The sequence below is a fragment of the Leucopleurus acutus genome (assembly GCF_964270905.1).
Source record: "Leucopleurus acutus genome assembly, chromosome: 8".
Taxonomy (NCBI): Eukaryota; Metazoa; Chordata; class Mammalia; order Artiodactyla; family Delphinidae; genus Leucopleurus; species Leucopleurus acutus.
In genome coordinates, this window is record NC_139151.1 from 79,069,299 (window position 1) to 79,357,656 (window position 288,358).

The 288,358-nt window shown below is 39.6% G+C and overlaps 3 protein-coding genes across 3 annotated transcripts; all 3 read right to left on the reverse strand.

Annotated features, from left to right (window-relative positions):
* Nucleotides 1-37,500: 37,500 nt before the first annotated feature.
* CCDC34 (coiled-coil domain containing 34) lies at nucleotides 37,501-88,126 on the reverse strand (the record flags this gene model as incomplete). Its single annotated transcript, XM_082843994.1, has 6 exons — nucleotides 37,501-40,230; nucleotides 41,650-41,791; nucleotides 42,351-42,509; nucleotides 62,659-62,766; nucleotides 82,785-82,920; nucleotides 87,672-88,126. 6 exons carry the CDS (start codon nucleotides 88,124-88,126, stop codon nucleotides 40,016-40,018), a joined length of 1,215 nt encoding a protein of 404 aa, XP_082700120.1. The 3' UTR covers nucleotides 37,501-40,015.
* A 3,350-nt stretch (nucleotides 88,127-91,476) lies between these two features.
* Nucleotides 91,477-188,209, reverse strand: LGR4 (leucine rich repeat containing G protein-coupled receptor 4; the record flags this gene model as incomplete). Its single annotated transcript, XM_082843993.1, has 18 exons — nucleotides 91,477-94,555; nucleotides 97,558-97,641; nucleotides 97,897-98,012; nucleotides 98,832-98,957; nucleotides 99,212-99,283; nucleotides 100,968-101,039; nucleotides 101,748-101,813; nucleotides 102,822-102,893; nucleotides 104,874-104,942; nucleotides 105,277-105,348; nucleotides 105,531-105,602; nucleotides 106,511-106,579; nucleotides 108,474-108,545; nucleotides 109,390-109,605; nucleotides 117,800-117,871; nucleotides 119,122-119,193; nucleotides 137,287-137,358; nucleotides 188,025-188,209. 18 exons carry the CDS (start codon nucleotides 188,207-188,209, stop codon nucleotides 93,279-93,281), a joined length of 2,856 nt encoding a protein of 951 aa, XP_082700119.1. The 3' UTR covers nucleotides 91,477-93,278.
* A 13,988-nt stretch (nucleotides 188,210-202,197) lies between these two features.
* Nucleotides 202,198-212,542, reverse strand: LIN7C (lin-7 homolog C, crumbs cell polarity complex component). The gene is made up of 5 exons (XM_082845567.1): nucleotides 212,477-212,542; nucleotides 208,839-208,957; nucleotides 208,508-208,579; nucleotides 206,593-206,802; nucleotides 202,198-205,997 (listed from the first exon to the last, which is right to left on the reverse strand). The coding sequence occupies exons 1-5, from the start codon at nucleotides 212,511-212,513 to the stop codon at nucleotides 205,842-205,844; spliced, it is 594 nt and encodes a 197-aa protein (XP_082701693.1). The 5' UTR covers nucleotides 212,514-212,542; the 3' UTR covers nucleotides 202,198-205,841.
* Nucleotides 212,543-288,358: the final 75,816 nt, after the last annotated feature.

The window sequence follows — 288,358 nt, forward strand, 5'->3', positions numbered from 1 at the left end:
ATAAAAACAACCCTCATCCATGATCAATATTTATCAGAGAATGAACAAAATTGAGGAAGAAAAGGCCAGGAAGTCTAGTGTAGAGGCACATTTTTAAGAAAAATGAAGAGAGGTTTTTATTCAAGTATCATGCCGGAACAGAGGGCAAAAATGGAGGGGAGACAGATATGCCCACCCCCAGGGCATAGACCAGAAAAGATAAATACAAAAGTCATTGGGGGCAGTGTGAGAAAGCAAATGCGTGAAGCAGGCCAGGGTGGGAGGCAACAGGCAGTGTTAAGACCTGTGACTGAAACAACACTAATGTCCATAGAAAATATCAAAAATATAATATTCATTCAAAAAAACCCTGTACACAAAGGTTCATGGCAGCACTATTAATAATAGCCAAAAGGTTAGAAATAGGCAAATGTCCACAACAACCTATGAATGGATAAACAAAATGTGGTATGCCCATACAATGGAATATTATTCAGCCAGAAAAAGGAAAGAAGCACTGATGCATGCTACAACATTGAGGAACCTTGAAAACTTATGCAACATGAAAGAAGCCAGACATAAAAGGCCATATATCATATGATTCCATTTATAGGAAATATCCAGAATAGGTAAATCCAAGGAGACAGAAGGCAGATTGGCAGATGCTGGGGGCTGAGGGAAGGGGAGAATGGAGAGTGACTGCTTAACTGGAACAGTTTTACTTTGGGGTGATGATGTTTTCTGGAGACAGAGGTGGTGGTTGCACACCATTATGAATTTGGCACATTGTGAATGTATTAAACGCCACTGACTTGTTCACTTTGAAATGGTTAATTCTGTCATGTGCATTTCATCTCAATTTTTAAAGGTTTGTATACAACCATGACAACCAGCTAGGTACTGTGGCCTACCTCACAATAGGCATCTACCTTCCAGTCCTTGCCAAGAGCTGCCGTGCCTCCACAAGGTCTGCTTGGTGCTGTCACACCTTACTGTTTGAAAGAGAATGGAAACTCAGATTTTTATATAAAAACTCACTATTTTAAATATTGGCAGCTAATTCAAAAAATGTAAACTGTGCCGGCCAATGAAAACATACCCCAGGGCTAAATGCAGTCCGTGGACCATCAATTTGTAAGTTCTGGCATTGCCCACCCCAGTTTAAATCAGGATACTTTTAGTAGTGTATAAACTCACTGTATTGTTTCATGATTTAAACTATTAGAGATGGATTAATTTAAAAAACAATTTGGTTTCCTGAATACACATATAAATATACATGGACTTTTTTGAAAGAAGACACTATGACATAAAGGCTGTTTCTTTCCCCATGACACCATGAAATGACAGTTCCCTTTCATGTATTTAATCTGAAATTATGCATTTTTTTCCTCTGTGGATGATATTCTGTTGGAATTATTCCAAACACAAGTTCTTCTCTGCTCAGCAAAAGCATTATGTTGAATGAAATGCAACCATCCATGTGCACTCTTAAACTAACTTCCTTAGCCTTGATCGTTATTCAATTTGATCTTTGTTCTGTTTAAGACCTACAAATAAAGTGGAATAAAGCCCTTATATTAAATAAATTCCAGATACTTATAACTATGTTTAAATCCTCTCCTACCAAATGACAAGTTATCATGTTAAAATAGAAGAATAGCAAATCATGCAATATTTATAAGAATAAACCAAAAAACTCAAAAGCGCTGAATTTATAAGTATGAATTTGGGGGCAGCATATATTTTAACTTTTTATGTTAAAACAATTTCAGGTTGACAAAAGAGTTGAAAACGTAGCATTGAGCATTTCCGTATACCCTTCACCCATCTTTTCCTTAGATATAATCATGGTATATTTATCCAACCATTTTAAACATTTATATAGCCATGGTACATTTACCAAAACTAAAATATTAACATTGGTACAATACCATGAACTCAACTATAGATCTTATTCAGATTTCTGTTCCAGGATCCAATCCATGATACTGCATTGCATTTAGTTTTTTCCTTAGTCTCCTCAGTCTGTGATGGTTTCTCTGTCTTTCCTTGTCTTTTATAACTTTGACTGTTTTGAGAAGTGGTCAGGTTTTTGTACCATGTCCCTCCATGAAGGTTTGTCTGATGTTTTATCATGAATATACTGCAGTTATGGGTTGGGGAGAGAATCCCACAGAGGTGAAGTGCCCTCCCAGTTGCATCATACCAGGGAGTCCATGTTGTCAAACCGTGTTATTACTGGTGATATTAACCTTGATCACTTGGTTAAGGTGTTGTCAGATGTCTTTATATTCTCTTCCTCAAAAGTAAGACACTAAGTCCAGCCCGCACTGAATGGGAGAGGAATTAAGCTCCACTTCCTGGAGGGAAGAGTATCAAAACATTTGTAACTATGTGAAACCACTACAGTAATGAATAACGGTTTGGGAGGAGATAGTGTGAAACTATGCAAATATCCTGTTCCTCCTTAAAGTTTCATCTGCTGACATTAGAACTCAGCAGTAGATCTTGCCTGCAGCAATTACTACTGTGGTGTTCTAAGGGGGATTTTCTGTTTCCCTCATTCCTTCTACATTTATTAACTGGCATTCTTTTTTCTTTTACTAGCACTTTTTTTTTTAACTGAAGTGTATTTGACACATAAATATTATATGTTATAGGTGTGCAATATAGTGATCACAATTTTTAAAGGTTATACTCCATTTATAGTTATTATAAAAGATTTGCTATATTCCCTGTGTTGTCCCCATGTTTTATCCTTGTAGCTTATTTTATACCTAACAGTTTGTACCTCTTAATCCTCTACCCTTATATTGCTCTCCCAGTTTCCCTCTCCCCACTAGGAACCACTAGTTTGTTCTCTATATCTGTGAGTCTGCTTCTTTTTTGTTATATTCACTAATTTGTTGTATTTTTTAGGTTCCACATATAAGTGATATCATACAGTATTTGTCTTTGTCTGACTTATTTCGCTTAGCATAATGCTCTCCAAATCTATCCATGGACACTTAGGTTGCTTCCATATCTTGGCAATTATAAATAATGCTGCTGTGAACATTGGGGAGCATATATATTTTCAAATTAGTGTTTTTGTTTTTTTCTGATATATACACAGGAGTGGAATTTCTGGGTCATATGGTAGTCCTATTTTTAGTTTTTTGAGAAACCTCCATACTGTTTTCCACAGCAGCTGCACTAATTTACATTCCCACAAACAGTGTATGAGGGTTGGTTCCCTTTTCTCCATATCCTCACCAACGTTTGTTAGTTGTATTCTTTTCAGGATGGCTATTCAGACAGGTGTGAGGTGATATCTCATTGTGGTTTTGATTTGCATTTCCCTGATGATGAGTGATGTTGAGCATTTTTTCATCCACATAAATGTTTATTGAGTTCTTCTGCCCATTTTTAAATCAGGTTGTTTGTTTTTTGATGTTGAGTTGTATGAGCTGTTTACATATGTTGGATATTAACCCCTTATTGGTCATATCTTTGCAAATATTTTCTCCCATTTAGTAGGTTGTCTTTTCATTTTGTCAATGGTTTTCTTTGCCGTGCAAAAGCTTTGAAATTTAGTTAGGTCCCATTTGTTTATTTTTGCTTTTGTTTCATTTGCTTTAGGAGATGGACCCAAAAAAATATTGCTACAGCTTATGTCAAAGTGTGTTCTTCCTATGTTTTCCTCTAAGAGTTTTATGGTTTCCAGTCTTACACTTAGGTCTTTAATCCATTTGAGTTTATTTTTGTAAATAGTGTTAAAGAACGTTCTAATTTCATTCTTTTACATGTAGTTGTCCAGTTTTCCCAGCACCACTTGTTGAAGAGACTGTGTTTTCTCCATTGTATATTCTTGCCTCCTTTGTCATAGATTAATTTACCATAAGTGTGTGGATTTATTTCTGAGCTCTCTATTCTGTTCCATTGATCTATGTGTCTGTTTTTGTGCCAGTATCATACCGTTTTGGTTACTGTAGCTTTGTAGTATAGTCTGAAGTCAGGGAACTTATTCCTCCAGCTCTGTTCTTCTTTCTCAAGACTGGTTTGACTATTTGGGGCCTTTGTGTTTCCATACAAATTTTAAAATTGTTTGTTCTAGTTCTGTGGAAAATGCCATTGTTATTTTGATAGGGATTGCATTGAATCTGTAGATTGCCATGGGTAGTATGGTTATTTTAACAATATTAATTCTTCTAATCCAAGAACATGGTATAGCTTTCCATATGTCTGTGTCATCTTCAATTTCTTCCATCAGCATCTTATAGTTTTCTGGGCACAGGACTTTTACCCCCTTAGGTAGGCTTGTTCCTAGGTATTTTATTCTTTTTGATGTGATGGTAAATGGGATTATTTCCTTTCTATTTCTGATAGTTTGTTGTTAGTGTATAGAAATGCGACAGATTTCTGTATATTAATTTTTTTTCCTGCAAACTTTACTGAATTCATTGATGAGCTCTAGTAGTTTTTCTGGTGGCCTCTTTAAGATTTACTAGGTATAGTATCACGCCACCTACAAAGAGTGACAATTTTGCTTCTTCCTTTCCAGTTTGGATTCCTCATTTCTTTCTCTTGTCTGATTGCTGTGACTAGGACTTCCAAAACTATGTTGAATTAAAGTGGCAAGAGTGGGCATCTTTGTCTTGTTCCTGATCTTAGAGGGAATGCTTTCAGCTTTTCACCATTGAGAATGATGTTTGCTGTGAGTTTGTTGTATATGGCCTTTATTATGTTGAGGTGTGTTCCCTCCATGCCCACTTTCTGGAGTTTTTGTCATAAATGGATGTTGAATTTTGTCAAAAGCTTTTTCTGCATCTATTGAGATGATCATATGGTTTTTATTCTTCAGTTTGTTAATGTGGTGTGTCACATTGATTGATTTGCAGACATTGAAAAATCCTTGGATCCCTGGGATAAATCCCACTTGATCATGGTGTATGATTCTCCTAATGTATTGTTGGATTTGATTTGCTAATATTTTGTTAAGGATTTCAGCATTTGTGTTAATCAGATATATTGGCCTGTAATTTTCTCTCTCTTTTTTTTTTTTTTTGATATCTTTGACGGTTTTACTATCAGTGTGATACAGGCCTCATAGAATATTCTCAGAAGTGTTTCTTTCTCTGAAGTTTTTGGAATAGTTTGAGAAGGATATGTTTTAACTCTTCTCTAAATGTTTTGTAGAATTCACCTGTGAAGCCATCTGGTCCTGGACTTTTGTTTGTTGGGAGTCTTTAAAGTACTGATTCAATTTCATTACTGGTAATTTGTCTGTTCATATTTCCTATTTCTTCCCGTACAGTCTTAGAATATTGTACCTTTCTAAGAATTTGTCCATTTCTTCTGGGTTATCCAGTTTATTGGCTTATAGTTGTTCATAGTAGTCTCTTGTAATCCTTTGTATTTCTGAGGTGGTTGTAACTTCTCCTTTTTCATTTCTGATTTTATTGATTTGGGCCCTCTCCCATTTTTTCATGATGATTATGGCTAAAGGTTTATCAATTTTCTTTATCTTTTCAAAGAACTGGCTTTTAGTTTCATTGGTGTCTTCTGGTTTTTTTTTTTTAACCTCTTTCATTTATTTCTGCTCTGATCTTTATGGTTTCTTTCCTTTACTAACTTTGGGTTTTGTTTGTTCTTCTTTCTCTAGTTCCTTCAGGTGTAAGTTTAGGTTGTTTATTTGAGATTTTCTTGTTTCCTGAGCTAAGCTTTTATTGCTATAATCTTCCCTCTTAGAACTGCTTTTGCTGCATCCCATAGGTTTTGGATCATTGTGTTTTTGTTTTCATTTGTCCTTAGGTATTTTTTTTTTTACTTCCTCTTTGATTTCTTCAGTGATCCATTTGTTGTTTAGTAACATATTGTTTAGCCTCCATGTGTTGGTGTCTTCTTGAAGTTATTTTCTTGTAGTTTATATCTCGTCTCATAGCAATTGTGGTTGGAAATGATGCTTGATATGGTTTCAGTTTTCTTAAATTTACAGAGGCTTGTTTTATGGCCTAGCATGTGACCTCTCCTGGAGAATGTTCCATGTGTACTGGAAAAGAATGTGTATTCTGCTGCTCTTGGATAGAATGCTCTATTATATATCAATTAAGTCTGTCTGACCTAACGTGTCATTTAAGGCCAGTGTTTCCTTATTGATTTTCTGTCTGGATGATCAGTCCATTGGTGTAAGTGGGGTGTTAAATTCCCCTACTATTACTGTGTTACTTTCAATTTCTCCTTTATGTCTGTTAATACTTATTTGTAACTGAAATTCTTTTATAAGGAAGATTTGTCCCTCCCCACCCTGCACATTTATTTATTTACTTAGTAATTTAATCTGTTATGTATATGAATCCATGGATATTTATTTCATTCTTTAGATCATAATCCAATGTAATTTTTATTTATTTTGTCATTCACATTGTTCCAGTCTTGGCTATCAGCAGCTCTTTTAGGTTGGCCCCTGTGTCCTTTTGATATGCTCTCATCTCCTCCTCACTCCCTTACTTTCTGATAGTATATGGTGTTCCAGGCTTATCTTGTATTTTTCCTGCCCCAACCCTTGAATCAAACAGCCATTTCTCCAAGGAATTCTGGCTCCTTTTATTGTTAAATGGCATTTAGAAACCAAGATCTTGGGTGTGTTCATCACTACTAGGTGCCAGGGCTTCTCAGTCCTCTCAAGGAACAGCGCTGGAAATTACATGTATCATACTAACCATTGTAAACACACCTATCTACATTTATATCTGTACCTACCTGTTTGTATAGTAAACCCTAATTCCCACCTTCATTCCACTTATTTGTCACTTCTTTCTCTGATGGTGAAAAATGTGGCACCTGGCTCCCATTATCTACAATATATTTACTTATTGGTCCAACCCTGGCAAATATGTAAAGTGTCAGAATTGCTAAACTGTACCCCTTGAGAGAAAAAAATTTTACTAGTGTTTTTGTACAGTTCTTTTTGTCTTTATCCTTACAGGATCTAGGCAAAACACTGTTTTCCATAATTATTTAGGTAAACTCCTTTCTTTCCCCTCCCCTTCAGAGAGACTCTGCCCTGTATTTGTAATATAGTTAGATTCATTTGTCACAGTCTGCATTACATCCTGGATTCCCCTGGCATCCTGAGTTTTTTGTTTTGGGGGTTTTTTTGTTTGTTTTTTGGTTTTTTGCATGCAGTAAAAGTTATTCTTGTGGTGTATGAGTTTTGAGTTCAAAACTATGAGTTTTGAAAAATTCACAGAATTATATAACCCAACACCATAGTACCATACAGACCAGGCCCATCATCCTAAAAATCCTGTTGTGCTGTGGGGACAGCATTTTGAATTCTTTATTCAGACTCATACATGTTTAAAAATCAAATATGCAATTGACTAAAATAGTCATTTCTAGACTAATATTATTTCACACTATTTTTTTTACTTTTTTTTTCAAAGTTCATGTTATACTTTAAGAAATCTCCATTATTTATCAAACTCTAAAATTCTCTCTTGAAGAGATATCAAGTCTGAATTACTAATGACATGTATGGATCAACCAAAGCACATTCTGTAGCCCAAGTCCATTTCCCAATATGCCTGGTCCATTCTCCATACAGTCATAGCAAAAACATTTCCACAGTAAGCCAAAGAAAATCAGAAAAATAAGTACAAAAATAACTTTATAAATTACAAATACGGTATTTCTTTTTTAATTCTCCAATGCTTTGAATTTGAAGTTTCCATATTGCTGCTCTTCTTTTGGGCTGAGATTGGCAAAAGTTGACTATAACTTTGCTCCCTTTTCCCATAAAAATTTAACAACCATTTTTCTATTTCTGAAAGTCAGAATATTTTCATTGCTTTCCTAAATTCTTTAATTTGAAAAAGGAATAAATGAGGGTGAGTCATGTAACAGAAGTAGAAGTCAGAAGCCAGACAGGTGGAAATGAGGTTAAGTCATGGTTCCTGGTTAAAATTCTGAAGGAGGCCTCTTCAGAAGCCAAGGCACAGAGAAACAGAGTGGCTAGCAGGCCTAAATTAGTGACTTGGTTAGTCAACAGACAGGGATCCAGAAAACATTCAATTTTTTAGACTGGGAAAATTGAAAGCACCAAGGAATACCTCCACTCAGCCTATTGCTCCTTTTTTTTTTTTTTTTTAATTTTTTTGCCTTATCACACAGCAGGCGGGATCTTAGTTCCCCAACCAGGGATCAAACCCGTGCCCCCTGCAGTGGAAGCTGGGAGTCTTAATCACTGGACCGTCAGGGAAGTCCCAGCCTATTGCTCCTTAGAAGGGTAAAATAAAGTAGAAGATTTCTACTAGAAATCTTAAACCAGCTAAGATTTGAGCAGGGGGAAGAGCTCTTAATCCTCAAGTATATCACCTGTCCTTGTCACCCAAGCCAGCTTTGGTACCTGACAGTGGAACTATGCATGCTAATCTGGGGGTTCATGTAGAGGCTTGAATGGGGATGGGTGTGGGAGGTGGTAGAGTGAACTAGGAGAAATTGTATGTAAAATTGTATGTGCCTGTGTGCCTATGCACATTTTTCTGAGGACAGAATCAATAGATTTCAACAGATTATCAAAAGTTTCTGAGTTGTATAAAAAGATCAAGAACTACATGGATTTAGGTTCTGGCTGGAGGGGTCAGCGTCTCCATAAATGTGTCCAATCTGATTCCTCCTGGGTTGCTGCTTCCCAGGAGCAGGTGTCCCACCTGGGAGGAACATCACAGGACCACTGCTGTTTGAGCCTCCCTGGAGTACTGGCCCCACGGTCACTCCCTGCTTCTTAAAACACTTCTGGCTCTGATTTTTATAACACTCCTTCTACAAACGTTCTGTCTCCTGAATTGGCACATCTTAATCACCTCATGTTTCCTGAAGGCTTATGTTGTCTAGTGATGTGTTGTCTGTCCTTTGTTTTCTTTCTACACTCTTTCCCTTGGAGGCTTTAGCTATCCTTTTCTGTCAAATTCTCCAGCACGTGCTATAATTTTGCATTTCCAAAACATGCTGGGATGTTTCCATTTAGATACATCACACCTTTCTCAAATTCACTAAATGTAAAAATACAAAAAAATCTTTTGTGATTGAATAAAATTACCTTTAAAAGTCTCTCCCAATATTGATATTTTATGATCCTAGCTTCTGGTAATCATAATGCCCTACTCCAAATGACTTGGGTTCAAAATCTGAGTGAATGACATCAAAGTATTATAAGAATTTGAAATCTAGAAAACGTAGGGAACAGTGAATCGAGACCCCTTAAAACACCTAATGACAGCACAGCACTGCGAGATTGATGAGACAAGTACACAGGGTCCTTGATGATGAAAGAAGGGTCCCAACCCGGCCAGAATAGGGGGTCAGAGGAGGCTTTGCTGATGTAGAGTTGAGACTTAATGGCTGCTTTCAAAACTTCAAGTTAGTTTAAGGGACAGCATTGCAGGAGAAACTAAAAGGTGAGGCATTCTAGAAAAAGGGGACAGAAATACGCAAAGGCATAAAAGATGGGAATAATATGGTTTACACTGGGAACTTTCAAAAGTTGGGAGTATAAGGAGTAAAAGTAAGAAGGTGAAAGATGAGATTAGGGATATGGGGCCAGATGAAAAGGCAGTTCCCTGTTCTGTATTAAGGGTTAAGCCCCTTGGTTGGAGAGCACACATCAGAATGGGGGAAGTGGGCAGAGAGAAAAAGCAGTGGTGGGGAGAAAGTATTTTTCAAATTGCCCAGGCTGAGTCCTTTTCCAATATCCTGACACTCTTCTCGCAGGAGGAACACGTCCAAATAGGTTGACGATCACCACGTATAATGCTCACTGAAGGACATGTGTCATGCTGGTGAACACTGTGGAGGTGGTGGGGGGAAGGGGTGAGAAGCAATGCTGGAGGTGTGGGGACCATGGGAGGGCTGGAAGCAGAGTGGTGACATGGTCGGATTTGCATTTCTGGGAGGTCAACGGTCACTGTGGACAGGATGAACAGGAGGGGATAAGATTAGAAGCACCATGACTAGGTAGGGAGCTGGTGGGTGCAGTCATCCAAGTGAGAAGTGACTGGGGCCATGGGAATAGGGATGGAGAGAAGTCAGATTTGAAAAATATTTAAGACAGTGGTTTCCAAACTTCTCTGCACATTGGAATCACTGGGGGGGGCTTCAAAAAGAGCTTGTGATTCCATTGATCTGGGATGTGGCCTGGCCTTTGGAATTTTTAAAAGATCCCCAGATGATTCTAATGTGCAGACACGTGGAGAGAATCACTGATTTAGGGAATAAAATCAGCAGCAATCAGTGACTGATTAGATGGAGTTGAGAATGTGGGAGAGGCATGTGAAGGATGGCTAAGCCCAGGTTTCTAGCCCTGGACACTTGGCAGAGCTGATAGAACAGGACAGAGGCCTGATCCCTACCCTAGCCTTTTAGAATATTGTCAAGTGCGTCTCAATGCAGCAATCTCTGTTCCTTTTCAAATATGCTGTGACACTGATACTTGAGGAAAACCACCGCCGAGGCCACTCTTCCCACATGCTGGCCGCTACTGACTGAGGACGGCGGGGGCTCTACAGCAGATCAGTTACTGCAGATGTGGACTCCTCTGGTGGGCAGCTTGGAGCGAGGGACTCACTAGCCTCACTGAAATTTTCTTAGAACTGCACTGCAACCTAAGTTTCTTCCTCCCCAACTTCCTTCCTTCCCTCTCTCCTCCACAGGGGTCAGACCTACATCATGGTCTGATGGGCCTCTTGGCCTCCTCTGGCTCCCTCCCTGTTTTCCCTCATAGGCTATTACTCAAATAATCTCTTGCATGACTAATTATGTCTTGGTGTCTGTTTCTCAGAGAATCCAAACTAACATAAGGTTTTAACTTTCTTAAATTTTAATCTTTCTCTTTGATTCTTATGAATTATGAGAAACAACTCTCCATCATTTCGGCCAAAGACAACTTAAATGAGTTTCCAAGGTGCACACTGACAAAGCTTCAAATTTAATTAGGCAAACCAGCCTAGCCAGAGAAAAGCCAAAATATGCCAGGATTTTCCCTCATCAAATTCACATGGACATTTCTGCAAAGTCTTAACAAAGAAACCAATTACATTAAAGGCTCTACATCTTGAAAAGACTGACATCGCATAAAGCATTAAGGTATCAAAAGTGCCTGTGTAACTTTCAAAGACCAAATGTTTCATAAAACAATTACAAAAAAATGACACCACAATGCAGAAAACATCACAGTGGCAACCATGAGGAATTCCCCTTAATTATACAACTTGTTGGGAAATTTGTAGCCTCATACAATCTACTGCCAGGAAGTATAATGTTACTTGCATCAATAAATAAATATACAAAATAATACATGAAGCATCTTCCATGGGTCAAACATTGTATGAGGTACTTTACATGGTATACTAATTTTGCAACCATCTTATGGAGAAAAGATTATTAAGTCCATTTTTTAGAAGAATAAACTGAGGCTTAGAGAGGTGGTGACGTGTCTAGTTCCCACAGCCTAGGTAGCAGAGTACATATTCAAACTCAGGTGAATTTCTACTGCTCCCCTGAGGCAGGCTGCCTTCTGGCAAAACTGGGCATAGCCCATCAGAAGGCTTCCTGAAGTCAGATGTTTTTATGTCACACTCTAAGAGGAAGGGGACATTGCCCTCACTATCCTTACTAGGGAATAAGCAGTGACCTAAGTCCACATCCTAAAAATACAAAAATGAACCACACAGAATAATAGAAGCTTAGAGCAGAAAGGAGCCTTCAAGATATCTAGTCTAACATTGCACAGCTAAAGAATTTGGTGAGAATTTCTTCTAGTTTATTGAGAGACAGACACCTTTTAGATTTACCTATGTGGGTACTTTGCATCTCGGCCTACACCCAGAGAGGAAAGCCCTTGGCCGAGGGAGCAGGAGTTAAAAAGAGGTAGGCGCTGGGTGGTTGTTTTGGTAAATTTATTCAAACTAAGAAAACATTCCGCTCCCACGCTACCCTGTGCAGTGGCCACCAAAGAGAAACAAAGATCACTCCCATTTCCCTCTGGCCCTCAGATGGTTCCCAGGACCCTGAAGTTGGTGGCAAGGGACCAGCTCCTCCTTTTTGCCAGGTTCCTATGCTAGTTCTATCAGCTTAGAGAATAGGAGTGAGAAAGGCAAGGGAAGTGGCTCTGTGGTTCTGGGAAAGAAAAGGACTGTGTTCCTTCCCAAATTTATTGTCCTGTAAGGTACAGCCTTCTCCCTACTGACAGATAATTGAATATTTTCCCTTCTCCAGTGTTCCTAACCCCTTCCATTTTTAAGAGGAAATTCAAGATACCACTTCCCTTTCTGAAAAATTTTCTCTCTCAGGCAGGCTGCCATTATCAACAGTAGTATGTAAATATTCACTATAAAGCTACTTTGTACGTTTTATTTTTTTCTCAAGCCAACATATGAATTTAATTTACAATATTAATGGACACAGTAAATACATGAATATTATTTGCTGTGTTTTCTTTTTTGGATAAAGAAAAAAATTTTAGTTTAAATCATAAAGTATAATTTGTGAGCATAAACTACTCAAAGTTTTGTTATCCACCTGGGCCATGGGTAGCATAAGAAGAAAGTCTGAAAGTCCAGCCTTTGAATTGCTAATGAGATTGCCAGCAATTTATTCTTTAAATAAATAGCCCCATCTGTATTCAGATGCTGAGGCCACAGATGGTCTATTTTTATCATCAAACTTCAAGGTGTACTTTCCCATGGAAGTCTGAAGATTTTCTTTAGAAATGACTATGATTTTAGAAATTTCCCTTGTAATTTTGTAGCAGTGTGTCCATGTATACTAGCAGTCTGAAAGTCACATTGATGTTCAAGAGCTGTCATATTACCTATCCTTGGTCTTGGAAAGAAAGGTTGCACATGGAATCAGCACTGTTCTAAGCCCTTTCTTTACTCTTCAGCCACCAAAATGATTACATGCTAAGCTTTGTTTATTCGGGTCATTTATTTGAGGCTGCAGGTCAAAACTGAGTCTCAGCTTAATCACTTCCTCCTGGAAGCTTTTTCTGACCCCAACAAAGGTTAGCTTCCTCCTAAGGTGGCCTCATAACTTGTGCTTCGGTGTAAGGACTGGTTTAATGGTCATCTCTGCTAGAATGTAAGCTCTAACAGGTTCAAGATTAGGTCAGTGTTGTTGACCACTGCACCCCCAGAATATAGCATAGTGCTAGAAATGCAATAAGTATCAGTGGAATAAGCAAATAGAAGGCTTCCCTCATTCTATACGAAACTTTATACAACATTTGATATTACAGAACCATCAACTCCCCCTTCAAACTTCCCTGTCTCACAGCGAGAGCCCCTCTTGCACCCTCTTCCCACCTTCCACATTGCTTTTCCAGTAGCTTCTCTCCCTCTTTATATCCTTATCCATACATTTTTAAATTGAAGTATAGTTGATGCATAATGTTATTTAAATTACAGGTGTACAGTACAGTGATTCATAATTTTTAAAGGTTATATTCCATTTACAGTTATTATAAAATATATTCCCCATGCTGTACAATTTATCCTTGTAGCTTATTTTATACCTAATAGTTTGTACCTCTTGCTCCCCTCTCCCTAAGTTGTCCTTGCCCCCTTCCCTCTTCCTACTGGTAACCACTAATTTGTTCTCTATATCTGAGTCTGCTTCTTTTTTGTTATAGTCACTAGTTTGTTGTATATTTTAGATTCCACATATAAGTGATATCATACAGTATGTGTCTTTCTTTGTCTGACTTATTTCACTTAGCATAATGCCCCCTAATTCCATCCATGTTGCTACAAATGGCAAAATTTCATTCATTTTTTATGGTTAAGTACTATTCCATTGTACATATATACCACGACTTTACCCATTCATTGCTTGATGGACACTTAGGTTGCTTCCATATCTTGGCAATTGGAAATAATGCTGTTATGAACATTGAGGTGCATGTATCTCTTCGAATTAGTGGAGTTTTTAAAAAAAAATATACCCAGGAGTAGAATTTCTGGCTCATATAGTAGTTCTATTTTTAGTTTTTTGAGAAACCTCCATACTGTCTTCCACAGTGGCTGCACCAATTTACATTCCCACAGTGTACTAGGGTTTCCTTTTCTCCACATCCTTGCCAATGTTTGTTATTTGTGTTCTTTTTGATAATAGCCATTCTGATTGATGAGAAGTGATATTTTATTGTGGTTTTGATCTGCATTTCCCTGATAATGAATGATGTTGAGCATCTTTTCTTGTGCATGTTAGCTGTCTACATTTCCTCTTGGGAAAAATGTCTATTCAATTCTTCTGTCCATTTTTTTTTTACATTGAATGCATATTTCATTTTTTAATTTAATTTTTATTTTATATTGGAGTATAGTTGATTTACAATACTGTGTTAGTTTCAGGTGTACAGCAAAGAGATTCAGTTATACATATACATATATTCATTCTTTTTCAGATTCTTTTCCCATATAGGTTATTACAGAATACTGAATAGAGTTCCCTGTGCTATACAGTAGGTCCTTGTCGATTATCTATATCATATACAGTAGTGTGTATATATTAATCCCAAGCTCCTGACTTATCCTTCCCCCTCCCCCAGATTTCACCTTTGGTAACCATAAGTTTGTTTTCATTATCTGTAAGTCTGTTTCTGTTTTGTAAATAAGTTCATTTGTATTATTTTTAAAAATTTTATTCCACATAGGAATGATATCATATGATATATGTCTTTCTCTGTCTGACTTCACTTAGTATGACAATCTCTAGGTCCATCCATGTTGCTGCACATGGCATTATTTTGTTCTTTTTTATGGCTCAGTAATATTCCATTATATATAGGAACCACATCTTATTCCTCTGTTGATGGACATTTACGTTGCTTCCATGTCTTTAGTATTGTAAATAGTGCTGCAATGAACATTGTGGTGCATATATCTTTTCGAATTATGCTTTTCTCCAGGTATATGCCTAGGAGTAGGATTGCTGGGTCATGTGGTATTTCTATTTTTAGTTTTCTAAGTAACCTCCATAATGTTCTCCATAGTGGTGTTACCAATTTACATTCCCACCAACAGTGTAGGAGGGTTCCCTTTTTTCTTCACACCCTCTCCAGCATTTGTTGTTTGTAGGCTTTTTCATGAAGACCATTTGCATTTCTCTGATAATTTGTGACATTGAACATCTTTTCATGTGCTTTTTGGACAACTGTATGTCTTCTTTGAAGAAATGTATATTTAGTTCTTCTGCCCATTTTTTGTCATTTAATTTTTGAATTTTATTTATTTTTTTATACAGGTTCTTATTAGTTATCAATTTTATACACATCAGTGTATACATGTCAATCCCAATTCATCACAGCACCACCACCGCCCCCACTTTCCCCCTTTGGTTGGTGTCCATACGTTTGTTCTCTACATCTGTGTCTCAATTTCTGCCCTGCAAACCGGTTCATCTGTACCAGTTTTCTAGGTTCCACATACGTGCATTAATATATGATATTTGTTTTTCTCTTCCTGACTTACTTCACTCTGAATGACAGTCTCTAGATCCATCCATGTCGCAACAAATGACCCAATTTCATTCCTTTTTATGGCTGAGTAATATTCCATTGTATATATGTACCACATCTTCTTTATCCATTCATCTGTCGATGGGCATTTAGGTTGCTTCCATTACCTGGCTATTGTAAACAGTGCTGCAATGAACAATGGGGTGCATGTGTCTTTTTGAATTATGTTGTTTTCTGGGTATATGCCCAGTAGTTGGATTGCTAGATCATATGGTAATTCTATTTTTAGTTTTTTAAGGAACCTCCATACCATTCTCCATAGTGGCTGTATCAATTTACATTCCCACCAACAGTGCAAGAGGGTTCCCTTTTCTCCATACCCTCTCCAGTATTTGTTGTCTGTAGATTTTCTGATGATGACCATTCTAACTGGTGTGAGGTGATACCTCATTGTAGTTTGGATTTGCATTTCTCTAATAATTAGTGATGTTGAGCAGCTTTTCATGTGCTTCCTGGCCATCTGTATGTGTTCTTTGGAGAAATGTCTATTTATGTTTTGCGCCCATTTTTTGATTTCATTGTTTGTTTTTTTAATATTGAGCTGCATGAGTTTATATATTTTGGAGATTAATCCTTTGTCCATTGATTCATTTGCAAATATTTTCTCCCATTCTGATGGTTCTCTTTTCTTCTTGTTTATGGTTTCCTTTGCTGTACAAAACTTTTTAATTTTCATTAGGTCCCATTTGTTTATTTTTGTTTTTATTTCCATTACTTTAGGAGGTGGATCAAAGATCTTGCTGTGATTTATGTCAAAGAGTGTTCTTCCTATGTTTTCCTCTAAGAGTTTCATAGTGTCTGCTCTTATGATTAGGTCTCTAATCCATTTTGAGTTTATTTTTGTGTATGCTGCTGGGGAGTGTTCTAATTTCATTCTTTTACATGTAGCTGTCCAGTTTTCCCAGCACCACTTATTGAAGAGACTGTCTTTTCTCCATTGTATATCCTTGCCTCCTTTGTCATAGATTAGTTGACCATAGGTGTGTGGGTTTACCTCTGGGCTTTCTATTTTGTTCCATTGATCTGTGTTTCTGAGTTTGTGCCAGTACCATATTGTCTTGATTACTGTAGCTTTGTAGTATAGTCTGAAGTCAGGGAGTCTGATTCCTCCAGCTCCATTTTTTTCCCTCAAGACTGCTTTGACTATTCAGGGTATTTTGTGTCTCCATACAAATTTTAGGATTTTTTGTTCGAGTTCCATAAAAAATGCCATTGGTAATTTGATAGGGATTGCATTGAATCTGTAGATTGCTTTGGGTAGTATAGTCATTTTCACAGTATTGATTCTTCCAATGCAAGAACATGGTATATCTCTCCATCTGTTGGTATCATCTTTATTTCTTTCATCAGTGTCTTATAGTTTTCTGCATACAGGTCTTCGATCTCCCTAGGTAGGCTTATTCCTATGTGTTTTATTCTTTTTGTTGCAATGGTAAGTGGGAGTGTTTCCTTAATTTCTCTTTCAGATTTTTCATCATTAGTGTATAGGAATGCAAGAGATTTCTATGCATTAATTTTGTATCCTACAACTTTACCAAATTCATTGATTAGCTCTAGTATTTTTCTGGTAGCATCTTTAGCACTCTCTACGTATAGTATCATGGCATCTGCAAACAGAGACAGTTTTACTTCTTCTTTTCCACTTTGTATTCCTTTTATTTCTTTTTCCTCTCTGATTGCTGTGGCTAGGACTTCCAAAACTATGTTGAATAATAGTGGAGAGAGTGGGCATCCTTGTCTTGCTCCTGATCTTAGAGGAAATGCTTTCAGTTTTTCACCATTGAGAATGATGTTTGCTGTGGGTTTGTCATATATGGCCTTTATTATGTTGAGGTAGGTTCCCTGTATGCCCACTATCTGGAGAGTTTTTATCATAAATGGTGTTGAATTTTGTCAAAAGCTTTTTCTGCATCTATTGAGATGATCATATGGTTTTTATTCTTCAATTTGTTAATATGGTGTATCACATTGATTGATTTGCATATATTGAAGAATCCTTGCATCCCTGAGTTAAATCCCACTTGATCATGGTGTATGATCCTTTTAATGTGTTGTTGGATTCTGTTTGCTAGTATGTTGTTGAGGATTTTTGCATCTATATTCGTCAGTGATTCTGGTTTATAACTCTTTTTTTGTAGTATCTTTGTCTGGTTTTGGTATCAGGGTGATGGTGGCCTCATAGAAAAAGTTTGGGAGTGTTCCATCCTCTGCAATTTTTTGGAAGAGTTTGAGACGGATGGGTGTTAGCTCTTTCTTAATGTTTCATAGAATTCACCTGTGAAGCCATCTGGTCCTGGACTTTTGTTTGTTGGAGGATTTTTAATCACAGTTTCAATTTCATTACTTGTGGTTGGTCTGTTCATATTTTCTATTTCTTCCTGGTTCAGTCTTGGAAGGTTATACCTTTCTAAGAATTTGTCCATTTCTTCCAGGTTGTCCATTTTATTGGCATAGAGTTGCTTGTAGAAGTCTCTTAGGATGCTTTGTATTTCTGCAGTGTCTCTTGTAACTTCTCCTTTTTCATTTCTAATTTTATTGATTTGAGTCCTCTCCCTCTTTTTCTTGACAAGTCTGGCTAATGGTTTATCAATTTTGTTTATCTTCTCAAGGAACCAGCTTTTAGTTATAGTGATCTTTGTTATTGTTTTCTTTGTTTCTATTTCATTTATTTCTGTTCTGATCTTTATGATTTCCATCCTTCTGCTCACCTTGGGTTTCGTTTCTTCTTTCTCTTGTTCCTTTAGGTGTAAGGTTAGATTGTTTGAGATTTTTCCTGTTTCTTGAGGTAGGCTTGTAGAGCTATAAACTTCCTTCTTAGAACTGCTTTTGCTGCATCCCATAGGATCATTGTGTTTTCATTGTCATTTGTCTCTAGGTATTTTTTTAATTTCCTCTTTGATTTCTTCAGTGATCTCTTGGTTATTTAGTAATGTATTGTTTAGCCTCCATTTGTTTGTGTTTTTTACGTTTTTTCCCCAGTAATTCATTTCTACTCTCATAGTGTTGTGGTTAGAAAAGATGCTTGATATGATTTCAATTTTCTTAAATTTACTGAGGCTTGATTTGTGACCCAAGATGTGATCTATCCTGGAGAATGTTCCATGCACACTTGAGAAGAAAGTGTAATCTGCTGTTTTTGGATGGAATGTCCTATAAATATCAACTAAATCTATCTGGTCTGTTGTGTCATTTAAAGCTTCTGTTTCCTTATTTATTTTCATTTTTGATGATCTGTCCATTGGTGTAAGTGAGGTGTTAAAGTCCCCCACTATTATTGTGTTACTGTCGATTTCCTCTTTTATAGCTTGTAGCACTTGCCTTATGTATTGAGCTGCTCCTATGTTGGGTGCATATATATTTATAACTGTTATATCTTCTTCTTGGATTGATCCCTTGATCATTACGTGGTGTCCTTCCTTGTCTCTTGTAACATACTTTATTTTAAAATCTATTTTATCTGATATGAGTATTGCTACTCCAGCTTTCTTTTCATTTCCATTTGCATGGAATATCTTTTTCCACCCCCTCACTTTCAGTCTGTATGCGTCCCTAGGTCTGAAGTGGGTCTCTTTTAGACAGCATATATATGGGTCTTGTTTTTGTATCCATTCAGCAAGCCCGTGTCTTTTGGTTGGAGTGTTTAATCCATTCACGTTTAAGGTAATTATCAATAGGTATGTTCCATGACCATTTTCTTAATTGTTTTGGGTTTGTTTTTGTAGGTTCTTTTCTTCTCTTGTGTTTCCCACTTAGAGAAGTTCCTTTAGCATTTGTTGTAGAGCTGGTTTTGTGGTGCTGAATTCTCTTAGCTTTTGCTTGTCTGTGAAGCTCTTGATTTCTCTATTGAATCTGAATGAGATCCTTGCCAGGTACAGTAATCTTGGTTGTAGGTTCTTCCCTTTCATCACTTTAAGTATATCATGCCACTCCCTTCTGGCTTGGAGAGTTTCTGTTGAGAAATCAGCTGTTAGCCTCATGGGAGTTCCCTTGTATGTTATTTGTCATTTTTCCCTTGTTGCTTTCAATAATTTTTCTTTGTCTATAAATCTTGTCAATTTGATTACTGTGTGTCTTGATGTGTTTCTCCTTGGGTTTATCCTGCTTGGGACTCTCTGTGCTTTCTGCACTTGGATGGCTATTTACTTTCCCATGTTAGGGAAGTATTCAACTATAATCTCTTGAAATATTTTCTCATGTCCTTTTTCTACCTCTTCTCCTTCTGGGACCCCTATAGTGTGAATGTTGTTGCATTTAATGTCACAGAGGTCTCTTAGGCTGTCTTCATTTCTTTCCATTGTTTTTTCTTTATTCTGTTCCACAGCAGTGAGCTCCACCATTCCATCTCCCAGGTCACTTATCCATTCTTCTGCCTCAGTTATTCTGCTATTGATTTCTTCTAGTGTATTTTTCATTTCAGTTATTGTATTGTTCATCACTGTTTGTTTGTTCTTTAATTCTTTTAGGTCTTTGTTAAACATTTCTTGCATCTTCTCAATCTTTGCCTCCATTATTTTTCCGAGGTCCTGGATCATCTTCACTATAATTATTCTGAATTCTTTTTCTGGAAGGTTGCCTGTCTCCACTTCATTGAGTTGTTTTTCTAGGGTTTTTATCTTGTTCCTTTATCTGGTACATAGCCCTCTGCCTTTTCATCTTGTCTATCTTTCTGTGAATGTGGTTTTTGTTCCACAAGCTGCAGGATTGTAGTTTTTCTTGCTTCTGCTATCTGCCCTCTGGTGGATGAGGATATCTAAATGGCTTGTGCAAGTTTCCTGAGGGGGGAGGGACTGGTGGTGGGTAGAGCTGATTGTTGCTCTTATGGGCAGGGCTCAGTTAAACATCAATCCGCTTAACTGCTGATGGGTTGGGCTGGGTTCCCTCCCTGTTGGTTGTTTGGCCTGAGGCAACCCAACACTGGAGCTTACCTGGGCTCTTTGGTGGGGCTAATGGCAGACTCTGGGAGGGCTCACGCCAAGGAGTGCTTCCCAGAACTTCTGCTGCCAGTGTCCTTGTCCCCATGGTGAGACACAGCCACCCCCCACCTCTGCAGGAGACCCTCCAACACTAGCAGGTAGGTCTGGTTCAGTCTCCCCTGGGGTCACTGCTCCTTCCCCTGGGTCCTGATGCACACACTATTTTGTGTGTGTCCTCCAAGTGTGGAGTATCTCTTTCCCCCTGTCCTGTCAAAGTCCTGCAATCAAATCCCACTAGCCTTCAAAGTCTGATTCTCTAGGAATTCCTCCTCCCGTTGCCTGACCCCCAGGTTGTGAAGCCTGATGTGGTGCTCAGAACCTTCACTCCAGAGGGTGGACTTCTGTGGTATAAGTGTTTTCCAGTCTGTGAGTCACCCACCTAGCAGTTATGGGATTTGATTTTACTGTGATTGTACCCCTCCTACTATCTCATTGTGGTTTCTCCTTTGTCTTTGGATGTGGGGTATCTTTTTTGGTGAGTTCCAGTGTCTTCCTGTCAATGATGTCCAGCAGCTAGTTGTGATTCTGGTGTTCTCACAAGGGGGAGTGAGAGCACGTCCTTCTACTCTGCCATTTTGGTTCAGGGCCCCCATCCTGCCCATTTTTTGATTGGGGTTTTGTTTTTTGGGTTTTTTTTCAAACAGATCTGCATGACCTGTTAGTATATTTTGGAGATTTATCCCTTGTTGGTCGTTTCATTTGCAAATATGTTCTCCCATTCGGTGGGTTGTCTTTTAGTTTTTTTACGGTTTCCTTTGCTGTGCAAAAGCTTTTATGTTTAATTGGGTCCCATTTGTTTATTTTTGTTTTTATTTCATTACTTAGAAGGCATATTCTAAAAGGTACCACTGCCGATTTATGTCAAAGGGGGGTCTGCCTATGTTTTCCTCTGAGAGTTATAGTATCTGGTATTACATTTAGGTCTTTAATCCATTTTGAGTTTATTTTTGTGTATGGTGTTAGGGAGTGCTCTAATTTCATTCTTTTACATGTAGTTCTCCAATTTTCCCAGCATCATTTATTGAAGAGATGGCCTTTACTCCATTGTATATCCTTGCCTCCTTTGTCATAGATTAGTTGACCATAGGTGCGTGGGTTTATCTCTGGGCTTTCTATCTTGTTCCATTGATCTATATGTCTGTTTTTGTGCCAGTACCATATTGTCTTGATTACTGTAGCTTTGCAGTATAGTCTGAAGTCAAGGAGCCTGATTCCTCCAGCTCCGTTTTTTTCCCTCAAGACTGCTTTGGCTATTCAGGGTCTTTTGTGTCTCCATACAAATTTTAAGATTTTTTGTTCAAGGTCCGTAAAAAATGCCATTGGTAATTTGATAGGGATTGCATTGAATCTGTAGATTGCATTTGGTAGTATAGCCATCTTCTCATGATTGATTCTTCCAATCCAAGAACATGGTATATCTCTCCATCTGTTTGTGTTATCTTTGATTTCTTTCATCAGTGTCTTATAGTTTTCAGAGTACAGGTCTTTTACCTCCTTAGGTAGGTTTATTCCTAGATATTTTATTCTTTTTGTTGCAGTGGTGAATGGGATTGTTTCCTTAATTTCTCTTTCTGATCTTCATTGTTAGTGTATTGGAATGCAAGAGATTTCTGTGCATTAATTTTGTATCCTGCAATTTTACCAACTTCATTGATGAGCTCTAGTAGTTTTCTGGTGGCATGTTTAGGATTCTCTATGTATAGTATCATGTCATCTGCAAACAGTGACAGTTTTACTTCTTCTATTCCAATTTGTATTCCTTTTATTTCTTCTCTGATTGCCATGCAAGGAATTCGAAAACTATGTTAAATAATAGCGGCAAGAGTGGACATCCTTGTCTTGCTCCTGATCTTAGAGGAAATGTTTTCAGTTTTTCACCATTGAGAATGATGTTTGCTGTGGGTTTGTCATATATGGCCTTTTTTATGTTGAGGCAGATTCCCTGTATCCCCATTTTCTGGAGAGTTTTTATAATAAATTGGTGTTAAATTTTGTCAAAAGCCTTTTCCGCATCTATTGAGATGATCTTATGGTTTTTATTCTTCTATTTGTTAATATGGTGTATCACATTGATTGTTTTGCGTATATTGAAGATTCCCTGCATCCCTGGGATAAATCCCACTTGATCATGATGTATAATTCTTTTAATGTGTTGTTGGATTCTGTTTGCTAGTTTGTTGTTGAAGATTTTTGCATCTATATTCACCAGTGATATTGCTGTGTAACTTTTTTTTTTTTTTTGTAGTATCTTTGTCTGGTTTTGGTATCAGGGTGATGGTGGCCTCGTAGAATGAGTTTGGGAGTGTTCTTTCCTCTGAAATTTTTTGGAAGAGTTTGAAAACGATGGGTGTTAGCTCTTCTCTAAATGTTTGATAGAATTCGCCTGTGAAGCCATCTGGTCCTGGGCTTTTGCTTGTTGGAAGATTTTTCATCACAGTTTCAATTTCATTACTTGTGATTGGTCTGTGCCTATTTTCTATTCTTACTAGTCAGTCTTGGAACGTTATACCTTTCTAAGAATTTATCCATTTCTTCCAGGTTGTCCATTTTATTAGCATAGAGTTGCTTGTAGTAGTCTCTTATGATGTTTTGTATTTCTGAGGTGTCCATTGTAACTTCTCCTTTTTCATTTCTAATTTTATTGATTTGAGTCCTCTCCCTCTTTTTCTTGATGAGTCCGGCTAAGGTTTTCTCAATTTTGTTTATCTTCTCAAAGAACCAGCTTTTAGTTTTATTGATCTTTGCTATTGTTTCCTTTTTTTCTATGTCATTTATTTCTGCTCTGATCTTTATGATTTCTTTCCTTCTACTAACTTTGGTCTTTGTTCTTCTTTCTCTAGTTCCTTTCAGTGTAAGGTTAAATTGTCTATTTGAGTTTTTTCTTGTTTCCTGACGTAGGATTGTATTGCTATAAACCTCCCTCTTAGAACTGCTTTTGCTGCCTCCCATAGGTTTTGGATCATTGTGTTTTCATTGTCATTTTTCTCTAGGTATGTTTTGATTTCCTCAGTGATCTCTTGGTTATTTAGTAACGTATTGTTTAGCCTCCATGTCTTTGTGTTTCTTACGTTTTTATCCCTGTAACTGATTTCTAATCTCATAGCATTGTGGTCGGAAAAGATGCTTGATATGATTTCAATTTTCTTAAATTTACTGAAGCTTTATTTGTGACCCAAGATGTGATCTATCCTGGAGAATGTTTCATGTGCACTTGCAAGGAAAGTGTAATTTGCTGTTTTCAGATGGAATGTCCTATAAATATCAATTAAATCTATCTGGTCTGTTGTGTCATTTAAAGCTTGTGTTTCCTTATTAATTTTCTGTCTGGATGATCTGTCCATTGGTCTAAGTGAGATGTTAAAGTCCCCCACTATTATTGTGTTACTGTCGATTTCCTCTTTTATAGCTGGTAGCAGTTGCCTTATGTATTGAGGTGCTCCTATGTTGGGTGCATATATATTTATAATTGTTATATCTTCTTCTTGAATTGATCCCTTGATCATTATATTCCTTGTCTCTTATAACATTCTTAATTTTACAATCTATTTTATCTGATATGAGTATTGCTACTCCTGCTTTCTTTTGGTTTCCATTTGCATGAAATATCATTTTCCATCCCTTCACTTTCAAATTGTATGTGCCCCTAGGTCTGAAGTGGGTCTCTTTTAAACAGCATATATATGGGTCTTGGTTTTTTTTTTTTTTTTTCCTCACTGTTGTGGCCTCTCCCGTTATGGAGCACTGGCTCCAGACATGCAGGCCCAGTGGCCATGGCTCAAGGGCCCAGATGCTCTGTGGCAAGCCGGATCTTCCCGGATGGGGGCACGAACCCGTGTCCCCTGCATCGGCAGGCGGACTCTCCACCACTGCACCATCAGGGAAGCCCCCTGGGTCTTGTTTTTGTATCCATTCAGCCAGTGTTTGTCTTTTGGTTGCAGCATTTAATGCATTCACTTTTAAGGTATTTATTGATATGTATGTTCCTATTACTATTTTCTTAATTGTTTTGGGGTTTTTTTGGTGTGTCCTTTTCTTCTCTTATGTTTCCTTTAGCATTTGTTGTAGAGCTGGTTTGGTGGTGCTGAATTCTCTTAGCTTTTGCTTGTCTGTGAACTTTTGATTTCTCCATCGAATCTGAATGTGATCCTTGGTGGGCAGAGTAATCTTGGTTGTAGGTTCTTCATCACTTTAAATATATCGTGGCACTCCTTTCTGCTGAGAAATCAGCTGTTAACCTTATTGGAGTTCCCTTGTATGTTATTTGTCATTTTTCCCTTGTTGCTTTCAATAATTTTTCTTTGCCTATAAAGCTTGTCAATTTGATTACTGTGTCTTGACGTGTTTCTCCTTGGGTTTATCCTGCTTGGGACTCTGTGCTTTCTGCACTTGGGTGGCCATTTCATTTCCCACGTTAGGGAAGTATTCAACTATAATCTCTTGAAATATTTTCTTGTGTCCTTTTTTCTACCTCTTCTTCTGGGACCCCTATAATGTGAATGTTGTTGCGTTTAATGTCACAGAGGTCTCTTAGGCTGTCTTCATTTATTTTCATTCTTTTTTCTTTATTGTGCTCTGCAGCATTGAATTCCACCATTCTGTCTTCCACGTCACTTATCCATTCTTCTGCCTCAGTTATTTTGCTATTCATTCCTTCTAGTGTATTTTTCATTTCAGTTTTTGTATTTATCATCTCTGTTTGTTTGTTCTTTAATTCTTCTATGTGTTTGTTCTGTATTTCTTCTAGGTCTTTGTTAACATTTCTTGCATCTTCTTGAGTTTGCTTCTATCCTTTTTCCGAGGTCCTGGATCATCTTCACTATCATTATTCTGAATTATTTTTCAGGAATGCTGCCTATCTCCACTTCATTTAGTTGTTTTTCTGGGGTTTTATCTTGTTCCTTCATTTGGTACATAGTCCTCTGCCTTTTCACTTTGTCTATCTTTCTGTGAATGTGGTTTTCGTTCTACAGGATGCAGGATTGTAGTTCTTCTTGCTTCTGCTGTCTGCCCTCTGGTGGATGAGGCTATGTAAGCGGCCTGTGCAAGCATCCTGATGGGAGGGCTGTAGTGTCCTTGTCTCTTGTAACAGTCTTTATTTGAAAGTCTATTTTGTCTGATATGTGTATTACTACTCCATCTTTTTTTTTTTTTTTTTTTTTGCAGTATGCGGGCCTCTCACTGTTGTGGCCTCTCCTGCTGTGGAGCACAGGCTCTGGAAACGCAGGCTCAGCAGCCATGGCTCACAGGCCTAGCCGCTCCACGGCATGTGGGATCTTCCAAGACTGGGGCACAAACCCACGTCCCCTGTATCGGCAGGCGGACTCTCAACCACTGAGCCACCAGGGAAGCCCTCCATCTTAATTTCTATTCTCATGGAATACATTTTTCCATCCCCTCACTTTCAGTCTGTTGTGGCTCTAGATCTGAAGTGGGTGTCTTGTAGACAGCATATATACGGGTCTTGTTTTTGTACACATTCAGCCAGTCTATGTCGTTTGGTTGGAGCATTTAATCCATTTACATTTAAGGTAATTATTGATATGTCTATTCTTATTGCCACTTTGTTAATTGTTTTGGCTTTTTTTCTGTTGGTCTTTTCATTCCCTTCTTTTGTTCTATTCTCTTGTGATTTGATGACTATCTTTAGTGTTGTGTTTGGATTGTTTTTTCTTTTTTGTGTGTGTATCTATTGTAGATTTTTGTTTGCAGTTACCATGAGGTATGTGTATTCCATTGAATATATATACCACATCTTTATCTATTCATCGCTTGATATACACTTAGGTTTCCTCCATATCTTGCCACTTGTAAATAACACTGCTATGAACATTGGTGTGCATGTATCTTTTCCAATTAATTTTTTTAATATACATATATACACAGGAGTGTAATTGCTAGTCTCATTGTAGTTCTATTTTAGTTTTTTGAGAAACCTCCATACTGTTTTCCACAGTGGCTGTACCAGTTTACATTCCACAATGTACAAGGGTTCTTTTTTCTCCAATGTTTGTTATTTGCGATTGTTTTTGTTAATAACCATTCTGACAGATGTGAGGTTATATTTCATTTTGGTTTTGATCTACATTTCTCTGATGATGAATGAGGTTGAGCATCTTTTCATGTGCTTTCTGGCCATCTATATGTCTTCTTTGGAGAAATGTCTATTTAGTGCTTCTGCCCATTTTTTAATCGGGTTGCTTGTTTTTTTGATGTGAAGTTTTTGAGCTGTTTCTATATGTTGGATATTAACCCCTTATTGTTCATATCGTTTGCAAATATTTTGTCCCATTCAGTACATTTTCTTTTCGTCTTGTTGATGGTTTCCTTAGCTGTGTGAAAGCTTTTAGTTTTAATTAGATCTCATTTGTCTATTTTTGTTTTTATTTCCTTCCTTTTAAGTGATAGCATAAAAAAATTGCTGTGGTTTATGTCAAAGAGTGTTCTATTTTTTAATGGGATTGTTTCATTTCTCTGATAGTTCATTGTTAGTATAGAGAAATGGAACAGATTTCTGTATATTAATTTTGTATCCTGCAACTTCACTGAATTCATTGATAAGCTCTAGTAATTTTCTGGTGGCCTCTTTAGGATTTTCTGTATATCATGCCATCTACAAACAGTGACAGTTTTACTTCTTCTTTTCCAATTTGTATTCCTTTTATTTCTTTTTCTTCTCTGATTGCTGTGGCTATGACTTCCAAAACTATGTTAAATAAAAGTGGTGAGAGTGGGCATCTTTGTCTTATTCCTCATCTCAGAGGAAATGCTTTCAGCTTTTCTCTATTGAGTATGATGTTAGCAGTGGGTTTGTCATATATGGCCTTTATTATGTTGAGGTATTTTCCCTCTATGCCCACTTTCTGGGGACTTTTTAGTGTAAATGGATGTTGAATTTTATCAAAAGCTTTTTTCTGTACTGAGATGTTCATATGGTTTTTCTTTTTCAATTTGTTAATGTGGTGTATCACTTTGATTGATTTGTGGACACTGAAAAACCCTTGGATCTTTGGAATAAATCCCACGTGATCATGGTGTATGATCCTTTTAATATATTGTTGGATTTGGTTTGGTAATATTTTGTTGAGGATTTTAGCATTTATGCTAATCAGTTATATTGGGCTCTAATTTCTCTCTCTGTCTTTTTTTTTTTGATGTCTTTGTCTGGTTTTGGTATCAGGTTGATGCTGACCTCAGAGAATGAGTCCAGAAGTGTTCCTTCCTCTGAATTTAATTGCAGAAATTTGAGAAGGATAGGTATTAACTCATATCTAAATGTTTGGCAGAATTCACCTGTGAAGCCATCTGGTCCTGGGCTTTTGTTGGAAGTTTTTAAAGTACTGATTAATTTCATTACTGGAAATTGTTCTGTTCATATTTTCTATTTCTTCCTAGTACAGTCTTTTGATATTGTACCTCTCTAAGAATTTGTCCATTTCTTCTAGGTTGTCCATTTTATTGGTGTATAGTTTTTCATTGCAGTCTCTTATGATCCTTTGTATTTCTGTGATGTTGGTTGTAACTTCTCCTTTTTCATTTCTAATTTTATTGATTTGGTTCCTCTCCAATTTTTCCTTGGCAAATCTGGCTAAGGGTTTATCAGTTTTGTTTATCTTTCCAAAGAACCAGCTTTTAGTTACATTGCTCTTTTCTGTTTTTTTGTTTTTGTGTCTATTTCATTAATTTCTGCTCTGATCTTTATGATATCTTGCCATCTACTAACTTTGGCTTTTGTTTGTTCTTTCTCTAATTTCTTTAAGTGTAAGATTAGGTTGTTTGAGATTTTTCTTATTTCCTGAAGTAAGCTTGTATTGCTATAAAGTTCCCTCTTAGAACTTCTTTTGCTGCATCCCATGGGTTTTGTATCATCATCTTTTTGTTTTCATTTCCTCTAGGAATGTTTTAATTTCCTCTTTGATTTCTTCAGTGATCCATCTGTTGATTAGTAGCATATGGTTTAGCCTCCACGTGTTTGTGATTTTTGCACTTTTTTTCTTGTGGTTGATATCTAGTCTCATGGCATTCTGGTAGGAAAAGATGCTTGATATGATTTCAGTTTTCTTAAATTTACCAAGGCTGGTTTTGTGGCCTAGCATGTGATCTATCCTGGAGAATGTTCCATGTGCACTTGAAATGAATGTGAATTTGCTGCTTTGGGATGGAATGCTACCAATTAAGTGCATCTGGTCTAATGTATTATTTATGGTCCATGTTTATTGATTTCCTGTCTGAATGATCGGTCCCTTGGTGTAAGTAAGGTTTTAAAGTCCCCTACTATTATTGTGTTACTGTCAATTTCTCCTTTTATTTCTGTTAATATCTGCCTTATACATTATGCTGCTCCTATGTTGGGTGCATATCTATGTACAAATACACAATTGTTATATATATATCTTATTTCTTGGATTGTGTCCTTAACCATGATGTAGTATCATTCTTTGTCTCTTGTAAAAGCCATATTTTAAAGTCTATTTTTTCAGATATAAGTATTGCTACTCTGGATTTTTTTTTAAATTTCAATTTGAATGGAATAGCATTTTCCATCCCCTCACTTTCAGTATCTGTGTGGCAGTAGATCTGATGTGAGTCTCTTGTAGGCAGCATATATACAGGTCTTGTTTTTTTAATCCATTCAGCCACTCTGTCTTTTGATTGGAGCATTTAGTCCATTTACATTTAAGGTAGTATTTGATACGTCTGTTCTTACTGCCACTTTGTTAACTGTTTTGTTTTTGCTTTTGTAGGTCTTTTTTTCTTTTCTCTTCTTTTGTGATTTGATGACTATCTTTAGTGTTTTGTTTGGGTTCCTTTTTCTTTCTTGTGTGTATATCTATTGTGGATTTTTGATTTGCAGTTACCCTGAGGTTTTTGTATAACAGTATATATATATATATACATACACACATATATACATATATAATATATATTAATATATATTAATTATATATTGTTTAATATAAATTATATATTTAATATATATTAATTATACATGATTGTTTTATGTTGCTGATCTCTTAATTTCAAATACATTTTAAAAATCCTGCATTTGTACTTTCCTCCCCTCACTATTACTGTTTTTGATATTATATTTCACATCTAACTGTTTTGTTATCCCTTAACTGCTTATTGTGTATACAGATGATTTTAGTAGTTTTGGCTTTTAACCACCTACTACTTTTGTGTGTGGATGATTTACTACCTTTACTGTATGTTTGTCTTTACTGGTGAGATTTTTCATTTCATAACTTTCTTGTTTCTAGTTGTGGCCTTTTCTTTTGCACCTAGAGAAATTCCTTTAACATGTGTTGTGAAGCTGGTTTGTTGGTGCTTAACTCTTTTAGCTTTTGCTTGTCTGAAAAGCTTTTGATTTCTCCATCAAATCTGAGTGAGAGCCTCACTGGATATAATATTATTGTTTGTAGGTTTTTCCCTTCCATCACTTTAAATATACTGTGTCACTCCCTTCTGGTCTGCAGTTTCTGCTGAAAACTCAGCTGATAGCCTTATGGGAGTTCCCTTGTATGTTATTTGTTGCTTTTCCCTTGCTGCTTTTAATATTCTCTCTTTATCTGTAATGTTTGTCATTTTGATTACAATGTGTCTTGATGTGTTCCTCTTTGGGTTCATCCTGTATGGGACTCTCTGTACTTCCTGGCCTTAGGTGGCTTTTTCCTTTCCCAGGTTAGGGAAGTTTTCAGCTCTTATGTCTTCAAATATTTTCTCAGACCGTTTCTCTCTGTTCTCCTTTTGGGACCCCTATAATGTGAATATTAGTGCACTTGATGTTGTCCCAGATGTCTCTTGAACTGTCCTCATTTCTTCTCATTCTTTTTTCTGTTCAGTGGCAATGATTTCCACTACTTTGTCTTCCAGCTCACTGATCCGTTCTTCTGCCTCATTTAGTCTACTATTGATTCCTACTAGTGTATTTTTCATTTCAGTTATTGTATTGTTCATCTCTCTTTGCTTGTTCTTTGTATTTTCAAACTCTTTGTTAAAAACTTCTAACTTCTCACTCTTCATCCATTCTCCTCCCAAGTTCTTTCATCATCTTTATGATCATTACTCTGAACTTTTTCTCCGGTAGAGTGCCTGTCTCCACTTCACTTAGTTCTTCTTGGGTTTTATCTTGTTCCTCTTTTTTTTTGCCTAGGCTGCACGGTTTTTGGGATCTTAGTTCCCCGACCAGGGATTGAACCCACACCCTTGGTAGTAAAAGCACAGAGTCCAAACCACCAGGGAATTCCCACTGTTCCTTCTTCTTGAACATGCTCCTCTGCTGCTTAATTTTGTCTTAAGTTGGTATCTGTACTCTTATGGATGTGGTAGATTAATTATGTGTCTCAACCTTGGAGATGTGGCCTTCTGTAGGAGACGTCCTATGCATCCCAGCAAGCACACTCCCATTTTGTCACCCAAGCTATATGCTCTAAGTGTTTCCCCTAAGAGGGCTGCATGTTTCCTTCTATTGTGTCAGGCTATGTGGGCAGTCTGGTAGGCTTGGTTGGTCCCTAGCCTGGTTAGTTTCCAGGCCCTGCCTTGTGCAGATGCTGCTGGCTGCTGGTTAGTGGGGCCTGGCCACAAGGCAGCTACATGCAGAACCCCAGTGGGCCCCAGGTCTAGTGCTGGCTTTCTGTTGGGCAGAGTCAGGGTCTAGAAGACTCCAAGGGTGTTGCCCCTTAACTGGTGGGTGAAGCCAGGTCCTGGAGTTAGTACCAGACTTTTAGCAGGCATAGCCAGGTCCTGGAGTGTGGCTGCAGGGCCCAGGGTTCCCAGAGCTGGTCACATAACTGGTGGAGGGGGGACTGGTTCCTGACACAGTTGGATATGAGGCCTAGAGTGTCCTGAAACTTGTTTCGACCTGCTGATCAGCAAGACAAGGGCCCAGCTCTTTCCAGGATAGGGTCTGGCTTGCTGTGGGTGGGCTGGGTTTGCAGGCTAAGGATTGTGGTTTTCTTAAGTCTTGTGTCTGCCCCATGGTGGGTGAGGCTGGTCTAGAGGCTTGTGCAGGCTTCCTGGAGGCCATTGGCAGTGCCTGCCCACTGGTGGGTGGAGCTGGGTCTTGGCCCTCTGGTGGGCAGAGGTGTGTCTAGGACTGTGTCTAGAAGTGACTGTTGGCTTGGGAGGTCTTTAGGCAGCCTGTCTGCTGATGGGTGAGGCTGTGTCCCTGCCCAGTTAGTTGTTTGGCCTGACGTGTCCCAGTACTGGTGCTTGCAGGCTGTTGGGTGGGGACAGATCTTGGTGCTAATGAGCTAGAGGGAGGATCCCACAATAGCAGTCACCAGCAGATGTACCCATGTGGTAGAAAGCTCCCAAATATGGCTGGCACCAGTGTTTATGTCCCAAGGGCGAGTTGCGGGGGCCCCCTGCCCCCATCTCTCCAAGAGACTCTCCAAGACCAGTAGGTAGGTCTGGTCCAGGCTCCTATCAAATTACTGCTTTTGCCCTGGGTCCCAGTGTACATGAGATTTTGTGTGCACCCTTTAAGAGTGAAGTCTCTATTTCCCAGTCCTGTGGGACTCCCAAAATAAGCCCAGCTGGGCTTCAAAGCCAAATGCTCTAGGGGCTCATCTTCCTGGTACAGGACCCCCAGGCTGGGGAGCCTGACGTGGTGCTCAGAACTCTCACTCCTGTGGGAAAACCTCTGCAATATAATTATTCTCCAGTTTGTGGGTCACCCACCCAAAGGTATAGGACTTGATATCACAAGTCCATCATTCCTGCCCATCTTGTTGTGGTTCCTTCTTTATGTCTTCAGTTGTAGAAAATCTTTTCTGTTAGATTCTGGTCTGTTTCACAGATAGCTGTTCTGCAGACAGTTGTGATTTTGGTGTGCTCATGAGGGGAGGTGTGCTCAAGGTCTTTCTACTCCAGTATCTTGGCCCCTCTCTCCCTATCCCTATGTTCTTTATGTCCTTTCTCTATATTCCAGCCTAGTCCATCTTCTCCCTGTCAGCACACAGTAGGCATTTGATAAATACGTGTTGAATGAATGAATGAATATCATGCTTCAAACTTCTCCTGGGAAATGTGATCCATCCCCATAGCTTCAATAACTAAGTCAAACTGATGAGGTCTAAATATCTATCCCTAAACTGTATTTCTCACCTGGGCAATAAACTTGCATCTCCACAAGTACCCCATGTCAATATGTTTACAACTAAAGATTTCCAATTAAATACAACAGAATAATCATATACAATTATCTCTTTTCCTTCCCCAATCTCTGCTAAAAGGATGGCAAAGGAATTTCTTTAAGAAAGAAAGGGGAAAAAAAGGTACAAATCCACAAGGGTAAAGAGGACAGAAGAGAACAGTTAACTAAAGATTTCAACAAATTTCTGGAAGGTGGAAAATGGACAGAGGTGAAAATAACTGAGTTAGGAGAGTAGCGGGGGTTAGGACAGTAGGGATGTGGTGTTTTATCTCATCACTAAGAATATTAATAAGTTACAATTTTTTTCTGCTTTTTAAATCGGCTCTGTTTCCTCCAGGTGCCTTTTTTCCCCTTCCGTTTCTCTTTTCCTTTTAAAGGTTTCTAAATGGTAAAACAGATACTGGGTGAGGGCAGGGTGTGAAGGGGGGAAAGAAAGCTGATTCAGCCTACAGAACCCTGGAAGGGCTCAGCATATGGAGACCCCAGGTACCACGGAGAACAGAGCTTATGCACTATCTGAACTGAAACATAGGTAAAGTGACAGTGTTTCATAATGAAATGTGATATACAGAGCCACCTTCTCAGATGCTGCTCAGGAAAACTGCAGCTGGTTTATATTCACCAGGAAGATTAGAAGAATGTTCTCTGAGAAATTAAATAGCCTAAGGGGAAGGCTTCCAGGTATTTGGAGTTTCCCTCAACAACAAAATCCACCATCAACAAGCCCTGCTTATGCCAACGTAGCTTCCATTCAGCTTTTTAATGCCCCATTCTTAAGTATGAACACAGAAATTCACATTGTGAACATAAATGTCAGACGGGGATTAACAAACATTTGAGAACTGAAAAAGAGAAAATGAAGGGGGAGAAAAGGCACCCGGAAGAAACAGAGCCAGTTAAGTACGAAGAAAAAAAAATGGCAATTGATGTACTTAGAGATGAGAAAAGATATTACAACAAAAAAATAAGTACAGGATGTTATGAAAAAGGGAATAAACAGAAAAAACAAAGAGTGCTTGGGATTTAAAATAAGATAGCCATAAAAAATTATTCAAAAATTAGAAGATAACATCAAAGAAATCTCACAGAAAGTAGTCCCTCTTACCAGGGAAAAGAAAAAAGAAAGGTAAGATTAGAGGGGAAAAAACACTTTAAAAAAATAATTAGAGAATTGATTCAGGAAGACAATAATTGCCTAAACAAATCGCAGAGAAAGACAACAGAGAATTCTGTGGGGAGGAAATTATCAAAGAAGTAATACAAGTAAATATCCCCCTGGAAGCAGGACTGTGACGTAGCAAGAAGTGAGGCAAAGCTTTTATTACTTTTTTATTTTTACACTGTGTGCATTTACTACCATGACAAACAATTTACAAGAAAACAAACCAAAAAACCCCTCAGTTTCTTACCCCCAAATCTGTCCTTCTTTTCTGTATTCCCTTTCTCTGCTAATGTTATCATCAGCAGTCAGCTCTAAAACAAGTTCTACTCTGGACAGATTTTTCACACATCTCTTCTCTATCTCTACTGTCCTCACCTGATCCTGTCACCTCTCCCTGGAATAGTTCCACAATATCATTACTGCTAGCTCTGATTTTGGCCTCTACCTCCCTGCACTGCCCCCATCCTGCTATTGAAATGCTTTCTTTTGGCTACACGGCATGTGGGATCTTAGTTCCCTGACCAGGGATTGAACCCACACCCCTTACATTGGAAGTGTGGAGACTTAACCACTGGACCACCAGGGAAGTCCCCCCCTTTTTTTTTTTTGAAATACTTTTAAAAGTTTTTCTTGCCTGCAGTGGACTGCTGACAATGCTCTTCTTTTGCAGTCCCCTGCTTCTGGGACACATAAACCTTGAGGCTTAGAGTTGGTAGGTAGGTACTGTCCCTACCTACCTTATTCACCATGGCCACTCCTAAACCTCCCTACCTTCTTCAAAACTCCAAGTTCTTCTGAAGAATATTTCATCTGACCATACTAGCCAATATTGCTCTTTTTGACTGTTACCTGGCTAATAAGTTACATTGGTTCACTGAAATTCTAGCACCCGGCTCACCAACTTTCTTTCTACCACTACTTCTATCATAATCCTTGACAATTTCAACATCCATATTAAAAAAGAAAAATCCTTCCAATACTCTGGCCTCTTACTTTTTAAATTTCCTCAACTTCATTGATATACTCCATTTGGGTCACCACTGCTGTGGTCATACTCTGGATCTTGCTGTCACCACCTTCTAACTACAAGCTCCTTCCTCTCCAGTTTCCCTCAAGCATCCCTGACCCAACATTCTCCAATAGCACTGGAAACGCTCATCAACTGAAAATTCTTCCTCACCACCCATCACTCAGCCCTTGTTAAATACCATGTTTCAGTGCTATGATCACCCCCTTGAAATCATTTTGCTCCTTTCTCTCTCCATCCTACTTGCCTTGCTTGTCCAACCCTAATTAAGCCTTACTCTGCTCCTAAACCCAAGTAGCTAAACTTTCCTCCAGAAATGGAGAAAAACATGACAGAATCCTGCTAATTGGTCCCTTTTTGGACCAAAATTATCAAACGGCAAATAACATTGCCCATCGGTCAGTCCCACTGATTTCCCTTGTAAATTTGTCCTCCGCTCTCCAAAATGCTCACTTCTCTGTAACCTTTTCCCCTTCCTACTTGCAACAACACATGCCATCCCTTGGCTGACAGCCTTGCCTCCCTTTCAGGCCTCATTGAAAATCCAGAAGCTATCAGACAAGAACTGCCCGTATCCTCCTCCTACCATCAATGCTATTAACTCAAGCTACACCTGAGCCTATGTATTATGCATTCTCTCCTGAAAAAATGGAAGAAATTTCCTTGCTCCCACATAAGCCATCATGTATTTTTATTTTTTTTGCTATTTAAGAACTGCACTGCTAAAACCGTCCCTGATCTCTCCTAAATCTTCAAGTACCCTCCTTCACCTAGATCATCAACATCAGCAGGGACACCTGTTTATTATCACCTATTGTAAGCAAAACAAACAGAAAATGTTCTTGACCTATGCCCTCTTCCAGCTCCCACCTCACTTATCTTCTCGTCACTCTAAAACTTCTCCCAAGAGTTGTCTTCAGATATGGTCTCCACTTTGTTACCTCCCATTCTCTCAACTTACTTTGCACTTTCATACTAGTTTTTCATATCATATATATATTACACAGGAGGGACACAGAACATGGTTGTTAAGCTTGGACTTGGAACTTAGTTCTTATCCCTGTTCTGTGACTCACTTTTTTGTATAAAAGCAGCATAGCTTCTCAGTGCCTCAGTTTCAACTATAAGATGGGGATAATAAAAGTATCTCATAGGGTTGTTGTGAGGCTTAATGAGTTAGCACATATAAAAGCACAGAATACTGCCAGGCATATAGAAAGTATTCAATACGTGTTTGCTATTGAGGTCAACAGTGGCCTTCCTTCATCTTACCATATGCAACAAGGAAGGCTCTTTCCTGCTTTTCCTCGTCTGTCAGGTAGCACTGGACAGACTGCACAATTCCCTGCTTCTAACACTTCTACTCATGGCTTCTGTGACATCATACTCTACTGGGTCTCCTTCTACTTCATGGCTGCTCCTTCTCAGCATCCTTGCTAGCTGCTCAATTTCTAAATAGCTGAATACTCAGCCTTCTTTTTACTATCTAAACTCTTCCTAGGTAACCTGATTCCAGTCCCATGCTTTTAAATACCACCTACATACTGATGTTGCTTAAATTTGTATCTCCAATCCTGGCTCTCCCCTGAGCATCAGACAAGTATCTAACTGCCACTTCTACCAGGATATTAAGTTGCACCCCGAATCTAACAGACCTAGGACAGAATTCTGAAGGACTCCCCTCTTTCCATTCTCAGCCTATACATCTGCTCCTATCACTTTCTAATTCTGTGACAGTTATCTTCATTCACCCAGTGTATCAGGCCTAAAAACTAGAAGTCATATCTGATTTTTCCTCCTTCCCTCAACCAGACACCCAAATGTTAGCAGTCCTGTTTGCCTCACCTCCAAAATACATCCCAAATCCACCTCTACTTCTTATCATGTTGCTGCTGCCACGTTAATACAGACTATCACAATTTCTTTCCTGGATACTGCAAATCCTCCCAATGAGTCTCCCTGCTTTGATTCTTGGTCCCCAGCAAGCCAGTTTCCTCACACAGCCAGAGTAATCTCAAAGTATAAAACAGATCACATCAATTCCCTGCTTAAAAACTTTCAAGGGCTTCCCAATACAATTATGATAAAATCTGAACTACTGAACTCAGGATTATATATGATCTGGCCCTGCCTGACTCTCCAACCTTCACTCCTACTATTTTCCCCACTGCTTTCTCCACTCCAGCCACACCAACCTTTCTTCAAACACATCAGATTCATTTCTGCATTGGGGCCTGTGCACTGGCTGTTTCCTCTGACTGGATATCTCTTTCTGCAGATTTTAGCAAGGCAAGGCTAGCTCAGCAGCATGTTACCACTTCAGAGATGCCCATCCGCCTAAAAGAGTGGACCCACTCCTCCACCCAGTCACTATTTATCCCAATAGTGCCCTGTTTTATTTTCTTTATAGCACCTAGAGCCACAAAAATTATTTGTTTATATGTTTAGTATCTGTTTCCTATCACTGTCATGTAAGATCCCATGTGGGCAGCAGGGACCCTCTCTTACTCACAGATGAATCTCCAGCATCTAGAATACTCACTCGCACATAGTAGGTATTCAGTAAACATTGATTCAACTTGAAGAAAATGAAAACAACAGTATTCACTTTTTGCCCTTAGCACAGGGGTAAATGAAGATCCACTCCAAGTACTGACAAGTTAACTTTGATATATCACCAGTCAAGATTGGTATGTTAAACAGTCAGTTATTATGTAAATCAATTATCACTAAAGAAAGAATATTGGTACATCTTATCAGCATTATCATCATACAAAAAAGAAACAAACTTGCATTTTTTGGTACTTCCATGTATTATTTTACATCCCCACAATAAGTTTCTAAATTAGATAAGATATTGAACATTGAAAAAAATGAGGCGCCTTCCAGATAAGTAGATGTAAAACTAGGTCTATAATACCTGTGTTCTTTCTTTCAGATCATGAATTTGTTGACATTATAGGTTGCCTAGATATTTTAGAGCAGTTCCAATCAAGTAGCAGTAGAGTCAAAGAGATATTTTAAAAACCTCAATAGAAATTTCATACAGTTAATATAGTTTACAATGCCTAGAATACCAAGTATCCTGACTTTAAGAAAAATTGATTCAGGTTAAAAACACTAATCTCCTAGTAACAGGAGTATTGACTGGTTTGAAGAAGTCTTTGATGAACAAAAATGGAATTTTAGTAATAAATGTTTGATGGTCAAAATCTTTTAAAAAATGCACCATTGGGGTAGTAAAACAGGGTATCACAAGCCCACAGGATCAAGTCCAAATTCTGTAGTATACAGAACCTTTTTACTCCGACCCCTGCTTCTCTCCCAGCTACTTCTCACCACATGTTCATGATGGTTAAGGTCAGCCTCATAACCATCTAGAAAATTCCTGCTTATCTTTCACCAACTCAAATGTCACCTCCTCGTTGTAACCTTTCTTAATCCCTTCTCAGGCTGAGCTATCTCTTATCTATGCTCTCAGATGAACTCTGAGCATGATTTTAAGTATAATGTATTACAGCATTTATTCTATGTTTTCCTGGCTAGGCTGTAAATGTTTACTGAATTAAAGAAATATATCATTCAAATTCCTAAATCAATATGCAAAACATTTCTCACAGAGCAAATGTTCAACTAACATTGGTCAAACTAATTAATTACTGATTGAATGAAAAGTTTTATTAGGATTATGGTTACAGCTAAAAGTTGCCTAAATGACTAAATCTGTGTAAAACTGAAGATTTTTTAGATATAACAACTATATCTAAAACGCCCAGGAACACAAGCCTATATATGCTGTTTTTTACACACAAGTTTATTGCTACCCTGGCAAATTCTACATTCTCTCTACATAAGAGAATTTGCTCGTGTAGAATGATCACCTGTTAAGTTTCATTGCATCTAACAGGTTCCAAGAAGGATGGTCAGGCCACAAAATCTCACCAATATTTTGACCCAACAAACTCTGACTCCTCCCAAACTGTTCTCTGCTTAGAAGTGAAAAAATAAAATAAAACCAAATGAAGATGCCTGAATTGAGTGCTCAGTCCTTATGGGGCTCACAGACCCCCATGAGCAGGAAAAAAAAAAAAAAGAATTTTTCTAGATTTCTGACAATATGAATATTCTTCAAAGATCCCATTGCTGTTTCCTGCAGTTGACCAACACCATTGCAGGTTAATCACTAGAAACTTGACAACTGACTAACCTAGCAGAAACATGAAATACAGTCTAAATAGGAATCACTTTTAAATGAATTTACTGAACTTTATATTGCCCCAACAGATTTTCATTTCTTGATAGCCCACTAAGAAAAGATACAGACTTCTAAAACTTAATAAAAAGCGTTGAGTGCTACTTTAGTAATCCGTTGATATACTATCCTTAACGTGTATTTATTAAGATTTTTGATTTCACTTCAGTAAAAGATCACTCAACATTTAACATTAAAAAATAATGCATTGATATTTCTAATTTTAAAATTAACAACATAACTAATTATAACTATTTGTACAAAGTATAGCAAAGTATAGCAAAATATTAGTGTCTCAAGATTACTACATACCAATCTAAGATTGAGTCCAAAACAGTGTTTTTAAATTTTCCTTTCAAAACCCAAACTTCATTTCTCTGTTACCAAACATGACTTCAGTTAGCGATTTACAAATATTTACACAGGGAAAAATATACCAAAAGCCATCAACAAAGACTGTTTTTGATTACTCTGGGATTCTAACCCATTTAGATTCTTCTAAGAATTATCTTGAGCATGCAGTTTAGAAATGCTTCTTTGAACAACTTAATCTTACATTGTTCATAAACATAAACACACAACATATAGTATGAAAGAACACATGAAAAATTGTTGCTTTTACTGGTATTAGAGGGTAGTTTTAATACAAGCTAAATACAAACACAATTGTTAGATTCAGTCACGTATCCTGCAAAACAATATGCCAAGATCAACCTTGAAGCATTTATAAAAATGAAAATGTATAAAATATCTTCCTCAATTAACTCTAAGGACTCTGTATACAAATGCAAGAATTTGAACTTATCAATAATACATCAAATGTTGAGCAACTAATTGAGCAGTAAAAAAACAATTTCTGATTTTAAAATTAAATAGCTCCAGGTAAAAGCATGTAATTTCCCACATCTACTATCTTTGTATTCTGCACAGAGTTCCAAGGCAAAGACTGCTTCTGGATTTATGCATTACCAGAGAGGATGACCTGTTTGGCTGGCTTATCACAGGCCTTTTAGTCTTCTTTCCTGATAGATCCTTTGCTCCTTTGGGAGGAGGCACAGGAGCTGGTTTCCATGGAATTGGGTTATAAAAGGCTGGCTCTGGATAAGAATTTCCACTGTAAAAACCTAAAATTATGAAAAAATCAGATCAAAACAAGAAGAAAACTTTTTGAGATCAAAGAAACTACATATTTTAAAATTCACAGAAAAATGTTAAAAGGGCAAAAATATTATTGATAAACCAATTTGACTCATTTAAAACTTGAACTCTCAAATATTTTCAAACACAGTAAGTACTGAAGTAAAAATTAAAATATAAATCTAAGCATTCAAAGAACATTAATGTTCACATCTATATATATAGAAACTCATAAAAGTTCTCCTAAGAAATTAATTTTAGAACCCTTAAAAAGAACAAAATCTTCATTTTAACTCAGTCTGGGAAACCGCTGATTGTGTACATGTTTCCCCGAGTTGGACACTAAAGTTTGCAGAAAAAATGTATGTTGCATATGTAGCTAAAGTGAATCAAGATTCTTGTTTAGAACCACTTAAATTCTAAATCACTGTCAATCAGATTTCATAATATCACTGTAATTTTGATAATTAAGAGCAGTAGAGCATTTGCAAAGATTTATTAGAATAAAACTTATTTAAATGCAAAAAATAAAATAATCCATTATTTCACCAATTAACTTCTAGTCAATATGTATATTCCACCTAAGTTTTAACTTTACTATCCAATCATTTGGTTAAAACCACTGCTTATTACTCTTATTTCAAATAAGAGAACAAAAAAACAGAGCAGACCCTGCTCGGTAGCTGTAATGGATGACCTCTGTGACATGCAGGAGAGGCCTAAATCCTGACAGCAGGAATGTGTCATTCAGACATTGGCAACCCACTTTGGCTGCATAGATATGTCAACACACACTTCACCACGATGGTCAAAACAAAGTCTGGAATATGTCCTATTGTGTGAACAAAACAGAATGGGAGTATTTTTAATAATAAATCACTTAAACAAGTGAAGGCAGCTGTCAGCAAGGCATGAGCTTCCAACATGAAGTACAAAGAAAAACATGCATTGCCATTTATAATCAGACCAAGCCTAAAGGCCAACCAGGTCTGTGTCTGGTTCATGTGCTGTCTAGTATTCCACCCTGCAAAAAGAATGTGCCAAAGACACTGGAAGCTCTGCCTCAGAGAGGGTTAGAAAAGGGGAAGAAAATGACCCCTTCAATATATCCTGATTAAGGCTTTAAAATCCAAGGAATGTAAGAAAATTTTACTTGTTTCTTAACCTTAGAAATCATTACTTTGCAGTTTTACCACTATTGCCTTTAAAATGTATCTGGTTTTAGAGAATGACAACAAATTTGTAGTATCTCCACAGGAATACAGTATGTTATAATCTTCCAGAAAATAGTAATTTGAAAGAAAAAAGATTTTTACACATTTCTATTTCTGTCAAAAGGAAACATAATATATAATATTCACTCCTGCAAGCCGTATTTATGTAACCCACATAACATAAAAACCAACCTGTGAGTTTTCCATTGGCATAACCATAGCTCTTTGCAGCTGGACGAGGTTTATTTTTTGCATTTTCCAACCATTCCTTAAACTTTTTTTCTGCTATTTCCTTTTTTTCCTGTAATTCAGCCTGCCGTTGTTTTTCTTTTTCCTTAAAATGACAAGACCAAAGAATCTCCAGGGATATTCTGTAACTAAAAATTCTATTCAAATTCTACTGACTCTTTTCCCCAGTAGCTCCCCATCCCAATGGCTTTCTGATCAGAAATACTGAATCATAATTCTATAGAGAGCAAAATTTAACATGATCAGGGATGTGATATGAAGGTGGCTGCCTCTAAACAATGACATTAAACCTAAGAAGAAAAAAGCAATTTGCTGTTTTAAAATAGAATAGTAATTTATAATAATGTAATAAAACTTTCCATAAAAGTGCATTGAATAATATTTAAAAGCATAAACAACAATAAAAAGTTTGAACCTGACTGCAGAAATATCAATAGGCTTATTAATACTTCTCAACCTAAGAAAACCACAAATGCATATTCATTTCTGAAGCTTAATTATAGTATAACAAGTAGGGGTAGCTACATGTATTTATATTATGATAAGATAGTGCCAATTTTCTATTAGAAACTCTTTATACAATATAGCTGGCACATGTAAACACGAAAGTCATGTATTCTAACTGAGCACTTTAGTGAAAATACCTTTTCTTTCTTCTTCTTCTCACATTCTTCAGCATTTTTTTTCTTTAACCATTCTTCATATTTTTCTTTTGCTTTTTCTTGTAAATGTTCTTTCTCCAGCTCCTTTGCTGCTTTTTCCTCCTTCTCTTTATTAATTTTTTGTTCCTTTTCTTTTCTTTTCTTAAATAAAAATGAAGGAATTTTAATTGGAGTATCTGTAATCATCCTCATACAAGGGAGAAGTGTTATATGCAGCAATTCTCTAAACTTCAGTTATTTCTTAAAATAGGTGGTAAAATAGTGGTTGACACAGTGTGGCTTATGAAAATATATAACATACCTGCACTTACCTGATCAATTTTAGTCTACCAGCTTGAGTATACGTTTCATGATGGCCATAACAAAGGTCTTGCTTGACAAAGTACACTCAGAGACTGGAACAGTGTTAAGTAAATAGTAGGTGTTCTATAAAGATTTGCTGAGTAAATTAGTGGACAGAAATTATGACCTATTAGACTCTCCTGAATCTTAGTGTTTTTTGATGGATGTTTACCCCCACTCTAAAACAGGAGCCACATGTGTACACATTCCCCAGACAATTTGCCAATACAAATACTTGGATAAATTTTCACCATCAAAGAGTTACAGAGCACAAATTTTGGGCCATTAAGTACTGCTATAAGGGCACATACAGACAAATCTCTGGCTATGTAATTCTTATACGCCTTACACAGACCAAGGATTGGCAAACTATGGCCTGCAGGCCAAATATGGTCCATCAACCACCTGTATTTGTAAACAAAGTTTTACTGAAATGTGGCCACACATTTATTTACATATTTCTTGTCTATGCTGCTTTTGCACCACAACAGCAAAGTTAAATAGTTGCAACAGAGATTGCATGGTCCACAAAGCCTAAAATTTTATCTAGCCCCTTGAAGAAAAAACTTGACACAGACTATAAGTCAATGTTTCTTCCTTTTCTCACTCAAAAGATAATCTACCAACACAGCTAAATTCTAAATAACCAATGACATGGCTAGCTCTCTTTATCAAAGGTTTAGAAAATAATCTGCAAACATGAAGTATATGCAATACAAATGCCATATACATCACCCTTCATTGAGCAAAGAAATATGAGCCAAGAAATTCTTCCCTTAAAAGCATCCTGTAGAATACTTTAATACAAGCAATTCAAATAAGACCCAAGTAACGAACATCAGTTACATACAACATATGTCCAGTGCTGTGCAGGAAAGGCGGGTCTTAAAGCACGGGAATTCCCTGATGGTCCAATGGTTAGGACTTTGTGCTTTAACTGCTGAGGGCACAGGTTCAATCCCTCCTCAGGGAACTAATAAGATCCCACAAGCCTCGAGGAGAGGCCAAAGAATAAAAAAATTAAAGCCCTGTCATTCCCCAAGTTACTATATTTCCTTATTGTTGGTCTGCCAATAGCTGCAAAAGGAAATCCTTTCTTGCTGAGAACTCAATATCCATTGAAATAATGCTGGAATTTAACTATTGGGTTAAATTCCACAAAGAAGTTAAGTAATCTGCCCAAGGTCGCACAGATGGTAAATGACAGATCACTACATATCTCTTATATACATATGAGAGAACGCTGAAAACAATTTTTTGCCAATAAATTCAATTTAAATAAGATGTCAAAATTCCTTAAAGATACATCACTTTCCAAAACCGATTCAAGAAGAAACAGAGTAACTGAATGAACCTCTACTTGTAAAACAATTCAGAATTTAAAACTTTCCCACAAAGAAAACTCTAGCCTCCAGTTGCTTCACTGGTAGAGTCTATCACACGTCTAAGGAAGCAACAGTACCAATTACTACACAAATTGTTTTAAAAAACAGAAAAAGGGAACACTTCCAAGCTCCTTTTAGGAGCCCACTATTTCTCTAAAGTCCAAACCAAATATGAAAATTACAAGATAATACTAGGAATAAGTCAAGATAACTGCTCTCATCAGAAACATGAAATACTTAGGGATACATTTTAAAAAGACGTATAATACCCCTGTACACTGAAAACAAAAAAAAAAGAAGAAAAAAACAGATAAATATGGCTTAAATAAATAGAAAAAAAATCATGTTTATACATTTATAATTTGATATTATTAAGATAGCAATTTTCTCCTGAATGATCTATATATTTAATGTAATCTCAATAGTATCAGGCACTATTCAAGCAAGCATGATTAGGGAAATTGATAAGCTAATTCTAAACGGAAAGGGTGCAGAGCAGCTAAAACAATTCTGAAATAGAAGAAAAACGATGGAAGACTTACACTATTTGATTAGAAGAATTTTAAATTCAAGAATTACTATATAAAGCTATAGTAAGCAGATAGTGTAGTACTGGCATAGGAAATGGGTCAACTGAACAGAATACAGTCCAGAAATAGACCCAGACGTATTTGGTCAATAGATTTGAAATAAAAATGTCAGGGTAACTGAGTAGGGAAAATATTATCTTTCAACACAGTGTTGGAACAACTGTATATCCATATTCCAAAAAAATGAACCTTGACCCTTGTCACATGCCAACATTAAAATTAACTCAAAATGCAAATAGGTAAAAGCTGAAGTTATAAAACTTCTAGAAGAAAACAACGGAGAATATTTTATAACCGTGGCATAGGCAAACGTTTCTTTAATAGAACACAAAACCCACAGACTATAAAAGAAAAAACAGAAATATGGAACTTAACCAAAATTTAAAATTTCTGCTCTTTAAACATATAAAAAAATTAAAAGGAGGAAATATTTATAATACATGTTACAGGACTTAAAGGAATATAAGAAGAATTCTTACAACTTACTATTAAGACACACAAAATGGGAAAAACTTAAACACTAAACTAAACAAACAAAAAACAAGAGATGTAGAAATGGTCAATAGTGCTATGGATTGAATTCTGTCCCACCAAAATTCATATATTGAAGCCCTAATCCTCAATGTAACTTTTTTTTCTTTTTTTTAAATTGGAGTATAGGTGGTTTACAATGTTGTGTTTAGTTTCAGGTGTACAGCAAAGTGATACACAGACACATTCATTACTTTTCAGATTCTTTTCTCATATAGGTTATCACAGAATATTGAATATAGAGTTCCCTGTGCTATACAGTAGGTCCTTGTTGTATACAGTAGTGTGCGTATGTTAATCACGAGGCTACTGATTTATCACCCCCCCCCCATGTTTCACCTTTGGTAACCATAACTTTGTTTTCAATATGTGTAAGTCTCTTTCTGCTTTGTAAATAAGTTCATTTGTATCATTTTTTAAAAATTTGATACCACATATGAATGACATCATATGATATTTCTCTTCCTCTGACTTACTTCCCTAAGTATGATAATCTCTTGGTCCATCCATGTTGCTGCAAATGGCATTTTGTTCTTTTTTATGGCTGAGTAATATTCCATTGTAAGTATGTACCAACTCTTCTTTATTCCTCTGTCAATGGACACTAGATTGCTTCCATGTCTTGTCTACTGTAAATAGTGCTGCAATGAACACTGGGGTACACCTATCTTTTTGAATTATGGTTTCCTCCAAATATATGCCCAGGAGTGGGATTGCTGAATCATATGGTAGTTCTAGTTTTAGTTTTTTAAGGAACCTCTATAATGTTCTCCATACTGGTTGTACCAATTTACATTCCCACCAACAGTGTAGAAGAGTTCCCTTTTATCCACACCCTATCCAGCATTTTATGCTTTGTAGACTTTTTGATGATGGCCATTCTGACCGGTGTTAGGTGATACCTCATTGTAGTTTTGATTTGCCTTTCTATGGTAATTGGTTATGTTGAGCATCTGTCCATGTGCTTTTTGGCCATCTGTATGTCTTCTTGGCAGAAATGTTTACTTAGATCTGCCTACGTTTTCAAAAAATTTTATTTCATTTACTTTTTTATACAGTAGGTTCTTATTAGTCATCAATTTTATACACATCAGCATATACATTGCAATCCCAATCGTCCAGTTCATCACACCACCATACCCACACCCCCGTGGCTTTCCACCCTTGGTGTCCATAAGTTTATTCTCTACATCTGTGTCTCAACTTCTGCCCTGCAAACCAGTTCATCTATACCATTTTTCTAGGTTCCACATACATGCATTAATATACGATATTTGTTTCTGTCTTTCTGACTTACTTCACTCTGTATGACAGTCTCTAGATCCATCCATGTCTCAACAAATGACCCAATTTCATTCCTTTTTATGGCTCAGTAATATTCCATTGCATTTATGTACCACTTCTTTATCCATTCGTCTGTCGATGGGCATTTAGGTTGCTTCCATGACCTGGTTATTGTAAATAGTGCTGCAATGAACATTGGGGTGCATGTGTCTTTTTGAATTATGGTTTTCTCTGGGTATATGCCCAGTAGTGGGATTGCTGGATCATATGGTAATTCTATTTTTAGTTTTGTAAGGACCCTCCATAATGTTCTCTATAGTGGCTGTATCAATTTACATTCCCACCAACAGTGCAAGAGGGTTTCCTTTTCTCCACACCCTCTCCAGCATTTGTTGTTTGTAGACATTTTGATGATGCCCATTCTAACCACTGTGAGGTGATACCTCATTGTAGTTTTGATTTGAATTTCTCTAATAATTAGTGATGTTGAGCAGCTTTTCATCTGCTTCTTGATCATCTGTATGCCTTCTTTGGAGAAATGTCTATTTAGGTCTTCTGCCCATTTTTGGACTGGGTTGTTTGTTTCTTTAATATTGAGCTGCATGAGCTGTTTATATATTTTGGAGATTGATCCTTTGTCCGTTGATTCGTTTGCAAATATTTTCTCCCATTCTGAGGGTTGTCTTTTCTTCTTGTTTATGGTTTCCTTTGCTGTGCAAAAGCTTTGAAGTTTCATTAGGTCCCATTTGTTTATTTTTGTGTTTATTTCCATTACTCTAGGAGGTGGATCAAAAAAGATCTTGCTGTGATTTATGTCAAAGAGTGTTCTTCCTACATTTTCCTCTAAGTGTTATAGTGTCCAGTCTTATATTTAGGTCACTAATCCATTTTGAGTTTATTTTTGTGTTTGGTGTTAGGGAGTGTTCTAATTTCACTCTTTTACATGTAGCTGTCCAGTTTTCACAGCACCACTTATTGAAGAGACTGTCTTTTCTCCATTGTATATCCTTGCCTCCTTTGTCATAGATTAGTTGACCACAGGTGCATGGGTTTATCTCTGGGCTTTCTATCTTGTTCCATTGATCTATGTTTCTGTTTTTGTGCCAGTACCATATTGTCTTCATTACTGTACCTTTGTAGTATAGTCTGAAGTCAGGGAGCCTGATTCCTCCAGTTCCGTTTTCTTCCCCTCAAACTGCTTTGGCTATTCGGGGTCTTTTGAGTCTCCATACAAATTTTAAGATTTTTTGTTCTAGTTCCTTAAAAAATGCCATCGCTAATTTGATAGGGATTGCATTGCATCTGTAGATTGCTTTGGGTAGTATAGTCATTTTCACAATATTGATTCTTTCAATCCAAGAACATGGTATATCTCTCCATCTGTTGGTATCATCTTTAATTTCTTTCATCAGTGTCTTATACTTTTCTGCATACAGGTCTTTGGTCTCCCTAGGTAGGTTTATTCCTAGGTATTTTATTCTTTTTGTTGCAATGGTAAATGGAAGTGTTTCCTTAATTTCTCTTTCATATTTTTCTGAAAATCATTAGTGTATAGGAATGCAAGAGATTTCTGTGCATTAATTTTGTATCCTGCAACTTTACCAAATTGATTAGCTCTAGTAGTTTTCTGGTGGCATCTTTAGGATTCTCTATGTATAGTATCATGTCATCTGCAAACAGTGACAGTTTTACTTCTACACTTCCAATTTGTATTCTTTATATTTCATTTTCTTCTCTGATTGCCGTGGCTAGGACTTCCAAAACTATGTTGAATAACAGTGGTGAGAGTGGACATCCTTGTCTTGTTCCTGATCTTAGAGGAAATTCTTTCAATTTTTCACCATTGAGAATGATGTTTGCTGTGGGTTTGTCGTATATGGCCTTTATTATTTTGAGGTAGGTTCCCTCTATGCCCACTTTCTGGAGAGTTTTTATCATAAATAGGTGTTGAATTTTGTCAAAAGCTTTTTCTGCATCTATTGAGATGATCATATGGTTTTTATTCTTCAATTTGTTAATATGCTGTATCACATTGATTGATTTGTGTACATTGAAGAATCCCTGCATCCCTGGGATAAATCCCACTTGATCATGATGTATGATCCTTTTAATGTGTTGCTGGATTCTGTTTGCTAGTTTGTTGTTCAAGATTTTTGCATCTATATTCATCAGTGATATTGGTCTGTAACTTTCTTTTTTGTAGTATCTTTGTCTGGTTTTGGCATCAGGGTGATGATGGCCTCATAGAATGAGTTTGGGAGTGTTCTTTCCTCTGAAATTTTTTGGAAGAGTTTGAGAAGGATGGGGGTTAGCTCTTCTCTAAATGTTTCAAAGAATTCACCTGGGAAGCCATCTGGTCCGGGACTTTTGTTTGTTGGAAGATTTTTAATCACCATTTCAATTTCATTACTTGTGATTGGTCTGTTCATATTTTCTATTACTTCCTGGTTCAGTCTTGGAAGGTTATACCTTTCTAAGATTTTGTCCATTTCTTCCAGGTTGTCCATTTTATTGGCATAGAGTTGCTTGTAGAAGTCTCTTAGGATGCTTTGTTTCTCTGCAGTGTCTGTTGTAACTTCTCCTTTTTCATTTCTAATCTTATTGATTTGAGTCCTCTCCCTCTTTTTCTTGACAAGTCTGGCTAATGGTTTATCAATTTTGTTTATCTTCTCAAAGAACTAGCTTTTAGTTTTATTGATCTTTGCTATTGTTTTCTCTGTTTCTATTTCATTTATTTCTGCTCTGATTTTTATGATATCTTTCATTCTGCTCACTTTGCATTTTGTTTGTTCTTCTTTCTCTAGTTCCTTTAGGTGTAAGGTTATATTGTTTGAGAATTTTCTTGTTTCTTGAGGTAGGCTTGTAGAGCTATAAACTTCCCTCTTAGAACTGCCTTTGCTGCATCCCATAGGTTTTGGATCATCGTGTTTTCATTGCCATTTGTCTCTAGGTATTTTTTTATTTCCGGTTTCATTTCTTCAGTGATCCCTTGGTTATTTAGTAACGTATTGTTTAGCCTCCATGTGTTTGTGTTTTTTATGTGTTTTCCCCCTGTGATTCATTTCTAATCTCATAGTATTGTGGTCAGAAAAGATGCTTGATATGGTTTCAATTTTCTTAAATTTACTGAGGCTTGATTTGTGACCCAAGACGTGATCTATCCTGGAGAATGTTCCATGCACACTTGAGAAGAAAGTGTAATCTGCTGTTTTTGGATGGAATGTCCTATAAATATCAACTAAATCTATCTGGTCTATTGTGTCATTTAAAGCTTCTGTTTCTTTATTTATTTTCATTTTGGATGATCTGTCCATTGGTGTAAGTGAGTTGTTAAAGTCCCCCACTATTATTGTGTTACTGTCGATTTCCTTTTTTATAGCAGTTAGCAGTTGCCTTATGTATTAAGGTGCTCCTATGTTGTGTGCATATATATTTATAACTGTTATATCTTCTTCTTGGGTTGATCCCTTGATCATTATGTAGTGTCCTTCGTTGTCTCTTGTAAGATTCTTTATTTTAAAGTATATTTTATCTGATATGAGTACTGCTACTCCAGCTTTCTTTTGATTTCCATTTGCATGGAATATGTTTTTCCAACCCCTCACTTTCAGTCTATATGTGTCCCTAGGTCTGAAGTGGGTCTCTTTTAGACAGCATATATATGGGTCTTGGTTTTGTATCCATTTGGCAAGCCTGTGTCTTTTGCTTGGAGCACTTAATCCATTCACGATTAAGGTAATTATTGATAGGTATGTTCCATGACCATTTTCTTATATTGTTTTGGGTTTGTTTTTGTAGGTCCCTTTCTTCTCTTGTGTTTCCCACTTAGAGAAGTTCCTTTAGCATTTGTTGTAGAGCTGGTTTGGTGGTGCTGAATTCTCTTAGCTTTTGCTTGTCTGTAAAGCTTTTGATTTCTCCATTGAATCTGAATGAGATCCTTGCCAGGTAGAGTAATCTTAGTTGTAGGTTCTTCCCTTTCATCACTTTAAGTATATCATGCCACTCCCTTCTGGCTTGTAGAGTTTCTCCTGAGAAATCAGCTGTTAACCTCATGGGAGTTCCCTTGTATGTTATTTGTCATTTTTCCCTTGTTGCTTTCAATAATTTTTCTTTGTCTTTAATTTTGGCCAATTTGATTAGTATGTGTCTCGGTGTGTTTCTCCTTGGGTTTATCCTGTATGGGACTCACTGTGCTTCCTGAACTTGGGTGGCTATTTCCTTTCCCATGTTAGGGAAGTTTTCGAATATAATCTCCTCAAATATTTCCTCTGGTCCTTTCTCACTTCTTCTGGGACCCCTATTTTGCGAATGTTGCTGCGTTTAATGTTGTCCCAGAGGTCTCTTAGGCTGTCTTCATTTCTTTTCATTCTTTTTTTTTTTTATTCTGTTCCACAGCAGTGAATTCCACCATTTTGTCTTCTAGGTCACTTATCCGTTCTTCTGCCTCAGTTATTCTGCTATTGATTCCTTCTAGTGTAGTTTTCATTTCCGTTATTGTACTGTTCATCTCTGTTTGTTTGTTCTGTAATTCTTTTAGGTCTTTGTTAAACATTTCTTGCATCTTCTCGATCTTTGCCTCCATTCTTTTTCCGAGGTCCTGGATCATCTTCACTATTATTATTCTGAATTCTTTTTCTGGAAGGTTGCCTATCTCCACTTCATTTAGTTGTTTTTCTGAGGTTTTATCTTGTTCCTTCATCTGGTACATAGCCCTCTGCCTTTTCATCTTGTCTATGTTTCTGTGAATGTGGTTTTTGTTCCACAGGCTGCAGGATTGTAGTTCTTCTTGCTTCTCAACTTAATCTCTTTAAGGCTAAATGCGCATATGCCAACATTAGCAGCCTGAATCTTACAATACCTGCTAGTGTTGAAGGGTCTCTTGCAGAGGCAAGGTGTGGCTGTGGCTCACTGTGGGGACAAGGACACTGGAAGCAGAAGTTCTGGCAAGTACTCCTTGGTGTGAGCCCTCCCAGAGTCTGCCTTCTACCTACTTTTTGATTGGGTTGTTTATTTGATATAGAGCTGCATGAGTTGTTTGTATATTTTGGAGATTAATCCCGTTTCAGTTGCTTCGTTTGCAAATATTTTCTCCCATTCTGTGGGTTGTCTTTTTATTTTGTTTACGGTTTCCTTTGCTGTGTAGAAGCTTTTAAGTTTCATTAGGTCCTATTTGCTTATATTTGTTTTTATTTTCCTTAGTCTAGGAGGTGTATCAAAAAATATCTTGCTGCGATTTACATCAAGGAGTATTGTGCCTATGTTTTCCTCTAAGAGTTTTATAGTGTGTAGCCTTACATTTAGGTCTTTGATCCATTTTGAGTTTATTTTTATGTATAGTGTTTATGAAATGTCTAATTTCATTCTTTTACATGTAGCTATCCAGTTTTCTCAGCACCACTTTTTGAAGAGACTGTCTTTTCTCCTTTGTATATTCTTGCCTGCTTTGTCATAGATTAATTGACCATAGGTGGGTGGGTTTATTTCTGGGCTTTCTCTCCTGTTCCATTGATCTGTATTTCTGATTTTGTGCAAGTACCATACTGTTTTGATTACTGTAGCTTTACAGTATAGTCTGAAGTCAGGTAACCTGATTCCTCCAGCTCCATTTTTCTTTCTCAGAATTGCTTTCGCTATTCAGAGTCTTTTGTGCTTCCATATAAATTTTAAAAATCTTTGTTCTGCTTCTGTGAAAAATGTCATTGGTAATTTGACAGGGACTCCACCGAGTCTGTAGTTGCCTCGCGTAGCATAGTCATTTTGACAATATTGATTCTTCCAATCCAAAACAACACCTTTCCACGTCATCTTTGTGTCACCTTTGATTTCCTTCACCACGTCTTATAGTTTTCAGAATACGGGTCTTTTGTCTCCTCAGGTAGGTTTACTCCTATGTATTTTATCCTTTTTGATGCGATGGTAAATGGGATTGTTTCCTTGATTTCTCTTTCTGATCTTTAGTTGTTAGTGTATAGGAATGCAAGATTTTGGTGTATTAATTTTGCATCCTGTACATTTACTGAATTCACTGATGAGCTCTAGTAGTTTTCTGGTAGCATCTTTTCTATGTATAATATCATGTTGCTGCAAACAGTGACAGTTTTACTTCTTTTTCAATTTGCATTCCCCTTATTTCTTTTCTTCTCTGATTGCTGTGGCTAGGACTTCCAAAACTATGCTGAATAAAAGTGGTGACAGTGGACATCCTTGTCTTGTTCCTATCTCAGAATGCTTTCAGCTTTTTACTGTTGAGAATGTTAGCTGTGGACTTGTCATATAAGGCCTTTACTATGTAGAGGTAAGTTCCCTTTATGCCTACTTCTGGAGAATTTTTATTATAAATGGGTGTTGAATTTTGTCAAAGCTTTTTCTGCATCTATTGAGATGATCATATGGTTTTTAGTCTTCAGTTTGTTAACATGGTGTATAACAGTGATTGATTTGTGGATATTGTAGAATCCTTGCATCCCTGGGATAAATCCCACTTGACCATGGTGTATGGGATTCAGGTTGCTAGTATTTCGTTGAGGATTTTTCCGTCTATGTTCATCAGTGATACTGGCCGGTAATTTTCTCTTTTTGTGGTATCTTTGTCTGGTTTTGGTATCAGGGTCATGGTGGCCACATAGAAAGTTTGGGAGTGTTCCTTCCTCTACAATTTTTGGAATAGTTTCAGAAGGATAGGTGTTAACTCTTTTCTACATGTTTGATAGAATTCACCTGTGAAGCTATCTGGTCCTGCATTTTTGTTAGTTGGAAGCTTTTTAATCAGTTTCAATTTCAGTACTTGTGATAGGTCTATTCATATCTTCTATTTCTTCCTGGTTCAGTCTTGGAAGCTTGTACCTTTCTAAGAATTAGTCTATTTTTCCAGGTTGTCCATTTTATTGGCATATAGTTTTTTGTAGTAGTCTCTTATGATCCTTTGTATTTCTGTGGTGTCAGTTGTAACTTTTCATTTTCATTTCTAATTTTATTGATTTGAGTCCTCATTTTTCTTGATGAATCTGGCTAACGGTTTATCAATTTTGTTTATCTTCTCAAAGAATCAGCTTTTAGTTTCATTGATCTTTACTACTGTTTTCTTCATCTCTATTTCATTTATTTCTGCTCTGATCTTTATGATTTCTTTCCTTCTACTAACTTTGGGTTTTGTTTGTTCTTCTTTCTCTAGTTCCTTTACATGTAAGGTTAGGTTGTTTTTTTGAGATTTTCTTGTTTCCTGAGTTAAGACTGTATTGCTATGAACTTCCCTCATAGAACTGCTTTTGCTGCACCCCATAGGTTTTGGATCATCGTGTTTTCATTGTCATTTGTCTCTAGTATTTTTTATTTATTTATTTTTTGTCTCTAGGTATTTTTTAATTTCCTCTTTGATTTCTTCAGTGATCCATGGTTGTTTTGTAACATGTTATTTAGCCTCCATGTGTTTGTGTTTTTTACGGTTTTTATTTCCTGTAATTGATTTCTAATCTCATAGTGTTGTGGTTAGAAAATATTCTTGATATGATTTCAATTTTCTTAAATTTACTGAGGGTTGATTTGTGGCCCAAGATGTGATCTATCCTGGAGAATGTTCCATATGCACTTGAGAACAATCAAAGGAATGTTGTAATAAATACCAATTAAGTCCATAGGGTCTAGTATGTCATTCAAGACCTGTGTTTCCTTGTTGATTTTCTGTCTGGATGATCTGTCCAGTGATGGGACTGGGGTGTTAAAGTCCCCCACTATTATTGTGTTAGTGTCAATTTCTTTTTCTATGGCTGTTAGCATTTGCCTTGTATATTGAGGTGCTCCTATGTTGGGTACACATATATTTGTAATTGTTATATCTTCTTCGTGGATTGATCCCATGATCGTTATGTAGTGTCCTTCTTTGTCTCTTGTAACAGTCTTTATTTTAAAGTCTATTTTGTGTGATGTGAGTTTTGATACTCCAGCTTTCTTTTGATTTCCATTTGCATGGGATACCTTTTTCCGTCCCCTCACATTCCCTCTGTATGTGTCCCTAGGGCTAAAGCGGGTCTCTTGTAGACAGCATATATATGGGTCTTGTTTTTGTATACATTCAGCCTGTCTGTGTCTTTTGGTTGGAGCATTTAATCCATTTACATTTAAGGTAATTATCGATATGTCTGTTCTTACTGCCAATTTGTTAACTAGATTTGTTTTTGTAGGCCTTTTTTCTTCCCTTCCTCTTCTCTTGTGATTTTTTTTCCCCCTTTGCGGTACACGGGCCTCTCACTACCGTGGCCTCTCCCACCGCAGAGCACAGGCTCTGGACGTGCAGGCTCAGCGGCCGTGACCCACGGGCCCAGCCGCTCCCCGGCATGTGGGATCCTCCCGGACTGGGGCACGAACCCGTGTACCCTGCATCGGCAGGCAGACTCCCAACCACTGTGCCACCAGGGAAGCCCTTCTCTTGTGATTTGATGTCTATCTTTTAGCGTTGTGATTGGGTTGCTTCTTCTTTTTCGTGTGTGTATCTATTGTAGAATTTTGGTTTGTGGTTCCCAAAAGGTTTTGACCTAGCAGTCTATATATGTACAAGACTGTTTTAACTTGCTGGTCTCTTAATTTCCAATGCATTATCAATATCCTGCATTTGTACTCTCTTCTCACGACTGCTGGTTTTACTATCATATTTGTGTGTGGAGATTTCCTACCTCTGCTTTATGTTTATCTTAACTGGTGAGCTTTCCCATTCATAATTTTCTTGATTCTAGTTGTGGTCTTTTCTGCCTAGAGAAATTCCTTTAGCACTTGTTTCAAAGTTGGTTTGGTGGTGCTGAATTCTCTTACGTTTTGTTTGTCCATAAAGCTTTTGATTTCTCCGTCAAATCTGAATGCCAGTCTGCTGGGTAGAGTATTCTTGGTAGTAGGTTTGTCCCTTTTGTCACTTTAAATATATCATCCACTCCCTTCTGGCCTACAGATTTTCTGCTGAAAAATCAGCAGATACCTTACGGGGATTCCCTTGTATGTTATTTTTTCTCTTCCCTGTTGTTTTTAATTGTTTCTATTTAATTTTCATCAGTTTGATTAGTATGTGTCTCATCTTGTTCCTCCTTAGGTTTATCTTGTATGGGACTCTCTGTGCTTCCCAGACTTGAGTGTTTCCTTTCTAATGTTAAGGACGTTTTCAGCTATAATCTCTTCAAATATTTTCTCAGGCTTTTTCTCTCTTCTCCTTCTGGGACCCCTACAGTGCTAATATTGGTGCATTTAATGTTGTCACAGAGGTCTCCAAGACTGTCCTCATTTCTTTTCATTCTTTTTTCTTCATTCTGTTCTGCAGCAGTGATTTCCAACATTCTGTCTTCCAGCTCACTTATTCATTCTTCTGCCTCAATTCTTGTGCTATTGCTTCCTTCTAGTGTATTTTTCATTCCAGTTATTGTATTGTTCATCTGTTTGTTTATTCTTTAGATCTTCTCTTTGTTAAACATCATTTGTATCTTCTCAATCTGTGCCTCCATTCTTTTCAGAAATTTTGGATCATCTTTACTATCATTACTCTAAATTCTTTTGCAGGTAGTTTGCCTATCTCCACTTGATTCAGTTGTTCTTGTGGGTTTTTATCTTGTTCCTTTGTCTGGAACATATTTCTCTGCCATCTCATTTTGTCTAGCTTTCTGTGTTTGTGGTCTTTTTTCCACTGGCTGCAGGATCATAGCTCTTGCTTCTGGTGTCTGCCCTCTGGTAGGTGAGTTTGGTCCTGAGGCTTGTGCAGGCTTCCTGTTGGGACTGGTCCCTACCCACTGGTGTGTGGAGCTGGGTCTTGTCCCTCTGGCGGGCAGACCATGTCAAAGGGTGTGTTTAGAGGTGGCTGTAAGCTCAGTACGGCTTTAGGCAGCCTGTCTGCTGATGGGTGGGGCTGTGTTCCTATCTTGCTGGTTGTTTGGCCTAAGGCATTCACGCACTGGAGCCTCTAGGCTGCTGGGTAGGGCCAGGTCTTGATGCCAAAATGGCAACCTCTGGGAGAGCTCAAGCCAATCAATATTCTCTGGGGCCTCTGCCACCAGTGTCCTTGCCCCCCCCCCATAGTGATCCAGAGCCAATCTCAACCTCCCCAGGAGACCCTCCAAGACTCATAGGTAGGTCCAGCCCAAGCTCCTATGGAATTACTTCTTTGTGCTGGGTCCCAGTGTACATGAAACCTTGTGTGTGCCCTCCAAGAGTGGAGTCTCTGTTTCCCCCAGTCCTGTGGAGCTCCTGCACTCAAGCCCCACTGGTCTTCAAAGCCAAGTGCTCTGGGATTCCTCTTCCTGATGCCAGACCCTCAGCCTGGGGAGGCTGAAGTGGGGCTCAGGACTTTCACTCTTGTGGGAGAACCTCTGTGATATAATTATTTTCCAGTCTGTGGGTTGCCCACCTGACGGGTATGGGATTTGATTATGTTGTGAAAGCGCCCTCCTACCATCTCATTGTGGCTTCTTCTTTGTCTTTGAATGTAAACTATCTTTTTTGGTAGGTTCCAGTCTTCTTTGTTGATAGTTGTTCAGCAGTTTGTTGTGATTATAGTATTTTCATGAGAGGAGGTGAGCTCAAGGCCTTCTACTCCACCATCTTTTCCAGAATCAAGGGGCTGCTTTTAGTTTGGATGCTTGCTGTCTCTTTCCTCAGCATGGGCTGGCTGTTATCCCCTTGATATGGGGTGTGCAGGTGCAGCAGCCCTTGTGCACTCCCCGGACAGTGTGGGCAGCACTTGGCAACTTCTTGTGGATCTCGTAGTGGTGGCCCGTGCCTGCCTATGGAGCCCATGATTGCAGTGGTGACTTGAGCCCACACCCAGAGCTTCTGTAGGCAGTGTCCCGTTGCCTGGGAGTACTTACAGGGAAAGAAGCTCTTATGGTGGTCCTGTCCCTCTCCTCATGTGCCCCTAATAGTGGCACCTTACTTTTCTGGCAGGCACCAGCTTCTCCTGAGTACACCCTCAGTTGCCACAAGCTAGCCTCTGCAGACTGTCTCTGAACAACCAACCCTGGTCCCTTCCCTGGGTCTGACCTCTGAGGCCTGAGCTTCAGCACCCAGTCCCCACCCGCATCAACAGAGGAGCATCTCAGGCTGGAGAACGCAAGGTGGTGGTGCCGACCTTCTGTGCAGGTTACTCTCCATTTTGCCTTCTGCAAACCGGTTGCTGTGCTCTCCTCCTAGGCTCTGAAGCTCCGCCTCCATCCAGGCTGATCCCCCACCAGTGAAGGGACTCCCAGGGTGCGGGAACCTTTTCTCCTTCACAGCTCCCTCCCTGTGGTGCAGGCCCGTCCCCATTCCTTTCTATTTCCTTTTGTCCTACCCAGTTACTTGGAGGTTTTCTTGTCCTTTCAGAAGTTTGAGGTCTTCTGCTGGCGTTCATTAGATATTCTATGTGAATCGTTCCACTTGCAGATGTGTTTTGAATGTTTTTGTGGGAGTAGGTGAGCTCCCTGTCCTATTCCTCCACCATCTTGATTCCCCAGCCTGTAACTGTGTTTTGAGACAGGACTTTTAAAGAGGTAATCAAGTTCATAAAGGTGGGGCCCTAATCCAAAAGGACTGGTGTCCTTACAAGAGGAAGAGGAGACATCAGGGATGGGCATGTACACAGAAAAGGCCATGTGAGGGTATGGAGAGAAGTCAGTCATCTGCAATCCAAAGAGAGAGGCTGCAAGAGAAACCAAACCTTCCAGATACCTTCATTTGGACTGTCAGCCTACAGAACTGTAAGAAAATAAATTTCTGTTGTTTAAGCCACTCAATCTGTGGTATTCAATATTTTGTCACGACAGCCCTAGCAGACAAAGAGAATAAGCTTATGAAAAGATGGTAAATACCATTATATCTCAGGAAAATGGAAATTAAAACGATGATAAACTACTACACACTTAATAGAATGACAACGTTAAAAAGACTGAGAATCTGGCAAGGATGTGGTGCACTTGGAACTCTCAGACAATAGTGGTAGGAATGTAGAAGTGGCACAAGCACTTTATAAGAAATTGCTGAACTATTTTTTAAAGTTAAACACACACTTACCATACAACCCAGCAATTCAGTTCCTAGGCATTTACCCAAGAGCAATGAAAACAAGTATCCACAAAAAGACTTGTACGTAAGTGGTCACAGAATTTTATTCATAATATCCCAAAACTGGAAACAACCCAATTATCCATCAACTAGTGAATGGTTAGACAACTTGTGGTATTCCACAGAATAGAATATCACTCAGCAATAAAAAAGAACAATCTTAATACCTGAAATATCGGCAATTTTTAAAAACAGAAGAAGCCTGACACAAAGGAATATATATTGAATGATTCTACCTATAGGAAATACTAGAAAAGGCAAATCTAATCTACAGGAACAGAAAGCAGACTTATCCTTCCTTGCAGCTGGGGTTAGTTGGTGGGAAGCAGGGGCTGAATGCAAGGGAGCACAAGGGAACTATCTGGAGTGAAGGAAATGTTCTCTACCTTGACTGTAATGCCGGTTTCACAGGTACATAAGCTTGTCAAACCTCATCAAACTTAAAATGGGTGTGTTTTATTGTATGTAAATTATTGCTCAATGAAGTTGATTTTAAAACATCAGACAGACAGGCCCTCTGCAGCATTTAAACTACAGAAGAGAGGATAGAATGCCTTTAGTTAGCAAAACGAGACCAGAGCAGACATTCAGAGAGAAGTACTGAGAGAGAGCAGCCAGCCACTAAGTGGCTTCAGATTTTCTGGCACTGCAGTGCTGTACCACACAGAGAATAACAATAAATCTTTTTTTTTTTAAGATGGTGCCCTGAGAGAACCTTTGTTTCTTCAAACTAAAGGAAACTAACAAACCAACTGACTACTCAAAGTTTCTGAATTTCTATTTTGGTTTCTTCAACAGTATCTGGCACATAATAAACGTGTTGAATGCATGAATGATGCACTGATGACAGTGTTATCAATCATACACTTTGCTGATTGGAATTAATTTTTTACATTAAAAAAGCAGTTCCATGGTTTAAAAAAACTGTTTAAAAATAAAGTTATTTTTAATTCTCAAACAATGAAGGCAAATGTCCTTTTGCAAGATATGTGGTAATACGCTGTAAAAAAACAAATCTAAAAAATGAATTAGCATGGCAACACAAATGTCAGAGTACCAGATGAGATAAGCCATTTATTTGAAAAGGATTTAACGATTTATAGCACAATATAAGAAATTAGCTTTGCTAATGGATACATAAATTCTTTTTGTCTGATTTTTTGATAGAACACAGTGAAAATGACTTAGAGAAAATAATGCCACAGATATATCTAAAATGTGAATGAAGCTGGAAGCAGCAGAGGACCACACACCATGAAATGTAAACAGAGGAGAAAAAAGCTAGATGCCAGACAGGAAGAGAAGAACCAGAAGAGCAGTCTTTACAAATAGAGGTAAGTATAACCAAGACTGAAATAAGAAATCTGATAGTTCTTAAGGCACAAAACAAAACAAAAAAAAAACAAGAGTGATCAATTATTCCTTAGTATGCACAGGAATTCTGCAGAATAAGTAAATTTTTCAAGGTTCAATTTTAAACTCTTCTCAACCTTATGGAATCTTGCTTTCGATAATTAGTGATTTATGTCAGGGCAAGCCACTTCCCTTCAAAAGAAAGAAATAATTTTTCTCAAATAATTGGATTAGATCTACTGCCACTAATTAAAACAGAGAATATATCATCTCTACATTCTTAGACAAACAACAACTATGTTTGATTAGCATGGTAAAATGAGCTTAATGGAGTCAGAAGATAAGAGAAGCTTTTAGAGGAGAGAGAGCATACTATTCAGTACATGCAAAACTTTTATTTTCTAGCTATATATTTCAAAAAAGTATCACTCAAAGCTTGGTTGTAGTTACACAGGCTTATTTTGATTTTGGCATTTATTCACAAAGAATTCTTTCTTGTATTATGGGATGTAGCAAACTTAAAAAAAAATAATTTACTTCTGAAGTAAAGAACAAATATATTTATGGTTATAACATACACACGCCTAGCCAATTTCCTTCTTATAATACTTGGATGAAGAAAGCTATGTCATCTTCAATTTACTGGAATTATTTACTAGGTACTATTATTAATACCACTAGGCATTGCATTCAATAATAGTTAGGACCCAAAAGTTAGAAATAATTTAAAATTTTTGTCTTACAACTTAAACATTTGACTGAATTCATAAAATTGGATATTAATAATAAAAGCAGTACCATTCTAAATGTGTAAAAAAAATCACAACAGAAAACAAAGTGACAAGATATTTTTTACATTTCTAATTTGAGATCTAATACAAGACTGTATTAAAACTGAAAGGAAAATGATACGTTTATTCATTCACTCATTTATTCCAAAAACAAATGCTTACTATATTACAAAGCATTATGTTAGTTAGATCTTGTAATGGATAGAAAATAACTTAAAAAAAACAAAAAAACCAAAAAGCTCCTATCCTTAAGGGTCTTAAAATTACAAGGGGGGCTTCCCTGGTGGTGCAGTGGTTGAGAATCCACCTGCCAATGCAGGGGACATGGGTTTGAGCCCTGGTCCGGGAAGATCCCATACGCCACGGAGCGACTAAGCCCGTGGGCCACAACCACTGAGCCTGCGCTCTAGATTCCGTGAGCCGCAACTACTGAAGCCCGCACGCCTAGAGCCTGTGCTCCACAACAAGAGAAGCCACTGCAATGAGAAGCCTGTGCACCACAACAAAGAGTAGCCCCTGTGAGCCACAACTAAAGAAAAGCCTGCACGCAGCAACGAAGACCCAACGCAGCCAAAAATAAATTTATTAAAAAAAGAAAAAACTTACTTACAAGGGAAGTAAAGACATGTGCATAATACAACTAGCAACAAAGTATATCATATACTGCATTGTATTTTGTATAAAGTGATATAAATTAAACAAGGACTCAGAAGAAAAGAATTTCCAGCATGTGATCAGCGAATGATTCATGTAGGAAATACTTTGAGTTGGATAATGAAAGGTAGGGTGAAAAATGTGATGAGATCCCATACTGAAGAGATACCATATTAGAAAAAAGGAAATGAGACACAGAAGTGTTCTCAAAACTTCTCATGAACATATATTCCTAGGGGCAGGGGAGCACAGTCCAAAGCCCAAGATTTCTTTGAAATCTACTGTGTATTTTAAAAATAATATAAAATTTATGTTCTACTCTATTAAATATCTATGCTTGCTTTAACATAAAACTAACATTTTTCCTTTCAAAATTTTCCAGCAAGACTAATACTCCAAGAAGATGGGCCATGCTTATCCTGAGTGTGCTCCCCAAAGATGCCAGTCAGAAGCTGATAGTATGGAATGAAGGCCAGCACAGTTGGAAGGAGATGTGGCTCGGAGAGCAGAGAGTAGAAGGTATTTAACCAGCCAGGCTAGAACAGTTCAAATGTTATTCAGAGGACAGTGGGGAATCATGAAAGATATATTTTGAACTGAGGGATGACACTTGACTTTTTGGCAAGATTAGTCTGGCAAGGACACAGAGGATGAAGTCATATTTTGGGGCATTTTTAAGCATCAGGTACTGATCTAGCTGCAGGATAACTGAACAAGAGGCAGAAATCCCTGCCCTTATGGGGCTTACATTTCAGTATGGGGAAATAAACAATAAATAAGTTGAAAAATGTGATGAGACCTGACAGGAAGAGATCACAAACAGGAGAGTAGTGACTGTAAAGGAAAGGCGAGGATGATTAGAAACAAAAGAATTCTGATTATGCCTAGGTGATTGAGATGATAGTAGTACTAATATCAGAAATCAAGGAGTCAGAATGATGGTTCTATGAGAGGAGAATGGATAAAAATGGGTTGTTTTATATTTGCAGGTCCAGAGGTCCCTACCAACCTAACAGATGAAAATCCAAGGCTCTGGGAGGTCAGGTCTGGAGATACAAACTTCATGACTACCTGCAGTCAGATACGAGTGGAAGCCACATGAGGGAGAAGGGAGAGAAGCAGAGAGCAAAGGGCAAAAGATCTGATAAATGTCCCTGAGGGGAGAAAAAAAAAATCGGGTTAGAGAAGAAAGAATCTAAGAGAAAATGAGAAAACATAGGTAATGACAAGGAGTAACAGGAAGAAGACTTTGCAAAGGAGACATCAGTATGTGTGCACACTTTTTTCTCCTTACCTGTTCATTCTTTTTCTGAACCCATTCCTTGTGCTTTTCTTCAGCAATTATCTTTCTCTTTTGACGTTCTTCCACTTCTTTCTTTTTCTCTAGCTGTTCATTTAATTCCTGTGGATTTTATTCAAGCAAAAGGCAACATTTAATAGAAGTACTCAACCTCACATATTTTTTTTAATGTCTGAGGTTAACCAAATTAAACAAGAATATAGTTTCCTTTATAGAAAATATACCATTAGTGACAATAACTAACTTAAGCAACTAGTCTATGATGAAAGGAAGGCATTGGTAAAAAGTGTAAGTCATTTTCTAGAAATGCAAATAATTGCTTGGCAGCAAAACACTAGTTTCTTAGACTAAACTTCAGCTAAATTACCCTCATTGAAATCAACTTTCCCACACATAAATTTTGGCATCACTGTACACTACTGGCAGAAGCTCAAGAAAATTGCAACTTTTTTACAGTTATAAAAAGCTTCTAGATTCTTGATGAAGATAAAGGGTAGGAATTAAATAATCCCTAAATTAAACTTTTAATTCAGAGTTAGAGCAAAGAAGAAATGTAGGGAAAAAAAGGATCCAGATTTTTCTTTGCTGATTTTATAGCTGCTGGAGTGTAAAACAAAACCACATTCATATCCTAGATTATTTAACTGCCTTGCTGTCACTCGAATCTACACGTTTGGGCATTTCCTCAGGAGAAAGAATGTGGAAAGTATGGCCAAATAAAACTACAAGCTGAATGCCACCACTCTGTCACTCATCAGTTACATTACTGCATTAGTTGAGAATGCTGTTCAAACTAGACTCCTAGGACTCTACTACCATAATTACTGGTTATTCTTCTCTCTCCTTAGATACCAGAAATTGGATACTTTTATATGTCTTCCACTGGACCTCATCCCCATGCCTCCCTTTCCCAAGGACCTACCTACCTCAGCATGGGTGGCAGTGAGAAAGACAATTTTTCAACTCTCAGACAATTCCAGTGTGTTAAATGAAATGAAGATAAAACTTGACACCAAGAACATATCTTGTATACTTGAGAACAACTGGTCTAAGGATACCTGTCTTCCATGATCTCTCATCCTAGAATTCTGCTGCATCGGAAATAGCTTCCCTCACTCATTCAGAGTCTTCCAACTTTTAAACACTATACTCCCCCCATCCCCCCAAAGTAAAATATCCATTTTGGTTTTAAAAGGACTCTTCATTACCTCTGCAGCTGCTATCCCTTGATTACTCACTTAATACTTTTTTTTTTTTTTAATGGAGCACTTACTATAAAGATAGCAAGAACTGAGATGCAGGGATGAAATTCCAGAAGTCTGATGTAATCTAATTCCGTATACACAAAATAATGAAGTGCTGCATTGTGAGATACTGTGTAGAATAAGAGCTCAGAAAAGGGAAGGGAAGATGAGAGGAGAAAGAGTATGGTTCAGGGTAGTAAAAAACGAGCACCATGAGAGGAACAGTGAGGAGATGGCTTGACTAGAACAGGGAGGGGAGGTGACTAGAAAGTCAGACTGTGGTACTAACTAGATGGAAAAAAGTCTTTTGAGACAGGCAGAGTAAATTAAACACTATGAAGCAGGAATACATGGCAAAAGATTTAAAACTCTTAATGATGAAAACTGCATTTGAAGGGATCAGAACTATCATGAGGGAGACTGACTAGGAGGTTGCCACTGTACGAGTTGGAAGGGGACAAAAGTCTGGACTAGTGTCACGAAACAAGGGGGAATATGTGCATGTGCATGACAGACTAGATATAGACTTGACAACCACATTTTCCAAAATAGTCCTAAATTTGATCGTCAAGAAAGTTATTTAAATATACAACTAAAGATAGAACTGGTTACATTTATGTACCCTTTAAAATTCTTCATATAATTAAACTCAAAAGTCAGAAAAAAAATCAGACATTGTATTCCTATTTTATGGTTCACAAATTTTAGTTAATGCTGACATAAGAGTTAAAGATGAAGGAAGGGTCAAAAGTACCTAGAAAATGCTACCACTGACCCAAACAGTGCTTTAATCTCAGGATGTCTGTTCAAGTGATTTGCAACCTCAGAATATACATCACATTCTGAGAAACAACCCTCCCTTCCAAGGCTGGCTCCCCTCAGAATTTCCCACCTTAAATGCCTCCATCTTTTTGCCACTAAGGCCAGCCTCTTCCAGACACAGCTGGAGTCTTCTCTCACAAGGCCCCTATGTCATCTTCTGGTACACCACTGAATTTCAACAGAATTATATATCTTCCCACAGCGTAAACACTTGATTATAGAAAACCAATATCCAAAGAGGATCCTAAACATGCATTTTTAATTTCAATAGCTTTTGCTGACTTTCAAAGAAAGTTTTACCACTAAAGGTAACAATTAGAAAAACTCAATATCTGAGTTCCACCAACTCTATATCCTGCCCTATTCCTTCATTAAGGGCTGATGAATGAATCAAAGGCCAAAGCATGATGGTGGAAAAAAAAAAAAAGCACCTGAATTATTCGCAAATTAGATAATTTTTATAATTTAGAATAGACGATACTAAAATGTTAAAGCAAATGTTAAAAATTAAAATTAGCCAAAGGCCATAGCGAATTTAAGGTAGTCTGCTAAAGAATTTTTTTAAATAATAAAAATTTAAGTAAAATTTACATGCCCTACAAAACCAATATGGTAGCTTTTCACAATACTAATGTTCAATATTTACCACATTTTATCACCTCAACATAGTTACAAATTAAAAAAAAATTGTAAGCCTAATTTTGATGAGTTAAAATAATTTTTAACTCAATCTTACAGGGATATCTGAAACAAATCTAAATGTTGCTGAAATCAAATTTATGATGGGGGATGATCTTTTTAATGACCCAATTACCTTTAAATTTTCCTTCAAGATTTCAAGGAAGAATATAAGAAAGCCAGGGTAAATTTAAAATTAAATACTAAGTCTGACCCCTTTATTTCTAAAATGCATCTTGGTATTGTAGAAAAAAACACTTATTAAATTGGAAGTCAAAAAAACTAGGATCCAGTCCCAGCTTTGCCACTAACTGAAAAAACCTTGGCAAAGCTACTCTCTGGCGCTCATGTTTTAATAGGGATCTGAGATGAATTGTTCCTTGTGGCTAAAAATCTGTGCTTTTAATGATATGATTTATAAATAAGTTAGAGAATACAGTAAATAAGGACAGAAAATAAGGAAAACATGACTTAGAAAATAAAACAAACGGAAAGGCATGAAAAAAATGTGAATACCGCAAGAGCTCAAAATAAGTTTATACCAAAGTAAGTAGTTTACCCATATGTTATGATATCCCTGGCATAACTGATATGGTTAAGACTCATGCTAAAATATTTTAACTGCTTCAGAGTTGAGTAATGACATAGATATAAGAAATGTCCAACTACTAAATATGTGAAAAGGTTTAAATCATTCAATTATATGCTGCTACCTGCTTAATCATTGAGGTAGGAACTTTATATTCATTATTTTAATCTGTTCTCAAAATAAATCTTTAGTAGTTACTATCATCTCCTTTAACACGTAACAACAACTAACTTTTACTAAGTGCTTCCTATATATTAGGCCACATCCTGCTGTTCACTTAGTCCCCAAAACACTATGAGGTGAATGTTGTTCTCCGCTTTCACTGATAATCCAGGCAGAGAGGTTAAAGATCCAAGGTCTCAGTTTTGAATCCAGGATGTACGACTCAAGAATTTATGCTTTTAACCTCTCTACTATTGCCTCTAACATGTGGCTTATAGATGAAGAGATTGAGGCTCAGAGAAGTTAAGTAACTTTTCCAAGATCACAGATTTAGAACAGCAAGACTAGAATTTGAGCCTAGTTCCATGTTACTCCAAAGCCCAGGGTTCCTTATAATTTAGTGTAATTTAATTAACTTTATGGTAATGATGACTCTAAAAATGACTTGAAGTGACCCTCCTTTTCTTAGTGTAACAAGTGACTTCTAGTGAGGCTAGAGATGAAGCTAAATACCATAAAGTGAGCTCCACAATACCACTGATTCACTAGATCAGTGTTTTCCAAACTGTGAGTCTAAAACCAATGTCTGGGTTATGACTAGCCTTTAAAAAAAGAAAGAAAAGAAAAAATAGAATAGAATAGAATATTACCAGGTTCTGCACAAAATTAAGATATTTCAGATACATATGTAAGCAGGCATTACATATATGTATGCATTTGTGTGTGACATGAAGCAAAGTAGATTTCTCACTGTGAACAAATATTTTGAAGTTACTAAATAATGGAATTAGTAATGTTAAAACTTGAGGTTGAAGTAAGAGAAGTAAGAGTCTGGGGTCTCAACAACACACTAATTCTGAAAATGTGAAGACTATGACCAAAGAGAGTGGCCAAGACGATGGAGGAGAGAGACCCTGAGCTCACCTCCTCTCACAAGCACAATAAAAAAAATCACAACTATCTACAGAATAACAATCAATGAAAAAGACTGGAACCTACCAGAAAAGATCTTCTACCACTAAAGACATAAAGAAGGAACCACAATGACAGGTAGGAGGGACAGACTCACATTACCCCCAAGGGTGGGCAACCCACAAAGTAGAGAATAAATACACTGCAAAGGCTCTCCCACAGGAAAGAGAGTTCTGAGCCCCAGGTAAGGCTCCCCAGCCCTGGGGTCCAGCACTGGGAATACGAGTCCCCAGAGCATTTGGCTTTGAAGGTCAGCGGGTCTTAACTGCAGGAGCCCCACAGAATTAGGGGAAAAGAGATTTCAAACTTAAAGGGTGCATACAAAATATTATGCATACTGGGACCCAGGGCAAAAGCAGTAATTTGATAGGAGCCTGGGTCAGACCTACCTACTGGTCTTGGAGAGTCTCCTAGGGATGCATGAGGTGGCTGCGACTCACCCTGGGGACATGGACACTGGTGACAGACACATTTGAGGGCATTCAGCTGTGTGAGCTGATGGAGGCTGCCATCTTGGCTCACTATCACCGAGACCTGGACCCACCCAAAACCCTGTAGGGTGCCAGTGCTGGGATGCCTCCAGCCAAAGTAACTGAACAGAGACACAGACTCACCTACCAACAGACAGGCTGCCTAAAGACTTCCTGAACAAACAGCCACCTCCAGACAAGGCCCTAAACACAGCTTTCCCCATCAGAGGGCCAAGACCCAGCTCTACCCACGAGTGGGCAGGCACAGGCCCTTCCCACCAGGAAGCCTGCACAAGCCTCTGGACCACCTTATCCACCAGGGGGCAGACCAGAAGCAAGAAAAATACAATACCACAGGTCGCACACTGAGTCCAGCAACAGCAGGCCAGACAGACCCTACCCTGGGACCGCCTGGGCCCTGGCCCTGCCCACTAGCAGGCTAATGTAACCTTTGGGACACCCTGGACCCCATACCCAACTGTGTCGGGAACCAGCCCCCCAACACCAGATTTAAAACAAGCTCTGGTATCCCTGGGCCCTGAAGCCAGGCTCCAGGACCCAGCTCTGTCTGCCAGTAGTCCTGCACTAACCCCAGGATCTGGCTTCACCTGCCAGTAGGGGGGCAACACTCCAGAGTCTTCAGGATCCTGATTCCAGCCACCAGTGAGCCAGCTCTACCCCCAGGACCCCCTAAGGTTCTGCAAAAGCTGCCTCACGACCAGGCCCCACTGAACAACAGCCAGCAGTATCCACACAACGCAGTGCCTGGCAACCAAATAGACTGGTGGCCAACCAAGCCTACTAGACCATCCACACAGTCAGCCTGCCAGAACAGAAGGACCCGTGCAGGCATACAGCTTGGGTGACGAGACAGGAGTGCACTGCTGGAACACATAGGACGTCTCCTATAGAAGACTACTTCTGCAAGGTCGAGAAAGGTAACTACCCTGCCACATACATAAAAATACAAATACCAACACAGACAGTAAATGAATATGTTCCAGATGAAGGAACAAGATAAAACCCCAAAAGAACTAAGTGAAGTGGAGATAGGCAATCTACCCAAGAAAGAGTTAAGAGTAATGATCATAAAGATGAGGAAAGAACTTGAGAGGAGAATGGATGCCAGAGCGAGAACTTAGAAGTTTTTAACAAGGAGTTAGAAAATATAAAGAACAGCCAAACAGAGATGAATACAATAACTGAAATGAAAAATACCCTAGAAGGAATCAACAGTAGACTAAATGAGGCAGAAGAACAGATCAGTGAGCTGGAAGACAGAGTAGTAGAAATCACTGCCACTGAAGAGAAAACAGAATGAAAAGAAATGAGGACAGTATAAGAGACATCTGGGACAACATCAAGCATATAAATACTTGCATCGTAGGGGTGACAGAAGGATAAGAGAGAGAGAAAGGGCCAGAGAAAATATTTAAAGACATAATAGCTGAAAACTTCCCTAACCTGGGAAAGGAAAATGTTACCCAAGGCCAGGAGGAACAGTGTCCCATACAGGATGAACCTAAAAAGGAACATACCAAGACACACTGTAACCAAAATGACAAAAATTAAAGATAAAGAGAGAATATTGAAAGCAGCAAGGGAAAAGCAACAAATAACACACAAGGGAACTCCCTTAAGGCTATCCACTGAGTTTTCAGCAGAAATTCTGCAGGCCAGAAGGGAGTGGCATGATATGTTTAAAGTTATGAAAGGGAAAAACCTACAACCAAGAATGCTCTACCCAGCAAGGCTCTCATTCAGATTAAATGGAGAAATCAGAAACTTTTCAGACAAGCAAAAGCTAAAAGAATTCAGCACCACCAAACCAGTGTTACAACAAATGTAAAAGAAACTTCTCTGGGCGAAAAAAAAAGGCCACAACTAGAAAGAAGAAAATTACAAAATGAAAAAGCTCCCTGGTAAAGGCAAACATACAGTAAAGATAGGAAAATATCCACACACAAACATGATATTAAAACCAGCAATCGTGAGAAGAAATTACAAATGCAAGATATTGGAAATGCATTTGAAATTAAGAGACCAGCAACTTAAACCTTGTGTATACATACAGAATGCTATATCAAAGCCTCATGGGAAGCACTAACAAAAAATCTACAATAGATACACACGCAAAATAGAAAAAGTAACCAAACACACCTGAAAAGATAGTCATCAAATCAGGAGAAGAGAACAAAAGAGAAAGGGAAGAAAAAAACCTACAAAAACAAATCCTAAACAATTAACAAGATGGCAAGAAGAACATACATATCGACAATTACATTAAATGTAGATGAACTAAATGCTCCAACCAAAAGATACAGACTGGCTGAACGCATACAAAAACAACACCCATATATGTGCTGTCTACAAGAGACCCACTTCAGATCTAGGGACACATACTAAAAGTGAGGGGATCGAAAAAGGTATTCCATGCAAACGGAAATCAAAAGAAAGCTGTAGTAGCAAAACTCATATCAGACAAAATAGACTTTAAGATAAAGACTGTTACAAGAGACAAGGACACTACATAATGATCAAGGGATCAATCCACGAAGAAGATATAACAATGGTAAATATATATGCACCCAACACAGGAGCACCACAATATATAAGGCAACTGGTAACAGGCATAAAAGGAGAAATCAACAGTAACACAATAGTGGGGGACTTTAAAATCCGACTTACATCACTGAACAGATCATCCAGACAGAAAATCAGTAAGGAAACACAGGCCTTAAATGACACTTTAGACCAGAGAGACTTAATTGATATTTATAGAACATTCCATCGAGAGCAGCAGTCTACATATTCTTCTCAAGTGCACATGGAACATTCTCCAGGACAGATCACATGCTGGGCCACAAAGCAAACCTTGGTAAATTTAAGAAAGCTGAAAACATACCAATCATCTTTTCTGACCACAATGCTATGAGATGAGAAATCAACTGCAAGAAAAAAAGTGTAAAAAACACAAACATGTCGAGGCTAAGCAATATGTTACTAAACATAGATCACTGAAAAAATTAAAGAGGAAATAAAAAAAAAACTTAGAGACAAATGAAAACGAAAACATAATGATCCAAACGCTTTGAGATGTAACAAACGCAGTTCTAAGAGGAAAGTTTAGGTCAATACAAATTTACATCAGGAAACAAGAAAATCTCAAATAAACAACCTAACCTTACACCTAAAGCAACTAGAGAAAGAACAAACAAAACCCAAAGTTAGTAGAAGGAAAGAAATCATAAAGACCAGAGTAGAGATAAATGAAATAGACACAAAGAAAATAGAAAAGATCAATGAAAGTAAAAACTGGTTCTTTGAAAAGATAAACAAAATTGATAAACCATTAGCCAGACTCATCAAGAAAAATAGGGAGAGGGCTGAAATTAATAAAATTAGAAATGAAAATGAGAAGTTACAACTGACACTACAGAAATACAAAGGACCATAAGAGACTACTATAAGCAACTATATGTCAATAAATGGACAACCTAGAAGAAATGGACAAACTCTTAGAAAGGTACAATTTTCCAGGACTGAACCAGAAGAAATAGAAAATACGAACACACCAATCACAAGTACTGAAACTGAAACTGTGATTTAAAAATTCCCGAATCTTGAGAGATCGGGAAAATGGCAGAAGAGTACAACGCAGAGATCACCTTCCTCCCCACAGATACACCAGAAATACATCTACACATGGAACAACTCCTACAGAACACCTACTGAATGCTGGCAGAAGACCTCAGACCTCCCAAAAGGCAAGAAACTCCGCACATACCTGGGTAGGGCAAAAGAAAAAAGAATAAACACAGACAAAAGAATAGGGATGGGACCTGTACCAGTGGGAGGGAGCTGTGAAGGAGGAAAAGTTTCCACACACTAGGAAGCCCCTTCACGGGCGTAGACTGCGGGTGGCGGAGGGGGAGGCTTCGGAGCCGTGGAGGAGAGCACAGCAGCAGGGGTGCGGGGGGCAAAGCGGAGAGATTCCCACACAGAGGATCATTGACGAACGGCTTTCACCAGCCCGAGAGCCTTGTCTGCTCACCCGCCGGGGCAGGCGGGGCTGGGAGCTGAGGCTCGGGCTTCGGAGGTCGGATCCCAGGCAGAGGACTGGGGTTGGCGGCGTGAACACAGCCTGCAAGGGGTCAGTGCACCATGGCTAGCCGGGACGGAGTCTGGGGAAAAGTCTGGACTTGCCGAAGAGGCAAGAGACTTTTTCTTCCCTCTGTTTCCCGGTGCACGAGAAGAGGGGATTAACAGCGCTGCTTAAAGGAGCTCCAGAGATGGGCGCGAGCCACGGCTAACAGCGTGGACAACAGAGAAAGGCATGAGACGCTAAGGCTGCTGCTGCCGCCACCAGGAAGCCTGTGTGTGAGCACAGGTCACTATCCACACCTCCCCTCCAGGGAGCCTGTGCAGCCCACCACTGCCAGGGTCCCGGGATCCAGGGACAACTTCCCCGGGAAAATGCATGGCGTGCCTCAGGCTGGTGCAACGTCCTGCCGGCCTGTGCCGCCACAGGCTCACACTGCATCCGCATCCCTCCCTACCCCCGGCCTGAGTGAGCCAGAGTCCCCGAAGCAGCTGCTCCTTTAACCCCGTCCTGTCTGAGTGAAGAACAAATGCCCTCCCGCGACCTACACACAGAGATGGGGCCAAATCCAAAGCTGACCCCAGGAGCTATGAGAACAAAGAAGAGAAAGGGAAATCTCTCCCAGCAGCCTCAGAAGCACCGGATTAAAGCTCCACAATCAACTTGATATACCCTGCATCTTGGAATACATGAATAGACAACGAATCATCCCAAATTGAGGAGGTGAACTTTGAGAGCAAGCTTTACTATTTTTTCCCCTTTTCCTCTTTTTGTGTGTATGTGTATGATTCTATGTGAGAGTTTGTCTATATAGCTTTGCTGTCACCATTTGTCCTAGGGTTCTATCCATCCATTTTTCTTTCTCTTAAAAAAATTTTTTTTCTTAATAATTATATTTATTTTAATAACTTTATTTTATCTTACTTTATTTTATTTTATCCTCTCTCCTCTTTCTTTCTTTCTTTTTTTTCTTTCTTCCCTCCTTCCCTCCCTCCCTTCTTCCTTCCTCCCTTCCTCCCTTCCTTCCTTTCTTTCTACTTTTTCTCCCTTTTATTCTGAGCCGAGTGGATGAAAGGCTCTTGGTGCTGCAGCCAGGAGTCAGTGCTGTGCCTCTGAGGTGGGAGAGCCAACTTCAGGACACTGGTCCACAAGACACCTCCCAGCTCCACATAATATCAAACAGCGAAAATCTCCCAGAGATCTCCATCTCAACACCAGCATCCAGCTTCACTCAACGACCAGCAAGCTACAGTGCTGTACATCCTATGCCAAACTAGCAAGACAGGAACACAACCCCACGCATTAGAAGAGAGGCTGTCTAAAATCATAATAAGTCCACAGACACCCCGAAACACACCACCAGACGTGTACCTGCCCACCAGAAAGACAAGATCCAGCCTCATCCACCAGAACACAGGCACTAGTCCCCTCCACCAGGAAGCCTACATAACCCACTGGACCAACTTTAGCCACTGGGGACAGACATCAAAAACAATGGGAAGTATGAAACTGCAACCTGCAAAAAGGAGACCCCAAACACAGTAAGATAAGCAAAATGAGAAGACAGAAAAATACACAGCAGATGAAGGAGCAAGATCAAAATGCACCAGACCTAACAAATGAAGAGGAAATAGGCAGTATACCTGAAAGAGAATTCAGAATAATGATAGTAAAGATGATCCAAAATCTCAGAAATAGATAGACAAAATGCAAGAAACAGTTAACAAGGACCTAGAAGAACTAAAGATGAAACAAGCAATGATGAACAACACAATAAATGAAATTAAAAATACTCTAGATGGGATCAATAGTGGAATAACTGAGGTAGAAGAACGGATAAATGACTTGGAAGAAAAAATAGTGGAAATAACTACTACAGAGCAGAATAAAGAAAAAAGAATGAAAAGAACTGAGGACAGTCTCAGAGACCGCTGGGACAACACTAAACGCACCAACATTCGAATTATTGGGGTTCCAGAAGAAGAAGAGAAAAAGAAAGGGACTGAGAAAATATTTGAAGAGATTATAGTTGAGAACTTCCCTAATATGGGAAAGGAAATAGTTAATCAGGTCCAGGAAGCACAGAGAGTCCCATACAGGATAAATCCAAGGAGAAACACACCAAGACACATACTAATCAAACTGTCAAAAATTAAATACAAAGAAAACATATTAAAAGCAGCAAGGGAAAAACAACAAATAACACACAAGGGAATCCCCATAAGGTTAATAGCTGATCTTTCAGCAGAAACTCTGCAAGCCAGAAGGGACTGGCAGGACATATTTAAAGTGACGAAGGAGAAAAATCTACAACGAAGATTACTCTACCCAGCGGGGATCTCATTCAGATTTGATGGAGAAATTAAAACCTTTACAGACAAGCAAAAGCTGAGAGAGTTCAGCACCACCAAACCAGCTTTACAACAAATGCTAAAGGATCTTCTCTAGGCAAGAAACACAAGAGAAGGAAAAGACCTACAATAACAAACCCAAAACAATTAAGAAAATGGGAATAGGAACACACATATTGATAATTACCTTAAATGTAAATGGATTAAATGCTCCCAACAAAAGACACAGACTGGCTGAATGGATACAAAATCAAGACCCATATACATGCTGTCTACAAGAGACCCACTTCAGACCTAGAGACACATACAGACTGAAAGTGAGGGGATGGAAAAAGATATTCCATGCAAATGGAAACCAAAAGAAAGCTGGAGTAGCAATTCTCATATCAGACAAAATAGACTTTAAAATAAAGACTATTAGAAGAGACAAAGAAGGACACTACATAATGATCAAGGGATCGATGCAAGAAGAAGATATAACAATTGTAAATATTTATGCACCCAACACAGGAGCACCTCAATACATAAGGCAAATACTAACAGCCATAAAAGGGGAAATCGACAGTAACACATTCATTCACTTTCACCCCGGACAGATCATCCAAAATGAAAATAAATAAGGAAACACAAGCTTTAAATGATACATTAAACAAGATGGACTTAATTGATATTTATAGGACATTCCATCCAAAAACAACAGAATACACATTTTTCTCAAGTGCTCATGGAACATTCTCCAGGATAGATCATCTCTTGGGTCACAAATTAAGCCTTGGTAAACTTAAGAAAACTGAAATTGTATCAAGTATCTTCTCCGACCACAATGCTATGAGACTAGATATCAATTACAGGAAAAGATCTGTAAAAAATACAAACACAAGGAGGCTAAACAATACACTACTTAATAACGAAGTGATCACGGAAGAAATCAAAGAGGACATTAAAAAAATACCGAGAAACAAATGACAATGGAGACACAATGACCCAAAACCTATGGGATGCAGCAAAGCAGTTCTAAGAGGGAAGTTTATAGGAATACAATCCTACCTTAAGAAACAGGAAACATCTCGAATAAACAACCTAACCTTGCACCTAAAGCAATTAGAGAAAGAAAAACAAAAAAACCCCAAAGTTAGCGGAAGAAATCATAAAAATCAGATCAGAAATAAATGAAAAAGAAATGAAGGAAACGATAGCAAAGATCAATAAAATTAAAAGCTGGTTCTTTCAGAAGATAAACAAAATTGATAAACCATTAGCCAGACTCATCAAGAAAAAAAGGGAGAAGACTCAAATCAATAGAATTAGAAATGAAAAAGGAGAAGTAACAACTGACACTGCAGAAATACAAAAGATCACGAGAGATTACTACAAGCAACTCTATGCCAATAAAATGGACAACCTGGAAGAAATGGACGAATTCTTAGAAATGCACAACCTGCCAAGACTGAATCAGGAAGAAATAGAACAGATGAACAGACCAATCACAAGCACTGAAATTGAAACTGTGATTAAAAATCTTCCAACAAACAAAAGCCCAGGACCAGATGGCTTCACAGGCGAATTCTATCAAACATTTAGATAAGAGCTAATACCTATCCTTCTCAAACTCTTCCAAAATATAGCAGAGGGAGGAACACTCCCAAACTCATTCTACGAGGCCACCATCACCCTGATACCAAAACCAGACAAGGATGTCACAAAGGAAGAAAACTATAGGCCCATACCACTGATGAACATAGATGCAAAAATCCTCAACAAAATACTAGCAAACAGAATCCAACAGCACATAAAAAGGATCATACACCATGATCAAGTGGGGTTTATTCCAGGAATGCAAGGATTCTTCAATATACACAAATCAATCAACGTGATACACCATATTAACAAACTGAAGGAGAAAAACCATGTGATCATCTCAATAGATGCAGAAAAGCTTTCGACAATATTCAACACCCATTTATGATAAAAACCCTGCAGAAAGCAGGCATAGAGGGAACTTTCCTCAGCATAATAAAGGCCATATATGACAAACCCACAGCCAACATCGTCCTCAATGGTGAAAAACTGAAAGCATTTCCACTAAGATCGGGAACAAGACAAGGTTGCCCACTCTCACCACTCTTATTCAACATAGTTTTGGAAGTTTTAGCCACAGCAATCAGAGAAGAAAAGGAATCCAAATCTGAAAAGAAGAAGTAAAGCTGTCACTGTTTGCAGATGACATGATACTATACATACAGAATCCTAAACATGCCACCAGAAAACTACTAGAGCTAATCAATGAATTTGGTAAAGTAGCAGGATACAAAATTAATGCACAGAAATCTCTGGCATTCCTATACAATAATGATGAAAAACCTGAAAGTGAAATCAAGAAAACACTCCCATTTACCATTGCAACAAAAAGAATAAAATATCTAGGAATAAACCTACCTAAGGAGACAAAAGACCTGTATGCAGAAAATTATAAGACACTGATGAAAGAAATTAAAGATGATACAAATAGATGGAGAGATATACCATGTTCTTGGATTGGAAGAATCAACATTGTGAAAATGACTCTATTACCCAAAGCAATCTACAGATTCAATGCAATCTCTATCAAATTACCACTGGCATTTTTCACAGAACTAGAACAAAAAATTTCACAATTTGTATGGAAATACAAAAGACCCTGAATAGCCAAAGCAATCTTGAGAATGAAAAACGGAGCTGGAGGAATCAGGCTCCTGGACTTCAGACTATACTACAAAGCCACAGTAATCAAGACAGTATGGTACTGGCACAAAAACAGAAATATAGATTAATGTAACAGGATAGAAAGCCGAGAGATAAACCCACGCACATATGGTCACCTTATCTTTGATAAAGGAGGCAGGAATGTACAGTGGAGAAAGGACAGCCTCTTCAATAAGTGGTGCTGGGAAAACTGGACAGGTACATGTAAAAGTATGAGATTAGATCACTCCCTAATACCATACACAAAAACAAGCTCAAAATGGATTAAAGACTTAAATGTAAGGCCAGACACTATCCAACTCTTAGAGGAAAACATAGGCAGAACACTCTATGACATAAATCACAGCAAGATCTTTTTTGACCCACCTCCCAGAGAAATGGAAATAAAAACAAAAATAAACAAATGGGACCTAATGAAACTTCAAAGCTTTTGCACAGCAAAGGAAACCATAAACAAGTCCAACAGACAACCCTCAGAATGGGAGAAAATATTTGCAAATGAAGCAACTGACAAAGGATTAATCTTCAAAATTTATAAGCAGCTCATGCAGCTCAATAACAAAAAAAAAACAACCCAATCCAAAAATGGGCAGAAGACCTAAATAGACATTTCTCCAAAGAAGATATACAGACTGCCAACAAACACATGAAAGAATGCTCAACATCATTAATCATTAGAGAATGCAAATCAAAACTACAATGAGATATCATCTCACACTGGTCAGAATGACCATCATCAAAAAATCTAGAAAGAATAAATGCTGGAGAGGGTGGGGAGAAAAGGGAACACTCTTGCACTGCTGGTGGGAATGTGAATTGGTACAGCCACTATGGAGAACAGTATGGAAGTTCCTTAAAAAACTAAAAATAGAACTACCGTATGACCCAGCAATCCCACTACTGGGCATATACCCTGAGAAAACCATAATTCAAAAAGAGTCATATACCAAAATGTTCATTGCAGCTCTATTTACAATAGCTAGGAGATGGAAAGAACCTAAGTGTCCATCATCGGATGAATGGATAAAGAAGATGTGGCACATATATACAATGGAATATTACTCAGCCATAAAAAGAAAAGAAATTGAGCTATTTGTAATGAGGTGGATGGACCCAGAGTCTGTCATATAGAGTGAAGTAAGTCAGAAAGAGAAAGACAAATACCGTATGCTAACATATATATACGGAATTTAAGAAAAAAAATGTCATGAAGAACCTAGGGGTAAGACAGGAATAAAGACACAGACCTACTAGAGAATGGACTTGAGGATATGGGGAGGGGGAACGGTAAGCTGTGACAAAGCGAAGAGAGTAGCATGGACATATATACACTACCAAATGTAAAATAGATAGCTAGTGGGAAGCAGCCGCATAGCACAGGGAGATCAGCTCGGTGCTTTGTGACCACCTAGAGGGGTGGGATAGGGAGGGTGGGAGGGAGGGATACGCAAGAAGGAAGAGATATGGGAACATATGTATATGTATAACTGATTCACTTTGTTATAAAGCAGAAACTAGCACACCATTGTAAAGCAATTATACTCTAAAAAAGATGTAAAAAAAAAAAACTCTACATAAAGTGGGCTTAGAGGGAACCTACCTCAAGAAACTAAAGGCCATATATGATAAACCCACAGGTAACATCATACTCAATGGTGAAAAGCTGAAAGCATTTCTTCTAGGATTTAGGAACAAGACAAGGATGTCCACGTTGCCACTTTTATTCAGCATAGTTCTGGAAGTCCCAGCCACAGCAATCAGAGAAGAAAAATAAATAAGTGGAATCCAAATTGGAAAAGAAGAAGTAATCCTGTTACTGTTTGCAGATGACATAATACTACACATAGAAAATCCTAATGATGCTACCAGAAAACTACTAGAGCTCATCAATGAATTCAGTAAATTACAGGATACAAAATTAATACACAGAAATCTGCTGCATGTCTATACACTAACAATGAAAGAGCAGAAAGAGAAATTAAGGAAACAATTCCATTTACCATCACATCAAAAAGAATAAAATACCTAGGAATAAACCTACCTAAGGAGCCAAAAGACCTGTACTCAGAAAACTATAAGACCCTGATGAAAGAAACCAAACATGACACACACATGTGGAAAGATATACCATGTTCCTGGGTTGGAAGAATCAATATTGTCTAAATGACTACACTATCGAAGGCAATCTACAGATTCAATGTAATCCCTACCAAATTACCAATGGTATTTTTCATAGAACTAGAACAAAAGAATCTTAAAATTTGTAAGGAAATATAAAAGACCCCAAAAAGCCAAAAGACCCCAATAGCAGTCCTGAGAAAGAAAAACAGTGCAAGAGGAAATCTGGCTCCCTGACTTCAGGCTATACTAGAAAGCTACAGTAATCAAAACAGTATAGTATTGGTGCAAAAAACCAGAAATATAGTTCAATGGAACAGGATAGAAAGCCCAGAAATAAACCCACGCACCTATGGTCAATTAAGCTTTGACAAAACAAGCAAGAATATACAATGGAGAAAAGACAGTCTCTTCAATAAGTGGTGCTGGGAAAACTGGATAGCTACATGTAAATGAATAATATTAGACCATTCTCTAACACCATACACAAAAATAAACTCAAAAAGGATTAAAGCCCGAAATGTAAAGCCAGATACTATAAAACTCTTAGAGGAAAACATAGGCAGAACACTCTTTGACATAAACTGCAGCAATACTTTTTTAGATCTGTCTTTTATAGTAATGGAAATAAAAGCAAAAACAAATAAATGGGATCTAATTAAACTTAAAAGCTTATATACACAGCAAAGGAAACCATAAACAAAATGAAAAGACAACCTACGGAATGGGAGAAAATATTTGCAAATGATACAACTAACAAGGGATTAATTTCCAAAATATACAAAAAGCTCATACAGCTTATTATCAAAAAAAAGAAACAACAGAATCAAAAAGTAGGCAGAAAACGTAAATAGACATTTCTCCAAAGACATACAGATGACCCACAGGCACACGAAAAGATGCTCAACATAGCTAGTTACAGAGAAATGCAAATCAAAACTACAATAAAGTATCATCTCACGCTGGTCAGAATGGCCATCATCAAAAAATCTACAAATAATAAATGCTGGAGAGGGTGAGGAGGAAAGGGAACCCTCCTACACTGTTGGTAGGAATGTAAATTGGTGTACCCATTAGGGAGAACAGTATGGAGGTTCCTTAAAAAATTAAAAATTGAGTTACCGTATGATCCAACAATTCCACTCCTGGGTATATATTCAGAACAGATGAAAACTCTAATTTGAAAAGATACATGCATCCCAATGTTCACAGCACCACTATTTCAAATAGCCAAGACATGGAAGCAACCATGAACAACCATGCTCAACATGCTCAACAGATGAATGGATAAAAAAGATGTGGGATATATATATATGTACATACATACACACACACACACACGTGTATACACACATACACACACACAATGGAATATTACTCAGCCATAAAAATGAATGAAATAATGCCATTTGTAGCAACATGGATGGACCTAGAAATTATCACACTAAGTGAAGTCAGACTGAGAAAGACAAATATCATATGATATCACTTATATGTGGAATCTAAAAAAATGATACAAATGAATGTATTTACAAAGCAGAAATAGACTCACAGACATAGAAAACAAACTTATAGTTACCAAAGGGGAAAGATGGGGGAGGGAAAAATTAGGAGTTGGGGATTAACAGATACACACTACTGTATATAAAATACATAAGCAACAAGGATTTACTCTATAGCACAGGTAACTATATTCAATATCTTGTAATAACCTATAATGGAAAAGAATCTGAAAATGTGTATATGTATGTGTGCATATGTATATATAAAACTGAATCAGCTTGCTATACATCTGAAACTAATACAACATTGTAAATCAACCACAATTCAATAAAAGGGAAAGAAAAAGACTGTGACTAGCAATGATATCAATAACAATACCAATAAAAACACCAGCCATCTTTATAATTTGTCTCATTTAATCCTCTAAAACAGGGGTCCCCCAACCCCCAGGCTGTGGACTAGTACTGGTCTGCAGCCTGTTAGGAACTGGGCCGCACAGCAGGAGGTGAGTGGTGGGCAAGTGAGCAAAGCTTCATCTGCCGCTCCCCATCGCTCGCATTACCGCCTGAACCATCCCCCCCCCCCCCCAAATCCGTGGAAAAACTGTCTTCCATGAAACTGGTCCCTGGTGCCAAAAAGGCTGGGGACCGCTGCTCTAAAAAACCCTGTGACCAGATAGCATTATTTTATCCTTACTGTAGAGATGAGGAAATGGAAGTGTAAAAGTTTAAATAAGCCTGCCTGACATCAAACCATAAGGTCCTTCTCAAGTCCTGTGCCCTTCTAAGCAGAAACAAATACTACTGTGTACTTTTCCAGGAATAAATTTGTACTTAGAATACAAAGTATACTGCAATAGGGAAATTGCAGAATGTACTGGCTTCTACAATCATTTGAATCATGCCAAGACTGCCTACCTGGCTAGAAGGCCATCACAGAAAGAACAACTAGTTTCAAAACTGAAATGGAAAATTTACTCCAAGAAGATCATGGAGGGCGAAGTTTCAATTCCAAGGATTTTACAGTAACAGGGAGAGTAATAAATTAGAATAAACTTAAATATGCAACAATAGTGAACTGGTTAACTATATTCTATTATATATTCAATACATTCTAAATATATTTTAATAATCTTAGCCATTTTTAAATGATGCTATAAAAATATTTAATGATACAGAAATATTAATAATGCAATAAGCAGAAAAAAGCAGGTTACAAAAGAGTGATCCTATTTATTAAAAACAAGACATATCCCTCCCCACTCAAATCTACCTGGTTTCTGTGTCTGGATAGAGAGAATTCAGTTGGTCTAGATACTGGAGGATGCCAAACTATCCAAATCTATTTGGCTGCTAGGTTCTAAACAGCAAATGATAAGAGTTCAAAGAATGACAGATTCATGTGAAAATGTATCTCAAACTATTTTTTGAGTTTGGACAGAGTTCAGAGAGAATTACGAATACAAAAATGTCCACAAGTGAGGCAGGGAGGCAAAGAGAAACTGAAAAAACCTGAAAGCCCAGAAGATTCCCATCTCCCAGCACAAACTCACTCTGGGGCACATGCTCTGAGTGATATGGGGATAGATTTCCAGCCTCTACTTCAATTTTTATTTCTCTTAAAAATTTTACCAAGTATATGCAGCTGACTTTAGTTAAATGTACATATGGTGACACTATATGAATATACATTTGCACATGTTTTTTTAAAATTTACATAGAAGAAAATGTGGAAGGCTATATGCCATAATATTAACAATAGTTATGGGGAATTCCCTGGTGGCACAGTGGTTGGGAGTCTGCCTGCCAATGCAGGGGACACAGGTTCGAGCCCTGGTCCGGAAAGATCCCACATGCCGTGGAGCAACTAAGCCCGTGTGCCGCAACTACTGAGCCTGCGCTCTAGAGCCTGCGTGCCACAACTACTGAAGCCCGCGCGCCTAGAACCCATGCTCCATCTGCAACAAGAGAAGCCACTGCAATGAGAAGCCCGCGCACCACAACAAAGAGTAGCCCCCGCTTACCACGACTAGAAAAAGCCCAAGTGCAGCAACCAAGACTCATTGCAGCCAAAAATAAATAAATAAATAATTTTTTAAAAAAACCACAAAAACAAACAATAGTTATCTCCAGGGGACAAGATTAGAGATTTTCATTTTCCTAATTATGCTTAGCTGTATCTTCCAGATGTTCTTATAATGAACATGTATTATTTCTCCAGTAAGTTATTAATATCAATATAGCAAACTGATACAAGAAAATGCAAAAAGTCTGTTGTGAGGGATAATAACAATAACATTTTAATTTTGACAGCAGCTCTACTTTGTGAGCTCATGGACTAAATAGAAAGAATACTGTCTAGTTTTACCTCTAGAGCCTTCCGTTGCAGACGGTCACGTTCTACTTTTTCTTTGCCAACAAACCACACTTCCCACGGTGTCAGGCTGCTTTCTGGTAACTGCACCTGTTTCTGTTCTTCTTGGTTATCTTCGGATCCAACCACACTATTGCAAAAGAGAGGATACTACAGCACTTGTACTCAAAACTCTTTGGCTTAGCAGTCAAAGTCACTTAGCTGTACAATGGAAGCAGAATTCCACAACATATTTATAATACTGTGATTTTTATATATAAATATGCTGAATTAATCATATATAAATATACACTTGAAAAACCATGATCAGAAAGTCCAATGTTTGAATTAGTTTACCCTTCAGACTGCCTTTGAATTCTCTCATGTTCTAAAATCACACCCAGTCCATTTGCCTCAATTACAACAATTTTTTTTATTCTTAAAAATCTTATATCTGGACTACTAATTACAACACATGTTTCTAGCAAGATCCTGGAGCAGACTTTTCCCTTTTCCGCCTTTAAATACTTCACGAAGGGAAGAATACATACCTACACAGCAAGGATGGTAAAGCTAATGTGGTAACAATTAAGGTTTTGGTGTGAAGGGCAGACAGAGTTCTTTACACTCTCAACTTTTCTGTAAGTTTGAAATTGTTTTGAAATAAAAAGGTATCAAAACTATATGGTCCTTGTATTCTTTCATGTTTTGGTGGACTCCCTTTTGCCAGTTCTCAGATAGGGTGTCCACAGCTCCCCAGAGTTGGGTTACCTCCTACCATAGTCTCCACCACGAACCTCTGTCAGTCTGTCTCTTCTGGGTATGTGGAAAAGTAAGCACTCACTCAAGCTCAAAAGAAGAGGGGAGGAGAAGTACTGTGAGAACATACATACATAAAGAACACAGGGCCTTGCCCAGATACACAAGCCCCATAAAGCAGGAACAGCTGAACCATGAGCACGCATGGAAAGAAAGCTTGTTCAGGACCCGAGGCAGCTCAAAACACTACATTATTATAGACTCAGCCCCTCTTTGTCTCTAACATTCCTGCTTCAGGCAACCAACTGCCTCATCCACTGCTATGCTCAGCTTTTTCTGCCTTGTAGCTTCCATTTACTTGTTTTTTTCTGCTGTTTCTTCATTCATCCATGTCATTATGGAATTTGTATTCTAGTGGGAAAGGGACACTGTTGATGTGTCATTTATTTCCTATATCTTTCCTTGTCAGTCTTGCAGAGCACCACCTTACCCTCCCGGAGCTTCCACTGTCACTAGGTGCTGATGAGGCCTGGATCGGGCATTCCAGGCTAAACCTTGCCCTTCAGCTCCAAACTTTCATTTTCAACCATCCAATAGACAGCTCCACTTAAATACCAAACTCAACCAGTCTAAAACAAGTCGAATCATCTACCACCCACTCACTACCCTCCCCAACAAGAAGAATCTTACTCCTCCTCTTATAATCCTACCTCGGGGAAGAGTACCAACACCCACCCAGTTAACCAAGCCAGAAGCCAGATCTTTGACTCCTGCTTCCCGTCCACATTTGGTACCTCTAGGTCCCACACCCATATAATCACCCCATCCTGTCTATTTTACTTCTTTCAGTTTTCTCAAGCCATTCTTCTCTTCTACAACCTCACAACTGCTGTCTGGTCATAACCGGCCTTTCTCCCTCCATTTCAAACTATTCTCCACCGTTGCCAGATTCATCCTTCAAATGCATCCTTCCAACATGTCACTCCCCATCTCAAAATTCTTCAGTGCTCCTCTGCCCATAGGATGAAATCCACACTCCATAGTCTGACACCCATGAATCGGCCCTGCTTATCTTCCAGCCTCTTCTTCCACCAATAGCTGATCTGGACTCTACGTTTCAGTCTTATTGAACTTAGGCACATTGATGAATATGCCACGCCCTTGTGCTCTGCAGCTTTGCTTAAAATTCTGAAATTCTTTTCCTCCACCTCCACACACGGCCAAAGTAAGAGTTTAGATTTGGGAGTAAAACATTTGGGTGAATCTCTACCTGCTGCTTCCTAGCTATGTACATTTTTTAACCTCTTTAAGCCTCCGTTTCTCATCTGTTAAGTGGAGAACATAGTAGTGGCTACCTCACAGGTACTGTGGCATGAACGATCCACACTACAGCACTTACCTCAGTTCCGGGCACTCAGTAAGCATTTGGAACGTGTCAGTTAGTACTACTAGGAGGAGTATAGCTAATTCCTACTCTCCCTTTAAGATTTAGCTCAGGTTTTAACCTTTATTGCCTCATTCTGCAAAAAATCTGGACTAAGTGCCTTAGGCTTTCTGTCACTTGTCCATCTCTGCCAGAAACCATGAATTCCTAAGAGACAGAAAACATGTCTTAACTCATTTTTTATTTCAAGAGTCTAGCTTAGAGCCTAGAATATAGTAGGCTTCTAAGAAATGTTTGTTGAAAGAAGAAATCAGTGAGATCAGTGTTTTCTTTTTAAAATGACACTTTAAATATTACATTTCTTGCCTCATCAGTTTTAACAAATATATTCAAAATGTGTGGCATATATACTACAGCTCTACTCATAATCAAGAGAGGCTTGATAAGCAGCTGTTTATGACCAAGACGTTTATTAAGGCACGGGTTTCCTAATGGGTTTCCAGGATAAAGCTGAACAAACAGCAGGCCCAATGCATATTGTAAAAGACTCCAGGAAAATATTTCTCATTATCTTGTCTGAAGTCACCTGTGAGCTTTATTTACCGCAGTGCTATCCAACACACCTGAAGGTCAGTGCGTCCTCTAAGCACAGCTCTATACACCGAAAATACCTGCAGCTCAACCCCATCATGTGCAGCTGATGCCTGAGTCTATCCCAAGAAAGCCTCACCCTATTAGTTTTGCCACAGTCGGATCCCTGTGGCAGGTGAAGGATGGAAAAAAAAAAAGGCATAAAATTCCACACTCTGGTCCACAAGAGGATGCTCACCGCTACAGCTCAGGCACCTGCCCTCTTCATCCCATCACCCCCAAACTGTCAGGGCACCAACTAAAGGTGAGAGGTAGGGAGGAGGAATAAGGAAATGTTCTAAACACTTCTCTTTCCTGAAAAGAAGTGCTGGGTTTTCTGAAGCATTTGAAAACAATCACCACAATTATCTGTTCTCTAGGAAGTGGGAAATAGGCATTCCTTCAGCATATGTTTATTGAACACCTAATAAGCATCTGACACTTGCCACACACAGGCCTGACAATTCCTGCATTCTCTCCAGACCACATCTTACCTATTGCCTTGATTCAGAGGGGATGAACTGTGATAGGAAGGCAGCTATGGCCCTGGGGTGTTACCAGCTCATTCACGCTTTGGCTAAGGTTTGACATAAATACTACTGGCTCCTCCTGTAATGAGCTCTATTTGGTCAGGGCTTTGGCTCTTGGAAGCTAATGCAAGGTCTCAGTAGCTGAGCTGTAGTTTTCATGGCCATCATTCCTTGGGTTGCTAAACTGTCTACATTGCTTAGTCCTGCTGATTAGGCTTAGAAGGTACTTTATTTTAAAATTATTTTTAAAATCATTTATTTTAAAAATCACTGAGACCAACTCGATCCTGAAGAATCTGTACAAAGGCCCACATGAAAACGGACTCCTGAAACTTTCTTGTTGTTACAACCAGTCTGGACAAGTGGCTTGCTTGGTCACTCTTACTGATCTCCATTCCTACCAAAGTACTAATGTTTACTTCTCATTCTTAAGAGACTCACTGTTGTAACTGTGTATGTGAGTCACTTCATACGGTTCCATATTCCATTTACTCACTCTGTGTATGCATGTCTTATAGCAAAGGGGTTTAACTGGTTGCTTACACATAAAGCATGGGTTCTTTGGTCTGTATGTCTTAGATCTCCTGTATTGTGCCTTGTGCAGCTTGACAATCAGAAACTTGTAAATGCTTCCTTTAGATGACATAATGAGTCTACCTCTGAATGGACCTGCATCACTAAGTCTGTCCCAGAAAAAGATATTCCTGCAGGGATAGGCCCTTTGCTCCTATTTCTTTATGCCCAACAACAGGCACGTAGCATAGGGAAGAGAAAACATGAGCAATATACCTTGGGACTAGGCCCAGCTTTGCTAATAACTAGGTGTATGCCTTTGAATTAGACTTTTTATTTGTATCCTGAGCCAGTTTTGTTATCTGTAAAATGAGTGGCTAGATGTAGGCTTTAATTCCATGAGAGTAAAGACAATGCCTATCTTGTTTATGGGCCCCATATGGCACAAACTGTTTGCCGAATGAACTGCAGATAAATAAATTAAGATGGCTTTAATAATCCCTTTGATTCTAACATTCTCTGATTCAATGACTTCTTTTCTACTGTTAAGTGCTCAGAGCAGACCCAACATTGTCTCTGGATGCTGAAGTTGACATTGCTAGCCTCCAAGCTTCAGCTCTTAATCTATGACATAAAAAGTATACTGCTTACTACAACATACTTCACTGACAATCAGACTGTTTTCAAAATAGCTCCAGGTATCACTAAGGTGCAGTCAACTACATTTTGGTGTTAAGGGTTTGGACAAGAGTTCTAGTGTCCCCAGTCTGTTTTCTGAGTTTTCATAAAACTCCTGAAATTGCAGCAAAATTTTATGTTTAAGACTAGGTGCGTTTCTCTGGGGAGCGAGACTGTAGGAATCATCACATTCTCAGGAAAAAGGATTAAGAACGATGATAAATCTTTGGTCATGTGTAAGAACCGGCCCAGACTCTATGCGCCAAAAGCAGCAGCACCTGTGGATGCAGGTGCCCGTGCAGCCTTTGAGAGGGAAGACAAGAGGGTGTTTGGCCGCCAGAAGAAAGTACTTAGAAAGGTCTAAGAAATCTTGAGAGGGGCTGTATCGGCCGGCGGCCTCGGGTTTACCTGGAGCACCCCTGTAACTCCATTCCTCTCAGGCTCTCCACCTTGTCCTCTGAGTCATGAGCATCTTCGTTCACATCTACCTCCTCCTCCCCGTCACCGTCGTCGTCGTCAAACGGGAAGCTCTTGTGGCCGAGGGGAGACAACAGCGACATGGTGGAATAGCCGCAGCTCAGCGGCGGCGACAGCGAGCACACCTCCACCGCCTCTAGCCCCTGACCCCGGGCGCCCGCCATGAGGACGGAGAAGGAGCCCGAGGAGGGCCGAGGCCTGGACCTGCAGTCGGCCAAGAACCGGGAGTCGGGAAGGGGCAAAACAACCCCCCACCGCCCCACAGCCCTCATGGAGCCCGCCAAGTTCAAACCGGCAGGGCTGCGGCGGCGGGGACGTGCTCTCCCAGCAGGCCCCGCGCGCGGCGGCGCAGCCAATCCGGGCGGGCGCTGACTTTGCGTTGCCATGGCGACGCGTGGAGGCCGCCTGGGCTTTGTCCAGCCCTGTAGAAGGTGGCTTCCGGCGCCCTGCAGGCTCTTGGCAGCCCTCCCTCCTCCCTGGCCTGGACCTGCGCTGCTTCTTCTGACTTAAACCCGCGCTCCGCTCACGGATAAGGTCCCGCTCCCGGCTGACAGCTTGGAGGGCCCGTCCCTTGTTTGCTGTGGTTCATTCGGTACAGGAAATGTGCTATCACTGAGTAAGGCAGATATTTTGAGGGGGAAAAGCAGGAGCGAAAACTAACCCCGTATCATTACAAGGTCAGGGTTACAAGGATCAGCCGTGATTTCTCTCAGCACACGGCCACACACGGCCGTATTTTAGGGGGTGGGGGGCGAACATTATCCAAGTTTAGAGGTGTATCTGAAAATGCACTTTTGGTACAATCTTTCATTGTTTTTGGTAGCCCTTCGTCTGCCTAGCATCTTACAGGAACTCGTTTGTTTAGTGCATATGAACATCGGGGCCTTTCTGAAGGCTCTAGTGTACTACGGTCTGTGCTAAGCACTGGAGATATATAAAATACAAGCCTTGCCGTTACAAGCCGTTACAAGCTCCTCATTCTTTTGTGGTGAAGAGTCATACCGTTAAAATATTCTGTTATATGCATTTTGTGAGGAATGAAAACATTTTGTGGGACTTCAGAAGGAGTACTCTCCTCAGGGATTGGGGATGGGGATGAAGGTGGTAAGGAAGAGGTGATAGATACTAAAGCTGGTTCCTTTATTCATGCTGACAGAACTGTGTACACTTCTAAGTAAATGGGCTTTATCCAGCTCATAATGCATATTGCTGTAGAAATATCACACAATGAAAACTGACAATGGCTAAAACAGCACACAGGATTTGTCACTGACCAAAGAGTGATATGAAATCTTCAATGAAATTTAGATCTGCAAAATTTGACACCAAAGAATTACAGTAGAAATAATAGTAACTAAGGGCAATCCAGAAGACAGAAGCTATGGTTAATAAAATATGACATGGTTAAAACTATTTAAATGGAATGTAAGTTTTGTTAAAATTTTCAGTAAAAACAATGAAAATGGAAGAAAACTAGAGCAATTTAAATGAGTGATAGAATTGATGGAGGAATAAAATGGCTTGAGTTTTCATTCTGTATCCCAATTACTCAATATTGGTGTATCTGGTTAAAACCTTTTAGGAGAGCATCTCTCGAATCAATAACAACAGCATCACCCTGGGCCACTTTAGGGCTTCATAAGGGGGTAAACTTGAGAAGCTATTCCCAACAAACATCACCCCACATTACTGAAGCATAGTAGGAAAAAAACCCACCAAGTTTTAGTATGTAAAGACCTGTATTTGAATCCGTGGTTTTCCTCTTATTTGCTAGTTTTCCCTAAACAAGCTGTTTTGCCTTTCCAAGTTCTGACTTACTCCTCTGTAAAATAGGGAAATAATCTATCTCCCAGTCATATTTTATTAATTCTCAAAGCTTCTAGCACAGGACCAGACAAGAGAAAATGGTAAATGGTAACTTGTATCATTTAAACTCCAAAACTGTTCCACTGTAACCTCTTGCTATGGGATCTAAAATGTTTTAAACAAATTATGCCCTTGACGCCTCAGAATCATCATCATGACCAACTACTGCATTATGCTGTAACAATCCTGGAGCTAAGAGGCTAAGAGCTGCTGGTGCTGGTGCTTGAACATAATCAAGTCCTGTGGTCTCCTTTCTTACAGCGCCTTTTCATTACTGGGACAGAAACAATAATCAAGTTTGGTTGCATTATATAAAATGTATAAATAAGCTCGAAAGAGGGCCTCTCCCCTTAAGTTTCAGGGTATTAACTTAGTAACTTCTCTTCTTACTACTCATTTATTTTCACTTTCACGCTATATTTGAGATAATTCCTATTTTTTGCTGGCTTTGTAAACTTGTGTAAGTGAAGAGTGACCCTTGCTTGAAAATCTCTGTTTCAAAAATAACATCATTATCAGTGAGTCCTATTGCAATATATGACACAATTTAAAAAAATGTATCCCTGGACATATTGAAATATTTTCAGATGAAACAATTAGTTTTAGGTTTGCTTCAAAATAATCCAAGGAGCAGAGGGATTAGAGAAGGTGAGTGAATGGGATGAAGGGGAAACAAGATTTACCATGTGCTGTTGACAGCTGCCAAAGCTGGATGTTGGGTATGGGCAGTAAGGGCCTAGGGCATGGGAGGAGGGGTAATTATAGTATTCTACTTTTGGTTATGAGAATTCCAAACATATACTGAAGTTTAAAACAAACAAAAACAAAAAACATCTCAAATTAAGGGGAACTGGGTGCTGGTTTGGGTTCTAATTTGCCTGATGTGTCAGGTATTCACTTAAATTTCATTAGGCCCTCTATTTTCCCATCTGTAAAATGAAGTCTTGATGACTGTGAATACTGGATTATTTCTAAGCACAATAGACCCTTCTTATCCACAGGGGATATGTCCCAAGACCCCCAGTGGACGCCTGAAACTGTAGATAGTACCAAACCCTATGTATACTGTTTTTTTCCCCATACAGTTTAATTTATAAATTAGGCATAGTATGAGAATATCTGAATTGCCAGCATCACTATTCTCATGCTTTGGGGCCATTATTAAGTAAAATAAGGGTTCCTTGAACACAAGCACTGAGATAGTCAGAGACAGCTACTAAGTGACTAACAGGCAGGATATACTGCACAAAGGGATGATTCGTTTCAGAGTAGAACAGCGCAAGATTTCATCACACTACTCAGAAGGGTGTGCAATTTAAAACTTATGAATTTTTTATATCTAGAATTTTCCATTTAATATTTTTGGACTGCGGTTGACTACAGGCAACTAAAACTATGGAAAGTGAAACCTCAGATAAGGGAAGAAAGGGAGGACTACTGCATTTGAGCAATTGGCTATAACTGGAATCATGCAGTTTTTAAAATAAGTTGCTTTTAAATAAGATCCAATTGATGGTATCCTCTTAAATTTCACAGTGTGTTTTCCGTGAGTATGGTTCAGACTTAAGATAGAATAAAACCTCACTTCTAAATTTCAGCAAAGTGTTCTCTCAACATTTCTTCTAATACTCTTAAAAATATTTTACTTCAATTTGCTTAGTTTAACACTCAGCAAATTCATGAATATATCTAGTATAAATTAAGGCAAAATAGATTGCTTTCCAGAAACTTTAATAATTAAACACACTGCATACAATATTGTATTTCCTACCATATGTATAGCACAGTTTACCACACATTTTAGATATCTGCTATTCTATTTTTTAAATGAATGCAATGAAAGTATTCAGTAACATGACTTTTGAAAAGAAAAAACTTTTGGCTAGATGTTTTTACCAAGTTATGATTTAATATTTATCAGATGTGTAAATATACAAACATGATAGCAATTTTTAAAACTTGTGAATAGTTGGCCTTACAAAATTACAACACACTGTAAATAAATCCCTCCCACATTTTATACAAACTACATGATTTTGATATACAAAGATTCTGTTTTTATTACACTGACAATATACAACCAAGACTATTTACAATGCAAAAAGTATATAAACCACAATTTAACATTCTGCTACTGGCAGCCACTATAGTTTAGGAGGTAGCTTTAATTAAACAAAATGAACAGAAGCCACATTTCCCAACTTGTGTTCTAAAAATAATTTACATAAGATAAAAATTCATTATATGCACAGTATATACAGTTTAATTTTTAAACTGCAATCTAGCTTAATGTCTTTTAGTATCTCCTGAACAACTAATATGGCAGTGGGTTTGCTACTGATTTAGCATATTGTTCAAAACACATATTGAACCTTTATAACTTTAAGACTTCCACATAGTGAACATGTCAGAAGTCCATAGGTGAGAATCAAGTAAAATTTTTGATTTTTAAAGATATACGCCTAAGCTTTATGCCTTTTATTTTCTCCTTAGTGACATATTTGGCTTGTCAGGCCTAAGCTTTATGCCTTTTTTTTTCCTTAGTGACATATTTGGCTTGTCTCACAAGAACACCGTTCCTGAGCTGTTGCACAGGCTCTTGTAAATCAAAGTAAGGGGGAAAATGTATGGCAGCTTCCATATAATAGTATAGGTTCAGGAGAATCCAGCTCACTAATAAATGTAAGTGCTTTGTGTCATAATTACTCCCAATTTCTTCCAACTAAATGAAATCACTTGCCACAATTTACTTTCTGTATAATTTAAACTATAGGTAGATCACAGACCAACAAAACTGGAAAATACTGATAGCTCCAAGGATATTAGGACGTGTTTTATCAATGAGAACATTACACGGAGCCATCGAATCCCTCAGATACTATTGAAGTCCCATGTAAGTAGTTTAGCCAAATCTACTAATTCACACAGCAATGAGCCCTTTACTTTTTCCTAATAGTGTGATCACAAAACACTGAAGAAAAAATTACTGTGATTGAAACAAAGCAGTGTATAATGACTGAAAACAAATGTGTTCGGTTATTCTTTTAAAATCTAACAGTTGTTAATATTGTTTTAAAAACATCTTCAGGTTTTAGATTTAAATCTCTTAAACAATCTCTATTATGTCAGAGATAGATTAGACAATGCCAGACGATGATGCCTACGTGCACTCTCAGAGTCCTATCTGGGAAACAATCCCTTTTTTTGGCCCTGCAGTAAGTTGTCCTGAGATTAATGATGAAACATTAGGTAAAATTAGCAAGACTTTTTCTTCAATTATACAAAATCACCATTTAAAATATTCTTAAAAAAATATTAACAGCTGTTCTTTATCTTGTGCTTAATTCAGAAATAGGTATAAATTTGCTTCTTATGGATCAGAAAAACCTAACGCTATATTGCTATGATATACATAGAATCTTTTTCAAGTTATACATTTGTTTCAAATAGACTACACATTGCTTGGACACTGCATTTTTTCATCCATTGATAGTTTAGGCACTTGTTCTTTGCAAAGGTCTGGTTTAAGAAATAAACTGCCGCCTTTCTCCTTCTTCTAAGTGACACCAGGCAGTGATCACAGAAGTGCTTCCCAGATGAGAGATCAGACTAGTTCATTCTATAAACACTGTGATTTGGGTTGATGGGGGAAACAGTCACAAACACACTGATTCAGTCTTTAACTCTTGGGAGATTGTAAGCATAGCGCACCAAAGGGAATCCTCGACTCTGATAGAAGCAGGCTCGTCCACAGGCCTGCACCTGGTCAGAACTGTCCGAGACAAAGGAATCTTCTTCATCTGCGTAATCAGAATGGGCAGACTGCGTGCCACAGTCGGACCAATAGCCGTCCGGTCTTTGGCAAGAACCCACTGCCAAGGCAGGACAGCTGTGTGATTTTATTAAGTGTTTGCAGGACACTGGCTTGGTCAACAGAAAGGATTCACAGCAGTCACACACAGTCAGGTTACCCTGCAAGTGTGAGTACATGCCGCAGTCATAGTAGAAATCCTGTTCCACACAACCAGCTTGGCTGCTGACGGAAACCGACACGGATCCGTTTTTCTTGGTAATATGTCGCTTCAGTAACTTCCAGTCTTCTTTAAACTTTGGGTTGAAGAAGACATACAGGACTGGATTCAGGCAAGCAGGCAATGGGAAAAATATCAGAGTAACAGACTTCATTATTTCGGGGCTGACAGAGATGGCAGTGATCAATGGCGCAAACGAGAAAAAGGCTACGGGGCAGAAAAAGATGCAGTTGGTGAAGATGAGCCAGGCAACATGCTTAATCATGCTAGAATGTGAGTTCTCTGAAAGGTCTTCTTTTTCCAAGTTGCAGTAGAGTTTAGTGTAGATGATGGCCATTAATAAAAATGCTAGTGAGTTTAACAGCACTAAGGTTACGGTAAATCCCAATGATGGGGTCTCTCCTGTGGGAAATGGCAAGCACAGAGGTGATGCAGAATATTCCCCTCCATGGAAAAGGGGAAAACAGCCTGCTACTGCCGCACCCAGAAGAGCAAACAGGGCAGCAATCCGGAACTGTCTGAGATGATTGCTTTTCCCATTTTTCATTATATCTTTTGCAGATAAGCTTCTTTCGACGGCCGCTAACATTAATAAAAATATGGCACTCTCTGAGGAAAAGACGGCAAGAAACCCAGCTATTTTGCAGCCACTGCCAATCTCCCACCAAATGCCAAATTCGGCAAATCGGCCCCAGGACACAGCATCCAGGAAAGTTAAGATGCCGGTATAGGCTCCCATGAATAAGTTAGATACAGAAATCAAGCCTATGAACAGTTTGGAGGAAGGCAGTGATGTACAAGATGCAAATGTTGTTAAAATGACAAGCAGGTTGAAAAGGAATGCAACCAAGAAAATGAACCACACAGTAAGACGGATCATCCAGCTTCCCAGTAAATGTTCACAGGGCTTAAAAGCACCTAAAATGAAAGAGAGAAAAGACAACTTATAAAAGACCATATTCCATATGATATGGCTTGAGAGAGAAACTAGAATAATTAATCTACTACAAATTGAACTGATCCCAATTGAAAAGATTACCGTTTCTTTGATATTTTAGTCATTGGACTGGGCTATTTAAAAATTTATTTTAATATGTTATTTTAATATATATTTATTTCATTTCTTTTATTAACTATTGGGCAAACCATACAATGATATTTAAAAGAAAATTTTCACTTTTTCTTTTTTTTTTTTTTTTGTGGTATGCGGGCCTCTCACTGTTGTGGCGTCTCCCACTGCAGAGCACAGGCTCCGGACGCACAGGCTCAGCGGCCATGGCTCACGGGCCCAGCCGCTCCACAGCATGTGGGATCTTCCCGGACTGGGGCACGAACCCATGTCCCCTGCATCGGCAGGCGGACTCTCAACCATTGCGCCACCAGGGAAGCCCTTCACTTTTTCTTATACCTAAGTTAATATACATAGCACAGTGTCTAGTACCTGAAAGGTACTTCATAAACTGAGGGCTTGCAATCAGATATACTAGAGTTTGAGTTTGGGGTTCATAACTTGCTGCTCGTACTTGAGAGGGCAACTTAAACCTCTAAGAATTTCATTTTCTCACTTGTGGATAATAACACCTATTTCACAGTGTTGTGTAACTTAAGTAAAATTACATACACAAGGTACTTAAGCGGGCTACTGGGTACATAGTTGTACTTCAGTAAATGTCAGGTCCTTTCCTTCTTCCTTCCTAGTTCCTAATATACTTTATACTAATTGTATATTATATGTATGTGCAATACATATATTTTTTACACATTTCTTATAGCTTTCAAAAGCAATCTGATGAAGCAGGTTAAGATAGGTATAATTATCCCCATTTTTCATCCAGAGAAACTGAGATTTCAAAGTGTTTGGTTGACCTGACAGAGGTCATTCAGACAGTATGAGAGCCAAATCAATGTTACACTAGTTAACACCAATGTTAACTAGTAATGTAAAACTATGTCCAATAAAACCCTACATAACAAACTAGGATTGCAAAAACTAATTTAGTAGCTGAGCTGTATGTTCTAGCAACTGACTGGCATGCTAGTTATGTCCCAAATGACAACTGTTTTATTTAAAAGTTAGAGAAAACAGGGAGATCAGCTCGGTGCTTTGTGTCCACCTAGAGGGGTGGGATAGGGAAGGTGGGAGGGAGATGCAAGAGGGAGGAGATATGGGGATATATGTTTATGTATAGCTGATTCACTTTGTTATACAGCAGAAACTAACACAACATTGTAAAGCAATTATACTCCAATACAGATGTTAAAAAAAAATAATAATATTTAAAAAATAAAAGTTAGTGAAGAAAAACAGAATTTTGTCTACAGAGCATAAGAAAACTATGTACTGCAACTGCCCAAAAGACACGTTCTAATTTATGTTTCTAGATTGTCCTGAAGTTTGATACATCCCATAAAGCAACTTAATCACTGAGATATTCACAGACCTAACAAACCAGCTCTGCACCATTTATATGGATCTCACTCAAGAAACTTAAAAAAAAATTTTTTTTTTCTAATTAATTTTTTTATTCCCCCGTCAGGGAAGTGTTAAGAGGAACCTTTCACCTTTATCTCTGTATCTGAACTCTTCCTTCTGCAAGGAACAAAGAGTAGCTAATCCGACCTGGGAGAACAGGACACCCTTTGGAAAGTGTCTGATTAGTGGGTGGAATTACTTTCCCTCAAAAGCCTGGGAAGCTGGCTCCACCCAGTCTGTCTTCGGAAACCTGCTGCTTCCTCGAGTTTTAAAAGAAGGTTCCTGCTCTCCACTTCCTGCTTCTGTGTCAGCACATGGCTGTCTCTGTGTTACTACAAGTGAGTGGAGTGGAGGAAGCAGACCTGCACTTCACTCCTATTGCCACCTGGGGAGATAAGCTCAGACCAACTTTCCTTCTGGTTGACCCCCAAGGTTTAAAATCAGTGTGGAAGAAATGGAATCTCTGCATATTCAAGTTTACACTCCCCTTTAATAAAGACGTTCCCTTCCTTATGTACATTCTCCAACACAAGAACCCCAGCAGGGCAAGTGACCCCTTAATTTCTACTAGTCAATACAGAAACTAAATAACTGCATAGACATAAATGATTCTTGTTAATCCCATTCACTCAGCTGATCACTTTAAGATTATTCTCTACACCAGGCACTCTGCTAAGTATTAAAAGAACACATACACAGCCTCTGAGGAAGCTCACAATTCAGTAGTAATCATTAAAGAATCCATAATATTTACGATTCTGAGTTATAAAATTAATGTCCAGATCATCCTGTGTGATCATATTAAAGAGGAATCTACTTCATAGCACACAATTTAGCCATTATTTAAATTTTTCTTTAACAGTAAAATTCTAAATCCATCTTCTCTGATAGATTAGGCAGAATATAGTCATGACCAATACGTGGTGTCAATTTAATAACTTTCCCAAGTCTACTGAAGTTCAATGAAATAAAACAGAAAGAAACGTAATGGCAACCCGCTTGTTGCAACTAGACAAAGCCCGCGCACGGCAACGAAGACCCAACGCAGGCAAAATAAACAAACAAATAAATAAATTTTCTAAAAGTAATGGCAAGGTTCATTAAAAAAAAAAAAAAAAAAAGGATAACACTAAAAATCCTTACAGACCAGTAAGAACTGGACCTAGGGTTAAAGTTGCATGAAGAAAGAGCCTCTCCATCCTCAACGTGCATAACTCTCGTCTGGGGAGCTTGTTAACACAAAGATTCTGAGTCACTGGGTCTGGGCCTGAGATTCTGCAAGGGATGGCTAAGCTCCTTGTATACAGACCACACGTTGAGTCAGGCCTTATGAAACCATCTAGTCGCACTCCTGTTACAGAAATCACCTCTATCCCTGGAAGTTTTAGGTATATTTGCCTAGTGTTTGTTTAAAGCGAGAAACTGCAGTCAAATGTGTTAGGCTTACCTGTCGAGGGTGTACAGTGGATAATGATTTGACTGTGCTCCTCCTTTTCAGCACTGCTGGTGACAACTGCTAGGTCAGTGGGACCTGAATATATAACACAAACTGTTTAATTCAAGGTTCAGGCAGTTCAAAAGACCCATCTTTTCCTGCAGTCTTCTCTCTTATACATGATGTAAGTTCAGCTTGCACCAGGCTTAATAACATATTAAAGATGTCAGGAACACAGTACACAAAAGCCATTTTTCTCCACAGATTTCACATTGATCCTTTGCAAACTGATTACAATAACAGAGACTTTGATTAATGCTGTGTTCTATTTTCAAAAGTTCATGCACTTGCCTTTATCCTTTGCCACACTGTGATCTTGGAGGCTGTTATCTTCTGTGCTTGAATGTGCATAAGAGTCACAACCCCAAAATGCACAACACTGATAAGCATATGGTACAGATAAAGACCTGAAAAAAATGGCAAAATCTATACTGAAATACCAACCTCACAGACATGCTTTTGTTCTGTAAAAAGTAAATACTTTAAGCTGGTCATTATCCGCTCTGGACTTAGTTTCCTCATCTGTTAAAAAGCTCTGGTATCAGATGACACCATGAGTTTCTCCATTTATATAAGGTATGCTTTTAAAAACAATTTGAATCAAGACATCTTTAAAATTTAATAGCAATACTGCAATTTAAAGTAAAATCTTATCAGACTCCTTTTATAAATGAATTAACCACACCCAATTTATCATATGAAACTGGTAGTTTCATTTAAAATTAATGTCCCAGGTCATCTGTGACTTTACACCATTAAATGAATTCACTTTGTTCATATAAGTATAATGAAAATATTTATTCTCTTCTCCCATAATAATATTCCCAAACCCTCTCTCTACTATATCTAGTAAGGTCCCCTCTCTAACTCTAACGTCTCTGTAAAGTATTATCACATTGTGTCAACCTTCTGTAGGTTCACATGTGCTTTCTGCCATCTTGTTGCAAATGACAAATCCCACTATATACAAAACCATTCTGATGAAGGGCTAGATTATCTCTTTGACAGCAACATGGTCTGCAATTCATGTCCTCAACAACTATGGACTAATGCTCATGTTCTATTTTTTTCCAAGTTTGTGAGGACTGAGGTTGAAAATACTCTTAAATGACAGCCTCCCAGAAAATCTGGGAACCACAGCAAAAAAAAAAACAAACCCCAGGACACTCTATAATCTGGAGGTTTACCAAAACTTCCACAAAAAAGAAAAATAAGCAAAAACACACCTGAGATTAACAAAGTCTTTTGCTGCTAAGGCTTCTTTCAGCTTGAAGTTGCCCACAAGTTTCAGCTGATTTAGTCCATTTAGGCCTTCCGTTGGAAATGAAGTTAATTCATTGAAACTTATATCTCTAAAATGTGAATAAGACTCCAAATTAACTCCTAAGACACAAATCTGTACATGCATTAACATCACAAGTCTCAGAGCTCTAAGAGGAAGTTTAGGTGTGCGAAAACCATTTCAGAAGCTGCCACTACATCGTAGCAGGTTAGCATTTATACAAGGGAACACTAAAAAGAGAAAATGATTTGGGTAGGACAATGCTAAAACACAAGTTTCTGCAGACTATTCACTACTTTCATGATATTGCTGCATGAAACTTACAGGTTAGTTATTGACCCAAGCTTGGCAAAAGCTCTGTCGTGAATTTCATGGATCAGGTTTCTACTCAGATCTCTGCAATTATAAAAATAAAAGTGTTACTCTTTTGAAATAAATTCCAAATGCAGACTACACTTTAGAATCTGCTGTAGTCACAATATCCCTGATAAGATAACAAAGATCTTTAATCTTGTTCAACAACATTTTTAATGTTTATGTTAAAGTCCTTCCCTTCACAGCCAAATATTTCTTGGAATGTGTTCCAGGGAGCAGTAATTCTAACTGGCATCTGTTTCAAACAGTTGTGAATTTTCTCCACCTTATCATTCTGATACTAGTTCAGAAATATAAATGATATGATATAACTTCTGGTACTATTAACTAGGTGAGGAAAAGCACAGCTCCTGACAAAGCTGAAAATAAAAACAGGCTTCAGGTTATTTGCCTTCTCAAAGGTTAGTGATAAGGCCGTGAGGGAAGACAAATAATCAATATGCAAACAAGAGCATTCCAGAAGGGCTTCAGATATCATTCTTTCCCCAAGCAGGAAATAAAAACCATATCAACACCAGGGCCATATACTATATTCAGGAACACACCCTGAGGAATTCTGATATTACAGAATTAATAAAACAGAGACATAATCTGCAACCACACTTACACGGAGCCTTAATGGAAATTTAAAGATAGGTTAAATTCATTCCATGACACATCTCCTGGATAACAGGAAAATTCGACAGACTTGGTTCCAAATCATGAAAAGGCCAGCTAGCTTTTCATTGTTGTCACTTATCAGCACTCTAGAAGTGATGGCAGCTGGGAGCCAGTCCCCTTCCCCACTACTGCCCAGACCCACAGGAAGCCTGTGAGCAACAAGGAAAGGTCCAGCAACCCAACTACCAATAAAGTATTTCTCTAGTAGACACATGTTTAATTTCTTAATGGGGATCTACTGGAAAACATGATTTTAATATATGTAATTTCACTTCACTGTCAATGTTTCAAATTCTTTTCTGTATAAAAAGAAATTGTTCCCTATTTAGTGTATTGCGTCTTCTGCAGTGCATGAAGGCCGTGACATGGTTTGTCTTAGTCATCTCTGTATTCCCAAGTGCTCAATAGAGTACCAGGCACAAATATGCACTCAAATACAAATCACTTTTTAAATGAGTGCTTCTACTGCATATTAGCTGTGTTTGCCATGATAGGTACCCCAGTGCAGGGGTCAGCAAACTTTTTCTGTAGAGGGCCAGATAGTAAATATCCTTCACCTCTGGGGGTCACACGGTCTCTACTGCAACTATTTGACTATGCCATAGTATGGTGAAAGCAGCTTTAGGCAATTCTTAAACAAAAAGTCAGGGCTGTGTTCTAATAAAACTTAATTTACAGAAACAGGAGGCACGCTGGATCTGACCCACAGGCTATAGTTTGCCCACTCAGCCCCTAACAAACTGACAAACTTCATTATTATAACTTGAAAACACACAAGGTACGTTTCTCAAGCTATACACGTTACACTTTTTCACTCACAAATGGGCAATCTCATAAATTAGCAATCTCATAAATTAGCTAAGGTGAAAAAAATGCTGAAAGGAAATTATTTATGAAGTACCATGTGGTAAAGTTTGAAAAACAATATTTATGCATAATAAATCCTAAATTTAAGTATATCTACTAACATGGGAATTATAATGATACATTAATTTACAGTTTAATGAAAATTTTATTTGTCTCTAATAATCACAGAGGAACTTACAGAATCCTTAGGGATGTTAGGCCTTGAAAAGTATCTTCCTTTATTTGGTGGATCTGATTCCGTTGCAAAGAACTAAAAAAAGAATAAGAATTAAAGATAAAAGAAAGAGGAAAAAAGCAAGAAAATATTTTCTATTTTGAAAAATAACATTTCTTAATTAAACTTTTTCTAAGTTTAAACATTCATTCATGAGTAACATTAATTGATCTTGTTGAAAGTAAAAGGAACTGTTGTTTCCTCGTCTAGAAGATGAAAGGGTTAGACTAATTGGTATTTCACCCAAAATTACACTGAGAGTTAAGGTACACTATCTAAATTCCTCACCAACTCCACACAGGAGTGCCAGCAGGAAGACAACATAGTGTGAAAGGACCCAAGACGCAACCATACCAAGTACCACAGAAGGAAGGTCAGAGGAAGGAGGAGATAAAACATGGGAGTATAAGTTCCTCCCTTTCCTGACCTCTCAGTCAACTCCCACCAGAGCTGTCCTGTATAGCTACACTGTAGATATCCACATCTGGACCAGTTTTTTGTTTGGTTGGTTTTTCATATACACCACCCTCCTCCCATACCATCTCATAGAATGCCTGATAGACAGGTGCCCGATAAATGCTGGTCACATGAACACACCTGGTACCATTGGACATTTATTCATAGGAACACCTGATTATGTGAATTTCTAAGATCTTAATATGAAAGCCATTTATTTACAATAGGAAAGGCTCAATGAATTAACAATAGACCATAGAAAAAAGAGTAAGTCAAAGACCAACTTACATTTCTTCCAGAGCATGGCAACCATTAAAGCTGGGAAGGTCTTTTATATTGTTGTAAGATAAGTCCCTTAAAATAATGGAAATTAACAAATTAATTTTATCTTATCAGAATACTACATTATGAGAGCTGTACTCAGAAGCACTGAAAGCATTGCTAAGATCTGTAATAAAGAGATATGGCTGAACAACAAAAGCAACTTTTTTATTTTTACCCAAGACACATAAGCTTTCTAGAGCACCTACCTCAGTGACAGAACAGGCTTAAGACTGGCAAACTTCAAGTACATAATGTTGAGTATAGACAATATAAAATATATTTTAAAACATTAAGAATATACAATAAATATGAAAAATACAGTGCAGAAAATATATAAAAATTATGTCCAAATGGTAGAGTTACGAGTTTTTTAATTCATATTTTTATAATATTGTTTATACCATAAATAATTTCTATGTTGTTATTGAATTTAAAAGCTGTAAGAGGAGTGTTATATGTACTCACATTTTAAAAAATATTTATAGTAAATAAAAAATTGGGACTAGTTAACTCTGTTAATCCCATGCAGCGTTTCCTCAGTGTTATCATTGTGTTTGATACTCCATGACACCATTTGATTACTTGCTTGATCAGTCAGTCATTTATTTTGTTACTATCTCTTGCCACTGAATACTTGTTAACAACTTAGTAACTTAATTGTTTGTTCTTGTGACAACTTTACATCCTTTATTTACTTTTAATTTCCAGGGCAGCTTAGAGATTTTGGAAAGCTCCATGCTTAATTGGTTCCTGATCCAAGAAAGACTGGGGCTCTTACTTGGGTTATGGATGAAAGAGCAGCATACAGACAGCTAACTCCCCTGGGGCAACCAGAATAAGGATGAGGAGTCAGGATAAAAAAAGAAATCAAGGAAGCGGGATACTAAAATTCCTGCTCATTTCCATGAAGGGAACCAATAAGAAATAATTATACCTTAACGTCGCCTAATGAAAAGAGTTCATTAAAAATAAAACTCAACATGTGTGAAGTACATAAAACAAAGAAAGGCAGGAGAAGGGAAGAAGAATCCAACTTACAAAGTCCTAAGCATCTTCTGTTCTTGGCACAAATTACTGGATATGCTGCTTATCTTTGTACCAGTCAAGGTCCTATGGAAAAACATGGTCTAAGAAATGATTCAAGTTGAGATGGTAAACGAAATTCTATTCTCATATAGAAACATACATGTTCACATACTTGCATATGGACTAGAGTCTATGTGTCCCACTGCCTAACTACTCCCTAAAGTAAGGCACGTGGGAAGAAGAATGAACCCTCAATACCCATATTATTTTCATAGTAATGCAGAAGAGCTTGTGGCACGAGAAGTTAATATTGTCCAGATGATAAGCTTGAGTTCTCATGTGGACCAACAGAAAAAAATGAATCCGTAGTCACAGCCTGACCACAGTCACCTGCAAGTTCTGTCACCCCCTCATACCCAAAACATTTGAAACCAGGATAGCATCCTGCCCCCCAAACCATGTTTCTATCTTTTCTTTCAATCAACCTGACTCAACGTTCTGAAATTTTCTTTTAATCCCTGTATGATCAGGCCACTCAAGATGGCTGTTCTCTTGCTCCCTGTATAGCCCCTGCCTGACCAGGGCCTGCTTCACCTACACCCTACTCACACGACTGACCTTCCTGCGTACTTGCCCCAGACCCCAGCTAGTGATGTTCTTATCAAAGGGTGGTGAGAGGCATGCCCCTCTGCTGGTTTCCCTGGTAACTAATTAGCCAACCTGATGTCAATTCCTATAACTAGCAATCTCCCCTTCCCCCCACCCCGGGAGCGAAGACTGCCGCCATGTCCTGCCTTCCGTGTGCCAGCGGGGTGTTGCTCCAGGACCTTGCCTCAGACATGTAAGCTCCCCCATCCATTAAACCACTGCTGTCTCTGTTGCTGACTCTGGGTTCTTTCTTCGGTCATGAAGCTGGACAAGTGCAGGTCTTATAGACCTGAGGGGTGCAGCCCAGCAATCCCCTCCCTTTCTACCTCCCCATCTGCAGTCAGTCACCAGTTCCTGTTCTTTCGTCTTCTGTAGGTCTCAGCATCTGACCCTCTCCATTTTTTCTGCTACTATGCAGATCAAGGGTGAAATGATGCAGAGAGGGGTAGAGGAATCTCAGGCCACATGGAGGAACTCCAGTGATGGATCGAAGACACAGAACTCTCATGGTTAAATGTGTTCATTTAGCCAAGTGGAGTATTCCCATGGCCCCCTCACCGTTCTACCTCTAGTCTCTCTTCTTACCCTCCTCACGCCTCCTCCTCCAACATTTTCAACACCTCCAAACTGCCGTAAGAGTAGACTTTAAACTCCTTAGCTCAATGCTTCCCAACTTTTCTTACATCTTGGCACACACGAATGTTGTAACTTCTGCGGCACACTGTGGTAAGGCTCCTTGTGGCAGAGATCCTAACCACAGTCAGGCCCCACGTGGCTTCTGGAGGGCTGAGGTCATCAAGATCTTAGATGCACCTGCAGCCCATTCACAGGCCGCCCACTGAGAAGCTTTACCATAACCAAATGTTCAGTACTCAAGGTCTGTCACTTTAAAATTACAAGCCCAACAATTTTCCAGATTTCTCCATATCATTCCCCATTTGATTATAAACATGCAATTTTAGCTATATTTGATCATCTGTACGCCATACCTGAGTATATTTTCAGTATTCCCGGTTTTACTAAATCCTGCCTTTCTAAATAAAAGACCAGGTCTGGGAGACCTGACAGTATCCAATTTTGAAACATTTCACTTCTTCCATAAAGCCTTTTCTGATCGTCTACATCGATTGCTCCACTTCTGAACTCCTAAAGCACTGCTTCTAATTTGGTACTTACTTACTGCCTTATAGTTTCAGTGACCTTTTCAGAACTTACCTCTCACATACTAGGCTATATACTCTACCTGAGCTGACTGACTCCAAACCCAATATATCCATCTCTATGCATGATATTCACAAACCAAGATTGTAGAAATCAACATTAACTCATCATCATCACCAAAAAGCACTGGCAACCTACTAGCAGGCCAGCGTGGTGTTATCTTTACACAGCCCTTCTTCAAAAGGCCACACTTACAGACTCTCCAGATGGACAGTTCCAGTCAGATTGGGAAACCGCTGTACCATGCTTGCACCACGAATGACTCTTTAAGAAATTGGGAGATAAAAAGTAATTTAAAATAAAAATTTTCATAGATAATATTTTCATTTTATTTTTTAAACAGCTTACAATTACAGTACCACTATACCTAAAAAGATTAGTTTCATCTCTTGATTGGACCTGAAAGTGTGATAATTTTGACCAAGTGTTCACATAAATAAGAATCATCATAAATTTTCAAAATTGTCTTTTGGATTTCCACCCAAGAAAAAGAAAATAAAAGATTCTGCTGTCTGGAGCTACAATGATAAATTCTAGTTTTCCATTAAAGCAATTGTGTAAATATTCAGGTTTGTTTTTAAATTTCTATAATACTTACAAGGAATGCAGATCAGATAAATTGTGAAATGCTGAGTTCCCCACAAAAGATAGAGGATTATCATACAAATGTCTGTAAAAATAGCCAAAAAAGCAAAGTTTTCATATGTTCACAAGCACTCCAACACTAAATCTATGTTCACAAAGCTCATATATCTAACAGCCTGAATTTCCATTCTTTATCCAGATGTTTGGCATTGTACAGACATTGCTTTACATGATTACATATTAAAAGAAAATTTCAAAACTACTTACATAGTTCTTAAGAGTGGATTACCATCAAATGCTCCATCAGGAATAACAGAAATAGAATTACTGTGAAATAACCTACAAAGATAGAAGAAAAATATTTTGAAACGTTTATCCCCTTGTGAAATAAGTTAAAACCTGAATATCTACTACTTTTCAGTAGGATGTAAAATATAACTGATAACAACTACATGAAAATTTCAAAAATGTGGGGAAACTGAATTTTTAATTCCATCTCATCTTTTTCAGGACCATACCTAATTCTTTTTAAACCCACTGCTTAACCTACTACCACTGCCAGGTTCCTTATATACATTTAGCTTGCTTCATCCTCAAAGAACTTTAGACTGCATGCATCACAGGTATTCTAACCCCAAAATCTCTCTCATTGTCACCTGCATTTAGTTTTTAAGCAATGCATCTCAGAATATTAGCTATCAACTCATGACACACGATCTCTGTTATGCCATGTGCATTCTTATCTCTGACCTTGACAAATCCAATATCTAAAATGCTCCCTCATCTCTTTCATTTATCTAAATATTTCCATTCTTTCAAGTCCAGTCAAATTCCTTCTCTTTGGTGATGTTTTTTTCTAATGACCCCAAGCCTCAATGAGGTCTTTTTCTGGAATGATTTATTTATCCTATTCACTCAGCACTTACTTCCACCTAGAAACTGCTCTCTGTCTTATATGGTCAGCCTCCCCAGTGGGACTAAGACCACAGCTCCTATAAAGCAGAGACCATACCTTATGGCTTGCTTCACCGGAATCCAGCCCTATACAGTAATCTATGCTCAGAATTGTCTGTGCTAGCCAATATAATCCAATCTGTATGATTGTGTGTGTGTGTGTGTGTGTGTGTGTGTGTGTGTGTACTATGATACATATAATGGAACAAAGACGTTCTAAAATCTCATTGCTGGAACATTAAATGGTGAGTTCTAGGGATATTAAGGCACAGATAGAGCAAAGCAATACTCACAGCTCTTTTAGGCTGGGAAGGGCTTTAATTGCCTGAGGAAATTCCCCCAAATTATTATAGTTCAAGTCCCTAGAAAAAATTGGAAAAATACATAAGAACATTGAAGGATGGTCACAATTTATAAGGTATTTTGGTACAAATTTTTGTTTTTATTTTTAAATCACATCCTCTGGATGGTAATCTTTCTTTGACAACCAATCGCCAGTCCATTTAATTAAATTTACACCTTTTCTTAGATTACTGAATAGAAAAAAGAATCTTAATGCTTCTATGATGTTTTAAGTCAACAACTTTAAAAGTGCAAACAACTCTCAGAATCACATATTACTGGTGCATTAAATAAACCAATCACCTGAATGGCAGTTCTCCATAAAATAGAATGTATTGACTATCATCTGTAAATGACAATAGCCTGAGACTGAGGTTTCTATTTTAGGTTTAGAGTGGCTTCCTGAACTTCTGGTATGAGGGCGGCTGACCTCGGCCCTAACATCAGCAGGATGACCTAAGTATGAATAAGGAGAAGGACCATGACGGTTTCATACAACCACAGTCCTCAAGTGGGTTACAAATTGTTGAAAAAGTTCCATTAATTAGGAGAGAGAAAAGCCGTAGTGATCTGTACTTCTAAAAGTCTTAATTCTGAGTGTATTTTATTTTATTTATTTACTTTTTGGCCATGCCACAAGGCACGTGGGATCTTAGTTCCCCAACCAGGTATTGAACACTCATCCCTTGCACTGGAAGCGCGGAGTCGCGGAGTCTTAACCACTGGACAGTCAGGGAAGTCCCTCTGAGTGTATTTAAACTTTAATTTCTTTTAACCTAAAGAGAATGTTAGCATATGATCAGCGATTGATTTCAGAATGAGAGTAAATAAAATCAAAAGGCCAGAACCTTAGAGACCAATGTTGTTTTCCTTTTCTACATAGAAAAAAATGGTAAATAAAAATTTAAGTGGGAAGAAGAGGTTTAATTTTAATATAATTAGAATAATATATTGGAATAATACAAGGTTTAGGATCAGAAGACCCGCCCAGTCTTTTGTTCCACTGGTATTTACATACTTAGAATAGAACTGGGTTCGGCAGTATCTGCTTCAAGAGCTTCAACTTTCAAATATCCACTGATACTTACTATCTTTTAGTGGTTTAAACAGGAAAGTGAATTAATAGAGTACTAAAAGATTTTAAGTCTTCTCATTGACTGACAGTTAACCCAAAAATTCAATTAAACAAAATATTACAAACCCTAAGCATTCCAATCAGATGTTACTCACCCATCTAACTGGGACATTCTCTGAATCATTTACTATACCATGATGGCTAATATTATATGTCTCTGAATAAAGGCAACTAGTACAAACCAAAACAACAAAAATAAAGATCCTACTCTTGATTACACACAGCTGCACTATGTCTTTTGCTCATATCATGGTACAATGGACAGTTTTGAAACAGCCAGAATTCTCTAACACTTTAACAATAGAAACAACAACAAAAGTATCCTAAGCAAAATGGAAACCTTCATCACATTTAGCATATAAAAGCAGACATGGTATTAAAACCCACTGTTAACAATTAGCAAGGCAACTGAGATGAGGGAGAAAATAAAGAAACAAAACAACTTTTCCAGTATTAATTTTATAAGGTTCAAAGTTCCAAAACTGCCTATCATACTAACAAAACCAAAGTTTCTGAAAAGGTGTACGGCTTGGCAGACTGAGCTGGTTTTACCACGTCCTTTTGTAAGAAATATCAACCTGGTGCGCCATTTTTAACCAGAAACCTAGATTCGTTTTCATGACTGTGTTATCTGAAGGCAAGACTTTAGTCATGTATTAAAGCAAATTAATAATGAGCTGAACTTAAGACCATTACTTTTTTTCCTTTTTCTGCAATGAAATGCAAAATTGCACTGTCAACTTCCCAAGTGTGACCATCCAAAATACGAATAAACTTACAAGGTCTCCAGGTTATCGAGTCCCTCGAAACAGTGTTGACCCAGGCTTTTAATTTTATTGTTATGAAGATGCCTATGGAAAAAAGCACCAAAATGACTTTTGCCTCACCCAGAAGCAACTATTATAATGTTTTACATGTCTAAATTGGTAGAGCTTAAAGGAATGGTGCAGCTAAACACTGCAACACTTGACTAATGGAAAACAAATAGCATTGGGTAGATATCTCTTGATAAACACTGCACAGACTCGGATTCACTGAACATAGGAGGCCAGTGGAAAAGGAACATATCTCTAGTGGAAGAGGGGTGCACACATGGAAGATTCTTAATTATTTACCCATATCCAAACAAAAGTTTTGATGAGCTTTTAATTATATGAAGCAAAACTTTGATGAGTTCTCCTATGGGGAGGCAGGGGAAATGTCAGCTTACATCAGTGAGAATCAGTAACAGATTTTATAAGAAATGCCACTTTATTATGTCCAAGTTTTTGAAACAACAGAAAATCACATACTCTTTGAATAGACAGTAAAAACATGAAATATCACTGAAACTCATTTTCTATGGGCATCTCCAAAAGGATTTCCGCCTCTTTTAACACTGAATGCATTGCTGGGATACAAGTAAAAGCTGTACCAGTGTTTGCTGAATGACCCACTTTCTTCTCCTGACTACAAATGGCCATTTATTTTTGAGACATTCAACTGTTATCATCGAACGTTAATTTTTATAAAATTATCTTGTTTTGTATTTTTAAAAGTCAGCACATGTAATTTTGTAAAGACGGCAGATCCCCCAAACACCAGCTCTCCAAGAAAATACTCCGTGAGGTACTTTCATAACAATTTGTCACAAGAACTCTGCTTTTGCCCCCAAATTAACACAAATATATAGTATTAAAAGGGGTGGATACTTACAGAACCACCAGGCTGGACAGGTTAGTAAATGCAAAATCCGGGATGCTGGAGATTTTGTTGAGAGCCAAGGTCAGCGCCTGCAGGGTCGGCAGATTGCTGAGGGGATGCACTGGCACCTCTGTCAAACTGTTGTCATCCAGCCACAGATGCCGTAACTGAGTGAGCCCCTCAAAACTGTCCTCAGGCACTGCGGTGATATGGTTGGCATCTAGACGCCTGACAGAGAAAAAGAACCACCTTTAATAATGGATTCTAGTGGAATGAGTCAAGGCAAGTCACACAACTCTCAGGGTTCAAAAAAAAAAAAAAATGGAGTTCTAAAAATGACCAAAGCCACAGCATCCCTTATTTCTTTAATTTCACTAGAAGTTTTCCTAAAATCTAACAATGTTTCCAAGACCAGCATATGGAACTCAGGTGTCTCCCTTCCTTCATAACAAAGGGATGCATACAAACCTGAATCCTTGGCTAAGCACAACTGTATGGCAGAATGATATATTAAAGAAAGAAAGAAACCCTCAGAGCTCAAGCGCGAATTTTATGTTGCAGAATGTACTTATCAAAAATATAGAAAAACAACAAGAAAAAACTAAGCTGACCAAATAATCTATTTTACTTACAGTTTTATAACTAATATTTGATATTAAATTTAATTGCTATTCTGACTTGGTACCAAAGGGGAAAGAGTAAGAACATACTTACAATTTTTTCTACAGCAACAAACCATTTCAATAGATTCTCAACAATCCTTATTACCACCAGGCAATTTAAAATATAAGTGTCGGGCTTCCCCGGTGGCGCAGTGGTTGAGAGTCCGCCTGCCGATGCAGGGGACACGGGTTCGTGCCCCGGTCCGGGAAGATCCCACATGCCACGGAGGGGCTGGGCCCGGGAGCCGTGGCCACTGAGCCTGCGCGTCCGGAGCCTGTGCTCCACAACAGGAGAGACCACAGCAGTGAGAGGCCCGCGTACCACAAAAAAAAAAAAAAAATATGTGTGTGTGTGTGTGTGTGTGTGTGTGTGTGTGTGTGTGTGTGTGTGTGTGTGTCACGTACTGGCAAAGCAACCCTCTCCTCTTCTCTTAGGCCTAAGTACATCTGAAAAATTAGTTTGTCAAAATTAACAGATATTAATAAAAGGGCAAACTGTCCCGAGGAAAAAATTAAACAGCTGCTCCGATCAACATTATTGTGGCTTTAGAGTTTCTTCGATTTTCCCCAAAATTTTGGAATTAAGGACACCTTACTAATAGGATTACCCATACTTAAAAATTAAATCCCCATCTGAAAATCTGAGAAACCAGGTCCTAAATGTTAGTTTTGACACAACCAGGCGCAATTGTTGGAATAACTGCTTTTCGCCAAAATGACAAGTTAGCATTAATATGGTGAGGAACCGTATGCACCAGGCAAATCACAACTTTCTTCGCAAATCCTTGTTGATATAACTTCACTATTTAAATCCATATCTCACAGGCTTGGATCTCTTGGTGAAAATTAGGGAACACTAGAAAACAGGTGCAAGGTCAAAACGGCAGCCTTTTTTTTTTTTTTTTTTTTAGCGGTACTTAGGCCTCTCACTGTTGTGGCCTCTCCCATTGCGGAGCACAGGCTCCGGACGCGCAGGCTCAGCGGCCATGACTCACGGGCCCAGCCACTCCGCGGCATGTGGGAGCTTCCCGGGCCGGGATGCGAACCCGTTTCCCCTGCATCGGCAGGCGGACTCTCAACCACTGTGCCACCAGGGAAGCCCAGCAGCCCATTTTTTAAAGAAATCAACTTTGGCAGCCTTCAAGTTCAGGAAATTCTGACTTCAGAGTGCTTTTCGTGCCTCCTGTTTCCCTGTGCTGCTCCAGCTTCGGATCCTGCCATAAGTGTCTCTTTTCCCTCCATGCAAGTGCTGAGCCCCCGCTCCCAACTAACTGCCCCAGCCCCAAATGCAGTCTCCTTTCCAGAGGCAGATTGGCCGAGGTCAAAGACCCTTGGTTCCGGTAAGGATCTGATGGAAGCCTTCTGTTTGATAGTCAGGATAACTTGAAGAGCACTAAAAAGTGGAGAGCTTCAGAAACTGAGCAGCTGCCTTAAGAATCCACTTAGAAACAAACAGTTTTAGGTTTGTTTATTCCTTGTACTTTCTAGAACCTACCTATCCCTGAGAAGAGACAGGCATCCTTTATATAACAGACTGGCAAAGGACTGGCTACAGAGCTGCTTAGCAGATTTTCTTTAATGAGTTGATGGCAGTGTGTTCAAGCACACACACACATACACACGCACACGCTTCACAGCCTCAAGGAACTTCTACTTAGGAAGAGAGAGACATTTTGTTGAGGCGGAGGGAGTTAAGGACATTTATTTCACATTCACACATCTGGACATTTTCTATAAATAATGTGGAGCTGAAATATAATCATACAATTAACCATATAATGTAACTAAATCATGCAATTAAATTCTACACGTAGCTAATCTATCTGCAATTCATTCAACTCGTGTAAACTGAGAATCTTGTTAGGTACAAAAGGTAAAAATGGTGAACACGACAGTAATGAGGAGACTGACCCACAATATAACTAACAGACTGAAAAATGACTGCAGAGTGCTTAAAAAGTGCTATGAAGTAAATAAACAGGGTACTGAGATCAGGATTAGCAGGGGCTGAGGGGGAGGGTAGCTTCTTACAATGTATTGGTCAGGAAAAGCATCTCTAAGAAGGTGCCATTAAACTGAGATCCAGAGCAGGTGGCAAAGGAAGCTGGGCAAGGAGTGTTTGAGGCAACGGAAACAGTGAGGGCAGAGACTCAGTAGCAGAAACCAACTGGGTGTGGTCCCAGCAACTCCCAGAAGGTCTGAGTGACTAGAACACAGGAGGAAGAGAGTGGAGGGTCCAGGGAGACACAGATGTGGATGCAAATGGGGACCAGATGACACAGAGCCCCATTAGATCAGGTGAGGATTTAGATTGTATTTTAAGCACAAATTGAAATCCCTCCCCAGTTTCTCTGTGTCACAACAGTTTAAAAGTTTAAATTGCTCATGTTATAAGAGTGAGGATAATGTTCATTCACACTGTAGAAAATAATGAGCAGTGCTCCCCACACATACACACACACAACACTCCACTGACATTAAGTCCTCTCTATATGTGTTTCATTAAGATGTACATCCAGTATAAGGTAAATAAGTACTAGGGATGTAATGCACAACATGATAGATATGATTAACACTGCTGAATGTTATATATAAATGCTGTTAAGAGAATAAATCCTGAGCTCTCATCAAAAGGAAAAGAAAAAATTTTTTTTCTATTTCTTTAAGTATCTGTATGAGATGATGTATTTTCACTAAATTTATTGTGGTAATTATTTCATGATGTACATAAGTCAAAAAATTATGCTGTACACCTTAAACTTATACAGCACTATATGTCAATCATTTCAATAAAACAGGAAGAAAAAAAGATGTGGCAAAAAACTATAATAAGAAAAGTTGTCTAGACTTTATTTATTTATTTATTTATCTATCTATCTATCTTGGTTGTGTTGGGTCTTCGTTGCTGCACACAGGCTTTCTCTAGTTGCAGCGAGCAGGGTCTACTCTGCGTTGTGGTGCACAGGCTTCTCATTGCAGTGGTTTCTCTTGCTGCAGAGCCCGGGCTCTAGGTGCACGGCCTTCAGTAGTTGTGGCACGTGGGCTCAGTAGTTGTGGCTCCCGGGCTCTAGAGCGCAGGCTCAGTAGTTGTGGCGCACGGGCTCAGCTGCCCTGCGGCATGTGGGATCCTCCCGGACCAGGGATCGAACCCGTGTCCCCTGTGTTGGCAGGCGGACTTTTAACCACTGTGCCACCAGGGAAGTCCCCTCTAGACCTTTTTTAACATAAATCCAGTATTATATACACCATTTAGGCTCTTGCAGAATTCTGTGCTACCCCCCACCAATGAAAAGGGGTGGTCTTAACTTAGCAAGATAACCAGGTGAGTTCTGAGCTAAGACAGTAACGAAACTACCTTCTATGCAAAATAATAATACAACAAAAAGTGCACAGACACAATTTCCTCTTTTAAAAATTTCCCCAAATTGTAAAGTCAGCCATACGTAAGAGATCAAAAGGAAGAAATCTGGGAAAATGGAACCCTTAAATAAAAAGTTAATGAGAAAAAGGATTTGTGGTGACTCAAATGGTTAATCCTTACACCTCAATCCACATGTGGGTGTTGGTGGCACACCCATAAATGTAATGAGTTTGCACTTACACTGAGATCAATGTTTCACAGAGAAATGGTCTTAGAAAGCATGGCTTTGTACCAATGACCTACACTATTAAAATTCATCCTAACTAACAGACCAAAAAACAAAATACTGTAACTGATTCTTTCAATAGGGGCAGTAAATGGCATTAGATATCTCACAAAGTGAAGAGATTATGTGGCTTAAGTTATTTTACCATTTCAACTTCGTTTGGCAAGAGATAACTATTACTTTATTTAAGTGCACTTGAGTTGTTAAACAGTTAACAATGTATTAACTAAATTCCCTTACTATTTTCGTCTTTAAAATGTGCTTCTTTTCCCTATTCTCAAAAGCCTGTTTTATATCTTACTGAGACTCACATACTTTTTTCTCTTGACGTAAGTGAAATTACAGTAACAATTTTAAATGCAGCTATTTACTGATGAATGTCTATGTTATCATAAACACTTGTTCTGTGTAATCAAAAGCTCGCCCTTTTTCTCTCTACTCCTCACTTACCAATAATGTAGACATTATAGTATTATATTCTGTTACCAGTTTCAAGTTCAAAATACTTACATTCTGTTACGGTAGAAAACCTAGGAAATTTAGTCTTTGAAATCCTTTAATAGTCAATATAAGTGTGAACAACTATAAAGAAAAAAATTATAGTGGAGCAAATTCTGACATGTCATTTTAATATCCTGCTCAGATAACGCTTTAGCCATTTTCATGGCTTCGTGGAAGGTTGTTAGGTTAGCTTTTTATTAATATCTACAATTCACTTTCAGATTTTATAGCCATCGTCACCCATTTGCATCAAACCACTTCTGATCAATTTCAAGCCCTAATGAACTTTGCTCCTTCTGAGTACTATTTCAAAACCACAAGGAAATCTTTCATGTAATTCAGGTCTGAAGATCAGATTTGCAAACTGACTCAAGTGTTGATAACACTGTTTTACACCAGGACAGAATTTCAATTGTATCCAACTTGACCACTGCACCCACTATGCTAACAAACCCATGAACATTTCCTTCTTAAATAAAACAGACCTGGCACATAGCTCCTTATATTTCTGATACATATAAAAAAATCCCAATGCCTTTATTAAAAGAGTAGTTTGACTCCTCTCCTTACCCCTACCTCCCTCCCATCCCAATCTGGGAGATAATTTAAACAATGCACTGTACTCAGTGAGCGATGAGCACAGTATGCTTGTTTAATACATTATTTTAGAGGAAGATACCTATGATTTTTGTGAAAATACTTTATTATTTTTTAACTTTTTATTTTATATGGGAGTACAGTTGATTAACACTGTTGTGTTAGTTTCAGGTATACAGCAAAGTGATCCAGTTATACATATACATGTATCTATTCTTTTTCAAATTTTTTTCCCATCTAAATGATTAAAAATACCATGTGTATTTTAGAGTACTTATGGACCACAAGTTAGAAAAAAATCTATTTGTATGTTGTCTTGGTAATTTTTCTAATGTTCAAAGATTTTAGCCTTCTCTTTTTCAGCCTTCCAACAAGACAAAATGATTGAATATTTTGATCATTAAGTCTTGGGAAAATAAGAACAATTCTGTATGAAGGTTTTGAAGGAAAACAAATTCTGAAGAAGCAAAAGAAAAAGAGAACTATTTAAAGTATCTAATTAATGACTTCAGATCCAAGGGAGGTAAGATGGCTCCTTCTGTGTACATCCGTCCAAGGTCAGAAATGGTGCAGAGGCAGCAAAATCACCTTTCTTTAAAGGAACTCATTCCAATCTATTCCCTGAAATAGTCTCTGTGGAATCCCATTCAATTAGTGATGGCAGATAATGAATCCTTATGTTCCATAACTCGGCAGTTGGTGAAATGAGCTACTTAACAAGTATCTACCTTAAATTAAACTTATATTGAAACCAGAACTTAAATGGCCAATACCCCAGATACTCCTTTTTATGATAGTAGATACATTTTAAAGTTTAACCTTTACAGCATATGCTATGCTTTATTAGTACATATTTTCATTTTCATATTACTGCCCATTAACTACCAGATTATCTAATCTAAAATCAAAGGTAATCCATAATTTACAATTTCCAGTGATGTGCTTTTGGTGCAGTTATAAATGGTTTTATATCAGCGAGTGGAAGGGACAAGCCGGTCAGTCACTTTCACCCTATGTCTTCTCTAGCTCATGTGCATCTCTACAAATGCTTACCTTTACAGTTATTTCCAAGGGCAATAAAAAAAAATTTACGGGACAGATTAGTACACAAATATGTGATGTGGTTATACCCTAATTTTATAATTAAAATTATAAACACCTAAGTGTGAAAACTATTACAGTTTTTCATTCAGTGATTCTCAGAACTTCTGTATCCATGAGGATGATCTGGGGAAATTTTTTAAACTACAGCTTCTTGGACCCTACCTTTAAAGAGAGAGTATCATGACTCCTAGGATGTGGCCTAAGAATCTGCATTCTAACAATATCCCCCTAGTGATTTTGTTGAGGGCGGGCCAAGTGCCACACTTTGAGAAACTAGGCCCTAGTCCCACTGTATTTAGTGTTAGGACATGAACTGAGGCAATGCACATTTGTGTTCATCCCTGTAGTAGAATAAGAAACTAATGAAATTGCTTGTTTTAAAGAATACTTTTTCATTACTTTCAGACGATTCCTTCACCTAGTTAGGCAAATTGGGTAATCTAATAATCAAAAGAAAGAACAGATAAAATAGTCATCATTATTAATATTAATAGATTCTACAAATGTTTATTGAGCACTTACTACATGTCAGATACTGTTAAAAGTGCTTTTCATGAATTAAAGTACATGGTAGGTAATAAGCAAACTACTGCACAGAGAATTTTAAATAACGTGCCCCAAACCAGCTAACAGCTAACAAGTGGCAGAGTGGGGATGCAAAACCAGACAGGCCTGTTTCAGAATTCTAATTAATCTGAATTTATCTGAACTTCTTTTGAGAGCAATGTAAACATTCTGACAGATAAATATGCAAAGGGCTTCTCTTAATCTTGGCGAAAGATTACAATAACCACATGCTTCAGTTCAGTGCTTCTCAACCTTTTCTAAAACCGAGCCCCTGAAGACAGAGAAGCTGGATCTTCTAACCCAGGGATGGGGAGCCCTGACAACACTAGTCCACAACACGCAGTCTAGTCATGAACAAATATCTGTTTATTTAACATAAAAATGGTTGTTTCTTTAGAATCTTCTGTGGGTTTGCATGGTTCCTGTGATACTACTGCTGCTTACCTGATCCCCCCACTCTAGGGGGAAGCGGGGTGTGCATAGCTAAACCATGGAGGCAATGACCCCCATTCTCCAGGTTCATATACATATTAATACATACATACGTTTATATGGGAAAGAATTCAAACAAGAATAAAGTGAGGTGCTATGCGAAAAAGCTTTTGAAAATAGTGGCTAAACATGGTAAAAACCAAGAGCTGACGTCTTTTTTGTAATTTAAGTATACTTGATTTACAATGTTCTGTTAGTTTCTGGTGTACAACAGAGTGATTCGGTTTTACATATATATATATATGTGTGTATGTGTGTGTGTGTGTGTGTGTATATATATATATATATATATATATATATATATATAATATTCTTTTCCATTATAGTTATTATAGGATACTGAACATAGTTCCCTGTGCTATACAGTAGCACCTTGCTGTTCAAGAGCTAAAATTTTGAACATTCCACATCAAACCAAACTTTCCTCAAAAAAAAAACCTGAGAAAATGACAGCACAGGCGATTAAGTCACCATCCCTGATGACTGCTCAACATCCACAGATGAGGGTCCATAACTAATTTGCTCTGATGATCATTACCACCTGAAACAGAAACCTCTCTGTGGCTGTTTCTTCAGCGTCATGGCACAAGACTCTGGAACTCCTGTACACACATAACTCTGATTCCAAAAAGGGTGTAATCGCCTGCTACATGCAAGCTTGTAGCTTTCTCCCAGCCTTGGAGACAGAATATTCCAATGGACATTTCAGTAACAGCAACTAGCCATCCCCATTTTTATCCCAGATGAGAGGATACATGTCTTCTTTCCCTAGGATTCCAGTTCTTTACCTATGTAGTAGCCAGAGTGTTCTCCTAATGATTCAAGAATGCAGCAAACCAAAAAGTTACTTACAAAGACTGCAGAGCACTCAGTCCTCGAATGGCTTCACTGGGTACTGTTTTCAACTGGTTGTTCTGGAGAGTTCTGGAAGGAAATTTTGGGTTAGTGAATAAGAAGCAATTATGACCATTTTTTCTTAGAAGAATTTAGAACAATTTCTTTCCAAAAACATCTTTCCAATAACAAAAAAAAGGATCAGGAGTCGAGGTGGAAAGCACCCAAGATAAGAGAGTTGCCAGAGAGCAAGAGGCATTTGTCGTAAAGCCAGAAATGAAACCTAGGCCACTGTCCCAAGCCATCTCCTAACACAGACCTGCTGGGTCATCCAGGATTGTTTCATTCTCAGGAATTAAGGCACCCTAATTAATATTCATCACCCAAGGTACCATTAGTGTTAACTGGGAGGCATAACAAGTTAACTGGGAGGTATAGCAAGCAAACCCACTAGAATCCCTAATGCCTTTTCAAATTGAAATAAGGCACAGCCCAGAAACATGCACATTAGAGAAAGACAATTTTATCAAGAGGACAGCAGACCCTGAGCTCTTTCAGTGGCCATGTCCCCAGTGAATGCAGGGCCAGGGCAGAAATAAAGCTTTAATTATCTAATAGTCTCCGACCTGGAGAATGGAGGTACAGATCAGTAATGAACATGAAGTCTTTACTAGTTTTTGCCTAATGTCCTTCCTGGTCATATTAATAAAATGACTGCCTGACAAGAATCATCACCACAGAATGGAATGGAAAAGGGCCCGTCTAACTCACTGAACCAGAGAGGTCTAGTGACTTACAGATGGTCACCCAGCGAGGCAGTGGCAAGGTGGGGCCGGCAGTCAGTTCACCAGCTCCCCAATCTGCCAGTTCCTGACCACTGCCAGGAATTTATTTCTTGATCTCTCGCAGGCTATGTGAATGACAGGCATCTCAATTCCCTTTAGCTCTAAAATGATTTTACACCTGGAGCTCTTGTAAGCCTTTTTCCCTTTAGGGTCAGTTCATGCAAAGTTCTTATAGCTATAAAAGAAGTAGAAACAAAACCTTACCAGTGAAGCTTAAATATGATTTTGATTCAATGCATTAGCCACACAAAAAGCCTAACATTCAACTGTAATGCACCAGAGGTCAGAGTGCCTGTTATTTCGACGTTAACTTTTGTTATCTAGACCCAAGGTTGCCTAAATCAGCCTCTAGCCTCCCACACTACCCATTGGCCACTCCTTAAATCTTTTAATCCTGAACTAAAAGAAACTGTGCTTAACCTAGCTCCGAGCATGTTGACTACGCAGAAAGAAAATACACAGCCAGCTGTGAAACTCTAAAATTGCATTACTTACAGAACTTTGAGTTCTTTCAACCCCGACAAGGCCTTTGGGTGGATAAAAGAAAGGTCGTTGCCAGCCAGTCGTCTAGGAGAAAAAAAAAAGTAGCAAGAGAAAAATAGTAATTCAGACTCTTAAAATTCATAACTCACAATGACCCAGTCTGCTATTGAAGCTCTACATTAAACATCTCTCTAGTCTCTCCGACATTAAACATGGACTTAAACCTCTGTTAAAGCAATCCCAAAGTTCTTCCAATGAGATAAATGCCTCTAGAATTTTTTTTTTAACTTCAATACAATAATTTAAACAGGCACATTTTTATTCTGGTGAGGTCAAGCAAGCCAAAACATATTGGACCAAATTAAGTTTGCTATTCATGGTCACTCTCTGCCACTTGCGGTGTTTTCCAAGTGCCTCATAAATTCAGAGCACTGGGCAGCAGGCAGGAGTTTTATACAGATCAGAGCACACCAGTCTGTCAAGGAGGAATGAATGCCTTCGGGAGACAAGGAGAGCCTGTTATCTCTCCATAACCAAGGGCAGCATATTCCGTGCAAAAGAGAGGCAAAAAGTGAAAGTCACTGTAAGCATAACTTCCCAAACAAAGGCATGTTTTTTTTTTAAAGATAAATGTTTTCCTAGAGAAATTTCAAAGTGACAAATTTAAGTGCGAGTAAGAGTGGAGTAAGAAAAGGATAAGAAGTCCTTGGGCCCTTTTGTAAGAAAGGAGCACGCAATTCATCCTGAGCCCCACTTTTTCTCCCGTTTTCCCAAACACTCAGACATGGGAGGAAAAGTTGGACAGAGAACTTTAGGGAGAAGAAGCAGGAAGCAGGACAGCAACTCATATGAGTGACTTGTAAACAGGTGAACTGGAGGCAGGTTTTCAAGTACAGTTGACCCTTGAATAACAGCGGGTTTGAGCGGCACGGGTTCACATCCACGCAGATCTTTTCCAATAGTAAATACTACTGTGCCACACAGTCCAAGGTTGGCGGAATCCGTGGGTGTGGAAGAACCTTGGATAAGGGGTGGGAGTGGGGGTGATGATAAATTATCAGTGGATTAACCCCCATGTTATTCAAGGGTCAACTGTATTGACTTAAAAATGATAGTTGCGTGCCCCGATGATTAAACATAGAACTGTTCCAGCTTCCTGGTTCCATCAGGGGAACTCTCCCAAGCAATGAGATTCTGTATGCATGATTTCTTTTTAAATGCTTTCTCCCCATCATGTCTTAGGATCATAGTCATCAAGTCATATTAATTCCTCCTCGAAAGAGTCTAATTTCCATTGTCCTTTCTCTTCTTCCTGTAAGCACCCTGCCCTCCTGAGCCTTATTCAGCAATTCATTCATTCACTAAAAAGTTTCATTCACTGATTAACTAACATGAGCACCTATTCAGCTCCAGGCAGAGGAACATCCTCTCCCTAGGCTTCAAGTCCCCTCACTTCAATTTGTTCTTCTTAGACACCCTGATTTTAGGGACATAAGGAGGGCTCCTTTACTCTTCCTAAAACTTGAAGTCACAGAGATCTGAAACTCTATTTTTTAGATGCATTATTTTCTCTTGAAGTTTTTGTCCCAGTTAAAATGCAAATAGCCCTGGAAAGGATAATACTTGATCCTTACTAACTAAGCATTAACACAGAAATGTGTACTGAAGATGTGTGTGTGTGTTGCAGGGAATGGGAAAGTGAAAGAGGACTCAGAAACCAAGAGTGAGTGTGTAGAATTATTTCTTCAATTGCAAGGACAACCGGGCTGGATTCTCAGGCAACACTACAGGTTTAACACGGGGTTCATGCCCCTAAACTAAATTCTCCCTAGAAAGCCCTCTCACCGTGCACGACTTTGTTTCTCACAAGGCACCCTAGCACCTGAGCTCTAAACTGCGTGCCCTTCAAGGGCATCCCTCAACCCAGGCTCACAACAGCTTACTCTACACCATCAGCCTCACGGCCTTTCACCTCATGGGGTCCACCATATGTAAAATGAGGGACCGCAGAAGATGGTGTTAAGACTTTTCAACACTTCTATTTAAAACTATTCCTCCTCAGCAAATCCTCTGGGCTCTAGACTAGCCAGCTTGACCACTATGTCTTTAAATGCTTCACCTCACAACCTCATCTTCACCCCTTAAATCCCCGACTCCAGTGTGACTTCCCTAGAAAATGTCAGTTCTTACCAACGTGTGGATTACTTACTTACTTACGTGTGGATTCTTGGAAGGCATAACTAAACAGGCTACCTTCTACTGGCTGTTTCTAGCACATTAGTTTTATAGGCCAAGTACAAAAGCTTCCAAGAACAGAGTGTGCATCTCACAATTCTGTCACCACCTACCAGTGTGTCAACCCATTAGTCAGAAACTGCATTCTCAGCATTTCCTCCTTGAAAACAGATAGCATCCTATAGTCTACCTTAGTGCAGGCTTAGTACAAGCCCTCTCAAGGGGCTTTCTACACCCCAGACTCACTAATCACATTCAACTGATAATGCTCATAGCTGTAATGCAGTGTTTAAAAGGTCACATTTTAGGGCTTCCCTGGTGGCGCGGTGGTTGCGAGTCCGCCTGCCGATGCAGGGGACACGGGTTCGTGCCCCGGTCCGGGAGGATCCCGCATGCCGCAGAGCGGCTGGGCCCGTGAGCCATGGCCGCTGAGCCTGTGCGTCCGGAGCCTGTGCTCCGCAACGGGAGAGGCCACAACAGTGAGAGGCCCGTGTACCGCAAAAAAACAAAACAAAAAAGGTCACATTTTATAAGATCAAATTGGACCATAAGGACTAGAAGGAACAATAGCCTCCTTCCCCCCAGGGCAGCAAGTAGTCACGTGACTCTGTTATCTGAAAGACCAGCCTTAAGAAGCTCAAGTCCACCAAAAAATGAACACTGTAAACAGACCAAGGGTGTCACAGGATTCTTGTGCTTTCCTCTCTTACTTTTGAATGTTCCCCTATCTATGGGCTTTCCTGAGGAGTTCAGTCTATTGTACTAGGGCTCATGAAAAGAGGATTTTACAAGGTGACAAAGGAAGTGGCACAGCACAGAACACCTGATTACCTTTACTTGTCAACAGAAAACAGTGTTGAGCCACATGAGCCAAAACAGTTACTCCCCTTTCCCAACGATCTGCCTCTTGACAAGCCTGGGAAAACTAAAGGAGCCTGACTTCCAAAAGCATCCTTTCTACACTACTTACAGTTCAGAGAAATGACCAAATGGGCTGTGCGCGTGACTTATCCTGCACTCCAGGCCTGCTCTCTGGAGAAGCCTACAGGGCTAGGATTCGGGCGGGGGCGGTGATAGTGCTGAGCGAGGCGGGGCTCACACCACTCTGATTACTTCGTTCCTTAGGAGGGTAAACAGATCAGGTGGAGCCTTCAGGAATGCATCTACCCATGTTTACCTAGCTCCTGGGTTAATGAATAATAAACACGGCAGCCCCGTAAAGCCTCTGCAGCTTCAGCAACTGCACCCTCCCGAGCCTCTTTACATTTTGCTGATTTTATGACCCAGTACTTCTTATGGTAGACCCTGGGGATGCTTCATGTCCAAAAACTCAGATCCAGGAGAGAGCAAAGTGAATAAAGAACAGGGTTAGGGACAAAGTCCCAAAATCTCTGGGAGAAAAAACCTACCATGTCATGTGCCCAGAGCAGTTGCAGGCGCTGAGCTAGGTGGTTTACATTCTTTCCTTTTAATCATCTCCTGACAGAGTCCCTGAGAGGTTAGGTGACTTGGCAGAAGTCACACAGCAGGTAGGCGGGGGAGCCAGCATTCCAGTTCTCGCCTGACTGGCTCCAGTGATTATCCGCGTCCTTCGGCAACTCGATGCCTCTGGTGTGTCACCAAGAGGCTGGGAAATAATTCCCAGAAGGTGAAACAAAGGGGACCTGGGCAAGTTAATAGCCTGGTTTGAGGAGCAACAGCTCTCACCCAGCAGACCAGTGCTCACAGCAGGGACCACGGCATTAGGAGCTCCGAACTGCAATTATGGAGGAATTTCCCCACAGCCAAAGATGACCAGCGGGAAACGGGGGAAGATGGGATCCCTGGGTGGCTAAGGGTGGCGGGTGGCATGCCCTAAACTCACTCTGACTCTATTTAGGGTACAGAACAGTCTCCGCTGTGCTTTTTTAGCAACTCCCAAAGAAAAAGAGATGGCTGATCCCGAGGAAGAACTTGTCCCCCATGGCCCTCTACCAGCAAAGGGCAGCTCCTCCCCCGTCTAGGCCTGCCATTTGTCTGCGCTACACCCAAGTTTTCTCAGCGTCTCACTTCATGAAGACCTACTGGCTGGCTCCAGAAAACTCTTTTAATGTGGTAAATAATGATATTTATATCTTTTACTATTCTTCCAATGACTGTGAAGCCCTAAAGAAAAAACTCATTAGGGTGAGAACAGAAGAGTGAAAAGTGGTACCATGTTCTGCCTGCTAAAGGTAGGCGGTCCCCCGCATCACTGCCTATCCTTCTGCGTCCCGTAGCTCTTCAGTCTCCAAAGCCCACAGGCAACCTCATGCAAAGTCTCCATCCATCCACTCTTTTACTCCTCCTCCTGCCACCTGAGTCTAGACCCTCATTTTCTTCTTCTTGGATTCTTGCCATGAACCTCCACAAGACTCCTGCCTCGAACCACTTCATTATAATACTGTGAGATCTAAATCTTAAAAAGCACAACTCTGAGCATTTTCCCAAAGGCTTTTTTTCCCACTGAATTAGCTAGACCTTCAGGATGATCCTCTCTTCCCTTTTCACCTTATTCCCAAATGTTCCTTGTGTCCTACGTTTTAGGACACCCTGCTTCCCCACCTCGGACTCTTTGCTCACTCATGGCTCTGCCTTCGTCTGAAATACCTCCACTCCAGTCTCTGCCAGCTGAAACCTTATTCATCATTATTGCAAGCTGGATGCTACCAACAGTGTGGAACTATTAGGATATACCCTTTCTTGGATTCCACAGGTTATCTTAGACGCAGCTCTCTTGTCGGGTGCATCTTATTTTGCCTCTGGTTACTATGAACTTGTTGCAACTCCTTCAACTGTATTATAGGTGCCTTATGGGCAGTGACTAGGTCATATTCATTTTGGATCCTCTTGTGTGGGACCTTAGATGAAACAGACACTCAGTATTTGCTGTAATGCCTCAACTAAACCCCAGTATAAGACTCTGGATTCAAAACAGGTAACACTGCTATTTAAGGTGTGGGGAAAGCTGACTTCGCTTTTCTGCATGTTTTCTCCTCTTGTTTCATTGCTACTCCCCCACTCCCCTCTGCTCTCCTAACGGGACAGAACTACTTGGGCTTGATTTGAAAGTGCAATGGCAACAATTTTCTCTCTTAACCTGTTCTGGTAGTATATTTTCTTAAGGAAGTGGGATGGACCTTGAACATGAGAACACCAGTCTCCCGGGTCAACAGTGTTATCTCAACACACGCTTGGTCGTGCACACAATCACACAGAATTAAAACAAGTCTAGCAGGACTTCAAATGGGGACACAGTCTATCTCAAGGCAACTCCTATTTATTCTGCTTGTTAAAACAGTCCCAGAAGCAGAGATGGAGAGGGTAGAGACAGAGAAAGGGTGGAGGAAAGGGAAACTGATCCATTAGCCTCACGCTCCCTTCGGATTTGGAACCATTCCAGGAAACAGGATACAAGTGGCTCAGCGTATAATGTCTTTATGAGTCTGTTTTGTGTGCATTTTTATTCATAAGGACCATGGATTCACATTAGGGGCTCCTTTTAGGGGAAGCTAGAGTTTTCAATTATATCCTCGATTCTTAGTGCATATGCTACATGATATTTTCTATCTGCCATGCCTCCCAGAAGAAGGAAAGCAGGAACAGCGCTGGTTAAATGGACACTGGTCCATGGTCACCTGTGCCAGAGAGTTCATACCTTCGTGAGATGCGCTGAATAGACTGGGATTTCTTCATCTGGGAAGCAATTTAAAGCAACAAGGGAGGCGAGTGTGAAACAGAGAGTATGCCAATTGGTGTTATGTCTCTGAGAAGTGCCTGGATTTAGGTTTCTTCTGGTCTGTGACAGAAATGTCCCCGTAGCCATTTGGCTGGAATTCCAGCCAAGAATCAGTGGGGTAAGGACTATACTGTCCACACTGACTAGACACACGGGCTGGCTGAGGGGAGGGCGGAGGAGGGGTCAGAAGCTTCCAGCAGCTGTCGTGAGGAGTGAGCAGAGGGAGGCAAAGCAACTGCAGCAGGAAGGCCCAGGCCCCAGCATGCGCTGCACACCAACAACGGAGAGATGTGCTTGTGGCAATCTCTTTGTCCCCTGGTGGAGTGGACCTGGACCCTAGGTGACAGAGCCACAGCCTCCCAGCCGCTCACATGCCCACCGCCTCTTTGCAGAGGTGGTTACCAGATGGCCTGGCCTTGTGGCAAGTCCTGCCAGAAGAACGGCTGTGAGCACCACCCTTCCCTTCTGGGCCCCGTATATCTACCCCTTGGCCACGGCTTCTCACCTCCCTCACCATTTCTTTCCACACCTATGTGTCCCCACCCCCATTCAACGCCACGCATACGACCTCTCACAGATGGGACCCACACATATCCGGGCCGCCCCTCCTGCGATGCCGTTAAATTCTCTCGAGGGGGTGCACCAGCACGGTGCCATGCTCTGTGCCAAGTTCCACAGATGCAACCACGAGCCCTGACTCTTCCTTCAGAGATGGCGCGTCCAGTTCAAACCTGATCTGGGCCAGGAAGGCCACGCACGGGAAAACATCCAACAGGAGGTGAGTGACGCTCTCCTATTAAATATAATCTGACATCAGCAGGACCCAAAATGTTTGCAACAGTTTTAAAAGTAAAATTTTAAAAAACTTATAATGTGTACCTCTAATAGGTCCTTAATTATCTATTTATATCTTCTTTTTTTTTTAGATGCTGGGGGTAGGAGTTTATTAATTTATTAATTTAATTTTGGCTGTGTTGGGTCTTCGTTTCTGTGCGAGGGCTTTCTCTAGTTGTGGCAAGCGGGGGCCACTCTTCATCGCCATGCGCGGGCCTCTCACTATCGCGGCCTCGCGGCCTCTCTTGTTGCGGAGCACAGGCACCAGACGCACAGGCTCAGTAACTGTGGCTCATGGGCCTAGTTGCTCCGCGGCATGTGGGACCTTCCCAGACCAGGGCTCGAACCCATGTCTCCTGCATTGGCAGGCGGATTCTCAACCACTGCGCCACCAGGGAAGCCCCTACTTATCTATATCTTAAGGCCCTACTAGGGGCTCAGAACTCTGTTGGATCCTGTGAAAAATTAAGAATTCAAGAAGTGTACTGTTCCCATTTAGGGATATTTGGTATCAGTACATCTTAACAAAAACTAACATTTGGGTAACAGTTTTCATTGTCATTGCCCCACCATGTTGCAGTGGGCCTGCTCCTGTTATTTTTTTTTTTAAACAGATGAGGAAAGTGAGCCTCTGTTTCCTCTGTGCCTTGTCTAAGATCCTACAGCATAGCTAAAGAATGTAAATTTTAGAAATAAAATAAGGTAATCAAAACAAAATAATGGAAACTCTAGAGACAAAACCATGTTGTTTTGTGACTGACTTTCAAAGGACCAAAGGATGTGGCTGTTTTCTTGGTAATACGGAGGGCCAACAACTGACTAGCATCCTTGACAGGTCTCCTTGGATATTCTTCCCACCAAGGTTAAATAAACTTCATCTGCCACAGTGGAGCAGAGAGTCCTGAATCAACTAACAATGTTTTACCCTATTTCTTCACATACCAGGGAAGAGTTTTATACTTTCATATAACTTTCATGGAAGAATATGTAAAAATTAAATGTATTTTTTGAACATGCATGTATTAAGAACCCTTATTATTCCCAAGGTTTTTTAATGTAGTCTTCCTTGACAGAGAAGGGGAAAATTATTTCATATATATATCATATTACATAGTTCTGTCTAAATGCACAAAAATGAAAGCAGTAATGCTTAACAAAAAATAAGCTTGTCTGGGCTTCCCTGGTGGCGCAGTGGTTGAGAGTCCGCCTGCCGGTGCAGGGGACGCGGGTTCGTGCCCCGGTCCGGGGGGATCCCACGTGCCGCGGAGCAGCTGGGCCCATGGGCCATGGCCGCTGAGCCTGCACGTCCGGAGCCTGTGCTCCGCAACGGGAGAGGCCACAACGGTGAGAGGCCCATGTACCACAAAAAATAAATAAATAAATAAATAAAAATAAGCTTGTCCTTGCTAAAACTCAGTCTACAGGCCATCTAGAACTAGTCCACATACTAAAAGAGCTTTATTCAATTCAAAGAAACTTAAGTTCCACCGGCACCTGACTGCCCTTTCGTGTCTCTCACTTCCTCTTATAGTAAGTAACCCACAGAAGACTTTAATTTATAGGCAAATCCATAAAAACCCTGGCAATAGTTACATTTCCTGAGCAAAGTTTATCCTGACAACCTAGTCACTTATCTTCTGGCACTAAACACATGTAATATCTAGCCATATGAGGAAATATGTTACAGCTGAAAAAAAAAATTACAGCTAACATCAACCAACAAATATTGACCTTCTACTACAAGTCAAACACCATAGGTATGGCAAAGTTAAGTACTGAGTTTTCCCGACATTTCTCCTTTCTTTTCTTTTAAATAAGGATAATTCATTAAACATAAGACGTCAATGGAATTTAGTTTTTATATAGGCTGATAATAAACTCAAAATAAGAAGAGATCTTTTGTCTTAACCCTTCCCTCAATTTCAAATTCAAAAATGTGGTCACTGTCACCAAAGGTCATGCAGGAGGTGTGTGACAATAAGTGCTGCGCTTAGAGGAAAGTCCATGGAGTTGAATAGACAGGTGCGCACTGATACGCTTAGAGCACAAAATAACAAGACACTCAATCCAGCAATAAATGGTGAGGGGCAGAGAAAGTGCAAGAGGAATTTGGATAAGGACAAGGGAAGGCTTCTTATGGCAGAAAGGGCTCAAAACAGACTGAATAAAAATGGGTAAGATGTGAATTGGATAGAGAGGAACTATGGTACATACTGTTGGTTGCCTACCACATACCCACTCAAGCCTTCCTGGCACAGCCTGGGTTTATTCAAATATGACTTATCTCCATGAGATAAGTCTTAACCAATCATGCTGAGAAAAGAAATTACATACATATACTAAGAGAAAAGTCGGGAAGTATAAACAACAAAATATTAACCGTGGGTATTGCTCAGTGTGAGGTAATAGGTGATTATTTTTCCTCCCTTCTCCTTATCTTTCTATGCATCTAGACTTTAAAAATTGAGTATCTATTGATTTTAGGATCATTTCCTTACAAAGGCAAGTGCATCAATGAAACAAATATTTCTAGCAGCTCTAACATAATCTTTGATGTACACATAAAGTCCAGCAGGGGAAAATGATGAACAAATTCTGAGTTAAAATTCTACAAAAGCATAAAAAAATTGTGTTAAATAAGCATGACTTGACTAAGAGTGGACAATACATGAAAGAAATGACTTAGCCTATTTCCTTACTGGAAAATTCAATCATGCCAGTAGAATATTAAAGACATTTTCACTTACTTGTAGTCAGTACTACCTTTAGTCAAAGAACAAATAATTAGCTTTGATTAAAATAGGTAAATGAGCCAGCAAACTGTGGCTTCATTAGCCTTGCTACACTTTCTGAATCCCAGGTGAAACACTTTAACAATGAACTGTTGATTCTCCTGTTTGATTTCCCCTAGTTGCTTATGAAACACTAACTTATCAAACCCCAGTTCTGAGTATATCACATGTTTCACTGCCTCTACTTCTAAGCTGCTAAGCACTATAGGACAAAGTTACAGAGCCTGTTGGTTCCACTGTAAATTTGTATTATCTAGGCTTTAACCTTCCTATTCTTCAGTGATCCTTTGCTCATTTCAGGTTGACCCAAGTAAACAAACATTTCTTACAGCTGTCTACTCACTAGGTTCCAGTGAGCCGTGATAACTATAGTTTCTTTCTCTCAGGCGTGTCTTCCTTCCCCCTTCTGCTTCGTTTGGGGGACTTCTTCTCTACTCCAGGCGGTCCTAGTGAGGATGAGCCCAGGACCCAGGATGGACCATACCAACCCAAATAGAAGAGAGTGACTGGTTCAAGGACAGGCACATGAAGCCAACCTGGCCAATGAAAGTTCTCCTAGAACTTTTCTGCTGAAGCAGCGAGGAAGACTTTAGATATTCATCTTGGATCTCAAGATGCAAAGATGTACATGGGGGCTGCTGAAGGTTATTTCTCCCACTATAGAACAAAGAACAAAGCCAAAACACAAAAGTAGATACAACTGAAGCTGAAGCATGAGAAAACTCTCACAACTGTGAAACCTCGAGATCCAGGACCATCTGAAGCCAACTCTACCTCTAGACTTCCTAGATCTACATGAAACAATAAATCCTCTATTATACCTCAGCTGGGTTTTTGTCTCTTACACCCTGTGGACTCCTGTCAGATACAGGACATATTCCAAACTTTACCTTCTCTCCCCAAACCAGAAACTACCTACTAGCAGTCCCCAAATGCCTGCTTCATGATGAACTTCTTTATCCCAAAGTTACTCTCACAACCCTCAGTAGAAATGACTCTTAAGGAAAAAACACAACTTAGGGCTTCCCTGGTGGCGCAGTGGTTGAGAGTCCACCTGCCGATGCAGGCGACGCGGGTTCGTGCCCCGGTCCGGGAAGATCCCACATGCCGCGGAGTGGCTGGGCCCGTGAGCCATGGCCGCTGAGCCTGCGCGTCTGGAGCCTGTGCTCCACAACGGGAGAGGCCACAACAGTGAGGCCCGCGTACCGCAAAAAAAAAAAAAAAAAACACAACTTAAATTCAAGGCCTTTTCTCATAATCTGGCTGTGGGCACCTTTCTCTAGCATGTCAATGTTGATCCTTCATTTCTTGTGAAAAACCTCCCCTCCTGCAGCTCCCCGGGCACAGCTCTGCCCTAGTTCTCCTGCTTCTCTGGCACTTGGTCTTCTTCCCACACCCTGATTCAAGTGTTTCCCAACAAGTTGTCTTTGGCCTCCTTCCTTTTCCTTCTACCCTCTCTCCCTTGGCAAGCTCTTTCAACCTAATGTTTCCAGTAATCCCCTCAAAATAAAAGACTCTAAAATCTATACCCATGAAACTCCATTCTATAATCCACACCCCTAAATCTCTAGTCTCAACTCCACACCTATATTTCCAGACACCCCTACCCACCTCTCACCTAAATTCAAGATGTATGTTCAAAAACTGCATATGCTGTCTTCTCTTCTGAAAGTTTCTCTTTCTGCATGGTCTTTCATTTTGTCAAAGCACCACCAGACTCCTGGTAATCTAAAAATGAAGTGTTATCGACGACACCCCGTCATCCCAGCTGAGATGTCCTCTTGCTTCTATTCCCATAACATCTTTGGCTGAGTTCCCTCCTCCCTCTCGCTGCCTCTCATCTACCCTAGTTCAGAGTCTCACAAGTCTCAACTGGACTATTGCCATTATCATCTTCATCAGTCTCCTACACTCTCTTAATCCCAAGCAACCTAACCTCTGCTATGAGATTATACTCATGGAAGGTCACATCTGATCAAGTCATTTCCTGGCTCAGAAAACTTCCATAGCCACTCAAAACTTGACACTCCTCCATGAGTCTGCCAAGAAAGGTCCTCCGCCTGGCCCTGAACTCCTTTCAAGGTTTCTTTCCCATAATTTCCTTTCAGGAATTCAGCCCTAAACTCAAACTAAATACCACAGCATTCCTCTCCCTATCCCAGTCTGTCGCCATATCTTTGCTCATCCTCCTTTTTCCACATCTCCTCATGAATAACTCCTACTATCCCTCGAGGCTCTCCAGAAATGCCAGCTCTTTGATGAAGCCTTCCCTAATCTTTTTGCTTGAAGTTATTTCCCTTCTCCTTTGAACTCCCGTAACTCTACAACACCATTCACTCATCTCTCTCGAAGGCAAGAATCTCGGTTTAATTCAACACTGCACAGAACGCTTTACTTAACACAAGTTTGGTGAATCAATGGATTGTCTAATAAGTCTTTCCTCATCCTTTCCACGTCTACCAGGCCCATTGCTAACATGCTGTGTGACCTTGGGAAAGTTACTCAACCTCTCTGAGGAAAAACTCAGCTTCCTCATCAGCAAAATGGGAATAAGTATAGCTTACAGAGTTTTAAGAGTTGAAACAAAACAATGCTTGTTCTAGGAGGGCCTATCTGGTACACAGTAGGGCCAATTAGTACAAGGTCCCTCCATTTCTCTTTTCATCCTTATAATCTAATCTGAGAGCTCTCCACATGACACACAGGGAATGGTATGAATCAGAGTATTGATACTCCTCTGTGAGATGATTATGTACTTCCCAACAGCAAGTGTAGGGATCATCGCTACCAAGGCATCCTATCAGAGCACTAAAAAGTGGGACAAGAGAATGCTTCAAAGAATGTAATACTTTTAACAATCAAATACCACTGGAGCGACTGAGGAACTCTTCTGCCTTTTGGGGGGAAATTATTGCAGTTGATAAAACTTATCTGAGAAGCCTTCATCAAGGGAGTAAATGTTAAGCAAGTCAAACGTTAGTTTGGAAGCAAAGGAAATTCCTTGTCAGTACTGGAAGAGAACAATCGTCAGCTATTTTCTAGAACTCTAAACAACCCAGTAAGACTATTTGAGACTACTTATGCATCTCAGAGATATGAAAGGCGACAGGATATAGTGGACATGGCTCTGAACTAGGTAGGTCTAATTCTAGCTCAGATACATACTCACTGCTGAGCCTTGATATTCTCATCTATAAGATGGTGTGGCTAGACCAGAAAACCTCATTCTAGGAAGACCTCCTTGTTAACAAGTGTTTTGTTCAATGAACTTATTACTATGGGAAATGTTGGGCAGCCAACCACCTTTGATGGTTAGCTGTGGACATAGAATTGCAGACGATAGTAAATAGATGTCCTCTTAAGCTTCCTTCCAATCCTGTGCCTCTTGAGGCCGTATCATAGCTTAGAGATTAAGAGGAGGGGCTTCCCTGGTGGCACAGTGGTTGGGAGTCCGCCTGCCGATGCAGGGGACACGGGTTCATGCCCCGGTCCGGGAAGATCCCACATGCCGCGGAGCGGCTGGGCCTGTAAGCCATGGCTGCTGAGCCTGCGCGTCCGGAGCCTGTGCTCCGCAACAGGAGAGGCCACAACAGTGAGAGGCCCGCGTACCACAAAAAAAAAAAAAAGAATATTAGTGGAACAGCTATCAAATCTGAACAAGAATTACAGACCAGATAATACATATCAATGCTAGTTTTCTGAGTTTGACAACAGTACTGCAATCATTTAAGCAAAAGTCCTTGTGTTTTTGGAACAAACAATGCACTATTTAGAGACAAAGGAAAATTATGATTACAACTTACTTTCAAAAGGCTCAGAAAAAAATGTACACACATTGAATATTGTGTGCATGTATGTGTGTGTATACAGTTTTATATGTAAGTATTGGCTAAATTAAAGTATTTAAAATTTTTAGTTTTGACCCACTCTGTATCTCCCTGTTCAAATTACTTACTAGTCCTCTTTTGTACAGTAATGCCTCTACTTAGAATTAATTGTCCTACGCACCAAAAAAACGAGTACTCAGAGACCTAATTTTCACTTTAGCATTGCAAAGAGTTCCAAAGTCAAAGTACATTTTGAAATGGATAGAACTAGCCCAGTCTTATAGTATGTATTAAACAATAACTGTGCAAGTGCCAAAGCTGGCAACGGTTTCCACTGCTGTTGCAACATCTAAGCTCAAAGTAACATCCATGGATTTCTCAGTGGGAGGCTACAGAAAAGTAGTTGGATATTCCTTCTGCTGTTTCTAATTAAATCAATTTCACAACTCCACATTTCAGCCATTCCCTAAATGGCTACCAATGCCCTGACAGGTCCCAAGGAGAGCCAAAAATAGTTGCGGCAGCATCACATAAGATAACCAATCCTGTGGATGCTAAATTAATATTTCCCCAAAATTCTGCCTTTCCTTTCACGTCGCTAACAGAAACCTATATCGGCCCGCTCCAACTCCCATCTCCAGGCAAAACAACCTCTCCCCCAAATACTTCAAGAAAGACTGCAATGTTTAAGGGGATTAGTGAAATTTACATTACTCATGTCAATGTAGCACTTCATGGTCACAAAATACTTTTATGTAAATAATCCCCTCTTCCCTTTACAATACTACAGTGAAGAGTCCCATTTTAAAGAGTAGGAAACTGAGGAAACAAGAGACTGTCCCAAGATTTTAGACATTTTATGTATTGAATTTAGGGCCAGACCCTATGTTTTAAGATACCCAGAGAAAGAAGGGGGAAAAAATATCAGTGAATGGCATCTAGTCATTCAGGACAAAGAATCCTAGTCGCCGCCCTATCGCTCACCCTCATACCCAATTCAACTCCTTCAGGATAAAGTCTGGAATCCTTAGCTTAAAAAGTCCTCTGATGGGGGCTTCCCTGGTGGCGCAGTGGTTGAGAGTCCGCCTGCCGATGCAGGGAACATGGGTTTGTGCCCCGGTCCGGGAAGATCCCACATGCCGCGGAGCGGCTGGGCCCGTGAGCCATGGCCACTGAGCCTGCGCATCCGGAGCCTGCGCTCCGCAACGGGAGAGGCCACAACAGTGAGAGGCCCGCGTACCGCACACACACAAAAAAAAGGCCCCTGATGATCTGGCCACAACTCCTAACATTTCTCTACCTTTCAGTATTTCACATTTCTCTGTATTTCAACTGGAATAACTAACAACTTCCTAACACTTCCTAAGTGTCCTAACACTTCTGAAATGTCTACCTCCATGCCTTTGCACATGCTATAAGGGTCTTCCTGGAGCGCCCTTACTACATCCTCACCTGGCTAATTCCCATATGTCCTTCAAGACTCAGCTGAAGCTATTCTGGAAAGCTTTTCCCAAATCCTCCAGTCTCAAGTAAACAGGTTATTTCAGGCTTCTGCTGACCCAGCATTCACTTGTTGGACCGTCTTTACCACGTTGCACCAAGTGTTGCTTCCACCTCTTCCTCTGGACCCATGTTATCCAACTGAACTTTCTGCAATGATGGAAAATTTCTATATCCACACGGTCCATCACAATAGCCACTAGGCACAGGTGGTTACTGAGCACATGAAAGATGGCTAATTCCACTAAAGAACAGGGTGTTTTGTTTGTTTGTTTGTTTTTGCGGTACGCGGGCCTCTCACCGCTGTGGCCTCTCCCGTTGCGGAGCAACAGGCTCCGGACGCGCAGGCTCAGCGGCCATGGCTCACGGGTCTAGCCGCTCCGCGGCATGTGGGATCTTCCCGGACCGGGGCACGAACCTGTGTCCCCTGCATCGGCAGGCGGAATCCCAACCACTGCGCCACCAGGGAAGCCCAAGAACTGGGTTTTTCATTTAATTTTAATTTTTGTAAATCTAGATTTAAATAACCACCTGTGGCTACAGCACAGCTCCAGACAAACTGTCAGCTCCAAGGACAAACACCATACTTACTTGTCTCGGTATCCCTGACACCGACCACAGGACCTGGCACAGAGCAGGATTCAGTGTTTGTCGAAAGAATAAGTGAATGTGTAAGTGTCTATAAACACTTATTAAGTTGGGAAGTGATTCCACCCAATATTCCCAGCATTCTGGGTTATCATATAAAATTCGGCCAAACCAGTCACCTCTTGTAAAGCGCACCTTATTAACTATCATGGGGAAAAAAAAATCCTCAGTAAATCACTCATTTCTGCTCAGGGCACTTTAGCTTCACAATCACACTTAAATGACTTCCAGATGACTTCTGGACAAAGGGTGACGCTGTTTATGAAATATTACAATACTCATGCAGCATCATTTTGGAATGTCGAACCCAACTGCAGTGTTTTATAAAGAAAAAACATGGGCTTTTTACCCTGATTCTATTAACATAGAAAAGAAATTTCTATGTTATTTCTATTAACATAGAAAAGAAATTTTTATGTTAGAAATTTCTTGAATGCCTTAAGTAGTCCCAGCATATTAAAGACTATTCTGAAGAATTCTGTAAAATTAACCATCAACTCTCCTGACTGAATTCATGTTTGAAATCCCATACAGTATTTGGAGAAGCTGTACAGACTTGATTTGATGGGCTTCCTCACTGCCATGAGCAGAATGCAGAGAGAACATGACCTCCTACAAAGGACTAGCAGTCAAATCCAATTTGGTTCCAATTAAAACTCTCGGTTGACAGAATTCATGAGCTTGACATATGCTCGGTCATTTGAGATTTTAAGAAATCCAAGATGCGAACTTCACAAAGCAGAGATTAACCAGGGCGGACTCCGCATCCAGGCACCCACTACCAAATCCCTCCGAGTGCACTGGCTGGCAACAAACTGGTCGGCACACACCGCCCACCCAGAGCAAGGAGGGCTTCTCCGTTTCCCACCCGGTGCGTCTCACATCCCTGGTGGTGATACAACGGCTGAACAACTGCTCATTAATGGCCTTTCGCTGTATAATTACTTCTGTAAAGGGAGACTAATCCTGAAGTCTAAAACTGTATGTGAAATAAAAAGAAATAGGTGAAGCATCCTAGAGCTCGATTGGGTGGATGGGAAGTGAGGGATTCAAATACATAGTTCACTGCTTTTTCATTGAATTTAAATGTTTAATTAAAACTGAAGAGCTATTTCTTACAAAAGAATTAATGTTCACTCAAGAAAAAAAAAGGCAAAAATAAAGTAAAACATACATTTAAACCTTGTACCAAGGGCAACAGTTGGTATATAGGCTGCAGCTTTGTTTCCCCTTTAGGCACTTTTAAAATAGTGAAATAAATACCAGCCATCATTTACATAACACTCACTCTGCTTCATGCACTGTCCTAAGTATTTAACATCTATTTAATTCATTCTGTCTTATCTGCACCTTAAAGACAAAGAAACTGAACAGAGGGAGGTTAAGTAACTTGACCCAGTTCACAAGCTTGGAAGTGGCACATAATCTCTGTCCAATTTTTTCTGTGGGAACATTATGTTCAGCTAAGCAGTGTGGGAAGAAAAACTTCTCCTTAACTTCACTAAATCCTTAACTGCTGTTTCAATACTCTGTCAGAAGCAGCGAGCACAACCTGCTTGGCTTATATTTGATTCCTGTTCCCCATGTGCGGGGAGGGGCCGAGTTAAGATAGGAGACAGTCACTGACTTGGATCTAATACTCAACAGCTGGCTGCAGGGCACAATCCGTAATATGAATTTAGATTCCTTCAGGGCCATAGCTCTTTGATGTTCTTACGATCAAACTGTCACCTTCTTGCCTCTACATATTACATAACCCACTGGCTTAGCCGTTTTTAAAAGCCTCCATTTAACGTGAGTCAACTCTGCTTTTATTTTTTTAACCTGGATTCTTAAAATCTACCGTTCCCAATTCCTATAAAATCTAAAAATGCTTATTTGGATGATGAACTTCAAATAAGTGTGGAGAGCAAAACAAAATGGAGGTTATAACAGGTGGAAAGAAATTTTCCCCCATGTAAACTGTTAAATTGGAAATTTTAAACTGTTAAATTTCCAATTTCAGAAACTGTTAAATTGGCAGTGAGATGTCACCGCCAAGCTCGGAAACAGCCTTAATGTTAAAGATGTTCTCAGAGACCCGTAAGATGCGCTATGTCCTCAGCCCAACCCCCAAGACCACCTGCCAATGTCCAAGGAGACAGTTTTCTGCTCGTTCACGTAGAGGTTGTCTGCTGCATCATGACCCTGAAATACTTTGGATTATTCTTTATGGCTCTGTTATCCACACAGCAACTCCTGTGGCAACCATGGTAATTACACTGCAGCCTTGTTATCTTGGGATAACACTGTAATTAACCTGTGTCACTGCAGCATTCATGGTCATAATAATTGCGGCAAAAAAAGTCCTATGGAAGTAGCACTTTTCGTTCTGGCTTTCAAAAATAACTTCAGCAATCATACTTCTTAAAAACTCAAATTTGTTTTGCCCCAAGACATATGATTTCCTCTGTACAAAGGCCACTGAACCAAGCTCTCTGAGTGCCCCCTGAGAAACAGTAGACTATCTCTGTCATAAGAGCTCCCAAAGAGAATAGAAGAAACAAACAAATAAACAAAAAACATTTCTCGAAAGAATACTTACAGCTCCTCTAGAAAAGGGAAGTTCTTAAATGCATCTTCTGGTAACTGAGTAATGTTGTTCATGCTGATATCCCTGGAAAACAAAGTTAAGAAAATTGTTAACTAAGTGATATTAGACTTAAAGCACTTAAGTCAACAGAAAAATAATTAGGTGCTGAAATTTTGTAAAGAAGCAAGAAAAATGAGACAGACGTAGGAATAGTCATAATTCAGCTTCAGAATGCAATGCTCAGAAAACAGAAAAGCTAAATCTTTTATTATAAATTACGTCCCATCATTTATAACATACCCAGATCCTGGGTTTTCACCCTTTAAGTATTCTTGGAAAAAAATGTCTCCAAAGACCTACAATGAGTGAGCCGGTGTGGCTTTTCATTGCTCTGGTGTTCAAAGTACTGTACCTGATAAAAATAAACAAATGAACACCCAGAACTTGATAAAAGAGATCTGCAGGTATGGGTGGCTTCTTAAGCCACTGTCAGGGATAATAAAACAGGTCCTAACTGTACCCCAGTCGTATTTTCTGCAAAACCTATAAAAGTCCTCCAGGTAATAGCTGTAAGTAGATTTCATTTTTAGCCTATGAACAGATGCAGGCTGCAAACAAGTGCATACATGACAGGTATGCGGTCCATTTCCAGTTTTTCCTTAAAGAGACAGCAGCAAGGAGGGTACTCACTCGACGATATCACTTGACAATTAACTAGTTCAAGCAGCTGAAAAAAATTCTTTATTAACCATTTCCTTCTTCCCTGGCAGCTGCCTTTTGAACTGGCTTTCTCCTTCCACACTCTACTTAATCTGGACACTGTAAAAGGCAGCTGAAGGCAGCCTCACCAGGGACAGCCCCCGCAGGCTCTGGGTTGCCTGCCTTACCCAGATGCCTCTGCCTCTTATTTGCTGTTAAATTCTCTGGCTCAGCCCACAGGTCTCTCCTTTCTAGAAACCACCATGAAAATTCACATGTGTGACTTTCCCACAACTGGATTAGACATAATAGTCTAAGGAGGTGGAAGAGACATCAAGCACACAAAAACCAGCCGACAACAATACCACTGTTCTTTTCACTACTTTGGTCAGGTAAAAATCTCCTTTAAAGCACACCTTGAGTATCAAGGTAGGTGAGTCCCTTCTCCCCATCTTTCCTCTCACGAACATTTCGAAACGGTACTTGCATCTCTTCTTACTAACCTTTCCCAAGGCAGGTTTGGAAAACTTCTTGGCTTGGGAATAATAAGAATGGCAGTTGCAAAAAGAGCAGTAGCAGCTAACATGTTGAGAATACTGATCATGGGATAAGACTGCATATCAAATCTCACTTTACGATTGGGGAAACCAAGGCTTACTGGGGCAAAGTAACCTCCCTGAGGCCACCAACGAGTGGTGTAACAGGACATGTGAGCTCCACAGTCCAAGATCTTAACTCCAAACTCTGAGTCTTCTAAAATATCATTTGAATCCTGCTACTTTGCTCCAGTAAGTAGTTAAGACATAAAGCAAACCCTGAGTCCCACCAAGGTTAAAAAGAGGGAGGGATACTGCCTCCAAGACCTTGGCACAATCATCAATGAATCTCAGGAAGAGCGCTTCTGATTGATGATTTAAAAAAAGAACTATAGGGCTTCCCTGGTGGCGCAGTGGTTGAGAGTCCGCCTGCCGATGCAGGGGACACGGGTACGTGTCCCGGTCCGGGAGGATCCCACGTGCCGCGGAGCAGCTGGGCCCGTGAGCCATGGCCGCTGAGCCTGCGAGTCCGGAGCCTGTGCTCCGCAACGTGAGAGGCCACAACAGTGAGAGGCCCGCGTACCACAAAAAAAAAAAAAAAAAAAAAAAGAACTATAAATAGCTTTAGCCATTGAAGAAACAAAGTTCTGAAAATTCTCTGGAGACAAATCCCAAGACCATACGGATTCACATGCATTCCAAAATTGTCTATCATTAAAAACAACTCAAATTCTACTAAAGATAACTTACAAGAAAAACAAAATTAATATACTTTTCAAGGAATTATTATTTTTAAATGTAGGCCCTGATGCTAATTTAATCAGCTATCATTATCCCTGGAGAAGGGGGAGGGGGAACCCTTCATTTTTCATAAACACTGGAGCAATATGCGAAAGAAATAGCACCCAAATAGGGGTCAGATGGAATACTGTTTCATCCTGGGCCTCAGTTTGCTCATCTGTAAAATGGGGGAGTTGAACTGATTGATTGGGGGTTTTCCTGGCCTGACATTATATACTTCTGTGATTCACTTTTTTTTTTTTTTTGGTAGTTTTCATGGAGGGGCTCATCCTCCCTGATGAAGATATATGAGGTTCAATTGATGGAAAAGGCATGTTTCTGAAAAATTTACCATAACGCAAAATTTAAAGACTACTAGTTTGCCATTATAAAACTACTGAGTCACTCCCACTGGAGCACATTTGCCCTTAACGAATAAATTCACTCTTAAGCATACAACAAAACTTTTACTCACGTTGAAAAGTAAAATAATAATGAGTAAGCAGTGATTCTGTAAAACATCACACAATTTTGGTGTTCTTTAGTCATTCCAATAAAAGGAGAATGGACAACTATAATTTATTACTTTACAAAAGGAGGCACTCCATACTGTTTCCTCTTAAGTTTGGCACACCTGAATTCAGGTGAGTATCACGGCAACAGAAAAACTGACTGACTGCCTCACCAGAAAAGACACATAATTATGAGAGAATTTATACCACACTCTTCCCTGCATTCCAGTTTTTAAAAATGCGTACATCTATATAACTGTCTCATTTTTCCCCCCTCAGAGTAACAAGACATAACAGGTAGCTTTGCTGTGAGCTATAAATGCAATTAGTGGGACTCCATATTTACAAACTAATAAGTGTTAAACACGTGGTGAGGTTTTGTTTCAAAACTTCAGGTTCAGAAACAACACTTGTTTCCAAATTGATCTGAATTTCACAGACTCAGAGTTCTATCTTTCTAGGTATTTTCCATCATATTTTCTAGATCTCAGTTACAAAGCATTTGTGAATAAGGAAGAGAAAAAAGTAAATAAATAAAAGAAAGGGAGGGGGGACCTGGAAGATGTTATCTCCAGAGAAGCTCTGGAAACATGTAGTTACAGAGTATAAGGTGGGTGGGTACTCATTTAAAATAATGAGGACTAATGGTGATAAACAACCTACACACAGCCTTAAGAGTATATTCCAGACCTGACATCACCAATACTGGCAAGAGAGCTTAAGGCTGGAAAGGATGCTGGGGGTGATGAGTTAACTGTAACCATTTACAAATGGAAGTCCTAAGCCAATAATTACAAATATATTGGGCTCATCTGCCTATAAATTACTAAAATACATAAGTAAAAAAGTGGTATATATAGAAAATTTTCAGCTAGAAGGTAACACCTCTAGGTCAGTGCCTTGACATTCATTATGAGCAACACAATCTTGCCAGGAATATCTGTAACTAAACCCAGAGATCTACCATCCTGCGTTCCTACAACGAAAATAAGTGTACCTTGGAAAACAAAATAATCTTACAAGGTCAGAGCACCACCAACTCATAAACACCTCTGAAGAGTAATTTCAAGAGAACTGACGGCTTTACTTGAAGCCAGCCCAGCATGGATGGAAGGGTGCAGGCTTGGGAGACCAAGGCTTACCTATCGATTCACCAGCACTAGCTCTGTGATCTTGGGCAAGCTGTTCACCTTTTCTGATTCCTAGCTTCTTCATTTGGATAAATGGAGGAAGTAGTAACTAAACCTTGTAGAATGCTGTGAAGAGCAGAAGATCAGATTCATCACATAAGAAGCTAAATAAATAATAGGTGTTATCTCATCATCCTCCGTGTTCTGGCTGCTCCTGGAAGCTGTGTGAATCTGGTGGACAGAGAGCCAGCAGGCCAAGAATCTCACCGCCTTTGGTGGCCTTCCTTCCCAGAGAAGAAACCACTTTTACACAAGGGAAACACTAAATGGTGCAGAAGGTCTAGAACCTGGAGTCGTTCCTAACTACAAAACTGGATTCTAAACTCCAGAACTCCAGGAGTCGAAGCTGTTAAGATAGAAGAGCTCTTTGAGATCAAGCACTTTGTTTTAAAAGAAAAATGTTGAAGCCCAGTTGTTGTTAACGGAGAAGGGAGGGAGGGAGGAAATTACATTCTTATAGGAAATTGTTAGAAGGACAGGAAAGACAAGAGCCATTTTCAGAAAGATCAGGAGGACATCCAGCAGGGTAAGTGATGAAGCAGGGCACAGAACCTAGAGCTTTTGCTTAGTAGGGGGGAAATGCCTGAATGTATCTTTTCTATACATACTGGTTCCCTAACAGATTTCTTTATAGTTGGGCCTTTCAAGGTACACCAACTGGTACAGGGCACACGCCTGCATATCACACCCAATGCAATATTCCCCAATTTTTACAACAAAGATCAAAAATGCAAAAGCACATCACCCCACGAGGAAAATAAAGGTGAATGCTCCAACACCAGCAGTCACTGATTTCAAAATTAACAGTGAAATGGCGCAACTGTTTAATTCAAACTGCTAAATCTCCCCAGTGCTTACACTCTCATCTTTTCTTTCCCTCATAAAATTCATTAATATTAAAGTATCTACAGAGTAGAGAGGAACATCATGTTTCAACAAGGTACCTTGTAAAATGCTCCCAAAGCGAGCCTAACCTGTTTGCTGATGGCCCAGCGTGTACCACCGTGGACTCTGCCACCACATGCTTGCTGGTCTGGGCCTTTTGCCATGGAATTATTTAATTTTAATATACTGTGATTGACCCACGTTATCTAACTTTGAATAAGCCTGCCTATTTGTGTTAGATAAAACTACACTGTTGCTGCCATAATGTTAATAGTAAGTCAAATATTACCCAGCAGTCTGAGAAGTTGATAAATTATGTTTAATAAATTACAAACAGGTTCTAGAGAAAACATCATTCTCTAATATATTCTCCAGAAAGTGGTGGTGATGTCCTTAGACTCAACAGACACATGCTGATAATGATTAAGAACTAATACTATTCCAATGACTTTTCTAGGGTCTTGTCATCCACCAAAAATTTTCAGGCCGCTCTCCAATTAACAGATGTCTATTGTCTGAACAAAAACAAAAAACTAAAACTAAATTTGAAAAATAGCCTGGGTAGAACACATTGGAAGGGAATGTCTCTCTCATGCACAAGTAGTATAGATAACACATACACCACCAAAGGTCTAGACAAAGCTTATATAGAGTTTAATTTCTTTTCTGACAGGGTTCCATATCTTTGGGCAAGTGATCTCTTTTGCTCCCTACTTTTATAATAACAAAGCAACCTACGTTCACTGTTTTTAAAGAATTGAAATACAGGGAAAAGCATCCACAATATCAATACCCAGAAATAACCACTGTCCTATTCATGGGTGTCATTCCAGGTTCTTTTTCTCTGGATGGTATGTATTTTTGCCAACATGAAATGCTATCGTTCTGAACATAGGTATCTCTTGATGCCTAAGATTCTTCATTTGCAAAATGGAAAAAAAATTCTCTGAAAATATATTTTAATGAAAGCATAAGTACTTAATATATCTCAATGCTATTTTGGGCAGGCCATACATCATGGGAGGGGAACTTCACACCTGGAAATCACCGTGCCAAAAGGAAAAGAGGTTAGTTAAGTCTCTTTTCCAGGGACAAGGAGATATACTGTCATCCATTTAACAAATATGTACAAAGCACCCAATTATCCACATGGGTGCAAGGCACTGTGCTAGGATGGTGAAGCTTTTATATCAAAAGATATATTCACAGTTCTCTTTTTTACTCTTTTAATTAAAATCCATCACTCCACTCTATTCTTAACTTATTACTGCTTGAGACATTGTTGCAATATGTAATTAAGTTTAACCTTTCTAAAATGCATTCTTGCATTCTGGAAGCAATAAGAACAGCTACATATGTGTAAAGATACTGCTCTTTAGTTACACCGCAGAAATGGGGCCAAAATCGTGTGGATGCCATTTTAGTCAGCTTTTGCTCTAGAGATATTTTTCCGACCTTAACGTGTTTTTGCACTGCTAGAATCCAACTAGATGGCATGACGGACACCTTCTGATGCCATGTGAAAGATCTCTACTCTCATTTTAGGCAGCAGGATAAATTGGCTCCGTACTATCTGGCATCTTCCCTGGTGTTTCAAGCACAAAGGCTCAGTGCTTCCCAGCGGACAGATCCAACACTTGATTCTCCAAGCCTTGCAATCCTTAAGAGGAGAACTGCTACAACAACCATACTGTCACTTAATAGATAAATGTTAATCACTGCCAAGAAAAGTTACCACCTTGTAAAGTCATTATCTGTTTAAGGTATTTGAATATCCTAGTATATAGTCTTCAAATCTTAAAAAATAATAAAAATACAGTAAAAAGTTTTGGCTACAGGAGATATAGAGAAGAATGTTTAATTCATTTTATGATCTTCTACTTTCATGGATTAAAACCCCTGTTTTAGAACCTTTTAGCATTCTTCCACTAAAGACTTCCAAAGCTCTATTGACACTGTTATGAAAATGAAAAAATACAAAACAAACTGGAAAAAAACATTCACAAAACACTATGGGATAAAAGATTTGTATCTGTAACACAGAAAGAACACTCAAAACTCAGTAAGAAAATAAACCTGATTTTTAAATGGACAAAAATATTTGAATAGGCGCTTCACCCAAGAAGATCACACAAATGGCAAAAAGCACATAAAAAGATGTTCAACATTAGTCATTAGGGAAATGCAAATCAAATCACAAGGAGATAGCACTCAGCTATTAGAATGGCTTAAAAAAAAAACCTGACAATAACAAGTGCTAGTGAGGATACAGAAGAACGGGAACTCTCATACACTGCTAGCGGTACAACCATTCTGGAAAACAGTCTGGCAGTTTCTTATAAAATTAAACATATACTTATGACTATGACCCAGCAATGCTAAGTATAAATGGATGGGTTAGGAGAAAGGTCGGCTACAAAGGGAAAGTTAGGCCCACTGGAAATGCTCTGTATATCTTGATTTTGACTGGCGGTTACATGATTGTATACCTTTATCAAAACTCTTAGAACTGTATACTAAAAGTATGTATTTTACTGTACATATCAATAAGTTAAACATCAATTCTTGTGTTGGCCTTTTATAAATAAGTATATATATGATACTACCTCTTCACATTTCTCCCACAGGAAAAAATAATTCATCCTGTGGCTAGAAATCCTCTTTTCCAGGACTTGCCCAAAACCAAATAACGTGATGCACAGCACTGGCTTGGCTTCAGAGTCAGGAAACCTGCAGGTTTTTTGCGTTTTGTTTTGTTGCCTTTTTTGTTGTTTTTTGCTTGTTTTTCCAGCCTCTGCTATCCACTTGCAGGACACTGGGCCAAGCCTCTTCGTTCTCTCTTTACTGAGCACCTATTAGGTTTGCAACTGACTGTACGCTGGGTCCCAGGTAGATAAAGACAAAGAAGACAGAGTGTTTATCCTAAGGGCGCTCTGCAATAACAAAGCAGTAAGTAAGTACTGTGATCCCCGTGGCAGAGTGAGGGAAGATGGTCAACCTAACGTGGGACCAGAGAGAGACTTCCAAAGGCAGGGCGGTGGTGCCAAGTTGGAAAGGGCAGATATTACTTTATAGAGAGCTGCGATTTCAATCTCTGGTCTCACTCATTATGTCGGCACTATTTCCCAACAGAGATGCAATTGGCTTTTGTGCAGGACAGTTCTTCGTTATGCAAGACAGTCTTGTCTTGCCTAGCTCACTATTGGGTGCTTGGCACCCCTGGTGCCCTGGTGCACTAATTAGTGCAACCAAAAACATTCCCCAAACGCTTCCAACCTTCCCGCAGGAAGCTGGCAGCACAGAGAGGGATGTGAAATCTATTCAGTGGGTGACAAACGGCATCTTATAAAAAGAAATATAAGGAACGGTTAATATCAAAGTTAAGCACATCACACAGAAAAAGCATAAATATTGTTTCATGACAATTATTTACATTTCATATATATATATATATATATATATATATATATATATATATATTAGGTCATGATGTAAAACATAGTCATCACTGGATTCATAGGAAAAAAAAAAAATTGAAAGCCTCTGAATCAGATAACTTGTTTGTTTGGGTAGAGGGTGCCTTCCAGGCAGTGGGAATATCATGTTAAATGAGATAAAACCAGAGTGGTCAAGGAGATAAAACTACACAGGAATTGGAGTATTCTAAGCACAATGGATATAACTGGCAAGAGAAGCTACCAAGGCAAGCAGAAAGTATGTCCCCAAAGGCCTTTGTGTATGACCTCTAGAAATCATAACTTTATTCTAAAAGCATGGAAAGCTGCCAGAGGAAGTTTAAGCATGTCACGTTTGCTGCAGAAAGATCATTTTAGCAGCCATCTACTGCCATGGGATGAAAGGAAAGGAAGTTATTAGGAAGAACAAATCCCAGCTCCTCTGGAACTCAACCTCCTCTACTGAAAAATATTCTGTACTTGCTAACTTCGAAGGTCCTTCCCAAATCTATCATTATGACTCCTACTTTGGCATTCCTGCTCCTGCATATTTCGTGCATAATTAGTAGAAAATAAGAAACCCTGCGATTCACTTTTTTCCTATACGTGCAGGCACATTTGCTTGTGTTAGCAAGTGTGTGAGTGAGGACTTAAACATATCCCCTTCAGAATTACAAGGGTTCAGCAATTAAGAAAGATGCATGACTTCATTTCCAAAGGTAATATTTTATGCTGTAATTGTTTATGGTCTCAGTGAAGCAATACAGCCTAGGAGACACTGAAGGTTGTGTTCTTCAAGGAGATGCTAACCCAACAAGGTAGAAAAGAGAGAGAGCAAAACACCAATGTGTAAACCTCACACCCCCACGAAAGGCAGGTGTCACTTAAATTACACATCCTCAAAAGGGTAACTTAAAAAATAAAGCTAGGGCTTCCCTGGTGGCGCAGTGGTTGAGAGTCCGCCTGCCGATGCAGGGGACACGGGTTTGTGCCCTGGTCTGGGAAGGTCCCACATGCCGTGGAGCGGCTGGGCCCATGAGCCACGGCCGCTGAGCCTGCGCGTCCGGAGCCTGTGCTCCACAACGGGAGAGGCCACAACAGTGAGAGGCCCGCATGCTGCAAAAAATAAAAAAATAAAAAATAAAGCTAGTTAGGCTAATTCAATAGTATTTTCTAATACTGAAAGAAGTTCCACTTTTTTGGGGGCTTTTTTGTTTTTTGTCTTTTTAAACAGAGCCTGTTTTCAAGTGAGAGATGTGTTCTAAAGAGGAAAATATAAAATACTCTAACTCCGGAGCACTGTTTACTAAATGGCAAAGAACAATGAATACCAAAGACAAAAAGAACATTCCTTTCTATAGTTTGATCGAGGACCCCTAGCATCTGGCATCACATGGAACAGACAAGGGTTAAATGATAATATTCCTTGTTTTCTCGCTACTGAACGGGTGTTCTCAGGCATTCTTTGGGTGTTAACAGCTGTTCTGGTAACCCTAACGATGACAAAACAGTGCTCATTACCAGCCAAGACACACAGACAGAATGCAATTTCAATAGTCCATTTAACATCAACAAGAAGGACTGTAAGGATTGTCGTCTGGGCTGATTGGAAACACTCAGTTACTTCATCCTAGCAGACAAAATGCACTATTCACAAAGAAATCAATCCCACAGCATTTATTATGGTAAATATTCTAATTAACTAAACGGTTGATGTTTTATTATAGCTACACTTATTAACACCACTGATAGGAAAACATTACTTCATGGTCCTTGCCTTCAAACATGCACACCCACCCACAAAAACTGCTGTTCAGACGCTCATTTTTTTAAACTTCAGCTCACAACCAATTAATGGGCAGTGAAATCATTTTAATGGGTCATAGCCAACTTTTTTTTTCAATTGAAATAAGAAGGAACAGAGAATAAAATAGAAAAATATCAGAATACATCAAATGTAATAAAGGTAAGTATTGTCTCACGAAATTTTGTTCCTGCACTTGTGGGCTTCTGTCTTCCTGATGGCAAAGTCGCAAGTTCATATATATCGTGTAGTTTTAAGTTCATGTATATTGTCTGTGTAATATAGCAAGATCCATGAGTTCAAGGACTTGGGTATTCAAGCCAAATCTTTTTATTCCTCCTGCCAAATGGATTCAAAACTCCAGCTGCTTCCCCAGCACCACCAGGTTGGCAGAATGGATTTAGTAACCTTTAAAGTACTTCCTTCAAGTACACCCCAGTACTTTCATATTTTAGTGACATTGGTTTTCTAAAACTGACAGTAGCAATATGAGAGAATGTCACAGTGAGCTACCCTGAACTTTCTTTATTAAAAAGAGAGAGAGAGAGGGAGAGGAAGAGACATACAGGCACACATTTAAAAGACTTTATTACAGTATTACTTTTCAACTGTTTCAACAGAACTGTGGATAAATCAGCTGAGTTAGCTAAATTTCTACTTGGCTACCCTGGGCTCTATTGAGATTTCTAGAAATATATGATAACAGCATGACAAATTTCCACTTACATAAAATGCATAAAATGTTTATAAATAACCTGACAAAACCATCCTTCAATAATGTAGTGATTTGAAGGTCAAAAACAAAAAAGACCCCCCCACCAAAAAATCTACACTCCAGTAAATCCTTTCTAATGCCCCAAATCCAAAAGAGGCCTCCCAATAAACACTGTTTGCACATCTAATAATCATCCCAGGCAAGAGGAGCTTCAATTTCCAAGACACTGAGGCACTGACCTCATTATGATGAGGCAGTCTATACCCTGAAGACCAGCTGCCAACCGTCAAGGCCTGAACCCAGGGGCAGACTCTGGGGTTTCACCATCCCTGTAATGCAGGCTTTGTGGGGCGATTGCTTCCCTTCAGGCCAGGAGGCATGCAATACACACACACCACACACACCTTCCCCCTTCTCCGCTCTGGTGGCCAGTTTTTAAAAGGCTTGTAAAGTGTATTCTATCCATAGAGGAATGACTCAAAATTGTAACTGGGATGACAATCATTTCTGTTGACTATTAGACAACAGACATTGATAATGCCAGCTGATAAAAAGTCATTCAAGATATTCCCTTGGGAATGACTTACAACTCATGAAAGTCAATATAGAAGCAGCTAGGCAATCAAATCTGAGTTGATCCTGGATCTTTGGGAGCAAAGATTCTCAAGTCTGGTTTTCTCATACTTCTGGACAGCTCTATTTGTGATAAGTCTTCACATTCTAAGAAGTTCAGGTCACAAAGCACTTCACTTTCCTTTTAACTTTTGCAATCATTATGGGTCATATGGTCCTTTGTTTTTTACCCTGGACAGAAAACAATAGGCTACCCTGAAATCTGTTTAATAAAAAGAAAGAGAGAGACACACATACACACTAGGAACTCCAAAACACAATACTCTGTAATGACCTATATGGGAAAATGACTATATGGGAAAAGAATCTAAAAAAGAGTAGATACATGTATACATATAGCTGATTCAGTTTGTTGTACACCTGAAACTCACACAACATTGTAAATCAACTATACTCCAATAAAAAATTAAAAAATAAAGGCACAATGGATAGTTAAAAAAAAAAAAAGTTATTGCTTTAGAATGTCCATCCAGGAAAACCTCTCAATTCCTCAGCTGACTTGATGTTTTGTTGAAGCAGTTTTGTTATTAAATTGGAAGCCAAGAAGAAATAATGTCTTAGAAAATAAATTCCTATAAGGAGGAGGATCTTTAATCCCCCCAACCTCCAGTGAAACCAGGTACACACTTCCGATCCATTTGTGCATGGGTGCAGGCACGCGTGCACACACACACACACACACACAGACTCTCCCTCTCTCCCCCCCACCTGCCCCCATAAAGAGCTTAACCACAATTAAAGAATGTTGCAGATTAGGAGGCCAATTCAGATACCAATAAGGAGGATGACAACTCACTCCAGTCTGCCTTGGACAATCCCAGTTTACATCTATTGTCTCAGCATAATTATTATTATTATTATTTTTTTTTTGTGTGTGTGTGTGTGTGTGTGGCCTCTCCCATTGCGGAGCACAGGCTCCGGACGCGCAGGCTCAGCGGCCATGGCTCACGGGCCCAGCCGCTCCGCAGCACGTGGGATCCTCCCGGACCGGGGCACGAACCTGTGCCCCCCGCATCGGCAGGCGGACTCTCAACCACTGCGCCACCAGGGAAGCCCTCAACATAATTATTAATAGTCCTCCTTTTCACTTTCAAAGGGGTGGTCATTTGGATGATAAAGCATCATCCCACTAACAGCTATAGATATGACTGAATAGTGTTGAAGGAGTTATGATGGGAAGAAGTGGAAATCTTGGTTTGGATTACCTTGGGGAGGGCTTAAATAAAAGGCTAATTCCTCATCCGTATAATATTATGATGATAATAATAATATGGAAAACATCTTATGAGCATCTGTAGTGTTTGTAAATATCACTTTGATCAATTTCCTGCTCCTCCACCTAGACCTTCTGTTCCATTAGGGCAGGGTCTGTGTTTTGCTCACGAATGTACCCCAAGCCTCTAGCTCAATGTGTGGCCACAGTTTAATGAATGACATGCCAGACACTACATTAAATGCTTTAACAGTCATGTAACAAGTACTTACTTAGCATTTCCCAAAAAAGAGAAATGTTTAAAAAGGCTTAATTTCCCAACCATCTAAAGATAGTCAAAGGCCTGGCTGCAGGAGAAAAGAAAGGAGAGGCATATAAAATATCTTCATCTTGACAACCGACACCTGATCTGCGTCTGGGACAGACATCAAGAACACATTGTTTATGGACAGCAAAGGGCATTAATGACAGATTTCCTCCCAAAGTCTACTGCTATAACCGAGTAATAACCTTACATGCAAACACATTTGGGAAAAAGCAAGAAAGAGAGCAAAGCTTTCATTTCAATACAAGTTCCTAGATTTAAAAATAGCTTGGGAGGAATGATGTAAAATTGGATTTCAGTAAAACTAATTTTTCTTCCTCAAAAATTCAAACTACAGGCTTTGTCCTATAAATAGCATCTCAAAGAACCACTGAACTAGAAAGCAGAGTGATTAAAAGTTTCTCCCAGAAGCCTGACCAAGAGCCCTGGGTTTGAACACAGCTCTGCTCGCTCACTGGCTGTATAACCCTGTTATAATCATCCTGTTATAACCCTGTATAACCCTTAATTTCTCTGTGCCTCAGTTTCTTCAAGCGTAAATGGGGATAACACTTCTGACTTCAGAACATCGCTGTGAGGATTAGAGGATGTAACCTCCAGCCAGTGCCCAGCACAGTTACCTAGCCCACAGCAAACACTCAAAGTCAACTGTTATTATTTTTATTATTATCATCATCCCCCATCACCATCTAATCTAATCATCTCATTTTTATAATGAGGCAAGAGGCCCAGAGGGGTTAAATATTTAATTAATCAAAGAACCAAGATCAGAATCAAAACGATAAATCCCAGTTCAGGGTTCTTTCTACTACCTTAAACTAGAGCACGTGGCAGTAATATTTTAGCAGTATGCTTTGGGACTGGGGAAAATAACTTCCCCAGAAACAACGTGTTCAATGGTGCTTAGATTCTTAAGTTAATGGGTAAGAGCTGGCTGAGCCCCTCAACTGTAGCTCAGCTAATGAACAAGTACTACAACCAAAACACAGAAAGAAACAAACCAATGCTACCTGTGCTTAACTCAGTAAATGCATGAAAAGTCTCTTTTTACTCATTAAGGATGTTGGTCCTTGAAGAAGTCTTACGTTTAAAATGAGGCCAAACCGTAAAATGGAATTCTGGACACCTTTAAAAGGTGTTGATGGGGCTTCCCTGGTGGCGCAGTGGTTAAGAGTCCGCCTGCCGATGCAGGGGATGTGGATTTGTGCCCCGGTCCGGGAAGATCCCACATGCCGCGGAGCGTCTGGGCCCATGAGCCATGGCCGCTGAGCCTGCGCATCCGGAGCCTGTGCTCCGCAGCGGGAGAGGCCACAACAGTGAGAGGCCCGCGTACAGCAAAAAAAAAGAAAAAAAGGTGTTGATGTATTGATGGATTAATATGTTCAGTTTTATGTAAAGAACTCACAGCTTTTTTTGTTGTTCAACATATCTTTATTGGCTTGATGATTAAAACATTCCCTCTGATCTTAGGGGGTGGGAAAAAAGGAGCTGTATGCAAACCAGGTAAAAAGGTAGAAGGCAGGGCCTCTGATGCTAAAGGAACAGCATGTGTGAAGGACAGCAAGTAGGCTGGTCTGGCTGGGATGTGGAGTTCACAGGTCAGGGGCAAACCGAGAAGGATAACATAGGCTCAGATTACAGAGCACACTGAATGTCCATATAATAAAGAACTTGAGGACAGAAACCAGGAGCTATGGAAAATTTTTTAAGGAACATAAAGAAGGCTGCTTTACAAAGAAATTCTGGTGGATGGGCACAACGTTTACCTTCTCTACACCTTTACGACTACCTTGATTGAAATGACACACTGGCACTCTGCTACTGGCCCACGCTGAATGAGGTCAGAAGCAGCAGTGCCACGAAACGGATTGCTATGGATACTGTAAGAATGAGATGAGGTTATGATTCATGAAGCCACACAGTGTTCCCTTCAGCAGAGCCCTTGGGAAAAACTTCTCTCTGACCTCAGTTCCAAGAAGAGCTGTGTTTCTCCTGCACAGTGTGTCCTTTTTATCTTATAGGCAATGTGGAATCACAGAAGTGGATTCTCTCTCCCTCTTCCCATCAGCTACTAAGATTTTCTGAGCCAAAATTGTAACCCCCTCTTTCACAAATGTATATACATTAGATGGGCAGCTTCAGGAATTCCTGTCTTCAGTTGATCTTCTCTGGTCCTAATCTGGGGGTAGGGGATAGTCCCAGTCTTCTAGCCAGTTATTTTGTATTTTACCTTAAGCATTTTGGTAAAAGCTATCTTGAATTCTTTTCTGAATAAGGAGGATCAGACCAGTCCTTTTTGAGCACTCTCTATGTGCCTGGCGCTCAGAAGCCAGCAAATGCACAAGCCCATTTGGGTGGTTTTATAAAAGGGTGATCATGGAAGCGAGAAGGTTGAGAGGGAGAGACACAACAGCACGACGGCCAGAGAGGAAAAGGAAGAAAAGAGCCCCCTCGGAGGCAGAACCAGCAGAACGTAGTGATTAGAGGCTGGGGAAAAGGTAAAGTTGAACCTCGAAGATGACACCGTGGTTTTTTGCCCACAGATCTGGGAGGGGGATGCTGCCATCAGTTAGGGACATGACAGGAGGGCAGAGTGTGTTGGCTCTGTCAGGTCATGAGTTGTTATGTGTTGGATGGTAAAAAATGCCAGCCCAGAATTGAGGCACAATGTCAGGGAGGGGTAAAGTCACGGGAGAATGAAAACTCCAGAGTGGGTGGCCTCGCCCAGAGAGGACATGCAGAAATAGAAAGAAAATGGCTGAGAAACAAAGGTTTAGAAATAACTCAATTGGAGGAACAGAAAGAGGAAGGGAAAGATCAGGAAAGGGAGGGAAGAATCTGAAGGAAAAGCTTCTAAGAGATCAAGTAAATACACTGTCCAATGCCACCACGTAATCAGGAAATAGATTAGCCACAGGATTTGGTAATTAGATCACTTGTCAATAGGCTTATCAGAGCATGAATCTCATAAACACTAACCAGGACTAGAATTTTTTCTTTCTTATTTTGGCTCTGGGAATAGAACAAAGAAAGGGAGAGAATTTCCTGAGGTAACTGGGCAAGATTTAAAAGAGAAAAGGAAAAGAAACACAAGGTTTAAAGAGGATGTGTGTAAACATGTGAGAAAGAGACCGCCTGAGGTGGAACTGACTGGGCTAGGATGCTGATAGATGAGGAAAGGGGACCTACAATGTGACTATTCCCCCTGCTGGGAAGGAAGGGGGGGGAGGGTGGGCTCCCTCAAGAGCAGGTGGGGCTCCTGGCTGACCACACCTCCCAAGGGTGCGGCGGTGCAGACAGAACCCCAGGTGTCTGTGACTACTTGGCGTCCATTCCTTCATTCTCTAAGTCCAGGAGCACTGATTCCAGCCTCACTCTCACACTGAATGTATTCCTTTCACTCCTACAGCACATCACAACTACATTTTTTCTCCCTAATGTGTTTTCCCAGCTCTTTCTCAGCTACAGTAATTAATTCAAATACACCACCACTTAAGTGCCAATCAAAGCTCCACTGAGATCTAAGAAGAACAATGGTGTGCTTATATGCAGTCTATTAATTTAAATTACCAGCTGAGTCACTACATGCCAACAATTAAGCAATGACACACACACAGATTATACTCTCCATGAATATACTAAACCAGAGATTTCAGAGAATGAGTTGCCTGGATGGCCAAATTTTCCAGATAACTGAGTGAAGGTTTGCCCCTGGGGGCAGTGGGCCGGGCGGGGGTGGGGTGGGGTGGGGCGGGGCAGGGTACCAGCATCCAAATAACTTTTTTTTAAACTTATTTATTTATTTATTATCTCCTTAGAACTCTATTCACTCTCCAACAAGGCCCTACCTGACCTGTCCCTGGGTTCCTCCCCAACCTCATCCCAAACCATTCATTCCCCTACCCCCAGCTCACCCAAGCTCCTTTCTGTTTACCACTCTGAGGCGGTTCCCCAGCTCCCCTCAGGGCAGGTTCACGCTCACCTTCTGGTTTCATCTCAAATGTCAACCCTTAGCCCCATGACAGTGGCTTCCAGTTTACTCCCTCACCATCCAGTTTATTTCCTCCTTCTAGCTCTCATCATTCAAATTATCTTATTTGTTACCTTTTCATTTTTTTAACTAATTAATTTTTGTTTTTAAATTTTTGGCTGCATTGGGCCTTCGTTCTAGCATCATCCGGGAATCCAATAGAGAGGTACAGTCTTGGGTTCTACTCCAGACCTACTAATCAGACACTCTAGGGGTGTTAACAAGCTCTCTGGATGATTTTGATGCACGTGCAAATGTGAGAGCCACTGCAGTACCTTGTATTATGCTGCTTCCTTAAGTATTCATGGTCTTCCCCACCAGAAAAGAACATTTACAAGGGCAAAGATCTAGTCTGTCCTGTTCACCACCAATCTTCTAACTCCTAGTCCACGACCTAACACACTGTAGTTACTTTAGGAGACGAGGCATCTCATCCCACAATGAAACTGCGGGCTACTGAACTAAAACTACTCAAACGTTTTGAATGTTTAAACACCTATCGTTATTCAATACCCCGAAGACACCGCTAAACTCAGGTACCTTTTTCTTCTGCTTTTCTTACTTCTTGACACTTAGGTCACTATATTTCCCCCCATATTTCTTAGCACTCAGGATAGAATGATTATCTCTTTGTAAAGCTGACAAAACCACGGCAAGGTGACCAATCCTTAGAGCACTCCGGCCACACTGTAGAATCACATCTGTCTCAGGAGGTCAAACACAATTGCTAAACACTGGCTTTGCAGCAAGGCTGCCTGGGTTCAAATCCACGCTCCACCACGTATTAGCTGTATGAACTTCAACAAATTGGTCAACTTCTGTGCTTCAGCTTCCTCATCTAAAAAATAATGAATAGGGGCTTCCCTGGTGGTGCAGTGGTTAAGAATCCGCCTGCCAATGCAGGGGACACGGGTTCGAGCCCTGGTCTGGGAAGATCCCACATGCCGCGGAGCAACTAAGCTCGTGCGCCACAACTACTGAGCCTGAGCTCTAGAGCCCTCGAGCCACAACTACTGAGCCCGAGTGCCACAACTACTGAGCCTGCGTGCCACAACTACTGAAGCCCAAGTGCCTAGAGCCCGTGCTCCGCAGCAAGAGAAGCCACAGCAATGAGAAGCTGCACGCTGCAACGAAGAGGAGCCCCCGCTCGCCACAACTAGAGGAAGCCGGCGTGCAGCAACGAAGACCCAACACAGCCCAAAATAAATAATAAATAAATAAATTTATATAAAAAAAATAATGAATAATGGCAGCTACCTCAGAAGGTTGCTGGGAGAAGTAAATAAGGTAACACATGTAAATTGCTGAGATCACTCCCGTCACACAGGAAGTACTCCATACACACTGGCTATTAGACATCACACCCTGCTGGTTACTAGCCCTCAGACTTCGGGTAAATTCTTGGCCATGGTAGTTCAGGACCAAAATAGGGGTCTCTATAGCAGAGCACTGCCACTCTCTAGTAGGCAAACAATTAAAAAAACATTCCACATACCAGGAGCACCGATCCTACTTCAGATGGGCTACCTTTACAGTTCCCTGAATACCTCTCCCACACAGACTCTTCCTCCATACTCTCTCTCCCCAACCCCCATTTTTGACCTTGTGTTCAAAGTGCTCAGAAACAAAACAAGTACAGCCATCCCTTGGTACCCTCCGGGATTGGTTCCAGGACCTGTGGTGGATACTTAAATCCTCGGATGCTCAAGTCCCAGAGTCAGGCCCCTCTGCATCCACAGATTCAACCAACTGCAATCGTAAACATGGTACATGGTCTGTGGTTGGCTGAATCCATGGATATGGGACCTGTGGATACGGAGGGCCAACTGTATTTGCTTTAAAAATCAGAAATCTTCTGGAAGACAACTGCAATTGACTGCAACTGCACAGAGGTGGTAAAGCAACAGGCGGGGGAGTGCGGGAAACTGGCTGATCTACTCTAGACAAAAGTGTCCCCCGGGGAAGGTCCAAAAGCAAAATTCAAGAAGAAGGGTCCTGCAGAAGCAGCCCATTTCTGCTCTTCGGATGATATAGAGAAAAATGAAGAAAACCAGAAATCATGGAAGAGTAACTGGCATGCATCAAAGTAGTTTCAGGGGCTTCCCTGGTGGTGCAGTGGTTGAGAGTCCGCCTGCCGATGCAGGGGACACGGGTTCGCACCCCGGCCCGGGAAGATCCCACATGCCGCGGAGCGGCTGGGCCCGTGAGCCATGGCCGCTGAGCCTGAGCGTCCGGAGCCTGTGCTCCGCAACGGGAGAGGCCACAACAGTGAGAGGCCCGCGTACAGAAAAAAAAAAAAAAAAAAAAAAAAAAAAAGTAGTTTCAGATACCTACAGAGCTTACAAAGGCAGCAAGAGTCTTAGTCACTGGGAATATCCAAGAGCATCATTCAGTGGAGCACTGACAAGCCAGCATTCTTGCTTAAGAACTTGCAGAGGCTCCCTGTTGCTCATGGTGCCAAATTTAAACTCCCCTCTCCCCGCTCAAGGCTGGGATTCTCTATCAGCTAACACCACCTTCACCTTCTTTTTCTTTCCACGCTTCACCTACATGCACCTGCTCTGACTATGTCTTCCTCCCTCAGACCCCCGCGCCCCATCCCCTCCCCGCCACTGAGGACTAAGCCTTCTCACTTTTGTTCACGTGAGACAGTGTTCCTCAAAACGTGGGGATAGTGTGTAGTCTGTCAGCAAGACACATTGAGACCACAGAGATATTCAAAGTTCACCTTGGAGCAACTTGACAAAGTAATTTTATGCCTTAAGTCAAATAATAAAAACTTTATAGGTTTGTATCTTGCCATTTTACTTTTTTTCATTTTATTTTTCTAAAAATTAATCATTATTATATTTTACAAAAGTATCGAGCCACACTGGATTGGAAATTTAAAAGAACAAAGTTGGCCCATCACCACAGATACTTTAAGAAACACTGCACTAGACCCCTCACACTTCTATTCTCTCCTCCCACAACCTAATCTAATTTTTTTCAAGGTTGCCTATAAAATACCCTCCCTGAACAATACCACTCAATGTGAACCTTCTTTTCAAAGTTTGTACCCATCATCATTTCAGCTGCTGGAAATTGTTTAAGGAACTGAACAGAAAGGTAAAACTAACCATTTGCAAATTGCTTGCTCTAAGGAGCCCTGTTTTATTTGCTTTACGCTTCTCTGCACCCACTGCAGAGCAGAGGCAGCACGGTGTAGTGGTTCAACTTCTGGGCCAAAACCAGACTCCAAAATGGAACCCAATGCCCAAGGGCCATCAACAAACGCTGGCCATGTGGCCTAAGACAAGTCCCTTAACTCTTCTCTATTTCCGGTTTCTCTTCTGGGATGTGAGGCTGGCATGGTATGCAAAGCCTTCCCAACTCTAAAATTAAATGATGTCTGTTTGTTCTTAGAAAGGCTCTCAGGTTCCTCATGGGCAAATGGGAAAGCATCTGCCTGCCACAGGGCTGGGGAGGTAGGAAAGCATTTTGAAAACTATAGAGGCCTCTGTGAACTTGAGGATTACTATTATTATGCTGCATATACTAGGTGCCCAAGCAGAATGCATGAACTAAATAAGGAGACTTCATGTAGCCTGCCTGCAAAACTGAAGGCTGGGATGGTGGCAGGTCTCGAAACTCTGACTAGGGGGGGCCACAGAAAATACAGGCTACCTGGTCTAGAGAAGATGAGCTGAAAAGGAGGAAGAGAAGAGCTCTTGTGGAGATCAGAGAAAATGTAGATGAGCAAAGTAGCTACAATGAACAGATGCTATAGATGGGAGAGGAAGAAGGAGAGAAACGATTTCCAACTGTCTTATATAGGCTTAGTGTTTACACTTTTGTCCCCTTGTAATATTCATAACAACTCTGGCCTTACACACCCAAAGTAAGATAAAATTTGGAGTAGAAGCCTTCGGTCTTTCCATTATACTGAAACTGCAAGGCAGAATATATCACAAAATATAACATAAAAGGACATTCTTAATGCTTTAGAGATGTTCAGTAAGAGAAGCCGCTGCCTTGTCGCCAGAGATCTTGGGCACTGGCTAGAAGACCATTTGTCAAAGACACAAGAGAGGATGCCTACTATGAATTCAACTCCCAGAATTCTGGTACCTGAAATCAGTAGAGCTTCCAACCCTACCCCCTAAAGCCCACACGACTGGGGAGACCAAAGCAGGGTTGCCAATTTTTTTTTTTTTTTTGACATGTGAGAACATCTATAAAACATCTATTTTAAGGGTGTGGGTGGCATTTAATATCAAAATAAGCCATAAGGACATCATCTTAGAATAAAAGATCGTCTTTTCAGATGACTAAAAGACTTATTTAAAAATCACAGCATTACCCCTAGTCTTCATTTTTCACCCTGCAATTCGTCACACAGGCAGGTGGTAACCAACACCGTTATATCAGACGACCTTTCTGACTACTTACAATATTTAAGTGGTTTTTAAAGGATCAATTTTTAAAGGATCAAATTCTAACAACAGTATTATCTTTTCTAGATAACATTTTTTTGACCAAATACCACTTCCACTAAACAACACTACTTTCAATGACAAAAAGAGCTGGCACTTAGTGCCAGGCACTGTAACAAATGATCTACATGCCTTACTCTCACAACAATCCATTGCTATTCCCATTTTCCAGAACTGGCAGTGGAACTGCCCAAAAGTAAGAAGCCAGGATTCGAGCTCCCAGACGGCTTGTCTCCAAAACCCTGTCTCCATAATCACTGTACCATAAGCCTTAAAACACATGCACACCAGGAAACTAACACAATACTGTAAATCAACTATACTTCAATTAAAAAAAAATTTTAAACACACACACACACACACCTGTCAGGCACTACCAAATTATTTTAAGAAATATTCTGAAACCATTTACTTTTCCAGGATATTTATCCTATAAGAATAAGAGTGTCCTTTGGTTTGGTGGAAAGTGAAGCCACTTATATAATTAAAACATTGACTGTGTAGTTTTTCCACCATAGTTTTCCATCATATAGGTGGAGAGAAAAAAAAAAAAAAAGAAGAAAAATCTCAGGAAAATAAATCATGAGAGCAGTAAAGATGTTTCCTAAGAGCCCTACAATTTTCGTAATTATAGTTTACAACATGGTAGTGAAAATCGCTAGTGGAGTTTTAGCCCTTGTCACAGGTGTTAACTTAATATTGTTTGTTCATAATGTTATCATGCAAATCATATTCCTATAAGTAACTCCAGGCCTACATATACATATCATGTGTTTGCAAATCCTGTATCTGTATGATGGGCCTCCTGCTTGGTTGGGCACTGCAACCAGAAAAATGGGTGGGGTGGGGTGTTGAAAGGAGGTTGAAGGGGGTGAAATATGGGTGACACTAAAAAACCTGGCACACATCACGTCTGTTTGGTTTGGTTACTAACTAGTTTTAATTTCAAATAATCCCCCCCAACACTTTATTTTGGTTCTTCTGTTGTTTCCACCCAATATTTAGACAGCAACATGAGCCATAGAAAGTTGGGATGGGTCTAAAATTTGGGGGATGGCAAGGCCGAAACGCTTGGCCCAGAGTGCAAACTGCCACTTATGTGGCTGAGCCAGGACAACCAATGTAAACATGTAAGTTAGTCCAAATATACACACTCTCATTTTTATTTTAAAACTGATTTTGCATCTTAGTAATTTCTTCCTTAAAAATAACCAAAGAACCTTATTGTCTTGGCCAATTTTTTTTTTAATAAGTTGCTATTTTGAAAAGAAATCATAATTAGCCATGCACAGTGGATAGACCCACGACACGTTGCTAGTTTCTAGTGTTGAAGAAAGCTTCAAAGTGGTACCTCGTAACACTCATTCAAACCAATGTATCTCCATAATGTGCACTTTTTACAAAGTGTTTTACAAATAGTGAGTTAAAATTCGAAAAGAGTCGTTATTTTTACTGAATACCACCTGGTCAGATATTTCCTATAAGAACAGGGACTAAATCTGTCCTTCTAATCCTTGTCATGCCAGGCATGGAAAGAAGATGGTTCTATTTCTAAAGTCTTTATAGTTGTACCTGAATCTCATTTAAAGGACTAGAGTCGTGTGTGTGTGTGTGTGTGTGTGTGTGTGTGTGTGTGTGTGTGTGTGTGTGTGTGTGTGTGTGTGTATGCTAAAACAAGCCACAGAGATGATCTAATCAAAGCTGCCTCCAACCCCAATCCCATCCCTAGAACTTGTATTGATGAACAAATCTAAGCCCCAACATGGGACATTTTCTTTCTTCAAAGCTACATAACCCAAATCAAGCCCAGGACCTTTTCCTATGTTTCTCCCAAATTAGTAATTAATGTGCATTACATACAAATATCAAAATCTAAAAACACACAAGAAGATAGCAAAACAAATGCCAAGTCTAGAAAGAATATCTATTTTCCTTACCTAAGATCTGAAGAATGTACAACAATGGTTCTCAACCAGGCTTGATTTTTGTCTCCAGGAGACATTTAGCAATGAGTGGAGATAGTTTTAGTTGTCACAACTGGAGAAACGGGGGTTCATCTAGGGAATAGAGGCTAAGGATGCTGTTAAACCTCCAACAATGCATAGGATAGGCTCTGAGATGTTTTTATTTTGTTTTTTTTTTTTTTGCGGTACGCGGGCCTCTCACTGTTGTGGCCTCTCCCGTTGCGGAGCACAGGCTCCGGACGCGCAGGCTCAGCGGCCATGGCTCACGGGCCCAGCCGCTCCGCGGCATGTGGGATCTTCCCGGACCGGGGCACGAACCCGTGTCCCCTGCATCGGCAGGCGGACTCTCAACCACTGCGCCACCAGGGAAGCCCTGAGATGGTTAATTTTATGTGTCCACTTGACTGGGCCACAGGGTGACCAGATATTTGGATAAACATTATTCTGGATGTGTCTGTCGGGGTATTTCTGGATGAGATTAACATCTGAATCAGTAGAGTGAGTAAAGCAGATTGCCCTCCCCAAGGTGGGTGGGCCTCACTGTATCTGTTGAAGGCCTGAATAGAATAAAAAGGTAGAATGAGGGGGAATTCACTCTCCCTGCCTGTCTTCAAGCAGAGACATCAGTCTTCTCCTGCCTCAGACTCAGACTGAAACTACACTACTGCTCTCTTGGGTCTCAGGCCTTCAAACCATCAGCTCTCCTGATTGTCAGGCCTCTGGATTCACGTTGTCTCCCCTGGGTCTCTAGCTCACCAACTGCAGATCTTGGGACCTCTCAACTTCCATAAACGCTTGAGCCAATTCCTTATCATAAATCTCATATATATATCCTACAGAGTTCCATTTCTCAGAAGAACCCAGCCCCACAGCAAAGAATTACCCAGCGTAAAATGTCAATGCTGAGATTGAAAAACCATGATGGACAAGAATACTGACATTGTCTAATGGAGATATTATTTATATATAACAGAAAATTTACCATTTTAACCATTTTTAAGTGTACAGTTCAGTGGCACTAAGTATATTCATACTGTCATGCAGTGTCCATCAACCACCATCAAACCACAGAACTTTTTTCATCTTGCAAAACTGAAACTCTGTACCCCTTAAATCATAAATCCCCATTCCTCACTCCCGCCAGACCCTGGCAGCCATCATTCTACATTCTGTCTCTATGAATCTTACTACTCTAAGTACCTCAAATAGAATGGAATCATACAGTATTTATCCTTTTGCGACTGGCTTCTTTCACTTAGTATAATGCCTTTAAAAGTTTATTCATGATGTAGCATGTGTCAGGATTCCCTTCTTTTGCAAGGCTGAATGATATTCCATTGTACCCATATACCACATTTTGCTTATCCATTCATCGACCAGTAGACACTGGGGTGATTTCTACTTTTTGACTATTGTGAATAATGTAAGTGTATGTGTTCAAATATCTCTTCAAGAGCCTGCTTCAAGTCTTTTGGGTATATAACTAGGAGTGGAATTGCCGGATCATATGGTAATTGAAATTTTGAGGAACTGTCATACTGTTTTCCACAGTGGTTGCACCATTTTACATTCCTTCAGGTGTGCTTTGAATTGACAAGGTTCTCAACATCTGCAGTTTTCGTGTGTCCACCTCTCTCTGCTCTACTTCCCTCCCCATATCCTGGCCCTTTCACGAAGCAGGTAGTGAGCCAATACATTAAAAACTGGAGCACCCTGAAAGAAATCCTAGGGAATGATGTTTTAATATGAATAATCATTCTCTAATGTTCCTTGAGGTACAATTTCTATCATGCATCTTAACCAGTGTGAGGGGGCGTGCAGAGGCATGGAGAACGTGGGAAGGAATACAATTTCATGCCTAGGAGATCCTTCTCCAAACCCATTCTGAAAGCCACCTCTGTCTCCAGTCTGTGAAACCTGATAGCAGTAATTCCCACATCATCTTGAGTTTTCTATGTGGCACCTTCTTTGAGAAAAAGGGTCTTCCTGTTTTTGAGACCTCTTATTTACAGACACCTTATGGAAAAAGATTCTGGTGTTACACAGTACAGTACTATTAAGTAGTCTTTTGATCCAAGATCAGTCATTTCCATGAGTTAATTCCTGGAGAAATATAGTTTTACATAGTTAGGCACAAGACAAGAGTAGGTCCAAGATGCTCAGGAAGTCTGAATTCCAATTATTTTGTAACTTTGTTCCCACAAAGACCCTTAGGCTTGTCCTGATTTCTGACTAAAATGTATGGTCAACAGGCCTACATGGAACAGTTCGGAAGGATAAGAAAGTGATATCTCACATGTCTAGAGTGCCTGAAAGCAGTGGTTCTCCAAGTGTGCTCTCGGGACCAGCAGCAGTAGCATCACCTGGGGATGTACTAGAAATTCAAATGATTGGGCTCCACCCCAGGTCTGCTGAATCAAAAACTTTGGGGGTGGAGCCCAGCTATCTGAGTTTTACTTACCCTCTTGGCGATTCAAATACACATTGAAGTGGCACATTTGAGAACCACAGCCTAGATCTTACTTTTACATTCCTGATATTATTTGAACTTCACAACAACCTTGTGAGGCAGACAAAGCTGGGATACTGTCCCTTTTTAAAAATGGGGAAACTGAGGCCCAGAGCAGTCACCTGACTTACCTCAAGTGATATAGCTAAGGAAACGGAGGGTTAGAACAAATTAGTTTTTTATCAAGTCATGAATTACATTACAGGTAATGTAATTATTGATAGTATCATACATGTGAAGGGCTAGAAAAAAACTGGGGGTCACATAGCCAAGCAGTCTCATTATACAGATGAGGCAACTAGAACCCAGAGCAGGTTTTACATCTGAATAAGACCACACAGCATCACAAGGGAAAGCTCCTTCTCCATCAAGCCGTTCTGAGCAGTGAGCCTCTAACAGTTAACTAGCTCCTCAAATCATGAGTCACTTTTTATTCCCCTGAGGTTCATGTGATAAGTATTTAGTTTGGGACCTACTAGGTATTTCACAGAGAAAAGCAGCACTGATGACCAAATAGACTGTTCTCATCATTAAACAAAAAGTCACCTCTGATAAGACAACAGGATAAGAAGGTTAAGGATATAGGGTGAGAGACACTGAAGGAATCGTCAGTGGACCTTTATCGGACCAGGGAAAGAAACAAATAAATGATGGAGAGAAAGTAAAAGGATCCAGAGGACATGATGAGGTTGAAAAATCTGAGTAGTGACAGTCATGGAGAAACTGAGCTAAATATTTTCATAATAATAGGTTATGGTCAAGAGGTATTTAGCAGCTTGGGGTGTTGGCAAGGTCCAGGCTGCAGCCATGGCAGGAAATGGCTGCAGTGGAGGTGATCAGGGCTCACCGGTGTGATGAAGAGAAATGAAATGAGAGGCAAGGGTGTTGGAAGACATACCCATCTGGGATAAATAAATGACAGGACTTACAGTAGTGCAGAGCTGGCAGAAATGAGAAGACCATGAGCTTAGCACCTAATTCTTTAGAGGAAGCCAAGAGAGAAGTCAGCCGATGACAGTACTAGGGAGGGATCAGAACTGAAGGTCATGCACCACAGAAGGAGCAGAGGTCGTAATGACCTCCGGGCAGAATTGGGGCCAGGCAGGAACGTCAATGCTACTCTCTAAATGGTGTGGGAAGATGGGCAGCACCTAACCAAAAGGCTGCAGGGAAGCAGTGTCCTCAGGAGAGAACCAGCAAAGAGGCTGAGAATGCAGGAAAGTGTTTCAACCTGAGAAGGAGAGTTAGAAAGAACATGGGGCAAAGGTTTAAGATGGAAAGGAGGAATGGGGAACCAAGTTAGGGGAGAAGAGATACACAACCCACCTCCAACACCTCGTCTTGTGGGAAGTCTACAATCATAGCAAAATTACTCTCCCGTGGGGTTGAAAATGCTATCCCAAGACCCCAGTGAGCCCCAAACCGAACTTCAATATTAAAAAGCTTGTCCAAATGAAACAATCCCATGTAGCTACACAACTAGGTTACCTACCTTGCCATAAGATTGTATTTTATTTTGTGGTACAACTTGGGGGACCTCACCCTTCCATTTTCATGTACTGAAATGATATCTACAGAGTTCTTTAAAACCACCTATGAGGTAATCATCTTCAAAACAGATCTGCAAAGTGGGAAGTGAGCTAAGTGTTATTACCACTATGTTGCCAATAAAGCCCAGAAGTTAAGTGACTTTCCCTGGGTTACAGAGCAAGACAGAGCCAGGCCTGAGCTGACTCTTAAATGAATTATGACAACAGTTCTCAAAGAACAAGTCCATATTCCAGGATGTTCCCAGATGGTCTACAAAGCAGGGAAGAGTCACACTGGTTCTGTCCTAGGCCAAGGATTAAGAGAGCATAGCAGAGGGAAGCCATTTATTCTCATTAAATTATCCCTTACAACTCAACCCTCTGCTACTAGAAAACCTGCTAAGAAAAAATAACAAATTGGGTAAGAAGTTACTGAACTCTTGCTCCCGGGCTTCAGATTTAGGTATGAGGTGACTCCTCAAGCCTAAAAAGGGAAAGGGAACTAGCAGATCAAACAGTTATTACTGAACCAAACTTGGGTCTACTGGCCCGCCATGCAGCAAAGCCAATCTACTGACACCAGGTTGTGATGAAGGAAAACACGGCATTTATTGCAGGGTGCCATGCCAGGAGAACAGGCATCTCGGGCTCAAAAGACTTGAACTCCCCATTGGCTTCTGGAGGAGGGTGTTTAAAGGCAACATCTGGGGTGAGGGTTGCAGTTTGTGAACTTTCTTCTGATTGGTTGGTGGTGAGGTAACAGGGTGATGTTTTGGGAATCTTAACCATCAACCTTCTGGTTCCAACCAGTCTGGGGTCTAAGTGCTGGTGGGCAGCACATAGTCACCATCCTCCACCTGAGTGGGGGTCTAGTTTCTGCAGAACAACTCAAAAATACGTGTCAGATTGTTATGTATATCCCCTGAGGAGGAACTAGGACTCTGTTTTATTGCGGAACTATTGTTCAAGCTGTCATTACTTTTCTTGTTTAATCTCTTTTCCTTTGCTTCTGCACTCCCTCACTTCCCTGATTAGTAACTGCTTGAGTTTGCTCTTTAGAACTCAGGGAAGGCCTAGGAGACTAAAGCCTTTTTCTACAAACAAGAAACAGGGGACAAGGAGGGGCTTTTGTATCTAGGAAGGCCCTGCAGGGTCCTGCTCAGTTTCAATCCTCCCTTTTCTTTGATACTCCTCAATTCTTAGGGGAACAAGGCCAGGACAAGAAAGCCCACGAAGTTTTGGACAGAGAAGTTAATCATAAACTCAGCAGGGGGACTTAGTTTTAGGGGGACTCAGTTTTACATTTCCTATGGGCCAGGCACTGGGCTAGACACATAACAGGCTCAGTTCATTTAATTCTCACAACTACTCTGAGAGACAGGTATTATTAACTCCAACTAGAGGAATAAACTGAGGCTCAGCAAGGTTAAGAAACTTGCCCAAGTAGACTGGACACGGTGCCTTGTCCACTGCACCAGGATCCTCAACAGATAAAAATGAAGACCTAAAGTCTTACTGAAGGAAAGCACAGCTGACCCTGTGCCCCAAGCCGCACCTCCTGCCCCATCATCTAAGAGTGTATGTATCAGAGGAGGGTGGATCCTGAGAGCTGATCTCTGTGCCCCTCCCCCAGCTCCACCCCATTATTACATGTTAGTTTAATATCAAGGCTCATGGGAGATTCCTCCCAAGTTACATTCCTATTACAGAAAGCTTGAGTGGCCGGAAGTCTGAACTAATGAGTAGGTGGTCTCTGAGACTCATTTGTCCCACCTAAGTAGCCTATGTATCAAAATAGCTTGAGATCCAGGCAACACCACTCCATCTTCCACTAATTACTCTGCAACTTTAACAAGGGGGGGTGGGGGGGGCAGAGGTGAGGAGTTACTAAAATTAAAATAGGGAAAAGTTGAAGCAGCTTACAAATATACATATTCACAAATATCTTATATAACTTTAATGTTGGAATCTCATACCTAAAAAGCTGTTTAAAAATGAGTACATATATGTATCACACACACACACACACGCACACGCACACACATAGATGTGATTTTTAAAAAGAGAACGGTGGAACAGCTAGAACATGAAAATCACCCTTTCATGATAAATTCCAGGGCATATTCATAACAGGAGTCAGACAGATTTTGTTTTCCACCACATAGTTCTATAAAAATAAACTGTCATCACAACATCCTTGTGGTAGTAAAAGGCCATATTTGCCTGCAGTTAAATCTAACAGCAGCTGCTCTATGGAAAAAGACGGCCCAATAATTGGCTTCTTTCACCTCTGTTAATCACGAACAAAAGTGTCATTCAGTTTCAAAATGGACAAAATGCGCCAATGGATGGTCAGCTAGCTGAGCCAATGGGGTGGAATAACAATAACCCTGTAGCATTTTCCTTTTTCCTTTTGTTTGGTCTTTCAAAGCCCTTAATTAAGACCTGCACAAAGCACCCCTACAGGCCTTTTTCAATGAGGCATTACACGCCTGTTTTCTTGTATTTAAAGAAAAAAAATAGCAGGGATTTTCTGAGACACATTAAACAGAATACACAATTTCCATTTATTTGCAACTGAAATACTGTTAAAATTTTAGAGCTTAAATATTATCATCAGTAACAAAGCAAGTTCTTTGCATGGCAGGCTTGGGGAGTGGAGGCTGAAGGAGGGGTTGTTTAGAAGGGGGTGGGTGGAAAGCAGGATCAGAAGTGCTGTGCAACCATTTCTCCAGAAATACAACTGTTAGCAGACCTCATTTAGAAAGATCTAGACTGGGCTCCTAAACCTTTCATTAGCTTCACATATACACACTGAAAGAAACAGCCAAACTCAAGAGGTATTCTTAAAGCGAACAGCTAGACAAGAGACAAAAAACTGGAATTGAAACTGCTTCTTACAAACTCCTTAAAAATCACAGAGAAAAAGATAAAACATTTTTACAGTTAAGCAATCTCTATAAGAACTTTGTGCAGTTCTATAATTCACGTCTGCCCTTTTTCCCCCCCTATCTTGGCTTTAAACAAAGCTTCACATATTATAGTGGATAAGAATCAGAATGTCTAGCTTTTTAAAATCTCCATAGCCTAATTAACTTTTCATTATTCAATTTTCTTTTTGCACAACCTAAAAAAGGCCGTTGTGTTCATTTTTAAACGCTCTGAAATATAATCTTTCCGGGTTGGAGACTGTTCTGAAAATACCTAGTCCTGCCCATAATTTGTTCCTCCCTCCCCCTCTCACAAATATCCTGAGTGACAGCTTAATGTGACAGCTTTCTTGCCACAATTCACTGAAGGGGAGTGGCAGGTAGGGTTCTTGGAGAACAAATACCTAACAAAGCCATCATTCTGGGGAGTTACTTCCAAACTGTCAATCCAATCCATCAAGTAGAATGTGCTCCACTATTCTCTTGTAAATGTGCTTATTTCAAACAGGGCAGAACTCAGGCAGCTGCCCCGCAGAAGACTAAATGACCCAGCTCAAATGTCACCTCTGCTGCGAAGCCTTCCAGCTCCCCAAGGCAGAGCAAGTTCCCTTCCTCTCTGCTCCCACAGCCCTTTGTTCATCCCTCCTGATGGCACTCCCACGCTGTATTTTATTTGTGTTTATGTCTGTCTTCTCCACCAAACCAGATCACCCGTGGACACTTGTGAGCCAGCGTGGTAGAGTGGAGGAGGGCACAAACTCTGGAGTAAGACTGCTGGGTTCAAATCCTGGTTAGAGATTATTAACATACGACCTTGAACATGTTACTTAAGCATTCTGTGCCTCAGTGTTCTGAGCTTAAAATGGGGATAAAGAATAGCTTTCCTATACATTTCCTGTGATGATCAAGTGAACTTGCAGATGTGAAGCCCTCCACACAATGCCTGGCACACGTAGGAGCTTGATCAATGTTAAAACAGGAAACATCATCCTTATCTTCCCTCCTCCCCCCATGAAGACAGTAGCATGGCTGGAACAAGAGGCACACACTCGATGTTCGTGGAATAAACTTTTACTAAGCATATTAATTTACTAATAAAATGTCAATTTCCAAAGGCAATTTTTCCAGGTCTTTCAGTGTATTCAACATTTACGAGTGTGTTACGTGCAAGGCACAAATATAGGCAAGGGAAGAGCTAAAGCGATGCTAAGTGAGACTTGATTCCTGCCCTCGTGGAGCTTATAAGCAATTCTGAGCATGAGGCATCTGGAAATATATGTCTGTAGTATTAATGGCTGAAGTTATGCTGAAGTTATGCCTGATACGAGTTTTCTCAACAGTGCATATATTACATCGTAAAGTATTTCAGAGACTTATGTACAACAACGTGTCTCATTTTGCTAAAGAAACAGCAAGTAAGAGAGTTTAAGGATGTTATATTTCAGATACTTCAGTGAAGTCTGTAATTCTTACGAATCCTCATGCTAATACTAATATAGCACGTGCACTGGTTCCAGGGTCACAGCTTGTCCTATGACAAGAGTCATTGCTCTCTGGAGCCCTGGAAGAGTCAAAACTACTTAGGAATGAAATTTAAAGATTTGGGTCATGAACACATGTGTACCAAATTATTGTTTCCATTAAGCTCTTTTCAAAGACTTTACTGTTAAATATAGAATCACTTGTTTAAATGTTGCAATTCTAGGAAGAGCTACTTTAATGAAATCACTGCTAATTAAAAACCATTGTTAAATTAAAATAAATCATGCAGTGTTTTAGTTGTTCTCTAGTTGAAAAGAAGGTTATGGAAACAAAATGATTTTGCTACACATTTGCCCACGATACAGTTTCTTTTGTCATAAAACACTAACTTCATGAGAGTGAATAAATTCATGAAAGCTACCAATAAATATTTGCGTTTGACAATGTCAGGCAGATTTACTGCATCCCATTCTCTTTAGAGAAGAGTAATATCTGAGGAATAGAAATTAACTCCATAAATCAGCCATTGGAGCAAGCCCCCTGCAGGCAGGCAGGGGCACTGCCTCTTCCCTCTTCTGTCACCAGGTTAGACCATCAGCGAACATCTCTCACTCTCTCATGGATATTGCAAATTCAAACAAAACAAAACACCATGCTAAATTTTGGTGCTTTTCTTATTTTTCCATAGAGGTATGCAAAGGCAGGGGGAAAACTCACCTAGTTGACAATATCTGACGATCAGTTACCTAAACTCTAATAATAAATCAAACTGTCAAGTCTTATTTTCTTCATCTAAGAGCAAGTGGTGTCCAGCATCTTAACACTGCCCAGATATTTACTGTCTGTACAATAATCAATGCCTATTTAAATATAATGAATCCTTAAAGCATCCCTGAGAGTTTAAAATGAATAGTATTGAATTTATTATATTATCAGGATAATTAAAGTTTAGTAGAAATCTATCTTAATCATTGTATGAAATTTTGAAAATATTTATGAGCAAAATTCTGTTACTTGAGATGCTACTTACAGAAATCAAATGGCAAATGTCTATACTATTTTAAACTCTCAAAGTATTCTAGAACACATATTGCAAGAGAGCTTCAATTTTCTGCCATACTTCCTGACCAATTCTTTAACAATTGTAATGGCTTTATTAGCTATTCAGTAAGTATTCCTTCGATTTACTCCTTATGTTAGCAAAATGAGCTGGTTCTCCTAACAACAGATCATTTAAGGCAAAAATGTCTCGTAAGCATGAAAACTGAAACTGTTTATGGATACAAAAAACACCTCCGTTAAAAACATCTTTAGGGCTTCCCTGGTGGCGCAGTGGTTGAGAGTACGCCTGCCGATGCAGGGGACGCGCGTTCGTGCCCCGGTGCGGGAAGATCCCACATGCCGCAGAACGGCTGGGCCCGTGAGCCATGGCCGCTGAGCCTATGCGTCCGGAGCCTGTGCTCCGCAACGGGAGAGGCCACAGCAGTGAGAAGCCCGCGTACCGCCAAAAAAAACACATGTTTAACTAATGAGATAAATGTGATATTCTATTTTCTAAGAGAGTACCTTGACCCAAAACAGCCTGGCCTACAAGCTACAAGCATTTTTATTGTAGAATAGCCAATGACCCTATGAAGCCACTGTTATTCTAGACCTTTTCTGAGAGAAATGGAGCAGTTAATATTGTTTAAGGAAATGGGAAGGGATAGAATTTTGAAGCTGGGTGACAGGGGCCTGGGGAGGAAAGTTCTGAAACTATGCTGCCCCCACCAAAATGACACTGAACAGTTTAGGTCTTATAAAGCGTCTATAGGAGGCATGGGCATATTACTCTACTTGAAACAAAGCCCTGGGTAGAATTAATACCTTCAATTTCTCCTGGTGGAATATTTTCAATTCCTCGGAGCAACGAGACACTTTCAATTCCACAAACTTCCACCTGGGAAATGAAACAGAACTTCCTGCAATGTTGTGGCTGTGAAATTTAAAAAAAAAAAAAAATACTCTCATGGAAAATTTTTCTCGCATCTCCATGCCATGCTTTAGGGCTCTAGATGCAACTAAACTTATCTTAAAAACTAAACAAACTGAAACAAAGACATCTCTTTGCCAACCCCTCATAAGCCTCTCAGTTGCATCCCGCAGGTCTGAGCCTCATCTTGACAATGATCCGTTACATAATGATCTCTATACTTTGACTATGACAACATGTGACTGCCTTACAAAAACACTTCTTAAAAGTACTCAAGTAAAAGTACTTGCTTTTAAGAGTCTAATCTTATTTTTGAAGTTGGCATAATTGTTCACTTAAAATAAGGAGATATTAACTTGAAGAGAGAGACTATACAGAGAATTATTTAGTACCATTTAGTCATGAACTTCTCTGCCTACAACTTCAGACAAATGCATCGCACCACTGCTCTGATGAAGAGCATCCACTGGGCACATCACACAAGAACTGAGGCCTAAGTCACTATGTCAAAGGTATAAATTATGGTCCAAAGACAGCTCCGGGCACTGCTGAGCTTGGAATTGCTTGCTGAGCAGCCATGTTGTTCCAAACAAACTCAATGCTTAAGAGGCTAAAGGGCAGTGGAGGCAATTATTGGAAGGAAATTTCTCACTAGGCCAGAAAGGAATAATTAAGCCTTTGCATGCTAAATCACATCACTGGGGTTAACAATGAAGTAATCAAGTGTAAATGGTGGCAAAGCCTATCTATAGGACTCATGAAAGGAAATTAAGGTTGTGGGTACTCTAAACTATTGTTGCTTAAATACCACAAAAATTAGTCCTGAAAACTTCATTCACTTATCCTCTCTTTATACAAATGTGTGTGCTTTTGGTGGGAGGCAAGAAATTGGTTAATCCAGCAATTAAGGCAAATATACTGAATCATCCGAAGTAAAACACCACTCAGTTACTAATTCACAGGCAGAGATCCAACACAATTCCCCACACTACTTAGACTGGACCAAGTGCTCAGTAATGAAGAAGACGCACATGGGATTTATTCAAATATATGGCTAAAAACATTTAAGTGATAAAACAAATGCACGCTTTATATATTACACTTTCTATGCCGCAGGGTGTAGAAGAGAATTCACACACACACACACACACACACACACACACACACACACACACAGCTAGGTGGGACGTGGGGAGACAAATTCGGGGAGAAACATGGAGGACACACACATCATCTCCAACAACTGCTCAGTAGCAGTTAAAACTGGTTTAGGAATTCCCCGGCGGTCCAGTGGTTAGGACTCTGTGCTTCCACTGCAGGGGGCACAGGCTCAATCCCTGGTTAGGGAACTAAGATCCGGCATGCTGTGCAGCGTGGCCAAAAAAAATTTAAAAATAAAAATAAAACTGGTTAAGCTCTAAAGGGAGCAAAATAATGTGGGCCTGACAGTTAAAAGGTCTAGATTCGACTTGGGCTTTGCAACCTCAGGTTATTATCTCACCTCAGAAACAGAGTTTCCTCGTCATATTTCAGGAGTGAGACCAAGAGTAAGATTTCTACTAAGATTCCTCAAGACTCTAAACTGATCTGGTGTAGTAGTTGTTGTTGTTGGAAATAATTTAAGACTCAGCAAAAGTTGCAAAAATGGTGCAGAGTTCTTATGCATCCTTCACCCAGCTTTCCCAATGGCAACATCTGACATGACCAGAATACATTAGCTAAACCAGGAAATTTACTTTGGTACAACATTATTATCTTAAACTACAGACCCTACTCAGATTCCACAACTTTTTATATGCACTCCTTTTTTTTTAAACCACACGTACGAATTCATATGATCACCACTGCAGTCAGGATAAGGAACTGCTCCCTCACCACAAAAAAAACAAAAACATGGGCATATTACTCTACTTGAAACAAAGCCCTGGATAGAATGAATACTTTCAATTCCTCCTGGCAGAGTATTTTCAATTCCTTGCAGAAAATAGACACTTTCAATTCCACAAACTTGGAAAATGAAATAGAACCTCCCATAATGTTGTGTTTGTGAAATAAAAAAATACTCTCAAGGAAAACTCTGCTCTCACCTCTATTCCTCGCTTTAGGGCGCTAGGTGCAACTACAACTTTGTCAAAAACTAAACGAAATAAAACAGACTTTTCTTTGCCATCACTGCCCCATCACTCCCTCCTGCTACCTCTTTAGAGTCTCACTGTCCTCCTATCTCTAACCCTAGCAACCACTAACCTGTTCTCCATCACTACAATTTTGTCATGTCTGGAGTGTTTTAATGGAATCACCAGCATATGTAACCTCTTGAGACTGGCTTTTTCACCCAGCGTAATACCCTTGAGAGTTATCCATGCTGCTGCACGTATCAATAGTTGGTTATCTTACTGCTGTGTAGCAGGCCACTGTACTGATATAGTTTATTATGGCATGTGGATTTTCAACTTTTTATGTTTTAACTAAATTATAATTATGGGATGGGGAGGAACTTTTAAAACCTTGCTTTGCCATTGCTTAAGATGGGTTCATACTCCAAGAGATACTGATTCTCTTAATTGGTGATTACCTTAATCACTCCAAGATTCAAGGCTTCCCTGACAACCCTACTTAAATAGTGAGCCCCCTTCATCCTGCTTTATTTTTCTCGACAGTACTTAGTATTACCTGATCTTATATGTTTATTGTATTTATTATTTTACTGTCTACCACCACCTCTACTGCACCCCATGCCAGGTAAGTTACATGAGGGCAGGGACGCTGTCAGATATCATCAGATGGGACTTCCCTGGTGGCACAGTTGTTGAGAATCTGCCTGTCAAAGTAGGGAACAGGGGTTTGATCCGTGGTCCGGGAAGATCCCACATTCCTTGGAGCAACTAAGCCCGTTCACCACAACTACTGAGCTTGCACTCTAGAGCCTGAGAGCCACAACTACTGAGCCCGTGTGCCACAACAACTGAAAGCCCACACCCTAGAGCCCGTGCTCCGCAACAAGAGAAGCTACCGCAATAAGAAGGCTGTGCACCACAACGAAGAGTAGCCCCCGCTTGCCACAACTAGAGAGAAAAGCCCGCACACAGCAACAAAGACCCAACACAGCCCCCCAAATTAATTAATTAATTTAATTATTTTTAAAAAAGATATCATCAGTTATCTGTGTCCCCCCAGCACCAAGAACAGTTCTTAATACTTAATAAATGTGTTGAACAAATTAACTTTTAAAATAATGACTTATTATCTCAATAAGTATTACTTGAGAGTTGAAAGATTACTGAGTCCATGAACCATTATACCAATATTAATAGCTCTCAGAAAATAGCTTGAACTGATAAAATTATTTGCACAAAACCTTTTTATTCACCTCTACAAATTAACTACCTCCTATTATACAATTTCATTAAAGTACTGGGTCCTGAAAGACTGGACAATAGACAAGGAAGAAGTATAGGAAATCTTACCATCTGACAAGCATAAGCCATAAGCAACACGAGTCAAAAGTCTCATTAAATATTAAAGGTTTACATAATCAAAGAAAGGACCGTCTACTCTGATAATGTGCTTCCTCCTGTTTTGTTTTGTCAACATACTCTGGAGGGCTACCAATGGTGCTGGGCAACTCATACAACTAAATGTAACTGGATTTCTTCCATGTTAAATGGAGAATGTGAGCCAGATCAACTGTCTTCTACCAGTTCTTAAAAGAAGTGAACTTTTAAGAAAGGAAAGCAAGTCAGAAAAATATTAGCAAAATTTTGGTTATGATTTATGTAGTTGAAATGCTGAACAAATAATAAATAGATATCAGGTCTCTAAACATGTACCTGTAAATATATGTATGTATATTTAAATATACATATGTATGTATTTATATATTTATTGGGGACATATGTATGTAAATATAGCCTCTTTGGTGCATGGTCCATACCACACACAAAACTTTTGGTACCACTGCACCAGAGACCTTTAAGATTTAGAAGGGTCCAAATCTACATTCTAAGGAGCTGAGAACACTTCAAGCAGAGCACAGACAGATTTAACCTCTCCAAAACTAATTCCTCATCTATAAAACAAGCAGTTCATGATATCCACCAGACACAAGATAGATAAACACCTGAATCTAGGAAGAGCACTAAAGGACACTGTCATACAACCCACTCAACCAAGGAACCTTGGTCTGAAAAAACAAGATCCAACACCCCATCCACAAAACCTCATTTATTACCTGTGTGCCCTCACACCCTGGGGTTTCTCCATCTCTAAAGTGGAGAATAAAAGCATGTGCTTTAGAGGGCTGATGGGAGTATTACATAGATAATGCATGCAAAGGCACTTCACCTAGTACCTGGTACTCAGTGACATTTATGATTTTTAGCATCTATGTTCATAACAAGATGAGGATGATGGTATCTGAACGGCAAGACAGACCATGAAGAGGCTCTTCATGACAAAGAATGCAACTTAAGTGAAATAAAACAGCAAAATGCTTCCAGAAGAAGACAACCTGTAGAGTTACCAGGTAAATGACTCTCCATGATGGGACTGGCACATTCAAAATCAAAACTGTGGTCACAGATTCGGTCATGAACAGCCCTGCTGCTAAAGGAAAGAGCACATAGATTGAAACAGGAACCCATCCAGTCTGTAAAATATTAACAGCTTAATAAACATCAGCTCACCATCCAAAAACACAGTATTCAAGTCAACTGAAGAGTACCAGCTAAATTAATACCAAGTTGACTCCATGAAATGCCTTGGGGGGAAAAAAAGGCTCATGGGTGATTCACTTTTATGCTGACTTCCCTATAAAAACATCTTCAACAAGAGAGGCAGGAAATTCCAGTGAGTGAAAGGGGGCAACTATATGGAAACCATCATACTGCACACTTTGCTTTTTAATTTACTTCAGTGTTTTAGTTTAAAGAAGCACATTCAGAAATTTGCTCCTTAAGAAACAAAAAGTGAGTATGCTAACGGATCTGATCCTCATACACCACCAACCGAATTCCAGAAAAGAAAAAGCAAGCTAAAAGGCACACAACTGATATTTACTTTCCTGACACAGAAAAACACTATTAACGTAGAAAATGATGTGAAAGCTTTCAAGGAGATCAAGTCATAGAGACCTTTTAAAAAATTCTGCTAGAAATAAAAGATAACTTAATTTTACCCAGTAAATTGATTTTTGAACGTAAGTTACTCCTAAATCAAGGCACAGCACCCCACTGTATGTACACGTGTATTGATACACGTGTATGCTTTTTCGGGATGCTTTATTTTCAGTTCTGATTTTTTTCCCTGTAGTAACCTGTCGCTTCTCACCATTTCATTTGTCACTTTAACCTTATCCTCTTCTGAAACTGTCAGCTCTCCATGCTAACTACAGAATGGACAAATACCGAACACCAACTACCACCCACTAACTGGGATGTCATCACAAGTTACCTAACCCTTTCCAATCTTTGTTTGCTTAGCTGTAAAATGGAAACCATGCCATGTGTAACATGCCAAACACACAAGTAGGCCTAGCAATTCCTCACCAAATTTCCATTTTTTTGAATCAGACTTTCCAAACACAAACACACTAACAATTCAAAGCTTTTTCACTGTCAGCAAAACGCTCCACATTGGTATCACTTCTACACGAGTCCTTCAGGCATCATGGTTAACTGCCAGGTATCAAAAAGAAGGCTGGGGCTTCCCTGGTGGCGCAGTGGTTGAGAGTCCGCCTGCCGATGCAGGGGACACGGGTTCGTGTCCCGGTCCGGGAGGATCCCACATGCCGCGGAGCGGCTGGGCCCGTGAGCCATGGCCGCTGAGCCTGCGCGTCTGGAGCCTGTGCTCCGCAACAGGAGAGGCCACAGCAGTGAGAGGCCCGCGTACCGCAAAAAAAAAAAAAAAGAAATATTACATACTGACCTACACAACAACATGGTAGAATCTCAAAAGCATTATGATAAGTAAAAGAAGCTAGGCACAGGACTAAAGTCTGTTACTTTCCATTTATGGGACATTCTGCTAAATGGAAAACAATATAAGAGACCCAAGGTAGAACACAGATCATCAGTTGCCAGGGACCAAGGGTGGGGAGAGAGGATGACTACAAAGGGCACAGGTGGGAGTGATGGAAATGTTCTAGATCTCGACAATGGTGGTGGTTAAACTCCTATACACATTTCAAAACTGTACACTTAAAAGGGTGAATTTTTAAGATTGAGAGGTTTAAGGGAGTTCTCCCTATGAATCAGTAGTTATAAAGGTCAGTTAAGTAGTCAAAGAAGGAAGATGGAGCATTGGAGATTATACGAGTTATTTTAGAAGACACATATGGAGTCACTAACAGGAAGTGAGGGGCTCAAATAGGCTCATTCGTGAACAACTGTATAACCAAAACTTTTTAAAATGTAACTGTACAAATTTAAAGGAAATCTACCTATAATCAAGAACTACAAAAGGAGTTACTCTTATAAGAAAACGTGAGAGGCAGTAATGTCTATTAGCATGTTGTTTTACAGCTAATGTTCAGTAATGATACCAAGAACCATCAGAAATACCTTCTAGATGAGATGCATATACACATTTAAATATTTGGCTATATCTGGGACAAAACAGGAGCTCACCTCCTTTTCAAGCAATCATCTACTCCTGTCAAAACCAGCCCGCATGTCTAAGAAACAACAGAACTAGAAATTCAGGCTAGGGTAACTTAAGGGTTGGAAAGGACCCTGATGAAATGTATGTCATTATTTCCTCCGCCAAAGTCATGAATCTTCTTATCTTTGGTGTCATAGGGTTGTTTTTTTTTTTCCTTCTCCTTCTGGAATGCCACCTCAGCCAGGGTGGTGCCAAGGGCAAATTCCTTTAATGCAGAAAAAGACCTGAAGAAAAACAGCAGTTGATTTACCCCTCTGTTCCACGTTCTTGGCCCTCTCCTGCCACACCTGCTGACAAGCCTCCACACTGTGGATTCAGATGCCACAAAGCAAAGCCGTTAATGCTAGCTGAACTGAAACCAAGTCCCCAGTAGAAGCTGGTGCTACGCAACAGAAGCCTTAAAGGTCAGTGTGGCAGGGCTTGGCTAGCATGAGAATGATCAACTGACCTCCTTCTGCAGACTGAAAGGAAGATAAACATAAAGGCAGACAGTCCTAAAGGTATGTTTTATCGGGAATCAAGCATCCTTGTCCCCAACTTGTGTATCCATCAAACACATGCCACATATCAAACTTGGGAGCACAGCCTCGAAACGTCCTGCATACACACACACACACACACACACACAAATTCCCTTTGGTGAAATAACTGATCAAGCAGGAAACCCCACCATGGAAGCAGGTCATACAAACTTAATTCAAATTGATATTAGAAACTGGCTTATCCAAAACACGAGATTTCCTTTCCACAGAATGTAATAGGGCTTTGGAAAACACAGTCTGATTGCTAACAGCAGGGCCTGTGGTTAGCACACAAACTTGCCAACCTACCATGAAGGATGAAGCCTTCTGCTGCATGCCCTCACAACCCCAGACTGTTTGCAAAGGGCAGGAATGAAATATTCCATATGTTTTCTTTGTCAGTGACATGGCTATTGAAAGCAAGGCCATGGTAGTCTCCCTGCTGAGGGACTGGGTCAAGCTATTCATGTGTAACCAGGCAGATGTCAAGATGGTAATGGGAAAAACATCTCAAACATTTTTTTTTTTTTTTTTTTAAGAAAGAGACCCAGGGTAGAAAATGCACAACTGTATCTGAAACACCCATCAATCTAAATAGGTCCTGAGCACTCTTGCATGTTAGCTGCTACTCTGAATTTACAATTCATTTTCAAATCAGAGCTGAATCAAAACCCAGAAAAGTTTTCAAGCGTTCTGAGAAAGATTTAACTGTGCTTACCAAGAATGTCACATAACTTTTGAGAAATATGAAAGATTTTAAAGAAAGGATTTTAGTTCTAAAGTTACTTCAAGGATAATAAGCTTTTCTTTATCCACAAAACACAAGCATTGGTCTCAAATGTAAAGAAAATACACAGGTATCCAATAACCAGTATAATATCATTTTCAAAGTACTTGAAACAAAAAGTTCTCCCATAATCTGCATATTGCTAGAAACAAGGTGATATGAAGAAACAAGAACTCAGCTAAACTGTCAAACCTGAGCTAATCTTATCCATCCCCAACATGGAAAGCGATGAGAAACCGTTGGGCACTCACTGGCATGAGGCTTCTTAAAGAGTTAAGCGTTGTCTCATGAAAATCCTCAGTGTTCCAAAGTCTGGAAGTAGAAAATTATTATCTAAAGATCACACTGACACTGTCTAAGGTCACGTGCCCGTTTGCTGTGAGGAGAAACAATGCGTTCCCCTATTAGGGAAGCGTCCTTCAACTTGACCAGCCATCTCAGGGAAGCAATGCCCAGTCAGAGACCAAGGCAAGAAAGCATGATTTCCTCCAAGCTCTCTCCTCTAGAGAAACTGTAACTCCCCACCACTAGGCTTTCTTGTTAGAAAGGGAGTAGCACCACCTGTAAGAAGGAATCTTGATAAAAACATATGCATTACTCTTTCTCCACCAGGATCTTTATGGTTTTCTGAATGAAAAGTCTACCAGATGAAGAGCCTTTTTTCCATTAGCACAAGGGCTCACTGTGAAGTCTCCAAAAGGCTATAAACCTGATATACATTCAAAGAACCAGAGAAAAAGAGTTTAGAATTTTAAATCTAAGTGACTTAAAGGGATAACACACATAGACAATTGCTTAGTCGCTCCCCAAAGAAATGAAAACATAATGTAATGGGTCCTTGCCACCACTCAAACAGGTCATGCTAAAGTTTCCTACATGTGACCCTTAAAGATAAAGTCAAGTGACCTCTTCTTGCAGATGGAAAAGACAATGTCCAAAGGGATTAAGTGATACCTTCAAGCGCACAGATTTAGGACCTCAGGGGTCTTGATTCCTTGGGCCACACTCTCAAAAATAAAACAACTTCTGAAGTCCTGTTCATAAAAATAGGTACATAAAAAGAAGACTGGAGAGTAGATAGTGACATAAAAAGCTGGATTATGCGACCACGGACTCAAAATGACCTTGGAGAGAACAGAAGGCCAACAACAAAAAATTTTCATTCTTACAAAGTTAAGAAAACATTAAGATTTTAAGACAAACCCCACTAATCAAATGAGATGAACTAGCAGTAGCACAGAATGGATGAAAACTGGGATTATGATAAACTGCTAAGTATCAGTTAGTAAATCCATGTGTAATCTTTTAAAACATGATACTAAAATGTTAAATGCATTGAATACTCCTTTCTTAACTCTGATCAAATTGTATGAGAATTCTGTACATGCTTGATGTGAGATAAGGAGAGCCTGAAGAGGACCCAAGGGGCAATGATCAGATTCGGAAAATGCAAAAGCTGGATTTAGCGCCTAAAACAGAGAAGCGTGTGAACAGTCTTCAAGAACATTAAGGAACCTAAAGGTTAATCAACAGTATTTGCCTTCTCTCCCCTCACCTCCATAGGAGTTGCTAGACTTCGGGATAGAGTTCCTAAGGTGTCAGTAAGGTATTCAAGACAGAGAACAGTGTTGATTCTCTGGAGATTCTCAGGCAAAAAAAGAAGCACCCTGAGATGGCTTCCACACACAGGAAGGGTGACAACGTAGATCGCAGTGGTGGCAACCACAGGTCTCCTCTCTCCTGAGAAAATCTAGTCTGCCAAGCCCTTCTTGTATTATCCATACTAGTCGTATATTTTCTCTAAGGGCCTCTTAGCATGAAGCTTACCCTGTAGGGAAATGGGAAAAAGCAGAAGTTAAACAGCATCATAGCCCAGTCCCCAGAGTTTTAGAGAGAAGACTGCCAACTCGGAAGCATACCTCCTACCCTGCACTTCCCAACAAGAAACGTGAATAAGAGTGAGATTTCTAATGGCCATCTATCTACCTCCCTAGGAAAACAGCTCTAATCAAGCTCTTCAGGGGAGCCTGGAGGTCACCACTTGCATTCAGTTATGCTGCGGCTTGTACTGAGAGCTCCACATGGGCAGTCAGAGCCCGGGCGGAGTGGGCAAGTGGGATCCCAAGCAATCCTAGGTGCATTCCTCAGCCATGCTTCCCACAGAGCCAAGGGAAAGGCGCCATCTCCCTGCCAAAGTTAGGTCACTCTACTCGGGAGGGGAAATTCCCCCAGAGAAAACTTTCAAAATGTACAGGGAACAGGGAAAATCTAACTCATGATTTTTCTGGATACCACGCTCTGAAATCTGATTCGAAGAGCAAAAATATTCTGTTGCCAGTGTGCACTGAGATTTTCATTCTTTTAATGGTCAATTTTGTATTTAAAACTTTGTTTAAAAAAAGGGGGGGCTGCATTCTCCTAGTGTAAAAATAGAGGGGGGAAAAAAACTAGCTCAAGGGGCTTACATAACTTTTTACTTATCTTGACTCGGAATACTTAAATACAAATGAAATATGAAGGATAAAGGGTCATTAGATATCCCGTAATATATTAAATATGCTTTCCCCACACATGTTTTCTCACTAGCACAGACAACAGACCAGCCCGGGATCTAAACGTATACCCAGTCTTGGCCCAGCTGCCTCCCAAAATATCTATGGTTTACATTTCCTTACAAGGATATTCTTATATTCTTAATGGGCCAACGTGTTGCCACAGAGGCTTGGTTCAGTGCTTTTCCCATAAGATCTTTCATTACAGAAAAGCTAAGAGAACTACCAAAATATGTATTTTTTAAATGTTCATTTCTGAAGCCTACACTCTTAGATGGGCATTCCTGAACCCCAATCACTTGCATCTAAAATAAGAGATGCAAAATGCAAAATGACAATTCTTGCTGTAGACTTACTGCAGGGGCAGAGGGGGACCTGGCTGGCATGCTTTTTTGACTATTAAAATATGTAACAGTATCAAAACGTGCTTTAGAGACTAAAAACAACCACCCATTCAGAGTTTTAACTGCCTGTACATGACACAGAATATTTCTATATTTCTACAAATATATATATATTTGTATATTTCTATACAAAGTTTAATAACAAATATTTGTCTATGGGTGGGTGAATCCAGAGTATACTACTACATAATTACATCTTGCCATTTAAAGGGGGTACTTGAGTAGTAACTTGCTCAAGTCTTTAGAAAGTTGAGATGTTACTAAATGTATATGAACTATAAAATCATTTCTAAACTCAGTTTTGTACTCACCCAATTTCAGACAATAGAGCCGATACCCGGCCTACAGTTTGTTCACCAAGTGTTGAGACACAAAAGAAATGTCTAGAAAGGCAGACAAATTAGTCATTGTGTAAGAGTACTGATTTGCTAAATGCCCTAGGTTTTTTCCTTCACTGACAGAATTTAAAACTAAAGCATTTTATTATCCTCAACGAATCTTTCGAAAAACTATACTTCACTGAACAAAATTGGGGACAAAGTTATCCATGTCCTTGTATATACAGGAAAACAAGCTTTGGGCATTGCCCAAAACTTGAAGGCTTCAGGAGGCAATTAAAGAGCAATCTAGATAATACATTTCTAAAGACAAAACCATGAACTCTCATTTAAAAATAATTAAAAGCAAAGCTGTCTGATCAAGTTACATTAGTTACGTTTCTCAGAGTTTAAGGCACATTGGGCAGGGTTTAACCTGTAACCCAGGTATACTGATAAATATTGTGCTTTTATGGAAACTTCTATCTTTTTTATAGAGAAAAAGTGGGAAACGGTCTTAGAAAAATTTCAATGAGTCACTAAAGGATTCTTACAACTTCACTTGCTTGATAGTCTACACAGATTCAGAGAGATTCAAAGCAATGAGAGCCATTAGTCACCAATATGCATTATTTCCTGACAAGAAAAATGGAAATAAAAGGATAAGCACAACCAAGGAGACCAAAAACCAAAATCCAAACTTGCAGGCTGTCAGTGCTTTCCGCCATTATAAAGATGACTAAAATAAGAATTTGAGAGATAACCTGACAGAGGCCAAGAAAACGCCCAAACTTGCCTGGATCCACCTACTAGTACAGAACTTTGATCTTCCCTAAGAGATTAAGTTGTCAAATGTTACCTTACGATTCACGTAAGAACCAAGTGCCTGGACATTAAATGCTTGTGATACCATAACTGTCATTAGCATTTAGCTGGACTGAAAATCATAAAATATTAGTGGTTACCACAAGCCTTCAGGAGGCTCGAATGAGAATCACTGGTTTAAATCCTGGGTAGAGCTCAGACCACACCCAGCACATTGTTGCCTTCTGAGGCAGGTTCCCCATGCATACATTCCAGTAGAGGTGGACAATTGGGGAAGTTTCCTGGGTCAGGGAGGGATTTCAGGATTGAGACACCTACACTATACTTAACACAACACAGAGGATGGGACAAACGTATGGGGAAAAAAATCGAATTAAATAGAAAGAAAACTTTTGGCAGTAAGACTTGTTTACTTCCTTGTTCTCAGGTGAAGAAGCCAAGGCCCTGAAGGGTTAAGTGTGTCACCACCTCAAGGTCACTCGTGTGATTTATTGACAGATCTGGAAACCAGCCCTCCATATTCCCAGCAGAATGCTGTTTCTTCTCTTGTTTAAAGAGAACCCAGCAGTTCACTAGTTTGTAAAATAAACGACCTGTACCTAAAGATGTTCATATATTGGCCTTGTTTAGAACAAAGTTCCCTGGTATATAACACAAATACTTCTCTAGAAAGACACACCGCAGAAAATAAGCTAACAGTGAAATTTACAGACAGTAACTTAGACATCAAAATATCAAAACTCGACCATCAAAAAAGGTATAAACATTTAGCCACTGATTACTGACCTGCCAGGGAATACAACTGACACTGGAGGAAATAAGAAAATACTTTCAAATAATACTATTAAAAGAAAGGTGCTTGGAGTCGTGAAAAAAAGTATACCTTAGGGAAGAATCTGAGATGATGCTTCCCAAAGAAGAAAAAGCAACAGATTATTTTTTAAAATCCTTCAAAGCCCCTCAGGTAACCATCAGTTCTATATAGAAAGCTTGCTAACCTGCCCGTGTACAAGATACACACACCGTGAAGGCTGCAGAGATTATGACTAATTATATGGAAGTGAGGACGTTGAGTAACTTTTTGTACAGTATCCAAATTACTGAAACAGAGTGATTTTAGTTTCCAAGTGTGAAGCCATACCAACAGGAAACAAGCGGGGCTATTCTACCCCAGCAAAGCGCCTTAGCTAGTCATGCATTCTGTAACAAGTCTCCATGGCAAATTTCCTAACACACACTTCTAAACACAAAGAACTCCTCCTCCAAGTGAGTGGCAATAAATAGGCTTGTGCAACTTCAACTAGATGGATATTCAGATACTTCTGGGATCTTTTCACGAGAGTAGTCGATCGCTATCGTCACCTTGCCATCCTAAAACTGTGTAAGAATTATAAATCATAGAATGTCTGGAAGCTACAAGCAGCCTTACATAGAATCTAGTGAATCCAATGACTTCATTTTCCAAATGAAGAAACTGTCACCAAAAAAAAAAAAAGAAAAAGGTAGAATGACTCGCCCAAGGCCACACAATTACTCAGGGGCATGGTGAGGGCTCAGACCTACCACCCTCTCCACAAAGCCACAGAAACAGCCTTTATAATCCTAAAACTATGCACCAGACATAACCTAGCATGCGGAAATTTGTAACCCCCGTCTACAAGTCTCAAATTTTGTGACAGTAACACACAAGCCAGAGGACACACGTTCACTATCCCCTCCCCACCACCACCATGACTTCACCTCTTTCTCTCTCAATCAAGAATCTTGGAATGCAGGTGATTAAGAGGGACCTTATTAGCTCTAATGGGGAATAAACTTGAACCCTTCTGATTAAAAATACACTTCAGAATTTTAATACTAGTCGGAGTACTTCCTTTAAAACACCTCAGGGTGAAATGTGACAAGCCAGTGCACTGTGACACAGGATCAGGAACTGCCGCTGCAAAATATAAATAAGCACTACAGGTGCAGCAAACTCTGTGAACACGGGAATCCCATCAACAACACTGAGGATTACATCTGACTCTGCCCCCAGACTCAGATAAAGCAGCTTTCAGCAGGAAATAGACACTGTTAGGCTGAACAAGTTTAAACGAGCCTAAAGGAGAAAAAGCAGGTATCCTCTCTCTGGGTTCTCAGATCTGGACAAAAAGCTAAATGCTGAGAATGCGGAGTTTGGCAATCCCGCGTGGGAATGAGGGCTGAATTCCAAGCCCCAATCCTGCCCCTCAGTGTGGCCTTAAGTCCTTATTTATTCACTGAAGCATTAAGCGCTTCCTTTGTACCGGACTCTGGACTCCAAGTTGAGTAAAATAAAATCCCTGCTCTGTCAACGAGGAGTCCCCATGTGGGATGTGTACATACCTGAGTGAGGTGAAGGTAAGACACCATTGAGGAATGACAAGAAAATAACTTCGATTAATAATTAGTCTCATCTTTTTGACTTCTATTTTTGTGATTATCATTTTATGTATAACTAAACAGGCCTTGGTGCCCATGCTCCAGAAATTAGACATCAGTGGATCAAAGTTTGGGAACCATGGATCTAGTTCCTTGGTGTGTACCTGTGTTCCACCAAAGCTGTGATGGGACAGCAAATCAGAAGTACTAGCAAAGAGACCTTGGGTGATTCCAAGGTGTCTTATAAGATCAACTGGAGTGGGCAGATCACAACACCCGCCCCTCTTCAACATGGCTTGAGATCACTGGTTTCCCAAAATGCAAATATACTGCCCTTGAAAGGCCCTTTACAAGGGCTCGTCATTATAACATATACTTTTATTTATTTATTTATTTATTTATTTGCGGTACGCGGGCCTGTCACTGCTGTAGCCTCTCCCGTTTCGGAGCACAGGCTCCGGACGTGCAGGCTCAGCGGCCATGGCTCACGGGCCCAGCCGCTCCGCGGCATGTGGCATCTTCCCGGACCAGGGCACGAACCCGTGTCCCCTGCATCGGCAGGCGGACTCTCAACCACTGCGCCACCAGGGAAGCCCTATAACATATACTTTTAAGGGTGAAATGAAGAGTGTTCAAGTGAAATAAGGAGTTATCAGGAGGTACAACTACTCTACAGGTCACGAAGGGAAAAAGAAAATATAACACATTTGCCCACCACCACAGCTCAGAAAGTGCTATGATGATGCTAGTTTAGGCAATCTGATCTGGACTGGTGCCAATTATTTATCTGTTTCCCAAGCCACGAACAGTCACTTATGTAAGGCTCAAGGTTGAGAATATAGCATTTCACTACCTTTGGTGAATTCTAAAGAAAGATGCCTGATGCTCTATAGCAAGGAGCGTGCTCTCATAAAAATAAAAATTTCTTTGTGGTTTTTAGGTACTAATGTAAAACAGCCCTCTTCCTTATAGGGCAAGTCTACGCATTAAAACTCAAGGAATCTGCTAAACAAGGTCTTTTCAACTGGTCTAAAAGTATGCTTTTCTCTCTTGGACCTGAAAGAGGTTTCAGGGAAAGCCACCTCTCCTGAATGAATTCCCTAAAAGTATGAAGAGGTCTTGGGGAAAAAAAACAGCCCCTTCCCCTCTACCCAGTCTTCCTTCCCTTACTTCTCCCCACTCCCACACAAACTTTCCCACGTAGGGTACCTTTGTGGGCAAATTGCTCGTCACTGCAAAGTTAACTTTTTTTTACTGAAAAGTTAAATTTCACCATATTGAAGGAAAATGACTTCAAATGTGTAACTAAAACCTGAGACAAGGGGAAAAAAAAAAGAGAAGGGGGCTGGCGGCCAAAGAATGAGACAGGTTCCAAGTGGCCACAAGACTCAAAAAAACCCCACTGGCAGAGGGCAAATAGAACACCTCCCACCAGCCACCTGGAAACAGCACCGCTCTGGCCTGCACAGAAAGGATCTCTTCACGGGGTCTGTTATTCCTTTCACACTGTCTATTTCTAAGAGGTCCCTCTCAGCAGCTGTAAGGTAAAAGGAAATTCCCTTTACCCAAGGCCTCTCAGAATCCCTTCCTCTCTCAAACAGTTCTTTCACTGCCCTTGATTTAATCTGGCCGCACAGCACAGCAAGGCAGGACAGGAGTATACACCAAACCCTGCACGCAGTTACCCTATTCTTTCTCTACTGGTGCCATCTGCCAACACCACAGCCAACACCTATTTCAGAGTCTTCGTTTCTAAAGCGAATGTCTAAAGCTCTCCGTCCCCGTTTGTGGAGGGGGGTTTTGGAAGTCAGAACCATCTGAGTGACTTTCCCAACCTCAGGCAGCTCAAAAGAAAAGTTCTACTGGTTAAGGAACAGCAGAAAACTGCTCCCTTTTGGGACAGGCAGAGCTTATGCTCTGGAACTTTCATTTTCCTCCAATATCCTGTACTTCAGGTCAGCATTCCTTCTTTAAAAGGCCTTGCTGGGTAAAAGTATTTCACCCAGAGAAACCTGCAATTTCCCCCCCTCCCTTCTCCGTTGTTTTCGCCCGGTTTCCCTGCGAGCTCCAGAACCCCAGGCGTTTGCTGGTGAGTCCGGAGTGGAACTGGACTGAGGTGCCAGGTCGCTCCCACCCCTGCCCCCCGCCCCGGACAGGGCCAAATGGGAAGGCCATTCGCCCCGACTGCGGTACAGGTGTTTTCTTCTCCCCACATGCTGGAACCCAGGAGGCTCCAGGTGCTTCCCCACGAAAATTGCCTCGGTCTCAGATTCAGGCCAAGTTCTAGCCGCCCTCACCCCTGCCGCCTGCAAAACTCTTGCCAGCTGAGCAGGGGCCCGCGGGAGAAGAGAAAGTCGCGTGAAAAGGCTGCCAGGGGCAAGTGTTTCCAGATTCCTCCTTCCTCCTCGGCCCCACATGCACTTGGGAGTTGGGGGAGGGTGGTGGTGATCGTGCCCGAAAAGTCTGGGAAAAAGAGCTACACGGGTCTCGGACCCGGACTGGCAAAGCTTGTGAAGCTCGCGGCGCTGGAGCGGGTGCCAAGGAGGTGACGGCGCCCCCCTCCTCGGGACACTGGGGATGGAGTGGGATCTGCCACTGGCTCCGCCCCCCGGAACCCCCTCCGGCGCCCCCTCCGCCCGCACTCACAGCGCTTGGGTGAAGGCGCTGAGCCCCTCGGGCACGGCCGTCAGCCCCTTCCCGGAGCAGTCCACCCGACGGTCGCCGTCGCAGCTGCAGGGCGCCGCGCAGAGAGGCGGCGCCGCGCCGCTGGGCTCGGCCGAGCCGCGCAGCCCCAGGGCGAGGAAGCAGAGCAGCCCCAGCGGGCCCGGCATTGCTGCGGCCGCCTCCAGCGCCGGCCTCTCCCGCGGCGCCGCGCCTTCGGCGCGCCTCTGGCGCCCTCCGACGCCCCCCGCCGCCCTGGGCTGCAGGCCTGCGGGCTGGGCCGGGGGCTCTCCTCTCTCTGCAGTCGCGGGGGCTCGGCCCCTTCAACAGTCCGCGGCAGCAGCAGCGCAGGGACGCGGCGCTCCGGAGTTTCGCCCTACCCGCTGCTCCATGGAAGCGCAGAGGCAGCCCCGTTCCTCCAGCGGCTCAGGCCAGCCGGCCGGGCCGGGCGCAGCTGCAGGGGCCGCGCTCTGCCATCGCACCCGCCTCCCGGTCCCCGGCCTCCCGCCGCAGCCGCTCTTCAAGGTTGCGGAGCGCAGCCTTCAGCCATGCCGGCCCCTCGCCACAGTCCCCCGCCCGGCTCTCGCACAAACACCCGGGCTCTTTCTCGCTCTCTCGCAGCCGCAGCTCAATCTCCTCCCGTCCTTTTCCCTTCTAGGGTTGCATGCTCGGGTTCCCAAGCCCCCAGCCGCTGGGTTATGCAAATCACTTAGGTACATGCAAAACTAACCCGTCTCCTGGAGCGCCATTGGCCGGGGGAGGTCTCGAGCTCATTACTATGCAAAGAGAGGAGCCGCCATTGGCTGAGAGAGGGACCAGAGGGGCGTGGTAATCGGGCGTGAGTGACAAGGTGGTGGTGATGGTGGTGGTTCGCGGCAAAAATCCCTGCCTTGGCTCGATTTGCGTGGCAGGTTGTGGATCGAAGGTGGAAGCACCCGAAGACTTAGAATCTGGGTTTTCCCTCCCCCACTCGTCGTCTTCTCTCTGCAGAAATTGGATCTCCTTAATTGGATGACCTGAAAAGTAGAACTTGCCTCCAGCATTCAGTTAAGTTTCAAATGACTCTCCACTGTTCCAAATGGCGAGGACTTTGGGAGCTGTGCAAATGGAAGAAAGATTTTGAAGAGGAGAGAAAAGGTTTCTCTTAATCTGACATAAATATTTGAGTTTTAGCTATATACTAAATTAAAACTGTGTACCCCCCATCCCCCAAGCGCCTCTCACTTCAACTGACATCTTTATACCTACCTTGATATGCACTTGATAGCTAAGTCTTAGCAATTAGCCATCCAGAGTTTTGGTGACCGCAACTCAGATCGCTTTCTCATCTACTTTAAAATCCTAGAACACAGGAATCTTGTTAGGGTCAAAGGAGGTGATGTTTCTGAACACTGGGCAATTTCTCCAGACAGCTTTTGCTGTCATTTGAGTTCTAGGTAACTACCCTTGAGAAGCCAGCAGCAACTTTAGTGTTAGGTAATTATCAGCATTCCTTCCTCTTCTGGACTTTTGTGGCTTAATAGACCCCACGTTATTGTTATCATTGTTTGTACCAAATACTGCTTTATGGGCACCTCCTTTCTTGCTTTCCACTGTGCCTTTGGGTTATTTTACTCTATTTTGAAGACATTGCCATGAATACTTTAAGTTAAGGCAGGCTGGGTTAAAAATGTCACTGTCATCAAGTTGATTACTCATGTCATGTAAGTAAAATTAAAGAAAATGGAAATAAGTTGATGCAGACCCAAGGAGTTTAAAATGAAAATTTTCCATCATATTTACATTCAGGAGTTTATTTTAAAAATAATGCCCAGTTGGGCACATGACTAACATACAATAAATTTATCCACATGCTTGAGAGTCAAATAAATACAGATATGCCTTGACTTTAAGTTTTAGGAATGATCTATTTCCTCTAATTGTAGGTTCGAAAGAGAAATTAAAGGTAGGTGGACAACCCTACCTTTTATAGATAAGAAATCTGAAGCTTGCAGATGCTGTGCTCTGCCCAAGATCATCACAGAACAACTCCTGGGCTCCTGGCTCCTGGCAACTCCTGTTGCCCTTGGAGGCTTCCCTAAATTGGTTTCCATTGTCTAAATCATTTCCATTATTTTCTAGCAACTCTCATGAGCAAGTGAAGAGAAAATTGTTAATTTCATTTCTTTATTTGATTCCTTTAATGTCTCTCTTTCGTAACAACACTGGAAGATGACAGAATTTCTCTTGCCAAGGTATCACTATCTTCTGCTGTTTTTTTATAACAATTATATATTATACTGATTGACTTTAACTTGTCCAAATAATTCATTTCCTTTCTTTTAAAGTAGTGGTTTTTAAACTTTAGTTAGCATAAGAATCACACGCAAAGCTTGATTAAAACTGCAAAGTGTCTTAAAAGCCTTAGAGCCTCGAAATCAGCATTTTGATACATGTCAAGTGAAAGTGAGACAGGTGGTCCTTGAACCACACTTCGGGAACTTTATTCTTTGCTTCCAAGGAATAAGATCTTAGGGCTGGCAACTTAGATGAAAGGAGAGATTTGGATTGTGGAAAAAGGAGAGATGTAGATTTTATTGCAGAATAAATTCCTATTATCTAGGAGATGAAGAAGGTAAGAAAGGAGGATTCAAATTTGCAGCTTGTCCAAGATGACAAAATATCAGGAACAAAGGACTTGGGCAGAGAAAAAAAGAGGTAAGATATGCTAAAGTTTTAGTATTTCTGGTAGTTGCTACATTATATATGTTTTGCTTTAAAGATAAACTAGCCAATTAGTCTTCACTTCTTGGATAAGATGCCCCAAGAGAGGAAAAAAAACGCTGATTTTTAAGATACTATCCCAGACAACTAGAGAAAAATGATCAGCTCTTACATAACCCTTAAGGACCTAGAAAGATATCTGGATGAACCAAAATTTGATGGCAAACAAGTAATAAACTTAGTAGAGACTCTGCCTCCAGACTGGTTCCTCCTTCTAGTATTTCATGGCCATGGATGAGTAAATGGATAGCATCCACAGGCTGGATAAGAGGAAGCGGAGCCTAGCTACAGTGCCTCTGCATTGCAGGGTACTTTTGGGCAACAAAGGAGGCACACACTTCGAGTGATGTTCACCTTGGGGCTTTTGTGCAGAGGGCACAGGGCATGTTGACTCATGGACAAGCTGGATTTTGTCCAACTCACACCCTCACCCAGACATTCTTATAAATATAGAGCCTACACAAGTGTATGAAGAAGCCGTACCTGCAAGCTGCTCCATTAAGGAAACAAAACATGGGAGATCGTGAAGGTTCTTCAGTAGTGCTGTAATAACTGGATTATAAGTCCTCGAATGTACAGAATTTCACCTTTTATAAAGTAACTCCGATTTACAATAGAACAAAAATCTGAGTTCACAGCAATCAGCTTAAGAAATAGAATGTTACAAATGTAGTTGAAGTTCCCTTTGTACCTCTCCCCAATCATATTCCTTTCCTTCTTTCTCTCTCTGGGAAGTAAGACCTTTCCTAAACTCCATAATTAATGCCCGTGCATATTTTCATGCTTTTTGTACAGGTGCATCCCTAAACAATATATATTATTGTTTTGCATATATAAAGAATATCAATCTGTATTCTTTTGCAACTTGGTTTCTTCATTCAGCCTGTGAGCTTTATCCATGTTCATGAAATATGTGCTATTGTTAATTCATTTTCCTTACTACATAGTATTCTGTTTAAAGAATATACTCAGTATTTATTTATCCATTCTATGAATATGAAACTTATTTGTATTTTTTCTAATAACGCTATCATGAATATTCTTGTACATGTCTCCCTTATATATGCCAAGAGATTCTCTAAAAGGTATTTCCTTTATACACGTGTGTGTGTGTGTCTAGGAGTGGAATGGCCAGGTCATAGACTATGTGCACTCACTGCTACTGGATGTCAAACTGCTTTCAAAAGCGACTATACTTATTTGTGCTTCCTTCAGCAGAAAATAAGAAACCCCATTACCCTACATCCTACCAATACCAATATTGTGAGACTTAAATATTTCTGAATCTGATGCACCTGGAATGAAATCAAAGTGTAGTTGAAATTTGAATTTCCCTGATTACAACTGCATATTCTCATGTATTTACTGGGCATTTAGTGTGCTCTTCTATGCATTACCTATTCATTTCCTCTGCCTGTTTGTTTTCTGTTGGGTTGTTTATATTTGTTTTTCTTGTTTAGGGCCAGATAGTAAAATTTGGAGTTTTGTGGACCACATGGTCTCTGTCATAACTATTCAACTCTGCCATTGTAGCAAGAAATAAATGATACATAAACAAATAGATGTGGCTGTGTTCCAATAAAACTTTTTTGGCAAAAACACATGTTGGACTAGTTCTGGCCCGTGGGCCATATAGTTTCCCACCCATTTTATAGGTGCTAATCCTTTATTGAAATCTAATTATTCTTTGAAAACCATTTGTAGGATTATGTAAAATTCAGAAAGACATGCCTCAAAGGTAACCATCTTTCCTTGCATGTTGACATCAAGCACTTTTAAACTTCTGGTCTCCACGGTGAGCTCATGCTGAAGATTATACTGCAGAATAAGCCCCAAAGAATCTGTTGCAAGCTTAAACACGCCTCTCTTTCTAGAATGAATGGTGTCGAAGTTATCCTGGGCACTTAGGGTTTATCATACCTCCCATCCAAAAGACACCCCAAATATTTGACCTGATGCAATCACACGACCGGTGAATAATAGCTATTGAGTTTATGAAAGCATCCATGCCAAACCCGCCACCTCAAGTTAGAAGCCATATACATATATTAAAAATACGTATGTATCTATATATATACATACATATATATGGGTATTTGTATGTACATATACATACATAAACATTTCAAAACATAATAGGTTCAGGAAATAAAGAAAGAATATCAAGTCTAATCCCTATCCATCAGACATCTGATATGTATCTACTCTAGCAACTGAGTCCTCAAGATAAATGCTCTTGTTTCTGTGCTCTGATGCCTCCACATTTGCATCTGGGGCTTTGGGCTGGAGGACCTCCCACACTGGGCCCAGAGGCTTGCAGTCTTAGTGTCTCACTCACTTGTCCTTTTCTTCTGACTCTCAGTGTCTGTACAGTGGTCCTATTTTGCACAGGAGATAGCATCTATTTTTTAGGGATAATTTAACATAACAATGATTATTTTGAAGCACACAAAAAATAACAATATGAAGTTGTTGAAAAATTAAAAATATCTTTTTAAGCTACACAAGTGGTCAAGTTTGGGCTTCTGGGCCCTCTTTCCTCTGCCATCTGTGTAGAACTGATGGACCTTTGGGATGTGAGGACTGACAGTGAGGCTTCTGGTGTGACTGGCTGAAGGCCATTCTTAAAGCCAGACCTTTTCAAAACATGATCCAAAATTTCTTAGTTTCCTGACCTGGTCAAATATCCTGTGGTCAGATGTCCTTTTCAGTACTTCTGAAGACCCATATTGACCCCAAACTTCAAAACATTAGGACAAATACCAGAAATATTTTCCTATACATAATATTCCTAATACATATTCCTAATCCTTTCTAAATCTGATTTTATTTTCCCAATCTTTCCATTTCAAATCTAACCCAAGAAGAGAATGAGACTCAAAGGAACAATTTCTGAATTACAGAACCGCACATGGATCCCAAGGTCTGAGTGCATAAACTACTGGTGAGAAACAGAATGAGGCAAAAAATTAAATGAGTGTTAAAGCAACCAGGTGTTGTAATAGAAAAGTAAAGGGAGAAAAATCAGAATAGAAAACTGGGAAGATTATCACCTAGTCATGCTGAGAATTTGTTAGGGCCAAAGTATTAACACAGAGTTCAGTCATAGAATTTGGTTCCTTTTCACTCCCTCAGAATTCCAAATAGAACTTTAAACATTTTGGAAAGACCTTAGCATGAGACAATTATTCCAAAGAACTACATGCAAAGTCTGGGCATCCCATAAAAGACGTGTACAGAAAACCAACACTTCGGGTGGGAGTCTGCAGTGGGGTTGAGGGTAGTTCTGCTGCTGAAGTGTCCTGGAAAGCTCTCTTTGTCTACAAGAATATATGTGGAAAGAAATCTAGAAAAGCAGGCAATAAGAGATTTTAGACTCAAGGAGAAACTGTGGGAGGATGTGGAGAGAATACTTTACATTCTGTAGGTTGTCTTTCTTTTCCTGACCTGGACACCTAATGCTGTCTCAAAAAAGACCTCTTGGGTAAACACCTCTTAGGTGATTCTCTTTGTTTTTGTCTAATGACAGCTGCCATGACTCTTCGAAATAAGAGGAGTGGCAATCAGAATGAAAATTTTAAAAATCCCAAGGTTTTTGAAAATGTCTTTAAAATCATTTCAAACATAAAAAATTCTGAGGCAATGCTCTAAAAATTCAGGCAATCTACCAATCATCTGTAATTTTCAAGATTACCTTGGAGAAGGGCAAAGCAAGGAAAGGTCTGGAGACTGGATCAATGGCACTGGATGTTAAGGTGATGCCAAAAATGCTTTCTTGGGGTCTGGTTGACAAAATCTGGTACTATTTATTAAACTCTTTTTTTTTTTTTTTTGCCTCAGGTTAGTGTTAAAATATATGAATTCAGTTCATAGAACATTATGAGGAAAGTTTAAAAAAAATTCAATATGAAAGAGAAAATGGAGGACCTTGAGATATTAGGGAAACACATTATAGTAACTTTGCCAGTTTCTCCTTTTATTCCAAAATAACACAAACTTGTCAAGCTTTTCAACATTTTTTGGGGGGGATTTTTTTTCAAGGAATAGTTACCATGCACCTAGGCCTCACAACTTACTTTGTTGGGGACTGAACAGTTTAGATTTATGCAGGTCAGTCCACAGATAAATCACTTGGAAAAGATTTTTTTTTAATATTTATTTATTTATTTGGCTGTGCCAGGTCTTAGCTGTGGCATACTGGATCTTCCTTTAGTTGTGGCACACAGGCTCTTAGTTGCGGCATGTGGGATCTAGTTCCCTGACCAGGGAGCAAACCCGGGCTCCCTGCATTGGAAGCAAGGAGTCTCAACTGCTGGACCACGAGGGAAGTCATTGGAGAAGATTTTAAACATAGAAATTCCACCTCCATTGATTCTGATACAGTAGGTCTGAGATGGGGCCTGGGATTCTCCATATTTAAAAAGTTCCTGATTCTGATGTAATCAGCAGGATTGTTGGTCAGTTAATCTCCCTACAGTCAGAGATCTGAGAGGTGCATTTTGTTGTCAGCCTCTGACTATAAGGTATGATTTGGAGTCTCTCCTGTCAGGCAGCTTACAATTCAATTTAACTTACAGAATTAAGAAATTTAGGCTTAAAAAGGACCTTAAGGCTTGTTCAATCACCTGCCTAAGGCTTAAGAATGTTCAACAGCATCTCTGCTTCTTTTGGATACAGCTACCGTCAGCTCATTCACACTCCCATTGGTAGTGGCAGTTCTGGCTGTTAGAAAGTTCTGTCTTATGCTGTGCCAAACTTTCTTCTTGATACTTTTGAAATCCTCAGAAACAGAAGGAACTTTGGAGATCATAGGTTAAATCTCATTTACCAGAGAGAAATCAGACCCACAGAGGATAACTAAATTACCAAAGGCAACATACTGAGTCACTGGCAGAACTGGAGCTAATGTCTAGGTCAGTTGCTCTTTCCACTCTATACTTGGTTTAATATGTATTTTTAATTTTCATGGAAAAGAGAACATTTAAAAAAAAAAAACAAACTTAGTGTCATAGAAAGCCAGTTAATCCCAGTACCTCAGTTTTTGATTTATTTAAAGGAACTTACCGTGTCCCCTCTGAAACGACTTTTCTCTTGATCAAACATCCAGTTTGAATTTGGGTGAAGATAACTGAAAGATGTAAAGACAAAAATAATTTCCAGTCAACTTAAGTTGTTCATACTTAGTAGAAGGGCCAAAACAATACTAAATCAGTCATCCTCCCCTCCCTCCCCAAAACCTATATACTGAATGGTAGATATTCTTGTAATTTGGTAATTTATATAGGTTTGTTTTGTTTTCTTTTAGAATGTGTTTGGAAAGTTTTCTTTCCACTTTTACAAAGGTTTGAACTTCATAAAATACATTGAAATATTAATTTGGGGCTTTAAAGAAAAGATTGGGTACATTTTAAAACTTAGGCCTGATCTTTAATTAGCAAGAACTACTAGAAAATTCTAAAGTAGAATCAACAGCACTTTGGTGCCACCTGGTGGTAAAATATAAAAAGGTAGGAGGAAAAGGTTATACACAGTTTAAGAAATCTGTGAGGTTCTAGTTAAAGAAGAAGGTGGGGATAAAAGGGGGTGTGTGCGTGTTATTGACTCCTTCCTTAATCAGTTTTAAAAGAAAAATGTTCATATTATAAAGTGACACATTTAGATTAAAAAATTCCAATTCTGTCAAAATTTGCAAATTTTAAGAATTGTTTAAGTGGTGGTTTAAAAATTTGTGTTGTTTCCAACCACTCTGTTTACAAAATTATTTACATGTTTACATTTTTATTGGGCTACAAGGACACCACAATTTCTAGGTTTTAACTTCCATCTCAGTTGCTACTCCTAACTGCTTCCCCCCTTTGAAGCACTCACACCATGGGAGATTGGTAAATCTGGGAAGAAGGAAGAGGCATTTTTGTCTCACCTCTGCCCTTCTAGGGATGGGGTCTAAGGAGTGAGCAAGCTCTGCCCCTGAGGAATGGAGATGATAACTCAGTCATGGTCCAGATGAAGAGGGTCAATATGGCTAATTTGAGGAAGGATGTTTTCTTCTTAAGCCTAAGGTATGTATGCCTGACCCGTCTTTAACAGAAAGTGAGCTCCAGGGGGCAAGGGCTTCGTTTCTGTTCTCTCCTGCACCCCTACCCTCTAAAACGTGACTGGCACAGAGTAGATAATCAATAAATACTCGGAGTATGAATGAATAAATAATAAAGGTGGTATTTTGGTCCCCATCTGCCCACTCATTTATTTCCTGCCATATTCAGAAACATAGTGGGGAAGAGAAACTATTTATTGGGCCCTGTCCATACCCCAACTCCCCAGATAGTCACATAGATGACTTCTTCAATTCATACCATTCAGGTTTCTGTTCAAATATCATCTCCTCAGAGAGGCCTTTCCTGTCCTCACTCTCTAAAATAGCACCATTGTGTTCTTTCATATCGTCCTCTCAACAAGTATGGATCGTCTGCCATGTGCCAGGCACTGTTCTCAGCTCTGGGTACATGGCAGGAAACAAAACAGAGACCTGCCTGTCCTCAAGAAGTTTATGATCTTGGAGGGGGAGTGGGCTGACAAAATAGACAAATACCTATCAGCAGAGGGTGAAGGAGATTTCAGGCTGAGGGAACAGCAAGTGTAAGGGCCTGTCATGTTGGAGAAAGGGGACGAGTGGGACTAGAGAGGGGAAATAGTGTGAGGAAGGCTGCAGAGGCTGGCCATACAGGGCTGGGGGGTCATGGTGAGGTGCTCAGATTAGTATTCCAGCTGGGGTGGGGAGCCAGTGGAAATAAATGGTAAGGACAACTAATAGAAAGGGATCATCAGCACAGAGTAAATCCTTAAAAGATAGTGCTAGGGGCTTCCCTGGTGGCACAGTGGTTGAGAGTCCGCCTGCCGATGCAGGGGACACGGGTTCGTGCCCCGGTCCAGGAAGATCCCACATGCCGCGGAGCGGTTGGGCCCGTGGGCCATGGCCGCTGAGCCTGCGCGTCCGGAGCCTGTGCTCCGCAACGGGAGAGGCCACAACAGTGAGAGGCCCGCGTACCGCAAAAAAAAAAAAAAAAAATAGTACTGTCACTGCAAGCATTATGGGACGTGCAGTTGGTGCTGTATGGAGGCTCCAAAGAAAATCACAAAGCTAGCTGCTCAGATATGGTAGGCCCGTGTCCTTGAGCCCATCTCAGACAGCCCAGAATGTGAAGGGACTGTGGCATCACTGGTTGTGAACCTTGACAAGTGATTTAATGTCCCTGAGTCTTATTTTCTCTTTGGCTCTCAGCCTTCTTACCCTGCTGGACTTCCTAACACTCATCACCACCTAAAAGTACATTGTTTTCTTGTTCCTCTGACTCTCTTGCTTTTGTGCATGTGTGACACAGGACTCTAACTCAAAAAAGAAAACATCTAAACCAAAAACACCTAGACTTCCCTGGTGGTCCAGCGGTTAAGACTCTGCACTTCCAATGCAGGGGGTCGGGGTTCGATCCCTGGTCAGGGGACTAGATTCCACATGCCACAACTAAAAAAAAGATGCTGCGTGCTGCAACTAAAGATCCCGCATGCCACAACTAAAGATCCCACATGCCACAACTAAAGATCCCGCATGCCACAACGAAGATCCCACACGCTGCAACTAAAACCCAGAGCAGCCAAATAAACAAAAACCCACCCAAATCACTGAGAAAGCTAAGAAATGAGGGAAAAAAGATATGTATGTATGTATAACTGAATCACTTTGCTGTACACCTGAAACTAACACAACATTGTACTTCAACTATACTTCAATTAAAAAAAGAAAAAAAAACTATTGGGAATTCCCTGGCGGTCCAGCGGTTGTGACTCAGCATTTTCACTGCCGTGGTCCTGGGTTCAATCCCTGGTTGGGGAACTAAGATCTTGCAAGCTGCGTGGTGCGGCCAGAAAAACCAAACCAAAGCAAAACAAAAAAACTATTATATATAGCATGGATAAACAACAAGATCTACTGTATAGCACAGGGAACTCCACATATCCTGTGATAAACCATAATCGGAAAGAATATGAAGAACAATGTGTAGAAATGAATCACTTTGCTGTACAGCAGAAATGAACATTGTACAATAAATCAACTATACTTCAATAAGTTTTTTAAAAAATGAATGAGAGGAGGGGACTTCCCTGCTGGTGCAGTGGTTAAGACTCCATGCTTCCACTGCAGGGGACACAGGTTCAATCCCTGGTTGGGGAACTAAGATTCCACATGTCACATGGCATGGCTAGAAAAAAAAAAAAAAAAAGGAAAATACTAGTTAAAAGTGCAGTGTGGCACTGGTGGAAAAGTATGGGTTTTGAAAACAAATTTGAGATTTAATCTTGGCTGTGTTAATCACTAACAGTGTGATTCTGGAAAAACTATTTGGTTTCTCTGATTCTGTGAAAGTTATGTGGCCCTATCTTGGTGTACACCATCGTTATTGTTTTTATATGGTTCCAATGTAAGTTCTTGATCTACCTGTGGAATTATGAAAAGTAAGCCAATTCAAGAGGGTATATATAACAAGTCACCATACTGTGCTAGGCGATGGGGGAACAAATGTGAACAGAACAGTTGGGATCCTTCTTGCTGTGATTAGAACTTAAAAATTCTAATGGGAAGGCACAATTAAGCACGTAACATAAACAAGGAAACAAGGTGTTGCCATATTAATAGAGGAACCTACCTTTAGATGGAACAGATGGAGGCTTAACAGAGGTGGTGACTCCAGCTTACACCTGAATGAGCAGCCACCCAGGGGAAGAACCAGAGGGCAAGCCTTCCAGTGAGGGGGATTTGGAGTGGAGTAGAGCAAATGGGGCACTAGGATGAGACGAGGCTTGAGAGGAAGTAGGGAATGGATTATGCAGAACCTTTTCAATCATGGCAAGGGATCTGGATTTTATCCTAAGCACAAGGGGAAGTTTTAAGGAGGGAACAGCACAATCAGCTGTGGCTGAATTACTGCTTTGCATCAGGCACGCACAAGGAGCCAGCACAAACCTTTACAGGGTGAAATGGCCAGAGACAAACGCTCATGTTCCCATCAGAGCAAGGGCTGCTGCAGAAACGCCTCTCCTCAGTGCTGAATATTCTGCCACTGCCAACTCCTGGAAAGTCCTTGAGTTGAGAACGATACAGCTAATTTAGTAACTGGCAGCCTAAAAAGAAAAAGCTAAGTTCTGAGGGGCTGAGAAGCCCAGGAAGCCACTGGAGGCACAGCTCAATTACACAGATGCATGGGTGTTACAAGCATTTCAACCACAGCAAAGAACCCCTCCCCTCATCCCCAGAGGCCAGGACTCCATCGTTTCTTAACCAAAACCATTTCTACTGAGACCCTTTTATTGCACAAAGGAGGAGCCACATTTAATTTTGCTTCAGCACCCATTTTCAATAGTGATGCCACCAGAACATGGATTCTTATGCACTTGTTTTCTAGGGCTGCCATAGTGAAGTACCACAAACTGGGTGGCTTGAAGAAATTTAACGTTCCAGTTTTGGAGGCTCGAAGTCCCAGATCAAGGTGTCCATAGGCCTGGTTTCCTTCTGAGGGCTGAGGGAGAGAATCTGTTCATGCCTCTCCTTGTTTCTGGTGGTTTGCTGTTAATCTTTGACATTTCTTGGCTTGTAGAACTATCACCCCAATCTCTGCCTTCATCTTCCCATGGTGTTCTCCCTGTGCGTGTGTGTCCAAATTTACCTTTTTTTTTAATAAGGACAGCAGCCATACTAGAGTAGGCCCACCCTAATCATCTCACTTTATCATCTCTAAAGACCCTATCTCCAAATGAAGTCACATTCTGAGGGGTTAAGACTCCAACATATCTTTTGGGGGTGGGGGAGACAACACACAATTCAACCCACAATACCTTAAAACACAAAGTCAAAAGTTAGCACCTAAACTCTGGGTTCAATGTATGTCAAGTAAGAGATACCAGAAATAAAATTTTTCCCTTGGCTATTTCATGCTTTCAGATTGCACTTCTTTGCCAAATAAAAAACAAAATTAAACGTTTGGGTTTTTGTTACTCTCTGATGAAATGCAGTAACTGCCATGTAAAGGGACCTTATCTGCAGCCAACAGCTAAAGTTTTTAATCCAATTGTTTAGAACAACTCTGGAGAGACTAACAAATTAGAATTCTTCCAAGCTTTCTCTCCTAAAGAAAACTTTTTAAAAGGACCAAATCTTGACTGTGTCCAAAATATGCTTCTGTAGCTGATGAGAATTAGGAGAGCTCTTACACATAACTTGCTGTTGGTGTGAAGTGCTTGTCCTTTTTTTTTTTAAAAGAAGTTTAAATCAAAATAAAGTTGACAAATGGGCTCTGCATGAATTTACTTTTGCTCTGTATATAAAGTGAGTCCTAAAGATTTCACGCAGGCTTTCTGCCACCAAAGAAATAAATGTACAAAAAACTGCCACTGAAGAAATACATGTACAAAACTTTTCATCATATTAAAACCAGAATAATCAATGATAATGAATATAACAAAACTAGAATTTAAAGATTTAGAGAATGGGTATTCTGGTTTACTGAAATTTTGAAGAAACTGAGGGCTAACAATAAATATATTTCGTTGTACCCCTGGTTGCTTGTATAATTTTATGCCTTTAAAAAATTCACTATGGTGAATTATGCCTTGTATTGTCTGAGGCCCATTCCAGCAATCCACTGGCTCTAGGACATATCCTCCCCACAAATTGCTTTTCTGATTGAACAAGTCCCTTATTGGGACTTATTTTCTTAAGATTTTCATTCTGAATGCGACCTCAACCCTACATCCCTCAAACTCCACTACTTTTAGAATTCCAGGAGTTTCTTCGATCAGAGTGAAATCTGAAAATTCCTATGAATCTTATTTCTTATTTTCAAGCATAATTTAAAGGTTGCTTATCTGTTTTCTAGGCATCAAAAATAAGAACTTGCTAATTTTAATTATTTGGCCACAATGTCTTCCTTTAGCTAATAAGGTCCTGAAGCTATTATACTCGAAAATAACAGCAAACACAAACAAACGGCACTTACTATGCAGGTACCTTTCTAAGGGATTTACAGATCATATGACATGTATAGGCATCCTTACTACACACGACAGATGAAGGAACTAAGGCACAGAGAGGTAACTTGTGTAAGATTACACAGTCATAGTGAATCTAGGATTACAAATCAAGACAGTCAGGCTCCAGATTCTGTGCTCTCAATCACATGCCAGACAGCCTCTCTTAAAATAATACAAGAGAATCTTTTCTGTAGTTTACGTTTTACGAAAGGCAAAGCAAAATATGGGAATTTGAAGTTTCATTCCAGTAACCACCAGAGTATGCTTTTACCTCATTTAAAAGTTATTTTATACATTTCTTTCAGAAGCACATTGTGTAGTTGCATCAAAATTTTTCAAATCCAAAGAACAAGAATATAACTAATACAAATTTATTTTAAATAAGCCTTTGAAGCAGAATTAAATTGATAAATGAAGCCATCCACTGAAAAAGCGTTAAATCCATTTTGGCTATTATATTCCTTTACTTCAAACTTAAAGTAGAAGCATACTGTTTACTAACGTTTTTAAAAACTATGTCCAGATACAAATTAGTTTGGAAGTTCTTGAAAGTTAATGTGGAAGCAATTTGGGCTTTTCCACTATTTCATCATTATAAACTACAACAACCTTTGAAGAAACACTGTTAGTAACATTTTGGACAATAAAAACTATAAACCAGATTGTCAGTAGAGAAACAACAAAAATATATGTTAGAAAATTCATAAACATACATTTATTCAGGAAATACAATTACTAGAGTCCTTAATATTTCAATGATCATTCCACATAATAAAATACTCACAACATATATTCTTTTAAGTCTACATCAAGTCATGCTGACATTCTTTTCAGATAATCCGTAGCCATCTCTTCTATTAAATGCTATAATATCCATTTGTATTGTAAACAAAGTATTGAGCCAAAGTACTTGAGCAAAGTAACTTTCAAAAATTTAGAAGAGGAAGACAATGTTTTGTTTTTTAAAAAACACATCTGAATTATCAAACCCCAAAGAACTAGGCCACTACAACCTAGTGTTATACTAATGGATAAAGTGGCCATATGAAGATAGCACATAATTATCAATGAAAATATTTCTCATCTGTAACTTTTAAATATGCTTCTCAAATAATAAACATTTATTTTTGAAAGTTTTAAAGGGAAAGGGGGCAGAAAGATGACAGGCATTAAAAGTTTACATTTAAACTACTGATATTTTACTTAAAAAAAAAAGAAAGAAAAAGAGAGGCTGTAGTTACTTCCCAAATAAGGAATGCCAAGTACCTTTATTTCCTAAAGAAATTACTAAGAAATTGTACCAATCATTACATTTGCAGCTATTTAGTAGTAGCTGTAAACTGAATTATTCTGATACTTCCAAAAGTATACTTAGAGCATTTTATAAAGGGGAAAACAAGTGGTTCTCAACCCTCGGTGTCCTTTAGAACCAGCTGGAAAGCTCTGAAAAACTAAGCATCTGGCCCCACCTCAGAGATTCTGATTGAGTTGGTATCAGATGGGACTCAAGTGTCATTATTTTTTAAAGGCCTGCAGGGTATTCTAATGTGCAGCTAAGGCTGAGAATCACTGAGTCAACTCATTCTGAAATACCAAGAAAATAAATGGAAATTGGGAAGGGAAGATAATTTATACTTATAATTTACAAATCAAACACCTACTATATACTTACTATGTACCTAGTTATGTTCATGAATCATACATTTGTAAGATGAAAATTGCCTTCATTTCCTCACTATACTAGACCACTATCGTACATCTCTGCCACTGAATGACTGCATTTTTCTATGGTCAGGATTTAAAATTCTGGGATACGCTATGAAAACTGCATTAAAGAAAATAAACTACTGCTACTCATGCTCAACGGGAGCAAGCAAAACTACTGTATTTGGCTCTTTTAAGCTATCCATATTTTAAGAATTACAAATAAGTGCCAACCCACACAAAGAACAGATTGTGGATTACTCTAGAAGAAACAAAAAATAGCTTACTCAACTTACTAAGTTTCAACACCAAGAAAGGTTTAACTTGGCTGAAAGTTCTGAAACAGCTGAGATACTGAACCAGGAAGCTATAATTTATAATGAAATGTTGACACACCCTTAAAAGCTACTGCAGCTGTAGTAATACTAAGATTTCTTCAGGGTTTAGTTACCATGTAATGCAAGAATACAAGCATAACAATAATATTACTGTTTTTATATGCACCGATACCGCTCTTTAATATATAAAGCTCTACAACAAATACCTCTAATTATTTTACAATTAAATTAAGTCTGTAACTCTTCTACACTACTTTGGTCTCAACATTTTTAAAACATCAATTAATTTGGAAATATACAATTTAATAACATGATCCTATCAATAACAAGCACATTTTGTAGTGGACTAAAGACACATTCAACCATGCAATCCAGTGTTCAATACCTAAAAGATAAATAACAATGCTGACTTTTATTCTGAAAATCATTGGAAACTGGAATAATCTTTTAAGACTCACAGTGCTCACAAACATGCAGTAAAAGATACACATTTCTATTCTTCCTGAAGGAATGTCACAAAATGCCCACTCTTTACACAGGGTTGATAATTATTGTAAATTCCTTATGTATTTCAATCCATTATTTTCTTTCTAGCACCTGTCACTTAAAATTTTTAAAAGCCTGACAAATGTTCCTGTAAGTTGTGTCTGAAAATGAACCTTACCTCTTTAATTTCTGCCTTTAAAAAGACCTCAGTCACCGTCATCCACTAATAGCTGCCTTTCAGTAAAACAGTGACATCCAGTGGACAAATCAAAGTATCTCAGAATTCCCATCATTATAACTGAATCATAAAGATCACATCTCTAAATCCAACTAGTGAATGAGTTCTTACTCATTTTGACAAAGCGTCTGCAGATTCTTATGAATGTATCACCTCATGATTTCTATATATCTTAAATATACCCTTCTATCTTTTTCCTATTTAATATCAAGTCTTTAAATTGAGCTACTTAAGAGTGTGTAACTCTTGAGCCTAGTGAGGTTAAAGGTATTACTTTTTCTTCTTTGCTATTTCCCACCACTGGCTTATTAACTGGCTCATCTCTAGAAATGGAACGATGAAAATATAAGAAATATATTTAAATAAAAATGAATAGCATTAAAAACATTTGCAAAGGATGAAACCTAAACCTTTTTGCATTTGTAATTTATGATATATTGTTGACTATAAATAGAAAGATGTTATCAGTATTGCTAACAATCAAATTACATTCTCTTGCCTCACTACTCAAATATTATGAAAGAATACATATTTTAGCAATGATTGTATCAGTGTTTAAAAACTTTTATAAATCAGTATAAATGAATATTCATTATATATTATGTTTAAATAAAAGTAAAAAACTTCCACTGTGCTGAGTTATAATTTACCATTGATAATATATATTATGTGTGTGTTCCAAATACAAAACGCATCAATGTTAACATTGATAGTGTAATAAACTGCTGTAGCTGAGACGGTTATGTTTAATTTCTTGGAAAACCATAAAGAAATGTTACAGGTGAAAAAAAAAGCAAAGAAAAGAATGGAGAACTGTTATTTTTAAATAAGCAGCCAAATAAAGAAAACTTTTTTTCCCTAAAAAAAGGTTAAGAATGTAAAAGTACATTTTAATATTAAAAAAGCATTTTAAAAAATCTATAACAACTTTATGACAAAATCTGCATTTGTTGAAAAAGGCCTGTAAAAACAGCAGGACGGAATTGCCCTCATCACCTTTTTATTTTTTCTTGTCAGAAAAAAGTGTATGCATCTCTGGAACCATAAATGATGTTAAAATAGGCATTTATAAAATGGCAAGGAGGATTTCACGGGAAGTGTTTTTGTTTTTTTTTTTACAATCATTGGCATTGCGGCCATCAGTAGGTCACAAGTAAAACTTCTCTATCTAAAAGCAAAATGGAGTGTAAAGTTTTAGGTCTGTTGCCTGCGTTTTGCTGATCTCATTTTTTCAAAGCGTGACTCCATTTCTTCCAAGACCTTGGGTGTGTACCGTACTACTAATTTAACCTTTCCTTGAGCTGCTTTCAGCAGTTCTACAGCTTTTTCATGATGTTCTCCTTCAACGCTCTAGGAAAAGAAAAACCACACAGACACAAACACAATTAATATCTAGGTTTTGTAAGTAACTCAAAATGAAAAATGTTTAAAATATACACAAGTAAAAAATTTTTAATGTTATATTTCAAACTATAAACCTATGAAATAATCCTGTTTTATCATTTTAATCAGTGTAAAATCCTCTGCTAAATCATATTCTGTTTGTAGTTTAGGAACTGGTTCTTTAGGTTCCAAATAATTAGCATATCAATCTACATGCCCTATTATTTCACTAGGTCAGAAGTAAATCAGGCAATTGCCATTCTATAAGACTAAATTGAGGATAGACTTTTAATTTAATGTATTGCCTTAACTACTAAGGAGCTTAGTTACTTCATAAAAATCACACTAAGCATCGTTAATTTACATTGGAAAGAAGCAAAACACACACAAAGTGCTTCAAAAGTATCACTCTACTAAACAGTAGTGCCTAAGATTCCCCCAAGGGATTTCTAAACTACAAAGCTTCTTTGGTTTTTCCCTACATCTTCCGTTTCTATAACTCAAGTACACCCCCAAGTGGTCACAACACATTGCTACAAGTAGAAATAAAATGCATCCCTACCACTCCATTAACAGAAAGGAGTTGATCTCCTCGCTTGAGACCCCCGTGTCTATCAGCAATTCCACCTGGAATTATTCGGGATATATAGATTGGAGAGTTTTGTTCTTTGCCTCCCATTATATTGAATCCAAGGCCTTCTTCTGTTTTTGGGAGCTCAACAACTCGAGGATGAGAATGTCCTTCACTGGCAGCAAATGCAGCAACAGTAGCCTGAAAGAAAATTTTACGTACTTAAAAAAATAGGACATTTGTTCACTTCATTCTTTTTTTTTTTTTTTTTTTTTGCGGTATCCGGACGCGCAGGCTCAGCGGCCATGGCTCACGGGCCCAGCTGCTCCGCGGCATGTGGGATCTTCCCGGACCCGGGTATGAACCCGTGTCCCCTGCATCGGCAGGCGGACTCTCAACCACTGCGCCACCAGTGAAGCCCCTGTTCACTTCATTCTTTTGTCCCTTTTTAAAAAACACTTTTGAAGTAAATATTTTTGATGTCTGAATGCCCACAAATGCACTGACAGTGAAGGTAAGCTAAGCAGATGGTGTTTTAAGGAGGATGAGTAAAAAGCCTACCCTGGGATTATGCAGGAGTGTTAAGGTCGTTCAGGCCACTCCTAGGCCTTCCAGTGCCCAGAACTTCTGTGCAGTGCTTGGCAAGCAGGCTTGCTAGGAAGATGAACAATGTGCACACTAAAGAGGAGAACCCCTCCCCTCACATGCCAGCAGCCCTGAGCTCTGGGGGCTGGGAAGCCTGGCCCCTCCAGGGGCTTCTGGGCAGGGCGCAGCCCACCTACGCAACCTGTACAGAGGCAGCTGTCCTTGTAATGCAGTCATTCTGGCGGCTGTACTATTTGCACTGTATACTAACTCATCAAGAAATAACTCAATATTGAAAAAAAGAGGGGTACACAGAGTCAATGTGAATTGTGAAACAGAGCCACATCTTTAAAACTTTCAAATTTAGACTAATCTAGACTAATTCTAACAGAGTTGAGATTCTGGGTTTCATTTTGCTTTTAAAGATAATTAAGTAATCTGGTACTCTTTTTTTTGTGTTGGATCAGGGTACGTGAGCAAACATGGGAAGGAAGAGAGAAAGAAAATCAAGATTTGTTGAATACCACCACATTCTAAGCTCTGAAAGAGGCCTCATTTTACAGATAATGGAACTGAGGCTCAGAAATTCAGGAAGCTGTGAAAGTTAGCAATTAAACCCAAGTTTTAATCGTTTTTTCCTACTCTGTCAAATAATACCCCCATGTTTAAGTGTTTGTACTCAACAGAGAATCCAATACTGCCTTTTGTGAACCAGTAACTATCAATGAAAAACTACCTGTTAATGACTAGTTCTAGTTTAAGTCACCTACTGCCGATATTATTCTAACCACATATGATGGACACTGAGGTCAATGCCTGAATTATCTGAGGAAAATACTGGCAGAGAAAAGCACATAAAACCTACCACCTGCAGCTCTGAAGAGGTAACCTCCTATTTGCAGAGTTAACGTTAAGGAGAAAGTGAAGCGCAACTTGGGGGGAGTACCCCAGATCTACCATTAACTATTTGTGTGGTTTGAGGTAAGTAACCTAATCTGATGCTTCCCCACCAATAAAGTGAGGCTAATAATTCATACCTCAGAATTCTGATGAATATTTAAATAATGATATATACATTACATATAGCAACTATGTATTATTTGTGTGCAAGTATATTTTTAATGCATCATCTAAACTGCATAAAATATCTTTTGTAAAACCAATTAAAAAAGTCCTATTTCTCAGGAATCGAGAAGTTTAGTGTACCCTGAAAAATACTGTTAGTTTTCAAAATAAGCCTATTGTGAATCTAATAATTGCACATTTTAAACCTTTAATTTATGAAGAATCCTCTCCCTTTTAATAAATGAAAAAAATGTACCTTTGCAGTCGCATTAGCTCTCACTTCAGGACTGCTACTGATGTCCACAGTCTCGTAAACATGTTCATATACCTGCAAAACCCGAAGTTATTATTGCGATTTTAAATCTCAGAATATACCATGTTTGAGCTCTTTGTGAAGTTACTGAATGTGTTAAAATTTTAGAAAAAGTTATGCATCTTTGTAAAATGTTTTTCTATTAGAAATTCCAAAAACAAGAGAGGCAGGTTCTAAAGTTCACTTTTTTAAGAAACTCTGAACCCAAATTTCAGAATATTACCTTACCCTAATTAACTCAAATTTTTAGTAAATTTTAATACCATTTACTCACCTCTCTTACAGCATTGCAGAATTCACTTTGAAGGACTCTTTGTAAAGCCTGCAGTTTCTGTGGCGGTACCTCTCCACTCCTTTGCAGTTTTTCCAACAATTCAATTGCTCTACAAATATCTATAGTTAAACAAACACACACTGATAGATAATTTTCTCAGAATATTCTCTAATATTTATTTCTTTTTTGGCCATGCCACGTGACATGCAGGCTCTCAGTTCCCCATCCAGGAACCGAACCCGTGCCCCCTGCAGTGGAAGCATGGAGTCTTAACCACTGGACTGCCAGGGAAGTCCCAGAATACTCTCTAAATGCTTGTGTAACAGCGCAGCATTTAGGATTCATTCCTTAACGACTAACAAGAAATACGTATAACACAGAGAGAAAAAGCATGAGTATGAACTTGTGTGTGGTGTGTTTGTGTGTGTGTTCATGTATGGAGGATGGGAATGTAAAGTCTCAGAAGAATGTTAAATTTTACTGTGGATTAGGAATACTGATGTTGCACCAGCATAAAATCTGGAAAACAGCATCTTTGAGAGAGACACAGGAAAATCAAATATAAAGTACTAAATGTCACAGGAAAGGACTGGAGCTCAAATGTCATAGACACATGAACACTGTACTGCTTCAGAAAAGCTGACAGTATTACCAGAAGCTATTCAGTCAATAAAAATTTACCTACCATCATTAGTAACCAAAGCACTGAACAGTATAAAACAGTGTGCTAGTGAAATCACTGTTTATTTCCCAAAAGGAAACGTAATATGTATGTAGATAGGAAAACTCTTCAATAATAGGTGCAGTTACTCGCAGGAACACATTTAAAACAATGATAGAAGTGAGTAAAATTAACTGGTCTGTTTTCAACTTAGGATCATTAACACAGTGTATTTGGGATACACAGTGTATGGGATTCTACACATCTATACAGATACATTAAGCATGTTAGGCAATTCTCATTGGGAAGTGTGAGGGTAAGTATTTTAGGAATTAAGAAATTTTATAAGATTCAGTCAGTTCCAACACTGTCTAACTCTCGTTGGAGTTTTGTTTTTAACTTTTTTGTACCACAGGGGGCTAGAGTACCTATTATTCTAAATTGTTTTGTATTTTCTAAACATGTATTTGACTGAGCTCGTCTTTATTAAAACACTGTGAATCTGGTCTCAGTAACAGCTGTGTGATCTTGGGCAAGTTACTTAACCTCCCTGTGTCTGTTTTCCACTGTAAAATGGAAATAGCAGTATCTCCTTTATAAGAATTACTTGAAGACTAAAACAAAAATACACGGTAAGGGTCTGGCATATAGCAAGCATAAATGTTATGTTACATCAGGACCAATTAATCATAAGAAACAAGGGATTCTACACATCTATACAAATACATTAAGCATGTTAGGCAGGTCTCATTGGGAAGTGTGAGGGTAAGTATTTTATGAATTAAGAAATTTTACAAGATTCAGTCATGTTCCAACACTGACTATCTCCCTTGGATTTTTGTTTTTAACTTTTTTTGTACCACAGGGGGCTAGAGTACCTATTATTCTAAATTCCTTGCCTCCTTTTGTCTTAAATGGAAGAAGTTCTGAATTTTATATTATACTGAAGGACTGGAACTTTTTTCTTTATAGAATTCGTATGTGTTTGCATCTGGAAACCTAGGAATGAATTGTAGTGAAGAAAGAAGTAGATTCTTCAATTTCAGGTAATAAAAGCTTAAACTGTTGTTAATCCAGTGCAATGGAAAAAGACTTTCCCCATTCTGATCTCCCACCACCAGAATGGCTGGTGAATGAGGAGTGCTGGTTCATGAAATATTCTGACTTACAAAATTACAATATGTAAGCTCTATAAAAATTTCCAATTAACAAAAAACTGAAAAAGTAAAATACTCTTTACTGAACCTACACTGTACCCAATATGTGCTCAAAGGGGTTCCACTGAATCTTGTTTTGACCACTTTGAAGGCATTCAGGATCTTGATCATATGCACTATTTTTATACTGTAGGATTGCTGGAAGAGTTTCTTAATAAAGTCTGTTAAACAGAATGCTAAGTATTAAGAATCAGAGTTGGTGTAATCTGACTTTCTTATTCTGCTAAATGGCATCCACTGGCAGTTCATCCTACTAAGGTTCTGAGCTGTGGAACTACTGTGGAACTAAAATGAACTCTTAAATAGGAGAAAACAAAGCCATGACTACCAAAACTAAATGCCAGAGGTGAAGTTTCATATTTTGTACTGCACTTAAAAATACAAAAGACCGCCAACATGTTAGAATCCTACACCTGGCTTTCAAAAAAAACACCTACTCCTGTTAACACCAAACAAATTTGTTCCCATCTACAAAGCACAGTGTCATTGTGTTCAGGGAGAAGATGTCACAGTCTTAGGCCTAACTTAGCAAGTCTTCCCAGAGTAGCTACTCCTCTGTCAAAAATGATACTTTAATTAATGGTCTGGTGGGCTGGAGAAAAACAACATCACTTGTAAAGAGACTTACAAATAGTGAACACCATACGGGATAAACAATGTTAAGCGTGCACTAGTTTGTGTGAAGGCATGAGGAAAGACTCCACATACAATTCTAAAAATGTATTCCTTTCTTAGAGCAGAAGTTAATATTCAGACTGTAAATGCAAATGCTAATATTTGCAAGATATTTTCAATCTCCATCCTATACTTTGTTTACTACTAGAACTCCAAATGTTTAGTTTGTACTTTTTGACTCTTACCGATGACTTCTAATACTGGTGTGTCAAAAGTATGCTTGAAATTATTTGAAATAAAGCATTTGGGGAAGAGTGGAATGCTGAAAATCTGCAACAGGACCCTTTAAGGCTCATAGCCTTGTACCTCCACTGGCTTTTCCGTTTCTAATTACTCAGCAGAACGGGTTTTATTTTCCTTGACAGCCTGCTCTAAAAAGCAAGCCACCAGCCAGTTAGCAATCGTAGGATTTGTAAAGAAGGAATAAGGCTGCACTTTCAAGTATTTTACAATCTATCACGATTCCGCCTAGTTATGTAACCTTCTTCCCAAGACCAGCTCAGTAGGATTGTTTTTAAAGCACCTTCTCCGTACCCGGGAGGGGCACCACAGCCAGGAAATACCCCGAATACGAATACAAGTGAGGTTGTGGTGGAAGTAACGATGCGTTTTGTGCACAAATAAGGGGACGCGGGAACGTTCTGTGGGAACGCGCTGTGTGTCCGGGCTGTGTGGGTGAAGGCGGGGACACTGGGTTGTGCACGCACCAACACCGGGCAGTGTGTGTAGCCTGTCCGAACTGGGCGTGTGTTGTTTGCTCAGCTTGACACATCTCTGAACGCTGCGTCTGCCGTGCCCACGCAGGGAGAGCGTGTGCAGCGTTGTGTCCGCGAATGCAGACAGGTGGTGGTGAACTGTGCTGTGCTCCCGAACGGTTCGTGTGAACACAGGACGGCTCTGAGGATCAGTCAAGAACAGCAAGCGGCCTCCCCGGGGCCGGGCGCAGCAACGTCGGCGGCCACCGGCGCCAGCGCGAGGGACAACCTGGTTCCGGGTCTCGGAGCTTGGCTGCCCCACGCCCCCCGGGGATAAGGCACTCCCCAACCCCCTCCGCCCACGTCGGTCCCTGCCTCGGCCCCACTCACCCCTCTCCAGTCGCACAGGTTCCCCCAGCGCCGCCATCTTCTCCCTTTGCTTGTAGACCCACAGGAAATGACGACACAGGGGCTGAGGTGGAGGGGAGGGGCCTAGCGGGAGCTAGGAGCCCGGAACAGGGGCCGGCCAGTATCGCGAGAACGGGAGCCGTGTTTCCGAGCGCCGTGGCCGTCCCTAGGTACCTGTGTGCCGGGCTTCCGAGTTCGGTCTTGTGCTGCAGCTGCAGCGGTCGTAAAGTTCTCAAATCCCCCGGCCAACTACGATTGAAAAGAGTCCCTTTCCCGACTCTTGCCCCCTGCGTGGGGATTCAAGCCTTATCCCACTCTCTTGGGAACTCTTGGCTCCACGTGGGAGAGTCTGGATTCTTGTTCCACCTTGATCATTCGTGGCTCTGTGAGCCTGGACTGCTCACTTATACTCTTTTGGCCTCAGTTTCCCCCTTTGTCCGACAAAGAGTCCTGGCTCCGAGTTCTTTACATTCTTAAACAATGAGATTCGATGACAGGTGTGTAAATGAAATATAAAGTCTCCATTTGTGGCTGCATTGCTTTAATTAATTGAACAATCCAAGGCATGAATTTTCCCTAGAAATCTGTGAATAAGGATGGAAAGTGCAAAAAGCATGAAACATACCTGGGTGAGCGAGAAAATAAGGCACTTTGGTGCACCCCAAAGCAACAATTTAAAAAAGCTGATCCAAAATCTTATGTAAATGAAATATTGGGAAGCAAATAATATTCTTAATACATTATAGATTCTTAGGGCCACTTTTGAAATTCATGAACCAAGAAAAGTTATAGACCTTAGTTTAAGTGAAATATTAATTTGCCCAGTATTCAGATTCCACTAACATTTACTTGAGCGCTAGTCTATGCTGACAAACAACTTTTCAACACTTCATGACAGGATTGTTTTAACCTCCTGGTTGCCCCAGATCCACCCTTTCCATTCAACTGTAATGTTTTCTTCTAATCCATCCGAATGCCACCATTATACTCTCTTTTCCCCCTTGAACCCTGATCCCATCATCAAAGGTTTCTGTACAAAAACTTTCAATGGCTTCTCCTCTTGTTTCCTCTTTCTAAAGCCTTGCATACTCTGAGCCTAACTCATCTATCTAACCTCATTTCTCATTATCCCTCCAATGCAATAACCACTCCAATAGAGGCAGAATATTCAAAACCATGTTTCTTCTTGCTTCCAAGTCTTCATTTATGTCGTTTTTATGTGGAATGCCCTTCCGCATTTCCTCTGGTTCTCCAAGCTGTATACATCCTCAAACTGAACCCATCTTCCAGGGCTGCAGAAGACATGCCACTTCTACTAAGCTTCCCTTTCTCCATCCTCTTCCCCTTCTTTGGCCCCTAATGGCCCTTATATCCTGCAAAAGCATTCATGTACTTATCTCTTATTCATTGTTGTCATTTGTTGCCACAGATATTCAAGAAATGTTTATTAAACGCTTAATGTCTTCCAGGCACCTTGCTAGGCACTGAGAATAATACCACGTGGAGAAAGACAAATGCAGACGTTGCAGCTGTTTCTTCAAGTATTTTCTTTTCCTCCATCCTCCAGCTCCTCTCCTTTGATAACTCCACTTACACATATATTCCTCTGCCTGACATCGTCTATAGCTCACTGAGGCTCTGTTCGTTTTAGTTTTTCAAGCTTTTCTCTGTTTCCTTTTTGCAACATCTAATATTCTCTTAATCCCATCTAGTTCATTTTTCATCTCAGATATTGTCATTTTTATCTCTAGCAGTTTGATTTAGGGGTGTGTATGGGGGTGTTTCTACATTTTCCGTGTTCTCACTTAACATGCTCAATCTTTCCTCTAGCTTCCTGGACATATAGAATAAGATTATAATGACAATTTTAATGTCTTTGTCTACTAAGTCTAAAATCTGTGCTATTTCTGGCACTGCTTCTATTGATTGATTTTTCTCTTCATTGTGGCTCATAGTTTCCTGCTTCTTGCATGATTGGTAACTAACTAACTAAATAAGGCTAAGCATTGTGAAATTTACTTTTTTGGGTGCTGGATATTTTTGTACTCCTATAAATATTTTTTGAGATTTGTTTTGAAATGCAGACAGAACACTTGAAAATAATTTTGTTCTTTGAGGCTTGATTTTAAGCTCTGTTAAGTGGAACCAGTTCAGTCTTTTGTGAAGGGCTAATTGTGTCCCACCACTGAGGAAATACCCTTCTAAGTTCTTTACCTCATGCGCCATGAATTATGTGGTTCTACTCTGATTGGCAGGAATAGGAACTATTCTTATGAACTGGGATTGTGGACTGTTTGCTTTGTTCCTTTTGAATGATTCTTTCCCTATCCTTGGTAATTTTTTAATACACATGATAATCATGAAATTTCACAATTCCAGAGATAATTAGAAGATCCTCAAAGTTTGCAGAGGGAATAAAAAGAATGAAAAGTCACATTCTAAGGATTGGGACTCAGAACAAGACAAATCATTAATTATTTGAAGCATAGGTAAGGAAGAAAAGTATTAGGAGCTACTTCTGAGCAGGGAAAATATGATTCAATTAATTAACCCATTTATATTCAACGTACAAAGTAAATGAAAGAATCAGTTAATTTGTAAGGAGAGATCTCCTAAAATGTCCCTTCCTAATTCATGTATCTTTGAGAATTAGAGTTAGGAGAGATCTAGAGAGTTCCAACTCCTTCACTTTATGGGAAGAGAAGACTGATTGCTGTCCCGCATCTCAAAGGAGGCAATTGTGAGCACAAATGAGGCAGACCTGCTTTTTTTTTTTTTTAACATCTTTATTGGAGTATAATTGCTTTACAATGGTATGTTAGTTTCAGCTTCACAACAAAATGAATCAGTTATATATATACATATATTCCCATATTTCTTCCCGCTTGCGTCTCCCTCCCTCCCACCCTCCCTATCCCACCCCTCCAGGCGGTCACAAAGCACCGAGCTGATCTCCCTGTGCTATGCGGCTGCTTCCCACTAGCTATCTACCTTACGTTTGGTAGTGTATATATGTCCATGCCTCTTTATCGCTTTGTCACCGTTTACCCTTCCCCCTCCCCATAGCCTCAAGTCCATTCTCTAGTAAGTCATGAAAAACCTAGGGGTGAAACAGGAATAAAGACACAGACCTGCTTTTGCTTGTATGCCTCTGCCAGGTTATTAAATCACTCAGCTTCTTAATTGAGAATTGCTCTTCCTGTGGAAAAACTCCTCTTCACCTGTTGCTTCCTCGCATTACTTCCTGCTTCGGAGATGGAGAGGAACACTCAGAATAGGAAGCCTGAGTCTAGACAAATCCCAGTGAAAGCTGAATTATGCAAATGTCATCTTTGTATAAGAAATGAAAGTCCTTAGTAGGATGCAGGTATGAAAACTTTCTTCACTCAAGACATTGCAAATAGAATGTACTAAGACAGCATCAATTAAGAGAAAACTGGAGTGGGTGGGGAAAATTGGGGGTAGAATGCTGTCTAGGGAAGCTAGGAAAGTGGAAAGTAATGTGAGGAAGTCAGACACTCCAGGTGGAATGTTTTACTATTTCATTGCCTGATGAACCATATACAAATAGGCACTACTATATAGAATAGATATTTAAAAGAGTTATATCTTATTACAGGGTAAAACATTACTCTTACGCAAAAGGACCTATTCAGGCTTCTATTAGTACAATTAAAGTCTCAGTTTTCTTTCTTTTTCCAACCGAGTTTCTATAATATACTCCTCAGAAAAGTAAAATTTTTGATAAATGGCTTTCTTTATTTGAAGTGAATGATCTTGTCAAATGTGAAGTAGCCTGCATTTTAAATAAATTAAACAATATGTGAAAACACTTGGTCTAATCAACTAAACACCACAATATGGGGAAATCTCTACAAGAACACCTATTGAGGGGAATTTTTCTTGGTCACAGATCTCAGCTTAGAACACAAAACCCCATCTCAGAATACCAGAAATCTAAGGTAAACCCTACTTGTTAAAATGAGTTGCAGGTTATGTTAAAGTGTAAGGGTTTACTTTTTTAATGTCAATTGTTTCATCATCACTCTACACTACATGTAAAGGCACAGATTGATGTATTTTTCTGGCATCTTCCTGACGCACCCTTCCCCTAAATAAATCTGTTTGCCAGGATCTTGTCGCTTAAATTAGCCATCTCAAACTCTTGGTCCTGCCAACACAGGCAATTGTGCCAATGTTCTCAGCATTTACTGGCACACGAGCTGTTGCCTTTTCTTTGGCTTTCTATGTGTACCTAGGGCCATCATCCCTCCTTCACAAGATAGCAGTCTGGCTTATGTGTCACTGAGACAGACTTCAGAATTGTTTGGACTCACTCTGGTTCTCTCCAGGGTGTTCATCCTGCACGGTGTATTTTCAGCCATACAATATATTGTTCAGAATTTGTCGTGCGCATACTTGCAGATTGGCAGAGCCACCTGCCAAAGATGAGAACCTTTTAAGTTGTTGTCAAACGTCATAAAATGTGTTCCGTGATTAATTCTGTGGGCACAGATTGGTTTTTGCACAGAGTCCAAAATTTGGGATATGTCAGTGACTAAATGGCACTGGCATGCTGAATGAATTTGGAATTTGTTTTGTCAAGTGTGGGAGCAAGCACACAGATGGGCTTTGATCCAGTGGTGCTGCTTGGAATTCTCATTATAGCAATGATGTCACTTGTCACGTGGAGTGGGTGATAATGCTGCCAAATCATGGGCAAAGCAAGGCAAATAAAGTACAGAGGCCAGGGGAGAGGGTTTATGGTAGCACAGGAAGCTTTCAATATTAGCTGACCTCTGCTTAAATGACATAAACATTGTGTCAGGGCTGCCAAAAACACACTTAGTTGAAATACAAGCAGAGAAGTAAAAATCCAACTGAAAGGGCTTTTAAAAAGGGCCCATATAACCTAAGTCTTCACTTCCCAGAAAAGACCAAGTAAAACAAACATGCCCTTGCTTTTTAGATAAGGCTGTGAAAAAAATCTTTGAGCCGCAAGCAAATTCAACCAAACCAAACCCAAGGCACTTTGCTTTATAAGAAAAGCTTTGTGGATTCAAAAGGTCAGCAACCATGCTGGGGAATGGAAAACAAACAAACAAAAATCTATGGTGGCAAAGAAATACAGCATATTCTCACCAAGTATGCACATCAGAATTCTCTTCAGGGCTTAAAAAAAATACATTTATTGTGCAGCTAAAGCAGTACATAGAGGGAAATTTATAGCTATAAAAGCCTATGTTAAAAAAGAGGAAAGACTTGAAATCAATAATCTAAACTTTTATCTTAAGAAGCTCAAGAAACAAGAGCAAACTAAAGCCAAAATAAGTAGAAGGAAAGAAAAAGTAAAGATTAGACAAGGAGTAGAATATATATAGTAGTATATATAAGTAGTATATATATACATAAGTAGGATATATATATATATATATCTCTAATATATACATACATGAAAAAAAATCAATGAAATCAAAATTTGGTTCCTTGCAAAGATCCACAAAGTTGACAGACCTTTAGCTAGACTGATCAGGAAAAAATGACAGAAGATTCAAATTACTAAAATCAGGAATAAAAGAGGGGACATTACTACCAATCTTACAGAAATAAAAAGGAGTATAAGGGAATACTATGAAAAACTATACAAATACATATAAACTCACTATATATTATATATAACTAATATATATATTCATGCCATCTAATTTATCTAATTTGTTGATACATATAACAGTATGTATGAGTATGCACATGTGTGTATATATATATTTTTTTCATGCTAGAGGCCCATCATATAAATTTTGATTCAGAAAGTCTCAAGTATGACAGGAACATTTGTATTTTTGGAAAACTATGATGGTCTTTGTAATGTGCTCTCTTTGCTGAGACCTACTGACCTAGTGCATAGCACTTATTCAAAAATATTGTTGAATTACAATTAACTATTTATGTATTAGTTAATATTAGGTGCAGATGCATATAAACACAAAACTTCAAAATATCCATGCATTTAAAGTAAGTAAAAGAAATTCAGAGATAGGTAATTTGGGGCAAGTATTTTATTCTGAATGACAAAGGGCCCAGTTACAAAATCTCAACTCTGTCCCTTGGGAAAAAGAGGAAAAAGAATGCTGGGATAAGCCTCTAGAATATTTGCCATACCATATCACAACTTCTAAAACTTAACTCTAAACTTTGTTCCTGGAGCATTCTAGATCAATAGATTTATTTTCTCCCATTAGAAAGTTTCAATCAATTAATTCAAAAGAATTTACTTAGCAAGTGCTATGGGAAAGAGGAGAAATGCCAGATGTGTTCCTCCCCTCAAGGAACTTTCAAGCAATTTGGACAATGAAATCTATACAAATGAACCAATCCAGAATGCTTTCTACCAGCACTTACCAAAGTGCTATGTTTTACAGTTTGGCCCACTACTGTATATTTACATTTAAACTTTGAAAAAGCATTCAGTCTGCAAATGGACTCAAACTAAAATATTCATTGAAATGAAACACATTACTATGTTAAGGTAAATTGAGTCTGAAAAATTAACATTTATTCAACCACAAACCATTCCAAAATATGAAGATTTAAAAAAAACACCCCAAACTCTCCAGAATCCATTGTTCTTCATGCTTCTTATAACTTACCAGGCATGGACAGAACTTTGCAAAACAGCATTAGAATAATTAGCTTCTTAATCTTTCAACTGATGTGGTCATCAAATGGCTAGTCAGAAAACAGAGACTATAGCCTTATCACATCAATTCTGCAAATATGTCCCGATTACCCACTATAGTAAATCACTATGCTGGGTCCTAGAGATACCCGGAAGATATCTTACTCTCAAAGAACTCACAAATCCAGTGGAAGGGGATAAGGGGATAGACATCTAAGCAACCCCAGAAACAAAAGAGGGATGTGCTAAATGTTATTATTTCTGTTTTTACTGCTTTTGTTGCAGGGGTTTTAATTGAGTAGTGTTGTGTAGTAAAGAGTGGGGTGAAGTGCTTTCTCATGGGGGGTAACTAGAGAAAATTTTAAAGAGCAGGGGTTCTCAGTCAGGGGCGATTTTGGAGCCCAGAGAATGTTTGACAGTGTCTGGAGATATTTTTAATTGTCACGACTGCAGATGGTGGGATGGGGGTGAGGATTGCTACTGGCATCTAGTGGGTAGAGGCCGGGATGCTGCTTTAGCATCTTACAATGTGCAGGACAGCCCCCTCAATAAAGAATTATCCAGCACAAAATGTGAATGGTGTGAGATTGAGAAACTCAGCTTTAGCAAGAAGGAAACATTTGTTCAGGAATGATGAGAATGTTGACAAGTGGGTAAGTGGGGAATGGGAATGCCAGAGAGAGGGCTTATGAGCAAAGCCATGCAGGAAAAAAAATGTATGCCCTGTTTAGGAAATGAGGAGGTCTTCCGTGGGGTGTAGGTGCCTACCTGGGATTGGGGAGTATGTGGAAGAAAATGAGGGCTAACATTTAGGCTGAGATGGGGACTTCCCTGGTGGTCCAGTGGTTAGGACTTCACGCTTCCACTGCAGGGGGCACAGGTTTTGTTGTTTGTTTGTTTTGTGATACGCGGGCCTCTCACTGTTGTGGCCTCTCCCGTTGCGGAGCACAGGCTCCAGACGCGCAGGCTCAGCAGCCACGGCTCACGGGCCCAGCCGCTCCGCGGCATGTGGGATCCTCCCGGACCTGGGCACGAACCTGCCTCGCCTGCATTGGCAGGCGGACTCTCAACCACTGCGCCACCAGGGAAGCCCGGGGCACAGGTTTGATCCCTGGTCGGGGAACTTAGACCCCACAAGCCATGCGGCCAAAAAAAAAAGAAAAGAAAATTTAGGCTGAGGTGGACTGTAGAGGCTCCTGAATGCTTGGGTTTATTCTTTGGGCTAGAGTGAGCCATCAGAGGATTTTAAAAGCTGAAGAACTACAATTAGAACTGTTATTTTAGAAGTATAATCAGAGGGAGAAGCTTAGACTCTCATAGCAGATAGTAAGAAAATTCCTTTGGGAGAGTTACCTTTGTTTGAGCGTTGTCTGTTGTTAAGCTCTGATTCTTAGAAAGTGACAAAACTTCAAGAAGAAAGGAGAGATTCTGCGTAATTAGACCAGAGTGAGATGGTGTGAGGTGGTATGGGATGACTCATGAGATGAGGAGGGGCATAAGGATAAGGGAGAGGTGCGTTGCTGAATTTTACTCTGTGAGGTCCTTCCTCGTGGCCTTTAAAGCTGAGTAATACAAAAATCACAACATGCTTGTTGTATTTGGATTTCCCATGGAAGGTGACTATATTTGGATTGAATGGGGGTTGGAAGAGCAGGATGGTGAGAATGGGGCCATGGTGGTTAGAAATGGGGCAAAGGGTTTGGATGCTTCTGTAATAAGCAATTTCATCTCCCATCTCCCGCAGAATGGGCCACTCATCCCATACCCTCGACCTTGTCCTTATCAGTAACTCCTACCTCCCACATCTTAATCTTAATCTGAAGCATTCCACTCTAGGACCCCCACCTCATATCCTTCCAGTTCTCTGTCCCTTCCACCCTGACTTGAAAATACTTTGACCAGATAATTCATATGTCCTACCATCTTTTCACTGTCCCCATTTCCCACATGTCCTAACTTACCTCCTCATCCAATCTATCTATAGATAGATTTTATATTCTGTCCTAATAATCACTCACATTACACACCTAAGTCCCTGGCCCCTCTCTTTTTTCTTTGTCCTTCTTTGGCAAAACTCCAATCTGGTCATTTACAACTCTCTTCCTACTCTGCACTTGTTGTCTGGTTGCTGAACTTGGATGGAGGAAAACACCCAATCTTACCCATGGTCTCACTTTAAACTCATGAACCACTAAACTCAAGTGGGCCCAGCAATTCTAATTCATTTCCCTAGTCTATTCACTCTTACTTCATAAACAAGATTTCAAACCTCTCTTCAAACTTTCAACACTTTCTCTTTCTTCATCATTCTAAGCTAACAACCATAATTTCTTTTTCACTGAGAAAATGGAAGCAATCAGAAACGACCTTCCATATGCTGCTTCCAGCACTTCTACAAACCTACTTGCATCTATGCCTATGTTACATCTTCCATTCGGTTACCCTGAGCAACTGTCCATGTTCCGAGTTAAGGCACGCCCCTCCCTTTGTACACCAAGTCCCAGGACCCCACATCTACTCAAGGAGATTACTCTGGTAATTTTTCTCTAGAAATTTTGGAGAGGCTCTCTCTTCTTCATTATCAATTTATTTCCATCAGTATATAAACATGCTGTATTTCTCATATGAAAATAGTATCCCTTGATCTCATGTTTCTCTCCAGCCACCTGCCCATTTCTCTTATCCCCTCTATAGCAAAACTCCTTCAAAGAATTGTCCATACTTGCAATCTCCATTTCTGTTTCTCTCACTTTCTCTCTTTTTAAAAATAAATTTATTTATTTATTTTTAATTTTGACTGAGTCTTCTCTGACCTCATTGGACACCTTTCAGTCATCTTTAATGGTTCGTCTTTATCTCCCTGGACTCTTAATTTTGTGGGGTCCCCAGAATTCCATCCTTAGACTTTTTCTGTTCTTTGTCTACCCTCACTGCCTAGATGATCTCATACAGGCTTATAACTACATACTAACCATACCAGCACTGTCCAATAGAAATAGAATGTGAGCTACAAATGAGTTTTAGATGTAATTTTGAATTTTCTATAGCCTAATTTAAAAAAGAAACAGGTTAGTTTTTTTGTTGTTGTTTTTGTTGTTTTTTTTTTTTTTGCGGTACGCGGGCCTCTCCTGTTGCGGAGCACAGGCTCTGGACGCGCAGGTTCAGCGGCCATGGCTCACAGGCCCAGCCGCTCCGCGGCATGTGGGATCTTCCCGGACCGGGGCACAAACCCGTGTCCCCTGCATCAGCAGACGGACTCTCAACCACTGCGCCACCAGGGAAGCCCTAGATTATTTTTAATAATATATTTTATTTAGCTAAATATAGCCAATATTTTAACATATCAATATGTAATCAATCTTAAATTATTAATGAGATGTTTTCCAATCTTATTTTCATACTAAGCCTTTGAAATCCAGTGTGCCTTCTACAGTTAGAGCACATCTCAATTTGGACGAGCCACATTTTTTTACGGACTTAGTTTTTTTTTTTTTTTTATTGAAATACGGTTAATTTACAATGTTGTGTTAGTTTCAAGTATACAGCAAAGTGATTCAGTTATATATATGTGTCTGAGTGTGTGTGCGCATGCGTGTGTGTTCTTTTTCAGATTCTTTTCCATTATAGGTTGTTACAAGGTATTGACATTGTTTTTTACCTGTTTTATATACAGTAGTGTGTATATGTTGATCCCAAACTCCTAATTTATCTCTCCCCACACGGCTATCCCCTGGACGAGCCACATTTTAAGGGCTCAGTAGCCACCATGGCTACTGTATTAGACAACATGGCTCTAGATGCTGAATATTGGCTTTTATTGAGGAAGATGAGGAGTTACTGGAAAGCTTGGAGGAGGGAAATAACTTCTTTTTAGAAGATCACTCCAGCTGCTGTGTTAAAAATAGACTAAGCGGGAGCCAGGAGGAAACAGAGAGACCAGGTAAGAGACTAATGCAGGTGAAAAAGAGGGAGACACTAGGGTAGTTATATTATAGGAAATATAAAAAGTGGTTATAGTGAAGGTAGAACAAATAGGACTTCTGGATGGATGGTACAGAAAGAAAGAAAGGAGTTTAGGGTGATTCTGGGGTTTTTGATATGAGCCACTGGAAGAATTGGAAGAACAGAGACGCCTTTTTATTTTTATTTATTTATTTTAAAATGAAAGCTTCTTTATTTATTTTTGGATGCATTGGGTCTTCGTTTCTGTGCGAGGGCTTTCTCTCGTTGCGGCGAGCGGGGCCCACTCTTCATCGCAGTGCGCGGGCCTCTCACTGTCACAGCCTCTCTTGTTGTGGAGCACAAGCTCCAGACGCACAGGCTCAGTAGTTGTGGCTCACGGGCCTAGCTGCTCCGCGGCATTTGGGATCTTCCCAGACCAGGGCTCAAACCCGTGTCCCCTGCATTGGCAGGCAGATTCTCAACCACTGCACCACCTGGGAAGCCCGATGCCTTTTTAATTAATTTATTTATTTGTTTATTTATGGCTGCATTGGGTCTTTGCTGCTGTGCGCAGGCTTTCTCTATTTGCAGCAAGTGGGGGCTACTCTTTGTTGCGGTGCACAGGCTTCTCATTGTGGTGGCTTCTCTTGTTGCAGAGCACGGGCTCTAGGCACGCAGGCTCAGTAGTTGTGGCACATGGGCTCAGTAGTTGTGGCTCACGGGCTCTAGAGCACGGGCTCAGCAGTTGTGGCACACGGGCTTACTTGCTCCATGGCATGTGGGATCCTCCCGGACCAGGGCTCGAACCCATATCCCCTGCATTGGAAGGTGGATTCTTAACCACTGCGCCACCAGGGAAGCCCCAGAGATGCCTTTAAGCAAGGTGGGGAAAACTGAAGATGAGCAGGTTTGGAGAAGGCATATTGGTAGCTCAATGTTGGTTTTGCTAAGTGTGGGTTTTCTATCAGACAAATAATGAAAAGAAGAAGATAGTTTCAGATAGTAATGTATGTCATGTAGAAAAGAGAATAACTGTTGAGTGACTCTGGGGGTCCTCCTTAGATGGGCTTATCAGTGAGAGCATCTCTGAATAAGGGACATTTGAACTGAGTCTGGAACGATGAAGTGAGGCCAGCCAAGCAAAAATCTGGAGGAAAAGGATTTCAGGCAGAGGGCACTACAAAAACAAAAGTCCTCAGGCAGGAATGTCTGAGAAAGAGAAAAATAGCCAATGTGTCTGAAGTGAGTACAATGGAAGGATGGGTGTGGGCAGCCATCCAGCACCTTTTCAGTTGTGGTGAAGGTGCTGGGATTCTGTTTTATGTGCACTGGGAAGCTTCTGGGAGGTTTTAAGCTAGAAGTGGCATGATCTGATTTATATTTTACCATGAAAACTCTGGCTCCTAAGTGGTGAATGGATTTATATTATATTACATTAGTTATTATTGTTATTCTTATTTTAGGGGACAAAGTAGAAGCAGGGAGAGCAGTGAGAAGCTTTTCCAGTAACTGGCCAAGACTTTATGGCTCTTCCCATGGCATTGCTCTACGTGTCGTGCTAAGTCTTGTCATTTTTTGTGTGCTAAGTCTTTTCATGAGTTCAAGGGATTTCTCGCGGTAGAAAACGCATATTCCTCACCTCTCTATCCTTGGTTATGCCCAGCGCCATGTCCTACCCACAGTAGGAGACTCAATGCATGTTGTTGAGTGAATTATAAGGCTCTACTCATCAAGGTTCAAGAGCAAGTTTTTCACATCTTTATCTTTCTTATATATGGCATTTTGTCTGTCCCTTAGTGGAAGCTCAGTAAATGTTGTCACGGTGGAGCAATGCCTTCTTTCAGATAACCGATTTACTGAGAGGGATCCTTGGAGAGCCAGAGGCAGTAGGGAGGGTTTGGGCCTTGCTGGGGTGCAAGGCAGGGAGAAGGCAGGGAAGGAGAGCATGTTGAAAGAAGGGAGGTGGGTAGAGACACTGACTTTGAGCATGCCAAGGACAGATCTGGCCTCATCTTTAATTTGGCCTAGGGCTGGCCTGCTTCCCTGGATGGCGATGTGATCCCTCTGTATGGGAATGGCTGAAATGGTTTGATCACCCCGGGACCATAATCCATCATCCAAATCATTCATTAAGGAGGGCTTTCTGTTTGGCCTTGTTCAAAATCAAGCCTAGAGGAATTTGCCATCCAGCATCAAAATGTTCTCTGTTGGTACTGATGCTGCAAGTCCCAGCAAACGCAAGACGACAGGCTGAATTCAAGCTTTCTGGCACTCCTCCTTTCCTGGCTCGGACAGATGTCCTCAGGCCTAATATCAGCCTGGCAGAGGGTTGAATGCTGGACTGAGTCTCTACTTTGCTGAATGTACTGGGCTTGAGTTTGATTCTGTCCCATAGATGTCTGCAGACAGGAGGGATGACATTTGGCACCGAGATAGAAACCCAGGTGTCTGGCTGGTTTACAGTCTCAAAAGCCTTGTTCTTTTCCTTTAAGTCTCTGCAGCTATTTGGACTCCATCTCTCATCACCCAGAAGTTTCAGTGCCTTTAGATTAGGGATCTACACCCACAACTGATGATCCTCTGGACTCCCATCCTTGGCATCTGAACAGAGCCAACAGGGCTGGTTACAAATTCATTGTTAATTACTGTGTGTAATCACATTAGATCTAGGTTTGGAGACACCCTACTTTGTAATTGTTTCGGATCTGAAATGTGTATAAAATTCTTTTTAAAAGCGTGTCATTTTTGTTTTCTAATTAGGATATTGGGGTTTGGAGTGGCACCATTGTGCTGTTATTTAATCACGCTTTTTCTGGGGAGGGAGGAAGGAAAAGATTTTCCTTTTTCTCTCAACAATTACTCTCATTTCTGCATTAAGAGGGTGGAAACTTGGGTCCTCCCTCATCCCCTTAAGGCAAAGAGTCGATGGCTCAGATTCACAAAGGTTGTTGATTTTGACTTTGGGTTGCCCTACTCTGTTTTTCCCCTTCTCTCATGCTACCTAGCACAATAGGTAAGTTCTTCTAGCCAACACTCCGTAAGGGTGGGGTAAGAAAGGCAGTCCATTTAAGGTTTTTTTAAGCTTTGGGTAATCTGCCTTTATATTCACTAAAACCAGCCGGGTTGGTGGCATATTCTCCTTTGTCTTTACATCTGAGCTGAACTTAAAGTTTAAATGGTGCCTGAATGAATCACATTGCTTGCATTCTTGTAAGTAACTGCAAAACATCCCAGGCTCGCAGGAACCCGTGGAGGATGGCCTACACGAGGATGTCACTGCTGCCATATTAGCCACTCCCTGCTTTGCTAAAAACTTGCATTTCTTATATACTGCCCCATCCCCATAGAGAACTGATGTCATTCTAATATCATTCTTGCCCATCACCTCCCTCCTTTGAGAGGGAGTCAACATTTCCCCTTTCCCACTGCACACCATTCACACTTTCTTGCTTTACAACCTGAGCCTCAGTTTCCTCATAAGTATAATGGGGATAATAAGAAATAACTGCCTTGCCACATGCCACAGAGTTATTGAGGATCAAATGAGATAATGGCTACGAAAGTGCTTTATTTCTACAAATGTATTATCGTTTGCTTACTGTTCTTTGTTAGCTAGTGTTGGGGAGGAAGACATTTTCCCCTACCCTTCTAGGTTCTTCTGGCTGGTCTAAGAATTACACTGACATGAGACAGATTAACAGGAGAAAATCAGATAAAAGTTTAATAACATGTATACATGGGGAGAGACCCAGGAGAACTGAGTAACTCACCAAAATGGCTGAAGCTCTCACCTTAAATACCATATTCAGCTAAAGACAAAGGAGGATGTTGAGGTTAGTGGTTTGGGACATCAAAGGGGAGGAAGGCAATTGACATGGAGATGGAAAAGCAAACGTTTGGTAAGCAAATGTTTGCTGGGACAGGCAGAGATGATGGGACTCCGAGAGGGATTTTAACAAGCAGACTTTGCTGGGTTCCTTTCTGTCTATATATCTAGTACATATTATACTGATCTATGGTGACAGCTCCCTGCCTGGGACAGGTCCTCTATCTACATTCTTTAGGCAGTTAGGGGAAAAGTCAAAGTTTCTTCTTGAGCCTTTTGGGTCTTGATTGTTTTCAGTTTCAAATAATCCAAATGCCAAAGAGACATCTTTTTTTTAAGATTTTTCTTTTTATAGATTTATTTATTTATATATGGCTACATTGGGTCTTTGTTGCTGCGTGTGGGCTTCCTCTAGTTGCGGTGAGCAAGCGGGGGCTACTCTTCCTTGCGGTGCACAGGTTTCTCATTTCAGTGGCTTCTCTTCTTGGGGAGCACAGGCTCTAGGTGCATGGCCTTCAGTAGTTGTGGCACGCGGCCTCAGTAGCTGTGGCTCGCGGGCTGTAGAGCGCAGGCTCAGTAGCTGTGGCGCATGGGCTTAGTTGTTCCACGGCATGTGGGATCATCCCAGACCAGGGATCGTACCCATGTCCGCTGCACCGGCAGGCGATCCCTAATCACTGTGCAGTCAGGGAAGTCCCCAAAGAGACATTCTGAGATGGCAAATGTTGCTTGCGTACACTAGCTACATGGTGTAGCCTGCCTTGTGTTTCAAATATTGAAGTTCTGTTGGTCCTGGTAAGTTGAGGACCATTTCAAAGCCCCAAGAAAAGGACTGGAAAAGAAAGCATATAAGAAAAATGTCTTCTTGAATAGTTCATTCATTTCCTATGCATGTTATTTATATTCTTTTCACTGGGGCATAGGCTGAATGTGGCTGCCAGGGCTGTGAAATAAAAGGCGGCATCACAGGTCCTTTGGGAATCAATCAACCACTCAGAATTGTATTTCCCCTTGATTTTCAATAAATGGAGAACAACAGAATGTGATTTGTTCTAATTATATAACAACAGGATTCTAAGCATTGCTTTACAAATAGCTGCTTTTATGTCATAATAATGAGCTTTGAGGCGAAGCATTCTGAGCCCTTGTAGCATATTCTTTGTTTTCTCTATTTTATCCCCTTGAGGAAGACGATAAACTGAGGCACGAAGATGAGTGTAAACTCTCCAAAGACGTGGAACTGTTGTCTGAGCTGTGACAGCTCCTCACCTGCTTTTTTTTTCGTTTATACATTTTAAATGTCTTCTACAAGCTTTACAAAAAATAACTGAATAAGTCTATGTTCACAATTTTCACACTGCCTTTTAATTTAGTTTTGGTTAGCGTTCACTCTAGGTTTCTGAGGGCTTAAAGCTATCTGCTAAAAGCTGCTTTCTCTGTCTCCAAAGAATAGTTAACCCACTCTGCCAAATAAGATCTGCTAGGTGAAGCCCATCTTGACACAGGAAAAAGCAAAAGGAAGTAATATTTATCAGTGTCTACTCCATGTGGGGTCTCACGCTAGGTCCTTTACACAGGTCATTTTATTTAATCCTCACATCAACTCCACAAATTATATAAAATTATTTTCATTTTATTGACAAGTACACCGAGGCTAGTAAGTTGCACCATCAGGATTTATCCACCTATGAAATATTTTAGTCCCTAGATGTTCTGGTCTAGAGCATTTACATTTTTGAAACATTTATAATCTTTCCAAAATTACAGTCACATCTCCCCACCTTGAGAGACCTAACTGTCTTTGATTTTAAAAGAAAGTATCCCCTCCATCTACAAAGTAGTAGAGAGTTAGTTATAGTCTAAAAGTTAAATATAAATCTGCAAAAATGCCCATACAAATAATTTACTAATAATTTTTCATCAAATATAAAGATGAAATATTAGTGGTCCTGCCTGTATCATTTTATGAAGATTTAGCCATTTTAATTATGACTTACATCAAATACCTCAGATTGCATTATATACTTTTCATAGAGTACGCAAATGTACTTATCATTGTTCTTTGACTTAAAAGAGTCTCTGGGTACAAAGATTTCCTGGTGGCTGGGAAACTGCCAGAATGCACACTGATGAAAGCGCACTGAGGAAGTACAGAGACCGTCCTGCAGTCTGCAGCTTTCATCACTGGAGCTCCATCGGTGCATGTGTCTGCCTCTTCACAGGTGGGAAGGTTATATCATCTTTGCCCAAGGTAAGCCCTTAGAGTTAATGTTACCTTTTTCAGTCAAATCTGAGCCACTTAAAATAATCACTTGGAGCACAGTATGATCACCCGCTAGTGGGAACTTGCAAATGGTATCAGCACCAGGAAGCTAAAGGGCAGAAGAGCAGATGGACTGCCACCTTTTCAATTGTTGTTTTTCCTATTGTTTTCTTTAAGAAAACTATAATTTGTTGCACAAATACTATGTGCCTGGCTTTCCAAATGACATTATCTGATTTATATCTCATAACAACTCTGCAAGGAAGATATAATTATCCCCAGTTTTTCGACAAGAAGTGGTTAAGTATCTCACTCAAAGTCATGTAGAGGCCCAGATTCAAACCTAGGTCAGTAGTATTTTCCTGCTATATCAATAGTTCCTCCTTGGGGAACAATTCCCAGGATTTTCTTCATAGGAGAGTTGTCAAATACAATAGAACAAGTACCTTAAAAAATAATATAAAACAACAAGGGCCTACTGTATAGCACAGGGAACTGTATTCAAAATCTTGTAATAATCTATAATGCAAAAGAATCTGAAAAAATATATGCGTGTGTGTGTGTGTATAGACATACACATGTATGAACCACTTTGCTGTACACATGAAACATTGTAAATCAACTATACTTCAATTTAAAAAATAGTAATAGGAAAATAAAAAATGTTTATAGAAACCATTTCTAGTACACTGTTGGGCTTTTTAAAGTTCTGGGTTAGTATTAGATAGGCCTTTTACTAATTCATTTTATTTACTTCTGTCTGCCACCAGCTGTAGCTACCGTATAAAAGCCAGTCACTTAGAGTTCGAGGTACAACTCTGGAATATGGTGTTAGACAGCCTTTTTCCTCAAACAGCTTGGGATAATCTCTGGAAAGCTACAGATTGAGAAATGCAGTGTCATAGAGGGTTAAGCAGTTGGACTTAGCTACTTAGTAGTTATGTGATTTTGGGTAGATTATGTTGACTTTCACCCCCAGGTTTTTTAAAATTAATTTTTATTGGTGTATAGTTGATTTACAATGTTGTGTTAGTTTCTGCTGTACAGCAAAGTGAATCAGTTATACATACACATATATCTACTTTTTTTAGATTCTGTTCCCATATAGGTCATTACAGAGTATTGAGTAGAGTTCCCTGTGCTATACACTAGGCTCTTATCAGTTATCTATTTTATATATATAGTAATGTGTATATGTCAATCCCGATCTCCCAGTTTATCCCTCTACCCCCTTTTTCCCCTTGGTAATCATAAATTTGTTTTCTACATCTGTGACTCTATTTTTGTTTTGTAAATAGGTTCATTTGTACCATTTATTTTTTAGATTCCACATATAAGCATTATCATATATTTGTCTTTCTCTGTCTGGCTTACTTCACTCAGTATGATTATCTCTAGGTCTATCCATGTCGCTGCAAATGGCATTATTTTGTTCTTTTTTATGGCTGAGTAATATTCTATTGTATATATGTACCAGATCTTCTTTACCCATTCCTCTGTTGATGGACATTTAGGTTGCTTCCATGTCCTGGCTATTGTAAATAGTGCTGAAATGAACATTGGAGTACATGTATCTTTTTGAATTATGGTTTTCTCTGGATATATGCCCAGGAGTGGGATTGCTGGATCATATGGTGTTCTATTTTTAGTTTTTCAAGGCACCTCTATACTGTTCTCCATAGTGGCCATACCAATTTACATTCCCACCAATAGTGTAGGAGGGTTCCCTTTTCTCTGCACCTTCTTCATCATTTATTGTTTGTAGATTTTTTGATGATGCCCATTCTGACTGGTGTGAGATGATACCTCGTTGTAGTTTTGATTTTCATTTCTCTGATAATTGGTGATGTTGAGCACCTCTTGGCTATCTGTATGTCTTCTTTGGAGAAATGTCTATTTAGATCTTCGGCCCATTTTTTGATTGGGTTGTTTGTTCTTTTGATATTGAGCTGCATGAGCTTTTTGTATTTTGGATATTAACCCCTTGTCAGTCACACCCCCAGTTTTGCTAGTTGTAAAATGGAGATAACAGTACCAATCTTGTGAGGATCATTATAGTGAGAATTAAATGTTAAGTCCTTAGTACAGAGGCCATCACATAATATATACTCCAAATATGATCACTAATATCACTCATAGTTATTATTAATTTTTTAATCAGTACCATAGCCCAAGGAATCGCCAATTCATTGGAATTACAATTCATATTATTACCCATCCTTGTATACTCACACATCACCTAGCAGATGAGAAGTGCTACTTGACTCTCCATTACTTGGTATATGATTTTGTGGTGGTTTGGATGTTGTATAGTTAAGGAATTATCATACTGATGAGCTTGAAAATGGCCAGAGCATTCTCTGTCGTAGGGATTAGGATCACATCTGAACAGTGAGCTCATTTGTTATGTCAATCACTCAGTAAGGCTGGTATTCCAGTGAATGACAGAAAGGAACAAAATGAAAAGTTTCTCCTGGATGAAATGTACTAGCTCAACAGGAGATAGCTTCATTATGATGAGCAGTAAGATAGCACACACACATGGAGGCATTGTGCTTAGAGATCAAAGGAAGCTGCTAAAGGTATATTTGAGGTGGGTTGCATCCTTTTGGGCAAGAACAGAGTTTCCCAGTATGCATTCTGCAGCCTTCTTGTCTTATGCGGGTTAAGTTTCCATGGTCAAGTAAGAATGGGAAATATACCATGTTATATTCCGTTCCCACATTAGGAAGTCACAATGCATATGAGACATTTAAGGCTCTAAAAATACTGTAGGAATCAATCCTTCTTCTATTTATGCCTGATCATGAGTGATTTCCTCATTTTCCCCATGAAAATGTTTTTAAAAAGATTTGGGGGAGCATACATATGTAAAATTTGGAGATGAGTAAAACAATAACATGTCTATTTATAATATTTAATTTATAAATTTAGATGACATAGGTATTCATAACAACATATTACAGAAAAATACTTATTCAGAAATATTGCTTTTGCGAACTCAAATTTTATGAGTTTTTTTTTCTTCCCACACAGAAGAACCCCCAAGGGAAAGTAAGGGCCTGGGGATACAGACTTGGCCCCTCTTATTCTGTCAACTCTCTCTCCTTGGGGTCTCAGCACTGACTACCCACTGCAATCTCCCTGGAGGCTTAAAAACTACATGATGCCACCTGAAAACATTTAAGTCAGAATCTCTGGGACTAGATCCCAGGCATTAGTGATTTGCAGTCTTCCTTAGTGATTTGCAGTCTTCCTTTTAGGGTTAAAACCTCTAAAAGGTCATCCCCTTATGTCATCCTTCTGAAAATTTGAAGAGTAGTGACCTACTGGAAGGAGTTGCGTCTGAACTGAGAAAGAATCTGTATAATGTGCAATGTTTCTTTAAGTACCTCCTCCCCACCGCCAGGTCACTCCTAATATCCCTATTACAGACTTAGACACACAAAGCCCTGGCATAGCCCCAGTGAAGAAGCTGCATGCTTCCGATTGGATGGGATATTATTGGTAATGGGCAGTCTCATTTCTGAATTGAATTTGAGTGCTGGGAAATCATATCGGCTAACATTTCAGTCCTTTGTTTGTATTTGTATATTTAACAACAGATGCTTGCTCTTGGGGCTACACAGTTCTCATCTCTTTCCATTTCCCCTCACCGGGGCAAGGTTCCTCTATGTATTATTTCCTCTGATGGGAAAGAGAATCTGCAGTGACCCTTCTTCTTAGCCATAGGCTGCCTCCTCGTGAATTGTAAAGACGGCACAAGAGAGAGTAGGAAGTAAAGCCTAGAATCCTTCTCCTATGGAGGTGGCCAGTTCAGAAGGCAGTCCATTTTAGAGATAAAAACCGAGAATACCCAGTGGGGAGCAATAATAATAATACCTTACAAATGTAGGATGTGTCATAGCTTTTAAAACACTTGGGCATTCATCACTTTTACTTTGAACATTTCAAAGAGATTGATGGAACAAATACCAGTAGCCTCATTTTAGGACGAAGAAACAACAGAGACACTGTGAAGATGAATCAGTTCCCCATGAGAACAAGAACAGAGGTAGGACTAGTACCTGGATCTTCAGGTAGTACTCACCTTGAGCAGCTTCAACGATCGTATGGTAAACCAGTGGTCCTCAGATCTGGCTACTCAGTAGAACAGCCTGGGAAGATTATAAAATAATACAATTACCCCGACTCACCAATGGGACTCTAACTCAAAAGACCTGGAGCTCAGGGAATCTGTACTTTAAAATAATTTCCCTGTAGTTATTCTCAATTCTGAATAAACTTTAGAATTACCTGGAGGTCTTAAAAAAAAAAAATCTCCTTGTCCAGATTGTACCCCAGATAAATTAAATCAGAATTTCTAGTGTTGGCACCCAGGCATCAGGGTTTGTAAATATCCCCAGGTGATTTCAATGTACAACCAAGCCTGGGAAACAGTACTCTGGACCAGAATCCTACAAGCTCTTTTTTCCTGAATTTCATCACAGCAAGTAGGGGAAGATGAGTGTAGAATTGAGAGTGAAAAGACCAGCCTTCAAGTCCTGTGTCTGCCTTTTGGGAAGGTCACTTCATCCCTCTTAGTCTCAGTTTTCTATTTTATCAAATGAGGAAAATGATAGTACTTACCTCGCAGAGATACTATGAGAGTAGATGAGACAATGCATATGAAATCACAAAGTACCATCCACTTATTGGCTATTCCTACCATTTTCCAAAGAGCTGTCTTAAAGAAGATGTGGTTTTTCCCCCCAGATGTTCCCTTTGTGTCTGAAGGTCCCACCCTCGACCTTACCTCTAGGGCATGGAGCAGTACTCCAAAAGTTTCCACTAATAAAAGAAGGTTTGGAAATTGGAGGGATGTCCTCAAGGCTTCTTTTCACCGTGCCATTGGCATGTTCAGCCCTCTGCCCACAGGAGTTATGAATTTGCCAGTTTGCTACATGTTTACTCAGAAGGACAATTTTGTTTTCATAATACAGGAACACTGAAGCTATTACTAGTCACCTTCCGCATTCCTCCATCTAACTCTTTGAGTTCCCCTGAATGTGCCCCCAAACACCTCTTGTTTAGTCCCATTCAGCAAATTAGGGAAGGTTCCGGTATGTGTTTCTTATCCAGTAAATGCTGAGTTCACTGTAACCCTGGCCCACTGGAGAACAAATCGACCCATCCTACAAACACCCACTCCCTGGCCTAACATATTGTACTGGTTAGAACAGAATCTTCTAATATTAGGAATGGTAGCATGAGGATCATTTCGTAATCGCAAACACAGGCAAAAGCAATCATGAAATTATGGATGACTCATTGTCAAAGGAACTCTTGAATCATCTTGGTCAACCCCCTAGGTTCATCAGATGGGGAAACGTCTGCACCAAATTCACACTGTGCTATTAGTCTTCTCTCTAATTGATTGTTATTACCAGCTTTATCTTGACCACGTCCAATGTATTTTCAAACCTCCCACAATTCCCTCCTCAGTAGGTAAAATATTTTGTGTGTGTGAGCACCTTTCTCTTACTTCTTACATATTTGCTCGCTTTTTTCTCAAACTAGACAGTGAGTTGAAGTCACAGGTTATTTCTTATTTCTCTTAAATAAAGTAGTACCTGACACACTGTAGGGTGCTAGTACACATATGTTAAACGTAGGATTAATTCTATATTCTTTCCCATTGAAGGGGGGTTGTTTTCTAACAAGCGAAGGAAACTTAAGATTTGCTTTGTATATCACTTTCTCTAACATTCCACGAGTACAGAAATTTTGCCATGATATGTCTACATATATATTTTAGAGAGAAAGGGGAAGAGAGGAGGGGGACAGGAGGTAAAGGGAGGGAAGAGGAGAGAAGAGTAGACGAGGAGAGGAGAAATCACAAGAGGAGAGCAGATGAGAGGGGGAGAGAGAACACTATTCTAGGTTTGGGGATACAATGATGAACAAAACAGCCAAAAATACTTGCTTTCATGGAGCTCCCATTTGTGTGTGTGTGTGTTTTGGGGGAAGAGACAATAATAACAAAAAAGTAAATAAGCACAATATAACACTGTTAGACGGTGATAAATGTTATAGAGAAAAACGAGGTAGGCTAAGGGAACAGAGAGCACTGGGTGGAAAGTCTATTGAAATTTTAAATGAGTGAACAAGGAAGGTTTTGGTAAGAGGATGATGTTTGAGCAGACTTAAAGGAGCTGAGGTAGGGAGGCTTCAGGCTATGTGGGTGAAGAACATTCCAAGTGGAAGGAATAGAAATTATAAGGTCCCTCAGGTGGGAGAGAACCTGGAATGTTCCCAGAATGGCATGGAGGCTAGCGGGCTGGGTATGGTACAGGTGCAGATGAGAACATAGGAGGAGGGAATATACGGGTGGCTGAGTGGGGTAAGATGGGTGGTAGGGGTAGGTAAGCTTTGGAGGGACCTTTAATGCCATTGGAAAGACCATCGTTTCCTCTGACTGACATGGGAAGTCACTGGGGAATTGGATCTGACTGATGTTTAAAAGTGTCATTCTGGCTGCTGTGATGAGAATAGTGGATGGGAAGGTAAGTGTGGAAGTGAGAAAATCAGTTAGGAAGTTATGACAATGGGACAGGTGGCTCAGAGCAGGGTGATGGAGGAGGGCGTAGTAGAGGAGGACGAAGTCTAGATAAATTTTGAAGGTTGAGCTAATGGGATTTGCTCTCAGATTGATTATGTCATGAGGAGAATTAAAAATTACTCCAAGTTGTTTGATCTGAACAGCTGAGAGGATGGATTGGTGGAGTTGCCAGTAATTGAGAGGAAGGCACCTAAAGGAGAGGATTTATGATGAAGGGGAAGATGATATGTCTGTCTGTCTGTATCTATCTATCTGTCTATCTATCTAATAAGCTCAATATTATATATGAGATCAAAACAGAGAGGATAAATAATATGCTGAAGGTCTCATAGCTAATATGCAGTACTTTAGGATTTAAAGTATTTTCGACTTCAAAACCCCTATTCTGGGCTTCCCTGGTGGCGCAGTGGTTGAGAGTCCGCCTGCCGATGCAGGGGGCACGGGTTTGTGCCCTGGTCCGGGAAGATCCCACGTGCTGCGGAGTGGCTGGGCCCGTGAGCCATGGCCACTGAGGCTGTGCGTCCGGAGCCTGTGCTCCGCAACGGGAGAGGCCACAACAGTGAGAGGCCCGCGTACCACACGCACACAAAAAAAAACCTATTCTCCCTACCCAACTAGGACATTTTCATATATGTGTTATCACTTTTAATCCTCACAACAATTTTATCCCCATTTGTCAGTTAGAAAAACTGAAGTTCAGAGAGTTCAAATAACTGGCTTAAGTCATGTTAAGTGAGAGAGCAGAGATTCAAACTTGGTTTCTTTTTTCTTTCTTTTTTATTTATTTATGTTTGGTATTTTTTTAAATTGAAGTCTAGTTGATTTACAATGCTGTGCCAATCTCTGCTGTACAACAGTGACTCATTTATACACATAGAGACATTCTTTTTCATATTCTTTTCCATGATGTTTTATCCCAGGAGATTGGATACAGTTCCCTGTGCTATACAGTAGGACCTTGTTTATCCATTCTAAATGTAATAGTTTGCATCTACCAACCCCAAACTCCCAGTCCATCCCTCTCCCTCCTCCCCTCCCCCTTGGCAACCACAAGTCTGTCAAACTTGGTTTCTAACTCTCACACCTATATTTTTTCTATGACACTACCCTCCTGATTATGTATACCTTACAGGACGGTGGTAGAAATTAAATGTAGGTACCCAGCACATACAATGTCTGGCCCATAGTATGTTTTAAATAAATGACAACTATTACTGCTTAATGTAGATTTCATTTGTATATATTGTGTTTCCCGCCTAAGGGAACTGCTTTATGTTTATTAAAATATGAGGCTTAAAGTAAATCTTTTGTAGCCTCAAGCACATCAGAAATATTTATTAATATTTACTGAGTGAATCACAAAAGGAGCAATTGAGTATATTACAAACAACATACCATGGACACTTCCACAATGCATATTGGTGTTTCCTAGTAGAAGAGACATAAAGGTAGGAGCATGTATGACTGAAGAAAATACATGGGGTTTTCAGAGTTTCTTTTAGTAAAAAAGATCAAGAGCCTTGCAGAAGAGGCCCCCACTCTGCTGCAGAGATAGCGTTGTCTGTTCGTTGCTCAACAACTCTTGCCTATTATAACTCTGTGATTAACTCTGCACCGGACCATCTAGAGTTTTCACATTTGGAATCACTTTGTTCCTCTCTCAAATGAGGTGATGGATTCATTAATTCACCAATATCTTGTCTACATTCAAATTAAATCTGATGTACCCTAAGACCAGGTCTGAGTATTTTTCTACCGCACAGAATTTTCCACAGAAATTAAAAAAATAAATACCATTAAATGCTTGTCTGAGAAAAGAAGAAAAGTCTCAAATCAATAACCTAGGTTTCCATTAAAAAAACAAAACTAGAAAAACAGGAATAAACTAAAGCCAAAGAAGGCAGAAAGAAGGAAATAATAAAGGTAAGAACAGAGATCAGTGAAATTGACAACAGAAAACAATACAGAAAAACAATAAAGAAACAAAGGCTGATTCTTTGAGATTAATGACATTGATAAGCCTTTAGCAAGACTAACAAAGAAAAAAAGAGGTAAGACACAAATTGCCAATATCAGGAATGAAAGAGGGGTTATCACTACAGATCCCACAGACATTAAAAAGATATTAAGGGAATACTAAAAAACAACTCTATTGACACAAATTTGAAAACTTAGAACAATTCCTTGATAACAACACACTACCAAAACTCACTCAAGATGTAATAGATAAGTCAAATAATTTTATAACAGTTAAAGAAATTGACTTTGCAGTTAAAAGTTTCAAAAAAAAAAAGCAATCTTCAGGCACAGATGGTTGCACTAGCAAATTCTACCAAATATTTAAAGAAGAATTACAGCCAATGCTATACAATCTCTTCCAGAAATTAGAAGACGAGAGAACACTCCCAACGCAATTTATAGGCCAGAATTACCCAGATACCAAACGTACTAGACAAAGACAGCACTACAACGAAACAAAACAAAACACTACTACAGGCCAAATATGCCTCATGACTATAAATGCAATAATAATCAGTAAAATAGAATATTAAGAAATTGAATCTTTCAATATATAAAAATAATAATCCACTATTACCAAGTGGAGATTAAAACTGGGAACGTGAGACTGGTTCAATATTAAAAACTTAGTCAGTGTAATCCACCATTCAGATTGTAAACAATCTAAAAAAGAAAAATCACATGATCATATCATATGCAGAAACAGTATTTGACAAAATTCAACACCCATTCATAAGAAGACTCTGAGCAGACTAGGAATAGAAGGAAAGTTTCTTAACCTGATAAAAGGCATCTACAAAAACACCTCGCTAACATCATATTTAACGGTGAAAGACTGAATGCTTTTCCCCTAATTGTATGAACAATGGAAGGATATCCACTTCCTTTTTTTTTTTTTTTTTTTTTTTGTGGTATGCGGGCCTCTCACTGCTGCGGCCCCTCCCGCCGCGGAGCACAGGCTCCGGACGCGCAGGCCCAGCGGCCATGGCCCACGGGCCCAGCTGCTCTGCGGCACACAGGATCCCCCCGGACCAGGGCACGAACCCGCGTCCCCCCCAGCATCGGCAGGCGGACTCCCAACCACTGCGCCACCAGGGAAACCAAGGATATCCACTTTCAACACTCAACATTGTATCGGATGTCCTAGCCAGTATAAGGTAAAGAAAAAGAAAGAAAGGCAAGCATATTCTTAGATGATATGATTGTCCATTGAGGAAATTCCAAGGAATCCACAAAAGAACTCCTAAACTAGTAAGTGAATTTAATTAGATTGCAGGATACAAAGTCAACACACAAGAATCAAATGTATTTCTTTATAGTAGCAATCAACAAAATTTTAAAAATTACGTTAGCTCAAGGGGCTTCCCTGGCAGTCCAGTGGTTGACTCCACCCTTCCACTGCATGGGGCATGGGTTCAGTCCCTGGTTGGGGAATTAAGATCCCACACACTGCATGGTGCAGAAAAAAAAAAAAAATTACATTAGCTCCAAAAACTTAAATACTTAGATATAAATCTAACAAAACATGAACAGGGTTTGTATGAGCAATACTACAAAACCCTGACAAAATAAATTAAAGAAGATCTAAATTAATGGTGAGATATACTACTTTATGGATTGAAAGAATAGGCATAGCAAAGATGTAACTCTCCCCAAACTGACCTATAGATTTAGTGCAATTCTAGCCAAATCTCAACATTATTTATTTATTTATTTTTTTGCGGTACTCAGGCCTCCCACTGTTGTGGCCTCTCTCGTTGCGGTGCAACAGGCTCCGGACGCGCAGGCTCAGCGGCCATAGCTCACGGGAGCAGCTGCTCCGCGGCATGTGGGATCTTCCTGGACCGGGGCACGAACCCGTGTCCCCTGCATCGGCAGGCGAACTCTCAACCACTGCGCCACCAGGGAAGCCCCTCAACATTATTTTTATAGATGCAGATAAGCTGATCCTGAAAGGTATATGGAAAGGCAAAGGAGCTATAATAACTAAAATGATTTTGAAAAATTGTAATTAAGTTGGAGAAATCACACTGTCAGATTCTAAAGATTTACTATAAAGCCACAGAAATCAATTCAGTGTGACATTGGCAAAATGACAGACACATAGATCAGTGCAACAAAATAGAGAACACGAATATGCCCGTGTGATTTTCCACAAAGTTGTGAAAGTAGTTCAATGGAGGAAGGATGGCCTTTCAACAAATGGTGTTGAAACAAATGGATAGCCATATGCAAAAAGTGAACCTTGATCTTAACTTCAAACTCTGTACAAAAATTAACTCAACTCACATGGGTCATAGATCTACATGTAAAACATAGAAATATGAAATTTTAAAGAAATAAAAGGAGAAAAACTTTGTGACTTGGGGTTAGACAAAGAATTCTTAGATGTGATACCAAGAGCACAATCTGTAAAAGACAGATGAGTTAGATTTGAGCAAAATGAAAAACTTTTGCTTCAAAGGCACTATTTTGAGAATGAAAAGACATGCTATAGACTGGGAGAAAATATTTGCAATCACATATCCAACAAAAGACTTGTATCTAGAATCTTAAAAGAACTCTCATAACTCAACCATAAGAAAACAAACAACTCAATTAAAAAATACTGTGTTCATGAATTAGAAGACTCAACATAGTAAAGATTTAACTACTCTCAAATTTATCTGTAGATTTAACTCAATTCAAATAAAAATTCCAACAGGATTTTTTGAAAGTATATAAAAACTCATTCTAAAATTTGTATGGAAAAACAAAGGAACTAAAATATCCCCAAACAATTTGGGCAAAAGGATGGCAAACAAGCACATAAAAATATTTATTTGCCATTTGAGAAATGAAGATTAAAACCACAGTGAGATACTGTGGCACATCTATTAGAATAGCTAAAATAAAAAATATTGATAAGTGCTGGTGAGGATGTGGAGCAACTGGAACTAACAGACATTCCCAGTAGCAAAATGATATAGCTACTCTGGATAGCAGTTTGGAAATTTCTTATAAAGTTAAACATATATTTACCATATGACCCAGCAATCCCATTCATAGGTATTTGCACTAGGGAAATGAAAACTTATCTTCACATCAAAACCTGAACACGAACATTTATAGCAGCTCTCTTCATAATTGCTAAGAATCGAAAACACCCAGAAGTCCTTCAGTAGGTGAATGTATAAATAAACTGTGCTATATCCATATAATGGAATACTATTCATCAACAAAAGGAATATTGTGCAAATACAAATTGTATTTGTACACAAAACAATTTGGATGAATCTCAAAAGCATGATACCTATTGAAAGAAGCCAGTTTCAAGAAGTTGTATAATGTATAATTCCATTCCTATGCTATTCTCTAAAAGACAGGACTGCAGTGACAGGAAAAAGATCAGTTACTTGTAGGAATAAGGAGTAAAGAGAAGGTGTGACTACAAAGGGATAATATAGGGAATTTTGGGTGCGGGGCAGCCAGGATAGGGAACTGCTCTGTCTGTTCTTTTACTGTGGAGATAGTTACATGAATCTATCCATGTGTTAAAATTCATAGAACTGTATTTTTAAAAGTCAGTTACATTGTATATTAATTTTAAAATAAAATAGTTACTTAAGAAATTTTTGGTGCTGAAGGACTAAAGGATTTCGACTTTAACATTTGGTTGCATTTATTCCCTGAATTGTTCATATTCATTTATCCCCTACAGAGAGAGTGTCGATCAGTTTATATTCATATACATATTAATGAAGCTGGAATAGCTTTGGGATGGAATATAATGATTTAGTTCTGTATATGCTGGCCTCAAGGTATTTGTGGGATGTTTCTGGTGGAGATATTTGTCATGTACATATCTGAACCTCAGCAGAGAGGTGAGGATGGGAAATTCCATTTAGGAAGAAACATTTAGGAAGTTTGCCATATGGATGAGACCACCCAGGGAGAATTCATGAAGTGAGATAAGGACTAAGCACGGAACCCAGGGACATTAATATCTGAGGGAAAATGAGAGAAAAAACTCATAAAGGAGATTGAAATGGGAGTAGGAGGAGAAATAAGGCATCAGAGTAAAGAAAGGCTCATACAGGTCAAGAGTTGAGTAAGAAAAGAAGAGTCAGCAATCTTCAAAGGAAACCCTCCTACACTGTTGGTGGGAATGTAAAATTGGTACAGCCACCATGGAAAAAATTATGGAGGTTCCTTAAAAAACTAAAAATAGAGTTACTATATGATCCAGCAATCTCACTCCTGGGCATATATCCAGAAAAGACAAAAACCCTTATTCAAAAGGATACAGGCACTCCAGTGTTTATAGCAGCCCTATTTACGATAGCCAAGACATGGAAACAACCTAAATGTCCATTGACAGATGAGTGGATAAAGAAGATGTGGGGTGTGTGTGTGTGTGTGTGTGTGTGTGTGTGTATACACACAATGGAATATTACTCAGCCATAGGAAAGAATGAAATAATGCCATTTGCAGCAACATGGATGGATCTAGAGATTATCATACTAAGTGAAGTAAATCAGAGAAAGATAAACATCATATGATATCCTTTATATGTGGAATCGAAAAAAATGATACAAATGAACTTATTTACAAAACAGAAATAGACTCACAGACTTTGAAAACAAATTTACAGTTACCAAAGGGGAAAGGGGGGAGGAGGGATAACTTAGGAATTTGGGATTAATATACACATTACTATATATAAAATAGATAAACAAGGACCTACGATATAGCACAGGGAACTATATTCAATATCTTGTAGTAACTTATAATAGAAAAGAATCTGAAAAAGAATATGTATACAACGGAATCACTTTGCTGTCTACCTGAAACACTGTAAATCAACTATACTTCAATTTAAAAAAAAACACATAAAATCTTTATATTTATACATGAAAAAAAAGAACACTCTCCAATGGCATGGAGAAGTTGAGTAGGATGAGGTTTGAAAAGTCACCATTGTGTTTGACAACTAGGAGATCACTGTAATGTTGTAAAAGCACTTTTAGGGTACGAGCCAGAGAGACATAACTTTAGGAGCAAATGAAAGGTAAGAAAGCATCTTCGTAATGTTTTGGCTTGGCTGAATTTGAATTCTTGAATAAGGTTTTGTTGTGAAGATTACTATCTCAAATCGCCAAGCCAAGCTAAATGAGAATTTCAGTGAAGCTTTGCATTTCTGGCAAAACTTGAAGCCAAGTAATAATTATATGTGTTTAGGGTTTAGACATAATCTTTTTTTTGAAAGACTCAAACTTAGTAAGTCAATTCAACACTGCTAATTGAGCACTGACAGTGTTGCAGACAATGAAAGACATATAAAGATGTACCAGAAATTAGGACTGAGTTTATTTAACTTAACCTCTTCATTTGAAAGATGAAGAAACTGAGACTCAGAAATGAAGTAACTTGGCCAAGATTGTGTTGAATCTGCTTCCCTCCTCTCCCACTATATCATATTTTGCTAGTTCCTATGTCTTTTCCCTTACATAAAGCTCTTCTCTACGACAAGCATAGTACACATAGAGTAGATACTCATAGCCTATGTTTGGTCCCTTTCTGAATGGATTTGTGTAGCTGGGTGAACCAGAAATTTATGGGAAAAGGGGAATTACTGTCCCTGGAGTAAATCGGCAACAAATTCAACGTGTACAGGGTATGGGTGTGGTCTTGATGGATTTGTAGACTTGGTATAAACAGAAAGAAGAGGTCCAGGCACACCTCAGAGATATTGCAGGTTCTGTTTCCAGATCACTGCAATAAAGTGAATATCACAATAAAGCAAGTACATGAATTTTTTGGTTTCCTGGTGCATAGAAAAGTTATGTTTATACTATACTGTAGTCTATTAAGTTGCTGTGCAACAGCATTATGTCTAAAAATTTTACATACCTTAATTTAAAAATACTTTTTTGCTAAAATATGCTCACCATCATCTGAAAAATGCAAGGTTACCATAAACCTTCAATTTGTAAAAAATGCAATATCTGTAAAGTGCAATAAAGCAAAATGCAGTAGGAGGACGTATGCCTGTACAAGGATACAGACTGCTTTTTTTTTTTTTTTTTTTTTGCGGTACGCGGGCCTCTCCCTGTTGTGGCCTCTCCCATTGCGGAGCACAGGCTCTGGACGCGCAGGCTCAGCGGCCATGGCTCACGGGCCCAGCTGCTCCGCGGCATGTGGGATCTTCCCGGACCGGGGCACGAACCCATGTCCCCTGCATCAGCAGGCAGACTCTCAAGCACTGCGCCACCGGGGAAGGCCCCGACTGCTTTTTGAAAGCAAAACAAGACATTTGGCAGAAAAATATTGTGATTGATAGGTACACATGAACAGATATTTGATTCTCCCCCTAACTGGACACTATCCTTCTAAAATTCTTTGCTAATACAATGAAAGTTTCTGTGGTTTACTCTAATGAGAGAGACTGTTCCTTTAACATAATTCCAAATAGTGTTTTGGAGGAACAATTTGGCTAGAGTTTGGCTAGAAAATACCTAGATAACTATCAATGAGAGACTATGTTCAGAAGTGTAGTGAATAAGCATGCTGGTGTTCAAGTTAAATGGTGGATCTCAGCTTGAGTGCATGTTTCCTACCTGTTTTGTAACCTTAAATAAGTGTCTTGACCTCTCTAAGCCTCAGTTTCCTCCACTGTAAAATAGGTAATGTGGGAATACTGAAAAGAACACATAGGATGTCCTTCCTATAGCACCAGGTTTATTAAATGATCTACTTAATAAATGTTAGGTTTCACTTTTATTATTAATCAGGAGTGTAGCTCTATTCAGTAGGAAATGGCCAAAGGCAATACAAGCCAACATTTTTGGACACAAATAGTTCCTGTCTTTTGTAAGTTGATCTTTATGTGGCTTAAGCTGGCATGGCTAGGCCTCTCACTGGGAATTGTAGAGATATTTAGAGTTGAATACAAAGGCCTGAGCTCAAATGGGATAAATGATGAGAGAATACTAAAGATATAAATGGAAAGGCACACTCTACTAGGGGGCTGGGGGTTGGGTACAGGCATTATTTGTCAGGTGACATCAATGTCCCCAGCAGACTGGGTCAGTGGGAAGGGGGAGACTGGGTGGCATTTACTGCTGTCAGAGGGGCCTGGAAGCAGAGAGCAGGGAGATGCTGCTCAAATTTCTTTAGGATGATGAGAGGATTATAATGTTCTAAGAGATTACTCAAGTTTAGAAAGAGGAAGTAGTCGGATCTCATTTTCCTGCCCCTGAGAATTTAAGGCGTTGGATGCCACGTTTCCAGTGCTTTTTATTCATCCATTCCTTTAAAAAAATTCTTTGAAAATTAAGATGACAAAATAGAGGTGAAAGTGCTCACCTCATTTGTTTGTTGTAGATTCTCTTGGACTCCAAAGTAAGGAGGTGATGGGGCGGGGAGAGCAATTTATATTCTTTTCATCAATCATTGCTGTAACTTAGATGGTTAATGTATGTGTGCTTACATACGGATACACACAGACAAAAGATATTCTATAAAACTCATTTATGAGGACTCATAGTTGCATCACTCAAAGAAGTTTCTGTTCCAGTCACGTTTTTAAAAAAATTTTTATATGGGATTGTAAAATATTGTGTGTCAGCACACAGTTATCTCTTCCCTGTAAGTAAAATTCCGGAGTAGATTAGGAGCTCATTAACTGGATTGAGCCCCGGTGGTCCTCAACCCTAGCTGGACTGTAAAATCAGCTCTATAACTTAAAAAATATATATATGTGCCTGGCCTGGGCCCCACTCCAGAAAGTTTAAATTAGACTCTCCAGAAGTAATTTCCTTTAATTTACTCAAAGAATCTAAGATTCTAAAAAACTGAATTGGCACAATTTTTCTAGCTCTTACAGCAAAATTCCTGTTGTAATGACTCTTCTGTGAATAACTTTAGAATATTAAAGTTTTGCAAACTCTGACCCAGTGTATCAATCCTGAGGAATAGAGCAGAAGGAAATGCATGCAAAAATTTATCAACCGTGAGTCACCGAAACAACGTTTTTAATAGTAAAAATTGGAAACAATCTAAATGTGCAACAACGGGAGTTTTTTTTTTTTTAATTATGGTACAACCATTTAAGGGACTACTTTGCAGCCATTACAAACAATGTTGTAAGAGAAATACTTAATGCATACAACATGCCTGCAATTCCATTAAGAGAAAGAAAGATGTTATATGATAATTTGTATGGTGAGATGTACTTTGTAAAAAAAGTCTGTATGAATAGGAGAAAAAGAGTGGAGGAATATATTCTAAAATAGTAACATTTATAAGATGAAAGGATGGAAAATGAGATGATTTTTATATTCTGTCCTAGGCCTAATGTTATTTTCTAGATTTTCTATATCATGCATAGATTATTTTTATAATGAAAAAAAATTAAGATTATTTTTATGATGAGAAAAATGTTATTAAAATAAACACAGCTATAGAAACCTAAAGGAGAGTTATATTAAAACATTACTCTGTGGAGCCACTCACTTTGTGTTTAAAGTAATTGACACTTTCATTTTGTATATATTACCTATGTGGATAGATTCCATAGGTAAAATAACCTTACAGAAACAACTTTGAATTTTCTCTGAAGGCAACCATAGGCAGGTCCTTATACAATGTACGACTTTGATTCAGGAAGGAGAGTCTGGAACAACTGGCTTAATTTGGCAAAGACAGAGGAAGATGGGATTTTATGCTCCGTGATTGGTTGTTGCAGTTGTTCTGAATAGGCTGCTTTCTTCCTTAGTGATTTATAATTAGGAACAGCTGCTATGAGCTTTGCATGAGGTTTTTTTCCTCCTTTCAACCTCCCACCCCTGGAAGTTAAATCTACCTCTGTAGTTAAGAAATGGGTGGAATAGATAAGGAGGAGGGCTGGCAAATTTGTATACTTCTGCTTCAAAACACGAAAGTGAAGTGTCCTGTGGGAGAACTGGACGTGGTGGTATATAGCATTAACATATAAAATGTCTTTCAACATCAGATTGGGAGAACACAATAATGTTAATTGACTGGGCAATTGATGCAAACAATCATAAAAGTGAGCAGACTCCCTTCTCCCAAACCAACTGGACTTCAGGTCAGCTAAGAAGCCGAGGGTGAGTTCAAGGCTGCACTGTCTGAGGACATATCATTGTCCTGTGTGAGAAAAGGAAATGAAGAGTGGTTGACCTTAGTAACTTTGTAGGCTAAAAGGAAAAAAGCCTATCCTTTGTATAGGCTTCTTAGTTGTTTTGTGTATGTTATTCCCAAACTGATGGAACCAGAAAGACCACACGACCCCTCTCTCAAAGGAAAGGGTGTATCTAGAAGGGGGAGGCCTCTGGTGATACCTTGAGGAGTCACTGATAACTTCCCAAGCCTAACCTCCCCACAGCCACTGCCACTCCACGAGTGGAGACTGGGTGAGCTTTGGAGAGGGCAGAACTTGACTGTTGAAGATGAGTCTCGGAGACCTTCTACCTACTCATGTAATCTCACAGATGATGAAGTTCGCACCAGTTTAGCCAAGAAGGCCCAGAGTGGGAACAGTGGAATTCAAACTTTGCTAAGCCCATGTTTTCCAAGTGATTTCTTTCTCCCATACAGAAAGTGGGAAGAAGACAGTGTCTGTCCCCCCAAACTCAAGGGCTGATGGGAGGAGATCTCATAGAGTATTCACTGTAAAAAAGGAGAAAGTGGCCAGGGAAAGGATGGAGGGGAGCAGACAAAGTAATTGCCAAGCTCTGGTGTAAGGTCTGCCTGGGGTGATGGTAGCTCAGATGTGGAGTATGGACCAACTATGAGAACATAAGGGAAGATTTTACCACATTTGGATAGAGACCAGCTTCCTCTGTTCTTTGTTAAATTAAATGAGGTAAAAAGCCCTTAGCACCATTCCTAGCATTTGGTAAATCCTCAGGACACAGGAGCTTTTACTGACCATAGACTGGACATATATAGGCTACTCGTGAGAAAGTCCCTACACTTGAATAAGCCTTACTGAATCTGCCATGACCCCATTGCTAGGCCGATTTTATGTTTTTGCTGGGCTGCCACAGGGTTAAAGGCATATTAAAATATGTATTAAAGATATAACACTAACATGCTTTTAGAACATATTAATACCTGTCTTTAAAAACATGTTGCTTTCTTTCTCGTCCTCTCTCAACAAATGTACATATATATACACACTCTAATCTCCCTATATATACACAAGATACGTTAGCATTATCTAGAAATAGATACACATACACTAAGCTATCATCAAGTTTATATGTACTTAAGGGCACATGAGTTTTAACTAGGTATAGCTCTCTATGATGTACTATATGTCTATATGTAGATCTATATAATATTCTATCGCCCATCATGAATTTTTCTGGCTCCTACAGGAAATGGCCCATGTATTTTATGACCAATGCAAGGACAAAAGATTTTGCATATTTAAATTGTATCAGTACATAGTCTATGAATAAAAATGACATAACTTAAAATATAGCCTTTGACATTTATGTAATACCTTCATTATTTCTGAACAAAGACTGATCTACACATTCATTTTGTGGAAATAAGTTTTATAAATGTGATGAATGAGATTTTTTTTCCCCTTCGTCCTTAAAATGACACTGTAAGGAAATGGGATTTCTTTTGCCTGGAGATGAAACTACCCAAGGGGTATAATATTTCCAGAGTGGATATTATAGAAGTGGTGGGAGGCTGCTGTATCTTATTTCCAATGAGGCCATGAGAAACTGATTGTAGCAGGAAGTTGCAGTTTAAGCTTTAAAATGACTTTCCTGTGAGGTAGCATAGAAGGAATTTATGTCTTCTCTCTTTTTTTCATGTTTCAAAAAAAACCATGAAAAATTAAATTAATTAATTAACTGAGGTTAATTAACCTCAGTTATCTGAGATTAATTAAGTTAGTCTATTCCACAGCCCATTCTAAGAAGAAATGTCTCCTTCCTTCTCTCAGTAATCTCTGTTGAGGTGGTGGGTGCATCTAGGTGGCTAGTTTTATGTCACCATGACCCTGGTACTATTTTCCTTTCCCCCAGGAACACCAGCTGATTGGACCAGAGATGGGAATTGTAACCAAGGAAAACCAATCAGAAAGCTGGTCTGAGACATCATGTGGCCTGACATTAAAATATGGGCTGAACCTATCCTATTTACTTTCTCAAATTACTAGAATATTTGCAAATGAAGCAACAGGGATAAATCTCCAAAATATACAAACAGCTCATGCAACTCAGTATCAAAAAAAAAAAAAATCAAAACATGGGCAGAAGATCTAAATAGACATTTCTCCAAAGAAGACATACAGATGGCCAAAAAGCACATGAAAAATGCTCAATATTGCTATTTATTAGAGAAATACAAATCAAAACTACAATGAGGTATCACCTCACACCAGTCAGAATGGCCATCATCAAAAAGTCTACAAACCATAAATGCTGGAGAGGGTGTGGAGAAAAGGGAAACCTCCTACACTGTTGGTGGGAATCTAAATTGGTACAGCCACTATGGAGAACAGTATAGAGTTTCCTTAAAAAACTAAAAATAGAACACCATTATGATCCAGCAATCCCCCTCCTGGGCATATATCCAAAGGAAACCATAATTCGAAAAGATGCATGCACCCCAATGTTCATTGCACCACTATTTACAATAGCCAGGACATAGAATCAGCCTAAATGTCCATCAACAGAGGAATGGATAAAGAAGATGTGGTACATATATACAGTGGAATATTAATCAGCCATAAAAAAGAATGAAATAATGCCATTTGCAGCAACATGGATGGACCTAGAGATTATCATACTAAGTGAAGTCAGACAGAGAAATATAAATATATCACTTGTGTAATCTCAAAAAATGATACAAATGAACATATTTACAAAACAGAAACAGACTCACAGACTTCAAAAACAAATTTATGGTTACCAAAGGGGAGAGGTGGGTGGGGGAGGGATAAATTAGGAGTTTGGGATTAACATATACACACTACTATATATAAAACAGATAATTAAAAAGGACCTACTGTACAGCACAGGGAACTCTACTCAATATTCTGTAATAATCTATTGGGAAAATAATCTGAAAAAGAATTGATATATGTATATGTACAACTGAATCACTTTGCTGTACACCTAAAACTAACACAACACTGTAAATCACCTATACTCCAATATAAAATAAAAATAAAGAAAAGAAAATAGTAGAAAATATGCATTTTAACAATGGCAGCTGAAATTGAAAAGAAGCCATTAAATAGAAGAGAGTTGTGACCAGCCATCTACTTAAAAAATTAATAAATAAAAAGCAGACGATGAGGAAGCAGACAAAATGATGGCTGCAGAAAGGAGATTGAATAGATAGATGCAGGAGAGAGAAAGCTAGTAAGAGTGTTCACGTGAGCTTCCTAATTAGAGAGCTTCTAATTCACGATGGTTTTCCAGACTATGTGTCAAGCACCCTATCCCCTTTCTTCTGAAGGAACTTGAGTTCTGTATCAGTTGGGTGACTTTGGCCACAAGAAATAAAAAACCCAGCTGAAAGTGATTTAAACTAGGGGCTATTTATTATCTCACATTACATGACATCTGGAGACCAGGATGATTTTAGGGATGGTTCTGTGATGTCATCAGAGACACAGTTCATTCTGTCTTTGCTATTTGCTAAACTCAACATCTTGGCTTTTGGCTAAGGCTTGTTCCATCATGCATGCCAGATTCCTTTAACAGCATCATTTATCAACCTTACTTTCTCAGAGATATAGTCCCCAGAACCTCCTAACCTGCACCAGTGTGGACTGATTTCTCCCTAGGTTTCCTGCTCAGCTGCCATCCTGAGGTCCCTGTCTCCACCATTATCCTGGAGTTCCCTGGGTCTGTTTGTTGTGTTGAATGCCCTCCTTCTCAGATTTCTTGTCTTCAATTTTCTTGCTTTAGTCCCTTGATGGAATAAATCCTCTAGTAGCTTTCTGAGACAGGGTACATGGGAAGTATATTTTTTGAGCCCTTGAACAGTTGAAAATACATTATTGTATCCTAATGTTTGATAGTTTGGCTTGGTATAGATTATAGTTTGGAAGTAATTCTCACTGAGAGCTTTGAAGGCTCTACAGCCTCCCAGCTTCCCATGTTACTGTAGAGAAGTCCCATATCATTTTGATTCTTGTTCTTTAATAAGTATTATGATATTCCTCCACCTCTATAATAGACTCTCTTTGTCCTCAGTGTTTTGAAATTTCATGATGATGTGCCTTCATGTGGACCTATTTTTATTCTTTGGCACCTGGTAGGACCCTTCAATCTGGAAACTTACAACCTCCAGTACTGGAATTTTTAACAAATTATTCTTTCATTTTATCTTCCCCTATTGTTTTTCTTTTTCTTTTCTAGAATTCTATTATTGGGTGTTGTACATTTTTTCCTCTACTATTGCCTCCCTCATCCACCTTATTTCACCTTTTGCTCTATTTTTAGGAAGGTTTCCTCAGCTTTAACATCTAATCCTTTTATTGAAAAATTTTCTCTCTCTTATTTTTAATTTTCAAGAGGTATTTTCTGTTCTTTGAATCTCTCCCTCATCTCTTTTGTAAAAAAAAGATAAAAATAGCATCCTGTTCTTTCCTTGAAGTTTTTTTCTCCCTGTATCATAGCTGTCTCTTCCAAACTGTTTTTCCATATTTGTCTTGGACTCTGTTCTTCATGTTAGAGACTTCCTCTGATGATCCTTTACAGTCTAAGCTTACTTAAGAATGGGCTACTAAAAAGGTAGTTGAAATCTTTTGCACATGACTGGGTCTTGTTAACTGTGAGCTTCAGTGCTATGTGATCTGGCTGGGAAGATTTACTGGAGGAATCCTTGATAACATGATCTTTAATTTTTTTCTCTTGGCTAGAAAGATAACCCAGAGAAGAATCCTCCAGTCTCCTGCCTGGAGGTTTTAATCCTGGCTACCAGCATTTTAGGAACCCTGTTTGTGGAAGAGTCCTGAGTCTCTTAACAATGAGTATGTAGAATTTCACTTAGTCTCCTTGGTACACCCCTATCCTCAACTTTGCTTGGTGTTCCTAAGCAAGAGGTCCTCTGTCCCCTCCTGGAAAGTGACTCTTCAGTGTAGGGAGAGGTAATTTATAGATGCATAGAGGAGATTTGTAGATGTCTTTTTTGTTCTTTAACAGATTTTTAAAATTCTTTTGTTTTCAGCCTGGTTTTTACTCCTGTGACCAGAATTTCCATTTCCTGATATTTTGGAGCGTTCTTGTGAAATTGATTTTTTTTTCTCAGCTTTATTCACTGATGGCTTAGAATTCAACTTTCTTAGGTCTGCAATAGGTTCCTACTTTAAAATTTTTAGCATTTATAATCTTGCTGGTCTTCTTTCTCCTATTTTCTTGTTCTTACAGATTTATCCTTTAAAGGAAATTATTTTTACTGTCTTTTTAGTGGGTGTTTGGAAGGAACCAGTGGTGAATACATGTATTCAAACTGCCAACTTTATTGTGAAGCCCATTGGACAGCTATTCTTAAGACCGAAGACATTTTTCCCAGAAGCTTCCCCATTAGGCTTACTCTCCTTTTATTGGCCAGGATGGGGCTACCTGCTAATACCTAAATCAGTCACTGGCAAGGGGAATGATGTCACTTGGATTGGCTTATACAAACTGCAATTCATTCCTCGGGGGTGAGGAGGAGCCCCTTCCCTGGGCCCTTTCTATGGAGCATGAAAAACAAGAGTGCTATTCAAAATACTCAGCATCAGAAACAGCCTGGCACCAACCAATCAGAATGGAGACGCTGCCCAATCAGAGCAAATGAAACCCTATAAATACCCAAGTGGAATCTGATTCTGCCAACAAGGAAAAAGATGAGAAAGGATTTGTGTAGGTCCTCACAAGGGTGGCTGCAAAAGCCTCTGTTCCTGGCACCTACAGCAGTTGTAGAAAAGAAAGTATTGATACAAAACTGCTTTGGAGAAAGGACCAAATCACCTCATAAGGATCATCCCAGGCTATAAATTGTCAACCCAAAGAGAATTGCTCCATTTAATAATTTTTCCTTAGAGCAATCTACCAACCTGAACTGAACACCATTGCAGGGAGCCAGAATAAGTACAAATTACAGAGCTGAAGCACTTTCCAATTCTGGTAAAACAGGAGGCTCTATGTACAAGGTTGCTCCAAGACTTTAAGAAGGAACTTTGGGAGAAAGGTTCTGCCTCAAAGGTGTTTACAACTAATTGGCTTTATCTCACTTGCCAGCTCTTGATTGATGATGTCTGTCTAAAGGACTAGCCTGGGTAGAACTCTGGGACCTGACTGGGATCAGCTGGAAAGAGCGCTATGCTCATTTAGTGATATGAGTGTGGGTATTGGTATGAGGAGTGGCAGCACATGGCTGTGCATTTTCTCTCTTCTTTCAGACCATTCCCATGTGAGCCAAGGCTCCGTGGAATCACCCAAGCTGGAGACTTCCAGGTTGCAAACTGTATCTAAGACAAGGAGATGACCCTTCTTCTTGGATGACATTCTCACTCAAGGAAGAGGCGTATCCTGGAGGAAAAGATCTTAGGGGTTTTGCTCTCATCAGGGTCAAAGGAGAAGGAAGTTTTGTTGGGCTTCATCTTGAGAAGAAAGCTAGAAGACAGAGGTTCAAGGGAGTTTCAGTTACTCTGAAATGAAACATGGATGAAGAAGTATAAAATGTCTCCAGAGCTCTGTGACTAACAATGCCAAATTGACTATATTTATTTCCTGGAGATAATTAGCAGTTAAACAACTTGTGTGTTTGGGGTCATCAAATATGATTGTGAGTAGGGAGAGCAACTAGCCCTAGAGCAACATAATTCCAAGGATGGAGTGGGTGGTGGCAGTTATCGCAGGAGAGGAAATTTGTTGAATCTCTGGCCCCTCTGGTAAAGAGAATGTGAAGAAAGGCTGAGAGGGAACTTTGGGCTGAGTAATAGAAAGGCCCTCATGGAGGTTCCAAATATAGTGCCTTGTACTAGTCAATGCACTTCCTCACTGCTGTCTCATGTAATTCTCTGACTACTCTTTGGGTGAGGTACAGTTGATATTTTTTAGCTCTGTTTTCCTAATAAGTAAATGAATTTTCAAAGAAGATAAAGTCACCCAAAGTACACAGCTCAATAGAATTTGGTCCAAGACTAGAAACAAGTTCCCCCTACAGCTCAGGAGTATCTCACTATGTTGTAATGCCACTGGAATCTAAAACAGCACTTCCTAATCTGGAGGATGTCTAGGAGTATATTAGGTGAAGGTGGGAGTGTAAGGAAGAGTGCTCCAAGCAGAAGGAATAGCGCTTGCAAAGCCCTGAGGAAGGAGGAAGATGGTGCTTCCTGAGAACCAAAAGCAAGGCTAGAGCAAGGAAAGCAACGTGGGCACTGGCGTGAGGTGAGGCTAAATGTGTAGCAGGGGATGGATCAGGAAGGGCACTGAGGGCTAGTTTCCAGTTCTTCAGCTGGATCTGCTTACCTCCATCAGCAGATTCCCTCCTAAATAGCATCAGCACTATCTCTTCCTAGGACTTTTGTTACAGCAAATGGTACCAACTTTGAGCCACTGGTGGCAGGGTCGGGGAAAGGCGTGGGATTACTGTAAATACATAAACCCATTTGCACCCCAAACCTAGTCTGAACAAATAACATGTTCTGCACTTTTACGTACTACTATTTTTCAAATGAATAAAGATGTTGAAATGAATAAAACTCAAATTCATTTCAAAGGGCTCCTGAATTCTTAGGAGCTTTGGGCTAGTATGTATACAAACCCTAAGTCTCTGGCCTCATCAGCCTGTAACAACAGATACAGTTGCAACTCCTTTTGCTCTACAAATTGTTATGGCTTGAAAATTGCCCCACTTAAAATATCATCTGGCTATTTCTGAGTGTTTGCGTGGGAACGGAATAGGCCTCTTGGGCTTCTCATCTTGTCTCTACACCACTGTCTTCCCTGCTCTGCTTCCCTCTTGGTTCACTGCAATTCTGAGCCCATCTGTGTTCATTCCCACCTTCCATGACCGCACCGCTACCTTGATGCCTTGACATCACTCAGTCTCCCCTGCTATCTTTGCTCATCCCCACTGGTCATGTCAGCATAGCTACTGTTGGGTGCCAAGGCTCAAGTAGTTTGCCCTCTGCTTGTATGGGAAGTCTGGCATAACCTGCTGAGGTTGGAGGGTGGTCCTGGGGTGGACCTCCCCTCCAGCTATCATTGTCTGCACCTCTGCATCTACAGCTGCAGCTGATGTAACTAGCGCCAGCACAGATGCTCATGGAAAGCAAAGACTTGTGATTCCTCCTCTCTCCCAGCCTCCTTTGTACCAGGGCGGCTTACTCTCAGCAGTGGAACTTCTCTGAGTGTCTCCACGTGTAGTATTCCAATCCAGCTGGCCCCACAGAAAGATAGGAAGCTTTTGGTTGCTATAGTCCAGGCAACAGCAAATGACGACTCAGGGGCCAAATCCATTGTCTGTTTGTTTTTGTAAATAAAACTGTCCTGGAATACAGCCACATTCCTTTATTTACATATTGTTTATAACTGCTTTTCACACTGCAGTGGCAAAATGGAAAGGTTGTGACAGAGGCAGTATGGCCTGCAAAGCCAAACATATTTATGATCTAAATCTTTACAGAATAAGTTTGCTAACTCTTTATCTAGTCATTACGTCTGCCATATTTTCTGCCTGGCGAGTAACTTCTGCCCAGTGGAACCATCATTCCCTTCAGTGGAAAATGATATTCTTCCTTGCTAAGGTATGGTCTTGTCTCATGAACTCCACCTAACAACTACACTCTGAAAATATAGGGATAATTTTTCTTAAAGCTGTGCTTTTCAGTCTGATCTATGGCAACCCTGTTATTTGTACTTTTTGCATGAATCAGCAATAGTATTAACACAGTCCTGTTAATAGTTTTGCTACCTATCATCTGTCTTACCGTCTATCCATTGATATATCATATATCTACATAAACATAATTTGAATTACATATACATATCTGCATAACACAACATTTTCATATAAAAATGTGACTGTAACTTTATTCACTGAACACTAAATGAGGGCTATTATTATTTTAAATGGTTACATTATTAATTTATTTAACATTATTTATTGTATATTTAGGTAGATCACAATTTTAACCTTTTCTGTGCAAACTTACACTCTCTCCAGAAAGACTTCATTTTTGCTCCAGCAAAAGTCCCTTGGAAAGCTCCCACTAACCCATCTATGATCATGTGACCATCAATGGAGCAGAAGTACTATGTATAGGAGAATATGCATATTCTAATTGACCACGCTGGGGTCAAAGGCCAACCCTGGAGTTTGAGTGTGGAGTCAGCCCCACACAATACAAACCAAAAAAGAGAGGTCCCTCAGACAAGATAAGTCCTTTGTAGGCAGATACAAATGTATTTTTTCCTGAGGCATATAAAGAGCTAGATCTGAAGATACCAGGACTTTGGCAGCCCTTTTCTACCTCATCTTAGGCTTCTAACTATGTTATAGGACTACTGTCACTGTACCAAACCAACTGTAATGGGAGGATACATTTCCAGCCACACCTGTTACTCTGTAGTTGTAGGAAAATGAAATATTCAATCAACAAATAGTAACTGACCATTTTCAAGAAACAAGGCTGAGTGTTAAGGATGGAATGGGGAAGAAGACTAGTTCTTACTCTCCTGGAACTTGAAGTGTCTTAGAGGAGCTAGACTGAGAGAAATACAGCATGGCAGAGTGATGTGATAGAGAAAATATGTGATGCTCTGGGAGCATGCGGCTAAGGTGCTTAACTGACTCTGATTTATGCAGAAGTAATATTTTGACTTACATTAAAAAGGATCAGGCATACCCAGATGAAGAAACAGGAAAAGTGTTCCATGGAGGGGAAACAGCACTTTGCAAAGGCCTGGAGGAGAGAAAAAGTTTAGAGAACTGCTCACTATTTCTTATGCTTGGACCACAGAATATTAAGGGGCACGTGGTGAGAAACAGGATTGGAGAAATAAGTGGGGACCAATTCATGAAAAGACTTGTTAAGTCATGTTAAGGATTCAGAGTTTATCCTGAGAGAAACAGGGTTATAGGGAATGGTTTTAAAATGGAAGGTGGATGATATAATCAGATTTACACTTTCAAAAAGGTTACTCTAGTTGCAGTGACAAGAGTGAAATCAGGGTGAGAAAGCAAAACTGGAGGCAGAAAGATCAGGTAAGAGGCTATTCCAGTAATTAGGGCTAGAGGTGATGGTGGCCTGAACTGAAGCAGCAACAGTGACAATGAAGAGAGGTCACTGATTTGAGAACTACTGAGGAGGTAGCTTATCAGGTGTTTTAATGCCCCTTCTCTGAGATCTAGCCCCCAAGCTCTGGGTACTATATATATATATATATTTTTTTCCTGGTACGCGGGCCTCGCACTCACTGTTGTGGCCTCTCCCGTTGCGGAGCACAGGCTCCGGACGCACAGGCTCAGCGGCCATGGCTCACGGGCCCAGCCGCTCCGCGGCATGTGGGATCTTCCCAGACCAGGGCACGAACCCGTGTCCCCTGCATCGGCAGGCGGACTCTCAACCACTGTACCACCAGGGAAGCCCTGGGTACCATATTTTTGATAAAGGATCTTCTGCCATGTTTCTGCAGTCTCCCTATTCCTGGGACTTTGTCTGAGTCTTCTCCTGTCATCTGAACACTAGAGTACTGTTCTCCTACTTTTGCCTGATTGCTAGAGCCATGCTACCTCTTGATGACCCTCTACAAAGATATGGAAGACACTACTTATTTGGATTTGCATTGTCTTCTGATATCATGGACTGAAATCTCTGTGTGATTTCATGATTTCTCTCTCAGGTTGAGCTTTTTGCTAGCAGTTGTGTATTTCAGGGAATGAATCTAGTTCCAAATCCTTCTTTTCAGTTTTCGTGGTTATTTTGTCAGAACTTAAGATGTGCTGAGCCAATTCTGAGATACAACAAACATAAAGAAAGGTAGGTGGTGTCCTGTGCTTCATGATATTAAAAATGCCAATTCTGTGCTTTTTATTCACTTATCTCAACTGTTTGAGAATTTTTTGATGGAATGAGAAGTGATAACTCTCTCCTGCTCTCCCCTCTAGAGTTCTTTTTCTTTTCATTATATATTCCTATATGCTAATGACTCCAAAATTTATAGTTTCTGTCCTGAAATCCACCAGGTATTCACTGCCCACTGAATTCCTCCAGCTGGATGTCCCCCAAACACTTAAAGTCCAATCTATTTAAAAATTGAACCCTTTCCTTATTGCTTCTTTCCCTTCTCTTCCTCCCATATTCTTTGTGCTGATGACTGGTCTCATCGATCACCCCCATCAAACAAGCAAAAGATGTGAGAGTCATCTTGGAGATATAAAATCTTCCTGTATCCTTACTCTACAGTCTATCAGGATTCTGTCTCTTAAATATATTTTAAAAATTCCTAATAAAGAAGTAAAAAAATAAAATAAATTAAAAATAAAATAAAATAAAAATTCCTTATCTCCTCTACATTCTTACTTCCTTAGTTTAGTCTTTTTATGTCTCACAACGACTAGTCATTTACTGGCTTCTCCCTTTGCTTCTAGTCTTGTTATGACTCAATCCTTTAAGAAAAGAACCAAATGACCATCAGCTTCCTATCTTCTGATAGGAACTGATGTGAAATGAGCATATGGAGGTTGCTTGTTGAATATACACTCACCTCTGAATAAAGAGGACAGTCAGGGCCACATGTGTCTCTTCCTTCCAATACTCCCTTTGAAGTAAGGTCTTCTCTTATCTATATTTTACTTCTGGGTTTTAGAAGATTTCTCCTGTGCTATGGAAGACCTCAAATGAGGTTTCTATTAAGGCTTTGAGAAAATTTGAAGCTCTTCTTATTTTTTATTTTTATTATTTATTTATATTATTTTTGGCTGTGTTGGGTCTTCGTTGCTGTGCATGGGCTTTCTCTAGTTGCGGTGAGGGGGTGCTACTCTTTGTCCTGGTGCTCAGGCTTCTCATTGCAGTGGCTTCTCTTGTTGCAGAGCACAGGCTCTAGGCATGCGGGCTTCAGTAGTTGCAGCATGCAGGCCCTAGAGCGTGTGGACTTCAGTAGTTGAAGTGCATGGGCTCATTGGTTGTGGCGTGGGGCTCTAGGGTGCAAGGGCTTCAGTAGTTGTGGCATGTGTGCTCAGTAGTTGTGGCTTGCGGGCTCTAGAACACAGGCTCAGTAGTTGTGTCGCACAGGCTTAGTTGCTCCACAGCATATGGGATCTTCCCGGATCAGGGATCGAACCTGTGTCCCCTGCATTGGCAGGCGGATTCTTAACCACTGCGTCACGAGGGAAGCCCTGAAGCTCTTTTTAAATAAATAAAAAGTTTAGCTTTTTCACAGGCACTGCTATGGCTTACTTTGGGGGGTGGGAAGGCCTTCTGCTGGGGTGAGAATACAAGTCAGGCTCCTGAATTTTCATAGCGGAATGTCAGCCTTGCCACCTGACAGTCTAAAACATATGCCTAAAGCATATGGATCTCTTTTCAATCAACGCAATGTCTTCACTTCCTCTAAAGAGCTCAATCTTGGCCTGACTGCTATTCAGCCCTGTCAAAAAGCTTAACTGAGAAGAGTGATATTTGAGAGATATTTGGAGCTAACCATTCAGTCTCTACGTTTTAACCTTAAACCAAGTTAAAAATTTGTTTGGACTACAGCTCTAATTCCATTAGAAATGTCATCACTGGATAACATTTAAGTAATATGCTATCTGGTTTTATGCAAGAATGACAAATACCTGTCTACTATGAGCAACCACCTCCAAAGTATTCTCCCATTACCTTACTAAATGTATCATCAAGAAAAAAATGTTTCTAAAGAAGTGGAATACTTTTTATATTGGGTAATGAGAGCTATATTGGTTCTGTTCAAGACAAAGTTTTGATCTTTGAGCCACCCCCTTCTTCTGGGAGTAACAGTTATAAAACAATAACAATAAAAGAGAAAATGTAAAGGACAGTAACACTCTAAAGAACAAAATAAGTATTTCTTTGGATCAGAAAGAGAACACAAATGCAAAGCAATAAGTGAGGCTGTTACTGAGGGTATGCTGGACTCTGGCACCGTAAAAAGGTAGAGGCAACTAGAGTTCAGCTTCCATGGGGTGACAGGGTATTAATGCTTCAAGCAAGTGGGGATCAGATCTGGGATCACTCTTTAAAGTTAGGGTATGGGATGGGGTACCATTCCATGAAAGGAAGCTTAAAAAAAAAATTTGCCTACCACCACCTGAACACCCAGAAAAGGAAGATACAGACACAGTTTTGAAGCCAGGATGTTAGCCAAGAAGACTTCTGTCTCAGTGACTAGAGCTCTAATGTCACAATTCCTGCCACCTTAGCCCATACCTGTCCCATTAGCCTATCCCTATGGGGCAAGATATTGGATGTAACAGTGTCAGATCTAGCTGTAACTTGGGTTGGGTGGGGGTAAATGAAAAACCACCAGAAAGGAAAGGAAGGATAGAGAGTAGCTGGAGGAAGAAACCCCTAAATAATTGACAAAGCTTCCTCCTACTTAAGATAGACCTGAAAATCTAAATTCCATAATTCATGAAGAAAAAAATGCTAAGAAAAGACAGCCACCAAAATATTGATAATTTATAATCTATTAATAAATCATTCATTTTCAGATGAAGTAAAAATAATTGAACAATCTGAAAAAATTTTTATGGACTTTCACCAACAAGATAAAGAAAGGAAAACATCTATAATGAAGAATAAGAAACTATGGAACAAACATGCAGAAATGAAACAATAACAGGCAGATCTAGATACAGCTTATAAGAATTTCTGGAAATAAGATTGCATGATCTTTAGAGAGGACACAATCGAAGAGATAATTAGTAAGGCCAAAAAGTAGAACTGAGAAATCTGTGAAAAAACCAGGTTGAAGAAATGGAGGATAGATTGAGGAGGTAAAACTTAGGTCTAGTAGAAGCTCCAAAACAATTAGAACAAAGAGTGGAGAAGAATAGTTGAAGAGACACTGGCTAAGCATTTTGTGTTGAAGACACAAATCCGCAGATTAAAAACATAATCCATGTTCTAAGAAGGATACATAAAAATAAATGCATGCTTAGATGTGTCATAATGAAATTAAAAATGCATAAAAAATATTAAAATCTATTAGAGAGAAAAATCATATTCTTAAAGGAATGACCATTAGGCAGGCAGCTGACTTCCCACTGGCAGCTACAGATACTAGGTGACAATGGAGGAATATTTACAAACTGCTGAGGGAAAAATCATTCTCAGTTTAGAATTTTATGTCTGGCTAAACAACCTGAGAGTAAAATACTAACATCAGTTCTGGGACCTAAACACAATAAGGCTTTCCTGCACACACCTAGGTCACTTAATCTTTGACAAAGGAGGCAAGAATATACAATAGAGAAAAGACAATCTTTTCAGCAAGTGGTATTAGGAAAGCTGGACAGCAGCATGTAAATCAATGAACTTAGAACACACCCTCAGAGCATACACAAAACTAAACTCAAATTGGCTTAAAGACTTAAATATAAGGTATGACACCATAAAACTCCTAGAAGAGGATATAGGCAAAACATTCTCTGACATAAATTGTGCCAATGTTTTCTTAGGTGAGTCTCCCAAGGCAATGGAAATAAAAGCAAAAATAAACAAATGGGACCTAATCAAACTTACAAGCTTTTGTACAGCAAAGGAAACAATAAACAAAATGAAAAGACAACCTATGGACTGGGAGAAAATATTTGCAAATGATACAACTGACAAGGGCTCAATTTCCAAAATATACAAACAGCTCATAGAACTCCACAACAAAAAAACGACCCAATAAAAAAATGGGCAGAAGACCTAAACAGACATTTCTCCAAAGAAGACACACGGATGGCCAACAGGCACATGAAAAGATGTTCACCATTGCTAATAATTAGAGAAATGCAAATCAAAACTACAATGAGGTATCACCTCACACACGTTAGAATGGCCATCATCAAAATATCTATAAACAATAAATGCTGGAGAGGGTGTGGAGAAAAGGGAACCCTCCTACACTGTGGTTGGGAATGTAAATTGGTGCAGCCACTGTGGACAACAGTATGGAGGTTCCTTAGAAAACTAAAAATAGAGTTGCCACATGATCATGCAATCCCACTCCTGTGCATATATCTGGACGAATCTCTAATTCGAAAAGATACATGCACTCCAATGTTTACTTCAGCAACATTTACAATAGCCAAGACATGGAAACAACCTAAATGTCCATTGACAGATGAATGGATAAAGAAAATGTGGTACATATATACAATGGAATACTACTCAACCATAAAGAAATGAAATAATGCCATCTGCAGCAATATGGATGCAACTAGAGATTATCATATTAAGTAAGTTAGAAAGAGAAAGACAAATATATGATATCACTTACATGTGGAGTCTAAAATATGACGCAAATGAACTTATCTACAAAACAGAAACAGACTCTCAGACATAGAGAACAGACTTGTGGTTACCAAGGCGGAGGCAGGGTGGGGGACGGATGGAGTGGGAATTTGGGGTTAGCAGATGGAAACTATTACATAGAGAATGGATAAACAATAAAGTCCCACTGTATAGCACAAGGAACTATATTCAATATCCCATGATAAACCATAATGGAAAATATAAAAAAAGAATGTATGTATACGTATAACTGAGTCATTTTGCTGTAAAGTAGAAATTAACACAACATTATAAATCAACTATACTTCAATAAAATAAAGTTTTTTAAAAGTAAAACTTTCCTGGAAAGAAGAAAAGTTTTTTCTCAGTATGTCTTCTCACAGCATCATTCCCCTGGACACATGCTGAGTTAAGATAAATGTGGTATGCTACATGTTAAGAGACAATAATCTGCCTTATTTACTGTGAAATTCTTGATTGGTGGGAGTCCATCTGGACTGAGGTTGCTGTAAGTGGGTATATAAGCCTTGGGCCTGTGTGACAGGAGCAATATAAGATTGATGAGAAACCCAGGAACTGGCTTCTCTATGCCAAGTTAAACCAAACACATGTTGAAGTTATCCCTATTTGTTGCACACATCCTGTTTAGGTAAGGGGAGAAGCAAGAAGCTGTGTACATATATATAGCTTCAGCGTCTACCCAGTGGGAAGAATACTGTTTTTCCTGGCTTATCCTATAAATCTAAATAAATGTAATAATATATTCAATCTTACTGTGTTGTATGAGTTTGATTGCCAATCCTAACTTGTGATCACTGATAGTGGTGATTTACTCTCATTAAAGAGAATAAAAAACATTTTTCTACATACAAAGATAAAGAGAATTTTTTACTCACAAGCCATCATTGAAAGAACTATGAAGGATATAATTTAGCAAGAAGAAAATTGAACTCAGAGGAAGACTGTGAGGCAAGATACAAAAGCAAGCAGAGAAACTGAAAAGAGTAAGTGGAGAAGTATCCAAAAAAGTGAAATTAAATCTCTAAACAACAGTAATAGAAAATGAAGTGGAGGGACTTCCCTGGTGGTATAGTGGGTAAGACTCTGCACTCCCAATGCAGGGGACCAAGGTTCGATCCCTGGTCAGGGAACTAGATTCCTCATGCATGCCACAACTAAGAGTCTGCAGGCTGCAACCAAGAGTCCGCATGCCACAACTGAAGATACTGCATGCCACAGCTAAGACCTGGCACAGCCTAAATAAATAAGTAAATTTTTTTTTTTTTTTCAGTACGCGGGCTTCTCACTGCTATGGCTTCTCCCGTTGCAGAGCACAGGCTCCGGACGCGCAGGCTCAGCAGCCATGGCTCACGGGCCCAGCCGCTCCGCGGCATGTGGGATCTTCCCGGACCAGGGCACGACCCCGTGTCCCCTGCATCGTCAGGTGGACTCTCAACTACTGTGCCACCAGGGAAGCCCAATAAGTAAATATTTTAAAAAGAAAGAAAGAAAGAAAACGATGTGGAGTCTTCACTGGACACTTAACATTTTAATATTTCTGTCCTGTTTGAGAGGACTATAAAGATACCCATGCTGAATGACTTCACACTCTTCCTGAAATACAAACTATCTATTTTTAAAATTTAAGAACAACCATTAAGGGGATAGAAATACTCTCTACAACTTTGAAATTCATTGAGAAAAAGAGAATATAGAAAATTTTGGTAGTTCATCAGAATTTAGGAAAGGAGATAAATAGAAGCAAAATGAAAGGGTTAGAGTTAGGTAACCAGTGCATATCCCTTTTTGCTATGGCTGTCAGGAAGCCCAGATAAATTTTTTTCTCAACTATTTCATCCTGTGTTCCTAATATGGTTTGTCTTCTCTTTTCATAAGATAATTTTTAATCTTTATTACCTTCACTTTAAATATCTATATATTCAAGTTAATTTTCTTTTTGTATTAAAATCATGGAATTTTAGATCTGGAAAAGTTCTTAGAGAATTTCTAGTCCAGGGATAAAAAGCAAAGCAAATACACTACTATGATCTTATCTTGTGTGTAAGGCTGACATTACTAATTAAATACAGTGTTCCTTCTCACTAAGCCTAATCATGGTCTTAGAGTACTTCTTAAAACGTTTTCCTATTTCATTTTGTTGGCTCAAGAGATGAAACCTGGGCTTCCCTGGTGGCACAGTGGTTGAGAGCCCGCCTGCCGATGCAGGGGACACGGGTTCGTGCCCCGATCCGGGAAGATCCCACATGCCGTGGAGCAGCTAGGCCCGTGAGCCATGGCCACTGAGCCTGCGCGTCCGGAGCCTGTGCTCCGCAACGGGAGAGGCCACAACAGTGAGAGGCCCGTGTACCACCAAAAAAAAAAAAAAAAAAAAAAGAGATGAAACCTATCTACCAATCCAGATAAAGTCCAATTACGTCTTTGATACAGGAAGAGACTGAGACATGGAAAGGTGAGGCAATATGCCCAAAGTCACATAAAAACTGAGACAAGAACTAAGCCTACCAAGCCCAGTGTTTCCTCTTCTATATCACACTGAGTCAATAAATCCTAGAGATGTCCTCCAATCAAGGAAACTTCTAGAACCCCTGAGAATGCTGCTATTACTCTGCTGAAACCTTATTTTTAACTTTATTTTTTTAAAAATCAGTTGTAGTTTCCAGTTCTGGACATGACAGAGGAAACGCATTCCATTTTACTCCTCCCATTAATCACAAAAAATAAACCGTGGACAAAAATATGTAAGTCTGAAAAATGCGGAAGAGATAGTAGATTGCCTAGGGACCTCAGTACTCAGGGAATTTCCTGGAAGTGAATCCTCGGGGTTTTTTTCTTGCCTCCTATTTGTCCTGTCCTTGGAACTTGAGAAGCCTACAACTTGGAAACGGTTGCAGACCAAAAAAAAAAAAAGCCCCAAATGCAGCCTGGGCTTTCCAGCCGAAGAGCTGGAAAAAGGTCTTTGTGAAAAGTATGGATGGCCTGGGGGTCAGAAACCTTTACCCATATCTGCCTGCTCTTAAGGTGCCTACCGTGAACAAGTCATGCCCTCCTCCACCCTGATGGGCACTGCAGGGTACAGTCCATGGTCAGAACCCTGTTGTCCAGACCCCTTGCAGTGAGGAGGTGCTGGCCTTCCCCTGCAGAACTGGGGGTGGAATTCTGACTTGCACACCTCTATTAGTCTGCTCGGGCTGCCATAACAGAATACCACAGACTGGGTGGCTTAAGCAACAGAAATTTATTTTCTCACAGTTCTGGAGGCTAGAAGTCCAAGTCCGTGATGCCAGCAGGGCTGGTTTCTGGTGAGGTCTCTATTCCTGCTTTGCAGAAAACTGCCTTCTCACTGTGTCTTCACGTGACTTTTCTTCCATGCATGTGCAGAGAGAAATGTGTTTCTTCGTCCTCTTAAAAGGACACTAGTCCTATCGGATTAAGGTCCCACCTTTACAACATCACTCAACCTTTGTTACCTCCTTCAAGTCCCTATCTCCAAATACAATCACTGGGGGTTAAGGGTTCAACAGATGGGTGTGGGGAGGCATGGCTCTTATGTCAGTCCATAACACACGCTGTTCTTCAGTAATGAGGAGGTGATCCTCTCTGGTGGAGCCTGTGCATGGAACCCGGACCTCCATTCCTGCCTTGCACTAACGAGGAAACAAAATTGATGTTTCCTTTTATCAAAAATAAATTTTTTTTGTAAGATACCTGCTAAAAAGGATGAAAAAGCAAGCCACAGACTGAGAGAAAATATTTTCGAATCATTTATCTGATAATGAACTTGTATGCAGAATACAAAAAGAACTCTCTTAACAGTAAGAAGACAAACAATCCAATTAGAATATGGGCAGAAAACTTTCATGGACACCTGTCTAAAGAGGACATACTGATGGTAAATAAACATATGAAAAAGTTTTCAACATCATAAGCCTTCAGGAAAATGCAAATTAAAGCTATATGTGCTATTGATATTATTACACACATATTAGAATAGCAAAAATAAATAATACCAGTAGTGCCAAGTGCTGAGGAGTGTAGAATGGTATAGTCCCTTCAGGAAAAGATTGGCAGTTTCCTATCAAATTAAACATACACAACCATGTGACCCAGCAAATGAAAAGTTATAGTCACACAAAAACCTGTACATGAAGGTCCACTGCAGCTTTCTCTGTAATAGTCAGAAACTAGAAACAACCCGAATGTCCCACAGCAGGTGAATGGATAAACAAACTGTGCTACGTATCATACTATGGAATAATACTCAGCAATACAATGGAATTAACTATTGATACATGTAACAATTTAGATGAATTTCAAAGGAATTATGCTGAGTGAAAGAAGCCAATCTCAAAGGGTAACATATGGCATGTTTCCATTTATATAATATTCTTGAAAAGATAAAATCATAATGGTGAAACAGTTATTGCCAGGAGTTAGGTATGGGGATAGGATATGACTATTAAGGCATAACCCAAGGGAGTTCCTTTGTGGTGATAGAACAGATCTATATCCTTAATTTGTTGATGGTTACATCAATTATAGAACTACACACACACACACACACACACACACACACACACACACTCTCTCTCATGCAAAAACTGGTAAAATCCAAATAAGGTCTTTTCCTGAGAATAGTATTGTATCCAGGTCGATTTCTTGTTTTTGACGATGCACTATAGTTATATAAGGTATTATCAGTAGGGGAAACTGGGTGAGGGTACATGAGAATTCTCTGCACTGTTTCTAGAATACCTTGTGACTCTAAACCTATTTCAAAATAAGAAGCTATAATTTAAAAAAATCAATTGTAACAAATTTTTGAAATTATTCCGGTCTCAGTACTGGAAATCCACTGCTCTTACCTGCTACCCCACACTAGTAAATATCTATTGGGAAAGTGCCTATAGGCACATATAAGTAGGCACAAATAAGGGGCACTCCCAGCTCCTCAACATTCTTTTTGTCTCCTTAGACACTAGGAGAACAAAACACAAAAGAGGAAATGGTTACTTGAGACAATTATGTCATTTGAGGTGGTATGGTTTTAATAGATTTTATCCTAACTCTCAGGATAAATCCCACTTGCTTGTTGTAATCTCATAATGTATTATGAGTTCTTCTTGCTAGGTTTTCACATCTATATTCATACAACACCTTATTCTAGGTGTTTTCCCCTCAATATTCTTTTGCTAAAATGCTATGCTTCAGAAAGCTCTTTCCTATCATTTTAGTCAGTTGAGAGCTAAACTGAAGGGAAAGCAACATGTCTAAAATAAGCTTTTGTAAAAGTTGGAGTCGATATGCTTTTTACTATTTTTCTTACCCTAATATCTCATTAGTGTTATCATATTCCTGAGATACCTAAAATAAAGTATAAAAAGCACAAGTATTGAGAGACCTTAGGAGACTGCATTGTGAAGCTCTCAAAAAATGTTAACTGGGAAATACATAAAACAACTCTATTTGTCAGGGCAAAGGTCATGGGAAATACATCTGTTTGCATTTGTAGAGTATACTGTCATAGCAAAAAGCAACGTGCAAGTTACATCATCTGCTAAGCATGTATATCACAAATTGCTTGAAAGCAATCACCATAATATTCTGGGTCCCACCAAAATGTTATGATTAAACAGCCACAACAAAGGCTGTGCCCAGAAGGTCCTGCTTTTGTTCTGAGCTGGGTTTATTTGAAGAAAATGGAATGTGATTGTAATAAGAAGCCAGGGTTGGCTCTGTCTCTTCAACTCATTAGGCTGCTGTAACATGCAAGAGACAGTAGGGAGGAGGGGGACAGGCTGGGGAAGGCTTGTAAGTTCCACACAACACCCTGGGGCTTGACAAGGGAAAAGGGTATGACAGGTGCAGAGGAGATAGATGAAGTCCTCCATCAGATGACTCCCGAGGGGTTGGAGCCCTAGACTTCAGGGCAGAGGTCTCCGGGTGGGGGTGGGTTACACTCCATCATAGTCAGAAATTCCAGTGATACATGGTTCAAGAGGAAAATCAGACAAGGCAATTACAGGAAAGAGCAGGAAGCCACCTCTGTCTCCCAATCAGATTTTCAATATTTAACCATCACTTCCTAAGTACAGTTGGGCTCAGTGAGTTATGCAGTATCCATAAGGCTGTCCAAGGAGATTAGCTCTTAATGGATTTTTGCATCACAAATGAATAGGGCTTTATATTCATCTCTCTTTCCGGTGGTTACTTCTGTCTAATTTTCTTTTCTTTTTCTCTTTTTTTTTTTTTTTGTGGTACGCGGGCCTCACTGCTGCGGCCTCTCCCGTTGCGGAGAAACAGGCTCCGGACGCGCAGGCTCAGCGGCCATGGCTCACGGGCCCAGCCGCTCCGCGGCATGTGGGATCTTCCCAGACCGGGGCACGAACCCGTGTCCCCTGCATCGGCAGGCGGACTCTGAACCACTGCGCCACCAGGGAAGCCCTAATTTTCATTTTTACCTGTGACTTTGACTTTATTATAAGAAATGTGAAAAATATGAACAATCCTCTTTTATGACCATGGCGCACAAGTGTCCAAACTGGTTGACCCTATATTAATTAAATATGCTTGTTTGGGTATTTTGTTCTCACTTGAATGCAGGGCTTCAAATAAGTACAAGTCATACACAGTCAAATCCAAATGTGCTCTTTTCCTTGGAAGAATAAAAACTGGCCCTGGCCTGCTAAGAGCTGAAGGTGACAAAGTGGAAATGGGTGTAGCTGAGATGGAGCAAATAAAAAGTGGGAATAAAAGCACATAGTAACAGAGAGTAGAATGGTAGTTACCGGGGGCTGGTGGGTGGGGACTTGGGGAGATGCTGGTCAAAGGGTACAAATTTGTTGCTAGAAGGTAAATCAGTGCTGGAGATCTAATGCACAGCATAGTAATTACAGCCAGCAATATTATATTATATACTTCGGAGCTGCTAAGAGACTAGACCTTAAATGTTCTCAACACCTAATGCTATGGTGGTAAAATGTGTAGTCATATTGCAACATAAATGTATCAAATCAACTTATTGTACACCTTAAATATACACAATGTTATATGTCAATTATATCTAAATTAAAATCATTGGTTATTTGACATTAAAAAAAGAAAAACAGTAAGAGCCTGGGGCATTTTTCAAAGCACTGGAGTCAGTGGTGGCCGGGAATTGGCTACCGTCCTGTGAGTGGTTTTGATGCTATAGGGAGGTCATTCCCATGGAGCACATTACTATCAGGCTGTAGGGGTGGGGCCGGCGAGCTTTTTTCCTGAGGAGGGAGAATGCTCACTTGTTAAGGGACTGCCTGCGCTTTGGCTTTTTCCAGGCACAATTTAAGTATTAGATTTCCAGATCATATTTGGCATTAAGGATGTCATAACAAACTCCACTTTCTAAGGCTTCTGTTCATTAAATATAATTCAAGGGAAGTAGTGGCTTATCTTGATCTGCACATATTCTTATGCCTTTATTTATCCTTTTCAGTTTTCTTTAGATATAATTGACCTGTAACATTGTATAATTTTAAGGTGTACAATGTGTTGATTTGGTAATTTATATATTGTAAAATGATTGCTGCTGTAGTTTAGTGAAAACCTTTATCATATCACATAATTAGCATTTCTTTTTTGTTGTGAGAACATTTAAGATCTACTCTCTTAGCAACTTTCAAGCCCACAAATCAGTATTATTAAGTATAATCACCATGCTGTACAGTAGATCCCTGGAACTTACTCATCTTATAACTGGAAGTTTGTAATTTTGACCAATATCTCCCCATTTCCCCAGCACCCAGCCCCTGGTAACCACCACTCCGCTCTGAGTTTCTATGATTCTGGCTTTTTAAGATTCCACATATAAGTGATACCATACAGTATTTAGTATTTGCCTTTCTCTGTCTGACTTATTTCACTTAGCGTAATGCCCTCCGAGTCCATCCATGGACACTTAGGTTGCTTCCATATCTTGGCAATTGTAAATAATGCTGCTAGGAACATTGGGGTGCATATATTATTTCAAATTAGTGTTTTTGTTTTTTTTTTCAGATATATACCCAGGAGTGGAATTGCTGGATCGTAGGGTAATTCTATTTTTAGTTTTAGCATAATACCCCCCCAGTTGCATCCATATTGTCACAAATATCTCCTTCTTTCTTGTGGCTAAATAGTATTCCATTGTACGTATATACACCACATCTCCTTTATCCATTCGTCTATTGATAGAAACTTAGTTTATTTCCATACTGTGAACAATGCTGCAAGAAACATGGCAGTTCATGCCTTTATTAAGGCTGTGCCAAGGAAAAGGCAAGAACCCTATATAAGGAGCAGCCTCCTCCCTCTCTCCCTCCCTCCCTCCGCTGAACGCTTTGAGTGCCAGCAACATGGCCGATAGGTACTGTGCTAGAATCTGGGGAAAACACAGCTAACAAGATGCAGCCTCTGTCCAAGGGAGGATTTTTATAATCTAGTGTGAAATACAGAAAAGTAAACAGGCAACTGCAACCCCATGTAATAAGTGGAACAACATCTTATGAGGATAATGATAACAACAATAAGGATTTATCTATATATTTTTAACATCTTTATTGGAGTATCGTTGCTTTACAATGGTGTGTTAGTTTCTGCTGTATAACAAAGTGAATCAGCTACATGTATACATGTATCCCCATACCCCCTCCCTCTTGGGTCTCCCTCCCACCCTCCCTATCCCACCCCTCTAGGTGGTCACAAAGCACTGAGCTGATCTCTCTGTGCTATGCGGCTGCTTCCCACTAGCTATCTATTTTACGTTTGGTAGTGTATATATGTCCATGCCACTCTCTCACGTTGTCCCAGCTTACCGTTCCCCCTCCACGTGTCCTCAAGTCTATTCTCTAGTAGGTCTGCATCTTTATTCCCATCTTGCCCCTAGGTTCTTCATGAACATTTTTTTTTTTTTTAGATTCCATATATAGGTGTTAGAATACGGTATTTGTTTTTCTCTTTCTGACTTACTTCACTCTGTAGGACAGTCTCTAGGTCCATCTGCCTCACTACAAATAACTCAGTTTGTTTCCTTTTTATGGCTGAGTAATATTCCATTGTATATATGTGCCACATCTTCTTTATCCATTCATCTGTTGATGGACACTTAGGTTGCTTCCATGTCCTGGCTATTGTAAATAGAGCTGCAATGAACATTTTGGTACATGACTCTTTTTGAATTATGACTCGTTTTCTCAGGTTATATGCCCAGTAGTTGGACTGCTGGGTTGTATGGTACTTCTATTTTTAGTTTTTTAAGAAACGTCCATACTGTTCTCCATAGTGGCTATATCAATGTACATTCCCACCAACAGTGCAAGAGGGTTCCCTTTTCTCCACACCCTCTCCAGCATTTATTGTTTGCAGATTTTTTGATGATGGCCATTCTGACTGTTGTGAGGTGATATCTCATTGTAGTTTTGATTTGCATTTCTCTAATGGTTAATGATGTTGAGCACTCTTTCATGTGTCTGTTGGCAATCTGTATATCTTCTTTGGAGAAATGTCTATTTAGGTTTTCTGCCCATTTTTGGATTGGGTTGTTTGTTTTTTTAATATTGAGCTGCATGAACTGCTTGTAAATTTTAGGAGATTAATCCTTTGTCAGTTGCTTCATTTGCAAATATTTTCTCCCATTCAGAGGGTTGTCTTTTCATCTTGTTTATGGTTTCCTTTGCTGTGCAAAAGCTTTGAAGTTTCATTAGGTCCCATTTGTTTATTTTTGTGTTTATTTCCATTTCTCTAGGAGGTGGGTCAAAAAGGATCTTGCTGTGATGTATGTCATAGAATGTTCTGCCTATGTTTTCCTCTAAGAGTTTGATGGTTTCTGGCCTTACTTTTAGGTCTTTAATCCATTTTGAGTTTATTTTTGTGTATGGTGTTAGGGAGTGTTCTAACTTCATTCTTTTACATGTAGCTGTCCAGTTTTCCCAGCACCACTTATTGAACAGGCTGTCTTTTCTCCATTGTATATTCTTGCCTACTTTATCAAAGATAAGGTGACCATATGTGCATCGATTTATCTCTGGACTTTCTATCCTGTTCCATTGATCTATATTTCTATTTCTGTGCCAGAACCATACTGCCTTCATTACTGTAGCTTTGTAGTATAGTCTGAAGGCAGGGAGCCTGATTCCTCCAGCTCCATTTTTCTTTCTCAGGATTGCTTTGGCTATTCGGGGTCTTTTGTGTTTCCATAAAAATTTTGAAATTTTTTGTTCTAGTTCTGTGAAAAATGCCAGTGGTACTTTGATAGGGATTGCATTGAATCTGTAGATTGCTTTGGGTAGTATAGTCATTTTCACAATGTTGATTCTTCCAATCCAAGAACATGGTATATCTCTACATCTGTTTGTATCATCTTTAATTTCTTTCACCAGTGTCACAGTTTTCTGCATACAGGTCTTTCATGTCCTTAGGTAGGTTTATTCCTAGATATTTTATTATTTTTGTTGCAATGGTAAATGGGAGTGTTTTCTTAATTTCTCTTTCAGATTTTTCATCATTAGTGTATAGGAATGCCAGAGATTTCTGTGCATTAATTTTGTATCCTGATACTTTACCAAATCATTGATTAGCTCTAGTAGTTTTCTGGTAGCATCTTTAGGATTCTATATATATAGTATCATGTCATCTGCAAACAGTGACTGCTTTACTTCTTCTGTTCCAATTTGGATTCCTTTTATTTCTTTCTCTTCTCTGATTGCTGTGGCTAAAACTTCCAAAACTATGTAGAATAATAGTGGTGAGAGTGGGCAACCTTGTCTTGTTCCTGATCTTAGTGGAAATGGTTTCAGTTTTCCACCATTGAGGGTGATGTTGGCTGTGGGTTTGTCATATATAGCCTTTATTATGTTGAGGAAAGTTCCCTCTATGCCTACTTTCTGCAGGGTTTTTATCATAAATGGGTGTTGAATTTTGTCAAAAGATTTCTCTGCATCTATTGAGATGACCATATGGTTTTTCTCCTTCAATTTGTTAATATGGTGTATCATGTTGATTGATTTGCATATATTGAAGAATCCTTGCATTCCTGGGATAAATCCCACTTGATCATAGTATGATCCTTTTAATGTGCTGTTGGATTCTGTTTGCTAGTATTTTGTTGAGGATTTTTGCATCTGTGTTCATCAGTGATACTGGCCTGTAGTTTTCTTTCTTTGTCACATCTTTGTCTGGTGTTGGTATCAGAATGATGGTGACCTCATAGAAGAGTTTGGGAGTGTTCCTCCCTCTGTTATATTTTGCAAGAGTTTGAGAAAGATAGGTGTTACCTCTTCTCTAAATGTTTGATGGAATTCGCCTGTGAAGCCATCTGGTCCTGGGATTTTGTTTGTTGGAAGATTTTTAATCACAGTTTCAATTTCAGTGCTTGTGATTGGTCTGTTCACATTTTCTATTTCTTCCTGGTTCACTCTCGGAAGGTTGTGCATTTCTAAGAATTTGTCCATTTCTTCCAGGTTAGCCATTTTATTGGCATAGAGTTGCTTGTAGTAATGTCTCATGATCCTTTGTATTTCTGCAGTGTCAGTTGTTACTTCTCCTTTTTCATTTCTAATTCTATTGATTTGAGTCTTCTCCCTTTTTTTCTTTGTAAATATGGCTAATGGTTTATCAATTTTGTTTATCCTCTCAAAGAACCAGCTTTTAGTTTTATTGATCTTTGCTATCGTTTCCTTCATTTCTTTTTCATTTATTTCTGATCTGATCTTTATGATTTCTTTCCTTCTGCTAACTTTGGGATTTTTTTGTTCTTCTTTCTCTAATTGCTTTAGGTGTAAGGTTAGGTTGTTTATTTGAGATGTTTCTTGTTTCTTAAGCTAGGATTGTATTGCTATAAAATTCCCGCTTAGAACTGCTTTTGCTGCATCCCCTAGGTTTGGGGTCATCGTGTTTTCATTGTCATTTGGTTCTAGGTATTTTTTGATTGCCTTTTTGATTTCTTCAGTGATCTCTTGATTATTTAGTAACGTATTGTTTAGCCTCCATGTGTTTGTGTTTTTTACGTTATTTTCCCTGTAATTCATTTCTAATCTCATAGCGTTGTGGTCGGAAAAGATACTTGATATGACTTCAATTTTCTAAAATTTACCACGGCTTGATTTGTGACCCAAGATATGATCTATCCTGGAGAATGTTCCATGAGCACTTGAGAAGAAAGTGTATTCTGCTGTTTTTGGATTGAATGTCCTTTAAATATCAATTAAGTCCACCCTGCTTAATGTATCATTTAAAGCTTGTGTTTCCTTATTGATTTTCATTTTGGATTATTGGTCCATTGGTGAAAGTGGGGTGTTAAAGTCCCCTATTATGATTGTGTTACTGTCGATTTCCCCTTTTATGGCTGTTAGCATTTGACTTATGTATTGAGGTGCTCCTATGTTGGGTGCATAAATATTTACAATTGTTAGTTATATCTTCTTCTTGGATTGAGCCCTTGATCATTATGTAGTGTCCTTGTCTCTTGTAATAGTCTTTGTTTTAAAGTCTATTTTGTCTGATATGAAAATTGTTACTCCAGCTTTTGTTGGTTTCCATTTGCATGGAATATCTGTTTCCATCCCCTCACTTTCAGTCTGTATATGCCCCTAGGTCTGAATTGGGTCTCTTTTAGACAGCATATATATGGGTCTTGTTTTTGTATCTATTCAGCCAGTCTATGTCTTTTGGTGGGAGCATTTAATCCATTTACATTTAATGTAATTATCGATATGTATGTTCCTATTACCATTTTCTTAACTGTTTTGGGTTTGTTATTGTAGGTCTTTCCCTTCTCTTGTGTTTCCTGCCTAGAGAAGTTCCTTTAGCATTTTTTGTAAAGCTGGTTTGGTGGTGCTGAATTCTCTTAGCTTTTGCTTGTTTTAATTTTAATTTAATTTCCTGACACCAGGCCTGAGCACCAAGAGCCTGTCAGCCACACAGCTCAGAGGAAAAGGGAGAGAAAAAGAAAGAAAGAAAAATAAATAAATAAATGAAAGAAATTAATGTAAAAAAATAATTTAAAAAAAAGAGCAAATAAACAAATCCACTAGTGATAACAAACGCTACAAACTAAACTAAGATAAACATAAATTGGGCTCCCTGGTGGCACAGTGGTTGAGAGTCTGCCTGCCGATGCAGGGGACACGGGTGCGTGCCCCCATCTGGGAAGATCCCACATGCCGCGGAGCGGCTAGGCCCGTGAGCCATGGCTGCTGAGCCTGCGCGTCCGGAGCCTGTGCTCCGCAACAGGAGAGGCCACAGCAGTAAGAGGCCCACGTGCCGCAAAAAAACAAAACAAAACAAAAAAACAGAAATATCAGAAACAAATCGCAGACAGCAAACCCCAAACCTACAATTCCTCCTAAAGTCCACCACCTCAATTTTGGGATGATTTGTTGTCTGTTCAGGTATTCCACAGATGCAGCGTACATCAAGTTGATTGTGGAGATTTAATCCGCTGCTCCTGAGGCTGCTGGGAGATATTTCCCTTTCTCTTGTTTCGCTCAGCTCCCGGAGCTCAGCTTTGGATTTGGCCCCACCTCTGCGTGTAGGTTGCTGGAGGGCATCTGTTCTTCGCTCAGACAGGACGGGGTTAAAGGAGCAGCTGATTCGGGGGATCTGGCTCACTCAGGCCGGGGGGAGGGAAGGGCATGGGTGCGGGGCAAGCCTGCGGCTGCAGAGGCCAGCCTGACGTTGCACCAGCCTGAGGCGCACCGTGTGTTACCCCGGGGGAGTTGTCCCTGGATCCTGGGACCCTGGCAGTGGCGGGCTGCACAGGCTCCCCGGAAGGGGGTGTGGAGAATGACCTGTGCTCGCACACAGGCTTCTTGGTGGCGGCAGCAGCAGCCTTAGCGTCTAATGCCCGTCTCTGGGGTCCGCGCTGATAGCCGCGCCTCGCGCCGTCTCTGGAGCTCCTTTAAGCGGCGCTCTGAATCCCCTCTCCTCGCGCACCAGGAAACAAAGAGGCAAGAAAAAGTCTCATGCCTCTTCGGCAGGTCCAGACTTTTTCCCGGACTCCCTCCTGGCTAGCCGTGGTGCACTAGCCCCCTTCAGGCTGTGATCACGACGCCAACCCCAGTCCTCTCCCTGGGATCCGATCTCCGAAGCCCGAGCCTCAGCTCCCAGCCCCGCCCGCCCCGGGCTCTCGGGCTGGTGAGTGCAGGTCGGCACCGATCCTCTGTGTGGGAATCTCTCCGCTTTGCCCTCCGCACCCCTGTTGCTGCACTCTCCTCCGCCCGCGAAGGGGCTTCTAGTGTGTGGAAACCTTTCCTCCTTCACGGCTCCCTCCCACTGGTGCAGGTCCAGTCCCTATTCTTCTGTGTCTATTTTTTCTTTTGCCCTACCCAGGTACGTGGGGGGTTTCTTGCCTTTGGGGAGGTCTGAGGTCTTCTGTCAGCGTTCAGTAGGTATTCTGTAGGAGCTGTTCCACTTGTAGAAGTATTTTTGATGTATTTGTGGGGAGGTAGGTGATCTCCACGTCTTACTCTTCTGTCATCTTGAAGGTTCCCTCCCCATGGATTTATATTCAAGTCATTCTCACAACTATCCTTAGAGCCAGGTACTAATATTATTCCTATTTTACTAGTGAAAAGCTTGAGGCTTAGTCAGCTTTGCAAGTTCATGCACTTAGCAAGTGTAAAGCTGAAACTTGGATCTCAGCCTGCGGAATTTGGATTCTGAGAAATTGTAGAATGCAAGCACTTTGACACTAACTGGTTGTGCAGGAAAACAAGGTGATGGGAATGTGAAGCTAACAGTCTTGGAAGATCCAGTGGGGGTCAGGGAAGACTTCTTAGAGGAAGTTACAGCTAATCTGAGAATTGAAGAAAGATTAATAGTGGAAAGAATAAGACCTGAAGAATAAGATAAATTTGGGTCTGAAACTTGGCTATTCCTGCTTCCTAGTTTGGGTGAAATTTTGGACTTCTCAGCCTCAACTGCCTTATCTACTAAGAAAATGAGGCTGATATTATTCTCATTTGAGAGTTGTTAGAATAGAAAAAGACAGCATGTGTGAAAGTTCTAGCATCGGGTTTGGCATTAGGAAGACATTTAGTAAGTGTTTCTTTTCTACCCTATGCCAAGCAATAATATTCTGCATATCATTGTGTGCTAGGGAACATGTGATCTGCATTAACCCCAAAGCCATGGAATTATTTAGATAGTTTAAAATGAGAGTTTAGATTATTTCATCTAATTTTTATTAGCACTAACATTATTTCCTTGGTTATTTTGGGTGTTTCATTTATCTACTTGCTTAACAACTCATTTGGCTGTTACTGGATATATTTGAAGATAAACATTCATGGAGGAAAAGAAATGTTTGGCTATTTCTCAGAAATAACAGAGCCTGAAAGGAACATTTATCAAAACAACTCAAAAACAAAACAAAACACCCTCTGTGATTGGTTGAGATACAAAGAAGACATGAATCTAAAACATAATCAACTTGCTAATTGATTTTCAAGTTCATGGCCATTTGTAACATTTAAAAAAAAATTGTGTACTTTATGATAGAATCACTTCCAGATGTAAGAAACTCTTCCTCTCCACACCATTTAATAAAACATTAGGTACTGTTGAAACAAACTGATGCAATTGGTTTAGGACAAACGGATGTACTGCAGATACCTCCAGATGGGCAATCCCAAGCAAGATTCATGATATTTCTCATTAAACTCTTTTCCTCTTGTCATATCAGTTAGTGACATCACTATTCTCTTAATTACTCAGGCTAAGAACTTTGAGTGATCTCTGTCTCCTCGTGTTAAATCAGCTGTTAAGAGTGGTAGGCAAATTGGCAGGCCAAAGACTCCCACCCTCTGATGTAACACTTTCTTTATGATACCTTTCCCTTGAGTGGGGGTAGGACCTGTGAATAGATGGATGTCACTCCAGTGATTAGGTTACATTATATGGCAAAGGTAAAGGGATTTTGCAGATGTAGTTAAGGCCCCTCATCAGTTAATTTTGAATTAATCAAAAGGGGATTATCATGGGTGGGCCTGACCTTCAGCCTGGAGGAAGCAGCTGAGATTCTTTTGCTGGCCTTAAAGAAGTGAGCTGCAGTGTCAAGAGGCGGGATCCAGTGGCAAGGATCTGAGAGTGACCTTTAGTAGTTGAGAGGTGTTCCCCAGTGACAGGTGCCAAGAAACTGGGGAACCCAGTTGTACAATCACAAAGAAATGAATTCTGCCAATTCTTATCTTATTCTTCAATCCAGATAAGCTTAGAAGTAGACTCTTCCCCAATCAAACCTCCAGGTAAGAACATAGATCAAGTGACACTTTGACTGCAGCCTTGTGAGATCCTGAGTGGAGACCTAGCTAAGCTGTACCCAGAATCATGGCCCATACAAACTGAGATCATACATATATGTTGCTTTAAGTGACTAAGTTTGCGTTAATTTGTTATACAGCATAGAAAATGAATACATAATTTCTCCTAATTCTTCCTTTCCAGTGTCTTTATTGATCCCCTTTTCTGTATTGTTATTGCCCTCATTCAGGTCCTCAGGCCCCTCCCCCGAACTAATAACTTTCTAACTAGTCTTCCCACTATTAATTTCTCACTTTTCCAGGAAATTTATTGCCACTATGTTTTATCTTCCAGAAACAGAGCTTTGATCATGTCTCCCTCTCAAAAACTGATCCTTGCTCCCATTTTCTCCACAATCAAGGATGTATAGCTTAGTCATTTTTGCTATGGGTTTTGGATTTAGAGAGCTATGGATTTGAATCTAAATTCTAACACTTAACTAGCTGTGTGAACTTAGGTATGTTAATTTAAGCCTCAGTTTTGTAAAGTGGAGCTCATAACTGGATCTTTCTTATAGGGTTACTGTAAGAATTAAATGAGATAATGCATATTAAGTTTCTGCAACAGAGTGTGTGCTCAGTAAATTGCAACTATTATTGTGGTTACTATAGAATTAAATTCAAGCTCCTTATTCTGGTATTTAAAACCATCCATGATCTTCAATAGCTTTCCCAGCCACATCTCCTTCTATACCTTTCCACAAATTATACTCAACAGCCACACCTGTTTAATCAATGAACTTGAAGTTCTTGGTTTCAAGGTATGTAATCCATTTTTTTGGTTCACTGTTTATTTTCTTCCTTCAGATTAGAGTTTTTATTCCTGCCATTCTACACCTATCAAAATTCCACAAATAATTTGAGGCTCAGCCTTTATGAGACCTCACCTCTAACCAGGGGAAGACTTTAGCGGGCACCCACAGCTATCACTTACTGGATACTTAATGCCTGTGTCTATTCTGATTTGTCATAGGTCTGTCTGATTGGTGGTATAAGTTGTTACGTTTTTAGTAGCAACCCTGCCTATAATCCTTCCCTTTCTTTGGTCTCTCAACTCAATATTATTATTTCCTCTCTTTGTGTTCCTGTAGAAATTTGCTTGAACCTATGTTTAGTATTTCAAACTATGTTTTGAACTTCAACCTGCTCACATGATTGTCTTTCTCACTATATAAAAAGGAATCATCTTTAGATTCCCAGTTCATTGGGCATAAAATAAAGGCTCAAATCCTTGGCGGGTGATGAAGAATTAGTTTCACTGACCTACTGTCAGTCTTCAGAAGATGAGCAAAGTTTCGTAAAGGATGATATCTACAAATGGTTGACTGGCTTCAGCAGCATGTTATTTGGCTTAAATAATTAAATATTCGATACAAGGAGGCATCATTGTAAACTATGTATGATTTATAAAGCCCAATAAAATCTATAAAGATGTGGGTGGCCAATTTATTTAAATGAGCATATCTCTATCTTCATAGCAATGTTTCTTTGTCAGAATGATTTCAGAACTTCAGTGCTGTAACAAATCTTTATGTCAAGCAATTGCATTTATGATCCTGGAAAAAAATCTGAGACACCACTTAGTCTATGGCTCTGGAGATTTGAATCCATGTAAAGTAGTAACTCTGTCTTGCCTTTCTCTCTTCTAACCCATCTTTTGGTACATACTCTCTTTCCCTGGCTTCCTCTTCCCTTTCCAGTTGAGGATGATTCTTGCTGGGAAATGTAGACTTCAAATAGAAATCAAGTAGCTCTGTCTTCTCTTCTTCATCTGGTAACGTTGCATAATAGGCCCCAAAGAGCACGTATATTCTGTTCCACATCTTCTTCCCACAAAATGTAGCTGAAGAAGTCTTGTCTTTAGAAATATAAATTCATTTTCTCCTGAGCTCTATCCTTTTAAAACTTAGAGGTTTGTGATATCCTTTGGTGTTCATTATTAGTCATATCCTCCTTTATTCCACCTTCTATTCATTTTAAATTTGAGCTAGCTAGTTTCTTTCATGAATGTCTCACTTCTTTCTTAGAATTTTAGAGTCCATAAAATATACGTACAATGTGTGTGTGCATTTAAAAAAATGCTTACTATTTACCAAATACAGTGCTAGGTATTTTACATGAATTTTTTAGTTCTCCCAAGAAAACTATGTGGCATATACAATTACTATCTGGTTTTTTTTTTTTTTTTAACAAGCTCAAAGGTTAAAGAATTTTCCCAGGCACTTTGTGTTTTTCCTTACTATCCTCACATTGCAAAGGACAGCCGAGATTTAGAGAGATTAAACATTTTGCTCAATGTCACACAGCTAGCAAGTGGCACACCTGGGATTCAAACCTATATTTTTCTTGAGTCTGTAGTCGGAGCTCTTACCCCCATGCTATAACTCCCTCCTTCCCTTTGAAGCTTTGACATCTGCTTTCTTAAAATCTTCAGCACACATCAGCCTCTGCCCTATATTTTCTTTCCTTATTACAAATTCCAAGATGACATGGTAACCATTCAGTTCTTCCTTGTTAGAGAGAAGCTGGACCAGAATAGTAGTCTCTTTGCTAGTTTCTGTTATTTCAGAGATGATACTGTCAGTGAGGTAAGTAAAACAATTTTTAATCACTTAACTTTGAGCTGTAAAAGAATCCTAGTAGATGTCAAGAGAGTTGAGATTCCTCATCAACATAAAGCTTGTCTCTGTGCAAGTTTTGTCATGGAGGCAGACCATTATTTTAGCATATGATAGTTCCCTAAGATTGTGCAGGAAATCAGATGCACAGATATTAAATAGCAGACTTGGACATTATAATGGAGGAGTACTCTGTTTCCAGAATAATAAAAAAATTCTTAATTATACCACAACTTTTAGAAAAAAAAGTTGATGGTGGTTCTGCTTTTTTACATATTTTAATATATTTTTTTCCTTTACAACTAAGTACCAACTCGACAGCTTAATCCCAATGGGCTCAATTGATAGCAAAGAATTGCTATTTTTCAAACAACTTATGGCGTCAATCTTTTTTAGTTGTACTAAGCTTATGAGAAATATACGACTTATTAGTAGCATTGATACTAATTTTTCTATTTCCTACTCACATTTTAGAAAATAACCACAAAGGTGTAATAGAATACTCAAATAATTACACAAATACTCTAGTAAGGGCAGAGGTGGCTACATTGCTGAAACTAAGCTATTTTGGCCAACCAACAGACAATGTGATATCTTGAAATGTTTGCTGTAAAGCTCACAGATGAAATGTCCAAGTTCAACATATAAAGGTAAGTTGAGGAGTACTGAAATGTCATTATGAAAATGCTAGATTAAGCAAGTAGTAGCATGCTTCCATAACAATCAATTCTGAATCTCATTTTATTCTCACTGAAATGGTCTTCACCCTGCCTTCAGTGTCAAGTTTAAGAGTTCCCACTAATCTTATACCTTATTTACCCCTGGAGTTTCCCCCTTCCTTTTATATTTGATCCATTTCTTTCCAAGAAGATACTCCGTTTGGTTGCCATATTCTTGACGTGAATTTTATCAAATGTCAGGAGTACCTATGAGTTATAATTACTTTCTTAAAATATCACATTTAGCTTTGTTATCTGTTTTAGTCAAGATTCTTTATTAGCAAGTAACAGAAATCCACTTACATTAGCTTAAGAAAAAGGGGACTTTATTGGAAGGGGACAGGAATGGCTCATTAAACCCTAGGATAAGAAGTAAAGCTGAGCTTTTCCAGGGTCTGGAACTAGCACATGGGAAGCCAAGAGCCAGGGAGTTGCTCTCCACCTCTATGGGCCTGTGGGCTACTAACTCGGTGTTTAGGTCCACTGATTTTATAGGAGCCAAAACCAATGAACTATTCTCAGAATGAATAGTTCAAAAATCTCATGGGATGCTTTTCCATTATGCTTGTAAATAAATATTTATTGCCATTGTTAATTTTTCACATTTTCACAACTCCCCATAATTTACTAGGTATGAGTAATGTCGTCTACATAATAGATGCTGAATAAATATTTGTTGAATGAACAAATGTTATACCTATTACAGTACTGTCACATATTCCTTCTTGGACATGAAAAAGATGTCACAGTGACATTCGTCACTCCATTGGCTGATAGGATTTATTTGACTGATCTGACACTTAATCTTTGTGTTTCCTGCAGACCCTAATTTTCCATGTAACGTATGAAAAGAAAGTCTTAGAAGATCAAATAACACTAGTTCAGGATAATTATCTTAGAAAACCATTTTTCTATGAAAGGCAGGCTTTCTGATTTGAAAACATTGTTTTTTTTTAAATAATTGAACTGTTTGAATTAAAGATCTGAATTAAGGAAATCTTTGCAAGAATAGACTTCATTAAAAAAATGTGGGGGTGGGCTTCCCTGGTGGCTCAATGGTTGAGAGTCTGCCTGCCAATGCAGGGGACACGGGTTCATGCCCCGGTCTGGGAAGATCCCACATGCCGCGGCGCGGCTAGGCCCGTGAGCCATGGCCGCTGCGCCTGCGCATCCGGGGCCTGTGCTCCGCAATGGGAGAGGCCACAACAGTGAGAGGCCCGCGTACCACAAAAAAACAAAAAACTGGGGGTCTTCCCTGGTGGTGCGGTGGTTGAGAATCTGCCTGCCAATGCAGGGGACACTGGTTTGAGCCCTGGTCTGGGAAGATCCCACATGCCGTGGAGCAACTAGGCCCGTGAGCCGCAATTACTGAGCCTGTGCGTCTGGAGCCTGTGCTCCGCAACAAGAGAGGCCGCGATAGTGAGAGGCCCGCGCACCGCGATGAAGAGTGGCCCCCACTTGCCGCAACTAGAGAAAGCCCTCGCACAGAAACGAAGACCCAACACAGCCATAAATAAATAAATAAATAAAATTAAAAAAAATTTTTTTTTGGTACATATTCCACCTCTACTTGAGTGCCAAAAACTTAGAGCTTTAAGACACCCTGGTGGTGAGACCAGGTCAACAAAAGCTGGAGGAAACAATAGGCAGTTCCTTGGCAAAACTGTCATAACAAATCCTCCCCGTCTCGGATTTCTTCCTCCCCGTATTGTTCCTGATCAAGTTTGGTCCCTGCGACCCTGATTCATGGACTTGCTATTCTCAGCATCTTTATCAAGTCCTTTCTGATTCCCAACCAAACTCTTCCAATCTTATTCTCAACAACTCCAGTTTCATTTTCTAGAACTTATTTTTAAATATCTCTTGGCATCCTTCTGTAAAAATACTAATTGTGATCCGACTACATGAGTTAGCTCCTTCCCCCACACTACAGATGCAAACTGATTCCCAATCACACACACCTGTCACAGATTCAGTTCCCTTTTATGAAGGTACAGTATTAATCACTAATATATTTCCAAGCATGGGTCCTTGCATCTGCTCTAGTGAAGAGATAACAGCTCATTTAGTATTGTTAACATCAATGGCAGAGTTACCATATAATATATTGCCTCCACTAGGAAATATTTGAGAGTAAAAGGAAGCACTATTAATAATTATTTGGGAGTAACAGGTACCCATCAAGATTGCTGGGCAAACTGGAACTATTGTCATCCTAATTATTAGTGATTATATGGTTTCTCTAAGAAAACTTTTTTCTATTGTGATTCATTTATTTTTCTCAATGTGTTTAAATCTCTCTTGGACTTTACTAATTTTTGGAAATGAGTGATTCAAGAAATATGTTAAGGACAAGACTTTTTGAAATGCTCCTTAAAAGCAAACAAATACCATCCCAAGGGCTCAGACTTTCAAAGACAAGGAACATTTGACACTTCACAACTTAGTGGACAGAGACACTTTTTAAAATAAGGAATTGATTACAGTGTCAGAAGGAGTTAATTACTTCTTTCTACATTCATGAGTAATTACCAGCTTCTTTACATGAGGTCTTTAGGTTCTTTTGGGAAACCTCTGTAACTTGGTCCAGTGTGGACTGTAATTTAAGGTTCTGTTATAAAAACACACATCCAAAATTGACTAAGTAGTTGAGCCTCTTTTATGTAGCAATTTCTAAATTTCCAAGTTTAGGATAATTATTCATATTTACATATATAATCATAGAATATCTAAATTGATAGGTACCCTCCAAACCATCTTAATCCAGTGGGTCTCCAACACAGCTACATAGCTGAATATTTGGGGAGCTTAACACTTACTTTTTGTCTTTCCTATTTCCAGAAATTCTGATTTAACTGGTCTGACATGGGACCCTGGCATAGGCACTAAAAAAAAAAAAGCCTAAGGTGATTTTAATGAGCAGTCAGGACCAAGAACCTCTGATTTCATTCAACTCTTTCATTTTCCATCTGAGAAAATGGAGGCCCTCTTACTGCAGCTGTCACTGTGGGTTAACAATCCAAATATCCCTGTGAATTGCGAAATGTTTTGAAAAGGGCTCTGTGAATGTGACATCACCTTCTTTACTTAGAACTGATCATAATTTTTATGGCTTCCAACAGATGTCTTGGTTTCTTGAATTATCCTTTCACGTCACGGGGCTTCTAAGGCCCTTGCTGACAAAGAGCTGGAAGGTATGTCTCTTTTTTTTCATTCTCCAGGTAGTAGAACATATTTTAGCTTTCTTTTTCTTGCCAGTACTTTCGCTTCAATTTCTTCCTTTATCTTTTATGTCCACTGAAGTTTGTCTTCTAACACTTTAGATCATGTGGATTGTATTCCTGAAGATCTCAAAACTTCAAAAGTATTTTTCTTTTACCTTTATGCCTGAGTGATGGTTTAGCTCAGGGGTCAGCAAACTATAACCCATGGGCCAAATCCAGTCGGCTGTTTCTGTAAATAAAGTTTTACTGGCACACAACCCCCTCCATTCATTTATGTATTGTCTATGACTGCTTCCAGACACAACAGCAGAGTTGTGACAGAGACTGTATGAACCATAAAGCTGAAGATATTTATTACTGGCCCTTTAATGAAAATGTTTCCTGACCCTGGTTTTGCTAGTTTTAAAATCCTTGGACTGCAAGACATTTGTAGGCATTGTTCCCCTATCTTCTAATGTTAAACGATGCTGGGGGGATGTCAGAGGTCAGCTTCGTTCCCACCCACCATTCCTTTAACCACATTAATGATTTGCCCTTTCTGTCTGGATGCCCAAGAGATTCTATATCTTTGAAATCTAGTAACTTCTAGGCTATATCTTGGCATCAATTTGTTTGACATTTATTTTCTTGGAACACTGTACATTTCTTTTTATTTTTTGAACGCTATCTTGATTGTGTACAGAATTGAACATCTGCAATCCAAAGAGACCAGTTATGAACATTTTCACTCATTGAACTTTGACTGGATTTTATGGTTCTATCTTTTTTCATATTTATTTCATTTTGCTCATATTTTTTAGCCCTGCCTTCAGTATACCTTATAGTAGTCACAGTCATATCTATTCATTCCTTTCCTGACTCTTGCCTTCTGCTTTAAGATAGTTAAAAGTCTTACTAAATTCTTGGGGTATATGGCAATATGCTTGATGATAAGTTTATCTGTCTGATGGCAACTTTGTTTTGGTGAATGTTCTTCATCTGCCATTTGTTTTCTGATTCTTTCCTCCTTTTTCTTGTAATACCTTTATGTAGTTTGTGTACAGATTCCTTTTTAATTACAAGTTATCTTTGAATGAGATAAATTCTTTCTGGACTAGCTATTTGCAGGAGGTCCACAGGGACAGAACAACACTGTATTTCTGAGCTATAAAGAACTCTTTCTAGTTCATAGTTGTGGTAGAGACTATTAATTGAATTCTCCAACATCCATTTCTTTCTTCTATAATAACAGAAACCAGATTCAATTCATTGTCATTGTGCTCAGCTAAAACCCTAAAATTCCCAGCTTTCTTTATGACTGGTTATGGACATGTGACTAACTCTATCCAGCAATAAGTAAAGCAAAAGTTCTGAGTGTGGCTTCTAGGTAGGCTCCTTAAAGGTGGGAGTAGAATAAGGCCTTCTTCCTGCAGTCAGGAATATGGATGTGATGCGGAGCACAGGCTCCGGACGCGCAGGCTCAGCGGCCATGGCTCACGGGCCCAGCCGCTCCGCGGCATGTGGGATCTTCCCGGACTGGGGCACGAACCCGTGTCCCCTGCATCGGCAGGTGGACTCTCAACCACTGCGCCACCAGGAAAGCCCCTACAGCTGACCATAATCTTAACTGATATAGTAATAAAACTTATCAGGCAGGTTTGCGTGAATGATTGTGTCTATGTGGCCGTGCAAGAGAGTTGCTTTTCCCTTTGTTTTTTCACTGCTAGCAAAAGCTGGCCACTGGCAGTTTACAGCTTCTCCACTGTCTCAGCTTCCTATTAAGAGGTCACATCTGTGTGGTTCTGCTTTCAGCCCCAGCTTCCCTACTTCTCTGAGCTGACAAATGAGGACCAAAGAAGCTTCCATCACAAGTCTGCAAGTTACATGATCGTTGTTTAAAGGAACTGGTGGCTTCTCTCCTCAGGGTCTCCCATTTCTTAGGAGAACCAGTACCCTGAGGTTTTGCCTGAACTCTCAGGCAGGTCCTGGCATTGTCTTCTCACAGGCAGCCCTGGTGGTATCTGCATTTAGCATCCCCTTCCTTACATATCGTGGTTCAGATTTCTAGCTGTTTCCTAGTTTTGTCAAAGATGGAGCTTGCATTCCTGTTTTACTTCTGTTCGTTGTTGCAGGGTGACTTTGGAGAAGAGAAGGGACACCAGTGTCATTTACTCCACCATTTTAAAACCAGAAGTCTCCTTGCTTTATTTTTAAAATAACATTTTTATAAATTAGAAAAGGATGTACGTTCAGAGGAAATGTTAGAAAATGCAAAAAAAAAAAAAAACTCAAAAAAATGAAGAGAGAATTAGTAATTTCACTAGTCTTAACTCCTGTTACTATTTTAGAGAATATTTTTCCAAATTTTCTTTCAATCTATCTATGAGTATATTGATAAATCAAATATATATATATTCATATACTTTTCACACACATGTTATTTTTTAACCTATTTATTTAACTTTTTGGGAATATGACAGGAAAAATCATTGAATTGTCTACAACATTATTTTTAATTGCTCTTTGGCATTCCAGTGTATGAATATAACAAAAGTTTTATTAACCAATCCCCTAGCTTTGGACACTAGTCTTTTCCCACACATTCGCTATTATAAATAATGCTGCAATGCATTTTTTTTAACTTAAAAAAAACAGGCTACATGTGCCTTATTTTCACATTTCCTTAGTAAAATCTTTCTACAGTGAAATTCAGCTCATTAAATGGTCATTCATTATGAATTAGTAGTGGACTATGAGGTTCTTATTATTATTCAAGGTCTGTGAGGATGCAGAATGGTAAATGGGAGCCCTAGAGCTCGGCAGTTATTCCATCCTCAACCCTGGAGTTGAGGTAATGTTCCTCGACGCTATGGCAAGCCCAGACGGAAACTCTGTGTATGCACAGAGGCACAAAAGGCCACAGACTTTCAAGGACTGGCATACCTGCCCTGCTGGGGATTCCTAATTTATAAAGGCCTCCTCTACTTCCCGTGAGGGTCCTTTAAAAAAGACTTTAAAGGAATTTTAAACTTACAGAAGAGTTGCAAAAACAGTACAGAGTTCCCTCATATCCCTCACTGCACATCCCTTACGATAACCATCTTACATGACCGTAGTAGAGTGCTCAAGAACAGGGTATTATCACAGGTGCAATACTGGCAGC

Bases quoted from the DNA above. Each gene is read 5' to 3' on its own strand.
- LIN7C (XM_082845567.1), bottom strand. From the start codon at position 212,513: ATGGCGGCGCTGGGGGAACCTGTGCGACTGGAGAGGG. The intron at 208,958-212,476 runs GTGAGTGGGGCC...GTTTAACTATAG, and splicing joins ACCTGTGCGACTGGAGAGGG to ATATTTGTAGAGCAATTGAA. The intron at 205,998-206,592 runs GTAGGGATGCAT...TTCTTTTCCTAG, and splicing joins TCCTTTCTGTTAATGGAGTG to AGCGTTGAAGGAGAACATCA.